Genomic DNA, 227,313 nt, shown 5'->3' with positions numbered 1-227,313 from the left:
CACCTGAGGTCAAGCCCAGGACCCTTTTTGCCTCTGAGAAAAACTTGATTTCTCTTGATCTCAGATAGCACCACGGACTGCGAACAGTCTGTGGTTAATCAGTGGCTGCACTCTGCATATGCTCTGATGTATCTCCTTTTTTCTATTACTTCACCTGTGCCAGGGCAGCCCAAGCTCTCGCATTGCTCGTTTATAAAGTGTGTACACTACATGCCCAGGAAACCCAAAAGTGGGGGGTCAGGGAGAGAACAGAAGAGGGAGCGTTTCCTGCCTTAACTTTGTGGGAAAATATGGAATGATAATAACCCTTGCCTCCTCTAAACTGGCTGCTGAGGACTGGGTTGTACACATGGGAGTGCTCAGCAGCACACACATGTGAACACAATGTCAGGACTCAGGAGTCACAGGAACTGGCTCATTTCAGTACAGCTGCTGCCTTTGAGCTGTCAGAACTGCAGCTTGGCATGAAGTATTCTCAGGCTTTGAACTAGAAGGGCTATAGACCGTTAAATATGTTCTATCTTGGCTGGGAGACCTTGGTGCAATTCTCACTGAAGGTCCTGCTGTCTGCATGGCCTTGCTCGAACTGGGATTTTTCACAAATACAATTGCTGCTTGGGTGTGGGTGTGGGTGTGTCACACTTTTGAGAATACAGTTATCATTATCATCATCATCATCATCATCATCATCATCATATATTTATTGATATTCCTCCACCCTGATGCCAGTGGCGGGCCTTGGCACCTCAAATTTCAGTGGCACTGCAATTTGTGTGATGCCGCCATTTAGTGCCCTCTCGCCTTCTGCTGGATGTCATAGTTGTGGCGCCCCATAAACTCTGTGACTGGTGCAACTGCACCGCTCACGCTCCTCTAGATTCGTCTTGCTGATGGGACTCAATGAAGCTTACAGATAAAATCAATTAAACAAGATACAAGGCTGTATCTCCTGTTTGTAACACCCTTCTGTGCTATGCGCATCACTGTGTGTTACGCGAAATGCAGAAGAAAACGCTAAGTTCTTGAGTCATCCATACTGTGTCTTCTCTTTCCCACACAGCTCTGCTGTTAACTGAATGGTGCAGGAAGCAGGTGGTGTTTGAAAGGTCACTTTAAAAAAACAACCTCAAGGACATACACGTGCACTTGGATGGTGGGCCATTTGTGCATAGAGCTAGGTGTGCCTTTTCACCATCCTTTTAAAATATAAGGTGAAAGCATGCACACCTTTCCCCTCATTGCCTGCACAAAACTGTTAAATCTATATATATATATATAAATGTAGGCATTGAGCATGCAGAGGTCACAGCCTTTCTCCGTAACCGCTGAACCAAATTGCATCAAATTAGGACAAAGCGTACCTTGCCCATCAGTGAGGGATCTGGCATAATTTTTTTTCCAAAAAAGCACAGCTTTCATACCTTAAATAGTGATTAAACGGGGGGGGGGGGGGGGAAGCGGCGCACAAATTAGACATCACCAGCAAAAGCTCTGAAGACTCCAGCAGCATCCAATAGAAAGGCAGATTGCACGCTGTCACCAGCAAAAGCTCTGAAGGGTGGCACCAAATAATGACATCATCAACCAAGCAACTGAAACCACCAAGGCGGACATTACCAGACCCCTAGGCCCCTGCCAGGCCCCCACTAGGCCCGGGGGGGGCAGCATCCGGATCACAGGCCGCAGCACGGCCTTTGTTTTATGTAGGCCCTTGCCAGCCGCCAGGCCCCCACTCGGACCGGGGGGGGGAGGAAAACCCACAGCAACGCACTTGGGGGCACAGCACAGCAAGGGGTTTTTACTTTAAAATTTAGCTGGCGTTGTGTCACATGCGAGGCTCCAGCGGCCATTTTAAGTAAGGGCAGTCGTGCCCATTTTAACCTAGGTTTTATACTATGACTGATTGCAAGCCTCTGCATCTTTCAAAAAAACAACAACCATGCACTTTCTCTCCCCAGTTTAAGTCCTCGGATATTTGCAGTGGACAACCCCCCCCCCAATTTACAATATCCTACCTTCCCCTTGCCACTTCCTGGGTTTTTTATGGAACCGAGCAGCTCGGGCGCTTCGGAACTCGCCTTCTGTTGCTACGGGGCTGTGGGTCTTCGCTATTTGATCTCCCCCCCCCACACACCCGGTCGGGATTATTAAAGTAGTTCTCTGGGTCACCTACTCCAAAATTAGAAAATCCAAATAACAAACAAACAAACACACACACACACACAAATCCCAAAACACACAACAACACCCAAATCATACAATACCCACCAAAATAAATGACAACCCCAAAAATAAAATTAAACAATAATAACTTCTGCTTCTCATGTTCTTATTTCAAAATTTTAAAATCTAAATATATAAAAATGTTCACAATGCGTGCGCAGGGGCCAATGGGCCCAGGGGGAGGGGACAACACTTCCTGGGGAAAACAGAGGGAAGGGTGTCCTACCGAAACACAGGGATGAGCCAGGGAGTTGGAGGGAGGAGGGGCGGGATATGTCATGGATCGGGACAGGGTGGGGGGAATCACAGGGATGACCCACAGCAACGCGTGGCCGAGCCAGCTAGTATTAAATAATGTTATAGTTTTCCTTTGTGCTTTTCTTGCTGGAAGTGTACGGGCCATCATTCAGCATGCGATCTCAAAAAGTTTGCAATATATGGTGAAATGCTGTTGCAAACATCTGTGGCACCAGCAATGCTTTCCATTGTGATTTCTGAGTACAGAGAGCTGTTGCATAGGGTGGGGAAAATGGGTTCCTGAATCCTTAAGAGCTGTATAGTGGGCAGAAATTCAGTAGGTTTAAGTTTTTTGTAAATTGGAAGTACAAGGAAAAGCTGTGTAATGTTGTGTTATTCCACGCCCCCAATCCAAAAAGGTTGGTGGCACACACGTGCTCCTTTTTGCTCACTGGGTCATACGGCACGAAGGTGCCTCTAAAGAGCTATGTCTTTAGATAGCAGAAGCAAGATAGCAAAGCCACACACACGACTGCACATTGTGTCTTTAGTTATAATTGTGTCTAGTAGTTCAGAAGAAATGACTGGACCTTGAGATTATATATGGGGGGGGGGGCAATCCTTTACCTCAGTGGGTTTCAACTTAGGTACTAAAATAGCTCTAATGTATCTGTGCATACAGACCGCAACCCTTCACCATTTTCTCAGAATAATAAAAATAGAAGACCATACTGGAGAACCATGCTAGGCCAGACTCCAGTTTGTGCACAGGCAGTGTCTGGCATACTTTCCCCCTTTAATTTAGAGAAAGAGAAATAATGCTATTGCATTCCATAGAATGGGAAGAAAGCAGTAGTTAAAGCCCCTCTCCCCTCCCCAGAGATTATGGAAAGTGGCTAATTAAGCGCTAATAAGGTCATAAGAAGAGACCTGCTGGATCAGACCCAAGTCCCATCTCATCCAGTGTCTCGATTCCCCCAGAGGCCCACCAGACGCCTAGGAAGCCCACAAGGCAGGCTCAAAAGCCACCAAGCTCTCCAGCTCCTCTTGTTCCCCTGTTCTTCCAAGGCATTTGTTGCCTCTTACCTGGGATGTGGGTGGTGCTGTGGTCTAACCCACAGAGCCTAGGTCGGTGGTTCGAATCCCCGCGACGGGGTGAGCTCCCATTGTTCGGTCCCAACTCCTGCCCATCTAGCAGTTTGAAAGCACATCAATTGCAAGTAGGTAAATAGGTACCGCTCCGGCGGGAAGGTAAACGGCGTTTCCATGTGCTGCTCTGGTTCGCCAGAAGCGGCTTTGTCATACTGGCCACATGACCCAGAAGCTCGGCCTATAGAGTGAGATGAGCGCTGCAACCCCAGAATCGTCCGCGACTGGACCTAATGGTCAGGGGTACCTCTGCCTTTACCTGGAAGGCGGCATCTAGCCATCAGGATGAATAACCACAGACAGCCTCAGCCTCTCCTCCGTGAATGTTTCCAATTCCCCTTTAAAGCCGTGAGTTAATGAAACTGAAACAGCAGAAATGGCAAGTTCAGCAGCACAGACACATTTCCAGGCCCTGATTCTAAAGTGCCAGGGCTTGGTTAGCATTCTGGTTAGGTTGACAAAGTCCCACCAAGGCGTATAGGACCATCTTTTTCTTTTTTCTTTCATTTTGAGACTGCAAAGATTGGCTACCTTGGCGTTTATGTATTTATTTTCTTATAGCATTTATATAAATGCCAAAGGTTTCCAGAGCAGCTTACTAAAAGCAGTTCTAAGATGGTTCTGCTCTCACGCTCACAATCCCCAAAGACATGAGAGGGAAGCCCAAGTTCTGAAGGCTGCAGCGGAGATCATAGGCGGTTCCGGCCGCCTGTCCCTGAAGCCCCCGTGCGCCATGTCCCCTCCGGGAGCACAGCTGGCACCGCGGCCGGGGCGACTAGTCCGACCACACGGCTTGTCCAAGGCACATAGCTGCCAAGTTATCCCTTTTTTTAAGGGAAATTCCCTTATGCTGAATAGGCTTCCTCGTGAGAAAAGGGAAAACTTGGCAGCTATGCCAAGGCACCGAGAAGCCCCGGCCACCTTCGGGCCGGGGAACCGAGCGGAAGTCTCATCTTCTGCTTTGAACGGCAGGACTCGCTCGGCGACTGGGAGTTCGTGTTGCTTTGAACTATTCGTTGTTGTTGTTGTTGTTTTAGTTTATTGCTTTGTCATTGTAATTGTCATTTTATTATTTTGGTGACTTTACTGGGTATGTTTGTCTATTAAGTAAAATAATGATGATGATGAACTACTGTATTGTCTTATCGCCCGCCGCCCTTAGGAAGCCACCGGCTCAAGAGCGGCGTTTGTACGCGACCCCCGATTCCGACTTCACGGTATTTGGACCCGCCGGCCTCCGCCTCGCCGCTCTCGGCTCTCCCCCCCCCCTCCAGGCAAAGCCTATTTGGGATTGGTGGACGTTCCAGACTAGCCCCGCCCTCTCCTCGGGCCTTCGGCGGCTGTGGTTGATTCAGCCGGGTGTAATGGCCCCGCCCCTTCGGCCCGCTCTCGCGTTGCGATTATCCCTCTGTCACTTTCCCCGGCCTCTGACCGCCCCTTTTGCAAAGCAGCTCGGGGCCGCGATTGGCCTTCGACTGCATGCGCGGGCCGCGATTCGCGCCCCGGAGACCACGCCCCTGCCTGCCCGCTGCTCGTCCTGTGATTCGTCGAGACGCTTGTCCGTTTCCGTTCCCCGCCCCGCCCTCTGCCCCTTCGGGTCCGGAAGTGCGGCCGACGGAGCGGCGGAGGGTCTGCGGTGATGGGGCGACGAGGAGGGAGCCCTCGCGCGGACGGTGAGGGGCAGCGCGAGGGGCGGGAGGAAGCGGTGCTCCGGGGGGGGGGCGTGGCAGCCGCAGGGCTTTCCCTCCTTCCCGGACGAAGGGGCCTTCGGTGCTTCCCTCGGGGATGGACTGGAAGCCCCTCGGGGCAGGCAGCGGCGGCAGCAGAGACGACTTCCTCGCAGGACCAGGCCAGAAGCCCACCCGGTGCCGCAGTCTTTATCGAAGTGCTCCTTGGAGGCTCCCCAGGAGCAGGGCCTGGACTGGTTGGCCTTCCCACGCCTCCCTCCCAGCAACCTGCTGTTCAGCGGTAGACTGTGGCAGCACCTGGAGGCTCCATTTAGTTCTCATGGCTAGTGGCTGAAGAGAGCTATAGCTTAGAGATTTCCTTAAGCATTTTGCTCATCATACTAAGAATAACATTTTGTAATTCATTCCCCCTCCAAATGCTCCTCTTTTTTCTTTTGCAAAAAAACAAACCAACCCAAAAGGCTTGATGGGGTGTGTGATGGGGGAAAGGGCCATTTCTGCCCCCCCTTCCGTCACATTTTTAGATCTAGCCAATAGGAGTTTATCTAAAAGAGTTACCTAAGGTTGTTGCCATGTCTGTTGGGTTTCCATTGATCTGCCCAAGGAGGTGTCTGACAAAACCCACCCTTGCATAAGAGAATTGCAAGAGTTCAGCAAAAATAATAGTAAAATAACTGTCATCCTATGGGAGATTATTCTTGATGGAAATATGGAGGGCAGGATTAGGCAACTGTCAGTTAAAGATATTTCAGGGGTGGCAACAGTTATGGAATTATGCAGTGTGTGAAGAAACACTTCATTTTGGTAGCCCCAAAACCTTTTGCTAATTGGCTTATTTAAATTACTACGACTTCTAGTATTATAAGAGGGAAATTCTCAGCAGAGTAGGGATCTATTACTGTATTGAGAAGGCAGAGTTGAATTGTCTCCACTCTCCAGCCTCCCGAAAGGATCCTTTCCACTTTCTCCAATATGTACTTAGTGTGCTACACAGCTTTCTGAGACTGCAACTGACTGAGTTGCTGTGTTGTTTTGGGGCTGCGTTGCAGGGATCTTTGTGAACTTTCTGGGATGGGTTGCTGGTTGACTAATGTTCAGGGCTGATGTGCATACATGTAGCTCTCTAGAATGATAAAGCGTTTTTATGACTAGTAATGGCTGGATCAGGTTTTTCTTTTGGGAGTCCTGCCATGACTTTTAGGAAGGTGATGTAAGGGTTTGATTTTGACATGTTACTGAAAACCAACATGGTTTAGCTGTTCCTCTTATAGATCTTGATAGACCTATCTCCCCACCCCACCCCCGCAAAAAAGACACGTTTTCCCACTACACTGTGAACTGGCCTTCAGAGGCATCTCTGACTGGGCCATAAAGCGGCATGAGGCTGTTTGCTCAGTTTGTGTTGCTTGGGCACTTGAACAAATATGATGTGGCACCAGGTTCTGTAAAGGGGTACAAGACATGTTGGACGCTGCTTTTGACACTTTTGAACTAGCTTGCTGAAATGGCAGCTGCTCCTTGGTCAACCTGGTTCTGCTTGGCTCTGGTGTGGCTGTAGATAGAAGTACCGATAATTCCTTTTTTTGGAAAGTGTTGCTTGTCTGAGCCTACCATTGCAGGAACTGGTGCCAAGGATGACCTAACACAATTAACCACTCTCTTTTCTTGCCAGTTAAAGGTAAAGGTAAAGGGCCCCCTGACCATCAGGTCCAGTCGTGTCCGACTCTGGGGTTGCGGCGCTCATCTCGCTCTATAGGCCGAGGGAGCCAGCGTTTGTCCGCAGACAGCTTCCGGGTCATGTGGCCAGCATGACAAAGCTGCTGCTGGCGAACCAGAGCAGCGAACGGAAACGCCGTTTACCTTTCCGCTGGAGCGATCACTATTTATCTACTTGCACTTTGATGTGCTTTCGAACTGCTAGGTGGGCAGGAGCTGGGACCGAGCAACAGGAGCTCACCCCGTCGCGGGGATTCAAACCGCCGACCTTCTGATCAGCAAGCCCTAGACTCTGTGGTTTAACCCACAGCGCCACCTGGGTCCCTAGATTTCATGCCAGTTAGGGCTGTGGAAATCTACTGCAATACTTTTAACAATCACTGATTACGATTTGGTGCCTGTTCATCTGTTTGTTCCTGATATGAATTGAAAGTACTAGTGGTACAGTAGTATATTCACATTAATCTTAACACGATTGTGTAGTTTTGCTAATAACTTTTTAAAACTTGCCATGCCCATTCTTTGAGGGTGAGGATGGCCCTATATATGACAATGATGGCAGTGCTGTTTCTGTATCCAGACCGTTTCCAGTAGTCTTGGAGCTGCCCAAAATAAGAAGCTGCTGAGAACATCATGGTAGCACCATTCTGGACATAAAGGCTTAAAGCAGGGGTAGGCAACCTAAGGCTTATGGGCCGGATGCGACCCAATCGCCTTCTCAATCCGGCCCGCGGATGGTCTGGGAATCAGCATGTTTTTACATGAGTAGAATGTGTGTTTTTATTGAAAATGCATCTCTGGATTATTTGTGGGGCATAGGAATTCGTTCAGTTTCTTTTCCAAAATATAGTCCGGCCCACCACATGGTCTGAGGGACGGTGGACCGGCCCACGGCTGAAAAAGTTTGCTGACCCCTGGCTTAAAGGCTGGAAGAACATCTATGCAAGAATTCCAACACAGGAGGGAAATGGATCGTGAATATAGTTGGCAGCCCCAATTAAACAGGGCATTTCTTCAGGGCTGAGGAAGTTTAGAATCACTGCATAGAGTGTAATCCCTCAGAGATGATTATTGCAGTTGTGGAATGCCAGCTGCCTTTCTGACCTCACAGATGGCTGGCAAGAGGAGTATTAGCAAAGCCAGAGACTTTGCAAATCAGCCTTGCAAATAAGTTCAGGAAAGACATAAACATATGCCTAAGTGGGGTAATTTTAGTACACAGATGGACTGAAAAGGGGGAAGCATGCATGACACACCCAACTTGTCTCTTTTCATATCCCCCCCTCCATTTCCAAATATTTCCCTACTGGTCACCTGGAGGCATTTCTTACCTGTGTCAGGCAATCAAATTTATGGTTATTTACCTGCCTGTCATAAGTCATTTTGTGGAGAAAAGAGATACAATATACAGACAGAGCTCATCACAGATGGTGCAGGTGACGGGGAGAGCCTGGCTTTTTCATCCCTTTGTAGCTGAAGTGACCAGAGTGCACACCAGCAAACTGAACCCTTGTTGTCAATTATGCCTCTTCTCCCGTGGTTCAGGCAGGTGGCGTGTGTGCATCTGTGGGTAGGTAGGTAGGAAGTTTCTGCTCATTTTTCTTCTTCTTCATATTATGTTTTTAAAGGAACCCTTTTTAGAAGATGCACTGATGGACGTGGGATATGTGAGTTCTCGCTGGCATCACAAGCACAAGCCAGTCAGTGGTGTGCACAGCCAGCTTCTATTGCAAATGTGGAAAATTCAGCTTTTGAGAGCTTGGCCTCAAATACTTATTAGCCAGATTTGACTTGGAAACAAGTCCACTGAATTCAATGCAACTGACTCCCAAGTGTGCATGTAGAAAGATACATTTGGACTGAACATGGTGATGCTACTTCCAAATTGTACTGTGTTATTTCTGCCTTCACCCCGTATTGCTGGCTGTCGGCCTTTACGACTATGGAACAGAACTTCATACTCAACCAGGAACATGGGACTCACTAAACTTTTGTTTTTAAATGGTATCAGTTTGTTTTTCTCTTGCTTGCCTGTAGCAAATGGTGGGGCTGCTTTACCTTTTAGCTGACAACAGGTGCAGCTTTTCCTGCCACTGCATGATGAGATGTACATGCCCAAAGTTCCTCTTCTGTACAGTTGTTATAGGTAAAGAAGCCCTTTCCTTTTTTGGATCTGGCTACCTTCGGTACTCAGTCAGGAGCCTAGGGCTTGCCGATCAGAAGGTTGGCGGTTCGAATCCCTGTGACGGGGTGAGCTCCCGTTGCTTGGTCCCAGCTCCTGCCAACCTAGCAGTTCAAAAGCAAGTCAAAGTGCAAGTAGATAAATAGGTACCACTCTGGTGGGAAGGTAAACGATGTTTCCGTGTGCTGCTCTGGTTTGCCAGAAGCGGCTTAATCATGCTGGCCACATGTACGCCAGCTCCCTCAGCCAGTAAAGTGAGATGAGATGAGCGCCGCAACCACAGAGTCGTCAGCGACTGGACCTAACGGTCAGCGGTCCCTTTACCTTTACCTACTCAGTCCACTGTCTGTTTCTCTTTCTCTTGTTCTCTTGTGAAGTAAAGCTCAAGGGAAAAAAAGGGTGGTATTACTAGTGTCACTTTGGACCAATGATCTAAGTCAGCCTTTCCCAACCTGGCTCCCATCATCCCTGACCATTGGCTGTGCTGGCTGGGGCTGATGGGAGTTGCTTAAGATCCCATCCAGGAGTTAAGCGCTAGTAATTCTGTTTCTCTCTCTGTGTGTGGTGATTAGTAACCAGGGCATTTCCTGCTGTCTCCTCTGAGGCATCCCTGCCCAGGCATGTGACTGAGATTAGAGCAGGGAGGGCAGGCAAGGCTGACAGATTGACGCTTGCATTCTGTAAAGGCTTTCCCTTGGAAAGCCCTTTTCTCTGAAGTGCATTCATTCATACTTTCTAAACTGAAGGTTGAGGTTCCTTTTGCTGCTTCTTTTAGGAGGTGGAGGGTGGAGTTAGGTTGTGAATGGAACCGTGAAGGCAGTGTTCTAAGTTCTGCCCCTAATTTGAGAATGGGGTTGGGCCTGGTGAGTGAGCGACAGCACCTGCATCCTGTGGTTTTTTAGTTTTTGTAACAGTGGGGAACTCTTCTCACATTTGCCTCTTGATTTCTCAGGAGCTGTTTGAGATGTAGAGGGAAGACCCTGGCTTGCCTTCTAAGGGTGGGATGGATCTCCCTGAAGATAAGGCTGGGCTCAACTCTGCAGAGACAGGTGAGTGGTTTAAGTCTCTGCCGTTGTGGTTCAGTTATTCTACCTGAGGCTGAATTTTGTTCATTAACAGTGGACTTTTTAGATGATGTGGCTGCTATCCAGATCAAGCTGGCAAAGCCTGTAGTGTTGTATATCGTGACATAAACAGAAAAAGAGAGCTGAGATTACAGATAGCAAGAGATGTGTGGGAACCAATACCCTCTCAGCTAAGGTGGTGGTGAAGTTTGCTTGGGGAGAAAAAGCATCGAAGTGCTAGATTCCTCTTCTAGGAACCAGTGCTATTTTTCTAAAGAAGTGTCTGAACTCCCCATGAACGCCTCCCTTGCTCTCTTATAAAGGCAATGGCACCCACCTGGGAGGTGCCAGAACAGAGTTCCAGTGAGTTCCAGCTGGAAAGAAGCCCTGCTAGGAACCAATGATGGGCATAAAGGGAGATGAGGGAGACTTCATCTGACTGAGGAAAGCAAGGGATTTGGGGGTGGCTGAAAGACATGCTGAAGCTTGCTGCAAAGTTGGTCATGAAGTGTTGCAACTTTTAGTAGTTGAGCTCCCTTCTCAGTAGGGTAAAGGCTGGTGCAAGTAGGGAGGTGAGGATAAGCTAGGACTCCTGAAATCCTTTACTTGTGCTGTGACTTTTTCCAGGTGAGGATGAGCCCTGTTCTGCATTGGATGAGCAGGGGGAGCTACCTGATGCCCCAGCCAATGGACCCATAATTGAGACAGATGCCAAAGCGGATATGCAGGAGGAATCAAGTGAAAAGGACCTGTCTGACTCAGCCTCCACTGACAACACTTTGGAGGACTCCAGCGAGTTTAACCGACCTCTGGTGATGGGCGATGGGCCACCTGGGGAGGAGGAAGTGGCACAGCCGTGCCCGGCTACACACCGGGATGAGGATGTGACAGCTGAGAGTTGGCGGGCACACAGGAAACATGTCTTTGTTTTAAGTGAAGCTGGCAAACCCATTTACTCGCGCTATGGCAACGAGGAAGCCCTCAGCTCCACCATGGGTGTTATGATGGCACTTGTATCATTCATTCAGAGTGGGGATAATTCCATCCGTTCCATTTATTCTGGTACGGCAAAAGATTGGCAGTGGGGCGTTGCTTTAATTACAATTAACAACTTGTTTTTATGAGGCTTTGGGACTCACTCGTGATTTGAAATGGGGAAGTTGGGGCTTGTAGATTTTGTTAAGGATCCTCTACTTTTACCCCCATAATTCAAGCTCTGGAATAGGAGTTCTTGGGCATGGTTGTACCCAGATTTAATCCAGATCCCTATAGTTACAGCTTAAAATTATTGGTTTCTTTCAAACTGGACTGGCCCTCAGAACCATGACTGATGCCTAACGATCTTGGAATCTCTTGTGTTTCCACTGATAGGTAACAGTAAAGCCTATGTAAAAGAATTTCAGTTATTGGGCAATAGAGGGAGTTGGGGTTTTTATCATGATAATTTTCTTTTATGTGAAGAAAGCTGACGTGGATTGCATGGCTATGTAGTTGTGATTTCATGCAAGCACAGAGAAGCACAAATGTTGTTGTGCTTGTTATGGGTGTGTGTGTGTGTGTGTGTGTGTGTGTGGCTGTAACTGTGTTTTTATATTTTTTATGGGATGGCATTCAATTTCGTTGTACTATGTACAGTGACAATAAAGTATCTATTCTATTCTATTCTATTCTGGCTTCAAAATCCAGCTTTCTAAGAATTTCCTTTCATTCTTTTTCTTGCCCTTGTGGTTGTAGAGGTGCTTGGAAACACGTAGGCAATGTCTGATGATGTCTAGGGAGCTCAGGGGTCAGAGACTGGACCTTGCTGCTCTGTGTTGCTCCATGCTGTTCTTCATGCCTAGCATATGCATGTTTAGATTTAGTAGCCTATCCTGCCCAACAAACTCACTCTGTGATCCCCTAGGGGAAGAAATCTCATTCAGTTAAATATGATGTGGAATAAAAAAATAGTGACTATATGAAGTTGATATTTTTTAAAAAATAAAGCAATATAAAACTAAGGTTCTTATTAGTCAGAACACTGTGTATCCTGTGCTTAAAGAGATCTACTTCAGTTCTGTTGTCAGGAAAAACCTAAATCTTCAACCTGTATAAATTATATAAATTACCCAAGTACAGTTATTTCTTGTTTGGCATAGTGGATTCTACCCCTTTGACTATTTGCATGTGTTTTCCTTCTGCTCATCATGGGGTTGGGAGACAGACAAGGAGCTACACAAGGCATTAAAATCCTGCCTCTGGCCACTGGAGATCTTGTTCAGCTGATGTTGTCTAGAACGCTTTCAAGTACTGGTATATCTTTGCAACCATAAGGGCAAGAAATGTGTTTCTGAAAAAGGTATGCTCTCAGGATGCTAATTTTATACCTTATACTGCATTATGTGGGCTTTTTGCGTTTCCATGGAATTGCACGCTTTACTCAGGGTTGGGTAGGCTTGATTTACATCTGGTTCTGTCCTATTTGTGCAGAGCTCAGTCTGCTGCACCTTCTGACTAGCTCTCTCCTTTCCACCACAGATGATCACAAACTGGTTTTTGTGCAGCAGGGCCCGCTGGTGCTGGTGTCCGTGTCGCACACCTTGCAGTCAGAGCAGCAGTTGCGGCAGGAGCTTTTATATGTCTACTATCAGATTATCAGCATGCTCACGGAGGCCAGCATCACCCGCATCTTTGAGCGGAAAAAGAACTATGACCTCCGGCGCCTGCTGACCGGCTCCGAGAAGATCCTCAACCGCCTGCTGAACCTGGTGGAGTCGGACCCTTGCTTCCTGCTTGGTGCTGTGCACTGCCTGCCCCTCCAAGCCTCCCTACGGGATTCCCTGGGTACTTTGCTCCAGAAGGCCATCACGCCCAATCTGGTCTTCTCCATTCTGGTGGCCCGCAGTCAGCTGGTCACCACAGTGCAGGAGAAAACAGTGATTGAAGACTGCCGTCTAGAACCCACTGACTTGCATCTCTTGCTCAACCTCATTGGGGCAACCTCTGCATTCCAAACAGGGGAGATTTGGACACCTATTTGCTTGCCACGCTTCAACCCGGATTGTTACTTTTATGCTTATATTTCCTACTTGGATGTAGAATGTACCGTCTGCCTCATTCTTCTCTCCACGGACAAGGAGTCTTTCTATTCTGTCTCGGACTGCAAGAAACGCATTGAGGAAGGCATGAGGACTCAGAACTACCTGCAGGCACTCTCAAGCGGCCTGAGAAGCCCTTCCTATAGTGTGGGGCTGGTGGGTGTGCCAGACCTCCGGCACTTTATGTACAAGCCTCTGGATATACCTGATAACTACCGGCAGCTTCCCCAGTTCACCAGGTAATTAGAGGCATGCGTGGTCTGAGATTTGCTCCTTGGAGCAAGGAGGGCTCTTTGAAGAAGATGGAAGTGCAATAGGGGGTGGCTTAATTGGTTTGTGAATTGATAATGGCCCCTCTGAATTCTCCATGTTTCTCATGGAGGTAGGGGTATTAGTGAAGCATTTTGCCTCTTAATGTTTTGACTGTCATTGACATGTTTCTGGAAAATATGATTGGGCTTATTTTTATGCTCTAGAGTTCTGCTTCAGTGCAGTGTTGCATAATATATTTCCTGGGAAAGAGTACTGAAAATCTCAAGATTTAATTTGGGTAGACAGACAAAATCTCTTGGTTTTGGGACCCCCCCTTTTAAAAGGGGCAGTCTTCTCTTGTTAAGGGACAAAGCCATTGCATCCTATAGTGCTTGCTTGCCTATCTCTTTTCCTGCCAGATTTATTTTTATTTATTTTATTTATTAAATTTGAATATTGCCCTTCATCTGTAGATCTCAGGGCAATTCACAACATAAAAGAAACATATAAAAACACAAAATAAATAATAAAAACAAAAACAAATCAATACATTTGTAAATGAAGCAAATGTGTAGGGCTTGAAATTCCTTGACTGTAGACCATTAAAGAAAGTGAATGATTTTGCTTATTGCAAGATTATTTGCTTGGGGAATGATCCAATCTGACACTTCATGTGAATGTAGTAGCACATTTCACCTTATTATTATTTTATTATTTACTAGATTTATATACCAACCTTCATCATAAGATCTCAGGGTTGTTCACAGAATAAAATACAGGCTAAAAACAAGTAAACAATTAAAACAGCAAAACAATAACCCCCCTTCTCAAAGACACATTTAAAAGGCTGTGGAATATTCATCAGCCAAAGGCCTGGTTGAAGAGAAATGTTTTCACCTGGCACCTAAAAATATATAATGAAGGCACCAGGTGAACCTCCCTGGGGAGAGCCTTCCACTAATGAGCCACTACAGCCTCCGAGTGTCTCGTGGAGGAGGCACCGAGAGAAGGGCCTTAGATGATGGTTGCAGTCAGGGATGTGGTCCTGAGCCACCTCAAATTGGGCCTGGAAACTAATTGGCAGCCAGTGCAGTCAGTGTAATATGCTCAAACCACCTTGTCCCAGTAAGCAACCTGGCCGCTGAATTCCGCACCAGCAAAAGCTTCTTAACTGTCTTCAGAGGCAGCCCTATGTCAAATACATTGCAGTAATCCAAGCTAGAGGTTACCAGAGCATAGATCTATTAGGCTATCCCTGCCCAGAGCTGGGCCATGAGCTGAAGCTAATGGAAGGCACTCTGGGCCACCGAGGCCACCTGAGCCTTGAGCAACAGCAAAAGATCCAGGAATACCCCCAAGCTATGTACCCACTTCTTCAGAGGAAGTGTAACCCCATCAAGAGCAGGCGATCCCCCAGCCATCTCTTCTTCCCCTCACAAAAAACCCCCCACCTGGTTTCTGTGTGACTTCACACATGTCATGGTTTTAGGTGTGCCCCTTAATGTCTCATTCAAACATTCATAAATCTGGGATCATGGGAGTTGTAGGCCAAAAACAGCTGGAGGGCCAAGTTTGAGGAAGCCTGCTGTGCTGCAACAATAAAGCAGAACAGTGCAGTTTCTCTCCCCCCCTCTCTCTCCCTCTTGCAAGTATTAACTTGCTGCCCAATCCTATTCCCAGAAGAAGCTCCATCCCAGAACTGATTTGTGTGTGTGTGTTCAATTTGCTATGCTGATGCATCGAGACTTAGCTTTGGGGGCAGGCAAACCTAGAGAGATGGTACAGCTCCTGCCTCGTCTCTACCCCCGCCCCAAGGACTCCCAGCCAGAGGTTGTGGGAAGGGCTAAGCTGGCTATAAATACAGTAGAGCAAGTCATGAGGTTATCAAAAAGAATCCTTGTGTAGAAACTACTGGGCTGGCATCAGGAGATTCTTGCTAGCTGGCAAAGTCTTGTAAGAGGTACACAGAAATCTGGAAGCCATTTTGACAGGAGCTGCTACTGATTCAATGGTAATGCATCTGGAGCACCAAAGGAATACTTTATTGGTCAGAAGCACCCACATTTCCTTGGGGGAAAGCAACTAGAAACAGCCCCATTGGCGTCTGAGAGGGTTTTACATGTACAGTGGTACCTCGGGTTACAAACGCTTCAGGTTACAAACACTTTGGGTTACAAACTCCTCTAACCCGGAAGTAGTACCTCGGGTTGAGAACGGAAACCGTGCCGCGGCAGCAGGAGGCCCCATTAGCGAAAGTGTGCCTCAGGTTAAGAAATGGTTTTGGGCTAAGAACGGACCTCCAGAGCGAATTAAGTTCGTAACCCGAGGTACCACTGTAACTTTTTTTGACGTGCCCATTTTGCAGCTTTCTTCCCCTAAAAACATGCTAGGATCTGAGGGGCCTATTCCACTGACCACTTTAGTATATTGTGGGCTGGCAGATGGCTAGGGTGTATGCTTGTTCTGGCCCCCGGTGTGCATATGGACAGCATATCCTAGGTGCTGCTATGCACAGGATCCAATTCAGAAAGATGCCATTGCACATCTTGTTGTGCAATGCCAAAAGGCAACTCCTGTGTATGGCGTCAGGTGCAGACAACTGACTGGGCAGCCATATGTTGAAAGCTAAAAACGTGCTGCTTTCCTATAGCTTCCACTTGTCTGAGGTCTGGGAAACATCTTGGAGCCTAAATGTTTTCTGATTGTCAGACATTTCTTAGAGGCTTTTTCTGGGATTATATTTTTGTCCTTTCCCATTCTCTCTGAATAATTTGCTTAGTGGTTGAGGTGAACAAATCCCTCCCATTCTTCACTATGCCTGAGTTCAGTAGCCTGACCCATGGTGAAGAATGGTACAGAGAGACTCAAAGTTCTTTGATTTCCTGATATGTCTTTTCTTTTAACCAATTACAGCCCAGAACTGGAGGGGCCTTACTGCAGTGAGAATGAACGGCACCGACTCTTTGACCTCTATCACTACCTTCATAGTCGTATCCACAGTACCTCGCGCCCTCTGCGTCTCATCTACCATGTAGCTGAAAAGGAAACCCTCTTGGCTTGGGTGAGGAATGACTCTGCGGCTGCTTCTTCAAATAAGAGACTTTGTGATTGCTAGCTAAGAGTGCAGCTACCCCTTATGAGGATAATACAGGACTCCTAAGGCCATGCTTTCCTCATGTCAACACTTGGTAGGCAGGAGGGAGGAAGGAAAGGAGTGCTCAACATTTCCCTTCACCATTGAGTCACCCCTGTAAATCCAATCCTTTCTTCCTGATGCCCCCCAGATATTGTTGGACTACTCCTGACACCCCTCACCAGCATGGTCAATGATCAGGAATGATGGGAGTCATAGCTGAGCAACATTTGGAAGGCACAGATTCCTTACCCCTGCCTTAGGTACTCACAAATAATTTACTTTTTCTTATCAGTGTCCTCTAAATTAGAATAGCTGGGATAAACAGCTTAGGTGAGTCACAGAAAACTTGTGACTGACTTTTTGAGCTGTTGATAATCTTTGTTGGAGACGGCAACAAGCATCACAGAGTTTTAAGGATCACTGACCTGCTTTCTGCTGTTCAGTGGTTTAAGAGTCCAGCTCTTGAGTGGGATGGCTGGGAACTTTTATAGGTTCTCAAAGGTTGGTGAAATCTGGTAGTTTAGGGAACTTGCTACCCATAAGACGCTGCTACAGAAGAGTAAGTTCCTCTCTTGCACATAGCTGCAGGCTTTGGCTTCCCAGCCATTCTGCAGCTAATACCTTGGCTGTATCTGTTGCCTAATGGTCACCTGCAGAGAGTTCCCAGCCTTGCTACTGAATGGGGCTGAATGTTTTTTTTCTCCCATCCTCTCTTCTCTAGGTCACAAGTAAGTTTGAACTGTATACCTGCTTCAGTCCTTTGGTGACCAAAGCTGGTGCCATCAATGTTCTGACTAAGCTGCTGCGCTGGATAAAGAAGGAAGAAGACCGGCTCTTCATTCGTTACCCACCCAAATATTCCACCACACCCAATCCTAGTAAAGGAAGCAAGGGGTCCCGGACTGATGGTGCTGAGAATGGCTTCTTTGGAGGTCTCTAAAGCCTAGGACTTTAATACTGAACTGTACCCTGTGTGTCCTTACAGACAACTCTTGATCAAGGAACTTCTCTGGATGGGGGAAGAATGTCTGGTTTCGTGCTTCACAAGCTGATCAGGGTTTGCGTGGGTATGGAAAACATGGCAATTTTCAGGCTAAGCTGTCCCTTTGGTGATTAATTCATAAAGTTTTAGCCTGCTTTTTTAAAGTTTTATATTACTTGTGATCTTTGGCACCATGCCTGAAAAAAGGAATTGAGCCTGGACAGAGACTGGTAGACTGGATATTGCTAAGGAAATGTGGCTCTTGTATTCTGGGGAAGTGGCATATAATTGGAATATGGGGGATTTCATATATTGATCCTGTTTAAATATGGTTTCTGCCCATTCTGGAGTCCAGCAGGTTAGAATTATCAGTGGGTAGGTGCTCACACCATGGATATTATCACTGGGGGTGGGGGTGGGATTGATTGCTTATCACATTGTTTCTTTTCCTCCCAAGAGGGTATGATGGCCACTTCCATGCTTTTGGACAAAAGTCAGGAGGTAGGGAGTCTGGCTTGCTCTGTTTCTCTAAGAGTAGGTTCAGATTTGCAACAAATATGGTCTTGGTAATCTCTGAAAATACTTGCCCTTCAATAACCTACTTGATTGTCCATAGTTGCTATCTTTTGAGAATAGCTGTCCAGGTTCTAATCTAGTCGGTGGTAGAGGTTTATAAAGAGCCTATTACTTTCAGACAACACACAACCTAAAGAGATTAATGTTTCCTGCAGAGGTAGCTGACTTGAATTAGGCTTATGCCGATTTGAGAGACTCCAAGTGAAGAGGCCCAGTTCCAAAGATTCTTCTATCCTGGGACAATTGAAATATTTTATTAGACTAATGTCATCCTTGTTCTTTGGGCTATAATTGCCTACTGAATCAGGGAAGCAGCTTCAGTCAGTCCTTTGGCCTGACACTAGAGGATAGTTATGTTGAAGGGTATTTTACAGTCCTGGTACATTAATTGATGTCTATATGATGACTCAGTTTGTACTGTGTAATTATGATGGATTATTGACATTCTTTTTAATGTATTATGTTGGAACCTAAATGGCTTTGAAAAATTGTCTCACTGTAATTCTCCTCCCCCTGCCTTTGCCCTGTCTTCTTTTTAAAAATTTAACTCCATCTTAGATTGAAACGGGTACTGGCAAAAGTTCAGAGATGGAGAATCTTTGTTTTTAGCTGAATAACACGCTGCTCCTATAAGAGCTCTACTACTCTTTCTGTGCTGGGATAACACCAGCCCTCCCCCCAATAAATATATTTCTGTTTTTAAAAAATATATATTTGGCAATAGGGAAGAACAATTGGACCTGTCTAAACAGCCTCCTGAAGCTTGATACTGACAAATAGATATTTTTACATCCTTGTCAACTCCCAGATTTTGTTTGGATGTACCACCAGTTGTGACAGCTCCTCTTCTCAGAAGGAGACAGTGAACATCTCATTTTCTTGCAATTAACAATTGCATCTTTCCCCTTCCTGAGCAGGTGCTGTTCTGCTGTGCAAATATGTGCCCTGTATGAATTTGCTGCTCCTCCAGCGGGTCTGTTCTGCTTCCTGGTCCTTCCTGAATGCTTAAAAAAAGAGAAAGTATTATTTTTGTCCAAAGGGGAATATGAGGAAGCGTCTGTTCTCCAGTGCGCCATCTTCGCACCCTGTGATTTCTCATGATGTGGTGGGGAGTAGTAAGGCTTGATTTAACCTGGGATGCTTTTGTTAAGTGTACTGATTGTGGTCAGTTTTGATGTAGGCTGAGTACTGAACTGAATTCTACCCTCATTGCCAATACTGCAGTGACTGGAGAAACTACGCTATTTTGCAGGGTGTATCTGTTGCTATTGGATTCCTTCTGGTGCATGCTATGCTTCTTGCTCAGCTTGCTTTCAGCTAGCATGTTTTGTTGCCCTGGTAAAAGAACAGTAATGATCCCATGCATCATGTGGCTTAATGACAATAAGGGTTTATATTTCTGACTGAACTGTTGTACTGAGAACTGGAAGCATCTTATTAAATACAAACACAAGTCATTTTAAAATCAACTCCATCTCGGCATATCTGTCCATCTGCCACCGTGATTAGCAAAAGATCTTCTGTTTTAGCTTGTTGGGACCAAGTGTACTCGTTGGTTTCCAGGGATTCTCTGTGTCAGCATCTGAGGAAGCTAATAGTTTTGTAAAGACATGTGTTTCACTAGGCATAAACTTAGAAGTACCGTTCTCCTTCTCTTACATAGAGGAGAACCCTGTATCTGCAGTTTGCAAAAGTGCTTTAACTAAAAAAGGGTTTTTTAAAAAATATATCTGCTGGCCTATTTAATTAGGATAATCTGTTTAAGCTATGCAAAGTGTTTTTCAATGCATAATCAGAACTAATTGCCTTCATTGGAACCCTTCAAGCAAGTCCCAAAAAGGTTGCAACATTTTTTTGTTCTACTAGTTTGCCTGCCTGCATATAACTCAGTGATTTGTTGCCTAAAAGAACCAGCTTTTCTAGAGCTTTCCTGCCTGGTCACCTGGCAGAGATCCTTGGATGCCACAGGCAATCAAGTGAGGGAGTGTTTACAAGTCTTCTCTATGCTGAGTTTATCTCAGGTTAGTACTGAACTGCAGCTGACTTGGAGCACCTGTTATCGAAAGAATTTCTGAGAAATTGTGTGGGTGCAACTCTAAACATTATATTTGCTTACTTCAACTGGCATTGTTTTGAAATGAGGTGAAAAACTTACAAGAAAATTACAAAAAGTGTTAGAATTCAGCATTGAAAACATAGATGTAGCTGCCACATGTTTGTTCGGCTGGTTTTCCTTGATGTACTATGATTTTCCTGCATCTGCCTTTGTCTATTCTGCCAAGCACACAAAAAATGATTGTGTTTAAGTTGGTTGTGCATAGAGTTATAATGGGCACCTCTCTATGAGATTTTAATTTTATTAGCTTTTACATCACTATTATTTCAGGAGTCAATATTTCTATTTAAAAATTGTCAATGAGAAGATCACAGCTAACAAGGGGCGGTATTTTTTATTGCTATGCAAACATTTAGTTCACTTACAACGTTGCAGTAATTTTAAGGATGGATGATCAGGTATAAAACCATTACCAGCATGTGAATCTGCACTGGGCAAGGTTGAGCTGCAGTGTAGATCCCCGGCATGTGTTTTTCACAAACCTAGAAATGGAGCTATGGCTCTTCTCCCAGGAAAAACCTAAGAAACCTATGAGCTGGCTCTGGCTCAGTAGTGACAGCACAGACAGACAGCAGACAGTAAAAAAGTTTGCATTCCATGTAACACATCTATATGGCTTTGCTGGATAAGAGCAATTCAGTTTCTTGCTCCCATTTCTTCAGATTGTCTGAGAAACTTTCAGATGCCCCATTGGCCATATCAGTAGACCTATGCAATGTGTGGGGAACCTTTGGCCCTCCAGATGTTTCTGTACTACAACTCCCATTATCCCTGGCCATTGGCCATGCTTGCTAGGGCTGCTGGAAATTGTAGTTCAGCAACATTTGGAGGGCAAAATGTTCTGGCCTATGTGCAGAGAGCTGTATGGACTGTAGTTCTTCTAAAACTATTTTGAGGGATAACAGCCTTACATTGTTGGCTTTAATTCTAATCTTGGTAGCTCAGACATGTGATGCACTTCAGTTTATGGCGGTCCATGCAGTCAAACCACTTTGTAATCTGTCTGCATGGCTGACTTCCTGCAGTGTGGAGATGCTCCTCAAACACTCTGCACTTCATTTGGGAGAAAGCAGCTGTCTACATCCACAGTGGCTCCTGGTACATTTCTGAGCACAATTCAATGTGTTGGCCTCGGTCCAGTATACCTGAAGGAGCGTCTCCACCCCCATTGTTCTGCCCGGACACTGAGGTCCATCTCTGAGAGCCTTCTGGTGGTTCCCTCGCTGCGAGGGGTAGAGCTACAGGGAACCAGGCAGAGGGCCTTCTCAGTAGTGGTGCCTGCCCTGTGGAATGCTTTCCCATCAGATGTCAAGGAAATAAACAACTAGCTGACTTTTAGAAGACATCTGAAGGCAGCCCTGTTTAGGGAAGTTTTTAATGTTTGATGTTTTATCGTGTTTTTAATCTTCTGTTGGGGGCAGCCCAGAGTGGCTGGGGAAACCCAGCCAGATGGGTGGGGTATAAATAATAAACTATAATTGATATTATTATTCCAACATGGGAAAGAGGCTGCTGTTAGGGTTCCTGTGTCAGCTCCGTCAGCTTGTTATTTTGCAAGCTCAATTCAAGGAGCCAGTGCCTACCCACAATGGCATAAATAATAATAAACAGTTTGTGCCATATCTTCAGCCTAATGCTCCACCATGGCCTTTAAGAAGCATTGCCCTTTGAGTTCAGATTCATCGCCTGTGCTCCAAATCAGGTCTGGGCACAATGAGGGGTTTTTGTTTTGTTTTTTCTTTGGTGGCTGCCCTTGAAACGAAGAATTCTGCCTGCCTAGAGGCTTTCTTAAAGTCTGGACCTCTATGTCTTCCGGAAGCAGTGCAATACATTTTAAAATTCAAACTGGCTTTGAGTAGGGATAGAGAGGTAAACTAGAATAACTTATAGCACAATTTCAGCTATGTTTCTTCAGAAGCAAGTCCTACTGAACTCAATGGGGGTTCCACCTAGTAAGAGGGGTTAGGTTTGTTTCCATAGTTCTTTTTCAAAGAATCATTTATTGTGTTTGACTAAAAGGCATTACAAATCCAGTTACAAAACCAGCAAATCCAATAAAACTTATTAGGAATAAACAACCATTTACATAGTTGACTCTGATCTGCTCAGATCCCTGTTTCACGGTGGTTTCTTCAGTTGTGTAAGGAGGCAACAATGTCTTGAGCAACTCCTTCCTTTTGCCACCCCTTCACTGAATCTGTGCACTTTAGAAAGGCTGGTGGACTTTGAGAAGATGACGGTGTTTCCCCTTGGCGGGCTCTCCTAGCCCTGAGAGCAGCATCCCTGTTCCTCCTCCTCGCCCTGCACATGCTGGAAGGCCTGCCTTTTCCTGAGGAGTGTATCTTTGGGCTTGCTGGTTCTTGCTGAGGTTGCAGAGTCAGGGCTGCCGTGAACCCAGAGGTTGGCTTTCCCTTCCCCTGAGGTGGACTGTTTCTGAAGAACAGGGTTAGAAGCCCAAAGGGGCAGTTGAGAAGGGCGGGCCACGTCCAAGGTTCTGGAGCTCCAGGCCAGGCAGGCCAGAAGCAGGGAGGAAGGGGAGCGGGATGGAGGGAAGCGACCCAGGTGAGAGAGGGAGCTGGGGAGGAGAAGCCAGGGAGGGGAGAGGGGAGGAAGGAAGGAAGACCAAAATGAGCTCCAGAATAACTGGCCTTCCACAAAGCAGCCCCCACCCCAAAAGCCCCTCCACTGACAAAACTAATATGGGGAGAGGGCTTGACAGGTCCCAAGCCGGCTGCCGGGATCACAGGGACACTGTTTGTTTACCACTTGATTGTAAAACAAGAAACAAACCCTCAAAACGGTCTACAAAAAGATAAGACAATATAATCAGGATAAATTTACAAGCCTACTTTAAAACATACAAGAGTTGAAATACGAAAGCAGATTAAAATTACCTCAGCTTTCTAAGTATCCACATAGGCCTGTCAAAACAGGAATGATTTTAGCAGGTGCTGAAAACCATGTCTAAATGGTCACATTTCCCTTACAAGGCTCAGAAGCTTCATATTTTTCTCTCCACAGTGAGTTTTCCTTAAAAAAAAGAAAAAGGGGGGAAGGAAAAGTTCAGGCCTAGTGTTGGCCAATGAGAACTTGGTTAACACATGGAAATAAACAACCACCATTTCCCTCCTGAGCTCTGGGAAATTTCCCTCTGAATCCTTAAGCTTTAGCTCTGCATCCATAAGACTTGTTCTTCCAAACATGTTTTATGTATTAAAAGCAAGAGAAACAGGTGCAAAACATGTCCAGAAAGGCCACCAGTTTCCCCTCAAATGTGAGGAACAAACAGCACACTTAAAAAAGAAAGAAAGCATAACAAAAATTCAGAATATAAGAACAAAACGGTGGAATACAGACCAGCAACATACTTTCTCACTATCTTTACACAGATCTATTCAACTCTGAATAGCATATTTTTTGTGAAGAAAAATAGCTTTGGCTAGGGGAGCTTTTTGAAGGGAGAAGCAGCACAGGGGAGACAGTGTACAACCTTTCCTTGCCAATTTCCAAGGAAAATAGACTGGGTGGTATTCAACAAAGGCTGACTCTGAGTAGACTCGTTGAAATCAATTGACCTAACTAAGTAATGTTTAATAATCTCAGTGAGTCTACTCAGAGTCCGCCTTTGTTGAAGGCCACCCACTGTGACCTGGGAGCTAAACATCCACTTGCCAGCTATGTTCCCACCTGCAGGACACAGCAGCTAGATCTGTACAGATCTTGGAAGGATATGGAGTTGATAATCCAGCTCTTATGAATATATATCTTACCAAGGAATATACATCCTAATGGTGCAATGGATGCAGAAGCAGCTTTCTTTGAATTAGGGAGGCTTTTCAGTGAGGGAGTACAGGATTACTGCCTAACCCATAATGTATACTCCTTTTAAAACAAATTTATTTAGGACAAATAAATGAATGAAATAAGTGTTGTGTATTAAAGTAATAGCACAGCCAAGTATGTACTGTAATATAGAGTTTATTGTAGTGTATTACAGAGTTTATTTGAATGTACAAGTTCCAGCGGGAACGTCTATCATTTGCTGGTTCAGAGTGCAGGATTTGGATCCACTGCCGGATTAGTTTCCGCTGGAGGGAATCCTTGCCATTGGTTCCCGCCAAAATGTATCTTTCCCCTGCTAGTTCTCTGTTACTATATAAGCCCCAGTTTTCCCCATTCCTTGCGTTCTGGCTCTTACCTGTTCTTTGAAGTAAAGAGGTGTTGTATCAGATCCTCGCCTCCTGTTTCTTATTTGCACTGAGCTGAAATCACTGAAGACCCACTACACTACAATAAGCAACATAATAAAAGCAGAAAACCAAAAGAATAGCCATCAAAAAATCTGTAACGGTTGGTGGAACCCTAAATATATTTAAAAGCCCAAGTGAGAAGGATATACTGTACTTCACTTAGCATCTGGAAGATAACAATGACAGGTGAACAAATCTCAGGAGGGAGTTCCACCATTTGGGCAGTTCTATGGTATCCCACCTGTCTAAACTTGGCAAGTGTTTCACATCTACATTTGTTGCTGTTGCTATTGTTATTACAATTGATTTATTAATTGCCTTCTAACCTTCTGTCTCAAGGTGATTTGTACATAAAATATTTAAAAACATTTAAAAACACAAAACCAAATACTTTAAAACCAAGACTAAAACCCTAACAAGTGGATATCTGCGGTAAAGATTCATTTATCTAGCTATGAAAGAAAGCCTGCCTGAAGAGCTCAGTTGCTGAGAATCTTTGCATTCTAGTAAATTTGAAAACTTGCTATTAGAATTCTATCACCCTTTCCATGTGCAAAATGTTTTATAGTCTTGTTTTCCTCTTAATTTGAAAAAAGATCATTGCTGTTCCCTTTTCAGATGGAGAATTGAGGATGAGAGAATAACTGTTCCATAGAAAGCAAGCTAAAGGGATGCGGGTGGCGCTGTGGTCTAAACCACTGAGCCAAGGGCTTGCAGTTCGAAAGCACGTCAAAGTGCAAGTGGATAAATAGGTACCGCTCCCCGTGCACTGCTCTGGTTTTGCCAGAAGTGGCTTAGTCATGCTGGCCACATGACACGGAAATACTGTCTGCGGACAAACGCTGGCTCCCTCAGCCTGTAAAGCGAGATGAGCACCGCAACCCCAGAGTCGTTCACGACTGGACTTAACTGTCAGGGGTCCCTTTACCTTTACCTTGCAAAGCAAGCTGCAGAAGGCCTCAATGGCCCTTGGGTTTTCACGTGGCTGGCTTCTTTTGTGACTGACTTTATGTGGTGGATGCTGAGTTATGGCAACATCCAGACAATTCTGTGTTTGCTTTTGTTCTCTCTACAGATCCCTGGGACTTTGCAACGAAAATGGAGGAGATACTGTCACTTGTGAAACAAATGCAGAATGGTATTTTGGTTAGAAGGAAATAACCAGGAACTAAGCATCCAAGTAGAGAATAGGGCATGCAGAGGATAACAGCAGTGTATAAAGGGTTGCTGAAAACTGGAACAGTTAATTTTATCTGCTCTTAGTACCAGAAAAGCTGGGAAACACTTTTGAAGGAATGGATTTCTGACTTTTCTTTGTAGTAATTGAGGTTTACATTTGTTGATCCAGTCATGTCCAGACCATACATTTAAAGCACTTTTATACCACTTTAACAGTCATAGCTTTCCCTAAGATTCCTGGGAACTGTTGTTCCCCCCTTGCTAGAGATACAATTCCCAGCACCCACAACAAGCTACAGTTGCCAGGGTTGCCTGTACCAGGGGCCGGCAAGGTTTACCTCTCCTGGGCCAGTTCACTCCCGTTGAGATCGCTCTGTGGGCCAGATTGCGTCTGCGCAGATGCGATTTCCGGCGTCTGCACAGACGCGATTTTCGGTGCTGTGGAAGCAAGTCCCTGCTCCACACTGTGCTGGTTTAGTGCAGCGTGCGGGAATTGCTGAATGGGCAGCTCGGTTCAGGGGCAGCTCATGGACTATTTAAACGACCCTTGTGGGCTGCTTGTGGTCCATGGGCCGCAGGTTGCCGACCCCTGGTATATAGTGGTAACAGATGTTTCCATGCCCTCCAGGAGATGAAATACACATTGCATCATTTCTTCTGTGCTTCTTGGTGGGGCATAAAAAATGTGTGGTTAATACACTATACATAGTGACTTCATTACTCTGTAGAAGTTGGGGTGGACAACCTTGGAGAATCCATTAAAAGAAACGGTGAGTGGCGTGAAGGCCATAAACAGAGACAGACAGACAGACAGACAGACAGACAGACAGACAGACAGACAGACATAGGGTTGGCACTTACACATGGCCAAAAAAGAGCAAAAGAGGACACTAATTTGCATACACTAATGTATATGTACAGATGGCAATTTATTAAATAATTACTAAGCTTTATATAGAATTACGGTACACCTTGCCATAGTGGGGAAGACACTGACCACATGAGCTGTGTCCTGGCTCAGTTTGTTGCCCAGGTTAGAGGGACAACTCTTGGCAGGCAACTTCTAGACCCCTCCTGCTCCCCCCTTTTCAAGTTCTTTCTCTTTAGAAGTTTGACCAGAGAGCCCTTCAAACAGGACTATACCTAGGATACATAACCGCCTAGAGGCAGCATTGACTTGACCTGAAGCTGCAAGGGGAGCGAAAAGTGGAAGATATGAGGAAAAATGTTTGTGAGGAGGGGATTTAGTGCAAGGAAGAAAAGTCTCCTAATAGAGGCTGCATGGGGAATCATAAAACACAGCATCAAGGCTTGTGGGCTATGTCAATATAACCATACAATTATATACAGGTGATTATAGTGAATTCATGTTTTAAAGTAGTCACTATTCTGTTAGTAATTAGCATAGTTAAGAATCTGGCTTAGGTAAGATTTCTTCTGCCTTTTGTAGTGGAAATTCTGGAGCCAAAAGTTGAAGAGCTAGTAAAAAGGATCAATAAACTGCAGCAAGGTAAGAAGAGTGCAGAGAGGTTAGCAGGGGCGTAAGAAGATAGGGGCGGGGGGGGGGGGCCTCAAGCGGCTCGATCCCAGGGGCGCCATTGCGGCTGCCTGCCCTGCCCCCAAAACGTGTGCCCCGCCTCTGCACACGGCGCACTCAGCCCCTGTTGTTATGGTGGTGGTTGCAAGCACCACAGTACCCCCAACTCCTTCCTTGGTGCCTAGTAAGACCCCCCCTGCTCCATTAAATACAGGCCTCCAGCCACCCTGCACTCCTCTGTCCCTGGCGTACATCAGTGCTTGCATGACAAACCACACCTGTTTAAATTCCCTCTTCTACTCAACTCTCAAAAGGTTCAGGAATCCTGTCATCTTCTGCATCTGGTGACCCTAGTTTAGGAGATGGAAAAGTGTTTGTGAAGGAAGGAGTGTTTGAGAGAGGGGTTGGTGGGGTGTGTGCTTGAGTGGTTGCTAGTGGGGTTTGGAGACTTTGTAATAATGAATTGTTGTGATAATGAATTGATGATTATAATAAATTTAATCTTATTTCGGTTTATATTGACTATTATGTTGAGGAGTCAAAGGGGATGATGCAAAATGGGAGGATCTGAGGTATGGTTGCAGAGGAGGGTGTTCTCTTGGGCAAGTGTAAATCCTTTCAGCAATGGGACTCCTTGGTGGGATCCAGCCCATTGGTTTTAGTTGTTCTCCCTTCATTATTTACTCTTTACTGCTTATTCTTAGTCCTCTGTAGTGTGTATAACTGGGTTTTTTTTCCAGCCAAGAAGATATTAAGTGAGGAGCTCTCTGAGGCAAATGAGCATAGCCAGACACTGCAAAGGGAACTGGAAATATGTAGGTAACTTTAGCACCATGTGACAAACATGGACTATATGAAGCATTGAGGGGATGCTCACTGAACTGCTTGACCTGAATAATTCTGAACCTGAATAATAAGCACTTCTCTTATTCCAATTTGTATTTTAAGTCTTGGTTGCAATTCAGTTGCACCATGTAGCTGTTTTTCTGACTATGAACAAAACACATATTTAATCTGAAAGTTTTGCTATAGACATAAAAGCTCTTTTTCAAAGGAGCACTGGTGTGTGAATTGAGAACAACTCTACTGAAAATAACACATTGTATTTCAATAAGCCTCATTCTATACCTAGCAGGATTCTATTCTTTCCCTGGCCACTGGAGCATTAGCACCACCACAATTTAAGAATGGTTCATCACATTTAAAGGGTACTGTGACTGAGGTTCCAGGTTTTCACTGCTTAGATATGCTGCTCTGCTTCAAATGCACTGTGGGGAAAAATTGCTGGTGACTACTGCTGCCACCAGATTGAATACATAACAGGTTTACAGTTTTCTCTTCCACCAGCAGCAATATTTAGTTCATGGGTAGGCAAACTAAGGTTCAGCGGCTGGATCCGGCCCAATCGCCTTCTAAATCCGGCCCACGGATGGTCCGGGAATCAGACATGAGTAGAATGTGTCCTTTTATTTAAAATGCATCTCTGGGTTATCTGTGGGACCTGCCTGGTGTTTTTACATGAGTATAATAATGTGTGCTTTTATTTAAAATGCATCTCTGGGTTATTTGTGGAGCATAGGAATTGGTTCACTTTTTTCCTTCAAATTATAGTCCACCCCACCCCCCAAGGTCTGAGGGACAGTGGACCAGCCTCCTGCTGAAAAAGTTTGCTGACCTCTGATTTAGTCAATGGTGGAGTGTAGGTAAATAGTGCATGGGCCAAAGGGGGCGGTGCACGGAGGGAGGCTGCTGCGGCACTGGCACACTCGCACACTCGCACACACCAGTCCAGGAAGTGGGCGGACTCTCCTCTCTAGGCCGGCGCTTCCACAGCCTCTCTCCACCCTCCAGGTCAGCCTTGATGGAGAAGCCACGGCCGGGGCAGGTGCTGCAGCTGCTCTCTGCCCCTGGGATTGACCCTGGGAAGGGGGAGCTGCGTGGGTGGGACATGCAAAGGGTGATCGGTCTTCACCCTCTGTGCTCTCCAGCCCCTGCTGCCGCCAGGGCACGAGGGGATCTGGAGAGGCACCTGGTTTGTGCCCTCCATATTGTGCACCCTTGGCCACGGCCCCCATGCCCCTCCACGCTACGCCACTGTATTTAGTAGCTGTGTATGCTTTACTGTGTGAGACTTCAGGCAAGTTGATGTCAGGCATTCTTTTAGATATGCCAGTGTTGAGAATAAGCTTACTGAAATGACATAATTACCATTTTAATAAGTGTCCATGTGTTTTGCCAATTTTGCACAGGTTGTGCCCAAAGCTCCCTATCACTCTAGTTAACACTATTCATAATCTAAGAATATAGAAGTCAAAGTGAATTCTGTGCAAGATCTATATTTTTGATAGATCTGTCTGGTTGGGTTTTGGGATGATATACAGTATATATATTTTAAAAAGGATGACCAAACCTCTAGCTTAAAGCAAACTGCAGTTGAAATTCTTGGGGGAAATTCCTGTGTGTGTGTGTGTGTGTGTGTGTTGCTGCTGCTGCTGCTGCACTCTCTGTATATTTATTTATACTTTTCAGATTTATACATTTCACTGATTTTACAATCATTTTGACATTTCAAAACTTGACTTCCTTCCCCCTCTTTCTGCTGTTCCTTAAAATTTTAATATATTCTGCATATCCAAATTAACTTAATTTGCTCATTTATTCATCTTCTTTAAATATACACTTATGAAACTGCAGGTTATTACAATAATCCTGTCAATGTTTTTATCTGTTTACAATTTATCTGTAAATATTCAATAAACCGTTTCCATTCTTTTTATAAAAAGTTTGTTATCTTGATTTTCTTATTCTTCGGGTAAGTTTCACCATTTCTGCATATTCTGTAAGTTTTTGTATCCATTCTTCCTTTGCTGGAACTTCTTTCCATTTTTGGGCAAGTAGCATTCTTGCCACTGTAGTCGCATACATGAATAAGTTTCTATACAGTTTAGGTAGTTATAATTCCCAAGAGAAAAGCTTCTGGTTTTTTTTTAAAACGAACATTATTTTAAACATACTTTTCATTTCATTATATATCATTTCCCAGTAAGCCTTAACCTTACTATAAGACCACCATATATTATAAAAAGAATCACATTTCTCTTTGCATTTCCAACACTTATTTGATTTAGATTTATACATTTTTGCCCATTTACTCGGTGTTAGATATGATCAATATTTTCATATAGTTTTCTCTTAAACAAGCTGTAAATTTTATATCCATATTCCACAATTGTTCCCATGCCTCCATATCTATATTATGACCAATATATTTTGCCTAATGTATCATTGAATATTTTACTTGCTCATCCTTTATCTCCCAAAGTGGTGTTTTTACCTCGTTTTTACCTTTATTTTTACCTCGTTTTTACCTTTATATTTATAAATATAAATTCTTTTATTTATCCCATACTCTATACTTTCCCCCCTAATTATATGATTTATAAATCCTTTCTGAACTTTCACCTTTTCATACCATAAATACCCCTGGCAAGTTTGGCCTTGGCGTTCAAAATGAAGCAGGGCAAAGGCTAATAGAGTTCTGTCAAGAGAACAAGCTGGTCATCACAAACACTCTTTTCCAACAACACAAGAGGCGACTCTACACATGGATATCACCAAATGGGCAGCATCAAAATCAGATTGGTTATATTCTCTGCAGCCAAAGATGGAGAAACTCTATACAGTCAGCAAAAACAAGACCTGGAGCTGACTGTAACTCAGATCATCAGCTTCTTATAGCAAAATTCCAGCTTAAACTGAAGAAAGTAGGAAAAACCACTGGGCCAGTAAGATACAATCTAAATCAAATCCCTTATGAATACACAGTGGAAGTGGGGAACAGGTTTAAGGATTTAGATTTGGTGGACAGGGTGCCTGAAGAACTATGGATGGAGGCTCGTAACATTATACAGGAGGCAGCAACGAAAACCATCCCAAGGAAAAGGAAATGCAAGAAAGCAAAATGGCTGTCCAACGAGGCCTTACAAATAGCGGGGGAGAGGAGGCAAGCAAAATGCAGGGAGATAGGGAAAGATACAGGAAGCTGAATGCAGATTTCCAAAAAATAGCAAGGAGAAACAAGAGGGCCTTAAATGAGCAATGCAAAGAAATAGAGGAAAACAATAGAATGGGGAAAACCAGAGATCTGTTCAAGAAAATTGGAGATATGAAAAGAACATTTCGTACAAAGATTACCATAATAAAGGACAAAAGTGGAAAGGACCTAACAGAAGCAGAAGGCATCAAGAAGAGGTGGCAAGAATACACAGAGGAATTATACCAGAAAGACATGGAGGTTTCGTACACCTCAGGTAGTGTGGTTGCTGACCTTGAGCCAGACATCTTGGAGAGTGAAGTCAAATGGGCCTTAGAAAGCATTGCTAATAACAAGGCCAGTGGAAGTGATGATATTCCAGCTGAACTATTTAAAATTTTAAAAGATGATGCTGTTAAGGTGCTACACCCAATATGCCAGCAAGTTTGGAAAACTCAGCAATGGCCAGAGGATTGGAGAAGATCAGTCTACATCCCAATTCCAAAGAAGGGCAGTGCCAAAGAATGCTCCAACTACCGCACAATTGCGCTCATTTCACACGCTAGCAAGGTTATGCTTAAAATTCTACAAGGCAGGCTTAGGCAGTATGTAGACCGAGAACTTGCAGAAGTGCAAGCTGGATTTCAAAGGGGCAGAGGAACCAGAGACCAAATAGCAAACATGCGCTGGATTATGGAGAAAGCTAGAGAGTTCCAGAAAAACGTCTACTTCTGCTTCATTGACTATGCAAAAGCCTTTGACTGTGTTGACCACAGCAAACTATGACAAGTTCTTAAAGAAATGGGAGTGCCTGATCACCTCATCTGTCTCCTGAGAAATCTCTATGTGGGACAAGAAGCTACAGTTAGAACTGGATATGGAACAACTGCTTGGTTCAAAATTGGGAAAGGAGTACGACAAGGTTGTATATTGTCTCCCTGCTTATTTAACTTATATGCAGAATTCATCATGCGAAAGGCTGGACTAGATGAATCCCAAGCCGGAATTAAGATTGCCGGAAGAAATATCAACAACCTCAGATATGCAGATGACACAACCTTGATGGCAGAAAGTGAGGAGGAATTAAAGAACCTTTTAATGAGGGTGAAAGAGGAGAGCGCAAAACATGGTCTGAAGCTCAACATCAAAATAACCAAGATCATGGCCACTGGTCCCATCACCTCCTGGCAAATAGAAGGGGAAGAAATGGAGGCAGTGAGAGATTTTACTTTCTTGGGCTCCTTGATCATTGCAGATGGTGACAGCAGTCACAAAATTAAAAGACGCCTGCTTCTTGGGAGAAAAGCAATTACAAACCTAGGCAGCATCTTAAAAAGCAGAGACATCACCTTGCCGACAAAGGTCCGTATAGTTCAAGCTATGGTTTTCCCAGTAGTGATGTATGGAAGTGAGAGCTGGACCATAAAGAAGGCTGATCGCCGAAGAATTGATGCTTTTGAATTATGGTGCTGGAGGAGACTCTTGAGAGTCCCATGGAATGCAAGAAGATCAAACCTATCCATTCTGAAGGAAATCAGCCCTGAGTGTTCACTGGAAGGACAGATCCTGAAGCTGAGGCTCCAATACTTTGGCCACCTCATGAGAAGAGAAGACTCCCTGGAAAAGACCCTGATGTTGGGAAAGATGGAGGGCACAAGGAGAAGGGGACGACAGAGGACGAGATGGTTGGTCATTGTTCTTGAAGCTATGAACATGAGTTTGACCAAACTGCGGGAGGCAGTGGAAGACAGGAGTGCCTGGCGTGTGTCAGGAGTATGGGCAGGAGTCAGGCTCTGGGGCCTGTAGTGCTTTGCAGGACTGGGGCCTGCCTCAGCTTGTGCTGGAGAAGCAAGGAGTGGCCACTCAGCTGAGGCCACTTGATAACTCACTGCACCTGGTGGCAAGAGCTGGGTGGGATAAAAGCTCAGCATTTCTCTTCGGCTCTTTGCCACAGCAACGCAATCCCTGCCTTGTTGCATCTGGCCTCCTGTTCCTTGATTCTTCGCCTTGCTCCTTGACCCTTGGACCTTCGCCTAGCCGACGCCTTGCTCCTCAACCTTCAGACCTTCGCCTTCGTGACTCCTTGCTCCTCAACCTTCAGACCTTCGCCTTTGTTACACCCTGCTTCCCTTCGGTTCTTTGACCCTGTGACTGCCTGCTGCTGCACCCTCAGCCCTGCACCACCTGGACTCCCGTTCCTGCTTCCACACCACCATCTTGCCCCCGGTCCTGACGTCCTCAGGCAGGCCTGCTACCTCCTGCCAACCAGACCGTGACAGCGTTCTATGGTCCATGGGGTCACAAAGAGTCGGACACAACTAAACGACTAAACAACAACAACAACCATAAATACGCGTACCAACCATAAATATTGTCATGACTTTCTAAGACTGGAATATGTGAATTCTCTAATGTCATCCATTCCTTCAACCAACAAAGACAGGATGCCTCATAGTATAGTCTCATCCGGCAGGGAAAACCTTTCTTTTGCATCTATCAATATTTTATATTTTATTCTCGATTTTGGGGGAAATTCCTCTAAAGCATTTTCTCTCCTGTTCTAATCTGAACCTATCGGCACTTGTGTTGGGAATAGCAGTAGATTGGAAGTCTGGTAATTGCTGTGATTTATAGCTGGTTTTTGGAGGGCACTTTCAAAGAATCTGCATAATAAAATTGCCAGTAAGTTCTTAAGAATGTAAAAGCCCTGCCGAATCAGACCAAATGCCCATCTAGTCCATCATTCTGTTTGTTTTATTTATTTAAAACATTTCTAATTCTAGTTTTATTCATTTATTCTGCTATTTATTGCAAAAAGCATTTCTATAGCAGATAAAAGTAAAATTCATATATTGAACATAAGAACAACAGAAAAATAAAAGAGCAAATGAGAGCAACTAGTCCAGGCCTATGCTGCATTGTGATTTTTTTTTTAAAATGACCTATGTGGGTGTAGTATTTTGTTACAGCTTTTTATTGTTATTTTTTTTACTAGGTATGCATTATTTGGGAACTTTGAGTGAATGGCTAATTATGTTATTAATAAAGAAACAAGGTAGCAGCTAAATGAGCTCTTTTCCTTTTGCAGTAAATGCTGAGAAGTCAAGCCTTGAGGAAATATGGAGTGAAATGAAAGGTGACAGCAAGAATGGGAGTTTTTTTGGGGTCTTTAGCACAATCAAGTTTTAGCACACTTCCAAAGCATCTCTGCTTTTTTTTTCGCAGGGACAGAGTCCATTTTCTCAGTACTGGGTTTGATTATATATCCTTTATCTGAGTAAATATGAAAACTTTTCCTTAGGTAGTCCATATACTGTATTACTATTATTTTAACTGCAGTGTGTAATGTGCCTTCAAGAATGACCAATTGGATATTATCTGAGGTGTCAATAGTGAAGATCAGGGATTGTCAGTGAACTACCCATAAGTATCATGGTGCCTGCCAGTATTTTGTATGGCACCTGCAAAGGGTCTCAGTAAACATCCCTCAGAAATCTACAATACAATTGGCTCTTCCTGCTCAGTTCTTGTGTACACTGGGTCAGCTTCTCCTACATTGAACACGTTCCCTTAAGCATGTCAGCATTTCATGGGATGCCAGGACTGGACACCCACCCATCATCTGTTCTGAACAGAGGAGTGGTGCAAAGGACTCTCTGTAAGGAAGACAATGATGACTGATGTAGATGCTCCCCCACAACGGACAGGGAGGCTAATGTCCACACTATTTTATAGGAAATATATGAAGAATTAACTGTGACTGGTGTACACTTCTTGCATTTTTTATTGTTACATGCCACCCCAATCTCTGAGCGGTGCAAGATTCCAGGGGGCCAGGTGCTTACTCAGGGTTCATGTTTCCTTTGAGAACAGGAGACTGAGCACAGAGGATACTATGGTGTCCTTAGGATATATGGTTTATTTACACATATATACGATCTGAGTCTATGATGAAGGTACTTACAGCAGAGGTTTTCAACCTTCTTGGGTCCACGGCTCCCTTAACCTACTACATTCTTTCTGTGCCACCTCTATGGAGCTCAGGAGCCCAGTTATGTCACCTACAGAGCCAACAGCCCCTCACCCTTTTTGGAACACCCTCCCTTGTGGAGTGTTCCCTCAGCTTCCTCTCCTCGGGAGTCCTCTGGGCAGTTGCTGCCGCCGTCCCTGGCCTCTGAGCTGCCCACCCCCACCCCAAAGAGAGGTGCCTCCCAGAGGCACCCTTCGCCTGTGGAGCTTATTGCCGGGGCTACTGCAATAAACAGCTGTGCAAGCCTTTGGGAGGCAGAGACATGAGAGGGCATCAGAGGAGGGAGGGAAGGAATGAGAGACAGAGGCTTGTGTTGACACCAGGACCATCATTCAAGGCACGCCAGGGTGCCACGACACACTTCTTGAAAACCACTGGCTTATAGCATTGATTCTTGCTTCTCCTGTCGCCACAGCAGCCTGGATCAAAAACATCACGAGGCATGGCTAAGCCTCCAGCTTGCTGCATTCTTACAGACTGCAACTATTTTTTGTCAGGACTGGCTGCATGAGGAGTAGTTGAAGGCTCCAGCCGGAGAACCCTCTAGGGAAGCCTCAGAAGAGGAAGGCAGAATCTTTGGATACTGAACAAGCAACAGGCTTGATTGAGAGAGATGTAGGACAGGCAGCTGGAAAGGAGGCGGGGGGTTGAGGCTGCAACAGATTCCTAGGAGCTGGCTGGTCCTACTGTATTCAGCTCCCCTCCTCCCTTGTCTTCAAGGGTACAGAGGGCTTTGCATGCAGAACAACGAGCCCAAAGGTTGCAGGGGCCCCCTCCCTAATAGAGTTTAAGATTGTTGGGAATCAGGTGGACAGGGAGGAGGCTTAAGGGGAAGTAGGAGGCACAAATAATCAGTTATGGAAACTGCTTTACTGGGACCAATCTTGCCCATATGTTTCTGTTTGTATTTTGTTTCCTTCAATAAAGAATAAACTTTTCTGCTTGTCTCAGTCTCTGGGCTGACCTGCAGCTGAACCAGCCCTGACATCATCTCCAAATGCAATCTTAAACTCAACTCTGCTTTGTCTCTGCTAACTATCTCAGAGTGCAGGGTGGGGCACTAGTCATTTGCTGGCTGGCACAGTGTCTTTGCTTTCTTTATGTCCCATCTCCCTATTCTATCTTTGTTAAAGGCCCATCTCTCAGGCAATCCCTGAACATGAGAAGCTGAATCCAGCTATTAAGAGTATGACTTCCAGATTAACGCTCCAAGCATTGATTAAAATTTAACACTTAGTAAATTCAGGACTTCTGGGTGTCTGGCACCCACAAACTAATAACAGTATGTTGGGTTCAACATAGCTACTCCTTCAGTTTATTTCTCATTTGAGGAAGGATTGAGGCAGAACTAGTAGCTTCAAAGAGCTGTGTCAGTCAAATATAGGGATTAGCATTTGGAATCTCCAGTTGGACTTTCCATCATCCACTCCCTGAAATGTTTCTATGAAACTATAATGCTTGTCATTAATTTAAAAGCGAGTTGCTGCTGAGAATATTCTTTTCAACAAGATACACAAATTTTTTCTTCTCTTTGGACACTAAGAATTTTGATGTCAGTTGAAAGTTAGAGAACATGTATATATGGTCATGATAGAAATATTATACATAAAAAGAATAACCAGAGTTCTCTAAACACTAGTACTCATCTTCCCTGTAGGGACACGACAAATTGTACAGCTGCACTGTGAAGAGACAGAAACAGAGACGCAGAGGTGAGCTGTGGCTCAACTGGGTTAGAATGAGACATCAGTCTTATTTATGTGGTTTATCTCTATTTTGTGTATCAGATTTCTTAATGTTATCCTTTTATATCCCCTCCTCCACCCCCCTGGAATTCTTCATAAACCTACGGACATAAATAGAAACTGGGAGGAAATAAAATTAAATACTGAAGGGTATATACTGTATATTCCTGCATATAAGACTACTTTTTAACCCAGGAAAATCTTCTCAAAAGTCGGGGGTCGTCTTATACGCCGGGTCGTATTTCTTATACGGCAAGTATATCCCAAACTCTATATTTTAACTGTAAAATTTGGGGGTCGTCTTATACGCCCAGTCGTCTTATACACCGGAATGGTATGTAAAGGAAAGAGGAATACAGTTCCAGTTCTAATCAGAAGGATCCATCGCCTCACTCCAGACAAGCCACAAGCTATTACCAAGGTTTGCTCCGAGTGAGACAAGCCCATGTTCAAAAGGTGTGCTAAGCCAAACCATGGCTTAGCCCCAAGTAACACGACGGCGGGGCAGGGGCGTCACAATGGGGGGCGATGGGGGCGGTGCCACTTGGCGCCCCCACCCCCGCAACTCCCAAGCTGAGCCTCCAGCCTCCTGGTAAAAAGTCTGCTCGGCGCACCGTGCCAAGCGGACTTTTTACCGGGAGGCTGGAGGCTCAGCTTGGAAGTCGCGGGGTGGGGTGCCACTTGTGGGGTGCCCCCGCCGCGCTGAGCAGGCTTTCTACCTGGAGTTTGTAGCGGAGGCGCGTGGATTGGAGTCGCCAGGGGGGCGACGATATCCCGCTACGTAACACATATGCGCTTCCAGCTACAAACTCCAGGTAGAAATCCCGCGGCTTTGGAGTCGCTGGGGGGGGGATGCACCGTTACGTGGCGGGGTATCGCCGCCCCCCTGTGCCTCCAAAGCTGCGCACCTCCAGCTACAAACTCCAGGTAGAAAGCCCGCTCAGTGACGTAGCAACGCCGCAACCCCCCCCCCGGGTGTCGCGGCGGCTCGCTACGCCCCTGGGAAGGGGTACAGCAACCATGATTTCTCCAGGAACCTGCACATGCACATCTATGCTAAGCCATAGTTTGGCTTAGTGTTCTGTGAGAACTGTGTCAGCAAGTATTCTGACAGCCTGATCCTATGCATATCAGAACTTAAGCTCATAAAAATTTTTTTAAAAGGAAGCCCAATTCTACACCTCAGCTTTATCTTGTTTATCAGGCAGCAGAAAATGAACCTAGAGCGTAAACAGCGAATTGAAGAACTCACAGCCAAGATCCAGGAAGAGAGAGTGAAGCAAAGAGACCAGAGGTAATTGTAGAACCTTGTCTCAACGGTTTTGGGTTACACTTTATTCCAATTTCAATTAATTACAATATGTATTATTTTAGCAAGAGTGCCATAAATTTCAATTTCTGTGGAATAAAGTTGCAATGCTTGTGGGCTAGTAGGTATTGCTGGTAGGTTTAGGACTGATAAAAAGTACCACTTTGTTCATGTGATGACTCAATTAGAGAGAAGGTTTTGGCCTGGGATGGGGGATATACATGTAACCTTTACATTTACATATAAATGTAAAAATCATGAAAGTGCAGGCTCCAAATTATTTAATCTAAATATATTAAAATGTTCACGATGCGTGCGCAGGGGCCAATGGGCCCAGGGGGAGGGGACAACACTTCCTGGGGAAAACAGAGGGAAGGGTGTCCTACCGAAACACAGGGATGAGCCAGGGAGTTGGAGGGAGGAGGGGCGGGATATGTCATGGATCGGGACAGGGTGGGGGGAATCACAGGGATGACCCACAGCAACGCGTGGCCGAGCCAGCCAGTAAATTATAAAACAATAGGATAGGAGAGGTATAACATGCCAGACCAAATAGGTTGGGTGAAATCCTGACACAGTCTTTTACACAGTGCATGGAATTGATTACAAGAGGTAGTGATGGCCTCTAGCTTAAATAGCTATAAAAAGGGAGTAGCCAAATTTATACAGGACAGTCTAGCAATTGCTATTAGCCATGGCAATGACTCCCCTTCATGGATCAATGCCTTGTCGTGGCGAAGGGGCTTGAATAACTCGGAGAAGCTATGAGCTATGCCATGCAGGGCCACCCAAGATGGACAGGTCATAGTGGAGAGTTTTGACTAAACGTGATCCACCTGGAGAAGGAACTGGCAAGCCACTCCAGTATCCCTGCCAAGAAAACTCCATGGACAAAGACAACAGGCATATAAAAGTTATGACGCTGGAAGATGAGCCCCTCAGGTCGGAAGGCGTCCAACATGCTACTGAGGAAGAGCGGAGGACAAGTACAAGTAGATTCAGAGCTGATGAAGCGGCTGGGCCAAAGCCGAAAGGACGCTCAGTTGCGGATATGCCTGGAAGCGAAAGGAAAGTCCGATGCTGTAAAGAAAAATATTGCATAGGAACCTGGAATGTAAGAACCATGAGTGGAGGTAAGCTGGATGTGGTCAAAAATGAGATGACAAGAATAAATATAGACATCCTGGGCATCAGTGAACTAAAATGGAAGGGAATGGGCGAATTCAGTTCGGGTGACTATCGTATCTACTACTGTGGGCAAGAATCCTGTAGTAGAAATGGAGTGGCCCTCATAGTCAACAAAAGAGTGGCAAAAGCTGTAATGGGATGCAATCTCAAAAATGACAGAATGATCTCGATACGAATCCAAGGCAGACCTTTTAACATCACAGTAATCCAAGTTTATGCACCAACTACCGGAGCTGAAGAAAGTGAAATTGACCAATTCTATGAAGACCTACAACACCTTCTAGAAATGACACCAAAGAAGGATGTTCTTCTCATTACAGGGGATTGGAATGCTAAAGTAGGGAATCAAGAGATAAAAGGAACAACTGGCAAGTTTGGCCTTGGAGTTCAAAATGAAGCAGGGCAAAGGCTAATAGAGTTCTGTCAAGAGAACAAGCTGGTCATCACAAACACTCTCTTCCAACAACACAAGAGACGACTCTACACATGGATATCACCAAATGGGCAGCATCGAAATCAGATTGATTATATTCTCTGCAGCCAAAGATGGAGAAGCTCTATACAATCAGCAAAAACAAGACCTGGAGCTGACTGTAACTCAGATCATCAGCTTCTTATAGCAAAATTCCAGCTTAAACTGAAGAAAGTAGGAAAAACCACTGGGCCAGTAAGATACAATCTGAATCAAATCCCTTATGAATACACAGTGGAAGTGAGGAACAGGTTTAAGGATTTAGATTTGGTGGACAGAGTGCCTGAAGAACTATGGATGGAGGCTCGTAACATTATACAGGAGGCAGCAACGAAAACCATCCCAAGGAAAAGGAAATGCAAGAAGGCAAAATGGCTGTCCAACGAGGCCTTACGAATAGCGGAGGAGAGGAGGCAAGCAAAATGCAAGGGAGATAGGGAAAGATACAGGAAACTGAATGCAGATTTCCAAAAAACAGCAAGGAGAGATAAGAGGGTCTTCTTAAATGAGCAATGCAAAGAAATAGAGGAAAACAATAGAATGGGGAAAACCAGAGATCTGTTCAAGAAAATTGGAGATATGAAAGGAGCATTTCGTACAAAGATTACCATAATCAAGGACAAAAGTGGTAAGGACCTAACAGAAGCAGAAGACATCAAGAAGAGGTGGCAAGAATACACAGAGGAATTATACCAGAAAGACATGGAGGTTTCGTACACCTCAGGTAGTGTGGTTGCTGACCTTGAGCCAGACATCTTGGAGAGTGAAGTCAAATGGGCCTTAGAAAGCACTGCTAATAACAAGGCCAGTGGAAGTGATGATATTCCAGCTGAACTATTTAAAATTTTAAAAGATGATGCTGTTAAGGTGCTACACCCAATATGCCAGCAAGTTTGGAAAACTCAGCAATGGCCAGAGGATTGGAGAAGATCAGTCTACATCCCAATTCCAAAGAAGGGCAGTGCCAAAGAATGCTCCAACTACCGCACAATTGCGCTCATTTCACACGCTAGCAAGGTTATGCTTAAAATTCTACAAGGCAGGCTTAGGCAGTATGTGGACCGAGAACTCCCAGAAGTGCAAGCTGGATTTCAAAAGGGCAGAGGAACCAGAGACCAAATAGCAAACATGCGCTGGATTATGGAGAAAGCTAGAGAGTTCCAGAAAAACGTCTACTTCTGCTTCATTGACTATGCAAAAGCCTTTGACTGTGTCGACCACAGCAAACTATGGCAAGTTCTTAAAGAAATGGGAGTGCCTGATCACCTCATCTGTCTCCTGAGAAATCTCTATGTGGGACAAGAAGCTACAGTTAGAACTGGATATGGAACAACTGAGTGGTTCAAAATTGGGAAAGGAGTACGACAAGGTTGTATATTGTCTCCCTGCTTATTTAACTTATATGCAGAATTCATCATGCGAAAGGCTGGACTAGATGAATCCCAAGCCGGAATTAAGATTGCCGGAAGAAATATCAACAACCTCAGATATGCAGATGACACAACCTTGATGGCAGAAAGCGAGGAGGAATTAAAGAACCTTTTAATGAGGGTGAAAGAGGAGAGCGCAAAATATGGTCTGAAGCTCAACATCAAAAAAACCAAGATCATGGCCACTGGTCCCATCACCTCCTGGCAAATAGAAGGGGAAGAAATGGAGGCAGTGAGAGATTTTACCTTCTTGGGCTCCTTGATCACTGCAGATGGTGACAGCAGTCACGAAATTAAAAGACGCCTGCTTCTTGGGAGAAAAGCAATGACAAACCTAGACAGCATCATAAAAAGCAGAGACATCACCTTGCCGACAAAGGTCCGTATAGTTAAAGCTATGGTTTTCCCAGTAGTGATGTATGGAAGTGAGAGCTGGACCATAAAGAAGGCTGATCGCCGAAGAATTGATGCTTTTGAATTATGGTGCTGGAGGAGACTCTTGAGAGTCCCATGGACTGCTAGAAGATCAAACCTATCCATTCTGAAGGAAATCAGCCCTGAGTGCTCCCTGGAAGGACAGATCGTGAAGCTGAGGCTCCAATACTTTGGCCACCTCATGAGAAGAGAAGAATCCTTGGAAAAGACCCTGATGTTGGGAAAGATTGAGGGCACTAGGAGAAGGGGACGTCAGAGGACAAGATGGTTGGACAGTGTTCTCGAAGCTACCAACATGAGTTTGACCAAACTGCGGGAGGCAGTGGAAGACAGGAGTGCCTGGCGTGCTATGGTCCATGGGGTCACGAAGAGTCGGACACGACTAAACAACAAACAACAACAACATGGCAATGACTATGCTAGATCCATGTCTTGCCTCAGTAAAGGACTGGGTGATAATAAACTGAAGCTTAAGCTAGACAAGACTAAGGCACTGGTAGTAGGTGGTTCCTTAGACTGGGTGGATGGGATGTGGTCTCCTCTGGATGAGGCTGGAGCAGGTATGTGGCACTTCTGGATAAATTTTTGATGTTTCAGGCTCAAATGGCCTTGACAATGCAGAATGCCTTCCATCAGTTTCAACTGAGCCTCTTGGGCTTGCCGATCAGGAGGCCAGTGGTTCGAATCCCTGCGACTCAGTGAGCTCACGTTGCTTGGTCCCAGCTCCTGCCAACCTAGCAGATCGAAAGCATGCCCAAAAGTACACATGGATAAATAACATAGGTACTGCTCTGGCGGGAAGGTAAACGGCGTTTCTTTGTGCTGCTCTGGTTTCGCTAGAAGCAGCTTAGTCATGCTGGCCACATGACCCGGAAGCTGTACGCCGGCTCCCTCGGCCAGTAAAGCGAGATGAGTGCCGCAACCCCAGAGTCGCCTGCAACTGGACTTAACTGTCAGGGGTCCTTTACCTTTCTTTCTTTTTTAACCCCTATGAGGACAGGGAAAGCCCAGCTTCTGTTGTCTACATTCTGGTAACCTCAAGGTTGGACTACTGCAATGTGTTACATATGGGGCTGCCTTTAAAGATGGTTCAGAAACTGCAGCTGGTGCAGAATTTGGCAGCCAGATTGTTATAGGAAGGAAGTTGAGCAGTTGGTGCAGTGGTGCAGGGAAAATAATCTATTCCTTAATTTAAATAAAACAAAAATGAGATAATTGTGGACTTTAGGAAATGCAAACTGAATATTCAACCACTTAATATTGAGGGGAAGTGTGTGGAACAGGTCTCAGTGTTTTGATTTCTGGGAATGGAGTTGAGAGATGATCTAAGATGGGGAGCAAATAGCAAAGACCCGATGAAGAGAGCACAGCAGAGGCTATACTTTCTGAGAATCCTCCAGAAAAACAATCTTTCAAAGGACCTGTTTGAGGGCATTTTACCACTGTACTGTAGAAAGTGTATTAACCTATGGTCTGTGTGTGTGGTTGGGGAGTTGCATGGTTGAGGAAAGAACAGCGCTGTCCAGGGTTGTAAAAACTGCGGAGTGGATAATTGGGTGCACTCTCCCCACTTCCCGGAAATGATTTCTTTCAGCTTCTGCCTTCTGGAAGGAGGTATAGGGTCATAAAGACCAGTACTAGCCGCCTGAGAAATAGCTTCTATCCAAGAGCAATTTCGTTTTGTTTGTTTTTAAAAAATATTTTTTATTAAAGATTTCTTGAATTACAAAGGTGTGTGCAGTGTCTCTCATATTTTGACATGTATCATTTTTGCAAATCAGTTTCATTTGTTAAGACGCTAAGAAGAAAGAGGGAAAACGAGGTAGATAGGGGATGGGAGGGTGGATGGGGGTGAGAATAGGTGGTGATGTTTCTGTTTTGCTTAATATATGTAGGGCTTGATGTCAGCTTTATTTGTGTTGGTATTCCATTATTTGCTTGTGTTCTTTTGATGGTGAGAGATTGGGGTTGGCCAGGGGTGTGAACGCAGCGAAAGGCAGTCTGTGAGGGAGGGTCTGTATTCAGTTGTGGGGCATCAGAGTTGTAGGGGGCAATTCAGGAGGGGTATTAGAGTTTTTAGGGGATTAATTATGTATAGGCGGGATGGGAAGTGAGTGAGTCGATATGCATTTGTTGTTGTAAGTTTGATGTAGAATCTCAATTTCGTTGTTCTGTATTGTATTGTATTGTATTGTATTGTATTGTATTGTATTGTATTGTATTGTATCGTATCGTATCGTATCGTATCGTATCGTATCGTATCGTATCGTACTGGGGCAGGACTGTCTCCACATATAACACCAATTCTAGCATGGTTCCACTGGCTACTAGTACGTGGATTCAATTTAAAGTGTGGTTTGAACCTATAAAACTGTATGTGACTCAGGACTCCAATGAAGTACCGTATTGGAGTCCTGAGTCACATACAGTTTTATAGGTTCAAACCATCAAAAGAACACAAGAGAATAATGGAGTACCAACACAAATAAAGCTGACATCAAGCCCTACATATATTAAGCAAAACAGAAACATCACCACCTATTCTCACTGCCTCTCCCCGCACAAATCAATGTAATCTGAGGCCCTTCTCCATCTGACCCCTCCCCGGGAGGTCTAGATTGCAACATGAGAATTGGGCCTTTCAGTGGTGGCCTCCTGCTTGTGGAATGCTCTCCCCTGGGAGAGCACTATCTTTTTATTTTGTAGGGGCCAGGCAAATGCTTTCCTCTTTACCCAGGTGTTCGAAGGGTTTCAGGCATTAATTTGAAGCGTTTCAGACACCTGCAACCTCTTTTGGTGGTATGAGATCTATCAGACCTGTCTCTTATCCATATAGTTATGTTTTCAGGCTTTATTGGTTGTGTTTAAGTTTTCAAGTCTTTGTGAGAAAAATGAGTAAGAAATATAATTAATAAAACAACAACAATATTCAACCTCCATATTCAGGATTATCTGATTCTGATTATCTGATTATCAAGTGTGGGGAGGGGGGAAGATGGAGATAGCTACTTCCTCTGCTTATGATCTTGCTTTCAAGGGCATCTGAATGGTGCTTATTGAATACTGAGTTCTGGGCTAGATGACCCCTTAGTGTGATCTAATATAGGCAGTTTTTAGGTTCTTCTCTTTAGGAAAGTTCTGTTCTCGCCATTAACAGTTTTACTCTGTTCTATCTTGTCCTGATTTTATTTTTCATGCCTTCAGACTGGAGTTTGAGCACCTACTTAATGAGCTGATGGAGAAGCACAAGAGTCTCTGGGAGCTTTACGTAAGGGCTAAGTTTTTGTCTTTAGTATGAACTCAACTGCTATAGAGCCACTGCAGGATAATAAGTGACCTTCAGAAATGTTCATGTCCAAGTGACAATATGTGAATATAGTAGAAACTGAGAGTTGAGAATCCCTGTATTCTGCCTTTAACTTTGGAAACGGAGTAACATCAAATGAACTTGAAACATTTGTGAACGGCCATCAAAACAAAATTAAAATAAAATAGAAAAATTCCTTCCAGTAGCACCTTAGAGACCTACTAAGTTTGTCATTGGTAAGACTGTTGTATTTTATGCCTTGATTCAGAAATGTGCTAGAATATGGAAGTGCTGAGCAGCAAGGATTGGAGATGGGGAGTTTCTCTAGCTTTCTTTTGATAGATGAAATGTATGAATGGGAATATGCTCTGACTAGAGGAGCAGGCAGTACACTGGAAATAAAAGCTGTATGGAGGGTGGGGTGGAAGGAACATGGGAAGAAGGTTTATTTGTTCACAGATTGGTTGCTAGTTACTCTAGTGAACCACATTCATGCCCTTAGCCTTGCTTTCTACAAACTGGATGCCCGTTTCCACCGTCACTTCAGGAGCCGTCTCTCTGTAGCTTCCATAAGCATGGTCAGCTTGCATCATGTAGGATGAGGCAACATAAGATGTCAGACTGAAATGGGCTGAGCTGTTGCCACCTGAGCTCCAATGACACATGGAGCTAGACTTTCACCACTATGTGTGTCAAAGCTACTCTTGGCACACACTGATAGGATTATTGGATAGCTTATTGGTTGCTCCAGAGCAGCAAGAACATACAGAGAGATGGAACCATTAGCCCTATTCAGGTGTTTTGTACCTACTACTATTACGCAGGTGGTGCTGTGGTCTAAACCACCAAGTGTCTTGGGCTTGCCAATCGTAAGGTTGGCAGAAGGTAAATGGTGTTTCCGTGTGCTCTAGCTTCCATCACGGTGTCCCATTGCACCAGAAGCGGTTTAGTCATGCTGATCACATAACCCAGAAAGCTGTCTGTGGCAAAATGCTGGCTCCCTTGGCCTGAAAGCAGAGATGAGAGCCACACCCTATAGTTGAATTTGACTGTCCAGGGGTCTTTTACCTTTACCTTTTTTACTACTACTACTTGTAGTGATGGACACCAGTCAGGGAGTTGTTGCAAGTGAGCTGAGTGAAAGCAAGCTGATTGGCAAGCTCGGCAGAGGCTCCTTTGATTAGCACAATATGCACACGTGTAGGAATAGTCTGACCTTTAGCGCTTTTACATCATGAGCTGACACATGTTTCCTCTGACATTTGCGAGACCTGCTCCACCACGTCATGTTCCTACCAAGTGGAAAGTGAGCCATGCCTCTCCAAAGGGAGGCAAAGGTCACAGACAGGACACGGCAGACTACTAAGAAAGCCAAAGGTGAGACCGATGGCATGACATTCAGATAGCTGCAGCCTGTTCGTGGGCGGTGGTTTGCCTCGCACCCTGAAGTTCAAGCCTTGGCTTATATGCATGGGTGGTGGTGTGCCTCGTGCCCGGTGGTCATTCCTACACTACTATTAATAATTTTATTATTTCTACCCCGTCCATCTGGCTTGGGGTATAAGGGGCTTGTATCATGAGCAGTAAGCAAAGCAGTCAAACCAGCTTCTCCTTCTTGATAACTTTACCACTCCCATCAAGTGAATATGTTTATGTTTCTTTGGCTGCTTCCACAAAACAGCCATTTGGACTTTAAGGGGCCATGCCTACTTCCAATACTGGGTAGCATTCCAGCTGTCTTAAAATTGCTTCTAAACATGTATAATAGGACAAATTTGTACAAACATGCTGATGAGTTTTCATGAAGCTTCAACAGAAATTCACAAACTGATGTGGAAGATTGAACTTAAGACTGGAAGAATGAGAAATGGAGAGAAACCAAAACAGGCAGATTTGCCCCTCATTTCTCTCCCTTGAATTCTGTTTGCTGTGTTTTAGGCTAGGGAGAAACCAGCAGTGGCTGACATAAGAGAGAAGAAGGAGTGTTTGCTCAGTGAAGGTGAGAGTCTGTGGCTTTTTGGACACCTTCTAAGAGAACTCATGAAGCTAAAAGTTATCTTAAACACAATTATCCTACAATATTACTTACAGTACTTGTATACCATCCAAACCCCCTTTGATTCCTCCTCTATTTCCTTGGATAGCATGGCAACTGTATTTGTGTGAGCTGTGCGGAATGTGGGTTAACCATTTTTAATGATACTTAACTGGAAGTGACTGTGAAATCATTAGTGTGAAAAATGACACTAGACTGGAGTGCAATTTCTCCTAAAACTGAACTAGTTAAATGGAGAGGCACGCACACACCAGGTACATCAGTGTTCGTGTTTACACACATGATCTGCCTAGAGAAGCAGCAGAGGCTATGGTGGCAGCGGTAGGAGTGCTTTAAAGAGAAAGTGAAGTTCCGTGTTCGGGAGTGGAAGAAAGCTATGCATTACTTGGGAAACAGATCCCATGTAACTAGTACTGAATAAGACTGCACTAGTGCAGTATTACAAAAAAATAAGATGAAAATAAAAATCACTCCTGTTGTTGTCTGGAAGTACCCTCATTTTTTGAAACAAATTGGACTTCTTTACCTTGATGTGCCTTTAAAAATCCCTGTGTAATATTTCCTCAGAGAAAATGATCCAGGAGAAACTGGCCCATGCCCATGAGGAATTAGATTTGATTAGCCAGTCGGTCTTCATTAAGGAGAGGGAGTTCCTGAAGAGCCAGGAGGCTGCAACAGCCTTGTGAGTATACTATAGGGTAACCTGGACCCTCCTTTAACATAACACTGATTAAAACTCAGTTAACCATGTGCAATTTTTTAAAGGTATAAATGAACACTATGCAAAGTGTGCTAAAGTAGGAAGGAAACTATCTTTAAACAAACAAACAAATATGCATAAACCAGAGGTGCACCTCACCCAGAAAGCAAGCCATGCCCTCATAAATGTGGCTCAGTAAGCTACGGTAGGAATAATTCACCTGATTCAACCTAGGAGCCATTACCACAACAACTTGACAGTGAAAAACTCCCTGCACATTATAGAACATTGTGGGGAAATGTTGGTAGTGAATCACAAGTCAAATCCAAATAGTATGCACTGCAACATATACATAGTCTCTTGTTCATTTCAGTGGGGCTTCCCCAAAAGAACATGGTAGATTGTGTTCACTTAAACACATTTCTCTGCCTTGTTTTCCTTACTGTCCCAGTATAGAAACTTAGTTCAACTTTTGTATATACAGTATATAGTAACTTGGTAGGTTTTGTAGTAACTAAGCCAGGGAGAAGGCCATATGGCAGCCCCAGAGAGGCATGGAAGAGGGTAGCCTATGTCAGATTAAGAGCCAGAGGTTCTCCTGTTCTTGCTTAGGAATGCCTCAATCCTTAGCTGCCTTTGCCACTTAGGAGGCAAGGTCATCGAGGTTTGGTGGTGCCATTTCCCCCTCTGCAAGTGGAGCTAATGTGGCGAAGGACCCATACCCAAATGAGGGTAAGATGTCTTAAGTACTGAGGGTAAACTTAAGCCATGTTCCAAATGAAAAATTACAGTGGTACCTCGGGTTAAGAAGTTAATTCATTCCAGAGGTCCGTTCTTAACCTGAAACTGTGCTTAACCTGAGGTACCACTTTAGCTAATGGGGCCTCCCGTTGCCGCCATAGCTGCCAAGTTTTCCCATTTCTCGCGAGGAAGCCTATTCAGCATAAGGGAATTTCCCTTTAAAAAAGGGAGAACTTGGCAGCTATGGTTGCCGCTGCTGCGCAATTTCTGTTCTCATCCTGAACCAAAGTTATTAACCTAAGGTACTATTTCTGGATTAGCAGAGTCTGTAACCTGAAGCGTTTGTAACCCGAGGTACCACTGTAGGCCTGCAGGTCAGAGACGCCCCACTGCAGGTCTGATAACTTGACTTCAATTTACAGAGTATAAATGGGAGTATAAATAAAGTATAAATAGGAGAAGACTTTCCCATGTGAGTTGGGTTAGTGGAAGAGACCTGCTTTTTGCCCAGTTTTTTGTGCAGAAGTTAGACAGGTGGATCACTGGGAGCTGGACTTCTGATTGCCTTTCTTTAATTTCCAGGAAGTTGTTTCAAGAGGAAAACAAGGCAGCAAAAGAATACCTTGAAGCAGTCTCTAAGTACCATTCTGATTTGAAGCAAAGATGTAGCAGGTAAGCAGTGGGAGTGAACTGAGGGTTCTAGTTCTGGGGTTCAGCTCTGGAAGATTCTAGGCCAGGAGCCTGGAATCTAGGGTGCTAGCTTAATCCTCTTGTCCTTAGAACATAGTGCTGGATTTTTTTAAAAAGGATTTTGCTATAAAATGCAATACGAATTCTAGGCTCTATACCTTATTTGTGTAAATATTGGGAATCTAAAAGGTGATTCTTCTTATCTCTTGTTCTGATGGCTCTTTGTATCTGGGGAAATGCTGTGGGCTGCTTCTTCCATATTACTGCAGCTTCCACTCTTTGGAAAGTGACACCTCTGACGCCATTCACTATGCCTCCTTGAATCTCTATGTTCTCAGTTACATTGATTCATTCCACAGCCTCGGAATGATCCCAACAAGATGTAGCTGTAGTCTGTAGCTTATCACTTTTTAAGACACGGTGAGTTACTGAAGCACTCTAATCTGTTTTATTTCTTCCTGAGGAAGAATGAACCAAAACACATAGGGTATTTTGTAGCCTTGTAACAGTACCCTACATATCTCAAATTTTGAGGCTGGCTATCCTGTTTTTCTTCTTTCAGATTAAAAACAGAACTGGAAGAGATGGAGATGGAGGATAGTAGCACCAGTGACAATTAGCTTAAGATGCTGAGTGCTGCACCAGAGGATACAGAGTACAGGTTAATTTTTATGGAGTATTTAAGGCTGTTACTTTAAGGCTGGTTAGGACACTTCCCCATTGGAAGTTATATGTAAAGCAGAGGCAAACTCTATTGGGAGCAGGGAGCAAGTCTGGGACTCTGAAATAAAACCAGGTGAGAGAACAAATTATGAAAGGACCAAGAGTGAAAGCCAAGCCAGGATTGGGTTGACTCTGAAATATCAAAGTGCATTGTGTGTGCTTCTAGTGATTGCAAAAGGACCAAGAAATTGGTGGGATGTAGAAAGTAAAAGATGTGGGTTTATTGGTCAAAGTGGATTATAGGAAATACAGTGGTACCTCCAGTTACGAACTTAATTCGTTCCAGAGGTCTGTTCTTAAGCCGAAACCATTCTTATATGAGGCGCGCTTTCGCTAATCGGGCCTCGCGACTTCTGCTGGCATCCTGGGGCAAAGTAAGGAGGGCGGTACGTTAAACAAGGTTCCACTGTATGGTTGTTCTTAGGCAAGACTTACAGTAGTTTATTAAACAGCCCAACGCTTCTCACAACACAGAAAGACATGCTATAAGAATGCTATAAGAATTTTAGAGATAATTCTCTCATTTCATCCTCCCATCCCGTGGCAGGTTCATGTGAGTGGAAGGAATCTTGCTTTTAGTAGCAAGAAAAATGATGACCCCTGAGGAATGCTGGTACCTTGCTTCACCCTCAACATTTGCAAGGCATTTGTTAATAAAGTAGTTTGATGGATTCTTTGTTTAGTTCTTAATGTTCATTGCTGCAAAGATGCTTCAGCTGCGATCTCCATTGAAAAGAACTACTGTTCTACAGTGGCGGGAAGGGATCCAAAAGAATGGGTTAATCCTGCCTCTTTTAGGCAGGATTATGTAAATTAAGCATGTTTACCTCACTGTGTGAGAGGACAGCCCACTTTTGTTCCTTCTTGTCTAGCCCCCAATGCAGCTCACAGCTGACTTTGTTGTCCTTGTCGGAGTAGGAGTGCCAACTATTTTCTGGGATGTGTCTCTGACCTGTGGAGCAAGGGAGAGAGATGCCACCAGAGTGGGATCTTCCAAAAAGCAGGATTTTCTGATTGTAATGTTAAACCTACACGTGTAGGGTCTGTACAGAATCTGCCAGTGTAATCCTGCTCCTCATGTGCATGTGTTCAGCCTAGTTCACACATAATGACAAGCCATGGTATGAAACAAATCATACTGGGCTTACTGCCCATGAGAAACATGTTGGCTAGTGCATGTTGCTCAGTCACCCACCCTCTTCTTCTTGTGCTGTGTCTAGATGAAATAAACCAGAGTGCTGGCCTAACTTTACATGCAAACCAGTACTCATAGTTTATTTCACTCTAGACAAAGCAGAAGTCAAGGTTTGTTCTTGGCTTACTGCTAGTGGTTTGTTGGTAGAGAAAGAAACTATGAGCACTGGCTTGCATATGATGCTAAGCCAGTACTTGGGCTTATTTTCTCCTGGCACACAAAAAGATAAGAGGGCTGGGCACAACTGAGCAGTGTGCACCAGGGCTTACAGTGAGCCATTGTTTATGGCTTACTGTTATATGCAAACCAGGTAATCATCTGAAGGGCGCAGTTATTTCTTTTGTTTCACTGTTACCTCTGCTCAAACATGTTTTAGCAGGATTGGCAAACCTTGCAAAACCTGCTTGAGTGGTGAAATAATTGGACAGAAAGATGCACATCACATACAACAATCCCTCTCTCAACTCTAAGGTTAAAAAACAAACAAGACTCCAAACACCTGCCATGTGTAAATTCCTTCTTAAACTCTTAAAAGAAATCCATACAACTCCACTCCTGGGGAAAAAATTTTTTTGAAGTTAAATTTAAACTTAAATTTAAAGTATGTGAAATTCTGTGTTCAATTTTTTTTTTTGAGATTCATTTCCTTTGACTCTTAACTAAAGCTTCTGCTCACCCAGTGCTCCTCCCCTGCAACACCTTTGCCCCTGCTGTAGTTTTGGCTGAAGGATGGATATGCTGAGCAGGATTAGTTTCAGAGATCAAAAAGGAACCAAGTGTGACAAAGTGTTATGTACTGAGCTGAATGAAAGGTGAAAATGACCTGCATAAATATGATCTGCTCAAAATCCAGCTTATAGTATTGGTTTTGGGTAGCATCAATGGAAATAGGAAACCATAATTATCTCATCTTAAGCACTGACAAATATTTAAGAAGGGTAGAAGTATTTTAAAATCACAACCACTTGGTGTTTTTACACTTGGAAGTGTGCAGTGACATCCATTAACAATCACACTCTAGTTTACCAGCTTTTTTTCTTTTTTTAAAAACCGAACTCATTATTATTATTATTGCTAAATTTGTATAGGCCCCTTGTCTGTAGATCTCAGGGCGGTTAACAGCATAGAAATACAAGATAAAAAACACAATCTACTGTAAAACCCAGTAACCTCCCTCCCCTGATCGCGATTCGTTCTATTAATCTAGCCTGAGTGCTGCCACCATCAAAGATGGCCACTTCCTGTTCGAAAGCTGAACTGTGCAAACCCCTTGAAGCGAACAACGGACATTTTTGTCACTGGCACGCAGGAAGAAGGCAGTGCCCTCGGAAGACACGGACCACCGGCGAAGATTTCCGTCTTCGGGTGGCGTGGAAGAGGCGGCCATCTTTGTAAAGGGCGGAGGAGGCGCTGGAGACCCGGATGTTGTTTCTCTCCTTGCTCGGGCGAAGGCGGAAACGGAAATGGAGGGCGGGGCGGGGCGCGGGAAGGCGATTGGGCTTCCTCTTCGCAGGCCCCTTGTCTTGCTCCAGAACAAGGGAGACCATGGTGAGCGCGCGGGGCGGAGAAGGAAAGGGGGCTCTGGGCGCGCCAGCTGCGTCAGCGGGGGGGGGGGCAGGGGGCGGAGGGCCCGGCCCTCCTGGGCCTCGACTTCTGTGGCTGCTTCGGACGGAGGAAGCGGCTGTGGGCAGAACAAGAGGGAGCTCTCCCCCTCGGCAGCCCCCATTAACCTTTCATTCTGTCCTTCGCCATCCAGGATGAATTTTCTGATCCCGACCTGGCTGTTCTGGGTGAGGAGTCCAAATCGGAGAACGGAGAAAATGCCCCCGTCTACTGCATCTGCCGCAAACCTGATATCAACTGTTTCATGATGTGAGTCTGGCTGGAGGGAGCAAGAGCCACGAGGGATTTCGCTTAGGTGCTGCGCTGGGCGGAAGGGACAGGTTTAGCTTAGGGTTTCAAAGGGATTGGTTGCTCGTGTGCTGCGTGGTGCCTCGCCTCTGCATGCTGGACTCGGGTCTTGTTAAGCTGTAGCTGATTTAAGGTGGTAGATCTTGAGGAACAGTGTGGGGTGGTCAGAGCGGAGGTTATTCTTTCTGAGGCCTGCAGTTGTGTCGAAAAAGAGCTTACTGGGAGGGTATGCAGAAAGTTGTATTGTTCTGATACCTGGCTGCCAAGAAGCTGAGTTAGGGAATCCTCACCTTTCCCTTTCTTTGCCCCCCTCCCCATCCCAGAGGCTGCGATCACTGCAATGAATGGTTCCATGGCCACTGCATTAACATTACTGAGAAGATGGCAAAGGCCATACGGGAATGGTACTGCATGCAGTGTCGAGGTGAGTTTACAAACAAGATAGTATTGAGACTGGGCTAGTCCCTGTATAAATGGCAAAGTCCCGTGCTTGGGTCCTTCAGACAGTGTATTAGAAACGTGGAATGCCTTGATTTTGTTTACAAAACTATACATTTATTATTATTACTGGTGTTTGCAAATATGATGGGAAAATGCCACAGAATCTGTAATGGAGGTAAGTAAAAAGAAGCCTAATTTGTTGGAAGCAATCTGAGCTTGAATAGACTATTTTTGCAACCTGGCTCTTCTTGTAAAACATTTTAAGAGTGATCATTTCTTATTAAGGCGACTGTAAAATAAGTACAACATGGCTATAAACTGTGGCTTGCCATGTGCCTTAAAAAAAAAAAGCAGCTGAAGGATTTTTTTCATTTTTTTCCAATTTTTCCAAATTACTACAAATCAAACCAAATTAAATTTTAGTTTAAAACAGTTTCTTAAAATCAGGTTTCCCACTGCTGTTCCGAACATATGATCATCACCATTTCCTCTCATAGCCACATCATTTCTTACTTAGAGTCCAGTTGATATCCTTCACTTGCCTTACAAATAGCACCTCCGTTAAATCTTATAAATAGTCCATTTCACGTGTGTATATACATTGTTGTTCCAGACCTGGTGTGCTGAGAGAGTTAATTATTATCTTCCATTATTCATTTCTTTGCAGTGTTTATCTGGATGGTACAAGGTCACATTCCATTCCATTGTTTACGGACTATGAGCTGCAACCATAAATAACTTACAGAATGCATATCCAAACTCCGGCATTAAAATTCCGCTCTGGAGTTCTTCCTCGGCACATAGTTAAAAGCAAGATCTTTTCTCAAATTGAGCCTCTTTACTACACCTGTTCAGCACCAGTTCATTCTCCCCCTACCCACTGCATTCCTCCAGCAGCAGTTCAGGAATAATTTTAAATAAAGTCCATTCAGCCTTGATTGGGGAGGAGGGCATTGTAAAATCTTGTTAAATTCCTTGTTGAGCATAAATCAAAAGCCTCCCCCCTCTTTTCCGAAGTAACAAACAAAAGGACACACGCGTCCTTTTCATTATGCAGGGGAGGATAGGAAAAAAGACAATTTGAAAACCACAAGAAAGCACAAAGCACCTTGTCCTCCCCTTCCTTTCCCAGCTATTAAGGGTTCTCAAGCTTCAAAGAAAACATTCAGATACCTTCAAAGAGCCAAGTCCAGTCCTTTCGGCAGCTGACTGATCGCAGGCCATTAGCATATGTTGGTTCAGGAGTGCCTCTCGATTAATGCCTATTGTCCAAATTATGGAGGAACCAACCGCAAATCATGCTGGAGATGGAGACTCGTCCATGGCAGGGACACACCCGAGGTCGCACCCGCTCTGCCTTTCAAGTTGGCAGACATGGGCTTGAGCGGCACAGCGGGATGCAGTGAGCTCCCCAGACCCCACTGGGGAACATTGCCAGGATTTTTGCCTCAGAAATCCTGCCTTTCCCCTGCCTGAATCTCCTTGCTGCCTGTGGAGGGCAGCAAGCAGCTACTGCCATTGACTCGTGATGTAAGCACTGGAGTTAATTTCTTCCTCCATGTAGTTCAGTATATTGTACTTAAGACTTCTTTCAAACTACTTGCTGGACCAGGGCAACTTAGTTTCAGAGAAAGGACTACATCTGCCTGTATATGCACACTACTCTCTGGTCCAAGAGTTGAACCATGTGGGTTCTCTTAGCTACTTTTCCTTTCTGTTCTACAGAGAGAGACCCAGCCCTTGAGATCCGGTACAGGCACAAAAAGTCCAAGGAGAAGGATCGTGAGGGTGAACGGGAACGTGCCGAGAAGGACGAGCTGCGTGCGAAGGCCCAAGAACTGGCATTAGAGCAGAGTCGCAGCTCCAAAGTAAGTGTTTTAGCAGTGAAAGGGGAGCAGAGTTCAGTCCCACCTGTGCAGGGCCTGGCATTCCAACTCCAGAATGTTGAGTGTTTGGGTTCTAAGTATCCTTCAGAACTGTGGGGCAACTGCCTACTCCCAACAGTCATGGTTTGACTGTTTGATGTAGTACAGGTAAATGCTCCTGCCCAGCTTTTTGCCTCCTTTGTCTGTTCTTGATTAGACAGTATAATGATTAATCATTATAGAAGACCATAGGGCTGTAGCAAATGGTGTGTGGAGTTCAAGCCATTCCTTAGAGGTCTTTGGTGTATTTGCTGTAATAGCCGCTTCAGACTTCTTTGGGACTTTCGCTCACCTTTGCCCAAGTGGAACACTTGCCATAATAGCTAAGCAGCATTCATTTTGCGGCAAATCTTCCAAGAGATTGGTTGCCATCTCTTTATTCCTAATCTCCCAACACATCTCCCCCCCCCCCCCGCAATCTGCTTTCCTCTGGCTGGATCCTTTTATGCAGAGCTGGTTATCAAGCTAAAGGACTTGCTTCCGATAGAGGCTAGAACCCAGTATTTGTGGGGTCGGATAATTTTATTATTCATTTATATAGTTCATTTATGAATTGCTTCCCATGAGGCATCACAAAGCAATTTGCATTTTTTTAAAAAACATACATAAAACATTTACATATACTGTACAATTGCATATAGAATTTTAGAATTTCCTCTGATTGCTGCGGTTCACCTGCTTGGAGAAGGCAGTCTGGAGTTGCTTTGTTCATTATAATTATTATTTATATACTGCTTTTCTGAGAGAAAATATTACAGAGTGGTGTACAAAATTCAAAGCATTAATACAATCCATCCATAAATTATAACACAAGAATCTAAAAATTCAGTGAACAGTGGCATGGCACAATAATAGCATTTTAAGACAGCACATTTTAAATCCCTCTCTCCCTCCCTTCCTTCTTTCCTGCTCTCCTGTCAATATTTCTTTGGACCTCGAAACGTTTTGTACAGGAATGGGGTGCAGATAGCAGTGTTATGGGCAAGCGAGCAAGCAATGTTTGCACAGAGAGCCCGGTTGCAAGTAGGCATTGCATTGGTCTAGTAACAGGCCCTGGATGTTCAGTTGGAAAGCCTACAAAATATGATGCAGTTAAAATGATCCTTTTGCTCTGCATAAACATTTTCACATCTGATACCCTGTTTAGGTTAGGGGTGGGGAGCCTGTGACCCTCCAGATGTTGAATTCTGACTCCTATCATAGCTGACCATTGGCCATGCTGACTGGGTGGAACGGGAGTCCAGCAAAGGTTCCCCACCATGGATTTTAAGTCATGGATAGTTGTTGCCTCAACCTATTTCCCCTCCTGCCTAGACTAATAATATATATTGTTAGCTTGTTTCTCTCAGCCAATTGAACAGGTTAAAGCCTTTAAATATCTGGGCATTGTCTTTCAGTCAACGGGGTCATGGGTCGCACATGGGTCGCACACCAACAATGTGCCAGAGAAAAAACAACTCAAAGCGCCAATATATTGTCCGTTTTTTTTATATACAAAGGGCGGCATGTACATCCCAGCAGCCATAGAAGTTTTTCAAGCAAAACCCTTGGCGCAGTAACTATATGGGGCCCAAATTTGGACGGGGACTCATTGTAGTTTCCTTGAAACGGTCCAATCCAAATTTTTAAGACAAATCTTTGCCGTCCCGCCATGCATATCAAATGCAGCACTACGCCTCAAGGCCAGTCCCCCATCCGTGGAAACACGGATCTGGCAGAGAACTCTTAGCTATTGGATCCGACTAAACTTAAATCCAGCTGGGCTACTGCCCTTAGTAATATGGGATGCCCGTTAAAGTGCGTGGCTTAAAACTGTGCACCACAAACTTCTTTCATGTGGTCTGCACACACAGCATCTGTTAACGATGGGCCTCTCGAAAAGTTTAATAGCGTCTGAAGGACATTGAGCTACAAAACAATTTGGCCACAACAAAGAAATTCTGTGCATGGTTTGCTTATCTGCCTATCTGCCCCCTTCACACTTTGATGCCTTGCCATCATATCTGTATAACCTAACTATTCCAAAATACAGTGGTACCTCGACTTGCGAATAACTCGACTAACAAATGTTTCGAGTTAGGAACGGAGCTCTGTCCGCCATTTTGGATGCAGTTTAGATAGGATTTTTTCGACTTACAAATTTTTAGATAGGATTTTTCGACTTACAATTTTTTTAATCCCCCCCCCAAAAAAATTGGCTTCTACTTACGATTTTTTCGACTTACGAAGGTCCGTTCGGAACGGATTAAATTTGTAAAGGGACCACTCCTTTACGTTGGCAAGATTGGATGTTTTACCTTCTGTCGTGCTTGAAGGCCGATGTCAAAAAACCCCAATGGAGAATCGACTCTGCCCCTGTGGAGATGGTAACTTGGAGACAATGTCACATGTTCTTCTGGTCTGCTCCCTTTATAAAGACCTGACGAATGAGATTATCACCCCACTCTTACTTACCACTCTAGGTTGTTCATCAGCGGCCACATTGTTTTTCCTTTTATCTGACCAGAATATCCAGACAACAGAGAAGGTCGCCAGATTCATTGAGAAGGCAATGAGACTAAGGGCCACAATCTGAATGATAATTCTGCCTCCTTGATTGGTCCTTTCATTTAGGTCTTATATTTGTCTCTTTGTATATCCGTATAGTTCTGAGGAATGAGAGTATCTTATCACCCCTATTTACCCTCTCAGGCCGGTCACTTGTGGCCACATTGACTTTCCTTTTATCAGGGCGGAATATAAAGATAACAGAGAAGGCCGTCAGACTTTTCGAGAGGGCATTGAGATTGAGGGCCACTATTTGAACGATTATTCTGCCTACTTAGGGTTCCTGTTTGGTTATATTTGTGTATTGTATGTTTGCTTATCTGATTGGCCTTTTTACCTAGTGTTTTTATTTGTTCCATTTGTATTCTTTGATGCTATGGCCTGTCGGCTATGCGAATAAAGTTTGATTCTGATTCTGTTAGCTTGTTTGGACTCTTATGTCTTCACAGTGATGAGCCCTGAAGGTTAAATATGCAGATTGATGAGAGCCACTTGTTTTAAAAGCAGGCGGGTTAAGGTTGCAATCCTGTACTCACCTGGAAATAGGCCCCTTTGTACTAAGTTGGGCTTTCTTCTGAGTATGGGATTGTGCTGTAATATAATATATGTTCATCATGGATCAATGCCTTGTCGTGGCGAAGGGGCTTGAATAACTCAGAGAAGCTATGAGCTATGCCATGCAGGGCCACCCAAGATGGACAGGTCATAGTGGAGAGTTTTGACTAAACGTGATCCACCTGGAGAAGGAACTGGCAAGCCACTCCAGTATCCCTGCCAAGAAAACTCCATGGACAAAGACAACAGGCATAGAAGGGGAAGAAATGGAGGCAGTGAGATATTTTACTTTCTTGGGCTCCTTAATCACTGCAGATGGTGACAGCAGTCACGAAATTAAAAGAGACCTGCTTCTTGGGAGAAAAGCAATGACAAACCTAGACAAGATCTTAAAAAGCAGAGACATCACCTTGCCGACAAAGGTCCGTATAGTTCAAGCTATGGTTTTCCCAGTAGTGATGTATGGAAGTGAGAGCTGGACCATAAAGAAGGCTGATCGCCGAAGAATTGATGCTTTTGAATTATGGTGCTGGAGGAGACTTGAGAGTCCCATGGACTGCAAGAAGATCAAACCTATCCATTCTGAAGGAAATCAGCCCCGAGTGCTCACTGGAAGGACAGATCCTGAAGCTGAGGCTCCAATACTTTGGCCACCTCATGAGAAGAGAAGACTCCCTGGAAAAGACCCTGATGTTGGGAAAGATGGAGGGCACAAGGAGAAGGGGATGGCAGAGGATGAGATGGTTGGACAGTGTTCCCAAAGCTATGAACATGAGTTTGACCAAATTGTGTGAGGCAGTGGAAGACAGTAGTACCTGGCGTGCTCTGGTCCATGGGGTCACAAAGAGTTGGGCACGACTAAACAACAACAACAAAATGATCTGTTGTGTATACGTGTCTATCAGCCACAATAGCTGAATGGAATCTCCATGGACACAAGGCAATATACTTCCTGATGAATGCATGCTGTGAATAAACACTAGTGGAAGGCCATTCCACTCCTGCTCTGCTTGTGAACTTCCTGTGGCATCTGGTTAGCTGCTGGAGATTGAAATGCTGCCCTAGAAGAGCAGGGGTCCCAGCAGGGATCTTCTTCTTCTGTTCTTTGATGCTTTCTTATCATGTTGCTGATAATTGAGGTTTCTGGATGATGTGAGGAAGGAAAGGGAGTACTACTGCCTTGTGCCCAAGTTAAGGACATTGCTGTGGATCCCTCCGGTTCCTGTGGCCAGGAGTGCTTTTCCTCTTGTTGAGAAAGGGGGAACCCTCAGTTTCCCCATTTGATCTTTGTGACAATTTGGGCTGCCTCAGCTGTTCTAGAATATTTTAACATGCTCCATATGGGTCTTGCTCTCTTGTCTTGCTCTCTGATAATATGTATGCCATATCAAACACTTTGGAGGAAGACCAGGATATAAAATTTTAACAAATAGCTCCAGCGATCCCTCTAGATAGCCTCCACATACTCATCTCTCCCCACTTCTTTTCATTTTTTAAAATCAGCAGCAGATCAAGCGCTCAGCGCGCATGTGCGGTGAATGCGAGGCCTGCAGGCGCACAGAGGATTGTGGACAGTGTGATTTCTGCCGTGACATGAAGAAATTTGGGGGCCCCAACAAAATCCGCCAGAAGTGCCGGCTGAGGCAATGCCAGGTTCGGGCTCGGGTGAGTATTTTGGTGGGCACTTTCTGCCCAGAGATCATTGCATGTTTTTCTCTGTGGGTCACTTTCTTGGCTGCTCCACCCCAGAGGAGCAGCCACCTCAAATTCAAGCTGTTGATTTGTGTGTAGCTCACACGTGATTTTTGTTTCCCGTTCTTTTCTTCCTAGGAGTCCTATAAATATTTTCCAGCTTCGGTAAGTTTCCTTTTTCCCTCCAGTTTTTTTCTTTTTCTTTTTCATTAAAAACGGGACTTAAAATAGTTGAGTCTTCAGTTTGGACTCCTGGTCCCCCCCCCTAGATAGGGGAAGCAGAATGAGATGAGACCTGGCCTGTGCACACAGCAAAATAAGGTGGAAAAAAATCTGGGAGTGGTTGAGTGGACTGTGCTGCTTCAGATAGCAGATGGAGTACATGCGGAAAACAAAAATCTCCCTTCCAGAAGGAATGTAGCATAGCAGGGAGAAAATGCATGATCTGGCTTGATTTTATCCCCCTTGCAGGGTGTATTCAAAAATGATAGCCATAAATATATATTGAAAGATAGCCCTCGCCTGTCTTGAAGTGAGATGGTCCATTATGCCACAACATTTCCACCTTGTTCTGCTCTATGTTTGGATACAGCCTGATAGTTAGTGGGGTGTAGTTGAGATGACTTGGTCCCTGGCAGTGCAATCCTGTACATGTTTACTTGGAAGTGAGGCCCTGCTGAGTTCGGTTGGGCTTAACTCCCAGGAAAGTGAATGTAGGATTGCAATCTCAGAGTCTAGTTTGGATACGTTCTCAATTGCAGGTTTTTTTGTTGGACACTTCAGCCCTGCTTTTTTTCTTCTCCTTGATTTTGGGAAATAAGCGGGTGTTGGGATTCTCTCTTCTTTTCTCTTTATTTCTGCTTCTCACACTTTGCTGCTTTGATCTTCAGGGAGTTCTGTTTTCTGTTTACCAAAGCTGTGCTCAGGAAGGGAGGGATGTGCTCACGTCTGTGCTGTTTCGATGCATTATGCTTTTGAAGCCAGATAGATGGCTTCTTTAATGCTTTCCTCTCTTTCTTTCTTCTTTCCTCCCTTTTTCTCTCACTGCTTTCCCCCTCCCTCCCCCACTCCCACTTACCCTAATGCTCAATAGATGTTACGGGGGCGGGAGGATGATCTGCAGATGCTAAAGGAACAGCTAGAATCGGCTGCCACACCTGAACCTCTGTCGGATGACGATCTGCACATAGATCCCGATTTGTATCAGGAGCTTTGCTCAGGGGCCTTCGATGACCAGAACCTGGTGAGACCTCTGCTGGACCTGTTCCATTGGGATTCCTTGGTCGAGTTGGCAGGCCTCATGCATACTGATGTCAAAAAGCTGTGTCCTAGGACGGGATGTGTTCTGGGTTGCTTCTTTCTTGCCCCACCCCATCTCTTATTCTGTGCTCTGAAATTACTCAGATCAAGTTCGCTGGAGAAATGTAGCCAAAGAGCATGGCTAAACATTCCATATTAGTATGTGATTTTAGAGCTCCCTGCTTATCCACTTTCAACTATTCCTAGAGCACGGTATATGAAATCTATCCTGGGGTCTGCTTTTTGTTGCTGCTGCTGTGGCTCACCTTGTTTCCGCACTTTAAGCCATCTTTCCTTCAGGTCTCTAAACTCTCTAGCCCTTTTCCTCTTGAGTGTTTTACTTTTTAGCTGACTGCTTACACAGACCCTCTTCTTGCTCTTGATTTCCAGCCCCTTCGCTTCTTTGTTTTACCAGAACCTCTTACTTAACAGCATATAGGTCTGCCTGTGGAACTTCCATTTCTTTTTTTAAAAAAACCAAATTTTATTTAATTTTTTTCATAAAGAAAGATTTTTAGATAAAAAATGTAAATAAAAAAAATGAGAGAAAGAGAACGGAAAACACCAAAGGAAAAGCAAAGAAATAGGAAAAAAGGAAAAAACTTCTGATTTCCCTCCTGTCAGTTACATAAAAGAGATTATTCAAAACTAACCGTACCCAGCCACGCGTTGCTGTGGCTCAGTCATGGGCCTCCTCCATTCAGCGTCCCCGTTCCCCACCCCAGCTGCATGATGTCGAAACACCCCTGTCTCTGGTCCCCCCGCCGCGTGACGTCATCTTCCTCCCGCGTGACAGCACCCAGCACCCCAAGTGCTCTTTCTCCCTCTCGCACGCGTGTTCTGGCAAATGCCCCCATCCTGTCCCCCCAAGGCATGGGCCTTGTCCACTCAGCGTCCCCATTCCCCACCACAGCCGCACACCCCTGTCTCTGGTTCTCCCGTCACGTGATGGGAGGACCAGAGATGGATGTGTGTGAGGACACCCACCACCCCGACACATTCCTCCTCCCCAAAGGCATGGCCCACCTCCACTCAACTCTCTCGTTTCTCACCCCAACCCCGTACGTTCTTCTTCTTCTTTGGCGATCACTCGTAGCCGAGTAAGATTGTCTTCCATAAACACGGTTTTAACAATGAGTCCGTAAGTGACTGTGGAGGCCAATTCTGGATCCGCACGTCCTTCCACAGTGGGGACATTGGTTTCCAGGTGAGAGCTGATTATGGTGTGGATTTGCCAAGTGTGCCTTCCTCTTAGCACGTTTCTCCCTTGTGTCCTGAGATCGAGTTTCTTCAAAGCCCATGACACCTTTGGGAAAGGCTGTTCTCCAACTGGAGCGCTCGCAGGCCAGTGTTTTCCAGTTGTCAGTGTTTATACTACATTTTTTAAGATTTGCCTTGAGACAGTCTTTAAACCTCTTTTGTTGACCACCAGCATTACGCTTTCCATTTTTAAATTCGGAATAGAGTAGTTGCTTTGGAAGACGATCATCAGGCACGTGACGGGAGGACCAGAGACGGGTGTGCGTGAGGACACCCGCCACCCCAACACATTCCTCCTCCCCAAAGGCATGGCCCACCTCCACTCAGCGCCCCCGTTCCTCACCCCAACCCCGTACCACAATCCGAACGTCACAACACCTCTCTCTCTGTGGTCCCTCCCGTCTCTCTGGCCATCTTCCATCCACCTCTCTCTGCTCGCCTCTGGTCATCTTCCTCCCGCGTGATGGCACCCATCAACCCAACCTCTCTTTCTCTTCCATCTGCACACCCCATGTGCATCTTGGGCCTGGCCTGCTCCCCTGGCTGTGCTATGCTGTGCAATGCCATGCTATCGTGATGTCACAGGTAGTCTGCAGCCAATGGCAGCAGCTGAGACGCCCTCAGTTGTGCTGCTTTGACATGTTTGTCTAGAAAACATGTTCTAATTTCTCACAGGTTTGACATTTGTCCAATCCTAAGTTTATACAAACACTCCCTTATTCGCATGCAACACTATGTCCAAATTTCAACACAATCGGTCAAGCGGTTTTGGAGTTAGCTGGACGCATACGAATGGGGACCTTTTACATTTATATATATATATATACACACACACACACACACACACACACACATGACACCCAACTGATCTGCTTTCTGTTAGGCAATATTTTCCAGTCTTTTGACCCAAATAGATAATTCATTTTCCTTTTTACACAAAAAGTGCAAAAGGGGATCACTAATTATTATTAATGAATGTCATCAATTTGCTGTGGTTTTCCTTGATTTTTTTTAAAAACGATTTCTTCCAGTTATGTTTCTTCCATTCTTTTTCTAGAAAGAGCACTGGAGGCCTGATAGCTTTTTCCTCTGAATTCACATTAAGTTGTACACAGAGTATTTTCTCTCTCAACTCTTATTTCTGTCAGCTCAGGGTGTCATTTCATCTCTCCACCCATGGCTTCATTCCATTCCTCCAGCATTGCAACTCTCCCATTTGGCTATTTCATTCCTCCAAGCACCTGTGTGTAAGACTTTTCCATTTCACCATCTGTTGCCTCCAACTCTACCATTTCACCCTCCTGTTCTGGCAATCCTTTATCCATATTCTACTGTGAAGTCTCTGTATCCTCTTGGATTCCACTTTCATTCACTATTTCATCAGTCTTAGCTCTAATCACTTTTATTTGCTCTTCAAACATTTGCTGAAGGTTGTCAACAGTCAATGGAATGTCTAGTGATGTATTTGTCATACTGAATGTTCTTGATCCTAGTATCAATTCAGTCTCCATCTTAATATCTTCAATCTTCCTTATCCAACTTAAGATCTTCACAGTGTTATCTCTTTTCAAAACACATTCCTTTCCCATATATGAAATTTGAAGTAGCAAAATTCCATTTCAAAGCAACACTTTTGTCAGGATAACAGAGAACTAAACATAAAGAAAATAGGGATCCTAGCACTCAGAATTCCCTTGATTTTTTAAAACCTTATTGATTCAAATAATTAGAGCATGCTTTTTGTTTATCTTCAGCCCTTAAATGATCAACTCTTCTTAAAGCCAGAAATTAGCTCACACACCAGACGTAAATTTCAACCAGCAAACGGAGAAACCTCTTTTCGTCTTAAACTGTGATGAGAGAAAAGAAGGCTTTGCAGACCCAATGCCCTGAGTCCTCTTACATGGCTTTTGGGCAGGATGCTGATTCCTTCGCTCTAAGAGCCTGTGTTTCCAGGAGCTGACAGCTTCTAAGTCTCCTAACCATTTCTCTCACAGAAGCTGTACTGTTGATTAATGTTCTACTGTGGAAAATCCCCACCCCCACAGTTGTTTCCACCATGGTAGCTCTGTTTGTGGAACAAACTTCCACATGTGGTATGGAATTTTCTCTCCTTGCTGCCCCCCCCCCTGAAATCTTCAGGAGGTTGGGAGACCTTTGCAAGTAGATTTTGGGAATGTGTGGGGAAAGGAGGGAAGGGGAAATCCGTTACACAAATAGAACTCTGTATGCTTGTCACTGAATGTAACCCTTTGTGAACATTTGGAGCTGTTGCTGCTGCTTAGCTGCTTTCTAGGCAGGCAGCAGTTGCTTTTTTGCCTGTATTTACAGTAATTGCTATAACTTGAGAGCCAGTATGGTGTAGTGGTTAAGAGCGGTAGACTCGTAATCTGGGGATCCGGGTTCGCGTCTCCGCTCCTCCACATGCAGCTGCTGGGTGACCTTGGGCAAGTCACACTTCTTCGAAGTCTCTCAGCCCCACTCACCTCACAGGGTGTCTGTTGTGGGGGAGGAGGGGAAAGGATATTGTTAGCCGCTTTGAGACTCCTTCGGGTAGTGATAAAGCGGGATAGCAAATCCAAACTCTTCTTCTTCTTCTTCTAACTTACCTTAATTAATCCCAAGATCTTAAAAAAATAAAATAAGCAAAGATTAGGATGGTGGAACTAAATGGCAATTAAGGTGGAAAGTACATTCACCATGGGCTAGACACCTGTGGTATTATAGATTGAAGACCCAATTCTTGATGACTAGAAGATCTGCCATAGAATCATAGAATTGTAGAGCTGGAAGGGTCCCCAAGAGTCATCTCGTTCAGGCATAAGCAAACTCGGCCCTCCAGATGTTTTGGGACTACAACTCCCCTGATCCCTAGCTAACAGGACCAGTGGTCAAGGATGATTGGAATTGTAGTCCCAAAACATCTGGAGAGCCGAGTTTACCTATGCCTGATCTAGTCCAACCCCCTGCAATGCAAAAATCTCAGCTAAAACATCCATGATGAATGGCTATCCAACCTCTGCTTACAAATCTCCAATGAAGGAGATCTTACCATCAGAAAGTTCTTCCTGGTGTTGAGTCAGAATCTGCTGCATCGTAACTAGAATCCATTGATTCAGGTCCCCTCATCCAGTGCAGGAGAAAACAAATTTGCTCCATCTTCCCTGTGAAACTTACTTAGATACTTGAAGATGGCTACTATTTCTTCTGTTTACTTGGGACTGGATCCCAGTCATTCTGATACCTGGTTGTAGATGTTGGCAAAGAAACACTTATTTGTGGCACATATCCATAGGTGGCAGTATAACTGTCTATTTGATCCAACTTACTTAAAAAGTTGACCCTCTTTCTATGTGAAGCATGGAAAGCCATGAACTGTCCTACAAAGGGGGAAAACCAGATTTGAGTTTGCATGATGAAGTTGCAGCACGAATAGCAGCTGGTGGCTGTTGGGTCTGATCTGCTCCACTCTCCCAACTGCCAGGAAGAAAAGAAGGGTGTGCAAGGGCTGCACCCCCCATTGCAAGCGCTGGCATATATGGGTTTGGCCTGGAACCTCTTCACTCCCTCAGTGAAGAGGTTCTTCCACAAAGCTAGCTGTTGACCAGGATGTGAAGTTCAGATTGCACACAGATCTTTCTTGGGGGGCAGGGACCAAACACTTTCCTGCCCTCCTTAAGGCAAACTACCCTGCTAGACAACCTCCAGATCCTTTTAGCACGAGAATGGGGAACCTGTGGTTCTCTGGGTGCTGCTGAACTACAACTCCCATCATCCCTGACCATTGGTCATGTTGGCTAGGGCTGGTGGGAGTTGCACTCCATGGGTTGTAGTAGTAGTAGTAGTAGTAATGATAATAAAATTTGTTATTTGTATGCCGCCCATCTGACTGGGTTCCCCAGTCACTCTGGACAACTCCCAACAAATTAAAACACAGTATGACATCAAACGGCTGCTTTCAGATGTTTTCTAAAAGTCACATAGTTGCTTATTTCCTTTACATCTCACCAGAAGGTCTTCCACAGGGTGGGCACGACCACCGAAAAGGCCCTCTACTTTTGCACATCTAGATTTATTGGAGGACTCGTTTTACTTTTCTCTCTTTCCTCCTGTTAGCCTTGGCTCAGTGACACTGACGATGCGCCCTTCCTTGATCCTGTGTTGCGGAAACGTGCTGTGAAAGTGAAGCATGTCAAGCGGAGGGAGAAGAAGTCTGAGAAGAAGGTATGGTCCTAGATGGTGGGTGGGAAATGTCACTACAACTCTGTAAGAGTGCCAGGCTTGTTTTTAGTGACCAGGCCTTTTCCCAGAGATGCAATTCATTTTGGGTATGTAACAGGACAAATCACACTCATAAAATCAGAATATTTGTTTATTTATTGAGATTTTAAGGTGGTTTTTCACTAAGGATCTCAAATTGGCTTCCACAAATTAAAACTAAATACAATTTTAGATTAGATCATACAATATGAACAACACAGAACAGGCCAAACTGAAACCCTAGGGCAGGCTCAACAACTCAACTGGAAGCCTGGGAGAAGAGTTACCATAAGTCTTGACTAAACAACCAAAGGCTAACAGCAATATTGCTGTCAGCACCTCTGCGGGCCGAGAGTTCCAAATTCAGTGCACAGTCCCTGGGAAGGATGGTACAGCACAGTGAGCAATGGGTGGCACAGCAAACACCCCCCTCCCCTGTTGATCCACGGTATCATTGTGGCCTCAACTCCCAACCCATGGAGCTGCTCAGGAGGCCGGGACTGAAGTACAGTGAGGGGGGAAAGTATTTGATCCCCTGCTAAATTTGCCTGTTTACCCTCTGACGAAGAAAGGACCAGCCCATAATTTTAATGGTAGGTTTATTGTAGCTGTGAGAGACAGAATAACACCAGGAAAACCCCCAGAAACCCAGAAGACAAAAGTCAGAGATTGATGTGCATTATAATGAGTGAAATAAGTATTTGATCCTCTATCAACCAGCCAGATGTCAGGCTACCTGGTATCTTCACTGTATGTAACGAGCTGAGATTAGAAGCACCTTGTAACGGATTGACACAGTTTTGAAATATTTATTCCTACCTGGCTGGAAAAGAGTTAATCCACCTCCAGCCTGACTGACATAACATTCTGATGGGGGCGGGACTGTTCCCAGTTTAAATGGCAGTTGGGAGTTGGAGAGTAGAGGGTCAGAGAGGGATGCAGGAGCTGTAGTAACAAGTCTGTGTTAAATAAAAGGAAGATATGTGCTTTTAAGAACCAAAGAAACTCATGTTTATAAGTTAAATAATAAAGTTAAATGTGCTTAAACGTTCACTGACTCGGCAGTGTCTCAGTACCTTCAGAGGTGTGACAAAGAGGGGAGAAGAAAGCTTTCCTGGGGAAGAGGAAACTGTTTGCTTTTTCTCCTGTCATACAAAGGGCTGGTTAGCGAAGCCGAAGGAGCCACATAGTTGCCTAAGGGAGAGGCACACTGTAGCAGTAGGGATCCCAGGGAGGGAGACCCCACTGGTGGCAATAGGTTTCGAACACAGTGCCTGAGGTACTCTGGAGACAAGTCCAATTTGGACACTCGAGGTTTTCTTCTCCTGTTTGTAGAGAAGCACAGGGAGAGCCTCTGATGTTAAAGCAGTGAGGGGGGATCCATCACACACCTGCTGTAAGGAAGAGGTCTTACCTGTAATCCCAGCTCGTTACAGTACCTGTACAAAAGACACCTGTCAACAAAAGCAATCAATCCAGCAGATTCCAAAGTAGCCACCATGACCAAGACCAAAGAGCTGTCCAAGGATGTCAGGGACCAGATTGTAGACCTGTGCAAGGCTGGACTGGGCTACAAGACTACTGCCAAGCAGCTTGGTGAGAAGGTGACAACAGTTGGTGCAATAATTCACAAATGGAAGAAACACAAAATAACTGTCAACCTCCCTCGGTCTGAGGCTCCATGCAAGAGCTCATCTTGTGGAGTTGCAATGATCAGGAGAACAATGATGAAGCAGCCCAGAACTACATGGGGGGAACTTGTCAATGATCTCAGGGCAGCTGGGACCATAGTCACCATGAAAACAGTTGGTAACACACTACGCCGTGAAGGACTGAGATCTTGCAGAGCCCACAAGGTCCCCTTGCTCAAGACAGCACATGTACAGCCCCATCTGCAGTTTGCCAATGCACATCTGATTGACCCAGAGGAGAACTGGGTGAAAGCGCTGTGGTCAGATGAGACCAAAATCGAGCTCTTTGGCATCAACGCAACTCGCCGTGTTTGGAGGAGGAGGAATGCTGCCTACGACCCCAAGAACACCATGCCCACCGTCAAACATGGAGGGGGACATATTATGCTTTGGGGGTGTTTTTCTGCTAAGGGGACAGGGCACCTTCACTGCATCAAAGGGACGATGGACGGGACCATGTATTTTCAAATCTTGGGTGAGCACCTTCTTCCTTCAGCCAGGGCATTGAAAATGGGTCGAGGGTGGGTATTCCAGCATGACAGACCCAAAACACACGGCCAGGGCAACAAAGGAGTGGCTCAAGAAGAAGCACATTAAGGTCCTGGAGTGGCCTAGCCAGTCTCCAGACCTTAATCCCATCGAAAATCTGTGGAGGGAGCTGAAGGTTCGAGTAGCTACGCATCAGCCTCGAAATCTTACTGACTTGGAGAGGATCTGCAAAGAGGAGTGGGACAAAATACTTCCTGAGATGTGTGCAAACTTGGTGGCCACCTACAAGAAACGTCTGACTTCTGTAATTGCCAACAAGGGTTTTGCCACCAAGTACTATGATATCTTTTGCAAAGGGATCAAATACTTATTTCACTCATTCTGATGCATATCAATCTCTGACTTTTGTCTTCTGGGTTTCTGGGGTTTCTCCTGTTATAGTCTACTCTTGCTTCCCCCAGCATGGTGCCCTTATGAGGTTTCAAATTGCAACTCCCATCAGCCCCAGGCATCATGGTCAGTAGTCAGGGAAGGTGGGAGTTACAGCCCACAACAGCTGGAGAAAGGGGGTTCTACTCTGACTGGCAGTGGCCCTCCAGCATAGGCGCCACCTTCCGAAGAATTGGGGGGGGGGCAATGCGTGATGCTGGAGAAGCTGGGCACGGCATTGCAGCAGTGGCATGGCTTCAGTGGCTGCAACGCCTCCTGCTGCTGCCCCTGCCCCTGGTCTGGGGCTGCTTCTGCCTTCTTCCCCTCTGTGGCAAGAGGAGAAGGAGCCACGGCCATTGAAGCTGCGCTGCACTTGGTTCCAGGCCTGGCCTCCTTTGGAGCATTTGGGGCAGAGCTGAACACCACAGCAGCGCAGTGGCAGCACAAGCTCTGGCTCCTCCTGCTGCCATTGGCCTGGGGCTGCTTCCTGCCACCTGCCACCTTTGGACTTTGGGGGGCGGGGTGCCCCCTCCCAAAAATATCAGGGGGCCCCAAAGGGCTCAGCCCCTAGGAGATGGCGCCCCTGCCCTCCAGAGTCTCCGGCAGGAAGTGTTTCTCCCCATTTAATTGAATATATCACAGATTAAACCTGGGACCTAGTACATGTGAATCTCTGGTTCTTCCTGGCTTATGCATTTTTGTGTGTGAAAAGTATCCAGTCATTGCATGGCGACACAAAAATACATATGAAAGAGGAGAGTTGTTGCATTGTGTCAGAAGACTAAGCATATGAATGTATTTACAAGAGGTTGTCTTAATACAAGAAATAACTGGTGTGACAACCCATTTTGGTGATTGCTTTAGACTTCAGTGGCTTCTATTAGATGATGATAAAACCACTGTGGTGTAGTTGCTAAGCGTTCTGGACTGTGAGCAGAGAGACGAAGATTCAAAGCCTCTGAAAGAAGCCCTTCCAATCCAAGCCCCTTCTGCCTGCTTCCTCAATGGTGCAGCCAATCCCAGCCACCTGTGTAGAGCTCTCTCCAAGCACTGACCATTCAGAGAGTCTTAGGCTGCACATTAAAGCCATTAGCTGATAATCAGGGCTTCAAAGGGCTTTGCAGGCATTGCTGGAAAGCTGATTAGCATTGTCTGCAACCCCCTTTTTGGCCCAGCTGCAGTTTTACTGGCCCAGCTCCTGACACCATAACAACATCAAGTATAAGGGGTGGGTTTGGTTTGGCCAAAAGGCCTGGAGATACCCTGCCCCTGCTTTAGGGGAAGGATAGCAAAAGGAATGAATGTATCTGCCTTCCTCCTCCCCTGCTATAATTACCAGTGGAGGGTGTTAGAGTTAGCGGAAGGAGTGGAGGCAGTTGGCATGTCATTGCTGCCTGAAGTGCCAGTGCTGCATGAATGTACTATTGCCTTTATGGCCAAACTATCCTAATCACAGAAGTAGGAAATGGGCGGCAGTAAATGGGATTGCCTGTATTTGAAGGTCATGAGTAAACCCCAGTGGCCCTTTTGCTCTTGCAAGGGTGGGCCAAATCTAGCCATGTAATCTCTGGTTCTTGCCCTGCAGAAGGAAGAGAAATACAAACGTCACAAGCAGAAGCAAAAGCATCGCGACCGGTCAAAGCATGCTGAGCGGGTGGACACCAAAGACCCATCGTCACTCCACCAATGCCTTGGCCCTGGCTGCATCCAGGCTGCTCGGACCAACTCCAAGTACTGCTCGGATGAATGTGGCATGAAGCTGGCGGCAAAGTAAGTGGTGGAGCCTTCCTTGGGGAGCAACTGTTCCCTGCCTTATTTCTTTTCTTAGCAGCTTTGCCCATTCATTGGTTTTCCCGCGTGGGTTGGGTAATACAGGGGTTTGTGTGGCAGGAAAGAGAGTTTGGGCCTTTAAAATGTGGACTCACTTGGAGCCCTTTGGATGCTTAACCTTAGCCTCAGCTCTTCACCTGTCCCAAAGACGTAATTCTGACATAACTGAAAGGGCACTTTGGAGGAGGAATGCCATAATGCAGTAATGGGCAAAGTGAATCCCCTAACAGCCTAAACCTGGGAGCAGGGGCAGCAGTTTCAGTTGTGGGAGTTCTGGGTGGTTTTTTTATGAGCTGAAAATGCTCCCATCCCATTCAGCTGCATGCCCCCTCTTGTCTCTGTCCTTTCCCAGCCGCATATATGAGATCCTCCCGCAGCGCATCCAGCAGTGGCAGCAAAGTCCATGTGTGGCGGAAGAGCATGGCAAGAAGCTACTAGAGCGGATACGGCGGGAGCAGCAGCAGGCCCGGCTCAAGTTACAGGAGATGGAGCGCAAATTCCATGAATTGGAAGCTGTCATTGTCCGGGCCAAGCAGCAAGCCATCAAAGAAGACGAAGAGGTACCTGGAAGAAGTGCAGGAGAAAGGAGCAGGCAGCCAGGCCTCCTCTCTTGGAGGGTTGCAAACAACACCTCCTTAACCTTCCAGGAAGGACTTGGGAGCTTGGGTGCATTAGGCTACAGCCCTTTTGCAACCTCACTATATACGTGTGTTTTATTTTGTACATTTGGTTGTAAATTTCACAGATAGTTGTGAACATTGACAGCATGGGTCTGGCCTACCTGTGACTTATTCAGTGTTGGAATGGCTGCATGTGAACTTTATGCTCCAGTCCAGAGCATTTATTTCTGATGTTCTGAAGGGATAAAGAAAATGACAACAGCTCAAACTTCCCTGGGAATTTTATTGCAAGGGGCAGGATATAGATTCTTATGATAAATAAGCTATAGTTCAGCTTGCTTTTGCCTTATGATGCTCAGGTGGGCAGCATCTGCTGGTTTCAATGGATGCCAAAGCTTCCTTGTTTAATCCCTGGTGTGACCAAGCGTTAGGATCTGCATTAGGCATTACAACACATTTGGGTGAAAACAAAGCAGCAGCAGTAATAATAATAATAATAATAATAATAATAATAATAATAATAATAATAAATATATATTTATACCCCGCCTATGGGACCCAGGTGGCGCTGTGGGTTAAACCACAGAGTCTAGGGCTTGCTGATCAGAAGGTCTGCGGTTCGAATCCCTGCAACGGGGTGAGCTCCTGTTGCTCGGTCCCATCTCCTGCCCACCTAGCATTTCGAAAGCACATCAAAGTGCAAGTAGATAAATAGGGACCGCTCTGGCGGGAAGGTAAACGGCGTTTCCGTGCGCTGCTCTGGTTCGCCAGAAGCAGCTTTGTCATGTTGGCCACATGATCCAGAAGCTGTCTGCGGACAAACGCTGGCTCCCTCGGCCTATAGAGCGAGATGAGCGCCGCAACCCCAGAGTCGGACACGAATGGACCTGATGGTCAGGGGCCCCTTTACCTTTATCTGGCTGGGTTTCTTCCAGTATTGTTCTTTGCTAGGAGCAGTGACGTAAGGTGTTGGAACTGTTCTTGGGTTATTCTTGGGCACACAGCAAGGCCTTTATTTATTAAGTGCTTCCTAAATGTTTTAGTACTGTAGTTTACCTTGAACTGCAAAAACTGGGGGGTGGGATTTTCAAGTGTCTGGCTGAGAGGAGTTTGGCTTGGTGGGTTGTAAGTTCTGCAGGGTTGCTCAGTACCTCCTCATGGAGATGTAGGGTGGGATGGTGTTTGCTTTAAAAATCTGACCACTATATCCTGACACCTGCTTGCCTCTTTTGTCTGCCACAGACCAGTGAAGGAGACAGTGATGACACAGACTTGCAGATATTCTGTGTCTCCTGCGGCCACCCCATCAACCCCAAGGTGGCACTGCGGCACATGGAGCGGTGCTATGCCAAGGTTAGCTGCCTGTCTTCTCTGCGCTGGGTAACCTTGGTGTTGGGCTTCAGGGGCCTGTGTTTGAATGGAGACGCTGCTATCCAGCTCTGAAACAGGGATCTTTGTGGCATACCTGAAACTGGATTACAAATGGTTTGGTAGATGTAGGTAACCCCAGGATGTGGAAAAGTCTTAGCCCAAAGAGCCTCCTTTGCTGGAGTGTGGAGCAGCTTGCTAATTTGCTCCGTCAGTGGGTCAAGCGAGATTACTGTCCTTTAACATTTGTCAAGCAGCTATAGACAGAGCTGCATGGAAAAACCCAATGCAAATTCTGTACAAAGAACAATTGAGTTCAGGAAGCTGAGTAAATAACTTACATTTTCAAGAACTAACTTCTACACCCTCCCCCAAATGTGTATGAAAGTATTTCTGAAGAAAGGGTAAAATAAAAAAATTCCTTTAGTAGCACCTTAAAGACCAACTAAGTTTTTATTTTGGTATGAGCTTTCGTGTGCATGCACACTTCTTCAGATACAGTGTGCATGCACACGAAAGCTCATACCAAAATAAAAACTTAGTTGGTCTTTAAGGTGCTACTAAAGGAATTTTTTTATTTTACTTCGATCCAGACCAACACGGCTACCTACCTGTAACCTGAAGAAAGGGTGTTATTGAAATGCAATACGCTGTTCACCTCTCCCATATCTAACCTATTATCTGCATAGCTGATGTTTTGGGAACTGCTGGCCACATGATGTTTTGGCTACTATAAATAGTTTTAGCCAATGTGTTGCATAAATATGTGGGGATAGGTCTGTTGATGGCTAGATGCCTTGGAAACGAGCTCAGCTTCCATATTCAGAGCCTGGAAGTCTGGAGTTACCTATCATTTCTGTGATCGCCAAAGAATTGATGCTTTTGAATTATGGTGCTGGAGGAGACTCTTGAGAGTCCCATGGACTGCAAGAAGATCAAACCTATCCATTCTGAAGGAAATCAGCCCTGAGTGCTCACTGGAAGGACAGATCCTGAAACTGAGGCTCCAATACTTTGGCCACCTCATGAGAAAAGACCCTGATGTTGGGAAAGATGGAGGGCACTAGGAGAAGGGGACGACAGAGGACGAGATGGTTGGACAGTGTTCTCAAAGCTACCAACATGAGTCTGACCAAACTGCGAGAGGCAGTGGAGGACAGGAGTGCCTGGCTTGCTCTGGTCCATGGGGTCACAAAGAGTTGGACCATAGCTGCCAAGTTCTCCCCCTTTTTAAGGGAAATTCCCTTATGCTGAATAGGCTTCCTCGCGAGAAAATGAAAAACTTGGCAGCTATGAGTTGGACACGACTAAACAACAACAAATCATTTCTGCAGGAGCCCTGCCCACCAGTCAAAGTGAGGCTTGGAATTCGATTGGATTTCTAGCTCACTGGCCGGTAGCTTAAGAGCTAGTTGAACTTAGGTGGAGGATCTTTTCTTCACTTGATGGTGCTTTTAATGTTTGTTCTGCTGTGACTTCATAGCTGTGTTTTTCCCTCCTGTCTCTCTCTCCCCATCCCCCGCAGTACGAGAGCCAGACATCCTTTGGGTCTATGTATCCAACACGTATTGAAGGGTAAGCTACCTGCCCAACTCTCAAGCTCCTTTTCCCTATGGGCTGTTCACCAAACCCTTGCCATGGGTGCTGTCTGTCTTGCAGTTCTGCTCCTTTGTTACATAGTTATCCTGATGGGAATAAGAAGCTGTGAAGAAATGCAATGGCCATTTCCAAACCCAGTACTGTCCACTGGGTGGGAATCCAGTTTTTGCCAATACATATTTAATGTTTGTAGCCATAGGCCATTGCAAGAGTTGGAATCCATAGCTTCCTTTCCACTCCCAGAACAATGTGAGACTTTTGCATCTCACTTACGGAACAAGGGAATCCTAGTGCCTTATGTCAGCAGTCCTGGGTGCCCCACCTCAATGCTCACTTTCTTTTTATGAAAGGTGGGTGGGCATAAATAGTTTTTAAAAGTGTACCCCATGTTGCTAGTTGGTATTAGTGCGAAGAAAAGGGTGCTTGGAGTACGTAATCTTGAATTTGATGTCTGTCTGAGCTGCTTTTGAATGAATGAATGGTGGCTTTTGTCTGCTTGGAGAGAAACTGACACTTTACTCCTGCATGAGCAGGCACATGGGAGAGAGTGGATTAAAAGGCTTGGCTTGTCAAGGTAGACGCCATGCTTCAGCCTAAAGCATCCTTAACAGGTAGCAGGCTAGGAGGCCCAGTTCTCACGGAGGTATTAAAGGGGTGTGGGATCTACCATTAGACATTGGGTGGGGCTTAGAGGGGGGAAATAAAACCCCTTCATGCAGAAAACTAAATGTCAAGAAGGAATGTGTCCTTTTACCAGACATCTAGTTTTTTTGCTTGGGGAATTGACCCCCTTTAGTAGGCATGTGAATCTCTAACTGTAGACTGAAATTGTGTAGTTCAGGCCACCTTGGTTTCCCATAGGAATCCGATTGGCCACTGTCAGAACAGGATGCTGGACTAGATGGGCCATTGACCTGATTCAGCACAGGCTCTTTTGGGGTTCTTATAAATTGGGTCCTAATACTGTCTTAGAACTCAGCAACATCTTCATTTTAATGGTCTTCCTAAGTAGCTTGGTCCACTGCTGACTTTAACAAGTTATGAAGGGGCCACTGTGTGCATTCCCACATATTGGTTATTGGCTACTTTGTGGAGCACTGGGTGGAATCATTTGGGAAAGAGAATGGGAGTGAAATTTGTGGAGAGGGTTATTCTCCCACCTCAAAATGTATTTGTGGGGAAGCAGGAACCCCATTCGTCAGGTTTCTCTCTTCCCCCAACTGCTGTTCTTTCTGATCAAGAAACTCTGATCTCAGATAAGGCATAATTAATTTCGCTTTCAAATCCGGAACATACATGCTATGCATGTAGAAGATCTCTGCTTAAATCTCTGGCAACTCCGAGTAGGACTCTGAAAGACCCCTGTCTGGAACCCTGAAGAGCTTCTGCCCATTAGAGTGGATAGGACTCAGCTAGATGGAGCAGAGGCCTGACTCCAGGTGAGGCAGCAAGGTGTGATCCACAGTGGATGTGCAACCTTGCTTTCCTAGCATTTAACCTGAATTGACAATCTATATTTTTTAAAAGAACCCATTTCTTATCAAGTTCACTGAGGATAAGGCTTTGTAATCTTACCTGTGTGTATTCTTTTTTCCAGGGCAACTCGCCTTTTCTGTGATGTCTACAACCCACAAAGCAAGACCTACTGCAAGCGCTTGCAGGTCTTGTGCCCAGAGCATTCCCGTGACCCCAAGGTAGGAACAGAGTGCTATTCCGGTGAGGTCCTAGTCCACTGTAGTTTAGGAACAGGCTAGGATAGGCCCTCATTCAGATTGAGGAGGGGAATGACTCTTTAGTTTAAACCCTGCCACTTGACCAAAATCTTGAATTTTTTCCATTACTTTTGGGATAGAACTTTAAGGATCTTGTACCATAATTACCAGATCGTCTGCAAAGGCCTTCAATGTATGTTCACTTTTCTTTACTTTTATTCCTACTATTTCCTTATTTTCTCTTATATTTCTGGTCAGCACTTCCAGGACCAGAATAAACAATAATGGTGGTAGCGGGCAGCCTTGTGTGGTTCCTTTTTGTATATTACATTTATTTGTTATTACCTAATTTACATCTTTGCATTCTGCTCTGAGTAAATAACCCATATCCCCCTATTAAAGTCCGAATAAGTTATGCAAAATGAGAAAATGTATGCAATTTTTACAGGTTGTAGAACTGCACTTCTCTTGTGCTCCATTTGGATTATCTTTGTGCAGAATATTTTTAGTGAGACACACCACAGCTCTGGCTTCATCCTGCTCAATCTTGACTGCGACTTTTCCCTAGGTGTCAGCGGATGAGGTGTGTGGTTGTCCCATGGTAAAAGACGTGTTTGAGCTCACAGGGGAATTCTGCCGCGTGCCCAAGCGCAAATGCAACCGCCACTACTGCTGGGAGAAACTGCGACGGGCAGAGGTGGACCTGGAGCGAGTGCGCGTGGTATGGATTGGGAACTCGTGTTAGGCCTTGGGCGGGTAGACAGCACAGGAGGACAGTGGCCCTGTCATGCTGCCTGTGAAATAGGCTGGTCAATTTCAGGCAGGGTTGCAGCTAATGGGAATCCTTTGGACGATGGACTACGTGTGATTGCTTTCCTCTTGCTCCTTTGTGTCAGTGGTATAAGCTGGACGAGCTGTTTGAGCAGGAGCGGAATGTCCGCATGGCTATGACCAACCGCGCTGGACTGCTCGCTCTCATGCTGCACCAGACGATCCAGCACGATCCCCTGACCACAGATCTGCGCACAGCCACCAACCACTGAGCTGGTGAGTTAGCGGCATGAGTGTCAGTGTTGAGTGCTCATGCAGGGCAGGGACCGGAGGTAATTTGGCTGAGGAGGACTCTATTAACATATTTTTTCGCTCCATAAGACGCACCTGACCAAAAGACGCACCTAATTTTTAGATGAGGAAAGGGGGAAAGCCCTGTTTTTTTGGGATCAGCTCAAAGTTGTGCAGCTTCTTTTGCAAATGGGAAGAGTCCCGTTTTTGGGTGAATCAGCTCAGTTGTGCAGCTTTTTTGCAAAGGGGGAAAGCTCCATTTTTGAGGATAAGCTCAAAGTTGCTGAGCTTACCTTGCAAAGGGAAAATAATCCTGTTTTTATGGGGTTCAACTCACAGTTCTGCATTTTCTTTAGGAAAGGAAAGGGAGCCATTTCTACAGTTTCCAGACAGATAATCTAATCAGCCAGTCACATGTCACTGCAGCCTCCCTCTGCAGAACATTAAACAATGGAGGCCTGGGCAAGGGGGCGGGGCCTGGAAGGGAGGTAGCTCCTTTATCTCCCTCCCCGATCTCTTGCAATCAGCTGATGAGCGGGTTCCTTTCAACTCCCTCTTTCCCTCTTGTTAGCCTTTGACTCTTCCTTAAAAAAAAAAGCACGATCTGCTTTTCGCCCCTGGGCAATTTGGCCCCAGGGACCACACATTCGCTCCATAAGACGCACAGAAGCCCCTCTTACTTTTTAGGAGGACAAAAGTGCATCTTATGGAGCGAAAAATACGGTGCATGAGATGACTAAGCCCTGTCAACCTTTGGCATTGGTCATGAGCCCAGGATTAAAAGCTTTTCTTGGCTACTGTGACCACAGGAATGATCCGGGAGGCTCTTTCTCCTTGGGTCTGATCAACAACTTGAATCGCTTGCATGCAAATTGGCCTGCACTTCCCTGCAAAAGGGCAGCAACTGGAATCCCTGGCTCAGTTAAGGGGAAGATGGTAGGATCCTGCGTTGTTTCTTCCCTTCCCTAAAATCTGTCTTCTTTTTCCTCTGCAGGTGTTTTCCTTCCTGACCAGACCTTCATTATTCAGTGCCAATTGAACCAGAATCTTTTTTTATTTTCATAAGCTCTCTCATTTTTTTTAAAAAAATTTAATTAAAATGGTCTGGTGTTTTGGCTCTGAGCCCCTCCTTCTTTATCTTGTAGAATCTAGCAGTCTTTGACCTCACCCCTGTGCCAGTGGCCTTTAGCCTTGCCTGTATATAGCCTTTTAAAAGAAATATTCATACGGTTTTAAGTGTGGAACCCCCCCCCCCAAAAAAAAGGAAATGAAAAGTGTTTTGCTACTACCGGCTTAGGCTAGCCCCATCTTCTCTAAGCAGGATTTCAATTAGATGTGATGCTGTATTGCAGGAAAGACATTTCTAGGCATTAAGTGGCCACCCCCTTTCCATGTAGTTGCTGTTGGCTAACAAACATTGAAAGGCTATTGAATCAGGGCAAGGAAGGCAGCCATGCACAAACAAACTGTTTTATTGTGCTGCTGCTTGGAGGCATAAGAGAGTCTAATAAAAGGTACATTCAAGTGTTCCGTGAGTGTGTGTTAATTGGGTAGGATGTCTTGAACGTGTGAATTGCTGTTTTATCTGCTGCTGCTTCTTCCCTGTCTTTCTCTGTCCTTGCTGGTAACCCAGATCTCTTCTATTTCTGCAACCTCCCCTTCTTTTGTTATCTGTGCAAGAGGTGGCAAGAATAAGTTGTCTACCAACCTCGTTTACCTGATCACTGCCAGAGTGCCAGATTAATCCACCTATAGTCCTCATATTGTGAAGCTTGTCCATGTGTCTTCACTTCCCTGCTTTTGCTGTCTTCCCATCCCACCACAAGAAGTAGACTGGTGAAAGAGAGCCCTAAAAAGCACAAGGGCACAAACTTAACTTGTATTAACCTGAAAGTAGAGAAAAGCCAGCCATCATGGTCAAGGATGATGGAGTTGTAGTTCAACAACGTAAAAAGGGCATCACACTGGTTGCCTTCACTGGGTCTTTGTGTTTAGATGCCACAGCCATGTGTTGGTGATACCTTTTTGTTGTTTTCCACAACTCTCCATGCCTGACGACATTCAAAGGTTTTTGCCAACTCTGTTCCCTATTTCTTCTTAGAAATAAAATGGCAGGTCTTACTCCTACCAGCTTTTGATGGTAAAACCTGTAGATAGCAGGCATTTATGCATATTGCTGGCATCCGTCTGTCGAGACAATGGAGTACACCTCCATCGGTGAAGTCAAACCGCTGCATTAGCAGCACCAAAGTGACCTCCCTGAGGTGCAAGCCTGGGCAGTGTCTATGGAGGTCCTGGGCTTGCATCAATCAATCAATCAATCAATCAATCAATCAATCAGTCAATCAGTGTTTATTATGGAGCTCCTGGGCTGCCCAGACACCAGAGCTTTGGGAGGAGAGGCATGCACCTAAATGTCTCTTTAATAAGTGATGTGACAAAACTGTAAAAGTAAAGGGACCCCTGACCGTTGGGTCCAGTCACGGACGTCTCTGGGGTTGCGTTGCTCATCTCACTTTACTGGCCGAGGGAGCCGGCGTTTGTCTGCAGACAGCTTCTGAGTCATGTGGCCAGCATGACAGCTGCTTCTGGCGAACCAGAGCAGCGCATGGAAACGCCGTTTACCTTCCCGCTGTAGCGGTACTTATTTACCTACTTGCACTTGACGTGCTTTTGAACTGCTAGGTTGGCAGGAGAAGGGACCAAGCAATGGGAGCTCACCCCGTCACGGGGATCCGAACCGCTGACCTTCTGATTGCCAAGCCCTAGGCTCTGTGGTTTAGACCACAGCGCCACTGTAGATAGGTATTAAAGGAGCATTAAAAAGTTGTATACCAATTCTATAAGACTCTAAGTCAGGGGTTCCCAAACTACGGCCCGGGGGCCGGATGCGGCCCAATTGGCCTGCCAATCCGGCCTGCGACGACCCCCGCTGCCCGCCGCTGCCCGCTCTTACGGCGCGCAGCGTGGCAGCGCTCTTCCGGGTCGGGAAAAAAGCGCCGAAAATCCTTTGTGCGCATGCGTATGGGCCTCTCCCGACCCGGAAGAGGTCATTTCTGGTGCACTTCCGGGTCGGGGGAGGCCCATACGCATGCGCACAACGGATTTTCGGGGGTTTTTCCACCCTGGAAGCGCACTCCCCCGCCCGCCGGCCTGCACAGGCGCGCGCTCCCCCGTCCTCCGGCCCGCCGCGCGATCGGCGCGGTGGGAACCGGCCCAAACGCCGGTAAGTCTGGGGACCCCTGCTCTAAGTGGATATCTTACTACTTGGGGAAATAGCTTAAAATGTTGTACCTAATTGGTAAAAGGAATTAATCTATGTTCATGGAATTGTTGGCATCCGTCTGTCTCAAGGGATAGTGGAGTATGCCTCCGGGGATGAAGTCAAACCACTGCATTAGCAGCACTGAAGTGACCTCCCGAGGTTGCAAGCCTGGGCAGTGTGTGTTTGGAGGTCCTGAGCTGGCCAGATGATACAACCCTACTCTCGGCCTTACTGATGTGGTCCAAAGGAAAGCAGAGCAAAATGTTTGTCACCAGCTTGGCTGCAGGAGTTGCTGGAAGGAAGTGTTCAAGGTGCTACCCAACCATCTTAGGGACTCCACTCCAGATTTTTGTAGAGTTTACTTCTTAGCCTTCTCCTGAATATATCCTGTAAGGCAGTGAAGATTTAGGATCAGAGTTTTCCTTCTCCTAGATGGGCTACTTTTCCAGGTGGAACCTCACCTGCCCCACTTCCCTTTACAGCACATGCAGAAACCACTTTCTTGGCCATTGGACCCACTCTTAGTCTTGTCCGCTCAATCTTCCAGGTTCCCTTCCCTTCCCTTCTTCGCATGCAAGGGAAGTCCCTAAATCACCGAGGTTTGAGACCCATTGGCTACCCTCCCCTGGTTTAGCTGGCAATTAGCCATTCACGGGGTGTGGCTGCTGTTGCATAGTGAGAGCTGAGGGCAGGATAGGGGGACCAAAATTGGGCAAACTGCCCCAGAATGAGCACAATGTGTCCCCCACCAGAGGTACTACCCCTCCCCTAATACCCCATTGCTACATCAGCTGTATATAAACAACAGAAGAGGTTCCAGCCTCTGATTGGTTTCCCCAATTGCTTGCTGTGACTTCCTGTTTGAGTAAGCAAAAAATGTTGCTTGTTGGAGAATTCACTGCTAGTGAGTCAAGGTGCTCAGCTGTGCAACAGATCTCAATTGGGCCTTTTCCAGTTCAAGGAGGCTCAGCCCAAACCTCAGAACTCAAAACCTGCATGCAGAAACTGTGGAGTCTCATTTCCTGGTGGCTGTGCTCCTGTCCTCCCTACAAAGCTGAGACTCTACTACAAGAGGGGCTAGGGGACTCAGAGACTTGCTCCCAAGCAGGCGTGTTTTGGCTCTGCCTAGGCACACTTTGTATCATTCTACACTTTCTATCTCTTTTTTCCTGGAATAAATCCAACACCCCCCCCCCCCGCTGTTTATTTTCAGATTTGTAGTTGCTTGACTGACCAAACCCAAAGAGTACTCACTGGAAAAAAGTGACCAGTGGGGAGCTGCAGGGTTCTGTCCTGGGCCCGTTGTTCAACATCTCTATAAACAAACGACTTGGATGATGGAATTGGGGGGATGCTCATCAAATTCGCAGATGACACCAAACTGGGAGGGGGTAGCTAATGCCGCAGAAGACAGAATCAGAATTCAAAATAACCTTAACACATAGCTGTCACATTTTCCCTTTTCTCACGAGGAAGCCTATTCAGCATAAGGGAATTTCCCTTGACAGCTATGTTAACAGATTGCAGAATTGGGCGCAAGCTAACAAAATGAATGTCAATAGGGACAAATGTCAGGTTCTGTACTTAGGCAGGAAGAACCAGATGCACAAATATAGGATGGGGGTGTTGTAAACTAAATCTTCCCTTATGGGGTATACAAGAGCCCTTATAGAGTCATTTGTAGGTTCTCCATCGGTAGGAGAAAATAACAGAGGCCAACCAGAGAATATTGAGAAGCAAAGCAGCTAGTAAGTCTGATCTGTATTGAAATGTTGCAACAGGGTGCTCCTCTCACACACAGGAGAAATGAGGAGGACCAAGAACAAAGGCGTGCCTACCCTTATATAGACATTTTTAATTGCCTGCCCTGGAGAAACCTCATACATAGATCACAGAAGGGGTGTAGCCCAAGACCACCCCCCAGATGCATCATACCCACATCACAGAAAAGGCGGTCTACAACAGAAATTTGAATTACAGGTAGGTAGCTGTGTTGGTCTGACGTAGTCAAAACAAAAATAAAAAATAAAAAAATTCCTTCCAGTAGTACCTCAGATACCACTTCTGAAGAAGTGTGCATGCACATGGAAGCTCATACCAATGACAAACTTAGTTGGTCTCTAAGGTGCTACTGGAAGGAATTTGAATGTTATTGTTTTTTCCTTTCTGCCTGGTTATCTGATAATGCTTGGTAGTCTGGCCATTCCTTTGAGATGGTAATCACTTAATTCCTGAGACAATGGGAAGGTTCCCTCACCCTCTCCCTCCTTGCAGAGAAACATTTGGTCAGTTTGGGAGTCAAAATGGTTTCAGGACTGTTCTGCTTTATGAACATTTATATATATATAACCTTAAAAATTTTTATTACAGGGGTCACCTGACTTAATAGCACAACATGTGAAAAGGATCTAGGGGTCTTTGTGGGCCACTAGCTTAACATGAGTCCACTGTGTGATGCAGCATCAAAAAAAGGCAATGCTATTCTGGGCTGCATCAACAGAAATGTAGTGTCCAGATCAAGGGAAGTAATAGTACCACTCTATTCTGCCTTGGTCAGGCCACACCTGGAATACTGTGTCCAATTCTGGGCACTATAATTTAAGAAGGATGTTTACAAGCTGGAACATATGCAGAGGAGGGCAACCAATGCAATTCTGGGCTGCATCAATAGGAGTATAGCATCTAGATCAAGGGAAGTAATAGTACCACTGTATTCTGCTCTGGTCAGACCACACCTGGAATACTGTGTCCAGTTCTGGGCACCACAGTTCAAGAAGGATACTGACAAGCTGGAACGTGTCCAGAAGAGGGCAACCTAAATTGTCAAAGGCCTGGAAACGATGCCTTATGAGGAACGGCTTAGGGAGCTGGGTATGTTTAGCCTGGAGAAGAGAAGGTTAAGGGGTGATATGATAGCCATGTTCAAATATATTAAAGGATGTCATATGGAGGAGGGAGAAAAGTTGTTTTCTGCTGCTCCAGAGAAGCAGACACGGAGCAATGGATTCAAACTACAAGAAAGAAGATTCCACCTCAACATTAGGAAGAACTTCCTGACAGTAAGAGCTGTTCGGCAGTGGAATTTGCTACCAAGGAGTGTGGTGGAGTCTCCTTCTTTGGAGGTCTTTAAGCAGAGGCTTGACAGGCATATGTCAAGAATGCTTTGATGGTGTTTCCTGCTTGGCAGGGGGTTGGACTGGATGGCCTTTGTGGTCTCTTCCAACTCTATAATTCTATGATGATCAAGGATCTAGAAACTAAGCCTTATGAAGAATGCTTGTGGAGCTGGGTTTGTTTTGCCTGGAAAAAGAGACTGAGAGGAGATATGATAGCCACCTTCAAATATCTGAAGGGCTGTCACATGGAAGAGGGAACAAGCTTGTTTTCTCCTGCTTTTGTGGGTAGGACTCGAGGCAATGGCTTCAAGTTACAAGAAAGGAGATTCTGACTAAACATTTGGAAAAACTTTCTGACAATAAGAGCTGTTTGTCAGTGGAACAGACTCCCTTGGCTCTAGCTGAGAAGATTCCTGCATTGCAGGAGGTTGTACTAGATGACCCGTGAAGGCCCTTCCAATCGAAGATTCTATGTATTCTATCACGTGAGGGGTGCGCACACCCGGATATCGCGCGTGCGCCCAGCGCCCTGGAAGCCTCTTCCTCTTCCAGGTCATCTGAGGCGTCGCTGACGTCGGGTGGGCGTGTCGCCTTCTGCTCTCGGCTGCCGGTGAGGAGGAGGCGGCGCAGGGGGCGGCAGAGCCCCTCCGAGCGAGGCCCGGCGGGGCCGATTCCCTTCGCCGCTGGTGAGTGATCGGGGCTGGAGGGGGGCCACGACCCGGCGGCCAGGCGCCTCTTCTGCGACCCCGGAGCGCCTCTGCGCCCCGCTCCCGGGGCTGCGGGTGAGGAGGAAGCCCCAAGGACCGCGTCGCCGCCCAGGCGAGCGGGGCGTTTCCTGAGGGCCCCCCCCAGGTCACCTCGTGCGGCGCTGGGGTGCTCCCACTGCGGGCGGGCGGGGCGGGGGTCCCCTTATTTGTCCCTTTCTGAGGCTTTCGCCGCCTCCCCTCTGGACGCAGCGCCTTCTCTGCCGTGGTGGCGGCTCCGAAGAGCCTGATCTGCTGGCTGACGTCTGAGCTGAAATGCTTCAAGCGGCTGAACCTCTCCTTGGGGGCAACTGGGGAATTTTCCTTTAAGAGCCCCATCATGGCCGGCCTCTTTGTAGTGAGAGAGAGAGAGAGCGGGTGTACGGTAAAGTTTCGGATGGGCTGGATATTCATACTGAAGGGCTGCAGCTCCGCAATAGAGCCCAGGCTCTGTGTGCAAAAAGTCTCTGGTAAAGTCCTCTGTTCTCTCCAGGTAGGAGATACCCCAGAGAGCTGCTGCCAGTCAGTGTTGACAGCATTGAGCTAGATGGGCCAACGGACTGCTCCTAGCTCAAGAGTGAAGGCTTATTTAAGCAAAGGGAGTTGTTTGGCATTTTCTGGGTCCATAAGGTTCGGATTTTGGCAGAACACACAATATGGTAAGAGAAATTGGAGTGGAAGGCTGGAGGAACTTGCTGCCTATTGTCCTGCTTTGTATTGGAGCATGCTGAGTAGGCTCTGGTCCACTAACCAGTATAAAAAACTGGCAGTGATCGAGCACACACTCCCATTGTCATTCTTCAACTTAAACATACTCTCCCCGCCCCCCCCCTTAACACGTGTGTACTTGCTGTGTTTTTTAGACCCCCTCAGGGCCAACTGGTCTGTCTTGTGCATCATACCCACGTGGGGTGCATGTGTAGAAGGAGGTGGCTAACTAGACATGGGGAGGGGAGTTTAAGGGAGGGGGAGAAAAAAGAGGCAAAAGTTCTCTCTCTGAGGAGCCAGTTCTCTCTCTCCCTTCCCCTCTAGCAGGGAAGGAGAGGTGCTCCCCAGATCCCCAGCCAGGGGGAAGTCAGAGTCTCGACCAGCAGGAGAATTATGCCCCTTGCCCCTAAGTTAGTACCCGGCAGGAACACCCCCCCCCACTGCAGCGGGAGGCACACACATACACACCCCAGCCCTCAGGGTGCCACGTCCCCCTCACCCCAGCACTCTAACCCCCGAGAGTGCAGCACAGGGGAAGGAAGGCAAGCCGGCTTCAGAGGAAGGAGGCTCGGCACCTCTCAGGCTTGTGGTGCTGCTCAGGCTTGCATTGCCATGGAGGCTGGCAGCGGCTGCCGCGACTGCATCTGAGGCTGCAGAGAAAGGCCCTGCAATTGACAAGAAACAATCCCATGATCCACTGTTCGATCGCAATAGACGTGTTGTACGTGCCTGGCATACCAAGTTCAGTTCATGGCATCTCCACTTAAAATAACATTAATAACCATAAGAACAGCTTACTGGATCCAGCTAATGATCCAACATCCTTCGTTCCCAGCCAGATGCCTATTGCAAGTCCACAAAGATCTCGTTTAGACAAGAATTCCATTTTTTGAAGGAATCCTTCCTGCCTCTAATAGCTTTTTTCACTTTGGTCTGATGGTACATTTCCTGATCTGAAGTATAACCTTCAGCTGTGTTTTTAAATAATGACCAAGTGTTTTGGAGCGATTTGACGCCCTTGACATTACCTTTCAACTTACTTTTTACCAGGTCCCTCATTTTTATTTTTTTAGTTTCCTTTCTGAAGTCACATGTTACCAGGTCTTATTTTCTTGGCAGTTGGCCATTTACATATATATTCAATTTAATTGCACTACGACCACTGCTTCCAGTTGCTTTAGCAACACTTGCATCTTGGGCACCTGGGCACCACTTAAGATAAATCCAGGGTTGCCATCCTTCTGTTTGGTTCCATGACCAGCAGTCTTCTAGGGCATAGTCATTTGGAGTACAGTGGAACCTGTAGTCAGAAATTTTTCCTCTTTGTGATGACTGAAACACATATGTCACCAGTCTATATGATGGTAGTTGAAGGTACCCATTATTACACCATTTCCTCTTTTGATTGTTTCCTTCATCATCTCAAGAACTCCTTGAACAGTTTGAACAGGGGGATGGTAGCATTTTCCTAGCACCAAGTTACTCTTAGGGCCCAGTATCATCATCCACAATGTTTCTGTGGAGGAGAATTCCCTTTGGGGGAATTTTTGCTTGCTGGGTCACATTGCCCTCTTTGATGTACAGAGCAAAACCACCTCCACTATGTGTCTCCCTCTTCTTCCTAGAGTTCATATCCAGAGATAACATTATCCCACTGATTCTCTCCATTCCAACAGGTTTCCATTATACCAACTATATCAAAGACCAAGCACTCCAGTTCACCCATCTTGGCACAGAGGCTCCTAGCATTAGCATATAAACACATGTACAATGTTTCTCTTGTGTTTTGGCCTGCAGTTCTTTGGCATCTCTGCCCTCTGCACAGGCTGCACTCACAGTGTCTAGGTCCATGCCTCCCACATTTAAATTTTCATTCAGTTTCTCCATTTTCATCCTAGAGAGTTTGTCATTGGTATGAGCTTTCGTGTACATGGTATCTAGAGAAGTGTGCATGCACACGAAAGCTCATACCAATGACAAACTTGGTTGGTCTCTAAGGTGCTACTGGAAGGAATTTTTAAAAATTGTTTATGTATGCCTTGTTGTAAAAAAAACTATGGTTAAACAAGCAGATAACTAGTGACCACCAGAAATGTTAATGACAATTGAAGCATCTTGTTGCCAATTTGTTTGACATGAAGTAGGAATTCCTTTGTGGGTTTAAATAAAAGTTCATCTTCAAGGAAAGCAAATTCTGCCTCCACTATTTGGCCATAGTTTGGTGCTTCTCAGCGGTGTTGGTTTTTAATGTTTCCAGACATGGCTTTCTTCATGTTTATTCTAATGTTTCAGTAGATTGTGAATCACATGACAACATCTGCTCAGCATAGTGAAAGCTGCAGCAAGCAAATACAGTCATACCTTGGGTTACAGACGCTTCAGGTTGTGCATTTTCGGGTTGTGCACCACACCGTACCCGGAAGTACCAGAACGGGATACTTCTGGGTTTTGGTGCTTGCGCATACGCAGAAGCACTAAATTGCACTTTGCGCATGCGCAGAAGCACTGAATCACGACCCGCGCTTGCGCAGACGCAGTGCTGTGGGTTGCAAACGCTGTGGGTTGCGAACTTGCCTCCCACACGGATCACGTTCGCAACCCGAGCGTTCACTATGGTGCTTTTTATTGCTGTTTGAATTCTAGCAAGTGGGACATATAAGCAGCGAAAGGTGGCAAGCAATGTGCCATTGTTGAAAGTATCATTGATGTCATCCTCCTCCTACTCAAAGGGTTTTTGGCTGCCTGTATGATCCATCAGCTCATTTCCAAAACAGGTGTTTGCCTTGTCGAGAGCCCTCGGTCAAAGAGCATACTTCTGCAATTAAAAAAGAAAAGAAGATTTGGCATAACTCTCTCATCCCCCATGTGTTGCCCTCTAGAGGTTGCTGGGCTCCAGTTCTCATCAACCGCTGCCATCATGGCCAGTAGTTAGGGCTAATTGGAGTTGCAGTTGAAAATACCTGGTGAGCACCAGGTCGGAGAAGGCTGGTCTAACCAAAGATCTTGGCCAGTCCCGTGTTCCTTAACCTCTGGAACATGGCAGTTACTGCCTAGCACTTTTTGTTATGATTGCAAGCTATTGAGATAGGAGGTCCCCCGGCTTTGTGACTGAATGGTGAATTAGGACTGAGTGCTTGGAATGGGGAATTAGGACTGTGTGAGTAAAACGGTTAACATAGCTGTAGTGTCAGAAAAATCAGGCTTGCATGTGATTTCAGAAGTCTCATTTTATAGAGAGTTGATGTGTCTGCTGAGCTTATTTGAATGGGAGTGCTTTGGAGCTGCCTGAACTATTGGTTTGGTGTAGTTCACAGCTGGAAGTATGTAAAATTGTCATTGGGGAAAGGTTGCATTTCCTCTTGGACTTCTTGTTGTTTAGTCGTTTAGTCGTGTCCGACTCTTCGTGACCCCATGGACCATAGCACGCCAGGCACTCCTGTCTTCCACTGCCTCCTGCAGTTTGGTCAAACTCATGTTCATAGCTTCGAGAACACTGTCCAACCATCTTGTCCTCTGACGTCCCCTTCTCCTAGTGCCCTCAATCTTTCCCAACATCAGGGTCTTTTCCAGGGAGTCTTCTCTTCTCATGAGGTGGCCAAAGTATTGGAGCCTCAGCTTCAGGATCTGTCCTTCCAGTGAGCACACAGGGCTGATTTCCTTCAGAATGGATAGGTTTGATCTTCTTGCAGTCCATGGGACTCTCAAGAGTCTCCTCCAGCACCATAATTCAAAAGCATCAATTCTTCGGCGATCAGCCTTCTTTATGGTCCAGCTCTCACTTCCATACATCACTACTGGGAAAACCATAGCTTGAACTATACGGACCTTTGTCGGCAAGGTGATGTCTCTGCTTTTTAAGATGCTGTCTAGGTTTGTCATTGCTTTTCTCCCAAGAAGCAGGCGTCTTTTAATTTCGTGACTGCTGTCACCATCTGCAGTGATCAAGGAGCCCAAGAAAGGAAAATCTCTCACTGCCTCCATTTCTTCCCCTTCTATTTGCCAGGAGGTGATGGGACCAGTGGCCATGATCTTGGTTTTTTTTTATGTTGAGCTTCAGACCATATTTTGCACTCTTCTCTTTCACCCACATTAAAAGGTTCTTTAATTCCTCCTCACTTTCTGCCATCAAGGTTGTGTCATCTGCATATCTGAGGTTGTTGATATTTCTTCCAGCAATCTTAATTCCGGCTTGGGATTCATCTAGTTCAGCCTTTCGCATGATGAATTCTGCATATAAGTTAAATAAGCAGGGAGACAACATACAGCCTTGTCGTACTCCTTTCCCAATTTTGCACCAATCAGTTGTTCCATATCCAGTTCTAACTGTAGCTTCTTGTCCCACATAGAGATTTCTCAGGAGACAGATGAGGTGATCAGGCACTCCCATTTCTTTAAGAACTTGCCATAGTTTGCTGTGGTCGACACAGTCAAAGGCTTTTGCATAGTCAATGAAGCAGAAATAGATGGTAGAAGTAGAAGTGGACACAGGAATGCAAACTTCACAATCTGGTGATCTGCGCAGCCTGTTTATGAGCGATTTACTTAAATGATAAAGTCCAAGGCTATTGACTCCTGCCCTCCTTTTGCCCCACATAGCTAGTACAGCACTTGCCGCTTAGCCTGCTCCATATATTTCTCAGGCCATCTTAGGAAGGCAACTGGCTCCCATCCCCCCACTTGAGACTGACTGTGGACTTGAAAAATTAACAGTCTGCTCCTTTCCACAAACCTCAAGAGATTCCTGTCTCTGGTCCTTAGTCAAACAGTGGAAGTAATTAAAGCTTTCAGTTAAATATACCTGTATATATTAAATATAAGTATAATATTTAATATTTTAATAACAATCCAATGTATACCATATTAATACAATACCAAATCATAATACAATTATAAAGTCAATTATCCAATTCCAAATTAAACATTTTTGGATGACTTACCGTGTTCTGGTCTTCAGAGAGTGATGTTATTCTTCCATCCTGCTCCAATCTTCCTAATTAATCCAAATACAACCGTTCTGATCTTAATCCTTTATTTTAACAGCCACTGATGTGATGACTTTTGTTCGTATTTAAGTATTCCATATCCATTAATTTGCAAGAGGAGTTTGTATTCCGTAGCTTTCTGTGTGAAATGTTTGTTTAATGTTTGTCATTCCCTTCACGTTGTAATCTATCATCTTCAGCATCCCCCCCCCCCACCTCAAGAACCTCAATTGTTGCTGCCCCACAAGCTCACGCCATCTTGCTTCGGTTTCCCAAACCGAAAAAGATCTGGCATCTCACCATAGCCCCGGGCAGACTTCCAGCATTATCTTCTTTGATTCCTTTCCCATCCGTTAACAAGCTGGTATCTTGCCAAAGCCATAATAAATCAGAGCTAGAATCCTCTTTAGAAGGTAATGCCACAAATCATCACAATGTTTTCATACAGTTCAACTCTTTCAATTATCTACAAATTATGAAGTTCTTGTTAGTTCCCTCTTGCATTCCCATAGCTGCCAAGTCTCCCGTTTTTGGCGGGAAACCCCCAGATTTAAATCCGTTTCCCGCCGCGACCCCGTAAATTTACCAGATTTCCAAGGAAGCAGCTCCTCTCCCTCCCTGCTGCCCTCTGCACATGCCTGGTTTCCCCCTCTCCCGGCATACTGCATTTCGCTTGCCACTCAAACGCAATTTCTGCCCTCCTTGCCTCCTCTTGCGGGAGGAGGAAGAGGGAGGCGCTGCTGCTGGAGCCACGTGGGGTGACGCAAACGTTCCAAGCTCCATTCACAAAAAGCAGGAAGGCGCTCGGGGGCGTGAGCGGCAAGGAGAAGTGTTGCTGTTTGCTCTGCAGCCTCTCTAGGTGCCTGGACTCGATCTCTTTAACCCTGAGATGCACTTTTCTGCAGCAAGAAAAGCATGGAGGGGGGAGGGGACACCCCCCACCTCTCCAAGCCCACTTTGCAAAGAGCAAGAAGAGAAAGAGCGGGCCCTCCCCAGCAACCCACCAGAAGTGGATCTCTCCCTGGATCTCTGCTGCAAAAAGAAGGGGAAGAAGGTGCATGGGCGGGGGGGCGGGCGTGGAAAGGCCCGCTGGATCATGCGGCCCCATTATTACTTGGGAGTAAAACCCCATGAAATACAGCGTGAATTCCTCCTGAGCAAGCTTTCATAGGTTTGTGACTGAACAGATATTTTATTTCTGAATCACCGTCATTATTTGAATAGTTACATGAGCGATCTCATACTGTTAATAAGCATGCATTTCCTCTGTAAACAGGGATAAGATCGAGCAAAAGAATTGAAGTGTAAAGCAAAAGAAATTAATTTTATTATATTATATTTTATTATACATGTATTGGATAAATAATAATTAGGTTTAACTCAGAAATTCAGTGAAAATACTAAAACACAAGCAACTGCAGAAAGGGGGGGTCAAAATTGGATAATGGAATTTGATGTAAAAAATTGTTTTCTTTGATGTAAAATAAAAAATGAAAAAATAAAATCTATATATATAAAAAGGTAGGGATTGCGTGCGCAGAGGTCACAGCCTTTCTCCATAACTGCTGAACTGTAATGTAACAAATTTGGCCACAGCGTTCCATGCCCATCAGTAAGGGATCTGGCATAATCCCCCCAAAAAGCAAACCTTTCATACCTAAAATAATGATTAAACAAAAAAAAGTGGCACCCAAATTAGACGTCACCAGCAGAAGCTCTGAAGACTCCAGCAGCATCCAATAGAAAGGCAGACTGCCCACTGCTGCCTCGAAAGCCGCGCCACCGGATGACATCACAAAATTCCACAGCAACCAACTGAAAACAGGCCTTTTGCAGCAACAAGGCCCAACATTGCCAAGTGGAGGTAGGGGCCTGTCTGGGGGGGCGGGGGGGGCGAATAGGGGACAGGGATAGGTAATGGGTCAGAACAGGGGGAGAGACACAGGGATGAAACCTTCCCTCTCCACAGTATCTCGCCTCGGCTTTGCAGACTAGGCTGCATGGATTTAGGGGCCTGCCTGGGAGGTGGGGGGGGGGGCTGAATAGGCCGTGGCATAGAATCAACTGAATATGGGCCTTTTACAGGGCCGTGCCTTTGGGTAGAATAAATGTTATTTCGCATAACACACGTGGGTAGGGGAGTCAGGGTTGGGACAGAACACGCACATTGGGGGAATGATTGTGTGCAAAATGAACGGGTCACAGGGATAACCGGGGGGGGGGGGTTGGACGGAGGAGAGGGGGGAAATCACAGGGATAAGCCGGGGGGGGGGTTGAGGGGAGGAGTGGGGAAATCACAGGGATACGTCATGGATTGGCACAGCGTAGGGGAAATCACACAAATAACCCACAAATTGTCTCCTGACCCTTCCTTGCCCTTTTGCCCATCCTTCCTTGAGACAGCTGAGAAGTGTGTAGTCTAGAGTGAAAATGACCACTTTTGAACACCTGCAAATAAGGCAAACTGGTTTTCATAGTCCTGTGAATATAGTGAATATAGGGATTGCAAGTCAAAGTATGGCCTTTGCACTGTGCTGGAGACGGGCAACTTCTCCTCCCAAAGTATGCCACTTTGAAGGGACTAGCAAATTCCTACTGAGGGCAGACAGCTAAGCCCAGGGGTAGGCAAGATTTAGCTCGCCTGGGCCGGTTTACTCCCACAGAGATCTCTCAGTGGGCTAGATTGCATCTGTGCAGATGTGATTTCCAGCGTCTGCGCATGCGCAGATGCAATTTCCGGCGTTTGCGTCTGCACAGACGCGATTTCCAGCACCGCGGAAGCAAGTCCCCACTCCATGCTGCACTGGTTTAGCATAGTGCGCAGGGACTCGCTGAGCAGGCGGCTCGGTTCAGGGCCGGCTTGTGGGCCATTTAAACGACCCTGTGGGCCATTTGTGGCCCATGGGCCACAGGTTGCCAACCCCTGGCTAAGACTCAGCTGTTCAGTGTTTGCATCTCCAGTATCTTTGAAAATAACCAGGAAATGGACCTTCTGAATTGTTCGGAGCTGCTTGGGCTGGTGGTAATGAAGTTCTTACTAACTGCCCTCAGTACTGTAATCAGGTAGTATAAAAACATTTTCACCAATTGGGAGGGCCAGAAAATTGAATTGGGATTAAAACAGATGAAAGCCTCCAATATTCAAGAAGCAAAACATTTCTTGAGCCATGACACTGATGAGCCCTTGAAGAGAACTTGTTACAGTTTGGGAAATACCAGCTTCCCGGAGGCCTTGTTGGGCTTTGGTTTTATTTAGGAGGTGGTTATGCTGCCCTTTGAATAATTGTAACAGGTCTCCCCAAAGGATGGATTGTGTGGAAGGGCTCCCTGGGAAGTAGAGCTTGGTTTGCTACTGGAGCTGGGATGGTGGAACTTCTGGCCCACCAGGTGGCATTGGACTCCCAACTTCCTCCTCAACCTGGACCAGCATTGCCAATACTCAGAAGTGATGGAAGGTGTTGACCAGAAACATCTGGGGGGGGGCTCCTTCTACTTGGCATAGAGAGTGGGAAGCCTGAGGTGTAGTCATGATGCCTGCTCCCCAGCACAAAAATACCATTGTTGCCTTACAGCAGGCATCCCCAAACTTCGGCCCTCCAGATGTTTTGGACTACAATTCCCATCTTCCCCGACCACTGGTCCTGTTAGCTAGGGATCATGGGAGTTGTAGGCCAAAACATCTGGAGGGCCGCAGTCTGGGGATGCCTGCCTTACAGGGAAAGGTGCGGACACAATTTTTGCACAGTGGGGCTGTATGTTAACCGTTTGTGAAAATAGCATGGCTCATATGGCAGACTAGATATGAATTCCAGAACAATGTTGCCCTCCATGTCTTTTCTTGGAGATAGGCACATATCTATTCTGTTGCTAACATCACAGCTCTTTAAACATAACTGCACCTTCCAAGACTGCAGCTCACTTTATTTCTGCCCCCCTTAATTGTAATTTTGGATACAGCCATTGCCTTCCCTCCAGAACAAGATCCATCGGAGCGTTTTGTCCTTGAGCCAAGGTCCTGCTAGGGTAGTTCTGCAGCTGCCTATGCACATGATTGCTTTAGCAAAGCAGGCAATGGCTGTTTACTAGGTGCCCCCCTCCCCCCACAGTTTCTTCAAAGCAAGGCCATGGCAAAAACATGTTTTACCAATAAACATGACAACTGCCTAGGAACTAGAGACAAAATGCAATGTTTAAATTGCAAGATGCAATTTAACAAAAAATGCTACAATACTTAAACGGGGGCCCAGTTGAAAAATATATAGTAGTTTGATTATACTTGCAATTTTATGCAGGTCTAAAACAATTGTAGGAATGAAGAAATATCTATCTATTACTTTCAAGTGAAGGCGTGTACGTATTGCAGTAGGTGCCACCTCAGAGGCCCCAATTCCTCCTGTGAGAGAGAAGAAGGTATGACCCTTCTAAGATCACTTGCCTTTCATAGATGTTGTATTTAAAAAATATTAGGGGCACCATTTTAATTGTCATGAAGGGCTTTAATTCTTCTTTTTGGCAATCCCTTGTTCCTTCCATGAACTCAGTCTTAACACTGAGTCCGTAAGTGACTGTGGAGGCCAATTCTGGATCCACACGTCCTTCCCCAGTGGGGACAGAGGTTTCTGGGTGGAGGTTGATCATGGTGAGGGTTTGCCAAGCGTTCCTTCCTCTCAGCACGTTTCTCCCTTGCGTCCTGAGTTCAAGTGTCTTCAAAACCCATGACACCTTTGGGAAAGGCTGTTCTCCAATTGGAGCGCTCGCAGGCTAGTGTTTCTCAGTTGTCAGTGTTTATACTACATTTTTAAAAATTTGCCTCCAGCTGAGAGAGAAAAAATACTTTAAAGTCTTCACCGACATCCAGTGTTGGTGCATAAGCACTTAGAATAGTAGCCTGTTGGGTTTGGGGAAGTTTTATTTGAAGGGTTGAAAGCCGCTCATTAATGCCAGTTGGGACTTCTGACAAGAGCTTCACAAGATCATTTTTTATAGCAAAGCCTACTGCATCCACAGTCATACCTCAGTTTAAGTACGCCTCGGTTTGAGTATTTTCAGTTTAAGTACTCCGCGGACCTGTCTGGAACGGATTAATCCACTTTCCATTACTTTCAATGGGAAAGTTCGCTTCAGGTTAAGTACGCTTCAGGTTAAGTACGGACTTCCGGAACCAATTGTGTTTGTAAACCGAGGTACCACTGTATTCAATATTCTTGTTCAGGTAGACCTTTCCAGAAGAAAGTGTAGCCTCCTTTTTCTTCCTTCAGTTGTCCCTCTCCTGCTCTTTTGAGTTTCTTGAAATGCTGCAATATTGATGTTAAAACACCACAGGTCTCTTGCAATGATGGCAGTTCTGCATTTGGGACACTCATTATCTGTGTTATCCAACAAAATCCGTATACTCCATGTTCCAAAGTTCAATTGCCTTTTACGACCTCTGGGTGGTGACCCCATTGGGCACGGCAATCCAGTCAGGGAAAAAGGGAGGCAGACTATGTTTGCCTTTTGGGGTGAGCTGGTAAAGGTAAAGGGACCCCTGACCATTAGGTCCAGTCGTGACCGACTCTGGGGTTGCGCGCTCATCTTGCATTATTGGCCGAGGGAGCCGGCGTATAGCTTCCAGGTCATGTGGCCAGCATGACAAAGCCGCTTCTGGCAAACCAGAGCAGCACATGGAAACGCCGTTTACCTTCCCGCTGTAGCGGTTCCTATTTATCTACTTGCATTTTGACGTGCTTTCAAACTGCTAGGTTGGCAGGAGCTGGGACCAAGCAACGGGAGCTCACCCCGTCACAGGGATTCGAACCGCCGACCTTCTGATCGGCAAGCCCTAGGCTCAGTGGTTTAACCACAGCGCCACCTGGGTCTCTGGGTGAGCAGAGTGGATCCTAAATAGGACTGCTCAGTCATGGATACAGCTGCCGAGCTGCTCAATTCTGCTTTAATTAAACGGATTTCCTAAATGTGGATGCCTTTAATTAAAATTACCCTGGTGCAAGGCTGTTTTTTCAACTGGGACATGTGCTTAAAGTAAGGCTTGGACTCTCATTGTTTCTACCTTAAAGGAATACCAGTTGGGGTGCTTAGGATGTCAAATTAAACCATACTAGCTATACCTGGCCACACGTTGCTATGGCTCAGTCAGGGTCCGTTGTCCAGGAGAGGTGGATGGCTTCAAGGACAGTGCCACTCAGAGTGCTATGCAGTACAGTGGTACCTCTGGTTACGAACTTAATTCGTTCCAGAGGTCCATCTTAACCTGAAACCGTTCTTAACCTGAGGTACCACTTTAGCTAATGGGGCCTCCTGCTGCCACCGGTGCGCGATTTCTCTTCTCATCCTGAGGTCAAGTTCTTAACTCGAGGTATTACTTCTGGGTTAGCGGAGTCTGTAACCCAAAGTGTTTGTTAAAGTCCAAGGGCATCTCCCAACAAGGACCAGTGAGAGGCGTGGCCTGGCCTGCTTCAGATAGTTCAAAGAGCCCGATAGACTGGAGGGTTTCCTTCAGCCCCTGGTATGACTGTATGGGCAGGTGTAGCAGCCATGATGGGAGAGACACAGAATTGCTTATCTCTGTCCCCTGGAGCTGGTCGTTCCTCAGACTCCTGAGATTTCACCAATATGTCTGTGCATCTTGCATAGTCCTAAGGCCTAGAACCATTACTACCTTAAAGGAATACCAGTTGGGGTGCTTAGGATGTCAAATTAAACCATACTAGCTATACCCGGCCACATGTTGCTATGGCTCAGTCAGGGTCCCCCTTGTCCAGGAGAGGTGGATGACGTAACAACACCCCTCTCTCTGTTGCCCCCAGGAGTGATGTTATCTTCCCCCGACGCCACCTTAACCCCCACCCCCACCCCTCTCTTTGCCCCTCACATACCTACATTTTTTGGAGGGTCTGGGCGGTTCCCCCGCCAGATCCCGATGGTTGAGGGGGTAGGCAGTCGAGGTGTAGTCGCTTCAGGGAGGCGGAAATGCTGAGGCGGGGGGGGGGGGAGGAGAGGTGGTGGTGCCAAAGGGAGAGGATCGGCCCCCCAGTTTCTCAGAAGGAGCTGCCCAAGGTATGGAAATGTTGGGGGGGTGTCTGTCCGTTTCCCCCGCCGGATTCTGGCTGGGAGTGGCGGTACTCCTGGAGGTTCAGTGAAACATGGAGGCAGTGTACGTGGTTGGTGGGCGAGTGTGGAAACGTCGTTGAGCTTGTGGGGGGGAGGGAAACAAATACGTGCTTCCTTGGCACGTATTTGGGCCACTCTTTGTCTGTTGCTTTATATTCCTGATTCCCTCCCCCCCCCCCCCGATTCCCCGAGGCATCTGAATGTTCTATAGGATATTTTTCTTTGACTCCCAACAGATGGCGCTATTGTTACACAAAAGGATATGGCATCTGTTCCTTTGACGTCCAATAGAGGGCGCAATTTTTACACAAAATCATATTTTTACCTGTGACAGATGTGACATCTATATAATCTAAGTTCATACAAACACTCCTGTATTGGACTGCAACGTTGTGTCAGAATTTCAACTCAAATCGGTTAAGTGGTTTCGGAGCGAGCTGAGCACATACAACCTGGACATTTTACATTTATATATATATATATATATAGATTATACCTTACTATAGTGGCTGCAATTGAGGGGAACCATATATGGAAGCCTCTCTTTCAAGTTTGCTGCTCTTGTGTGCTTCCTTGCATGACTGTGTGTATGTTTTTGGTTATTTTAAGAACAACCCTTTTGGCCCCATAGCTATGACCCTTCCATTACTCTCTTGCTGTTTCAGTGCTTGCCCTGCGGTCTATCCAACATCATCATGACAGAGGGCTGGGTGGATTGCCCCTCACTAGGGCCCGGCTGGCAGCGCCGTGAAGTCTTGCGCAAAAATGGAACAAGACCTGGACAGTCAGATACCTATTACACAAGGTAATGCCATTTGGGGTCACATCTGGAAAAGTGTAAGGGTTGTAGGAAGAGGTGCCCTCTAGATGTGGCTCGATTACAACTCTCATCATTCCTGACCATGGGGCTGATGGGAGTCTGTGACCACCTGGAGGGCACATGTTGCCTATCCCTCCCTTCAGGTCCTATTCCCTAGGCAGCCGGCTGTCAGTGCCTCTCTTACAACCACGGAAGGAAAGAAGCACCTTGGGTTTCATGACAGTTCAAAGGCATGAGAAATATTCTCAAATCTCTCTTCAGTCAGTCTTGCTTCTGCTCTTTCTCAAAAGATGCACTTCTTTCTCTTGACTTTTTACTTACAAGGCAGTGGACACAATTCCAATAAGAGCAATAAAGGCATTGGCAAAGGCTGCTTGGTAAGAAATTCACATGGCAAAGACCTGTCTGAATAACACTATTTTAAGGATATGTCTAAATGAAGGCAATCATGATTCTTGCTAGATAAAGGTAAAGGACCCCTGGACAGTCAAAGGCGACGATGGGGTGCAGTACTCGTCTTGCTTTTCAGGCTGAGGGAGCTGGCATTTGCCCACAGACAACTTTCCGGGCCATGTGGCCAAAATGACTGAACCGCTTCTGGCACAACAGGACACCGTGATGAGTGCCAGAGCAGCACACAGAAACGCTCTTTCCCTTCCCGCCGCAGTGGCCTGCTTTCAAACTGCTGGGTTGGCAGGAGCTGGAACAGAGCAACGGGAGATCACCCCCTTGTGTGGATTTGAACTGGAGGGACACAGGGGTGGTGTGGTCTAAACCACCGAGCCTCTTGGGCTTGCCAATCACAAGGTTGGCAATTCTTGCCAGAAGCTCTGCTAGCAGGGAATCCCACAGGGCAGGACCTGCTGCACTGAAAACTCAGCCCCCAGGAAAGGCCGACTCAACCTCTGTGTGGGTAGTAGCTCCATCAGAGGAACTCGGTAATGGAGGTCTTTGGGGCACAAGTTGTTTTGGACTTTGTGAGTTAACCTGACCCAGTAGCAACTGGGCAACCAGTTCAGCTCTCAGCAGAGGAGTGACATGTTGCAACTAATCTGCTCCTGTGAGCAGACTGGCTGCTGCATTCTGCTGCAGCTTCTGGGCCAGCCATCAAGTGTGTTGCAGTTACCAAGCCTTGAGGTTACCAATGCATAGGCCACCGTGGTCAAGCTGCCAGGATCCAGGAATGGTTGCAGCTTGTGGACCAGCTGGAGCTGGTAGAAAGCACTACTAGCCTCAAAAGTCGCTGGGGACTCTGGGGACAGGGCTGGATCAAAGAGGATACCCCGACTGTTGAGTTGCTCCTTCAGAGAGAGTGCAAGCCCATCTGGAACATGTGCAGGACCTATTTCCTGGACACAGGAACCACCCACCCACAAGGCCTCCATCGTTCTAGGATTGAAGATCTCTTTCTTGACCCTCAGTCTACCTCTGCATCCAAGGAGAGCACAACTGCAATACATACCGTAACAAAACAATAAGATTCCGTGTCAGTGGTGTGCACATCCAAAAAGTTTCAAATAAAGTGAGAAATCTCCCTTGCATTGGGCAACACTTGAAATCTCACCACATCCGCATCCCTTTGTTGAGATCAGAGAGTCCCTTGTGCACTGTGTTACGCAAACATCCCAGCTCACTCCTATGCTGCTCACTGTGCTGCTTTTTTGAACACACCTAACAGCTGCTTCTCTCTTTCCCCCCTCATAGCCCCAGAGGAGAGAAAATCCGTAGTAGAGTGGAGCTTCTGAGGTTACTGGGAGGATCACGGGATTTGACCGACTTTGATTTCAAGAAAGGGATTTTTGTAGACCCAAGTGCTGAGGTACTGATCCAAATAGTGTTGGTTCGGGTAGCAGAGGTAGCATTTTAGAAGTGAACTGATTGCAGTGATCTGCATCTGCTCCCATATTTTATGCATGTTTAAGTGCATTTTTGGAGGGAGAGCCCCTTGCTTTTCTTTAAAAACAACAACCCATTTTATGTCCCATCTTTTCTTCAAGGAGCTGGAGGTGGCATATGTGGTCATCCCATCCAATTTTATCCTCACAACAGCTCTGTGAAGGCAGGTAGACTGAGAAATGGGGACTGGCTCAAGGTCACCCAGGAAGCCTTCCATGCCTGGACAAGGTGCTCCCCTCTTCCTCTGGTGCACTGATGGTGTAGTCCAGGAATGCGGAGCCTGTAGTCCTCAATACATAGCTGAACTCTGTGGGAACAAAGTCCAATCCAGTTCAGGATTCTGTTCTCACATTGGCCAGCCCATGTCATAAATGCAACCACACTCTTCTCCCCATGATTCCAAGCATGAGTTGTGCCAGCTAAGGCTGATGGGAGCTGGACTTCCAAATCCTGCCTAGGGGACCTTAGGTTCCCCATCCTTGGTGTAGTGCAACCTGCTCTTGGTCAGTTTTGTTAGGAGGCCTCTAAGGTTACAGATGGTTCTTTGGGTTAGATGTGCATGAAAGTTCAAGTCTTCTACCTCATAAGCTTAGGGTATCAATGTAGTCCAGCAGACAAAGAATTGCTAGTTCATAAACCCCGCAGCACTTGGAACCTAATGGTCTTCTCCTTTTCCACTGCTTTTTCCTGCTGCAGCCCCAGCTCCTCCAACCCCTCCCACCCACTGGAGGCGGCCATCAGCGGGTGAGTGTGCTGTCTGCTGAGGCCAGATCTAGACTGGCTGTTGAATGTCATCTGGAAGACCTATACTGTATGGGGAGGATGAAGAAGGAAGGAAGCTATCAGCACAACCGCTTTCCTTTTTTGCTGTTGGGGATTGCTTTTGTATAGCTGGGCAGAAGTTTCCCAGATGGTATCTTTGGAAGGGGAATTATTGGGATGTGTTTGTGTTTTTAAACCTCCAAGCAGAGTTTTGGCAGGCTTAACAAGGGTGGAACCACCTGGTGGCAAAGCCAAAACTTGCCCAGATGGTAAGTGAGGCATGTTCCCAGGACTGCTTAACATGGTTTAGTTGCCTCCTGTTGTGCTCCATAAGGATGGTTGTCTCCCCTGCTTTTCATGCATAATTATTAGCAAAGTAGGGATTCTAAGCTATAATTGTGAGTACACAGCTTTAGTAGCCTTTCCCAGTTACGTGCTACAAGATTATAGCCTGGATCTCTGACGTGAAGAGTAAAAGGCAGTAGCCTGCATGATGATGATGCTGGCTTGGGCACTTAGCCTGCATTCAGCAAAGAGGAATGCCAAATGGATCTGGTGAGTGGTTTAAGTTCCCTGGCTTTGAAACTCTAGGGAAGCAGGAAGTGTTTAGAAAAGGGGGTTGCTCTGTGGCTGCTCCCATTCTTTTATTCTGCTAATTAGCTCATAGGGAAATTGATGGAGCCTTATGTACTGTATTGGGAAAGATAGGACTCCTGCTTATAGGCACTGAGGTGGAGGAGAAGGATGAATCTCCTTGACAGCTGTCCTTCCTTTGGGTATGGCTCATGCTTTGCAAACCATTGCTTTAGACTACACTGCCTGTTTCTTGTTCTATAGGTCAAAAAGGGTAGTAAAAGGCATCTTCCACCTCTGGCAGCAGCCACTCCTCCACTCAAGAAGCCTCCTGATTTGCTGGTGTTTGAAGAGCCTCCAGACAAGGAGCTTCTGGACCAGAAACCCCCCAAACTGGAACTGGAGTTGCCAGTAGAAGCACCTGCTGCTATTCTGGCTGAGCAGCAAGAACTTCTAGTTGCTGTAGACCAGCCAGCCATGAAGCCCCACAAGCGCCGATGTCGGAAGCATCTTCCAGCCCTCCTTCCTCCGGGAAAAATGGGCAGTGTGACAGTGGAAGAGGCCAACCCAGAGGAACCTGTAGTGTGAGCATCTCCCTTTTTTGCTTTCCTCTTATGGCAGTGGAGAGCCCAGGCTATTTCAGTGTCAAGACAGGAATCACTGAGACTAAAGAAAACAAATGATTATAATCAGTAGGATGCTCTCAAAAATCTGGTGGATTCTCGTGCTTCTTTTTAAAACACACAAATCTTCTGCTCTACCTTAGAACTTTTGTGAGGGGTTGACATCTCTGTTCCATTCCCATCCCTCTGAGGCTTCAGACTTTGAACATTTGCAAGCCATTCTCTCTTATCAGGAGTGTTCAGCAATACTTGAGTTGAAGGAGCTGCTATTTATTTATTGCATCTATGAATTGCTTTTCCTCCAGAAGGAGCCCAGGGTGGTGCTCAATAAGATAAAACAAGATACACCATTGAATAAAACACATACAAATAACAGCAGGCATTGTGAGTGTTCCAAAATCACAGTGGGGGTAAAGCTTTATAAGGACCAATAAAATGTCACAAAATGGTGAGCAAGTGCTTGCAGTTTCCAGAACTTTTCTTAAACTCCATACCATTTGCTGGTACAGAGTGTATGTCCTATAGAAAGAGAAAGCTTGGATGTTATATTGAAGCCCCAAAGTCTGGAATTTTTCTTTACATCTTAAGATAGCAGGCAGGTGGTGCTAAGCAGACTTAATTATAATGTTATGGACCTAGTAGTGACTAATTTTGAGATAATCAAAGCCTGCTGGGATGAAACTATAGCTGTTCCCTCATTTTTGAGAATAATATAAAAGCTATTTTGTTAAGTTTTTATACGTATTGGAAACTGCCCAGAGTGGCTGGGGCAACCCAACCAGATTGGCAGGCTATCTATATATTAAAAAATGGAGAAGGTCCATGTTTGTACGGCCACACTTTTCTCCAAAACCGCTTGCCCGATCGGCCTCAAATTTGGCCACAACATCAGATGCGCATGTGGAAGTGTCTCTATCCACTTACAATGGCCAGATGACACACCTAGGACAGGTAGAAGCCTGGATTTATTATGTAAAAAAATTGCACTCTCCAGTGGACATCCAACAAACAAAGGGCAAACATACTCCCACAATCCCTCACGCCCTGGAGACCATGCCTCCAGCAGGGAGCAGCCCGCTCCGAGAACAGGCCGCTCCCCAGGGACCCAAGCCCGCCTCTGAGATAGCGCAGCCGAGAGCAGGCCACTCCCCAGGGACCCGCGCCACCCCAGAGAGCGTGCAACAGCCACGGAGGAAGGCTGCTCCACAGTCCCTGCCTGCCCCAGGAGACCCAGAGCGGCCATGGACAAGACTGCTCCACAGTCCCCGGCTGCTCCACGGATTCCGCCTCCACCAGGGAGCTGGCCGCCTCCAGAACAGGCCGCTCCCCATCTCTCGCCGTCCCAGGCCGCACCCTCACCAGATTCCGCCACCAACAAGGAGCAGACCACCCCGGGAGACAGACAGACCGCATCCAAGATCTGAGACCAACACACCCCACTGACATCCACCCCCCATCCACCCCACCGACATAAAGACCCTGAGATCAACACACCCCACCGACATCCACCCACCGACATCCACCCCACCAAAATCAAACCCACCCCACGATAGGTAACGCCTTCCCTGGGTGGGATAGGGACAACCGAAATAGGGGTCAGGGATACGTAACCCCTCCCCTGGGTGGGGTGTGGGGGTCAACACCCCCCACCTACATCCACCCCCCACCCACCCCACCAAAATCTAGTTCACCCCGCGATCCACCCACCCCGCACAACTGAATGCCTCTTATTCAGTGCCAAGTGCTTGCTCAAGGCCTTGCGTATGGAATCCCTTCTAAAAGTGGGGCAATTGTAGCATCACTTCCTACCCAGTTTGTGTCAGCTACAGATGCCTGAGAAGCAAATAAAGTTGCTTCCATCATGTTCTAGTCACTTGGCTGAGTTCTCCTTGCTTTGGTAGTCCAGGGTAGGCTTTGGTGTCTGAAGGCTGAAGGGCATTAGCAAGGAAGACCAGGGACGATGGCAAGAAAGCTATCGGAACAATCTTGGGCACCATGTTGTTTCAATCCTCAGTGCTATACTTAATTATATACATTTGTGTCGCGAGAATCATTTTGAGGGCCTCTTGGGGCTTTAGAGTGGGATATAAGTATCCTAAGCAAACACATAAGAAGCATATAGGGCTGGAGTTGCTTTCTTGGGACTGTTGCTCCTAACTTTTCCCATTTCTTCTTCCTCTAGATGCTGTGCCAGCTGTCAAGGCCAGTTCCCAGGAGTGATGCTCCCCTCCCAGAGACGCTGCCGGTGGCTCTGCCCAGATTGCAGAGGTTTGTACTTAGAGAAAAGCAGGATACACAACCCCAAGTCCACGGAAGTCAAACCTAAGTGTCCGAGGCGATCTGTGCTCTGTCTCCACAATGGAGAATAATGGAGTTCTACTAGCTAAGGATGCCAGATGGCCGAATCCTGACCCTGCAAACCTATACATGGGCTCTCCCACTCAGCTAAGCTCTGTTGCCACTTGGCTTCTGCATTGCTTGTTTAAACAAAGCCACTGTTTTCTTGGAGTTTTGCGCAGTTGATTCTCTTGACATTGCCTTGTGTGAAGCAGTGTTGCAAATGTCGCTTGATGCGAGTCCCCCAACCCCTTTTTGGCTGCTTTCCAAAAGCATGGTTGGAACAGTATACTGAAAGCAGTCTGACTTTGATAAGTCTTTGAATGAAATAAGAGCTAAGCAGAGAATTCTTGCTCTTTATTTTTTATGTCCTGCTTTTCAGTCATGATTGGCTCACAGTGTGGCTCACAGTAAAACAATCTGCATTAAGTACAATATATTGGGGAATTAAAAAAAAAGTACATTTATGAATTTTGAGTCTGTTTTCCTCTGTGCACTGATGGTTGTTAATGACTGGGGTGGGCAAGGGCTGAATTTAGGTTCTGTCATATGACCCATGTCATAGGACCCAATTACTTTCTCACGTAGTAATTAATGACTGGTAGCCAGCCATTCAGTTCTATGGCAGGGTGGGGAGCCTTAGCGCCCCCCCCCCCGGGATGCTGCTATCCATCTTCCGTCATCCGTAGTCAGCATGGCCAGTGATCAGGAATGATGGGAGTTCAGGTGGGAGTCCAGTGCCCTCTGCCCCAAAATCTGCTCTGGAGGCTGTTGCACAATGGGAAGTCCTCGTGTTAACAGGATGACGTTGTTGGAGTCAAACCAGGGATGGTCCTTTGGGGAATGCACCCCAGCCAGGGTCTTTGCAGTGTAAGCCCTTGTTATGCTGTACCCAAAGTGCCACAGTATTTTGCTAGTAATTACATGAACACCAGTAGACAGGGCAAGTTATTCCCCCCCCCAAAAAAAAGAGCTCTCATGTGAAGGCTAGTAGTGAAGTAGTAGAGCACTTTCCTGGATAGGGGTTTTTAAAGGGTAGATGCTGCAGCCCAAAAGATCCTGCTCTGCACTGATGCAGATCTTGCTTCAGTTAAAGAAGGTGCACAGAGCTCCACCTTGGGAAATCTGCACAGGGGAAGATACCTGTTAATACTAAAGGGTCTTTTCTTGCTTTCTGTGTATCTTTCAAACTCCTTCTTCCTCTTCCTCATCTAACCCAGGGATGCGGAACCTGCAAGCTGTCCAGATGTTGGACAGTAACTCCCATCATCCCTGACCATTCACCCTGCTGGCTGGGGCTGATGAGATTTGGAGTCCTGCAACAACTGGGCGGTCACAGCTTTGCCTTCCCTGTGTGAGCCCCTTTCTGTGCCACCTTCTATAGAGGAGGGTCGATTTTATGCTTCAGAAACATGGCTGGGAGACCTTTTCCTTGCCTTCATTTACTTCATTCCTCAGCTGCTTTGTCTAACAAGCAGTGATGTGGAATGTTTTAATGGTTTCCTGTGGAAAATTTCCATTTCATATGATCATTAGTAAAAATTAATGGATGCAAATTGCAAATGCCATATTAGGCAGGCTTGGCTATTTCAAAATTTTATTTACTAAATGCAAGCAAAATCGACATGCTAAATTGGATAACTCTCTAGGACAGGAACTACATTTCACATTATCCCAGGCCATTGTCCATGCTTGCCAGGGTGATGGGAGTTATAGTTCAGCAGCACCTGCAGGGCCACAGGCACTCAATACCTGCTCTAGGGCATCAGAAAATTTTATCTAGATTAGCCATGTAAATGCAATTTGTCCCCCCCCAAATACCCCCCCCCCCACATCACTGTTCAGAAGAATGGCAAGATGCCAGAGGTGGGACTATTGGATTGGTGCTCACTCCATATGCCTGGTAGCTTATCGGTTAACGTTGAATTATTTCCTTGTGACTGACTTCCTTAGCACTGGGTTTTTGAGCCAATGTTTCTCTTTCTTGCACAGATTTTAATCTTTTCTTCCTGTTCCTCTTTTCAGCTCAGAGAAGAGATTTCAATCGGGAGCAGAGATATTACAAGGTAAGATCTAAGGCTTAACAACATTTTTGTTTACTTAGAAATATGAGTTGAAGTAGGGGGCTATGGTGTCTCTGTGTGTAAACCCTGCTTTATATTATCAGGTTCTACACTTTGTGACAATCTCTCTGCCCCACTGCCAAACGCCTGCTATCTAGCTGCTGCAAGTTGGGGGGGGGTGTCAGTGATTGAGCTTTGTTCTGGGTGCATTTTGCGACTGTGGATTTCATTAGTGTGAGCAGTTTTTGAGCTCTGGGTGCAGTACTGCGCCTAAGATTTCAGATGAAAACTGCAAAGTGGAAGGAAAGGAGGACCTTTTTCTGCCTCCCCACTTCCAGCTACTCTCTAAGGACCGGAGCAGAGGCCCTCTTAAGAATATTAGGGGGGTGGGCAGGGTTTTAGCTGCAGTTCATTTATTTCCAGCTTTGTATTCTTGTTATAAAAAAGCACTCCTAGGCATTCTGTTGTTGGGTCATAACCTCAGTTTAAGGTGCTCTTTAGCTCCTTGATTTCCTATCTCCGTTTCTAACCCGTGTGTGTGTGTGTGTGTGTGTGTGTGTGTGTGTGTCTATTTAAAAGTGCCCCTGGCTAGCCAGCTGGCCTGCAGTGACTTGCACATGCCTAACCCTTTAGTGCTTTATAATCCTCCTGTGCCTGTGCAGTAGGGATTTAAGAGATAAGTGTATATTTATGTTTTATTTTCTTAAAAACACTTTCTGCCTTCAGTTGACAGAGGGACAGGTAGCTTTAAGATGCCACCCTCCCAGCTGGTTGATTGATGGGATATTCATTTTGGAAAAGGCTTGAAAACTCAAGTAACCCTTTCAGAGAACAAGCAAGACTTGGCCATGCCCTGGGATGGATGAAAGCATTAGGGTTGTTAGCAGAGGAAAGGGACGTGTCTCCAGTTCTCAGATAGCAGTGGAGGACTTGAAGCTGCCTATTCTCTTGGATGATATGACATGAAAGACTGGGATAGATGTGTGATAAGCAGAGTTCAGTGACAAAGCTTTGTATGGCAGAAGGTCCCATGTTCAGTCCCTGGCATCTTGAGTCAGGATTTTGCGTAAAGGGTCTCAGAAAAAAACCATTGTCTGAGAGCTTTTGAGAGCTGCTGCTTGAGTAGATGGCACTGGGCTATGTGAACCCTGACTTATTACAGTATACGTTAAACTGGTGAGTTTGTATTAGAGGTTGGAGATGGTGTCCTTTTCTTGTGCTCTCATTTGGGTCCAGCCAGGATGGCGGACAGGCTCACGGTGCAGCTTGGAGGTTCTGGGTTCATAGTGTTGCCTTCCCCGAATCCCTCCTCACCCCCTACCCTCTGCCCTTGCAGCAAATTGGTTGTGGTGTGTGCCAAGCCTGCCAGATGTCTCAGGACTGCGGCATCTGCAGTGTGTGTGTCCTGCGAGCCAAGAGCCCCGAGCTCCGCATTGGCATCAAATGTCTGCTGCGCCGATGCTTGAAGATTGTCAAAAAGGTACCACTGGCTGCTCCTTGCTTATTCCTCCCTTGTGTCGCTTTCCAGAAATTCTGCTATTCCTTGTTCTTGGCCTCCCTGCCCCAAACGAACTTGGCAGCCATTTCAAGCCTTAACAGTCCTTTTCTCTCTCTTTCCTTTCTCCCCGCACCCCTTTTCCATTGCAGGGCCTTGAATGTGGTATGTGTCAGGCTTGCAAGACAACTGAAGACTGCGGTAGCTGCCGCATCTGCTTGCGGAGGCAGAAACCAGGCATGAAGCGGCAATGGAAATGCCTCAAGCGCCGCTGCCTTAAACGCAAGGTGAGTATGCTTGGCCTGACTAGGTTCTGCATCCCATGAGAGTCTGTTGTACTTCCATCAGGGCACTGAGCAAAAAACAGGATGGGTGTGAAAGGAAGAGAAGGGGGCAATGGGGGCAGTGGACACTCCCTGGATGTGAGGACAAAACTGGTTATGACGTGGTTTTATCTTAGGCAACGTGCTTCTGCTGTTGCACCTTTACTGGACCCCTGCAAGTTTGGGTTGACTTATATACGGCTTTCAAAATGTTTTGTTCAAATAATCTTTGATTCACTGCACCTAATGGTTTTATAGGATTGCCTTTTGTGCTTTCTTTAGAGTGTTTCCCAAGTCCTAAAAACATGCATTTTGTCAATCCAATTTCTGTGCCCTAAAGCTGTTACTGAGATAATGGTTAAATTCTCTTGGATTCTCTTTCTTTTTAGTTGTATGTTCATAAAGGCAACAGTCATGTTTCACACAATGTAGCTTGCATTCCAGTTGTGTGATGCTTATTGAATTTATCAGGTTCCCAACTTTGAAATTAAGGTAGATGAATATTCTTTGTGGAGTAATGCCGTTGCCTGAGAGCTTCTGTCTTCATGACAATTATATTTTTGGGAAATGGAAAGTGCCTTTCATGGAACCAACCAGTGAAGTTAGTCTGCTGTTAATAGTTGTGAGATGGAAGGTCTTTGAGAAGGGGCTTTGAGTGGCCTGCTTCAGAAACAGACTCTTGGAGGATGTCCCTGCCATGTAGATTTGAGTCCCTACAACCCACCGATATCTCAGGAGTTATCCTCTTTCTTCTAGTTGACTTTTTTGTACTGTGTTTTTTAATCTTTATTTTATGTTATAACATTACTAGGCTGCTTTTCTGGGCAATGCCCATCAAAGCAGCCTACAGGAGTCAAAATATAATACAAAATCAACTAATGCTACCCAGAAATTCTGTGAGTAGATTATTTTGCCTAGTATGAAGATCAATAGCTTGATTATTACTGATACTAAAGGAAGTTTGAGAACTTAGAAACATTTTCATCTGAAAAAATAACCTGGATGTCTGCATGATTTAAATAAACTCATCCCAACTCCCCAATTACTGTGCAATTCCGCTTTAAGTCATAGAATCATAGAGTTGGCAGGGGCCTCTAGGGTCATCCAGCCCAGCCCTCTGCTATGCAGGAATCACAGCTAAAGCACCTATGACAGATGGCCATTCAAACTCTGCTCAAAAACCTCCAAGGAAGTCCCCCACCTTCTTAAATATAATTTTCATTAATTTTTAAATTAATTTTTCATTAATAACACTCCAATTTGGGCCACATTATTACAATGTCAAATCATAATACAATTTATAAAGCCAATTATACATTCCAAATTAAACAAATTTGGTGACTTCCCATGATTTGATCTTCCGGAGGTAATTATTCCTAGGTCCTGCACATAGTCTCATATATAATCCAAATACAGCAATTCTGATCTTGATCTTTTCTTCTATTTTTGCAGCCACTGGTGTAATGCCTTTAACTTATATTCAAAAAATCTATATCTATTAACTTGCAAGAGGGATTTAAAGCCTGTAGTTTTATGTGTGTAAATATTTTTCCTTTGTACTTCCTTTCATGTTATATTCAATCATTTGCCTTCCGCACTGTCTCCCTTGAAGAGCTGTTTTTTCCAACTGCATCCGAGCAATCGCCATCTTGTTTTCCTGAGCCAAGAATATACTGGCATCTGGCCATGGTTCCGGGCCGACATCCAGCTCTTTGTTCTTTAATCTTCCCATCTCTTCTAACAAGCTGATGTCTCACCAAAATTATAAGTCCAAACATCACAGTATTTCACACAGTCTTTCATTTGAAGAACTACGTAGGTAGATTCTAAAGTTTTTGTAAAGTCCCTCTTGCTTTCCATTTATAATTGTAATCCAATAGTAAACTCAATCCATTAATAATTTCTTAGTTCATGTTCAATGAAGGTTTGCCGGATCATAAATCAGCAAATATAATGTAAAAGAGAACAGAAGGCCCCCTTTCACTTACATAAGAATCTTGTTACAGCAAAGTCCTCTCCAGATCAAAACCTTGGCACACAGTGGCTGATTCATTTAGCAGGTTATCATGTCTCCTCCTTCCAAAACACACCTGTTTCTTAAGTCCATATTTTTTTATCTTAAAAAACAGAAGTACTCCTACTCATGGCAGCCACATTGGAGAATTTCCGATTCATGCAGGGCCAAGCTCTCAGGGCCCCTGCCCCCCACATTCTGTTGGAGCGAGAGACAGGTAATGGACAATCCGCCAATGAAAGCTCACCCTCCCCGACCCGGGGGGGGGGTACAAGGATAATTACTCTCATAGTATCCTTAATTAACTGCACGGTTGGAGTCCGCTATCATGGGAACAACCGCATGGCATGGCAGTCCGCGCCGGAAGACTAGAGTACCCCTCCTTCTGAGGGAGTCTGTTCTGCTGTCGAGCAGCTCTTACTGGAGCAGCTGGAATCTCCTTTCTTGTAACTTTAAACCCATTGGTTTGGCTCTTTCCCTCTGGAGCAGGTTTGAGAGAAAAAGGCAGCATTGAAGAAGCAATTAGAAAGCTGGCTAGCAGCAAGCAGCTAATAATAATAATAATAATAATAATAATAATAATAATAATAATAATAATAATAATTTATTTATACCCTGCCCATCTGGCTGCGTTTCCCCAGCCAGTCTGGACGGCTTCCAACAGAAATATTAAAATACACTAATTTCTTAAAGATTAAAAGCTTCCCTAAACAGGGCTGCCTTCAGATGTCCTCTAAAAGTCTGGTAGTTATTTTTCTTTTTGACATCTGGTGGGAGGGCGTTCCAAGTTGGCTGGAGTATGTGACAAAAGTTTGCCCAGCAACTGAGAGGCCTAGCAACAGGCTGTGATTGGATGAAAGTTTCCTGATAAGCAGCATGACACTCCAAGGTTGGAGAGTGTTTGGAGAGTTTGGAGTTGTTTGGTGTTTGGAGCTAATTGGTGTGTGTTAGATGAGAGAGCTGTGTATTGCAATACTGTATATAATAACTTGTAGAGAGCTGTGCTTTGCCCTGCTGTATATCATAAAGGCAACTACAACTCAAGTTACTGTTCCTGAAGTTCTGTTCCTGAACATCTCGCAGGTGTCAGTACCAGAGGGCTTGGTCTAGATCAGGCATCCCCAAACTGCGGCCCTCCAGATGTTTTGGCCTACAACTCCCATGATCCCTAGCTAACAGGACCAGTGGTCGGGGAGGATGGGAATTGTAGCCCAACACATCTGGAGGGCCGAAGTTTGGGGATGCCTGGTCTAGATCCATCAACATCTTGCTCCATCTCCCATGCACATAGCTGTCAAGTTCTCCCTTTTTTAAGGGAAATTCCCTTATGCCGAATAGGATTCCTTGCGAGAAAAGGGAAAACTTGACAGCTATGCCCATGCAGCAGCCCTTTAGATATTTGAGGCTTATCAGATGTCTTAGTTTTGATTTGAAGTAGTGAGTTAAACTTGACAAGCAGTTCTGAGCTCAAAAGCCCTTCACAGACTTCAGCTTCCACCTGGAATGTTGCTTCTGATTCTTGTCTTCTCTTGTGGTTCAGTGTAGGGTGACAATTCTGAGAACTTGAACCCATGACATTTCATTCAAGTCAACTTTCTCCATTGATGGCTAGAAAAATTCAAAAGCCATTAATCACTGTAGCATTCAGTAGAGGTTCTTGATTAAGAAAGAACACACAACTACAGTGGTACCTCGCAAGACGAAAATAATTCATTCCGCGGGTCGTGCCGTCTTACGAAAATGTTCGTCTTGTGGAAACAAATGGCAGATGGTAAAAGAAAAAGCGGCAAAAAATAATAATCTTGTGAGACGCAGGCATAGAAAGCTTCATCTTGCGAGGCAACAAAGAATCGCGAGGCATTCGTCTTGCGAGGTACCACTGTAGTTTTTATTTTTATTTTAAAGTGTTTTCATATCCTTTTAAATTGGTCCCGGCCCCTGTTTTTCCTGTTTTTACCTGGGTTGTAAGGGTACTTGGTGGGATGTGCCTGGGAGGAGAGGAGCAGGGGAGAGCAGGGGCAGGCCAGGTAAGGGGCACACAGCCCAGGCAGTTAGTGACTGTGCTGTGTGCCAGTCCCTCCTCCAACCTGGGGAATTGTGGTTGTCATATCAGCCAGCCCTCGGGTCTGTGAGTGCTGCTGTTAAATGCCAGGTCAGCCCAGAATAAAATCTCCCTTACCTTATGGATGAGGAGGCTGATCTGGCCTGTATCGCTGGAACTGGGTGGGTGAACAGGGTGGAGCAGCTGTGCCCACCTGGGTACTCAGTGCAGCATCAGGCCAGACTCGAGGGTTGGGGAGCGGGAGTTGCTGTGGTCTATAGAGATTCTCTATCTCCATGCTCTCTTTCCAGTTTGGGGGGGGGTCCTAGAGTGTGTGTTCCTGGCGTTGGGCAATCGTGACAGATTGGGCATTCTGTAGGTTTACCGCCCGCCTTGCTGCCCAGCAGTCTTCCTGCCGGAGGTGACAGAGCTGGTCTCAGAGGCGGTGTGAGGACTCCCAGACTGCTGGTTCTGGGAGACTTCAACATCCATGCTGAGGCAACTGGCTGTGGGGCGGCTCAGGACTTCATGGCTGCTATGACAACCATGGGGCTGTCCCCACATGTCACCGGCCCAACGCACATGCCAGGCTACACTCTGGACCTTGTTTTCTCAACTGGGGAGGAAGAGGGTGATTTGAAAGTAGGGGACATTGACTTCAGTCCCTTGTCATGGTCAGATCACTTCCTGTTGAGATTTAGTATATCAGCACCTTTCCCCCTCCACAGAGGCGGGGGACCTATTAGGAAGGTCCGCCCGCGGAGGCTGATGGATCCAGTGGGATTCCAAATGGCTCAGGGTGTTGGTGGTCCCAGCTGATATGACTGGCTGAACTGCAACTCATTACCAAACTTAAAACCATGGAGAGACCTGGTCTGAATAAAGACGTTGGATTCTTATCTCATTATACATGATAAAGCTATCTTTAGCCATCTCATCCCTGGCTTTTTCCTGTAAGACCAATTGCAGTCGTTAACAGTCATCAACGAGTTTCCACACCTATCAGTCAAATTCCCATTCCCACCACCCTCTCACTATATATAAGGGTCTGGAGACTTCTGTTTCAGTGTATCTGAAGAAGTGTGCATGCACATGAAAGCTCATACCAATTACAAACTTAGTTGGTCTCTAAGGTGCTACTGGAAGGATTTTTTAAATTTTTTTTGCTCTTGATAGGGTTACACTTCCTCTGAAGAAGTGGGTACATAGCTTGGGGGTATTCCTAGATCCTTTGCTGTTGCTCAAGGCTCAGGTGGCCTCAGTGGCTCTGAGTGCCTTCCATCAGCTTCAGCTGGTGGCCCAGCTAAGCCCCTCTCTGGACACTCTGGTAACTTCAAGGTTAGGTTACTGCAATGTGTTATATGTAGGGCTGCCTCTGAAGGCAGTTCAAAAACTTCAGCTAGTGCAGAATTCAGTGGCCAGGTAGCTTACATCTCATACTGATCCTGGTCCAACTTTACTGGCTACCAATTAGTTTCCAGGCCCATTCAAAGTGCTGGTTTTGACCTATACAGCCTTAAACGGCTCAGGACCACAATACCTCAAGGACCGCCTCTTTCCATGTGAACCTACCTGGTCCCTGAGATCATCTGAGGCCCTCCATCGTGCTCCTCCTCATTGAGAGGTCCGGAGGGTGGCAACACGAGAACGGGCCTTCTCTGCAGTGGCTCCCCATCTATGGAATGCTCTCCTCAGGGAAGTTTGCCTGACACTTTCATTATATCCCTTTAGGCTCCAGGCAAAAATGTTCCTTTTTAACCAGGCCTTTGTTTGATTTGATTGACATCCTATGCTCTTTTAAAATGTGTGGTTTTTTGGGTGGCAGGGGGTATTGGGTTGTTTTTATTTTGTTTATATAGTTGCTGATATAACCCGTCCTACCTAGGGCTACTAAATAGCCTTTAAAAAGTGGCTCACAAAGGCATCTAAAAGTAAAGTGGTGACAAATTCTACAGGTAGGGTAAGGATATATATTTGTTATAGCAAGAGGCCTATTGAATTCATTGGATGGCTTTGAGGTGTTGGGGCATTTAATGAATAAATATTCACTCCTTATCCCCTTTGTGGGAGTTTACTGTATGAAGCTTACATCGACGTTGCCTCAAATAACTTACAACAGCAACTATGAAATGCTGGCTCACTGTTCCACGAAAGAACAGATCTTTTATTAACGGATGCTTTTATCATCTCCAGTACTATTACAACTGTTGAAATGAAGTGGCCGACATTGTGTATGTTACTTGGACAAGGAAAGATCAAAGACTTAAATTGGTTGCTTTCACTTTCTACTTTCCAATATCCCTTTCTCCTTATCTGTGGAGTGAGTTCCTCAGAAATACTGGCCTTGTATTTTGAGACTTACTGTTGCCCTGGGCAAACTGTCTATGTAGCCTAATAAATTTTAAACAGTTTCGTGCAGCTGCATATTGCTGGGGAAAATCAAAGTCACAGGCAAGCTTTCTTTTGGCGGAATCTTGGTTACTGCTACTCCCCCCCCCTGAGGAATCCTTGATAGACTATGAAGGAATCCCATATGGCTGGGGTGGCCAACTCCCAAGAGACTGATCTACTTTCAGAATTAAAATCTGGCGGTGATCTACCCCCATTTTGGAGGGTTCAGCTCTAAGTTGTTGAGCTTTTTTAGGGAGAAGGAAAGGGTGTGTGTGACCAGATTTGGTAACCTTTTTGGGGGGAGCACTGCCCAAATACTTTTCTTATGGGGGACAACAGAAACTTTTAGAGATTTCTTGGGAGAGAGTTGCATAAAAGCACTCACAAACTCCTTTACCCACTCCATTAACCTACCTATCAAGATTTCTTAAAACATACATGCCTTCATCCGTTCTTAATATGACACCTGCATCACCATTTTGGTAACCAACTGTTTGATACCACGCGAGTTCTGTGTCAGGGCCAGCTTCAGGGAATCCTTAAGGTGCTCATCTGTCATGTTTGAACGTTGCATACTCTTTGTCATTTTTAAATATGAAAATGCAGATTCACACAAATAAGTAGAACCAAAACATGAGTGTAAAATTTCACTGCATCTTCTCAAATTTGGAAATTTCTGTCTGGGCACAAACTTCCAAAACAATTCTTCTTCTGCACGGGCCCTCAGAAAAATGTCATTTTTCAGAGTTAATATCTCATTTTCAAAGATATTTTCCACAATGAGTAATTTGTACTGATAGTGACAGCAATTTTTTTAATGTCCAAATCAGATTTGAATGGAAATGACATGTACTCTACAATTCAATTTTTTTGAAGTCGCCAAATCTTTTTTCTAACTCCAGAATAACCGAACCAATTTCAACCACATATTTCTCTGTTTGAAAAACAAAGTCAGGATTCCCCCCCCCCCCCGATGGTCCTGCATATTAGGAAAGTGATCAAAAATTTTGATTGTAAGATCAGCCATCATTAGCTTAAATTTTGTTTTGTAGGATGAAACTATTTTAATCATGTCACCAATGCATTTACCTTTACCTTGTAGCTCAAGGTTCATATCACTAAGTTTACCTGTGAAATCAGGAAGGAAAGCCAGATCAAACAACCACTCATCATCTTTTTAAGGGGGGGAACCCCAAAGTTGTTGTTGACTTTTTTTTAGGGATCTGACACCACACTTACACATTATCGCTGCTTGGGAAAAGAAAACCTCAATATTTAAGCTACATAGAAGGTCTACCCTTTGAGTAGTGATTTTAAAAAGAAAGAAACAGAAGACACAACCTATACATACAGTTTATTCTATCTCATTTTCTGAACTACTGCTATCATTTTCCATTGCACTAACACAGTCACACACATACTGGTAAGCTCTGTATCAGAAAGAGGGAAGGAGCTCTCCCTGCAATTGCCCATGGTTATTGAGCTTTTTTGTGGGAGAGAGACAAGAGTTCTTGAGGGTTTTGTTTTTTTAGGGGGAGAGCTCTTTCTTTTCTTTTAGGCTGGCAATCACTAAAGAACCCACAATCTACCCGGGATCTACCAGAAACGTCCTGGGGATCTACCGGTAGATCGCGATCGACCTGTTGGCCATGCCTGCCACATGGTATAGTAACTTTTTTTACTCCATGCTTCGCTTTACTTCCAAGGATACTCAACTTCTGGATCATTTAGGATGAGTTGGGATCTCCCCTTTAAATATTATGGCATACGTTGAAATTCCTGACATAACCATCAATTTGATGTGATCCATAGTTGGTCTCTCTGCTCTGAGAGCAACATTAAAAAGGTAAAGGAACCCCTGACAATTAAGGCCAGTCGCGAACGACTCTGGGGTTGCGGTGCTCACCTTGCTTTAAAGGCCGAGGGAGCTGGCGTTTGTCCGCTTCCGCAGTTTTTCTGGGTCATGTGGCCAGCATACTAGCCTGCTTCTGGGGAAACCAGAGCAGCGCACAGAAACACTGTTTACCTTCCTGCAGGCAGCCTAAATATGTAGCAAACGTAACACAGGAATGAGCCTAACCTCCTTCCTCTCCCATCCCAAACTCACACATTTTCTACTGTCCTGCATTGGCAAAGCCATGAGGAGGAGATCCAAACATTCAGTTTTATTAATCACAGATTAGTAGGTTGTCCAAACCTTTAACTATAGCTTAATCTTAACTATGAAGAGAGGAAACAAGCCAGCTTCATAAACTATAGTTTGAAGTAGGCTTGTTTCTATTAACCATAGTTAAGATTACAGTAGTTAATTAACCATACAGTGGTATGGTTATCACAGAATACAGTTCCTTGACAATTTCTTTCTTTCTTTCTTTCTTTCTTTGGCAGTTTCTAGCCTTTATGGCTGTGAAATCTATCTATCTATCTATCTATCTATCTATCTATCTATCTATCTATGTGGGCATTGAGCACGCAGAGGTCACAGCCTTTCTCCGTAACCGCTGAACCAAATTGCATCAAATTAGGACAAAGCGTACCTTGCCCATCAGTGAGAGATCTGACATAATTTTTCCCCAAAAAACCACAGCTTTCATACCTTAAATACCGTAGTGATTAAACGCAAAAAAGTGGCGCACAAATTAGACATCACCAGCAAAAGCTCTGAAGACTCCAGCAGCATCCAATAGAAAGGCAGATTGCACGCTGTCACCAGCAAAAGCTCTGAAGGGTGGCACCATATAATGACATCATCAACCAAGCAACTGAAACCATTACCAGGCCCTAGGCCCCTGCCAGGCTGCTATGCCCTCACTAGACCCAGGGGGGAGAGGGCAAGCACCTGAATCGCAGGCCGCAGCACAGCCTTTGTTTTATGTAGGCCCCTGCCAGCCGCCAGGCCCCCACTAGGCCCGGGGGGGGGGGGATAACCCACAGCAACGCACTTGGGGGCACGGCAAGGGGGCACTTTCTTTCCCCAGTTTAAGTCCTAGGATATTTGCAGTGGCCAGTTCCCCCCCTCCCGATTTACAATCTCCTACCTTCCCCTTGCCACTTCCTGGGTTTTTTATGGAACCGAACAGCTCGGGCGCTTCGGAACCCGCCTTCTGTTGCTACGGGGCTGTGGGTCTTCACTATTTGACCCCCCCCCCCGGTCGGGATTATTAAAGTAGTTCTCTGGGTTCACCTACTCCAAAATTAGAAAATTCAAATAACAAACACACACACACACACCTCCCAAAACACACAACACCCAAATCATACAATACCCACCAAAATAAATAACAGCCCCAAAAATAAAATTAAACAATAATAACCTCTGCTTCTCATGTTCTTATTTCCAATTTTTAAAATTTAAATATATAAAAATGTTCACGGTGCGTGCGCAGGGGCCAATGTATGGCGATACAGGGGGGAGGGGACAACACTCCCCGGGGAAAACAGAGGGAAGGGTGTCCTATCGAAACACAGGGATGAGCCAGGGGGTTGGAGGGAGGAGGGGCGGGTTACGTCATGGATTGGGACAGGGTGGGGGGAATCACAGGGATGACCCACAGCAACGTGTGGCCGAGCCAGCTAGTTATACATGACTAGTTATAGCATTTCAGGAGGAGGGGTAGAAGGTCATTGCTCTTTGCTCTCAAACATGATAAGGAAATACTTAATATTAGATAAAACAAGGGATGATGGAAATGTGAGTAATGTGCACTGTTTATACATGTTGCCAGATTCTGCTATCCTTGATGAGAACGGTCACTTTTCATGGTCAGTGCAGAATTAACCACACCTGGAGACTGCTCTCCCATCTTCTGGGCCATCCCTCTTCTAGAAAAGGCTTTAGCTTGCTCTGTGAATATTCTGCTTGCCCTTCCTGTCGCACACACCCTTGGGTTGTGTGTTTTGAGATTTGCATTGATCTCCAATGGTGACCTGTAGCTCTGGTACTAACAATCTCTTGATCCTTTCAGAAAAAAATTCCACCCAAGAAAGATGGCTACAGCACGAAGAAGCTTACAGTAGTAAGTCCCTCCTGTGTTGCCTTCTCTGGGTTTGACCTCTCTTAGTTGATTCCATTCCTGTGGATGGTGTGCTCCTCTATTCCAAGCGCCTCTCTTGCCAATGGTATGTTTTCCCCTCTTGTTCAGTCATCAGTCAGTCATGGGGAGGGCCTGCAGCTTGGCAGGCTAATGTAGCGAGCAGCAGCAGGCTGATCTCATGTTCCTCTTTTGATGATGGCTGGACTAGCTGGTGTGTGGTTAGCCATCAGGTGTGATATGGAGACCTTGGGCATGACTTTCTCTGGGTCTGTATTTGTTCTTGGTGTCTCCTTTCCGCCTCATCCCTTGGCAAGTGGGTGCTGTGCCTGATGGCCTCTTCTGTCTCTTTCCTGCTTGACACCAGGAAGTCCTCTCCACAGAGGAGACCTTTACGCCAGCACGGCGCCAGCAGAAGAAGTCAGCACCTGTGACAGTGAGTGGTACTGAATCTGCATGCAGCTCAGGATAGAGGCAAGAATGTGTGACTGCACACAGTCCATCTGATATTGGACTCAAGTTCTCCCCCCACCTCAAGTCCACATATCATGAGCCTGGGAGTGGTGCGTGTCAGAATGCCCAATTGATCAGACAGATAATGGAGAGTTTGATTTATGAACTGGGTAGACCTGGATTTCAATGCCTGCTTGGCCAGTAAGTTGATTTTTTTGGTCTGTCATCTTGGAGGGTTGTTAGGATAACCTAGGATATCCCTCTCATTTCCTTGGATGATGGAACACAATGGTGTGTTTTTTACCAGTAATCTTTTAGGATTATATGCCTGGTGTCAGAAGTCCTTCCTCATCTCTTAGCTTTGGGTATGCCTTTATCTGTTCCTGTATTTCCCCCCTCTTTCCCCCTGTGCTTGCCAGGATGGGCCAGCTCCCAAGGTACAGCGGGCCCCAAGGGGACGCCACAAGAGGCTGTCAGCTGCACCACCAGCATCCACAGTGAGTGGGGAACGAGACATAATGGAGGGTCTGAGCTGATGTGATTGGAAGGCCTGCAGAATGTCGGCATGCGCTTGCCTGGTCTCCCATTCCGTGCTCATTTGGGATATTAATAATAGGAGGAAGACTTGTCAAACCTACTGCTAGCTGGTCACCGCCATCGCATTACAGTGGTACCTCGGTTTATGAACACAATTGGTTCCGGAAGTCTGTTCATAAACTGAAGCGTTCATAAACTGAAGCGAACTTTCCCATTGAAAGTAATGGAAAGTGAATTAATCCGTTCCAGATGGGTCCATGGCGTTCGTAAACCGAAAATTCATAAACCGAGGTGTTCATAAACCGAGGTTCCACTGTATTCAGTGAGAGACTGAAATGCAGTTTACAGTAAAGCAAGTTTGGCTACGCTGTCCATAATCTGCAAATGTGGTGTGCTGTGGCTTCCTCCAACTGGATCTTAATGAAAGAATGAGAGCAAATGTGGCCAATCTTCTTTTGGCAGAGCGTGCTGCAGGATGATGGTGATACGCTACTGCCTTCTGCATTAAGCATGTGCCTCTCCTGATTCTCGTTAGTTATATTCCTAGAGTGCTGAGCTGGAGAATAGGCCCTGGCACAGCACTGGAGGGGCAGGCAGGAGTGCAAGCTTGCAAGTAGAGGTGAGCATAAAATTGTTGGAAGGGATCCTAAGGGCCATCTAGTCCACCCCCCTGCAATGCAGGAATTTCAACTAGATCATTCCCAACAGATGGCCACCCAGCCTCTGCTTTAAAAACCTTGAAGAAGAAGGAGAAACCTCTCATGGGAGTCTATTCCACTATCCTGCAGCTCTGACTGTTGGAAAGTTCTTCCTGATGTTTAGTCAGAATCTCCACATTATAGCAACCAAGTACGCTAATAATCTGTGAATTGTTATCATACTTGGTTGCTATAACTGGGAGTAATTTATGGAAATTTATAGAAGCAGGAAGATTGAGTCAAAAAGCCGAGGGAAAATAGGCACAATTTTAAGCTCAAGAAGCAATCCAGAAACACCTGGATCTTACTCCTTCATTGTATCTTGCCTGCATTAGGCCTTCACTTGAGGCTTTTGGTTTTTCCTGCCCCAAGACTGATATGAGATGCAACATACATCTCTTGAGTTTCACTTTCTGCAGTTCTCCATTTTTGCAGGAAGCTGTCCTCCTTTGAAAAAGGTGTCCTGTTTCTTCTTTCTCCTGGACTGAGCTTTCAGGCTGGGTCTGCCTCTGATGACTCTGAGCATGTGGGGATATCTTCACTCTTTCACTTGCTTTCCTTTCTTCCTTTCTTTGGCTGCCAGGATGGGCCCCTTCCCAAGGCCCAGCTTGCTGCAAGCTGCCATCGTCGAAAGCGCTCTGCTACCACAGTAAGTGGTTTGATGCTGGATCCTACAAAAATGTTTGTGTTGCAGCACACATTTTTGTGGGTCATGTGGGTATTCTGTTAGAGCAAAGATGCAGCTGCTCTGCTAGGAAGAAAGGTTGCAGCGTTTGGGCCTTTTTAGTTTAGAGAAAAGGTGAGTAATGGGTGACGTGGCAGAAGTTTATAAAATTACACGTGGCATGGAAAAAGTGGATAGAGAAAGCTTTTTCTCACTCTTGGGGACATCAAGTGAAGCCGAATGTTGGAAGATTCAGGACAGAGTAAAAGAAAGTACTTATTCACACAGTACATAGTCAATCTGTGGAATTCACTTCCACAGGAATCAGTGATCGCCACCAACCTAGATGGCTTTGAAAGAAGATTAGACAAGTTCCGGGAGGAGGAGGAGGAAGAGGAGGAGGGGGGGGCATCAATGACCCTCTAGCTAAGATGGCTGTAGTCTCCTTCCACAGTTAGAGGCAATAATGCTTTGAAGACCAGTTGCTGGGAATCTTAGGAAGGGAGAAGGTCATTGCTTCCTGCTTGCAGGTTTTCCACAGGCATCTGGTTGGCCACTGTGAGAACAGGATGCTGGACTAAATGGGCCATGGGTCTGATCCAGCAGGCTCCTCTTATGCCCATAAGACGTGTTTCACCACCATATGTCAATAAAAGTAAAATACTTGGGTTGAGGTGCAGTTACTGTATTTTTCGCTCCATAAGACACACCTGACCAAAAGACGCACCTAATTTTTAGAGGAGGAAAGGGGGAAAGCCCTGGTTTTTTTGGGATCAGCTCAAAGTTGTGCAGCTTCTTTTGCAAATGGGAAAAGCCCCGTTGTTTTCTTAGCATCTGCTCACAGTTGTGCAGCTTTTTTGCAAAGAGGGAAAGCTCCATTTTTTTGAACATCAGCTCAAAGTTGTGCAGCTTCTTTTGCAAAGGGGTAAAGCCCCGTTGTGCAGCTTTTTTGCGAAGGGGGAAAGCTCCATTTGTTGAGGATCAGCTCACAGTTGTGCAGCTTTTTTGCAAAGGGGGAAAGCTCCATTTGTTGAGGATCAGCTCAAAGTTGTTGAGCTTACCTTGCAAAGGGGAAAAAATCCTGTTTTTATGGGGTTCAACTCACAATTCTGCATTTTCTTTAGGAAAGGAAAGGGAGCCATTTCTACAGTTTCCAGACAGATAATCTAATCAGCCAGTCACATGTCAGCTGGGGAAACACAACAATGGAGGCCTGGGCAAGGGGCCGGGAAGGGAGCTAGCGTCTCTTATCTCCCTCCCAGATCTCTTGCAATCAGCTGCTGAGCGGGTTCCTTTAAACACCCTCCTCCCCTCTTGTTAGCCTTTAGCTCTTTCTAAAAAACAAACAAACCAAGCACAATCTGCTTTTTGCCCCTGGGCAATTCGGCTCCAGGGACCACGCATTCGCTCCATAAGACACACAGACATTTCCTCTTACTTTTTAGGAGGACAAAAGTGCGTCTTATGGAACAAAAAATATGGTAATAGGCATATTGTGTTTCTTCTCTGATGCTGTCTCTGCCAAGGGGTAGGTGACGTGTCTGCATTGACTTATAGACACGACCGCACTGGATTTTGGCTGTAGACATATGTGTGTGTTAACAGCAATACCCATGCTGAGTACTTCCCATATGGGCTTATGCCGTCCCTACTGTCCTAATTTTAAGCTTTACTTGGGTATTTGAATCCAGGCTTTGACCATTTTGTTAGCTATTTGGCTGATCTTTCTGCTGAGAGTGTGGGGAAATGCTCTTTGCCAATGAGCCTGGGATGAATTCCACTACAAATGACTTCCAGTTGCAGAACTTTGGGGAGTTCGTGTGTCAGATTGACTTTAAAGTTTTGCAGAGCATGCAGACTGAGTTGCTTGGTTTGGATGGTTTTTGCCATGCTTCCTTCTGATGTTGGTCCCACAAACATTTCATGTGGTTGCCTCTTGGGAATGGGCACAACTGTGATTTGAATCTCTTTGCAAATTATCTGAATTTGACCAAGTTAGGGAAGCCTGTTCAATCATGCCTCTCCTGTATTTCTCTCAGCTCTTCTCTTCTAATTTTATGGGACTTTCCAAATGCAGAACATTTCTGTTTACTCACCGCACCACCTCTTTGTCTCCCTTTTTCTAGAAATGGAAACCCACCATGGAACGGGATCCTGGAGGCATCCCTACAGTAAGACAAAGGGTAAGTAGGCAACAGGGAGCTCTGTCTTACACAGTATAATGGTGGACCTTTCTGTCTCACAGCTTTAGCAGTCAACTATATCAGCTTGGAAAGTATCTTACACAAGTCTAGACCAACCCGCATACATTATTTTGTTTGAATCCTGTGTCCAGTTCTGGGCACTACAATTTAAGAAGGATGTTGGCAAGCTGGAACATGTGCAGAGAAGGGCAACCAGGATGATCAAGGGTCTGGAAACTGAGCCTTATGAGGAGCGGTTGAAGGAGCTAGGTCTGTTTAGCCTGGAAAAGAGGCGACTGAGAGGAGATATGACAGCCATTTTCAAATATCTGAAGGGCTGTCACATGGAAGAGGGAACAAACCTGTTTTGTCCTGCTCCAGTGGCTAGGACCCAAACCAGTGTTTAAATATGATAGCCATATTCAAATATCTCAGAAGTTGTCCTGGAGGGTAGGACTTGAACAAATGGCTTTAAGTGTTTCCTGCTTGGCAGGGGGTTGGACTAGATGGCCCTTGTGGTCTCTTCCAACTCTATGATTCTAAGTTACAAGAAAGTTTCCAGCTAAACATCAAGAACTTTCTGACAGGTTTCAACAGGTTTACCACTCCTATCAGCCCATCACCCATTCCCATCACCACCACCCCCCACCCTCTGAATATACATAAGGGTCTGGTGGCTTCTGTTTCAGTGTATCTGATGAAGTGTGCATGCACACGAAAGCTTATACCAAAATAAAAACTTAGTTGGTCTTTAAGGTGCGACTGAAGGAATTTTTTTATTTTGTTTCGACTCAGACCAACAGACCTACCTGTAACTAGAACTTTCTGACAGTATGACTTGTTTGACAGTGGAACAGTCTCCCTCGGGAGGTGGTAAACTCTCCTTCCTTGGAGGTTTTTAATCTATTTTTATTAATTTTCCAATTAAAACACAATTATATCACATCCATTATTCCAAATTATACAAATCCATATCAATTAAACCGAATATTATGCCAAATCATATAAAATTTTGGAGTTCCCATGCTTCAAAAATTGGGGTTTTCTCGCAACTGTCTACTGCCGTCTTTGTTCTAAAGTCCAAATAGTCACTCATAATCCATGATAATCCACCTTGGAGGTTTTTAAGCAGAGGTTGGATGGCCACCTGTCATGGATGCTTTAGGTGAGATTCCTGCATTGCACGGGGGTTGAGCTAGATGACGCTTGGGGTCCCTTCCAATTCTACAATCTATGACACACACAAGCTCTACATTTGTTGTTGTTTTGTTAGGATTCTGGTCTGGCTCAGCATACTATCTCTTTTTTTAAAATCAATTTTTATTAGAGTTTCACTTACAAATCAATCATATCAAACCAATTATTCCTAATTATACAAATATATATCTATTAAACCAAATATTATGCCAAATTATAACATTTTTACTTCCCCATGCTTCAAATTCTGAGGGTTCTGATTATCAATAATTGCTGCCATTCTAATCAAAGTTCCAAGTTCTTTCCAACCCTTTTAATCCAACATAGTACAGATCTTTTCTAACAGCCTCTGAAATGTTTTCAGGCGAGATTTACCACAAAGCCTATGTTTCTGTGAGGATTTTTCTGTCCAGCTTCCCCATAAATCATTGCATTCTTTTTCCAGACTGGGATATTTTCCAAGCTCCACCCAGTTTATCACGGATAGACACCACCTTAAAGATCCAATAAGTCATGTCCAGGCTTCTGCTCATTAATTCCTCTGGTTGTGGATTCGCAGTCTTTCCAGGCAGGGTCAGCCAAATCCAGATACTAACACACATCTTATGGCAAGCCCATGGCTCCCCCCGCCCTTTGACTGCTTTCCACTCCCCGGCCTCCATTTTTAGCGAGCTCAATTAAAAGTGCGTCACAAGTTGTAAATCTTCTTAAAACCGTCCACAAAGAATTTTAACAAGCTCCAGCTGTTGATATAACCACCTTAGGGAAGCTTTCATCTTACAGGCTTATCTAAACAAATTCAAATAAATCCTCTATTGCAGGGGTCCCCAGACTTACCGGGCTTTGGGCCGGAGAGCAGGGGAGTGCGCGCGCAGCGGGCCGGAGGGCGGGGGAGTGCGCGCCCGTGCGCATGCGCACACGCACACGGTCGGAAAAAATCACCGAAAATCGCTTGTGCGCATGCGTATGGGCCTCCCCCGACCCGGAAGTGCATCGGAAATGACCTCTTCTGGGTCGGGAGAGGCCCATACGCATGCGCACAAAGCATTTTCGGCGATTTTTTGCCGATTTTGAAGATCGCCGCCGCGCAGCGCGCCGTAAGCGGCCGGCGGCAGCGGGTGGCGGGGGTTGTCGCGGGCCGGATTGGGAGGCTAATTGGGCCGCATCCGGCCCGGGGGCCGTAGTCTGGGGACCCCTGCTCTATTGTATATATTTCAATATCCACACAATTTATATTTTTATAACTTCTCGCTTGTTCTAGGTACTTTAGACAGTCCATCCAGGGAAGGTGTTAAGTGTAATCTTGAAACATAAAAATAAAAGAGTTCATTTCCCTTTCTGTTCGGTCCAACGTGGTATTTTCTTTCTTTAATACAATATTTCCTTGACTCTTTTATCACTCAAAGGCTGAATTTTCTGGCAGTGTCCTCCTCCTCTTCATTTGAAGCATGTCCATGAATTTAAATCCAATTATTCCTCTTAAATCTTGGACTCGTGCACAAACAGGGTGGCCTCCAGGAGTTCCGGCCCCCACGGGTGCTCGGCCCAGGCCCCCCCTGAAGGGTCGGAGTGGGTTAAGGGGCATTCGCGGGCCAGCGGCCCCTCCCGTCATCCCGGGAGGGTAGGGAGACTGTCTGCTCCCCAAGCAGCCGCCAAATTTCCCTGTGGGAGTCAGGAGAGATGTTGCGGGTCAGCCATTTCTCCCGACGAGCACGAGCGGAACCCTGGCTCAGCACACTATCAAAGTAAGGCTCAGGGGGGGAAATAAAGGTTAGGTTTGATAAGGTTTTTTTGTGTGTGGTGGCAGCATCAGGTTGTGTTTTAACACCTCATATCAGTTGCTTACGCTGTTCCTTTGTGGGATGAAGATAACACTATGCATAAGGTTCATCTTCAAACAGACTCCTAGTCTCTGTGATTATCCAGGGGTGATTTTGAACCAGCCACAGATTGCTATATAGAACGCAAGTCAACCTATCCTTGCTCAGAGGTCAACCGTTCCAAAACAAGGCAGGTAGAGGACGTTTCTGCTGTCTGATAAATGAGTAGGAAGGGTAGGAGGGAGAGACTTTAACAATTAAAACTGGAATAGGTGAGGCTTGTAATTTTTATGCGAAAGCCTTTTAAGAAAAAGTGAATTTGGGGCATTGATTCAGAGGCAAGAGGGATATGTATATAATGTATATATAATAATCTTTGAAAATTTCTGGAGAACAGGCAAAGTCCCAGCAGACTGGAGGAGGGCAAATGTTGTCCCTATTATCAAAAAGGGGGAAAGAGAGGACCCAAACAATTACCGTCCAGCCAGCCTGACATCAATACCAGGAAAGATTCTAGAGCAGATCATTAAGCAAACGGTCTATGAGCACCTAGAAAGGAACGCTGTGATCACTAAAAGTCAGCATGGGTTTCTGAAAAATAAGTCATGTCAGACTAATCTGATCTCATTTTTTGACAGAATTACAAGCCTAGTAGATGAAGGGAACGCTGTGGATATAGCCTATCTTGATTTCAGCAAGGCCTTTGACAAGGTGCCCCATGATATTCTTGTAAAGAAGCTGGTAAAATGCGGGCTAGACAATGCTACCATTCAGTGGATTTGTAACTGGCTGACTGACCGAACCCAAAGGGTGCTCATCAATGGCTCCTCCTCATCCTGGAGAGTAGTGACTAGTGGGGTGCCACAGGGTTCTGTCTTGGGCCCAGTCTTATTCAACATCTTTCTCAATGACTTGGATGATGGGCTTGAGGGCATCCTGAGCAAGTTTGCAGATGACACCAAATTGGGAGGGGTGGCTAATACCCCAGAGGACAGGATCACACTTCAAAAAGACCTTAACAGATTAGACAACTGGGCCAAAGCAAACAAGATGAATTTTAACAGGGAGAAATGTAAAGTACTACACTTGGGCAAAAAAATTGAAAGGCACAAATACAGGATGGGTGACACCTGGCTTGAGAGCAGAACATGTGAAAAGGACCTAGGAGTCTTGGTAGACCACAGACTTGACATGAGTCAGCAGTGTGATGCAGCAGCTAAAAAAGCCAATGCAATTCTGGGCTGCATCAATAGGAGTATAGCATCTAGATCAAGGGAAGTAATAGTACCACTGTATTCTGCTCTGGTCAGACCTCACCTGGAGTACTGTGTCCAGTTCTGGGCACCACAGTTCAAGAAGGGTACTTACAAGCTGGAACGTGTCCAGAAGAGGGCAATGAAAATAGTCAAAGGCCTGGAAACGATGCCTTATGAGGAACGGCTTAGGGAGCTGGGTATGTTTAGCCTGGAGAAGAGAAGGTTAAGGGGTGATATGATAGCCATGTTCAAATATATAAAAGGATGTCATATAGAGGAGGGAGAAAGGTTGTTTTCAGTTTAAGATTGGTTTGTAGCACAAAGCATCCTTCGGCAAATATCCATCGTGGCAGCGCAAACTCAAGCAACTGACTATGTAACATCTGGGTTTTCATCCTGGAGTAATACCCTGTTTCTCATATTTTAAGACATACCCATAAAATAAGCCATAGCAGGATTTTTAAGCATTCAAGGAATATAAGCCATACCCCGAAAATAAGACATAGTGATAGGCGCAGTAGCAATGCCGGCTGCAGCAGGAGGAGGAGGAAAAAAATAAGACATCCCTTGAAAATAAGCCATAGTGTGTTTTTTTGAGGAAAAAATAAATATAAGACATGTCTTATAATATGAGAAACACGGTAGGGAGCAGCTGAGTTCTTCTGTACCTCCTGGGAATTTGTGCAGGATAGGCAGGATAAACCTGGCTCGTATGTCTACAGTACTGGCAATGTAAAAAGGCTTGTTCTGCCCAAAACCACATGCGTATTCCTCTCCTTGTATGGTGTCTTCCTATAATGGCCTTCTTGAATGGCTGAGGGGAGAGCCTATCAACAGGCCAGAGTGAAGGCCCTTCACTGTTTTGGGATTTCAAAGTTGGTTATGTATGGCATTTGGGAGGTGAGGCATCTACTGGTTTCACTGATTAGAAATTTTGGGGACCTGACTAGGTCTGCTTGACGTTCTGTGTCTTCCACACCCTGTTTAATGGTTTTTTAAGCTTGTTCATGCCCCATGTCAAGTAAGATCTGTGGGTTGTAGCCTAGAGTAGTCATTATATTTTTCACTGCTCATTTCCATGTCGATTGGAAATTGTCCTTAATAGTCAGGGGAGCAAGGCCGCTCGGGAAGAAAGATAGTCTCAACCAGTAATTAAGAGTGGCGAGCCACACTCTGGCCTTGAGTCTTATGGATCCAGTTTCAAGACTTTTGGTAGCATTGGAGACGTGTTTAGCACTTGTAGAGCAGATCGTAATAATTTGAATTGTACCAATTCTAGTGGTGCACAGTTGGCAGAGGGACCTAATTAGGCACCATATAACAGCTGTGCAATCAATTTAGCCTCAAACAGTTTGAGGGCTCCAGGTATATAGTATCCACCTTTGCTCCTGAGGTACTTGAGGATAGCATTTGCGCTTCTGTGGGCATTCCCTGCAATGTAGTTGCTGCGGGCTTTTCAGCTTCCCAATGAATGTAGGGCTGTGCCCAGGTATTTGAAGCAAGCGACCTGCTCAATCTTGTGACCTGCTGGCTTGTGTCGGACTGTCAACGCAGCAGGAGAGGCACTCCAGATAAAGAGGAAGAGTTATGGGGAGGTTGGACTGGATAAAAAACCCACACAGGAAGAATGGTTATGTGTTAAATCTTGTTTGATGCCTATCTCAGAAGCTGCGACAAAAGAGAGAAGAATACACCTAGAGGGACTGTTGGAAAAGATTGGGACTATTATGGACTACGAGCAAGATTTTGATATTAGGATTAGGATGGCAGTGCGAACAGTTATCTAGAATCCCCAGATTTTGAAGCATGGGAAGCCTAAAACAATTTATGATTTGGCATAATATTTGGCTTAATTGATATGTATGTGTATAGTTTGAAATAATTGAAAAAATTGTGTTTTAATTGGAAAATTTAATAAACAGATTTTTTTTTTAAAAAAAGATACTCTGGCAATTAGCATCCCCTGGGACTGTTGGATTTGCTCAAGACAGGCTGTAAGGAGCTGCTCGTTCTCTGAGGTGATGTCATTTTCTGACTTGTTAAGTGAGGGTGGAGTTTTTTTGGAGCTTCTCCACCTGTTTGAGGGCAATGATGGCATCTGACTGAGGCGGCTTAGGCTTCTTTTTTCTTGATTAGATCAATTAAGGTGGCAAGCAGGCTCAAACTTTCTGATAGGAAAATTTTAATTGGCTCAAGTTCCTTGCTTATCTGTGTTGAGTAATTTTTAAACAGATCTTCATACATCTCTGCCAGATAATAAAAATAATTGTCCAAATACAGTAACCTTGTACTGTTTGGCCGTTCATCCGACTCAGCCAAGATTCTTCTCCAGAGAGAGCGGGTAGAGAGGGACCGTTTATACTGGATTTCCCAGTACAGTAATGACTCCTACTCCAGTAATGCCTCCTGCACCAGATACGCGTCAGGCCTCCTCCACGCCAGAAGGAGCCCCGGAAATAGCGTTTGCGTGTGCACGCCCACTCCGGCCCACCACGGCGTCTGCGAGACCGTGAACTGGCCCAAGCCACAAAAACTTTGCCAACCCCGGTCCAAAGTGTATAGATAGTGTGCTTTTGCTCCTGGAGAATCCTCCTTTCTGTATTGCAAGGGCTACACACTGTATCAGACTCTGCGCAAATACTAAAGTGAGTTGAAATCATGGTGTTGCACTCTGTCTTTTTTACCTGGGGTCCTGCTCCCTGATTAGCACCAACCAGATCATTTGGGAAAGCTCTGACATGACTTGTGGGGCTGAGCCTCAGGATGAGGTGCCTCAAAGCCTTGCATAGGTAAAAGAATACTGCAGCATTTCCCAGCATGTAAACTTCTTTGTGGGAGCAACTAAGACTTTGAAAGGTCTGCTTGACTACCCCAATTCACGTGGGTTTCTTCTTAACAGAAGAAGCAGTTGGGAGCAGTGAAAGAAAGGAAGAAACCTGGTCGTCCCCCCAAGCATCCCACTGCCCAGCTCAAGAACAATGTGGTAAACATATGGCTTTTCTGCATGGGGGTCTCTGGGATGTGGCTCAGCTACAATTTATTTCTACAGCCGTTTGAGAAAGTGATTTGAAGCCCATTTTCTTCGAGATCTTAATCAGTGTACAGGTGCACAAAGTTGTGTGGTGTGTGTATCACAAATGGAGACCTGCATTTCCTTCCCCCTTCTCATCATGTGATGGGAATCGATGGAGTCCACCCAGAAGTCTGCACTCCCAAGTGGAGTGGAAAACAAGGTCTGTGTTGGGAGCTGATGAAGCCCTGGAAATTGAATTGGGGAGGGATTGTGAGGGCTTTAGCAGCCCATCCTGTCCACCCCCATGGATGTGTCGCAATGCTGAAAATAGTTTGAAAAGCTAAATTAGCTTAGTGCCCAGGAAAGAAGTAGAGACAGCAATGAGCAACTTGAAGTCTAAGTAGCATTTAATGAGACTGCAATGCATGCTATTTGGGAAACTTGCTTCTAATGGGGAAAGAAGGAAGAGGAAAAAGGAGGGGTGCTTGAGAAATGCTTCTTATTTATTTATTATCTACCCTTAACCCTAAGGTCCCATTTAAACATAACCACAAAAAGGTGACTGCCAAAATCATAAAGCACAAGGCAGGATGAATGGGTTGGCCTTAGAATGCCTGTAAAGTGGGCTGCTGCAATCCTTAGCCAGCGGACTGTCCATCTTTGTTCTAAAGCTTAGCAGACTTCTCTGGCAGCATCTTAAGGTCATATTGGGCAGTTCCGAAGCAGTGTGTCTGACACAATGAATCTGCACAGACCGAGTGCTTGTGAAAGATCTGACAAGCCTTGTGTGGAGGTCTGCTTTCAAAAACCCCGTGAGCCTCTGTTCCTGATGACAAACAGCACACAAAAATTGGGGTTGTCCTGGATCAAGCTGTGTTCTTCCTATTACTGCCTGGCATTATTTTGTCAGCTGACAAAGGTTTTGAAAGGAGGCAACAGTTGCTTAAAGAATAGATTTGGCTGGTTTTTCAGTGTCTTGGAAGGACTGTCCTTAACCTGCCACCATAGAAGGTTCTCCCTGTGTCTTTTGGGTACCCACAGAGATTACTCATTGCTCACTCTGTACAGTGGAGTCTTCCTGGCTTTTCTTGATTGCCTGTGTTTTTCCATCCACTGCTGCAGACCTCTGCCAGCCGGCGAAACCGTAAGTGTGGCAAGTGTGAAGCCTGCCTGCTGAAAATGGATTGTGGCCGCTGTGATTTTTGCTGTGACAAGCCCAAGTTTGGCGGGAGGAACCTCAAGCGCCAGAAGTGCCGCTGGAGACAGTGTCTGCATTTTGCTATGGTTAGTGCCTCTTTACATCTGCTCAGTTGTGTCGTTCAACCTCCTTGTTTCTTCCCTCCTCTTTCCTGCTTACTCACAAGATGGCTTGCTTTGCATGAGATGTGTCTTGCCATCCCATCACTGCGTCTTTTTGCTACCCACAAACATCAACACTGGATGGAACTGCGTTTCATCAAGCCCCTGAGAAATCCTGCATGTTTTGGGTTGCATGCCGACACAGGCCTTTCTGGCAGACAGTTTGGGTGGCTGCAGATGTTTATGCATATAGTATGGCTTCTGGATTTTAAACTGGCCCTGTCAGCAGGGCCTGGATTAGATGAAAGTCTCTCTAGTTCAGCATCCCGTTTCCAGCAGCAGTCATCCAGGTGTCTCTGGGTTGCTGACAAGCAGGGCAACGAGGCTAATGATTTTTTCTTTGTTCCTGAGATCTGCTGCCTCTGTATATTAAAGTTCCACTTAGTGATCATGTGGGCCTCAACAGTTGTGCTGCATTGTATTTTAAAGCCTTCTTCCTTTTAAAACTCTTTATATTCCCTTTTCAATTATGCAGAAGAACACAACATTTTAAAAATCAAAATAGAAAACTACCAGTAGTAATAATTTGGGCTTGGAGGGAGAAGGAAAGTAAAGAATCCAGCTACAGACTACCTGTCTAATGAAATGCAGTCATTGTGTTGGAGCAGCTAACCACTCCGATCACATTCATATTCAGGGTTGTAAATCATAATGGATAAAGTTGAATTTCTGAAGTCTCCGTGATTTGTTTGCAGTAATGCAGAGCAGGGAACCATTTCTCAAAAGCCTTTTTTAAAGTCTCCCAAAGCTATGCAACAGCCATCAGTAAATTGAATACTAGCAACTTCCGTAAGTTAAATGTGTTGTGTTAAGACAGACTTCGCTTTTGTGCATCTTGAACTCACCTCCAGTCATCTCAAGATCTGACATTGAGAGGATGGTGAATATTTCCCTGTCTCTGTGTTGTTGTAATTTGAAAAACCTCTATTATGTTCTCTCTCCACTCCCCACCTCCTGCCAAAACTCAAAAAGCTTCTTGTGTGAACAGGGCGACCTTCCCTGTCCTAGGTTTGAGCTATCCCTTTTCTGGAAGCAAATCATAGAGTTGGAAGGGACACTGAGGATCATCTAGTCCAACCCCCACAATGGAGGAATATGCAGCTGTCCCATGTGGGGATTCAACCTGTGACTTTGGTATTACTAACACCATGCTCTAATCAACTGAGCTGTTGTATTCAACATGACAACCTTCCCTTTCTGAATCTAGAGCTGGCGTACTATTTTATGTCTAGAATCTAGAGCACTCAGATTTGAAAAGCCTTGGAATCTTTATTTTCTCTAGAAAGCACTGCTTGCTTACCAAGTTAACTGTAAGCTTTACCTTCCTGATGAAAAAATGAATTCAAAGCCCATTCAGCTTCCTGTAAATACTGGACTGAATTTCTGTGAAGCTGAAAATTGAGAGGAGTTGAGACAGAGCTGGAGGGTTTTATTGTTTGAGGTTTTATTCCAACTCCACTGTGTATGTTACTTATTTTCTGAGCCGACCATACAAAAGTAGTGATGAGGTACAATGTTGTTACCTCTCTGCAGGTGTAGGGCCGGTCAGAATAACAGAATGCAGCAGGAGAAAGCCAATGTGGCAAAGATTTCTGCTGCTCCTGGAATCGCCAGACATCCCATGGGGAATGCTTTTTTTATTCACTTGTACGTGAGAAGCGTGAGTGGGGACTTGAGAATTTTATCTAGTGGGCTTAAAATGATTTTATTGTGGTGTCTCAGTTAAGACCTTTGGCCTTCCAAACTGCAACTCCCATCATCAATCACCATTGGCTGTGGTTGATGTGAGTTATAGTTCAGCCACATCTGGGGAGCCAGTAGTTTTCCATATCTGCAAAAGTTGTTTGATTCTTTCCCTCTAGAGCAGTGTTTCCCAAACTTGGGTCTCCAGTTGTTTTTAGACTACAGTTCCCATAATCCCTAACCACTGGTCCTGCTTAGCTAACAGCTCCTAAACAGCTGGAGACCTAAGTTTGAGAAACACTGCTCTAGAGCAACTAATATTGTTTTGCATGTAGAAAGGAGGATGCTGCGTGATGCTTTCTCCCCTGCTCCCCACCCCCAACATTCGTATTTTGGTGAGGAGATTCAACTGATCTTCCTCATGATCTGCATCTAACTAATCTGCCTTGTTCAGTTGAGAGGGAACATTTCTCCCTAACCGTCAGGGCTGGCTAACCTTTTTTGGGACACAGGTTTGAAGTGGTTGTGACTGAAGTGTACAAGTGGGCGTGACTACTTACTAAATAAAAGGAACGCATTTTGGGGTGCCTGGGGATAGGGGTCACAAATACCTTTTGTCATCCCATAATCGCAGCATAGACCTATGGGAGCAGTCAAGAAAGAAAGAAATAAAATATACTGTTCTTCTGCTTGCACAACAGAACTTACCTCCCCCCCCCCCCCACGGACACCTTCAAAATCTGGGGGTTTGGATATCCTATAGAGCACACTTTTGTGGGGGGGCAGCAGAATCCTGTTGTGCGAGTGTTGAGAACAAACCTTTTTTTTAAAAAAAACGAACAATGTTTTGGGGGGATGACAGACTTTTTGGCATCATGGCACAACAGCAAGCAAAAATAATTTCCTTTTTTGGAGGGGGAGGTCTTCTTGAGGAGCCCTATCTGGCTCATGGACTATCTTCTCATCCTGGGTGGGGTCTTTTGCCTCCTCCATGGTGTGTGTGGCTCTTGAGCCCTCCCCAGGTTTCTGTTCTGCTGTCCATTCCTGTGGTTTGGAGTTGGAAGTGTGGGCATGTGAAGAATCTGTCTTCTCTTGCGAAACATGGTTGTGCTTGATGGCCTTTGACGACCTGCCTGTCCTGCTGGTTTGTGAAGGGATACCAAGTCTGAAGTGAGCCTGATTAAGGCTGATTCTGTGAAAAAGGATCTTGGGGTCTTAGTAGACCACAAGCTTAATGTGAGTTGAACAGTGTGATGATGCAGCAGCAAAAAAAGCTAATGCTATTCTAGGCTGCATCAACAAAGGCTGCATCAAAGTCTAGTGTCCAGATCAAGGGAAGTGGTACCTCAATTTATGAACGCAATTGGTTCTGGAAGTCTGTTCATAAACCGAAGTGTTCATAAACCGAAGCAAACTTTCCCATTGAAAGTAATGGAAAGTGGATTAATCCGTTCTAGAGGATGAAAAACACCCCCTAAAGCAGCATTTTTTTCAGCTTTTTCAGAGCTGAGTGAGGCAAGGGGTGCTCAGGTGGCGGCGGGAGCAAGCAGCAGCGGTGGCAATGGCAACGCAGCGCTGGCAGCCCAGTCTGGGCTGGCTCCTTCGGGCCCAACCTCTGGGCCTGTCCTCTTTCTCTCTCCGGGCCTTTGCACCGATGCCTTTGCGGAGGCCGGGGAGCGCTTCTGCGGCTGTAGCCCAGTCACGGAAGCGCTCCCTGGCCTCTGGGAGGCATCGAACGAAGTCCCGGCCTCCCCGAAGGTACCGGATGCTCCGGTGTCCTCAGGGAGGTCTGGCTTTTGCTCCGATGGCTTTGGGGAGGCTGGGCCTTCGCTCCGGGCCCCCAGGAGCCATCGGAGCGAAGGCCCGGTCTCCCCAAAGGCATCGGACGCTCAGTAGGCCTCGGGCACCTTGGTTTACTAACTTCCAGGTTAGGAGTGTTCGTAAACCGAAAATTCGTAAACCGAGGTACCACTGTACCACTCTCTTATGCCTTGGTCAGACAAACATCTGGAATATTGTGTCCAATTCTGGACACCAGAATTTAAGAAGAATGTTGACAAGCTGGAACATGTGCAGAGAAGCGCAACCAGGATGATCAAGGGTCTGTAGACTAAACCTGATGAGGAACAGTTGAAGGAGCTGGGTATGTTTAGCCTCGAAAAGAGGAGACTGAGAGGAAAAATGAAAGCCACCTTCAAATATCTTAAGGGCTGTGACATGGAAGAGGGAACAAGCTTGTTTTCTCCTGCTCTGGAGGGTAGCATTCAAGTTACAAGTAGATTCTGACTAAACATCAGGAAGAACTTTCTAACAGTAAGAGCTGTTTGACAGTGGAAAGGACTCCCTTGAAAGGTGATGGACTCTCCTTCACTAGAATTTTTTAAGCAGAGGTTGGATGGCCATGTGTCATGCATACTTTAGTTGAGATTCTTGCATTGCAGGGGGTTGGACTAGATGACCTTTGTGGTACCTTCCAACTCAGTAAGATTCTTGGCTAAACAACATGATGCATTCAAACGGAATGTTTCAGAGGCTTGGGAATCAGAATTCTGTACCACTGTAGCATTCTGCACTTGGGCGTGGGGAGCGCTTATAGCATCATGATTTGCACTCTACCATCTTTATAGGTGGTTGAAATGAGAGGTGGTGTACAGAGGTATTGCCATGGGGAGATACAGAAAGATATAGGGAGGGATGCAGGTGGCGCTGTGGTCTAAACCACTGAGCCTCTTAGGCTTGCCGATTGGAAGGTTGGCAGTTTGAATCTGCGTGACGGGGTGAACTTCCGTTGCTCTGTCCCACCTAGCAGTTTGAAAGCACACAAGTGCAAGTAGATAAATAGGTACCGCTATGGCGGGAAGGCAAACAGCATTTCTGTGCACTCTAGCTTCCGTCATGGTGTTCTGTTGCACCAGAAGCAGTTTAGTCCTACTAGTCACATGATCCAGAAAACTGTCTGTGGACAAACGCTGGCTCCCTTGGCCTGAAAGCAAGATGAGTGTCGTAACCCCATAATCGTTTTTGACTGGACTTAACCGTTTAGGAGTCTTTTACCTTTTTACCTTTACCTTACAGAAAGATACATGGACAGGTGCATATTGCATGAAATCCAAAAACATAGCATAGCCTATTGGTATTTTTCTAGTAAAGCTGGGGCTCGGCAGTCATTTTCTTGACCCTAAACCAGTGCCTATACTCTATATCAAAACATCCTCTTTGCCTCGTTCGATGCTCACCAGTCCTTGGCTAGGACTCTGTTTGCTTCCCTATATCTGAACATCAGTCCTGGCCTGTTCTGCCTCCTGCCTTGTTTGTGCACAGCCCTAAACCACAGACAGGAGAGCTATACCAGTGCATAGCAAGAATCGGAGGAAACATCCAAAAGCGCTGTAGAAGACAGACCAAAGAGTGTGTTTGGTGGGGAGACATAGCGATATGGCAAGGGTTCATCTTGCCAGACAGAATGATCCCTCTTCTTTCCCCAATGCTGTTTGGGGTGTTTTCCCGCACACATGCCCCAATCCAAATTTGAAGGGCATGACAGGGAAAGCCCAGTTGCACAAGTGACAGCCCTTGTGCAGGGCTTCTGCTGCTGGGGATTGCTAGGTGAATCCTGCCCACAACCTGCAAGTTGCAAAGGAAAATTCTCCTTGGGACACGCCCCCCCCGTCTTCTGTAGCATCTCTTGAAGTTTCCTTATCTTCTAATCCCTAGCTGGGGAATGCAGGAACTTTACACTAAACCACTTGGCATCTTTATAATGATATCAATCATGCACACTGGAAAACCTGCATGTTTGCTCTGTTTGTTTCACAGAATGTGCATGTGTCTTTGTGCAGTTTGGGGAAGATTTCTTCTTCTAGAATTAGAAGTTTTGTCTGAAAGTCACCAGAGAAACATGGATTGTGGTAAGGCTGGATGGATCAGCCTAATTGTGGTCTATGCCAGTTTTGCACATGTTCAGTCATAAGTCTATAGTGTCCCGCCTTCTGGGATTTTTTTAATATAAAAAAATTGCATTTAATTTCCACTTAAAGTGTGTAGTCTTAGGTGGAAATGCAATTTTGTAAACTTTTTTCTGAGCTGAGAACTGCATCACAAAATTGAGGGAGTGTGTGTGTTCCACATTAGAAGTGTGTGAACAAAATTTAGTATCCCTAGAGTGAGGAATTTAAGTATTTAAAGTGAATAGGGTAAATTTGTGTCAATGGGTGTACTTTGAGTTTGACTTAGTTGGATACAACCCTAAGTTTTCAGCAAAATTTTGTAACCCTGAGGGCTAGAAATCTGCTTTCCATAAATAAAAACACACACGGCAACAGGAACTTTGGTATTGAATAATGCTTCTCAATTTTGGGAAATACCACTGAGGCTCTGGATTTTTAAGGCCCTTCCCTTCAGCTCTCTTGCTTATACTAATTGGCCTAAGAACCCCGGTGTTGACCTGCAATCCTCAATGTTTTGCCCCTTTTTGTGATCCTAGGTCTGTCCATGTCTGAGCATTGTAGCAGATTGTGGGAGGCTGAGGGGAAGATTTGCTTTTTAATGCCTTGAATGTGCCTTGTGCAATGGGGCTGGCAGGTGGCAAGCTTGGAGATGCAGAAAGGGGCTTCGCAAGGCTTGTGCTGGGATCATGGTCCGGGAAAGAGTGGGTCAAGCTGTGGCTGGCGCTGCTTGCTTTTGGGAAACGGGGGCTCCACTCTCTGCATTTGCTGCCTGCCACTTCCACAGCTTGCTCCTCTTCGTATCTCCCTCTTCTCTTCCCTTCCCCAGAAGCGGCTGCTTCCTGAGGAGTGGAGCAGCCCGGAAGGGGCAGCGGGCTGGAAGGTCAGGAGGAGGAGGAACGCCTTCGGCAACCGCAAGCCCACCAGGATCAAGCAGGTGGGGCGGCGGGGAGCCAAGGGGAGTGGCCAGAAGCGACGGGCAAAAGCCAGCTTCCAGCCAGAGGTAACTGCCCTGCACGCACACACACCTCCCAGGTGGGCCTGCCCTGCCCTGCCCTGCCCACGCCCCAGCTGATGCTTTCCTGGAACCAACCTGTTGCATTATGGGGTGCTTCCCTGCTCTCTTTGGTCTGCCCCGCTTCCTTCCTTCCTTCCTTCCTTCCTTCCTTCCTTCCTTCCTTCCTTCCTTCCTTCCTTCCTTCCTTCCTTCCACCCCACCCCCTAGCCTACCTGCCGCTAAGCAGTGGAGTACAGGCCGGGTGACTGGTTTCCATGATGCACTAGGGGATAATTGTCTATCCCCACAAACCACCCAGTTTCTTCTTACAGTCCATCCCCTCAAGTCTACTCCTGGCTGATTACCTTCACAGCCACCTGCTTCTCATAAATCTCTATCCCTCTTGAGTGCTTGCTTTCTTCTCACTGCCTGCAATGGGCTCCAGTGTGTTTTGGTAGGACAGGAGGAGCAGATTTGGGGGCTTTGCACAAAATCCTTCTGGCCTCATAGGCTAGTTCAGTACATGGCACTCATTCAGCTCATGGATGCTGGAAACACATAGTTGTTTCTCATGTTAGCTTTTCATGCAATCCTGGATCAACAGAGGTCACGTCAGAGAGAGAACATGCATGTCTCTTTCATGACTGCTCTGTCATGTATTCTTGGTGTGAGTAGTGGTATATAATGATAGATCGATGAATAAGTTTCTTTATTCCAAGATTTTCATCCTGAGTCAGTTAAATAAATATTTCTTGTAGGGGGTTACCATCAGTTTAGAGTATCAACTATAACAATATAGTTGTCTGAAGAAGTGTGCATGCACACGAAAGCTCATACCAAAATAAAAAACTTAGTTGGTCTTTAAGGTGCTGCTGGAAGGAATTTTTTAATTTTGTTTCAACCACGTCAGACCAACACGGCTACCTACCTGTAACTAGAACTATAACAATGTGGTTAACTGCCACAAAACAACATTAAAACCAAACAAATCAATTGGCAATAGCCCAGTAAACACCAGCCGACTAAACACCTTTCTAAACTACAATTAGGCCATTGGATGGGTTTGTTTTTAAAAAACAAAACATTATTTTGGAACTTAAGACAACACATTGGAACGCAAAGCAATGTTTGTTTGGGGAGGCAAATGAAAAGGAGAAGGTCGTGTTGTGACAGGGACTACTAGCTATTGTGGGATGTGCTGCAGTTTGGGAGGAAAGACCAAATACCAAAGACCAAAGACCAAATCCTTGAAAATTGGGGTGGGGTGGGGAATCAAATGAAAACACAGCATGCCTGGGTGGTTGATTGGGGTCGTGGAATGGAATGTGGACAGAAAAGAGACTGTTGTGCAGGTATAGGGCCTAGTCATGATGGTCAGGGCCGTCTCAACCATGTCGGGCGCCGTGGTGCAGAGATCCCTCTGGTGCCCCTGCTCCGCCCCGTTTCTTGTCGCGGCTGGTGGGCGGGCGCAGGGCGCAGTACGGCTTCTGTGCGGCTCTGCCATGCAACGCCCCCCTGCTGGGCCCGCGACACCCAGCCCACCCCTAGAGCCGGCCCTGATGATGGTTGCAGAGGGAGAGAACACAGCAGAGCAGGAGAGGTGCAAGCAGTTGCATTATTGCCAGCAGGTGGGAAGCGTGGGTGATGCTTAAGATCAGGAAGGAGAGGGAAACGGAAAGTATTTTCTTTTTTAAAAAAAATATGTTTATTGATTTTTATAACAGACAACAAATACAACAAAAATAACAACAACAAAAAACATTCAAAATACAAAAATACAAAAACACCAAAATACAAAAAAACCTTATTTCATAATCTCACTTCTTATCTCATCTAATGACTTCCTCATTCCTCCTTCTGTGTTACAATGTAAATCCCTTTTAGTAATTTCAAAATCATATTAAACAACTAACTTTGCTTAAAAATTGACTTAATTCTATATCTTATCATCCTTGGTATTTACCTTCTCTACTATTCCATTTCTTTCTACATACATATAACTACTTCTAACAATACTTATTTCTTAACTTGTTATTAACCTCCTTGTATCTCCTTCACTTCCATTGATTCTACTCTATTATATGCTTATTCTTTAAAGCAACTTTAAATTTCTTCCAGTCTTCTTCCACTGTTTCTTCACTCCGATCTCGAAGCCTCCCGGTTACCCCAGACAATTCCATATATTCTATCAACTTCTTCTGCTGTTCATCCACTCTTGATATAGTTCACATTATTTAATCATTGACACATTATTTATTTCTACTTAACCTCTATTTTCCCCCTTAACATATTCCAAAAATATGCTAAACTGTTATTTCTATCCCATCTGATATATTAAATTATAAACTCTCTTCCCACCTCTCGTCCTAAATTATAATTCCAGCTATACCATGTCTCATTCCTTAACCCTTTCCAGTTCAGACCTTGTTAATCCGTCTTAATTTTAATTATATATTCCTTTCATCCCACCCCCGCCCAGGCCTCCAGCAACCCAGACCACCCTCCCAATCTTCCATTCTGTAATTGCTTCCCTTTAACTTTAGCATCTACCTCGCACCCAATTTTTTCCTCCACCTTCCCCCCAAAAATGTCTTGTCTTCTATTTGGGCCCCGCCTCCCTTCCCTCACCAGAGAAGCACAGACCCATACCCATTCTTCATTTTCGACCTGATCTCCCACTCCCACTGGGAGATCAGAGTCCCCTTTCCCCTCTTCTTCCTCTTCCTCTTCCTCTTCCTCTTTATTTCTTATATCCACAGTTTTTACTTGTAATTCCAAATCCGTTGGGGGTCAATCTTGTTGGTCTTCTACCGTGTTTCTCATATTTTAAGTCATCCCTACAAAATAAGCCATGGCAGGATTTTCCTGAGTTGAAGAAATATAAGACATACCCCAAAAATAAGCCGTAGTGGTGGGAGCAGGTCTGGATGGCGCCATGGAAGAGGAAGATGCCTGTCAGCGCCCGGAACCGGCTGCTGCTTCCCCTCCAAAATCCCCAGCAGCATGCACCGCGCCAAGCGCTGACCCGGCGGCGGGACTGGCAAGAGCTGCAGCGCGTGCTGCTCCAAGCTCCAACCCGGCGGCGGGACGCAGAAAGAGCCGCAGCGCGGGCCGCATGGAGCCCCGACCCGGCGGGACCCAGCAGCGTGCCCTGCTGAAGCGCCGACAACGCGCCCAGCAGCGCAGCAGCAGCCAGTTCCGGGCGCCGAGCCACGACAGGAAGAGGAGGGACGCAGCGGGACGCAGCAACAACAACAAAAAAACACCCGGCCGAGCCTTCATTGGCTGCCGCGGCTGCCACTCGCTGATCCCTCCTGGAGCTCCTTTGCGAAGAGGCTGCCCCACCGGAGCTTTGAACTGCTGCGCGCGGAGGCAGCAGTGGTGGTGAGTCTCGCTGGGAGCTCGGCGCCAAGCAGGAGCGAGTGAAGAAAGCCCCGAGCTTGAGCGCGCTGCGGCTCTTGCTGCGTCCTGCCGCCGCGTCAGGGCTTGGAGCAGCGTGCGCTGCAGGTCTTGACGGTCCCGCCGCCGGGTTGCCGCTGGCGCTGCTCCAAGCCCCGACCCGGCGGCGGGACGCAGCAAGAGCCGCAGCGCGCGCTGCTCCGAGACCCGACCCGGCGGCGGGACCCGGCAAGAGCCGCAGCGCGCGCCGCGTGAAGCCCCGACCCGGCGGGACCCAGCACGTGCCCTGCTGAAGCGGCGACAACGCGCGCAGCAGCGCAGCAGCGCAGCAGCAGCCAGTTCCAGGTGCCGAGCCGCGACAGGAAGAGGAGGTACCATACTGTAATTTTTTTTAAAAAAATAAGACACCCCCCGAAAATAAGCCATAGGCTTATAAAAAAATTAATAAGACGTGTCTTATAGTATGAGAAACACGGTACTTGAATCAATCTTTTGTTTCCTCTCACATCCCATAATATCTGTTGCACGAGGTCGAATATACACTTCCACTGTTTCTCATCCAGCCTCATTGTTTTGGGTAGATTCTTTCTTTATCGTCTCAAATTTCAGGGGCCAGCCTGGATTGTTGTGCCACCAGAGCTGGTGATTCCCCCCCCCCTTCAAATTTCCATTCCAAGATACAGTCTGAACTAGTCTTTTATTTGTAAATTCAAAATCCAGCTCTCTTTACTAATATTCTTACAAAAGAGACAGTCTTGATAAATAATACTCTGCAGCTGCACTTCAAGGTCGATGCAAAGCAAAACAGTAGGGCTTTATGGAATATTCCCAGAGACTTATTAGGAAAAATCCCAGTAACTCCCAGCAAATGGCAGAATGATAACTTTTACAGTCTGTCCCAGGCTTCAAGTCCACTGCTTTTTTCCTTTTAGAAGCACTTATTACTTCCCTGACAGCATACAAGCAGAAAAAATTGTAATTTTTCAGTCCTTTTGCAGCTCTAACAGCTGTCAAAATACTTCAAAGGTACTTTAGGTAGCGAGAGTTGAAGAGTTCATAGGAATAGCAGAGTCCTTTATGACGTCACCATGCAATTGTCTGGATCCTGGGGGCCCCCTCTTTCGGAGCAAATTGCAGCGAAAATACACATCCAAATTTAATGAAACTTCAGGGGTCTCTCAAGCACAGTCTAGTCTCCCCTTCCCCTGATTTTGGGGAGATTTCGAATTGCCGTTCCGGAGATATTACTTTCGATTTTGCCACTGACTTCCCATCCCTTTTTAAACCCCGTTCCTCCGTCCAAATTGCTCAAATTTTAAACTTTTCCTTACTCACGAGTTCCAATTGTTCCAAATCCAGGTTGGGAAGGATCCACCGCTCATTTAGGTCGGCTCAGAGCTGCGCGCAGAAAGGTAGCAATCGGCTCAAGAGCTTCGCCTTCGACTTCACCCTCTCTTGTCACCCCCCAAAGGGGGGTTTACCGGGAGGCAAAGGAGGCTCAAAAAATAGCTCAGCTGAGACCACATCTCCAGAAAGCACAATCTGAAGCTTAAAAACAGGGGTTGTGTCGCTCTCACTTTCCCCCTTCTCCTTTTCTGCGCAGGGAACCTCGGAGAACGCGAGGTCCTTGCCGATCCCTAATGGCGGGTGGAGCGGAAGTCCGGAAAGTATTTTCACACACACACACACACACACACACACACACACACACACACACACACGTCTTGTCATTGATGTTATCCATCCTGCCTACCTGTGGAATGAAACTAAACATTCAATAGTTTATACCAATTACTGGTACTGCTGTACTCATGTCATTCCACACTTTAGCAGAAGTAATGAAGGGTAGAACCTCCCTGGACAGTGGCTGCCACCTGTCATGTAATAAGGCTAGGGAGGCTGATTGGCAGAAAGTTCAGCTAATGTGATTTGCCGTACAGAGCAATGGAAGTTGCTGCCTCCTGTGGTGATCTGTACAAAATAACTTAGGACTCAGCTATACAGCTGCAAATATAACGTTTTAAGTGTGTTTTAAGTGCATTATACAAATGTGACACCAGATGGTGATTGTGAGCTCATGGCAAAGTGTGTGTGTGTGTGTGTGTGTGTGTGTGTGTGTATGTATGTATGTGTATGTGTATGTATGCTTTTTATTAACTTTTCATTACAACATGCACACAACACTTAAGAAACAAACTAAAAGGACTTCCGGTCTACCGCCTTTGCTGAGCAGTGAGGACCGCTGAGAGCACCACAGACCCCCAGAAGAACCCCAGATTGAGCTTTCTGGGGTCGTGGAGACTCAGCTGTGCCCAGAAACATATCCTCTGCTCCCCGGGAAGCTCTATTAAGAGCCTCGAGAGCGAGCGGAGTGGAGACGTGGGCACCTGTGAGGAGATTTGCTACCGGTACCTTCACAGCGTGATGCTCCGAGTGGACAGCCTGTTGAGCGGTGGATTCTTCCAATTTAAAAAGAATTGAAGACATTGGACACCGTGAGTAAAGGAAAAGGGATTTTAAAATTATAAATTCGAAGAAATTGGCCACGGGAGGAGATTTAAAAACGGAAGTCGATCTCCCCCATTGAGCAAACTGAGAAGCAGTTATCTAGCCAGAAGTTGGAAAGTTTGACAGGAAGTTTTTTTAAAATTCCAAAGAGTGAACCTAAATTCTCCCCTTGAAGCAGGGTAAAGGAGAGAAGGGCTGAACTTAAGAAAAATCCCTGTAAAAGATTTATTTTGGATTGGGGAAAGTCCCCCTGTATGCTGGTATCGGGTCTTTGGAGGGATCAGTGAGCAGCCATTATGATGTCATAAAAGGAAGGAATTTGTTTACCTCTTTGAGGTTGTGAACTGTCAGTAGTGAAGAGAACATAAAATATAGGATATTGAATGCCAAATGTTCTCTTCATAAATGTTTATATGAGTAAAAATGTATGAAGAACTGAAAATGCTGTCTTCCACTGCCTCCTGCAGTTTGGTCAAACTCATGTTCGTAGCTTCGAGAACACTGTCCAACCATCTCGTCCTCTGTCGTCCCCTTCTCCTAGTGCCCTCAATCTTTCCCAACATCAGGGTCTTTTCTAGGGAGTCTTCTCTTCTCATGAGGTGGCCAAAGTATTGGAGCTTCAGCTTCAGGATCTGTCCTTCCAGTGAGCACTCGGGGCTGATTTCCTTCAGAATGGATAGGTTTGATCTTCTTGCAGTCCATGGGACTCTCAAGAGTCTCCTCCAGCACCATAATTCAAAAGCATCAATTCTTCGGCAATCAGCCTTCTTTATGGTCCAGCTCTCAGTTCCATACATCACTACTGGGAAAACCATAGCTTTAACTATACGGACCTTTGTCGGCAAGGTGATGTCTCTGCTTTTTAAGATGCTGTCTAGGTTTGTCATTGCTTTTCTCCCAAGAAGCAGGCGTCTTTTAATTTCGTGACTGCTGTCACCATCTGCAGTGATCAAGGAGCCCAAGAAAGGAAAATCTCTCACTGCCTCCATTTCTTCCCCTTCTATCTGCCAGTAGGTGATGGGACCAGTGGCCATGATCTTGGTTTTTTTTTATGTTGAGCTTCAGACCATATTTTGCGCTCTCCTCTTTCACCCTCATTAAAAGGTTCTTTAATTCCTCCTCACTTTCTGTCATCAAGGTTGTGTCATCTGCATACCTGAGGTTGTTGATATTTCTTCCGGCAATCTTAATTCCGGCTTGGGATTCATCTAGTTCAGCCTTTCGCATGATGAATTCTGCATATAAGTTAAATAAGCAGGGAGACAATATACAACCTTGTCGTACTCCTTTCCCAATTTTGAACCAAGCAGTTGTTCCATATCCAGTTCTAACTGTAGCTTCTTGTCCCACATAGAGATTTCTCAGGAGACAGATGAGGTGTTCAGGCACTCCCATTTCTTTAAGAACTTGCCATAGTTTGCTGTAGTCGACACAGTCAAAGGCTTTTGCATAGTCAATGAAGCAGAAGTAGACGTTTTTCTGGAACTCTCTAGCTTTCTCCATAATCCAGCACATGTTTGCTATTTGGTCTCTGGTTCCTCTGCCCCTTCGAAATCCAGCTTGCACTTCTGGGAGTTCTCGGTCCACATACTGCCTAAGCCTGCCTTGTAGAATTTTAAGCATAACCTTGCTTAGTTAGAACCTATCCAGTTCTAACTGTAGCTTCTTGTCCCACATAGAGATTTCTCAGGAGACAGATGAGATGTCAGACACTCCCATTTCTTTAAGAACTTCATAGAATCATAGAATCTATTGCGAACACCTGGAAGGAGCCAAGAACACCAACGAGAAGTGAATGGGTCGATAAACTTTGCGAATACCTAGAACTAACTAAACTAACAGATTTGATACACAATAAGCCTAGAGACAAAATTAGAAAACAGTGGGAGTGCCTCAACGATTATCTAAGGAAAATGGGAGTGGGGAACAGAACATGGTTGTGTTTAGAATAACTATACAGGATTGTTTACAAGAAACTTAGAGTGTTTATTTTTTTCTTTTACAGTACTTGTGACAAGGTGATATTGATTTAGGTTATGGGATCGGGATCAAGTACGAATGTTAATGAGATTACGATTGGTAAATAGAGGACAATATAAGAAACATTGAAGGGTAAACCCCTGTGTATAGCGCGGTGGAAGTGACAGAGAACGAGGTGAATTAAGTTGAAAGATGACTGTTGAATCAGTCTGAATCGCCTTTCTTTTCTTTTCTCTTCTTTGCTCTTTTTTATCTTTTCTTTTTCCGACTTTTTTTGTATTTCTTCTTTTTGATACTTTCTATATTTTCTTTTTCTAAACCGAAAGATACATTCCATTGGTTAGGCCTTAGCTCCCGTCTATCGCTCTTTTATTTCCTTATCAAACTTTCCTTACAAATGTCCTATTGGACTTTTAAATTTTGATAAGAAATTCGAATATAATAAATATTAGCAGTATAGGTAGGAGTGTAATGTGCGTTGGTAAGGTATGTTTGTGTAGGTAATTGATTTTTGTATATTCTTTGTATGATGTATGGTATGAATGTATGTGTATGTACTATTCTTTGTTTTATCTTTGTGCAATAAATAAATGAATAATAATAATAATAAAAATAAAAAGAATCATAGAATCATAGAGTTGGAAGGGCCAACTCCCTGCCAAGCAGGAAACACCACCAAAGCATTCCTGACAGATGGCTGTCAAGCCTCCGCTTAGACCTCCAAAGAAGGAGACTCCACCACACTTCTTGGCAGCAAATTCCACTGTCGAACAGCTCTTACTGTCAGGAAGTTCTTCCTAATGTTTAGGTGGAATCTTCTTTCTTGAAGTTTGAATCCATTGCTCCGTGTCCGCTTCTCTGGAGCGGCAGAAAACCCTCTTCTATATGACATTCTTTTATATATTTGAACATGGCTATCATATCACCCCTTAACCTTCTCTTCTCCAGGCTAAACATACCCAGCTCCCTAAGCAGTTCCTCATAAGGCATTGTTTCCAGGCCTTTGACCATTTTGGTTGCCTTCCTCTGGATACGTTTCAGCTTGTCAGTATCCTTCTTGAACTGTGGTGCCCAGAACTGGACACAGTATTCCAGGTGAGGTCTGACCAGAGCGGAATACAGTGGTACTATTACTTCCCTAGATCTAGATGCTATACTCCTATTGATGCAGCCCAGAATTGCACTGGCTTTTTTAGCTGCTGAATCACACTGTTGACTCATGTCAAGTCTGTGGTCTACCAAGACTCCTAGATCCTTTTCACATGTACTGCTCTCAAGCCCAGTGTCTCCCATCCTGTATTTGTGCCGTTCATTTTTTTTGCCCAAGTGTAGTACTTTACATTTCTCCTTGTTAAAATTCATCTTGTTTGCTTTGGCCCAGTTGTCTAATCTGTTAAGGTCTTTTTGAAGTGTGATCCTGTCCTCTGGGGTATTAGCCACCCCTCCCAATTTGGTGTCATCTGCAAACTTGCTCAGGATGCCCTCAAGCCCATCATCCAAGTCATTGATAAAGATGTTGAATAAGACTGGGCCCAAGACAGAACCCTGTGGCACCCCACTAGTCACTTCTCTCCAGGATGAAGAGGAGCCATTGATGAGCACCCTTTGGGTTCGGTCAGTAAGCCAGTTACAAATCCACTGAATGGTAGCATTGTCTAGCCCACATTTTACCAGCTTCTTTACAAGAATATCATGGGGCACCTTGTCAAAGACCTTGCTGAAATCAAGATAGGCTATATCCACAGCATTCCCTTCATCTACCAGGCTTGTAATTCTGTCAAAAAATGAGATCAGATTAATCTGACATGACCTATTTTTCAGAAACCCATGCTGACTTTTAGTGATCACAGCATTTCTTTTTAGGTGCTCACAGACCGTTTGCTTAATGATCTGCTCTAGAATCTTTCCTGGTATTGATGTCAGGCTGGCTGGGCGGTAATTGTTTGGGTCCTCTCTTTTCCCTTTTTTGAAAATAGGGACATTTCCTCCTTCAGTCTGCTGGAACTTCGCCTGTTCTCCAGGAATTTTCAAAGATTATTGCCAGTGGTTCTGAAATCACCTCTGCCAGTTCTTTTAATACTCTTGGATGTAGTTCATCTGGCCCTGGAGACTTGAATACATCTAAACTAGCCAAGTATTCTTGTACTATCTCCTTACTTATTCTGGGTTGTGTTTCCCCTGCTGAATCATCTGCTCCATATTCTTCAGGTTGGGCATTGTTTTCTTTTTTGGAGAAGACTGAGGCAAAGAAGGCATTGAGGAGTTCTGCCCTTTCTCTGTCCCCTGTTCGCATTTCACCATCTCCTCCTCTAAGTGACCCCACTGTTTCCTTGTTCTTCCTTTTGCTATGGACATACCCATAAAAGCCCTTTTTTGTTGCTTTTAACCTCTCTGGCGAGCCTGAGTTCATTCTGTGCTTTAGCTTTTCTAACTTTGACCATTTTGGTTGCCTTCCTCTGGATACGTTTCAGCTTGTCAGTATCCTTCTTGAACTGTGGTGCCCAGAACTGGACACAGTATTCCAGGTGAGGTCTGACCAGAGCGGAATACAGTGGTACTATTACTTCCCTAGATCTAGATGCTATACTCCTATTGATGCAGCCCAGAATTGCACTGGCTTTTTTAGCTGCTGAATCACACTGTTGACTCATGTCAAGTCTGTGGTCTACCAAGACTCCTAGATCCTTTTCACATGTACTGCTCTCAAGCCCAGTGTCTCCCATCCTGTATTTGTGCCGTTCATTTTTTTTGCCCAAGTGTAGTACTTTACATTTCTCCTTGTTAAAATTCATCTTGTTTGCTTTGGCCCAGTTGTCTAATCTGTTAAGGTCTTTTTGAAGTGTGATCCTGTCCTCTGGGGTATTAGCCACCCCTCCCAATTTGGTGTCATCTGCAAACTTGCTCAGGATGCCCTCAAGCCCATCATCCAAGTCATTGATAAAGATGTTGAATAAGACTGGGCCCAAGACAGAACCCTGTGGCACCCCACTAGTCACTTCTCTCCAGGATGAAGAGGAGCCATTGATGAGCACCCTTTGGGTTCGGTCAGTAAGCCAGTTACAAATCCACTGAATGGTAGCATTGTCTAGCCCACATTTTACCAGCTTCTTTACAAGAATATCATGGGGCACCTTGTCAAAGACCTTGCTGAAATCAAGATAGGCTATATCCACAGCATTCCCTTCATCTACCAGGCTTGTAATTCTGTCAAAAAATGAGATCAGATTAATCTGACATGACCTATTTTTCAGAAACCCATGCTGACTTTTAGTGATCACAGCATTTCTTTTTAGGTGCTCACAGACCGTTTGCTTAATGATCTGCTCTAGAATCTTTCCTGGTATTGATGTCAGGCTGGCTGGGCGGTAATTGTTTGGGTCCTCTCTTTTCCCTTTTTTGAAAATAGGGACATTTCCTCCTTCAGTCTGCTGGAACTTCGCCTGTTCTCCAGGAATTTTCAAAGATTATTGCCAGTGGTTCTGAAATCACCTCTGCCAGTTCTTTTAATACTCTTGGATGTAGTTCATCTGGCCCTGGAGACTTGAATACATCTAAACTAGCCAAGTATTCTTGTACTATCTCCTTACTTATTCTGGGTTGTGTTTCCCCTGCTGAATCATCTGCTCCATATTCTTCAGGTTGGGCATTGTTTTCTTTTTTGGAGAAGACTGAGGCAAAGAAGGCATTGAGGAGTTCTGCCCTTTCTCTGTCCCCTGTTCGCATTTCACCATCTCCTCCTCTAAGTGACCCCACTGTTTCCTTGTTCTTCCTTTTGCTATGGACATACCCATAAAAGCCCTTTTTTGTTGCTTTTAACCTCTCTGGCGAGCCTGAGTTCATTCTGTGCTTTAGCTTTTCTAACTTTGTCTCTACACGTGCTGGCTATATGTTTGAATTCCTCTTTGGTGATTTCCCCCTTTTCCCATTTTTTGTACATATCCCTTTTAAATCTTCACTCAGTTAAAAGTTCTTTAGATAGCCACCCTGGCTTCTTTAGGCACCTTCTGTGCTTTAGCTTTTCTGACTTTGTCTCTACGCGTGCTGGCTATTTGTTTGAATTCCTCTCTGGTGATTTAACCGTTTTTCCATTTTTGGTACATATCCCTTTTAAATCTCAACTCTCTTAAAAGTTCTTTAGATAGCCACCCTGGCTTCTTTAGGCACCTTCCATGTTTCCGTCTCATTGGTATTGCCTGTGCTTTTAATATCTCCCTTTTAACATACTCCCAACCATCATGAACTCCCTTCCCTTTTAGTATTTCTGTCCATGGAATCTCACACAGCGTTTCCCTAAGTTTTCTGAAGTCGGCTTTCTTAAAGTCTAGTATTTGAGTCTTAGTATGCTTGGTTGCTCCTTTCTGCTGTATAATAAACTCCAGAAGAGCATGGTCACTCCCACCTAATGATCCTGCCACTTCTACCCCACTAACCAGGTCATCACTACTGGTTAGGACCAGATCTAAAATGGCTGATCCTCTTGTTGCTTCTCCCACTTTTTGGACAATGAAATTGTCTGCAAGGCTAGTGAGGAATCTGTTCGACCTTATGCTCTTGGCTGAGTTTGACATCCAACAAATATCAGGATAGTTGAAATCCCCCATTACTACTACCTATCTCACTTCCTTTTGAATGCTTGGTCATCTGCTCCAGGAAGGCTTCATCTGTGTCCTCAGTTTGGCTTGGGGATCTATAGTAAACTCCCACAATGAGATCACTCTTATTTTTCTCTCCCTTAATTTTGACCCAGATACTCTCAATATGGCTTTGAAGTTTTAAATCCTGGATCTCTTCAGAGGTATACACATCCCTGACGTATTACGCCACTCCTCCTCCTTTCCTGTTTGGTCTATTTCTCTGAAATAGATTGTATCCCTCTATTACTACCTTCCAATCATGAGACTCACCCCACCAGGTTTCAGTGCTGCCTATTATGTTGTATTTAGTTTGCTGTACCAAGAGCTCAAGTTAATCTTGTTTATTTCCCATTCTCTGTGCATTAGTATACAGACATTGAAGACCATTGATCATTCCCCCATGTCTCTTATTTAAGGATTTATTCCTCCCACCACTAAGTCTGCATGCTGTTTGCTCCATTTGGTCCTTGACATTTGGGTGATCATCTTCAGCACTTGGTAGATTCTTACCTTCAGGACCACTGTCTCCCTCCCCCACATAAGTCAGTTTAAAGCCCTCCTGATGAGGTTTTTGAGTTTCATGGCAAAAACATTCCTCCCAACCCTTGTGAGGTGCAGCCCATCACTTGCCAGAAGTCCATCTTCAAGAAACTGCAGACCGTGATCTAAGAATCCAAACCGTTCCTTCTTGCACCATTTGTGAAGCCAGTTGTTCACTTCCCCTATTTTCCCCTCTCTCCCTGGGCCATGTCGTTCAACTGGGAGGACAGATGAGATGACAATTTGCGCGTTTAATTGCTTCAACTTCCTGCCCAGAGCCTCATAATCACTTTTGATCTTCTGAAGGCTATGGCTAGCAGTGTCATTGGTTCCCATATGAACCAAAAGGAAGGGGTATTTGTCAGTGGGTTTTGTGATTCCTTGCAGCCATTCTGTTACATCTTGGATCTTGGCCCCGGGGAGACAGCACACCTCTCGAGACGTCTTATCAGGCCCACGGATCACTGCTTCTGTACCCCTCAGTAGGGAATCCCCTATCACCACTACACGCCTCTTCATGGGCTTGGTCGGGATTCTTCCACGTGCTGTCCCTTCCAAGGTTACCTGCATATTCCCGGAGGATTGACTGCTGCTCGTCTGCATATTTCTGATCAACTGTGATGAGGGAGAGATCTTCAAATGGAGTCTGTTTTTCGTCTTCCATGTTAAGGGAGAGCACTTCAAATCGACTGTGTAGTTCCAAACCAGGGGTCAGCGAACTTTTTCAGCAGGGGGCCAGTCTACTGTCCCTCAGACCTTGTGGGGGGCCGGACTATATTTTGGGGGGAAAATATGCATGAATTCCTATGCCCCACAAATAACCCAGAGATGCATTTTAAATAAAAGGACACATTCTACTCATGTAAAAACACGCTGATTCCCGGACCGTCCGCGGTCCGGATTTAGAAGGCGATTGGGCTGCATCCGACCCCTGGGCCTTAGTTTGGGGACCCCTGTGAATTTAAACACTCAGAGCGATCCCTGGGCCTTCTACTTCTATGAGTCATGTTCCTCCATACATCTGGCTCCTGTGTTGGGGAAGTTCTTTATTTTCTTTGGCAGATCTTGCCCTAAAATTCCTAATAAAAATGTTTCCGTTTTTTTAATAAAAGTCATTTTAAACATTATTTTCAATTTATTGTAAATCATTTCCCAATATTTTAAAACTTCTCTACATTACCACCACATATGATAAAAAGACCCTTCTTTTTCTTTACATTTCCAACATATATTAGACCCAGTTTTGTACATTTTTGGCATATTGACTGGTGTAATATACCATCTGTACATCATTTTCATATAATTTTCTTTCAACAAAGAGCAATCTGTAAATTTCAAATTTACTTTCCAAAGTTTTTCCCAGTCTTCAAATTGTACATTATGTCCAAAGTCTTGTGCCCATTTAATCATAATGTTGTTCCTTTTATCTCTTGACTACCTACTTTAGCATTCCAATCCCCTATAATGAGAAGAACATCCTTCTTTGGTGTCATTTCTAGAAGGTGTTGTAAGTTTTCATAGAATTGGTCAATTTCACTTTCTTCAGCACCGGTAGTTGGTGCATAAACTTGGATTACTGTGATGTTAAAAGGTCTGCCTAGGATTCGTATCAAGATCATTCTATCATTTTTGAGATTGCATCCCAGTGCAGCTTTTGCCACTCTTTTGTTGACTATGACCAGGCATCTCCAAACTTTGGCCCTCCAGATGTTTTGGACTACAATTCCCATCTTCCCCTACCACTGGTCCTGTTAGCAAAGGATCATGGGAGTTGTAGGCCAAAACATCTGGAGGGCCGAAGTTTGGGGGTGCCTGACTATTACTATTTTTGCTTCTTTCTTTCAAAATTTGTTCCATTTTCCTTTCTTTATCTCTTCTTTGGATTATATTTTGTTGGATGAAAAAGCCATCCAACATCCCATACGGTATTTATATAGGTTCCCTGATTTAAGTTGTTATCAGAATATTCTCTTCAAGTCACCCTTGCCTTTTCTAATACTTTCTCATCATTTAAGACATTTTCACTAATTCTCCATCTTCTTCTTTTCCTTCCTTCTTTTATTTCCATCCTAGTTGGGTTGTGGTCAGATACTGTTTTTGATTGAATGACTGCTTTCTTTATTTTCAGTAATAAGTTTTTTGAAATCCAAATTGCATCAGTTCTCCCCGCAGAATTTTTTGCTTCTGAATACAGTCGTACCTCGGGTTACGACCACCTCGGTTTGCGAACAGTTCGGGTTACGAACTGCGCAAACCCGGAAGTGTTTTCGCCGCGCGCGCGCATAAGCTGCGATCGCGCGCTTTGCGCATGCGCAAAATGGCGGCACCCATCGCGCTCGGTTTGCGAACTATTCGGGTTACGAACTGCGATCCGGAACGGATCGCGTTCGTAACCCGAGGTATTACTGTAATGTGTAAATTGTTTCTCATTTGGGCATTTAACTCCCCATGCATCTTGAAGATTGAAATGTTCTACTACCGGTAGTTGAGAGAAAGTTAGCAGTAGTCTCCCTTCTTTACTTTCTCTCTCTTGTGTTGTCCTGTCCATATCAAGTGAGGTAACACCATTGAAATCTCCCAATAAAATGATCTTTTCTTCACTATAATCCAGCAGTTTATCCTCTAATTTTTGGTAAAATTCCGCCTTCTTTTCGTTTGGCACATAGATTCTGACAATAATTTTTTCTTTTTGATATACCACTTTTATCACCATCATTCTCCCTTCTTCATCCTTAAATAAGGGCTCCGATTTTAATCTTGAGTTTGCGTACCGTGTTTCTCTTAAAATAAGATACTGTCTTATATTTATTTTTCCTCAAAAACAAACAAACACGGTGGCTTATTTTCAGGGGATGCCTTTTTTTATATTAAGTATGGTACAGTTTAACCTATCACTATGGCTTATTTTCGGAGAAACATGGTGTAGAACTGCACCTCTTTTCTTTACAACATCAAAGAAAATAAATTCATCACCTAGTTTTAAATTCAATATTCAATATATTTTAAAAAGTTTTACAAGCATTTTCATAGTGTTTTTTTATATGCATCTAGATTCCACCTTGTTCTCACGACTGTTGAGAGTCGTTAGCTTAGATTCCTTTATACCAGTTTTCATCAGCAGGCTCAAATGGTGAAATGGATCTTCCATGTTCAGAGGCAGTATCTCTCCAAACAGCGGGGGAAGGCTGCTTGTGAGTTGCTCTGGGCACCTGCCTGGCCTTGTGAGAATAATGCTGCCATGCCCACTAGCAGTGCGCCCCTGTGATGCTGGGGCTGATGGGACTTCTAATACAAAACATCTGGAGGGCAGCAGGTTGCTAAAGGACAGATGGTTCTGTTGGTTTGATTCCAATTACTAAATTATTTCTCCTAATTCTTGGTACTTTAAACATTAATGTGATGTGGCAAAAAATTCTGCTTCAAGGCCATTGGCTGCCATGTGCAGCTGCTCCAACTCAGTCTGAGAGTGGCATTCAGCAAAATAATGTGCTAGTGCAAGGATTCATGCTAGTGCAGCCCCCTCCTCACCAGCCTCTCACTGTCCCATATGTGCTCAGGACAGTTGAGGGAACCCCTAGAACAGATTGAGAGGTCCCTAGGGGAGGAGAGAGGGGGACATTCCATATGCTGACTGGGCATCAAGGAGTGGCGTGCAGGCAAGAGGACGGCAGCAGCTGAGCAGGGTGGAGATCCCTCTTCCTCCTTCCTTTGTGCCTGGGGTGCCAGGGATGGAGCCCGCTCAACCCCTCTGCCAGGCACAAGTACTCTGTTCCTCTTTTATCGGCAGGCAAGTCATTGTTCTGAGCTTTTTTCCAATGTTGATTTGAGGCCTAGTTCCAGGAAAGGCCTGACCATCACTGATGCAAATTTTCAGTATAACTTCTCCCTTTCTTCAGACGCTTATTTTTTGCAACTGCCGTGTTAAAAGGTTAAGCCTGAGATGCCCTTGCCCAGACCACTTAAGGATATTTTGATGACTGAACAGGGATTTACCGGGTCTGCATCTAAGCCCACCTTGTGTAGTTCAAGGAAAGCTGCTGTTTAGGAATTGAGCACTACAGTATTGATTGCTGCTCTGGCATCATCAGCAAACTCTGTTATGCACATGTTGCAGTTATTTTGATCTTTCTTGGGGCAGTAGGTTTATGACCTGGCCCACCTGGATCTCCTGCTGGGGCAGAATAGCTGAGTGAAGTGCTGCTGTCCATTTTAAGTATTGATGAAGGGTCTCGGGGCTGATTTTTATTTAAATTGACAGAAGGATGCAAGGTGAGGGGAATAAGATGGTGCATCACAATTTCTGAATGGAAACGAGAATTCTCTCTGGCGGAGCTAGATTGTAACGAGCCCGCTATTGTCGTGATCCCAGTAAAGGAATCCCTTCTGGTCCTGCTCCAGTTCATCTTCCTCCAGTGGAATGGGAGTTGACTCTCCCAATGTGCCTACTAGTGTGGTGGTGTTTGGCAATGAGAGAGGCATGGCATAGTGCTTCAGCACCCACAGATCAGCTGGGAGCGCATCCTTTCTGTTGATGGGTCTGTTTGCAGGAAGCTTTGTCAACTCATGAGTCTCTGCTGTACCTCAGAGATAGAATGGCAAGAAAGTGGCTCACAGAAAAAGTCCCTAGGAGGGAAGGAAGGCTGTGTCACACGTGCTGGGAAACCGGGATGCTCCCAGATTTCTGGGCAATCAGAGCAAGAGGCACGTGACTTGTAAAAACCTGCTATGTACATTGAATCAGTGCTTGACCACCCCTCTTCAAGTTACCCTGAGTATACATATCGTAAACTATGAGTGGACAACATGCATTTTGCAAAGCATTCTAAGTCTTCCAAATCCTACTTCTACTTTGTTTTGTCAAACATGATTCTAGCCTTTCTGGTTGCAGTAAAGTTTGAAAACGTAATGGCAAAAATATCAACAGCACACTGTCTTGGGTCCCTATACTGAATTTTCAGGGCATTTTGAAGTTTTAACTTTCTGTAGCAAGCTTGTATTAGAGTAGGTACACAGAGCTAGCCAACAAACTGTGAGCTGTGTTAAAACTTGGTGCAACTAAAATGTTTGTGGCAGCTTCTCAAGCGCCTGTCGTGACATAACCCTTTTAGTACAGTGTTTCCCAACGTTTTTTTGACCGTGGTCCCCTTCCAACCTTGTTTAAGAATAAGAATAAGAATTTATTTATACCCTGCCCATCAGGACTGCAGCACTACCTTCCTGAAAGCTGCTCTTTAGAAATTGAGCCCTACGCCCCTCGGCAACATCTGCTAGGTGCTGGGGTGGATTGCACCCTGCACCTTGCGGAGTCAAGCCCAGGCTGCCACCTGGCCCAGCACCACCCTCTCCCACTGGAAACCAACCAGGACAGTTCCAAGAAAATGCACATGGCAAAAAGAAGTGCTAGGCCACCCCTTGGTGGGCCACCTCCATACCTGCTTGTGATTGGCCAAGCTGATAGCCAACCAATCAGATTTTAAAAATAAATTATTTCCCCCCTTTTCTTCTCACTTCCTTATGTGGCCTCCTAGCCTTGTGCTGTGCCCCCCATATATATCGGGGGGGGGGGCAGGAGGCCATATAGCCCCCGTTAGGAAACACTGGTTTAGTCCATAGAAGTGAACCTGGTCAGATAAAGCATGCATTCCTGTGGCTGTGGCTGGTTGGAAGAAGTTTTCTTTGGGTCCTCCTTGGATACGCAGGAGCAGGATTCTCAGGTGCTCTGCTTAAAGAAATTCTGTGTTGTGGGGGCAGAAGGGGGGACGACTGGTTCTGCAAGCTGAATGAAATGAAACAAATGAATTTCCTTCCCATTGGCCACAGAGGGCAGGCAAATCTATGTAGAGTATAGAAGCACCCTCCCAACCAGAGTGACTGGCAGCCCTGCTTTTATTTTCTCAATGGCTCTGGTATTTTAAAGCTTTAATCTCTGCAGCAATAGGGGTTGAAATCTTCATGATGCCTCATCCTGTACCTGGCACCCAAATGTCACGGTGGTTTGATGCAGATGCAAAGACACCTGGAGGACCCCTGTCACACCTCAGTAGCAGAGCACAGACTGTGCTTGCCGAAAGATCCAGGTTCCCTCCCTGGAATCTCCAGTTAAAAAGATCCGATGGCAGCTGAGGAGGAAGACTTCTGCCCATCTCAGCCACTGCCAGTCAGAGCAGACCATGCTGCACTAGATGGGCACACTGGGTCTAAGGCCACTTCCCGTGCTCCTAATCTGAACCTGCCCCTTCTCCTCTCCCTCCTGCCCCGGCCCCCTTGTTGCTGCAGGAGTCTCCTTCAAGCAGGGAACAGGTGCATTTGCCTAGGTTGCAGAGCCCAGAGGAGCCTGAACAGCAGCCAGCAGTGAAGTGGAAGAATGAGCCAGAGATGAGTGGCTCAATTTTGGCCCAGGACTTGGCTAAGGACCGCCCCATCCTGCCACATGTCAAAGAGGAGTCAGAAGTACCTCGACACCCCACCCCACCCTCCCAAGTCCTGGTAAAGGTGAGTGAGTGCATTCTCCCTTGATCCTTCCTCCCCTGGCAGTTGAAATGCCCAATACTGAAGTATTTCTTCCACGGAGCACCAGATCCTTTTTGTGGAAACAAAGTCTTGAAGTTCTAAAGACTTGGCAAATAAGCTCGGTGAACATCCCTGGGGGAGGACGTTGCAGAGGACGAATGTCAGCATTCAGAAAGGCTGGCTCTTTATTCACATAGTTCTAGTTACAGGTAGGTAGCTGTGTTGGTCTGCTGTAGTCAAAACAAAAAAATTCCTTCCAGTAGCACCTTAGAGACCAACTAAGTTTGTTATTGGTATGAGCATGGTATCTGAAGAAGTGTGCATGCACATGAAAGCTCCTACCAATAACAAACTTAGTTGGTCTCTAAGGTGCTACTGGAAGGAGTTTTTTTCTTTATTCACATGTCAGGATAGAGGGCTCCAAATCAAGGAAAGATCCCTCTGCTCCCACACACACACACCCCACTGCTTTGCCAGTCAGCGGGAATCAAGCTTCCCAACACCTAACTGCAAGGTGCCCAGCCCTTGACACATGCCTCATCCTGTTCCTCCTTGGCCACAACTCTGCAGGCAAAAAGGGGGGATTCTTCCCCAAGGAGGCTCAGTGACCCAGCAGCCTGGACACTGAATTTAGAATTGGAGTCGTCGTCGTCGTCTGCTTAATAACTCACACCAATCATTTTTAGCAGCAAAAATTATTTGCATTAGTAAAGGAACACAAAAAGAGCATCTTGGAGGTTTGGGGTGCTCTTCAAAGTTGATGTGGGGGTTGCTGTAGAGCAGGGTCCCCAAACTAAGGCCCGGGGGCCGGATGCGGCCCAATCGCCTTCTAAATCCGGCCTGTGAATGGCCCAGGAATCAGCATGTTTTTACATGAGTAGAATGTGTCCTTTTATTTAAAATGCATCTCTGGGTAATTTTGGGGCATAGGAATTCGTTCATATTTTTTTTCAAAATATAGTCTGGCCCCCCACAAGGTCTGAGGGACAGTAGAGCGGCCCCCTGCTGAAAAAGTTTGCTGACCCCGTAGAGGGCTGGAGGAAAGGTGAAGTCCCACCCCCACATTGTTGGGATTTTGCCTCTTGTTTTTCCAATGTATGGTGGGGAGGTTGCAAAGAGGCTTCTTGTCCTGTGCAGTGCATCTGGCCATTTATTCCTTCCATTGCCCATTTATTCTGAGCCATAGGAACCCTTGTAAGTGAGCATATGGAGTGAGAGCACATTCCACATCTGTACAGAATTAAGCGCCTCGGCTTTAATACACTCTGTTTCTGCATAGCAATCCGACACCAGACGACCTGCTGTCAGCCTCATTGCCACCTCTCCTGTCGACAAACGGGAGCATGCAGAAGCGGAGGGGGACCACCAGCCATCCAAGGACTCTCCGGTGAGCCCACAATCAGGACACATCTTCCTACCTGCTGGCCTCAAATGTTCCAGCTTTTGGCTCATAAAACTTAAAAGCACTGCTCTTTTTAGTGTTTCTAATACAACTTGGAATCAGAGTGGTGACATTCATCAGAAGGTTTCCAAATGCCATTGTTAGGTTAAAAGAGATTCAGTATACCAAAAAAGAAATATGAAATGCTAATGCCTGGGCTGTAGGGCTTGAGTGTTCAAAATCACCAGTGGTGGGTGCCTCTTTCCCAGATATTGCTTTTTATTCTATTATATATTTATTTATACCCCACCTTTTTTCCTGACGGAACTCAAGGTGGCTTGCAGATAAAAACAAGAATTGCTAAAAACATAGAAGCTAGTTTTGATCCTTGGGCTCCTACAGTATCACAGCCACTCCTTTGTTTTAGACATCTCCACAAAATGCTTGTTAAGTCCCTTCCTTCCATACTTCTAGTAAGGAAAAGCCCACAACTATTGTTACTCCTCCCCCCATTTTTTAATGCATGAAGCTTAATCTAAACTTAATATGGTTAATTGCCAAGGCTGTTAGTCACATTGGCTGCAGTCGTGATTTGGTAAGGACAATGTCACAAAGAACTGAGCACCACAGCAAGTCGACCACAAATTCATCCTGGCCTTGTGCTGCAGCAGATTTAAAAAGAGTTGCTTCCAGCCTTGTACCTTAATATCACCGCTGTCCATGGTCTCCCATCCTTCTCTGTATGTCAAGTGGTGCTGTTTGCTCTGGGGGAAGTTTCTGAATATTAAAAAGCTCCATGTCTTTTCCTTTCCTCCAGGTCTCAGCAGGACTTCCCCAGTGTAAGAGAGGGGGGGGAACTCAGGGCAAGGAGCTGGTGGTTCTGGATGATGAAGATGATGAAGAAGTGGAGCACCTGCAGCAATTGCGCCCCCCAGTGGTGAGTGATGAAGTTGTTTGTGGCAACTGGTAAGATCCCTGGGCTCTTTGACTCAGGGAAAAGAGAAGGCTTACTTTGTAAAACTGGACTCTGCTCCACACGCTGGCAGGAACAATGCTGTGAGTGTGGCAGGCATGGAGGGAGAGGTGCAATTCTGGTGCAATTTATACAGCACCCCCATTGCAAAAACCACATGGAGATATTTGTAGGTTCATGCCATTTGCAGAAGTTTGAGGTTGATTGATTTATCTATCTAAAATATTTCTCTACAGCCCTTGAATTCAACATGTCTAGCGCCTTTTGTGATAACTAATAAGAAAGGCAATTAGAAAAGCAATGAAACAGTAAATGACCTCAAAAAGACCTGATCTCAAAAGGACCGCAATAAGTGGTCAAAAGTCTTTGCCAGGCGCTTAAGAGATGCTGGCGTAGGGGCCAGTCAAGCTCCCTGGAGGGCAAAGCACCACTGCAGGAAAGGCCTCTTCCCCAGTGCCTGAGCAGACTTAGTGGGAGAAGTCCAGAGTCCAGGTCGCAAGGCATGGGATGGGGAACCTGTGGCTCTCAAAATTTTGGTGGAGTACAACTCCCATCATCCCTCACCCTTGGCCATGCTGGCTGTAGCTGATGGGAGTTGTAGTTCAACAATCTCTAGAAGACCACAGGTTCCCCATCCCTGCTGTAAAGATAAGCAGCAGCACTTTAAATTGTGCTCAGAAATGGGCCAGACTGAGTGAATCTCTTGAAGCCTTAGCTAGATATGTTTCTAATGTCTGGTCCTAGTGAATAGCTTAGCAGCTTTGTTTTGAACTAACTGTGGTTTCCATGCACCAGATAGTAATAAAATGTGTTCTAATATGGAAGTTTCCAGGGCAAGGCTAAAACTTGGCTTTCTCTTTGGAGAAGAGATTTCAGCTGTCCCACTGCTCTTGGCCAGTGGAGGATGATCTGTGCCACGGAGAGCACTTTGGCTTCTAGTGACAACATTGTGGGTGGATGAGCACCTGCAGATTGCAAGCCTTATCAGGGGGAGGGCAGTCTCTGAGGGATCGGGTGGAACATGACCTTCCTGGACAGAGATGCCACCCACTGGCATTACTTGATTATTGCAGATGGGGGGACCATCTCTTGCAACGAGGCATTTTTTCACCTCCTGCACCCAGACAGAAAACCACCTTCTGCTCGGTGGAATAAGCCATGGGCAAAGGTTGAGAGGGCAAGTGTTAGGCCATAGTCCTTTCAGTCCCCTGTCCACATCCTCAGAAGCATGGTGCTCCAGTGCTCTCAGTGCTCTAGACACATCCGTAGGCTGAATTACTGAGATCCCTTGGCCAAATCTTCTGCCTCTTCTGTAAACGGAAATGTATCACTTCCTCTGAAATACTTTGCTCTGCACCCATACATAATAGCACTGTCACACGACTGGAATTGAGGGGACTAGGTAGTATCTGTTGTGAATGGGGGAAATGGCAACTCAGGTAGGGTTTTTTTGGGGTGGTGGGACTACTGGGTTTGGGGGAAGTTGCATACTGCCCCGTTTTCCCTTGGAGTCCCAAACTTTGAGGCAGTAAGTGAAACGAAGAACATTTTGCTGCAGCCCTCACAAAACAGCCCAACTCGCGGGGGCCATGTTGTGAAGGAGAGAGGGAGATGGTATGAAGCCATTCTTTTGTCTCTCCTTCCACAGATCATGGAGATTTATAGCCTGGGTGGTGCGCAGCCCCTTGCCCAGTTGGACAGCGTCCTGCATGAGCTCTTGGCTGAGCTGAATGAGATCCCTCTCCCTGCTCACTGGGAGGTGCTGTCTCCGCTTTGCGGCCCTGACCTGCGTCTCGTCCAGCGCTCAGAACACTCCACCGTGTCCTCGGCTGCCATCTACATCCGCCCAGGCCTCTTCTTCCAGGTGGTGGTGCGGAACCTGCCCGTGCCCCCTGAGCACGAACTCTATGCCAGCCACCCTGCCCGCCTCACCACAGTGGACGAGGTGGTGGAACTCATCTGTGACCTGGAGGCCTATCGGCTCTGCTCTGGCTGGCCTGCAGGCTGGCATGCCGGGCAACGCTCCGAGGCCTGTGACGTTCTTGTCTATTCCGGTTGCTGCCCACAGTGCCGGCTCAACCCTTGGCCATCAGGGAGAGGCGCTCGCTGAGAACTGAGTTGGGAGGGGGAATTTGGGGAGAGGACTTGGCCCTGTGGGGCAGTGACTGGGAAGAGGTTTTATTTTGACACTGGAAATGGCTTGGAATATCTAAAGGGATCATTCCTTGCCATAAATAGCTTTATATATTTTCTCTCTTTGCACAGAAAGTCCCATTCCTCTTGTTGTCTTCTGCCTCTCTCTGCTGGTGAGCTGCTTCTGTGTTTCTGGCACAGAGAGACATTCCTCTCGGAGACTCGATTCCTGTCTTCAGTCGCTTGCTTGTCTTCTGCCAGAGAGTTGCAGTGGGAGCTCAGGGTCCATTGCAGTAGCTTGTGCTGCTCCCACTTTGCTGTGCTTGTAAAGCCTCCCAGGTTGCTATGAAATGGGGAGGTGGAGGCAGCTTATGCATCAGCCTTTCTGTCCATTGCTCCCGCTTGGCTGCCCCCTGCCCTGTTCAATTTAGCCCTGTCCTGGCGACTCCTAGACCAGACGCAGGAAGCCTCTCTTTTGCTATCTCCCTCTCTCTCTCAAAAAAGTCCCTCTGGCTGGGACCTGGAATTGCCACCTCAGGCATGTTTTTCCTTTGCTTCAGGGTTGCTGAGTTCAGATGGTTTATTCTGTTTCTGAGGACCAGGAAGGTTTTTGTTTTGGGCAGCGGGAAAGACTAAATGGATGTTGCTGGAGTGGAGGCTGAGAGATTCTGGGCTGTCCTGTTCAGGGAAAGTTTTACAGAAGCCATAGCTGCATGTCACTTGCTGACTCCTGGTTTTGTCTTGTGTCTTCCTTCCGTGTGGTGGTGGCAGCAGCAAATGCCCCACAGCCTTTCCCTTGCTCCTCTCACTATCAGTTTTGTGTGTGTGTGCTGCTTTTCCCTCAGAAGAAAATAATGAAAGTATTCTGGAGGAGGGTGGGAATAAATCAGAACTGGTCTCTATTTTTTTAATGTATTAAAAAAATTAATAAGCAAGCTCTGCTTTGGTTTCCATGTCTCCGTTCAGGTGAGAACAGGGGTGGTGAAACTGTCGCCTGGATCCTGCTCACCAACTACTTCCAAATCACCTGCCCGCCCCTGTCTGGGCAGGTCCCTTTTCAGACTCTGGTGCATCCCCATTGCTGAAGAGGTCTTGGCACTCAGGAAACTGGAAGCAGCCCTCCTTTCTTGTTCCTGAGCATGAAGACCACCTTCTAGAAGCACTGCACTAGTGGGAGATGACATGCCTTGGAAAGGTGGGCGGGTGGGAGGGGTAGAAAGGGAAGAGAGGGTGGGGAAAAGCGAAGAGCAAACCGCAATGCGACACATCCCTACTGACAAATGCACACTTGACTTGCTGAATTCCAAACTCCTCTATTTTGGAATGTTTTGTTTTTAGGAGCAGGCTTCCAGGCATCATGGAAGGACTACAAGAAGTCTTCCATGTCCTGCTCTCTTGTGTGCATATCATATGGCCTTTGTGGGGCGTTCAACGGCATGACTCCTTGCCACCTGGTGCTGCCCTCCTGCCCCCAAAGATTTTGGGGGGCTGGCTGCTGTTTTGCCATTGCTGGTGCCCAGAAAATAGTTGCCCACTGCTGAGACTTTTGGACAGGGATGGGAAAGCTGTAGCCATCCAAATGTTATGGGACTGGGACTCCATTGGCTCTGAGGGCTGGAGCTGAGGGCAGTTGAAGTCCAACAGCAGCTGGAGGAGCACAGCTTCTCCATCCTTGCTTAAGCACTTTTTCCACACTCGGCTTCCAGGCAAGCTTGAGTCTTACAACACAAAATTGATCATTTGTTGGCTTCAGGATAATCTGCCAGTAGGAGAGTGTCTGCGTGTCTGCCTGCCTGCCTCATGTTCTCTCCCCCCTCACCTCCCCAGAGCTTGAATAGAAAATAGGCTCTTGCATAAAGAGACACTAGAACCAGGGTATCCCAAATATGCTCTGAAAGTAATGAGCAGAGCATCCTGTCTTCTTTCCTGAAGGATGTTTGTCCCGTTTCAGGACCAGTGGACCTGTCTACTGTCCACTGAGTATGTGGCCAGAGTATGTAGCAGAAGTAGGAAGGACTGGCCAGGACTATGGATACCCTCTCTGAACACATGAAAATAAAAAGGCACCCAAGTAGCCTATCTATAAAGCAGATGTGTACATCTGTGTTCTTCAGCTTCTGCTATTTACAGAAATGATTCCTTCCTTGAGTACTTTAACTCTTACAGCTGGGGAAAGAAGTTGGATTCTTCAGAGTATTAAGTGAGGTATGGAATACACATTCCCATTTCATCTGCTTTGAAACCCCTTTTAGTCTAGCAAAAAGAGAACTAGTGAGAAGATCAAGACTTATGTGTAGGACTGGCAAGTCTGCTCACACCTCTGGATTCAGTGGCTTCCTCCATCTGCTGCCGACAGCATTTCAAGCTTGTATCCAGCAGTTGGAGGTCTAGAACAGTAGAGTGGAGGGACCTTTCTTAGGGGATGGGCTATGTTTCCTTGAGGGAATCTTTGGGGATCACATGGGGGGTAAGGCCAGAACTGGCAATGTGCCCATTTGCTTTCTGTCTCCCTTTTCCCCTTCACCATTTCTGCTCCAAATCCACACCCACCTGATGCTGCAGTTAGGCTTAGGGAAAAATACCCCATTTGCCAATTAGAATTTTTTAAAGAATCGCTTTACAAGAGAGTTCTGCATCCAGCCCTGATTTCAGTACTTCCATTGTGTCCCATTTTATTTCTCCATTGTAAAGTGTATTTGCTTGAGGCCTCACATAGGCTAGGACAATGGGTGAGTGTTAAATTCTTGGCATCTTGAACACATTACATAGACAACCAAGGAAAACAGATGTGATCTTTGCATTTTATTTTTTATTACATTTCTAGACTCCTTTCTCCCAAGGAGCTCACAGGAGCATAGCCACTTCTCCCACTGCTGGCCAGAATAGAGGAGGAAGGGACAAAGTGTGGCCCTTGAATGTCAACAACACCAGCAAGTACCACTTGATTGCAATTGTTATCTTAATTCAGTTTTGCACTCTTATTAAAATATTTTCACAACTACCAGTTGCTTAGTCATACCTTATTTTCTTTAATGCCACATAATGCTTAAAACCAAACTAAATATCCAGATCCTGCACCCGTTTCACCTCTGATTGTCTTGCTGTGATGTGACTTGCTTCAGACCCCCCCCCCTCCTTGAATCCCCTTTTTGTTTTAGGCAAAATATCATGTACTCATAATCTTACACTTTGGTCTGCCTGCACAGATTTCTGGGAGCGCCCACACAGGGAGCCCTGTGGAGAAAGTAGTCCAATGATGCTGTGATCTGTCTTGACTGTAGCTCACCATACCAAGCAGAGGGCGTAGATTATTCTTTCTGGAAACAAATTACTTAAGGCCTGGATTCAACTAACCTGGCATGCTAGCAGAACTTTCATCTTCCTTGCTTGCAGAAGGTATTTGGTTCAGTCCCCATCTTTTCCAAGTAGAGCTCAGAATGTCCCCTATTTCACACTCTGGAGACCTGCTGCCAGTCACTGTAGAGAATACCAACTTGGGGCCAGTGCCTTGGTATAACGCAGCTTGCAGTCTAATCCTTTCACTTTATTGTGTACTTGTCAGCCCTCATCTGGTTCACTGTGTCCGGTTTTGGGTGCCATGCATTAAAAACACATTGCGAAACTCTGGAAGTCTATACTAGAAAGTTACCAGGGGGGGGCACCAAAGTGCACATGACTGCAGGCTCTCGGTTCCTTTGGGGGCAACTAGGTTTTCACAATGTTAACTATATATCTTTGGCTAAAAATCTATAGTTGAGGAGTTGAGGGCTCCTCTAAGTGCCAGACTAGGTGCATTGCTAATGGGGGATTTCTTCCCAATGCAAATGCCAGGGATTTTATCAGGATTGCTGCAAGGGAGGAAGGACTTAAATTCCCCTCCCCCCCCCAAATGCCCACTGCAGTCCAGCTGATGCAATTTCCATAAATAAATAAAAAAGCCTTGGATGTTAAAAGGCAACACCTAACCTAGCCCTCAAGGCACAGGTACGGGATAAATATCACCATGGCTATACAGTGGAACCTCGGTTTATGAACACCTCGGTTTATGAATTTTCGGTTTATGAACGCCGCGGACCCATCTGGAACGGATTAATTCATTTTCCATTACTTTCAATGGGAAAGTTTGCTTCAGTTTATGAACGCTTCAGTTTATGAACAAACTTCCGGAACCAATTACACCCATGCTTCAGTTTATGAACGCTTCAGTTTAAGTACTCCGCGGACCCGTCTGGGACAGATTAATCCACTTTCCATTACTTTCAATGGGAAAGTTTGCTTCAGTTTATGAATGCTTACTCCGCGGACCGTCTGGAACGGATTAATTCACTTTCCATTACTTTCAATGGGAAAGTTCGCTTCCGTTTATGAACGCTTCAGTTTATGAACAGACTTCCGGAACCAATTGTGTTCATAAACCGAGGTACCACTGTATTTATATCCAGTAAAACTAAATTGGCAAGCAAAAAGTTTTCAAGTTTATTTTTGATGCTGCGTGTTTAATATGAATTCAGTAATGGATACAAAATTATATTTCAGAAATTGTTACCTTGCCTTATTTATAAACAGTTCCCTAATGAACCACTTGCATGAATATTTATTTAAGGTGATTTAACAAGATTATGGAGAGAGCTAGAGAGTTCCAGAAAAACATCTACTTCTCCTTCATTGACTATGCAAAAGCCTTTGACTGTGTCGACCACAGCAAACTATGGCCAGTTCTTAAAGAAATGGGAGTGCCTGATCACCTCATCTGTCTCCTGAGAAATCTCTATGTGGGACAAGAAGCTACAGTTAGAACTGGATATGGAACAACTGACTGGTTCAAAATTGGGAAAGGAGTACGACAAGGCTGTATGTTGTCTCCCTGCTTATTTAACTTATATGCAGAATTCATCATGCGAAAGGCTGGACTAGATGAATCCCAAGCCGGAATTAAGATTGCCGGAAGAAATATCAACAACCTCAGATATGCAGATGACACAACCTTGATGGCAGAAAGCGAGGAGGAATTAAAGAACCTTTTAATGAGGGTGAAAGAGGAGAGCACAAAATATGGTCTGAAGCTCAACATAAAAAAAAACCAAGATCATGGCCACTGGTCCCATCACCTACTGGCAGATAGAAGGGGAAGAAATGGAGGCAGTGAGAGATTTTACTTTCTTGGGCTCCTTGATCACTGCAGATGGTGACAGCAGTCACGAAATTAAAAGACAAACAGCATCTTAAAAAGCAGAATAATTAATGCTTTTGAATTGTGGTGCTGGAGGAGACTTGAGAGTCCCATGGACTGCAAGAAGATCAAACCTATCCATTCTGAAGGAAATCAGCCCTGAGTGCTCACTGGAAGGACAGATCCTGAAGCTGAGGCTGCAAGACTTTGGCCACCTCATGAGAAGAGAAGACTCCCTGGAAAAGACCCTGATGTTGGGAAAGATGGAGGGCACAAGGAGAAGGGGACGACAGAGGACGAGATGGTTGGACAGTGTTCTCGAAGCTACTAGAATCATAGAATCATAGAGTTGGAAGAGACCACAAGGGCCATCCAGTCCAACCCCCTGCCAAGCAGGAAACACCATCAAAGCATTCCTGACAGATGGCTGTCAAGCCTCTGCTTAAAGACCTCCAAAGAAGGAGACTCCACCACACTCCTTGGCAACATGAGTCTGACCAAACTGCGGGAGGCAGTGGAAGACAGGAGTGCCTGGCGTGCTCTGGTCCATGGGGTCACGAAGAGTCGCACACAGCTAAACGACTAAACAACAATAAATTTCCTATTACATTGTGAACATCTCACACCTTTGAGTGCAATCTGGATTTGTCCCTCTGTGAAAAGGATGACTGTGAAAAGTGAAGACTTTCCACTGGAGGAAGAGGGCCAGGTGGAAATCTTCACCAGTTCCCTCTGCAGCACTATTTTCCTTGCTGTTCAAGATCTCCTGAAGAGGCTTTTTGTGGGGCTGAATGGAGAATCTGAATATTATTGGCCCCCACAATATAACTGAGTCCAACACAATAATTTTGCTGTCTGTAGACAAGCATATGAAATTAGATGGTAAATTTTATTGGGAACATTCTCTTGATGCAGAAATCATTAATTTACAAGCAAATAGTCTGAAAGATTAAAATTCAGTTAGCATTTTTTTTAAAAAAGAAGTAGATGTGAGGGTGGATCCATATCTGGAAAACTGAGGCAGTATCATGTCATGTATGTGGAAGTTTGGGGCTTTTAACTTAAAAGCACCGAGTGTGGTAAAAAAAATCCTGGTTTTATCTTGCCACTATTCGTCATCCTGGTTCAAAATGGGTGCAGGATGGACGTCAGCTGGGAGAGTAGAATTTGAGGATTCCTTGACTGGCACAGTCAGTTTGGGAGGTCCATTGGCTGAGATGATGGGGTTTGGTGTTTCCTTCAATGAGGCAGTGAATTTTGGGAAACCATTTTCAGGGAGAGTGGTGCGTGCAGGCTCGTTGATTGAGATGGTAGATTTGGGGGGAGCCTTGACTGGGGTGATGGCTTCTGTGGGGTCCTTAATTGGGACAGGAGGTTTCGGGGAACCCTTTGCTGGGAGAGTGGTCTTCGGCCCATCTTCTTTCAATGAGGTGCTGGTGGAAGGTTTTGGATGAAGTTTTGTTGCTGGGACCAGTGTCATGGGGGTTATTTGATCCTTCTTCATTGGGGGGGTGGTAGGTTTTGGATGAAGTTTTGTTGCTGGGACCAGTGTCATGGGGGTTATTTGATCCTTCTTCATTGGGGGGGTGGTAGGTTTTGGATGAAGTTTTGTTGCTGGGACCAGGGTCATGGGGGTGATTTTTTCAAGATCACAATGTGCAACATATTGTTTCATTTCTTGTCCCTTGCAATATTTTCCCCAAGCTCTCCTGTAATGAGAAATCCTTGGTCAAGCAACTCAAAAGATGCACAATTGGGGAAACAGGAGGAGGAGGAGGAGGAGGAGGAGGAGGAGGAGGAGGAGGAGGAGGAGGAGGAGGAGGAGGAGTATGGATTTGATATCCCGCTTTATCACTACCCTAAGGAGTCTCAAAGCGACTAACATTCTCCTTTCCCTTCCTCCCCCACAACAAACACTCTGTGAGGTGAGTGGGGCTGAGAGACTTCAAAGAAGTGTGACTAGTCCAAGGTCACCCAGCAGCTGCAGGTGGAGGAGCAGAGACGTGAATCCGGTTCACCAGATTAAGAGTCTACTGGCTATGTGGTGTAGTGGTTAAGTACAATTGCTGCTCCTGCATGAATGCCATAAAACAAATGTTTGCTATTTCATTCACGTAGTGTCCAGATGCTATAGTTGGAATATTTTTGTCCATTGCTGGCTGTTATTTCTATGGTGGCCCACTTGCCTGCCTTGCTGTGGGGCTCTGCAGGGCACTCACTGTATGGGTCCACCTCCTGCTGCTGCCCCCACTCTCCATCCCGTCCTTCCTAATTAAAATTGTTTTCCTGCCATGCTGGGCTCATCCACATTTCAGCTTGGCCTGCCACTTTCCACTGGGAAAAGCCACTGTTTCCTGCAGAATCGGAACAAATGTCAGTCAGGTTTTATCAAGATTGATGTTTCTTCCAATACAGCACTAAACAGCGGGTTTTTCCAGGGGAAAGTGGTGGGCAAACAAAACGCCTTTTGTACTTGGGGTAGAAAACATGGAACAAGTGGATGTGTGGACAGGCCCTCTCTCTTCCCCTGCACTCTGAGGAAGAAGAAGAAGAAGAGTTTGGATTTGATATCCCACTTTATCACTACCTGAAGGAGTCTCAAAGGGGCTAACAATCTCCTTTCTCCTCCTCCCCACAACAGACACCCTGTGAGGTGGATGCGGCTGAGAGACTTCAGAGAAGTGTGACTAGCCCAGGCATCCCCAAACTTTGGCCCTCCAGATGTTTTGAACTACAATTCCCATCATCCCTGACCACTGGTCCTGTTAGCTAGGGATCATGGTTGTTGTAGGCCTAAACATCTGGAGGGCCGCAGTTTGGGGATGCCTGGACTAGCCCAAAGTCACCCAGCAGCTGCATGTGGAGGAGCAGAGATGCGAACCCGGTTCCGCAGATTACGAGTCTATCGCTCTTAACCACTACACCACACAGTTCCTTCCTAGGAGGGCTGCATTCTGGGTGAGTGTCTATACAGTGCTGTTTATGCTTTGCTGCTGCAGCTAGAAAATCTTTAAAAGATTTTAAAGTTACTTTAACCAAACTTTTAACTTTTTTAAAACAAAAATGTCTTGCCCCCATGGGAAAGTGGCAGCAGCACAGCCACCTGCCCAGAATGCAGCACTCTGAGGAAGAACAGGCTGTGTTAGCAGGAGCAAAATGTTTTTAAATCTAGGGCGAGAGGAGTAGGAGCAGCAGTCCCCACCTTGGCACTCCCTAGAGGTCATCACCTCGGGCCCTCCATGATTTACACAAGTGTAAAACTCCCCTCCTTCCATTCCGTAACAGTACAAAGGTGTCCCCCCCCCCCCAAAAAAAAACATGGGACCTTTTGCCACACTGGGAACAGCATTGGTGGCACTCATTTGCAGAGCTATCCAAGCTATCCTTTATGTTCTTAGCTAAGATCAGGCACAGACTCTCTTCCATTGTAGGTGCATTATTTCCTTGTGTTATGATTTCCACATTAATTCCAATGGATTTATTCTGAGTACAATATGTTTCTTAGCCACTTGTTCTCCAAGGAGCTCATGGTTCTCCCCCTCCTTATTTAATCCCCACAACAATCCCAGGTCCTAGTCTGGCACTTTAACCACTACACCACACTGGTTATCAACTTGGTGCAGACAACCTTGGTGTCTACAGTCAGCAGCAATGTCCCACCTTTGCCAAAGTTCCAAGCTCAGAGGATAGGCATATACGTCTTCCTTGTCTGAGGACATGGGGAAAAGAAGAGGGTTGGTGCCAACTATAAATAAGGATTGGCTGCTAAGCCTAGACAAGATCTCCAGGCACCTATGGAAAAAGATGGGTATCTAGTAGAGTCCCATAGGTCTACCCGGCAGCTGACCTAGATAAAGGCTATCTGTTTACCATGCTTTGAAGCCCTTCTTTCCTTGCACGACCCTCTTTGCACAGTCAATGTCATCTGTAATGTTGTCATCCTGGAGAGCTGGAGGAAAGATGAGAGTTGGGGGAGGGGGAAGAGTCGGAGAATGAGCTGAAAAGTCATTAAATACATGGTGTGAGTTAACTAATGAGAGGCAAAGAAGGACCCTCATGTTTAGGTTGCAGCAATCAGAAGGCACTATCGTAGAATAGTTGTGATAGACTGTTAAATAACAATTGGTCAGAAAGTTAATGCCCAAATGGCAGGGTATAAACAATAAAATTATTATTTAAAAATATTGTTTCCAGTGGGGAGATGGGCTTTCCTTCTCCCAATTTATGTCATCCTGAGTTCAAAGTGCATTTGATCAAGGGTAGCCAATGTGGTGCCCTCCAAATGTTTTGAGCCATAAATCCCTCCCATCATCCCTGATCTTTGGCCATATTGAGAGGAGTATGAAGAGAGGACTTTCTGTCTGATTGGGGAACAAAAGTTCAGTCCATGTGAATCTTGATATCCCCTGCTCCACTCCAGTCTTTGCCAACCCGTTGTCCTCAAGATGTTTTGGAGGACATCTCCCATCTAGCCAGGCTGATGGAGCTCTCATCCAAAACCTCTGGAGGACTACAGGTTGGAAAAACCTGTCGCACTTTATCCTTATTACACACTGATTACTTACAGGGCTAGGAAGCCAATAACTTACTCAACCTTTTCAGAGGCATGTACATTGTACGTGAGCTGCTATGCATGGGGGGGGGAGCTCTAGGATTTCCTGCACCATTACAAGAATCTCTGGAATCATAGAATCACAGAGTTGGAAGAGACCACAAGGGCCATCCAGTCCAACCCCCTGCCAAGCAGGAAACACCATCAAAGCATTCCTGACAGATGCCTGTCAAGCCTCTGCTTAAAGACCTCCAAAGAAGGAGACTCCACCACACTCCTTGGCAGCAAATTCCACTGCCGAACAGCTCTTGCTGTCAGGAAGTTCTTCCTAATGTTTAGGTGGAATCTTCTTTCTTGTAGCTTGAATCCATTGCTCCGTGTCCGCTTCTCTGGAGCAGCAGAAAACAACCTTTCTCCCTCCTCTATATGACATCCTTTTATATATTTGAACATGGCTATCATATCACCCCTTAACCTTCTCTTCTCCAGGCTAAACATACCCAGCTCCCTAAACTGTTCCAGGCCTTTGACCATTTTGCTCTTCTTCCTTGGCGCTGGGCCCATCAACAAGTGAGAGTCAATATGGGATAGTGACACTTCACTAGTGGGTCCCTTGACAAATCTGGGGCAGCTCTGCTACCGCACCATTCTCCGGTGCTGGCTATATTTCCATCCAGAAAGCACAAACCCACAAAAAGTGGATTGAGGTTGTAGGGATATAACTTCTTACCATCACAACTCAAGTTACAGTGGTTGCGTGTGTCCAGTGTCTTGGCATCTCTGCACCACCACCTTCCACTGAGTAAGAAGATCCCATAATTGCTGGCCGTTGGCCCCACGTTAAGGGCTGATGTGTTGAAGCCACTTGTGTGAGACACCAAACAAATCCCTAGAGGCAGGAGCAAACAGATTAAAGTTCACCTGAGGCAGGTAAAACATCTCAACTTTGAATTCCTCATTGTACAGAACTGGAGCAGGTCCCAGACGTAGCATTTATGTAGCAGGTGATTTAAAAGGCTGCTGTTTTGAAAATCAGTTGACAAATATTACAAATGTAGAGGGTTAAGGAAGGGTAATGGAGGGGATGAGGGAATTAGGCAGCTGCCCCTGGATAAAGGAAAGTAAACACTGTATAGAAGTAAATGAAATTCTTACTCATGATATGAAACTGGCATATAGTTCTTGAGTTGGGAGACGAGTTCAAATCATCACTCATCCACAATCATCACTGGGTGACTTTAGGCTAGCCACAGTCTCTCAGCCTAACCTACCTCGCAGGGTGGTTGTGAGGATAACATGGAGATGGGAGAACCATGTCAAATGTAGTTAAAATCTGCCTGACACAGAGAAAGTGGATAAAGGTCCCGTCCCCCCGTCCCCTAACACTAGTGGTTGTGGTCATACAGTAAAGCTGAATGTTGGAATATTCAAACAGTGTTTTTTTTAAAGTACTTCACACAGCACAAAGCTATAATTTGGAACTTGCTCCCCAAGGAAACCTGATGGCCACTAGCTGACATGGCTTTAAAAGAGGAATAGACAAATGTGTGAAGGCGGAAAGAGCTTCACGTCACAGTCCAAGGCAGCGATGCTTCTGAATCCCAGTTGTTGGAAAGCACAGGAGGGGAGAGTGTGGTCTTGTGCTTGGATCCCTGCTTGCAGGTTTCCCACAGGGATCAGGTTGGCCTCTGGATGAGCCATTGTCCTGATCCAGCCAGGCAATATTGGACTGCAGGGGCTACAGATGCATACAGGGATGGGTGAATCTACTGATTTATCATTTTTTCCAATCTACAGTTCAGTTTGCCATATTTCTACATCTTCATTCACTTTTTAAAAAATCTGAAGAATCACTAGCATTTTAGAGCACATTTCTCCTCCTAATAAGCACATTTTATAAGCCACCTTGGCTAATTTATTTATTTTCATGTATATACACATTTTTAGGCTCACTTTCCCCAACATAAGCTGTTTTGTAATCATTTGTCAGTTGTAGAACTACAATGCAAAATTTGGAGAAGTGCGAATTTATCAGGCTGGCTGCATTTGGTTCACATGTTTGGGGAAAGTGCAAGTGAAGTGAGTTTGAGTTCTCATCATAACGTGAACCCAACCAAATTTCTGCCCCCTCCCCACCCACAAATCTACATGCCTGCGTGCCCCCCCCCGCACACACACAACAACACAAGGGACACTCACACTCTTCTATTCTGGTGCCCGCAAAGCCCTCCATGCCCTCGTCCCGCAGGATGGCTGCCAGTTTGCATCTCTCCATGATGATGGCATCATTCTTGGCTGCTATGATACCAAGGAAGAGAAGAGCCAAGCTGGGTGTCTCCATCTTGACAATGGCAGTGATGAAAGCACAACACAGTCCTTTATACCCTGCAAGGCAGAGGAGGAGCTGCCCAAAAGACTCTTGAGGGAATAGGGTAAATGCTAGTGTCACCTCAACCCCTGGAAATGGCAAGTTCCCGTCACTGAGTCCTAGGACACACACACACTCTGTCAAAACTCACACAGTCCAATGCATCCATGCTTCTCTGCTAAACAACCCCAAGTGATTGCCATGTAAGGCAGTCCCAACACTGGCCAACCCATTGAGCATTGGTCGTACTGGACCTTGGACCTTGTAGAGGGAGATTGTAGCAAGTGTTAATTGTCATGTCACTCACACTGCTGCTGGGGCTTGAAAAGCCAGCACTTGCCAAACATCCCTGCCTTGTGCAACTGTTAAAGAGATAAAAGGCCTAAAGTGGAATAAGCTGCTAAAGTCTATATTAGGACAGCAAACTAAAATGCATGAATCCCCCCAAGTTTCTTGTATAGCTTCAGGATCTGTTTATGATACAGGTCCTAGGCTCTTTAACAGGTATGCTGTATGTTGGCAGGTGGAGCTTGTCCTGCTGGCATGGTGTTATGGCAAGAGAAGGCACAATTGCAGAAACCCTCCCTTCTGTGCAAAGATGAAGGTCATCATATGCCCTGACTGTTCTGCACAGAATAATCTCGCTCCCAAGAGTGTATCAGCCTATAGGGTGGAGATCTCCACTCAAGCCATGTCCTAATTGGCTGAAGCTGCTGCTCAAGTTCCTTTCAGGTGCCATAACCCTGGGGTTGATTTGACCACAGAAGCTACATTGACTACAGACTGGTGCATGTTACAAGAAAACAGCATAGACAATGAGATATTGTCAAACCAAAATGACATTAAAATCAAATAGAAAAACATCAAAATACAGCAAATTGACAAAAATCATCACATCATTGAGGACACGGCACTCAGCTCCCATCTCCAGTTAGCCAAAAGCTTTGGTCAAGGAATATGTTTTTAACCATCAATGTCAGCAGCATCTGGATCTGCATGGGGAAATCAATAGGAAGAGCATTTCATAGTTGGCATCCCAAAATCCAGAAGGCTTTCTTATGAGTTGATGCGTAGCGAGGGATGGGAGAAAAACCCAATTCCATTCACATTTAAAAGTGAACCTACCAAAGTTTTACTTTCTAAAACAATAGACACACTGAAACACAGCCACCCTTCCAAATTTTACACTAAAGTGTTTATAAAATGCATATATTCATGGACATAATATATAAAATACATTATATCGGGGACATTGCTTTGCAAAAATGTGCACATTAGGCAAAATTGCATACAAGTATATATTAAGAGAACTTTGCATTAAAATGCTGATGTATTTCCACATGGACTTTAAAAAACAAACAAACCAATACAGAAACATGAAGAACTGAACTTCAGATTGGAAAAAATCAGAAATAGGGAGAAAGCAAAACTGACAGATTCATCCATACCTATGTGTAACACACTTGCCGTTTTTATTTTGCTCAGTAAATATGTATTTCCTTGGAGGGAGTCAAAGCTCATTTTCAGTGGAGGAAAAGGGTAAGAAACCACACTTCCCCTTGTCCTGGGTTTCCAGCTCAGATTTCATTCCCAGCTGCTGAAGAAATGAAATAAAAGGAACACCACCTCAAAGATCGCTGTGTTACATAGAATGAGGACTTCTGTCCATAATGACACATCCTGGAGTGTGAGAGGCTGGCCCTGTGATTAGACAGAGGGAGGCAGTTGGCTCAGGGAGATGATCTGGAGTGTCATGCAACAGCAGCAAATGGTGGCATTTTATAAACTCGGGTGGTCATAGGGTATGGTTACCAGATGTCCCCGTTTCTCGGGGACAATCCCTGGATTTACAAATCTCTCCCCAGACAAAATCTGTCCCCGGAATGTCCCTGGATTTCATTTAACGTCCCTGGATTTATATTTTAAGTGTAGTAGATTTATTAGTAGGTAATGAATGTTGCGTGATTGGTTCAATGGCACAAGACACATCATAGGGGGACTTCTGGCAAGGCAAAATGGCAGGCGCCATGGCAGCAGGCAGCTCCTGAAAGCACCCAGAGCCAACAACGCTACCAGGCTGGCTCCAGGCTTCTGAGGCTGCCACTGCCATTGCCGAGGAGGAACCGGGGACGCCCGGCACGTCAACGGGGAACCGCTGGTCCCCCCCCCCCTTGTGACCCAAATTGAGCCGGGAACAAGAGCGCCTGTCCGACTGCCCAGTGGCGCTCCGGGGCCAGGAAAACCCAACGCAGGGAGGAGAAGGAAGAGAGGGAAAAAGGAAGGAGAGAAAAGAGGGGAGCCCCAACCTTGCCGCTGTTTAGGAGGAGAGGTAGGAGAGCACCGGGAGGGCAAGGACGTGTGGCCGAGCCCAGGCCTGATCCGAACCTACTCCACAGTATCTAGCACTCCAAGAGAGCAGGCTGGGGCCGTGCGACAGAGGAGACCACAGAAGAGAAGATATTACTTCTTTTTTAATTAAAAAAAAACTCTGGGGGGGGGGAAATCTGGTACCCTTATCATAGGGGAGATGAATTTGGAATTTTCAGTTTGAGAAAGTGCAATGTCTTCTGCCAGCCTCTTTCATGGGTACAAAGTGACAGATTATGATGTAATGTGTACAACTTCTTACCTCTATTGTACAATACTTGTTGTTTTGGTGAAATGCTTAACCCAGCAGCCATCAGGATTTTGTCGCAGGTGTAACAATCCTCATCTTTTAAGTAGAGTTAATAGATGGAGAGTGGGCAATGGGAGGATCAGAGGACAGAGCTTCTAGAGAGGCTTGAGCCTGAGGATGGGGAATCTGCAAACCATGGAGACCTTTAAGGCCGGGATGGGAGACCTGTGGCCCTTCGAATGTTGGTGGACTGCAACCTGAATGCAGGCTCACTGGGGCTGATGGAGTCAGAGTCCAACCACATCTGGAAGGCACTATCCCTGCTTTGTCTGCTGAATTTCTCTTTGAGTCATTAACTATGGATTGCAAATTCCCTGATTGAAGGGTGGAAATAAATTCTCTTGAGAAGGGAGAAGGGAGAGAGCTTAAGGGGCAGAGGCTATTAGAATGGTTCTACAGAAAGGAGAAGCGGTAGGGAGAGAAGGCCTGCCATGTAGTGCTTGTGTGTCTGAAGAGAGGGGCCTTAAGCCTTGGGGATAGCAGCTTTGGGCACTCTTGGGTTAAGAGGAAGAGTCCCAGAACAAGGATTGTTCAGCCAAGGTTTTGTTGTTGCCTCATGGAGGCAGCCAACTCTGCTGGGGAGAGAACCAGCCCAATGGGCACAGACAATGGCTCTGATGACCCGAGACACTGGGATAGTTCTGCATGTCTTCAAATGACAACAAACAGGGCAGGGCTAGGCAAACACCGAGGCAGGGGCCGTGTTAGACTTGCTACCGGTAGCTGCAGAGAATTCCAGAAAGTGTTTTGCTCCCTCTTTCTCCCCCTTGTTCTCCCCCTTTCTTTAGCCTCTGCCACTCATTGTTTCGGCAAAGCCCTTCTTTTTCTCTCATTGCCTAGTTAGAATCGCTTCCACCAGCTGCTCTGGCTTCCAGCCAGCATCCCTCATTGCTTCATGCTCTACTTCCAGTCTAGAACCTTCTCTTCCTCACCACATTATTGGTTCTATCTTTTGCCTTGTCCTTGAGCTCATACTTTGCTGAGGTTCCTTTAGGTTGAGGTAGGCAACCTAAGGCCCCTTGGGCCGGATGCGTCCTCATCGCCTTCTCAATCCGGCCCACGGATGGTCCGAGAATCAGCGTATTTTTACATGAGTAGAATGTGGCCTTTTATTTCAAATGCATCTCTGGGTTATTTGTGGGGCATAGGAATTCGTTCATACATTTTTTTTCAAAATATAGTCCGGCCCCCCACATGGTCTGAGGGACGGTGGACCGTCCCACGGCTGAAAAAGGTTGCTGACCCCTGCAAGTTTAGGTCAACCCTTCAACTAAGGAAGGCAAGAAATGAAACTTTGTGATGCCAGTGGTCGACTGTCCCTCCCTTCATATCCTTCTAGTGCTTGGCTACTGTGAACGGAGCTGACACATAAAAGGGTGTCTGTTCCAGACCCCGCTTTGCAGGTCCCCGTCCCCGTCCCCACCCCCGTAAATAAATGCAACAAAACTAACTGTGTGGGTGCTTAAAAGCTTTGGTGACACAAATACATATTTCCAGGTTTTTCTTGATAACTGGAATCATTTGTGCATACCACTGGGTAGGCTTGGTGGTGTCTTTTGTTATGTCATGTTCTTTTTCCAGCTCAGTTTTCACTGTCTGGGATAAGATATTTTGTGGGGTGCTTATATGCTATATGGTGTACACAGGTTCACCTCCAGGTCAAATAATGTATCCAGACACTATTTTGATTTCACCCAGTGGGATTTTCTGCAATCCCATTCTATTGGGTACTCCATGATTGCGACTATTTAAATTATGACATATTAGATGGTATTATAGTTTTATGGAGGAGATTCCCCTGAACCCTAGAAATCAATAAATTCTAGAGTTTTGATCAATTAGGATATGGATTAAAGTGCAAAACTGAGCCAAACATGGAACTGAGGGAATTCCTGGTCTGTCTTATGCAAACCAGGCTGGCTGGAGGAAGAGTAAAACTGCTAATATGACAAAAGGTGTTGATGGACCATTGAGGAGTGAGATGTTACCAAGGTGATGGGGGTGTGTTTGAGGGGACAGGAAAGGGGTTTCTAGGGAAAGAAACAGGCAGAGGCGCTGAGGTCCATCTCTGGAGGAGGTTGACTGCAGGCTGCTTGCGCTGCTGCCTCTTGAAATGAGATCTGTAAGATTTGGACATCCTCTCTGTTGACTGAAGGTATACCGTAAATAGATGAATAGACCATGTTTATTAAAGCACAACAGTCGTCTCCGTGTCTTCCATTCTCCAAAGCAGGCATCCCCAAACTTTGGCCCTCCAGATGTTTTGGACTACAGTTCCCATCTTCCCCGACCACTGGTCCTGTTAGCTAGGGATCATGGGAGTTGTAGGCCAAAACATCTGGAGGGCCGCAGTTTGGGGATGCCTGCTCCAAAGGGACAGAGACCTGGAACCCCATGGGCTCTTGCCACCACTTAGGAGAGAGAGGGGGCACCCGACTTTTGTAACAATATGCAGTGAACCAAACAACTCGTTTCTGTAGTAGGTTGTTTGTCTGGTAAGGCTCCCAAGGCAGGGTAGACTTGGCTCTGTGCTATGCAAGATGCTTCCTGCCTTATGCAGGTCTGGGAAGTGTGTTCTGGAATCCTCCTAGGAAGTACCTGTGACAACACCCCAAAATCATGTTTTAAATGTATGGTCCTACCATTTGTTAAGCTAATTGTTCAGGGTTGGGTTTTTCTTTTCATGCAAATTATGCATAAGCCCTATTTTTAATACTTTTAAAATACTTCCTGCACAATGCTCCTTTAGCTGGACAAACACCTGTCATCTTATGAACCATTCCACATATTTTGCATGAATTCTGATATGTTGAGGCCTTGTTGTTAAAGTGTGCATGACAAACTGCTGGACATCTTTTTCTGGGCTTTCTGTTGTGGTGCTTTTGCTGAGATACTTGATGTGAATTTGTCCTTTTTCAAAATGGCTTTTGGGAAGTTACTTTTTGCATGAGGACTGCATACAAGATACAGATTTACATAATACTTGCATATGCTAATTTATATGGATTGATGCAAAATGATGTCTATAATTCAAATTAACTGTTGATTAGCAAGTTGCGGTTCTCCATTCTTGTAACTCTTTCTCTTTAAACTGGGTTTGGACCAGATCTTCTTTCTATTTAGCAATCACTCATAGCCAAGTAAGATTATTTTCCATTAACACAGTCTTAACAGTGAGCCCGTAAATGACTGTGGAAGCCAGTTCTGGATCCACAGGTCCTTCCACAGTGGGGACATAGGTTTCTGGATGGGAGTTGATCATTGTGAGGGTTCGCCAAACTTGCCTTTCTCTTAGAACATTTCTCCCTTTTTTTCCTGAGTTCCAGCATCTTCAAAGCCCATGACACCATTGGTAAAGGCTGTTCCCCAATTGGAGTGCTTGCAGGCCAGTGTTTCCCAATTTTCGGTGTTTATGCTACATTTTTTAAAGATTTACCTTGAGAGGGTCTTTAAACCTCTTTTGTTGACCACCAGCATTACGCTTTCCATTTTTAAATTCGGAATAGAGTAGTTCTTTTGGAAGACAATAATCAGGCATCCAAACAACATGACCAGTCCAACGAAGTTTATGTTGAAGAATCATTGCTTCAACACTGGTAGTCTTTGTTTCTTTTTTCTTTTTTCAAATTTTTTTATTCTTTTTAACATTAATAAAGTAACAATACAATAACAACAACAAGTAGAAGAATACATATACACACAAATACAAAACAGAAAAAAGAAAAAAGAAAAGAAAAATATCACAATTCTAAATCTTTATTCTAATCTTCTTACTACGACTTCCTCTGCTCCCTACTCGCTGCGATTCACTATTAATCACATATAGCAATTCTAGCTCATTATCCATTTCTAAGGTTACTATATCTCACTCCTCTTTTCTAATATTCTGTAAATATATTCGTCCTCTATCTTTCTTCACTTTACTTTCATACTACGCTGCAATTCCTAGTAACATTCAAAAATCCCTATCTTCTTAATCAATTACAATACTATATTTCTTCAAATAACTCTTAAAACTTGACCATTCTTCTTCTGTCGCTTTCTCCCCCTGGTCACGGAGTCTTCCGGTCAGATCAGCCAGTTCCATATAGTCCAACATTTTCATTTGCCATTCTTCCACTGAAGGTATCTCCTGTGTCTTCCACTTCTGTGCTATCAGCATTCTCGCTGCTGTTGTGGCATACAAAAAAACCGTAACCTCTTTCTTTGGTATCTCCCCCCCCAAAATCCCCAACAAAAAGGCCTCTGGTTTCTTAATGAACGTATTTTTAAACATTTTCTTTAATTCGTTATAAATCTTATCCCAGAAGTCTTTTACCTTGGGGCAAGTCCACCACATATGATAAAACGTCCCTTCTCTTTCTTTACATTTCCAACACTTATTATCATGTGTGTGGTACATCTTTGCTAACTTAACTGGGGTCAGATACCATCTGTACATCATCTTCAACATATTTTCTTTCAAAGCATTACATGCTGTGAATTTTATAGATTTTTTCCACATTTTTTCCCAGTCCTGTATCATTATATTATGTCCAACATCTTTGGCCCACTCTATCATTACTGACTTTGTTTGTTCGTCCTTCGTTTGCCACTCCAGCAGTAAATTATACATCTTAGATAGATTTTTAGTTTTCGAGTTTAACAACAATGTTTCCAACTTGGATTCTTCTTTTTGAAAACCTACTTTTTGGTCCATTTTAAACACTTCATTGATTTGATGATACTGTAACCAATCAGATAGTACATCTTTCAACTGGTCATATGGTTTAAGTTTGTATTGTTCACCTTCCTGTACTAAAATATCCTTATATCTTGGCCATCTGGCTTCCATATTACGCCTTTTAAAGGCTTTAGCCTCCAGTGGTGAAACCCACCTGGGTGTTTTACTCTCTAATAAATCCTTATACCTCAACCAAACATTTAACAATGATTTCCTGATTATATGGGTCTTGAAACCTTTATACACCTTTGCTTTGTCATACCATAAATATGCATGCCATCCATACACATTATCAAAGCCTTCCAGGTCTAATACATCCGTGTTTTCTAGCAAAAACCATTCCTTCATCCAACATAAAGCCGCAGCTTCAAAGTATAATTTCAAATCTGGCAAAGAGAAGCCCCCCCTTTCTTTAGTGTCTGTTAAAATCTTAAACTTAATTCTGGGTTTTTTCCCCTGCCAGATAAATTTCGATAACATCTTCTGCCATTCCTTGAAGCATGGTAGTCTTTGTTTCTTCCAGTACACTGATATTAGTTTGCCTGTCTTCCCAAGTGATGTGTAAAAATTTTCGGAGACACCGTTGATGGAATCTTTTGAGGAGTTGGAGATTTTATTTATAAGTGGTCCATGTTTCACAAGCATATAGTAAGGTTGGTAGTACAGTAGTGTTGTAAACAAGCATTTTGGTTTCTCTGTGAATGTCCTGGTCCTCAAACACTCTGCACTTCAATCGGGAGAAAGCCGCACTCGCAGAGCTCAGGTGATGCTGGATTTCGGCATCAGTGTTGACCCTTGTGGAAAGGTAACTGCACAGGTAGGAGAAGTGATCAACATTTTCCAATGTTACACCACTGAGTTGGATTTGTGGTGCTGCAGAGGGGCTGTTTTGTGCTTTTTGGTGCAGCACTTTGTTTTATTGGATTTTGAGCGACAAGCCAAGCTTTCTGTAAGCTTCTGCGAAGATAATTAGGATGGTCATCCTCTGAGTGTGCACACACTACGTTGTCATCAGCATACTGAAGCTCTATGGTGGAAGTTATGGTAATCTTACTCTTTGCTTTCAGCCTACTCAAATTAATGAGCTTTCCATCTTTTTGAATCAGTGGTACCTTGGTTCTCCAACTTAATCTGTCCCGGAAGTCTGTTCCAAAACCAAAGCGTTCCAAAACCAAGGTGTGCTTTCCCATAGAAAGTAATGCAAAATGAATTAATCCATTCCAGACAATTAAAAGCAACCCCTAAAATAGCAATTTAACATGAATTTTTACTATCTAATTAGACAATTGATCCATAAAATGAAAGCAATAGACCAGGCTGCAATCTACTACCCAGTATAAAAAACTGGCAGTGATCTACCCATTGCCATTGGAGGGACGAGCGTGTGGGGTGTGTGAAGGGAGAGTTCAAGTGGGGGGGGAGGAAAGGAAGGCAAAAGTTCTCTGAGGAGCCAGTCGGCTTCCCTCTCCCCACCCCAGCCTTTCTAGATTTCTTCCCCACACACACCCAGCGCCCCTTCCTCACCTTCTTCAGAGCTGGCACAAGCAGCCCCTGCCACTTGAGTGTGTTCTTCTCGCTGAATAACTCTTACTGCAGCGACAGCACCAGCATCCTGCCCATGCCGTCCCACGCCCTGTGAGGGGATTCACTCCTGGGGCCGAGCCGCTTGCTGTTGCTGTTGCTCTGGGACTCGGAGCAGCGGCTGCAGGTTACACCCAGTACTGGAGGAGGGGGTGGTTGCTGCTGTGGCATGGCCTTCCCTCTCTCAGCACCGCCTGCTGCAGAACAGTGCTTCTCCACTTCTGGATGTCCTGCTACGGCCGGCGCTGAGCGAGGGAAGGCCATGCCAAGCAGGCAAGGGATGTTGCTGCCACTCCCCACCGCTGGTTCCCTCTGCCGCTGCCGTGGCTGCAGCATCCACGACCCACGACGAAAATGAAAGGCACAAATACAGGATGGGTGACACCTGGCTTGAGAGCAGTACATGTGAAAAGGATCTAGGAGTCTTGGTAGACCACAGACTTGACATGAGTCAGCAGTGTGATGCAGCAGCTAAAAAGGCCAATGCAATTCTGGGCTGCGTCAATAGGAGTATAGCATCTAGATCTAGGGAAGTAATAGTACCACTGTATTCTGCTCTGGTCAGACCTCACCTGGAGTACTGTGTCCAGTTCTGGGCACCACAGTTCAAGAAGGATACTGACAAGCTGAAACGTATCCAGAAGAGGGCAACCAAAATGGTCAAAGGCCTGGAAAAGATGCCTTATGAGGAACGGCTTAGGGAGCTGGGTATGTTTAGCCTGGAGAAGAGAAGGTTAAGGGGTGATATGATAGCCATGTTCAAATATATGAAAGGATGTCATATGGAGGAGGGAGAAAGATTGTTTTCTGCTGCTCCAGAGAAGCGGACACGGAGCAATGGATTCAAACTTCAAGAAAGAAGATTCCACCTAAACATTAGGAAGAACTTCCTGACAGTAAGAGCTGTTCGGCAGTGGAATTTGCTACCAAGGAGTGTGGTGGAGTCTCCTTCTTTGGAGGTCTTTAAGCAGAGGCTTGACAGGCATATGTCAAGAATGCTTTGATGGTGTTTCCTGCTTGGCAGGGGGTTGGACTGGATGGCCCTTGTGATCTCTTCCAACTCTATGATTCTATAACACAGATAATGAGTGTCCCAAACGCAGAACTGCCATCATTGCAAGAGAGCTGTTGTGTTTTAACATCAATATTGCAGAATTTTAAGAAACTCAAAAGAGCAGGATAGGGACAATTGGAGGAAGAAAAAGGAGCTATACTTTCTTCTGGAAAGGTCTACCTGAACAAGAATATAAAATACATGCAGTAGGCATCTGGTCACTCCCACCTAATGATCCTGCCACTTCTACCCCACTTACCAGGTCATCACTATTGGTTAGGACCAGGTGTAAAATGGCTGATCCTCTTGTTGCTTCTCCCACTTTCTGGACAACATCAGGATAGTTGAAATCCCCCATTACTACTACCTATCTCACTTCCTTTTGAATGCTTGGTCATCTGTTCTAGGAAGGCTTCATCGGTGTTCTCAGTTTGGCTTGGGGATCTATAGTAAACTCCCACAATGAGATCACTCTTATTTTTCTCTCCCTTAATTTTGACCCAGATACTCTCAATATGGCTTTGAAGTTTTAAATCCTGGATCTCTTCAGAGGTATACACATCCCTGACGTATTACGCCATTCCTCCTCCTTTCCTGTTTGGTCTATTTCTCTGAAATAGATTGTATCCCTCTATTACTACCTTCCAATCATGAGACTCACCCCACCAGGTTTCAGTGCTGCCTATTATGTTGTATTTAGTTTGCTGTACCAAGAGCTCAAGTTAATCTTGTTTATTTCCCATTCTCTGTGCATTCAATTTGGCTTTGAAGTTGTTGTTTTTCTAAAAAATAATTTTATTGAATTTTACATAAGAAAAAAAGGAAAAGAAGAAAAAGAAAAATATAAAAAAGAAATACAAAAAACCAAAATAACAATATTATCATACCTTATCTCTTCAAGCTTCTTCACTTCTCCTTCTTACAGTCCTTGTTGATACCATTTCCAGATGTTAGCTAAACATCATAGAATTACATCCTATCTCCCAATTCATAACCTTATTTCTTAAATAATTCTTATTCATTTTATATAGAAAGGTGGAAGAAAAATAGAAAGAAAATAATAATAATAATAATAATAATAATAATAATAATAATGACATAATCATCTTATCCAATTTCTAATTAGGCATTTCGAACTTCCTCATTCCCCCTTCTTGAGTTCCCTATTAATAACTAATTGTTGCAGTTTCCAAATCTAAAATTACATTCTTTCTTCCAATTTAAAACTTCTTTTTAACCATTTGCCCTTCATACTTCTCTTTACCTGTATTGCCCAATATTCTTTACCCTTTTACCCAAAAATATTCATATTTAATTTTCAAAATCTTTCCCCCCTTTTTATTCCCACTCTCGAAACTAAATCTACCCCCTTTCCTTGGAATCGATGTCTCCAGAGATTTCAGCCAGCTCCTTAATGCATTCCAAGTTCAAACCGTATTTTATCCACCTATAAAAATCACCCCGATTCCTCCTCACCCCACTCCTGCTCTGTCCCAGTCTAAATTTTGCTCAATCCTTCCCCCCACGTGCTGTATTCCTAACATTTTATCTTCGATCTCATTCTCTTTCTGCCCCCCACCTGCTTCCTTCTCCCCCTCTCTCACTGGGGTAACAGCCTTTTTGTTTTTCCCCTTTTGGGGGGACTTTTGGATCAAATCCCTTCCCTGTTCCACCCCTCCCACCAGTGAAACAGTGATTTCTTCTTCATCCTTTTCTATCTCAAAGTTCAATTCTATTTTTTGGATTGAATCCCTTCCCTGTTCCACCCCTCCCACTGGTGAAACAGTGATTTTTTCTTCATTCTCTTCTGTCTCCTTCCCTTTTAAGCCTCCTCCCAGCGCCAATTACTCAGTCCAATTCACAGATTTTTGACTTACTTGATCCAAATCTCTTCTTTTTAAAGGAAAGAATCCGCCGCTTGCAGGCTAGAGGCACGGAGCTTTGCTTCGTGGAGGTAATGATAGCGCCCAAAATGGCTCCCGCGACTACCACTCCGCTGACTCTCGGGGCTCTAACGAGCTTACCGGGCAGCAGAGGAGTCGCCCTGGGGCTCTGCTGGGCTATTTCGCCCCCGGGACGCTCTACCCGGGGTTCTTATGGGGATCTGCGTCACCCCCGCGGAATTCCCCCCCCCCAGAGCCAGAAACCTCAGAGCTCGAGGTTTCTGCGCCTCTCCACCAGTGCGGCAGACCGGAAGTCGGCTTTGAAGTTTTAAATCCTGGATCTCTTCACAGGTATACACATCCCTGACATATAATCCTCCTCTCTTGTTTGGTCTATTTCTCTGAAATAGATTGTATCCCTCTATTAAAGGTAAAAGGACCCCTGACCATTAGGTCCAGTTGTGACCGACTCTGGGGTTGCGGCGCTCATCTCGCATTTTTGGCCGAGGGAGCTGGTGTACAGCTTCCAGGTCATGTGGCCAGCATGACAAAGCCGCTTCTGGCGAACCAGAGCAGCACATGGAAATGCCGTTTACCTTCCCGCTGTAGCGGTACCTATTTATCCACTTGCACTTTGAGGTGCTTTCGAACTGCTAGGTTGGCAGGAGCTGGGACCGAGCAACGGGAGCTCACCCCGTTGCAGGGATTCGAACCACCGACCTTCTGATCGGCAAGCTCTAGGCTCTGTGGTTTAACCCACAGCGCCACCTGCGTCCCCTATCCCTCTATTACTACATTCCAATCATGAGACTCATCCCACCAGGTTTCAGTGATGCCTATTATGTCATATTTAGTTTGCTGTACCAAGAGGTCAACTTCATCTTGTTTATTTCCCATGCTCTGTGCATTAGTATACAGACATTGAAGACCATTGATCATTCCCCCATGTCTCTTATTTAAGGATATTTTCCTCCCACCACTAGGTGTGCGTGCTTGTTTGCTCCATTTGGTCCTTGACATTTGGATGATCATCTTCAGCGCTCCTACCTTCAGGACCACTGTCTCCCTCCCCCACATAAGTCACTCCAACAAAGTCCTTATATTCCATGTTCCAAAGTTCAATTGCCTTTTACAACCGCTGGGTGGTGACCCCATTGGGCACGGCAATCCAGTCAGGGAAAAAGGGAGGCAGACTATGTTTAGGGCATCTTTTCTAGCCCACCCTCCTTTTTTTAAAAAATAAATCTTTATTATACAAAAGAAAAATACAAAAATGATACATTTACATACAAACCTATTAAGCCATACATCACACATAGAATGGACAAAGATTTATACACACACGAACATACCTTACCCACATACAATACATGCACATACATACCTTACCCACATCCCACGTATCTAAAAAGCTTATATTTTATAATGTATTCAATTTTTTCCTTCTTAGTTCAAAATCCAAAGAAACATATCTAATCTTTGAGATGGGGAAAGAAAAGTTTAGAGAGGAAAGAATAAAGAAAGAAAATAGATTATAGGAAAGATTAAAAAAGAGGGGGGGAAAGCAGGAAAAGAAAAAGAAAAGAAAAGAAAGAAAAGGAAGACAAGGAAGAAAAAAGAAGACAAGGTTTTGTTGACTGACTCAACAGTCATCTCTTATCAAACTTCATTACCTCCTCTATCACTTCCACCACACTACACACAGGGGTTAACCCTTCAATATTTATACATATTGTTCTCTGTTTGCCCGTCATAATCACTTTGACACTTATACTTTATCATAATCACTTAATCTAAATCATAATCACATTATCATAAATTCTATCAAAGAAAAAGGAAAAAAAAGCTTTCTAAATTTCTTGTGCATATTCCTGCATAGTTATTCTAAGCACAGCCACGTTTTGTTTCCCACTCCTATTTTCCTTAAGTAATTGTTTAGGCATTCCCACTGTTTTTTGATTATATCTCTAGGTTTTTTCCGTACCAAGTCTGTTAATTTGGCTAGTTCTAGGTATTCGCAAAGTTTATCAATCCATTCTCCTCTCGTTGGTATTCTTGGCTCTTTCCAGGTTTTTGCAATTAGCGTCCTCGCCGCTGTTGTTGCGTATAAATATTTAACTTCCTTATCTCTGGGTATATCATTATTCATAATTCCTAATAAATATGCTTCTGCTTTCTTACTGTACGAGATTTTAATTATTTTTTGAATTTCCTGGTGGATCATTTCCCAAAATGTTTTTATTTTAGGGCTTGACCACCACATATGGTACATTGTCCCGATAGCCTGTTGACATTTCCAACACTTGTTGGTATTGTTTTTGTTTATTTTTCCTATCCTGACGGGAGTCATGTACCACCTATAGTGCATTTTCATAAAGTTCTCCTTCAAAGTATAGCAAGCTGTAAAGTTAATTTGGTTTCCCCAGAATTTTTTCCACTTTTTATATTCTATCGGGTATCCTAGATCTTGTTCCCATTTTACAATGTATTTATTTTTTGTTTCCTGTTCCCTTTCCTGTTCATTTAACAATCTATACATTTTCGAGAGAATCTTTTCTTTGCTGTTAAGAACTTCTTCCTTGTTTTTGTTCCTCTAAATCCCCTTGTCTTAATATCTTTTTCAAACGTTGCCTTTAATTGAAAAAATTCGAGCCAAGATATTCCTTTGATTTTAGGTTCTTCATATCCTTTAAGTTTAATGGTTCCATTGATGTTTTCTGTGATTTCTCTCTATGTGGGCCATTTTTCTTTCATATAGCATCTCAATGTGGCATTTGCTTCCACTGGTGAGGCCCACCAGGGGGTTCCCTCAATAATTTTGTCTTTTGTTCTGTTCCACACCTCCCATAGGGCCCTTCTTATAATGTGGTTTTGAAATTCTTTGTTTTTCTTTCCTTTATCATATAGCAAGTATCCATGCCACCCAAAGATTTTATTTACGCCCTCTAATTCAAAAATATCCTGTTTTTTTAATGTCAGCCAATCTATAATCCACACACAGCAAGCTGCCTCAAAGTATTTTGTCAAGTCCGGTAAAGCGAATCCCCCTGTCTCTCTTGATTTCGTTAATATCTCCATTTTCACCCTTGCCCTTCTCCCCTGCCAGATGAAATCTGTCAAGTCTTTTTGCCACTCTTTTAAATTTTTTGTTCCAATTATGATGGGGATGTTTTGAAATAGGAATAAAATTTTTGGTAAAATTACCATTTTGATCATGGATACCGTGCCCCAAATGGATAAATTCATATGTTTCCATTTTGTCAAATTTTTCTTTACTTCCCTCCACTTCTCGATGTAGTTATCTTTTAGTAAATTTGTATTTTGGTTTGTTATTTGAATACCTAAGTAATTCACTTTGTTTTCTATTTTTATCCCTGTTGTTTTAAACAAATCTTCTATACCTTTTTCTCTCATGTTTTTCGTTAACATTTTCGATTTGTCCTTGTTTAATCTAAATCCGGACACCCCACCAAACCTCCCCATTTCCTTCAATCCTTCCACAATTCCTTCCTTCGGGTTTTCAGTCATAATAATTAAATCATCGGCAAAAGCCTTAGCTTTAAAGCAACTCCTGACTTTATTCCCTTAATCATTTTGTTTTTCCTAATTGCCACCAGCAGAGTCTCCAAGATCGTAATGAATAATAGGGGGGACAGAGGGCAACCTTGCCTTGTTCCTCTCCCTATACAGAATTCTTCCGCGATTTCATTGTTTACAATCAATTTCGCTCTTTGTTCTCTATAAATTACTTTAATTCCATTTAGAAATCTCTGGCCCAATTTTAGATTTTCACAGGTTCTTATCATGAAGTCCCATGAGACACAGTCAAAAGCCTTTTCCGCGTCTGCTAATAGCATTGCGGTTTCCATGCTCCTTTTCAGGGTGAGCAGAGTGGATCCTAAATAGGATCGCTCAGTCATGGATACAGCTGCCGAGCTGCTCAACTGCCTTGTTCCTTGAGTTAGCCATGGGACTTTTGGGGTTTGGGTTTGGGATAGGTTTTTGGAAGATGCCTGCGCGTGAATTTGTTTTATGTGTGATCACACACAGTCTTCACAGTAAGGCTATCTTCCGATCGCATGCATATAATGACGACTGGTTCCACCTTCACCGCCGTTATAATATACTGCTTGTTATCATCCGCCTGTTCTGCGGATGAATGTTCTTGGAACATTATTGGTCTAGCTCCTTTCCTTTGATCTCACCACCTTGGTTGACCCTGCTGGGCGTATGAGACTCCTGAATGCTTCGCTCACAAGGGTCATAGGAACGTGCAAGCCCACTCACCACGACAAGGTGATGATCCCGCAAGTGAGACCAGATAGCCCTTTATATGAAGGACTGTCCTCTGCAAATCACAAGAGATGGCCACCCTAATTAAACTTTCACAAATGGCACAACACCTCCTTCTTTGATTGGGGGTTTCTTTGATTCGGCATTTCTCTCATTTTACCTTGAGGCCTGCTTCCTGGAACCTGGTCAGGACAGCTTTAAGGCGATCAAAAAGCTGTTGTGTTGTCTCCGCCGAGACAAGCACGTCATCGAAATAGGGAACGATGCCAGGTAGACCCTGTAGGAGCCACTCCATCAAACTCTGGAAAATTCGCGGTGCTATGCTGACTCCGAACTGCAATCGACGACAACGGAAAGCCCCACAGTGTGTGATGATTGTCTGTGCCTTGGCCTTGGCGCCGTATACCAGCAGTTGTTGGTATGCTTGAGCCAGGTTGAGTTTTGCAAAAACCTTGCCAAATCACTGTACCACAGGTCAAGTTCCTGGGGTACCTGGTTGACAGCTCCAGCATCCATTCCACAACAACGAAGGTCAAGGCCATCCCAGCGAGTGCAGCAAGTGATGAACGACAGGGATGGGGTATGAATGCCGTTGAAGTGCCTTGTTTATCGTGCACTTATAGTCCGCACAGATATGTACCAACCTGTCAGGCTTGATGGGCGTTACAATGGGAGTCTCCCACTTAGGACCCCTTGTGCGATCAGCTTGTCCCATTGTTCGTCAACCTTCGGCTTGAGAGCGAATTGTACGCGTCGTGGCTTGATCCGGATGAGTGCAACTTGTGGGTCGAGGCTAAATGATATGAGTGACCCCACATACTGTCCCAAGGTCCCATCGAACACTTGTGAAAACTCGTTGAGGAGAGCATCTACTTCTGGCTGCGAAACGCTGTGGATGCCAGTGACTTCTAAACCCAAGGATGTGAACCAGTCCAGTCCAAGCAGGCTGGGATGATTTCCATTGACCACCACTAGCTTCAGAGGGCCTGAAAAATCTTTGTAGACCACCCTAAAATTGCCCACACCTACAACTGGAATGCTATTTCCCTGATAGTCTCTCAGGTGTAGGTGGTGGGATTCAAGTTGTCTCTTGGATACCTTGGGAACCAGTCTTTTGATGGTGCTCCAAGAGAGACATGGCAGAGCCCATATCAACTTCATTTTGCAAGGTTTGCCCCCAACAGACACAGTGATATAGATCTTCCGGCGTGTAGAGTTGTCAGGTCAACCAATTATCCACTCAGCTGAGAAGTGGCAGTTGGTGACGGCATGGCAGTACTATTTGACGGACCTTACTGATGACCTCTTCATTCCAGGTGATGTTTGCCATTGTAGACGAGCGGCAGGCCCTTGCAATGTGTCCTTTATGGGAACAATGTCGACAGATGGCATCCCTGAAATAGCATTTGGACCAAGGGTGGTTACCGCCACAACCTGCACAGACCGATTGGTTCGTTGTTTGCTGTTTGAGTTTTCTATGCTCCTGCTTAACACGGCAGACGTCATCCGCTTCTTCCAAGAAGCTCTCTGATTCACTGATTTCCCCATAGTGGACTGGGGTCAGCTTCTTTGGAACCGCCGGGCGGTTGGCCTTACGAATCTCAACTGTCAAGTGTTTTGCCAGCTCCGCAGCCTGGGCTTCTTCGATGGCTTGCTTGAGAGTGAGGTCGGGCTTGGCAATGAGTCTGCGCTGCAGCTTTTTGTCCCATAAACCACACAAGATTCTATCAAGCAGGGCATCATCCAAATCTCTGAACTGACAGTGGTAAGCAGCCTTCCTGAGGGAGATCGTTTCCCCCTCGACTTGGTTCCGGTGATGGAATGCGTGGTGGGCAGCAATCCTTGATACTGTGGGTCCGTAGTGACCCTTGAGCTGCTCTGTCAGCATGTCTCAAGGCGTGGTCTGCACAGCGATTGGTGCGATGAGAGCCCGAGCTGTTTCAAAAACTTTTGAGCCACAGACAGTGAGAAAAAGGGCTCTGATATGTCGTCTGATATGTCGTTGAAGGCATTTGCCTTGATGTAGCAATCAAAACAGGCCATATAAGACTGCCAGGACTCAGTTGCTGGAGAATACGGATGTAGAGGCAGTAGCGAAGCCATGGTTCCCTGGATGCTGACTGGATGCAAAGGGATGGATGCTAGCCTCAGCAGTGATTCAGCTCTTAGGTGTTCAGCCCAGTGTTTTAGCTCTGGCTGTGGCTTGTTGCATCCATCCCATCCTCGTCGCCAGTGTTGAGTAGTGAGAAAGATGGCTGAAGACACAGCTCTTAAAACAACCAGCTCTTTATTTCAGCTCTGAGTCCTGGACTGAACAATAGCTTAGCTGCCTGGCTTATATAGTACTCAGTAACTTGCAACAGTAACAAACTCCCCCTAGCTACCCAATCCATTTGCATGTTGTGGACCTGAGTGAAAACTGCAGCCACAATGGGCAGAGTAAGAACTGCAGCCACGGTGGCCAGAATGAGTACTGCAGTCAAACTTAATACATAACAGGGAACACCTGGCTTGCCAGTCTTGCTTTGGTAATGGACTGGATGAGAACCAACAAACTGAAGCTCAATCCAGTTCCCTAGACCTGCTCTTGATGGGGTTACACTTCCTCCGAAGGAGCAGGTTTGTAGCAGGTACTCCTGGATCCTTTGCTGTCGCTCGAGGCTCAGGTGGCCTCAGTGGCCCAGAGCACCTTCCAACAGCTTCGGCTGGTGGCCCAATTACGCCCCTTTCTGGACAGGCAGGAATAGCCTAACTCAGGGGTAGGCAACCTCAGGCCCATGGGCCGGATGCGGCCCAATTGCCTTCTCAATCTGGTCCGCGGACGGTCTGGGAATCAGCGTGTTTTTACATGAGTAGAATGTGTGCTTTATTTAAAATGTATCTGGGTTATTTGTGGGGCATAGAAATTCGTTCATTTTTTTCCTTCAAAATATAGTCCGGCCCACCACATGGTCTGAGGGACAGTGGACCAGCCCATGGTTGAAAAAGGTTGCTGACCCCTGGCCTAACTACTGCTGTCTACATTCTGGTAACTTACTGCAATGTGTTATATGTAGGGCTGCCTCTGAAGGCAGTTTGAAAACTTCAGCTAGTGCAGAATTCAATGGCCAGGTAGCTTACCGGAGCAAGACGGTTTGAGCATCTCATACTGATCCTGGTCCAACTTTACTGGCTACCAATTAGTTTCCCGGCCCATTCAAAGTGCTGGTTTTGACCTATACAGCCAGTGTGGTGTAGTGGTTAAGAGACTCCTAATCTGGGGAACCGGGTTCGCGTCTCCGCTCCTCCACATGCAGCTGCTGGGTGACCTTGGGCTAGTTACACTTCTCTGAAGTCTCTCAGCCCCACTCACCTCACAGGGTGTTTGTTGTCGGGAGGAAGGGAAAGGAGATTGTTAGCTGCTTTGAGACTCCTTTGGGATATCAAATCCAAACTCTTCTTCTTAAATGGTTCAGGACCGCAATACCTCAAGGACCACCTCTTTCCATGTGAACCTACCTGGACCCTGAGATCATCTTCTGAGGCCCTTCTTCATGTGCCTCCTGCTTGAGAGGACTGGAGGGTGGCAGCACAAGAATGGGCCTTCTCTGTAGTAGCTCCCCATCTGTGGAATGCTCTCCCCAGGGAAGTTTGCCTGGCACCTTCATTATACACCTTTAGGCAAAGGGACGCGGGTGGCGCTGTGGTCTAAACGACTGAGCCTCTTGGGCTTGCCGATCAGAAGGTCGGCAGTTCGAATCCCCACAACGGGGTGAGCTCCTGTTGTTCTGCCCAGCTCCTGCCAACCTAACAGTTCAAAACCACACCAGTGCTTTTGATAAATAGGTACCACTGCAGTGGGAAGGTCAACAGCGTTTCCATGTGCTCTGGTTTCCATCACGGTGTTCCTTTGCTCCAGAAGCGGCCACATGACCTGGAAAGCTGTCTGTGGACAAACACCGGCTCCCTCGGCCTGAAAGCAAGATGAGCGCCGCAACCCCATAGTCGCCTTTGACTGGACTTAACCGTCCTGGGGTCCTTTTTTTTACACCTTTAGGTGCCAGGCAAAAATGTTCCTTTTTAACCAGGCCTTTGGTTGACCTGATCAACACCCTATACCCTTTTAAAATGTTTTTTTTGTGGGGGTATTGGGTTGTTGTTTTTATTTCTGTTTAATATATTGTGATCTTTTCTGTGAACTGCCCTGAGACCTCTGGGTATAGGGTGGTATATAAATTCAATAAATAATAACAATTACAATAGCAATAATAATAATTTTAAGTAGGAATCATCAATTCTGCTTGGGGTTTGCTGCATGATTGGAGGGATAAATATAGTACAGTATCAAGACAAGATTTGGGGGAAGACTCTTGCTTGCTTTCCTTCCTTACAAGAAGCTTCTCAGTTCTGCCTGGACCAGAGTTTGTGCAGGTTAAAAGGTTCTTAGAAATCCAATTTTTGTATTGCTCTCTGTACAGTGACCTGGGGATTTACACAGTTCTCTTGACCTTGCTTGGCCTTCCTTCACCTACAGTTCTGGGAATCCAATAAATCAAGATCTATCAACTCTTCTGCATACAGACTGTCCAGGCTATTAGAGAGATTAGAGGCTGAGGTCACTTATATTTTGCCATGTGCATCTTTTAACTGGGACAAAATAGACATTAGGTTCCCTGCTGCAAATGTGTCCCAAGACCATAGCACATTGCAGACTTTCCTCCTGAGGGCTAAGGTATGGGGAATAATTGTTGGATTACAACTCCCACACTCCGTGACCTTTTACCATGCTTGCAGGCAGCAAGGGGAGTTGTAGACTAACAACAGCTAGAGGGCCATAGATTTGTCTGCTGCAGTGGAGAGGGAGGCCCACCAGAGGTGAAGGACACCCACCCCCACATCCCTCATTGTGGTTGTGGAAACTTCTGTAGGACGTCTTCCATTGCCATGCATGCTGTGGAGAAGAGGTGTGTTGTGAGATGTCCCCCCCAACATGCCCCAAACACACAAAATACATCAGTCCTAGAGCAGAAACTTCCATACCCATCTGTCCTCATCTGTTGGCACTTTGCTGGGTGGGATGAAAAGCATGTTCAGAGTGTGATAAGGGAGGCTTTGTACCAGTAAGTTCCAAGGGTGGGAATATTTGTAAGCCTGAAGTTGACATACCCAAGTCCTGCCCTGGCTGATGCAGGCCTGCTTAAGCCACCGATTCTTCTTTCTGCCCACCATAGGATTGTTCTACCAATATTTAACATGCATTATTTTTGAAATGTGTACAATAATACAATAAATACAATAAACTTTAAGGGTGTCCCATGCAGAAGTCTCTGGATCTATTAGCTTGTAATTTGCTATGGAGGCTTATTCTGCCTACAAATTTCATCCACTACTATCAAGGGGGGGGAGTTATAGTTATGTTAAAATGTCACAGTAGTGAATGGAGTGGGCTCTGAAGGATGAAGCAGGCAGTGTACAAGCATCTTGGACGGAGGTGGGCTGCTTTCTAAAGGGCTGGTTCAGGGTCTGAACTGAATCTTGTGATTGGTTCACACAGCTCACATTGAATCATTGCATTATTGCTGTTGGTTTCAAAGTGTCCCTATAAGTCACATATAATTCTTCACAATTAATTGCTCTTCGTTATGAGGACATCTCAGAGTTTGTTTTGTGACTTTATGGGGAAATGAACTATTGGCATGCTTTTAATGATAGCATTGTGAATTTAACAGTTGCTCCTTTTCAATTGTTCAGTGCTATTTCTTATTTCAACCATTTCTTTTGTTTCACTGGAAGATTCAGACCTCTCTCATTGCATGATGTCTTAATTTTGCTGAACAAAATGTGCTTGTAGATTCAGGGCCAATCACAAATATGGTCGTCTTTTCTTTCTACCTGTCTAGTATCCTCTTCATCCGGGTTCCTTAGTAATTTTCCTGACCTTTTGGATAATCCCCTTATGTTTATTTGGGATTTGTTTCAGATCTTTACTTTGGAGATATCCTCACAACTGTTGGAGTTTGCTTTGGTGGTTGTGGTTGAGGAATGGTATTTGACTGGGCACTTGACCTACACGGGTGAAGCAATGAAGCCTGGTTGCTACTTTGCTTGGGCAAGTGATTGGTCGGCCTATTGTGAGCACTTGGCCCTGGAGGTGTTTCTGGGGGTGACTGATCAGGGTTGCGTATCACACTGGAGCTCTGAGGGCCTGGAGTGGGGTGTAGCTTGCTACCTCCGGGGTGGCTCCCCTGTGACTAGTTTTTCTGCTTAGGACAGCCTTGGTTGGCTCTGTAGTGGTCGCCTCTTCACATTCATTCTGAGCAGGTTATAGGATGGGGAAGTTCTTAGGAGGCCTGGGTTAGCAATAGCTATTGTCTATGTTGTTCTCTTAGGCCTAGTTTATTAATTTGTTTGCCTTCACCCTCAAAGGTAAAGGTAAAGGGACCCCTGACCATTAGGTCCAGTCATGACCGACTCTGGGGTTACGGTGCTCATCTCGCTTTACTGGCCGAGGGAGCCAGCATACAGCTTCCAGGTCATGTGGCCAGCATGACAAAGCTGCTTCTGGCGAACCAGAGCAGTGCACGGAAACGCTGTTTACCTTCCTGCCAGAGAGGGACCTATTTATCTACTTGCACTTTGATGTGCTTTCGAACTGCTAGGTGGGCAGGAGCTGGGACTGAGCAATGGGAGCTCACCCTGTTGTGGGGATTTGAACCGCTGACCTTCTGATCGGCAAGCTCTAGCCTTGTGGTTTAACCCACAGTGCCACCTATGTCCCACCCTCAAAGGTACACTCCTCCATTGTCTCTTGAGACAGACAGATGCCAACTCAACTCAACTATGGGATGCAAGAAAGGACAGGGAAGATCTCTATAAGACCATCCAACCTCCGGCAAAGCATCCTTGGAGCATGAGGGCTCTGTCTCATTTGAAGGTTGATTTTACTTTGATAGGGTCTTGCCCATGGGATGTTGGCCATGTGCAATTTAAGTCAACCCAGAATTTGGCTGGATCAGGTTGGTGCAATCCTGGATCAGCCCAGGTTGGATCAGGACTGCCCAGAGAGATCTAGGCTTGCCAAAAGGGGCATTGTTCTGGCAGAAAAGGCATGGGGAGTAAGAAATGCATAGGCAACCTGTGTGTATCTCTTTCTATCCTCCTCCTGCCCATGAGTTTAAATAGGGTATAAAAGCCTGATTAAACATGTGGTTGGGAGAGGAGGAGAAGGAGAGATGATGCTGTCCCTCCCAACCACATGACTGTGTAAGGCCCCCAAATTGTTTCAGGGACTGGAGTTGGGTCAGTCCCAGGTCAGATTGGAGTAACTCCAAAGTACTGGATCGAGCCCAATGGGAGCTGTGCACAGCCCTGGCAGTCAGCCAGGTGTGCTCGTCTTTCACCAGAATAGCTCATCCAAAACTACATTTCAGTTCTGGGTGGTTGCCAAGTAAGCTCTCAGGGGTTTAAAGCTTGGTCCAAATGTTTTTGGCACACTTATATTAGGTTATAAGTGGATAAGAAACAAGGCGTCATATGGTTGTTCCTTGCTAGGTGGAAGGAAGGGAATGAACTCTGTGTGGGTCCTCATCTGTGGACACAGCATGGTGTTTTCGGTGAGTTGCAAAATGAGTGTCAGAACTTGGAGACAGTACCCAAAATTACATCAGCTTATGGAACAGGAATTTGGTAGGCAAATATGATAGATGTACACTGTATTTTTATGATAGATGACATCGCCCCCCACATGTTCCTGATGTTTCCTTCCATTGAAATGAGAGGTGATGATGTAATGGTTATTTAATTACATAAAATGTTATATTTGGAATTAGTGGGTAGGGAGACACTGTTATGTTTTTTGCAGAAGGCGAAGTGCAGCAGACTAGAAACAACACTATGCATGATGAATATGGGATGGACAAGAAAATGATGGCTTCTTACATCCCCAACACCTGCCTGCTGTATTCCAATCTGGCAAATTTTAACAGTCAAGTTTTAGTTTTGCACTCGGGAGGGGATGATTTGAGTTTGCTATAAAACCCAAACATGCATTTTGCAAGCAAGTAGAGATTTTAGGGTGATAAGGCAGAGAGGTGGGTGGGATCTGCAGGATCCTGGGTAGGTTGAGGTAGTAGGACTAAACAGAGGATTGCCTGTCTTCTGTGGTGGGAAGATGCAGAATATTGACTAATTTGAGGGGAGGGATCTGGTGAGCACCATTAGGCATCATTAGTAATGAGTGTTGCAGAGGCCAACTGCTAAGGACTTGTGAAATGTCTGGATCAGGCCAGTGGACCCCAAACAGGAAGCCCCCAGACAGAATCTGACTGCACCCTTTCATTCAGAACATCTTTGAGGCTAAGCTGCCCAATACAACTGGAGACTGTGTCAGGGCCACCAAGCTGACCTTAGCCAGCTGAGGCTGAGGCAAAGGACAACGATGTCATTCATTCCCCTTGCCCTGGCAGAAGTTGGCCCTCCCAAAACAATGTTCTGTTTAGTTTCCTGCACTGTTTTTGGCCCTCTACAAAAATGTGGCTGTCCCTTATTTCCCTGTTCTGGTTGTAAATGTCAGCTGACTGCCAAACAATAAATCTATCCTGATGAAATAAGAATTCTGATAACAGACACCCTCATTTTCAGCCCAAGTCCCCAGATAATAAAAAGGCTGGTTCTTGGGGCATATTGTCACATCACTCTCCAGACAGTTGCAGCCATGAAAGTTCTGATCCTTTCCATACTCAGCCTCCTCACTGTGGCAAATGAGGCCCGGTGGTTTGATCGCTGTGAGCTAGCAGGCCTTTTGAGACGACATGGGCTAGATGGATTCGGAGGCTACACCCTGAACGACTGTGAGTTCTGTTTGCTGAGTGCACAGCTTCATTGGAGTTCTTTGTATAAATTTATGCTTGCAATGGGGTACCTTCCAGGTGTTGCTGGATTTCAACTCCCATCAGTCCCGTCCAGTGTTACCAGTGAACCCAGATCAGGGCCGTCTTAAGGATATCCAGCGCCATGGTGCAAAGATCCCTCCGCCCCGCCCCCCCCCCGGTTTCCCAGAGTTGTCGGCCTTTTGTAAAGGGGGGAACCCCAAAGTTGTTGACCTTTTTTAGGGAGCTGACACCGTGCTTACACATTATCCCTGCTTGGGAAAAGAAAATAGGAAACATAATCAAAGAACCAGTAAATAGGTAGGATGCAGCTTAACTGTATCAGAAAGGCTCCCATCCAATTTGGTTGCCAATAAATATTCCTGCAGACATTTCTGAGATCATGGTCTTTCCAACTAGTGGCTTTGTTAATTGTCTTACTTTAAATGTTGTGATGATCCTATGCCCTGTTAAAATGTGGTTTTGGGGACTGGAGGGTTACTAGGGTTTTTGTTTTTATTTTGATTATGTATTTTTGTGGTTTTATATTTTGATTTTATTCAGTGAAGCACCCCAAGACCTTGGGGTATAGGATGGTAAGGTAAAAGTAAAGGGACCCCTGACCATTAGGTCCAGTTGTGACTGACTCTGGGGTTGCGGTGCTCATCTCGCATTATTGGCCGAGGGAGCCGGCGTACAGCTTCCAGGTCATGTGGCCAGCATGACTAAGCCGCTTCTGGCGAACCAGAGCAGCACATGGAAACACCGTTTACCTTCCCGCTATTTATCTACTTGCATTTTGATGTGCTTTTGAACTGCTAGGTTGGCAGGAGCTGGGACCGAGCAACGGGAGCTCACCCCGTCACAGGGATTCGAACCGCCGACCTTCTGATCAGCAAGCCCTAGGCTCAGTGGTTTAGCCCACAGTGCCACCTGGGTCCCCGTATAGGGTGGTATATAAATTCAATTAATAATAATAATAACAATAATAATAATCCCACTTCCCACATCCACATGCCTCTTGTTTTGCACCAGCTTTCTTTCAACTAGCATCAATAGATAAAACTGGAGGGGTGGGAGAGAGATGTAGCAGTGAGAGGAGAGGCATACATACCCTTATGCCTTCTTGCAGCACTACTCGGAAGTAAATCTGACTCTGTAGACAATGGTGCTTACTCTCAGGTGCATTTACATGGGATTATCATTGCTGCAGAAATTATACCTTTATATTGTTGCAAGATCAGAAATACCGAATATAAAAGTGGTAGGCAAGGGGTGAAGGGTGGAGACAGATGGATGGCGACGCACAAACTACCAATGCTTCATCCAGCCCACATCATAGAAACAGCTCCCCCCTTTTAATTTCGGGGGGGGGGGGAGAGTAGGGGACCCTTATCAGACGCACTCAATAGAAATCCTACCCCACCACATACCCAACTATTAAAACTCCCTCTTGCTCCCTCTTGCGTGCGGGCAGGGGGGGCGATTGTTGCCAATCCTGCCCAGGCAAGAGAAGCTGCCCAGGAGGCAGCAAAGGGGGACGTGGGGCTGAGAGGGAGGGGCGCAGTCCTTGCTTGCCTCTCCCCCACCCGCAGCCCCCTCCGTCTCCTCCTTTCGGGACTCGGAGGCTCCCTGGAAGCCGGACTAAGCCTCTCTCAGCGCGACGAAGCCGCTGGGCCAGGTGGGCCCCTTGACAGCCTCAGTGCCTTGCTTGGCCGCTGGAGAGAAGGATTCAGACGTCCCTGACATAGATGATACGGTAGGAGTTGTAGCCCAACAAGATCTGCAGGGCAGCAAGGCTTGCTCATTTCTCTTTACATTACATGTGCTATGCTGTGTTTTGATATTTTTCAGCTGCTATCTTTCTAGTGTGCTCATTTTCAAAATGTCCTTTTGAATCTGACAATCTGAAACCCTATTGTATGACTTCTTAGGGAAAAGAGAAATGCTAGTATCCCCATAAAAATGCTGCCTTCTTGCTTGCGCTGCTGCCTAAAGAAGCTCATCCTATTGGCAAGCAGGGTCTTTCCAAGTGTGGCCCCCACTCTTTGGAGAAGGCATGCACTGGTGACCACACAGTCAGGGTACATGCTGAGAAAGGACATGCTCACTGACTAGTTCCCTTGCCACTGATGTCAATAATTTGCTTAGGCAACCTTTCAGTTATATTTTGTACTAACTGCTGGATAAATTTTTCTATTGTTTGTGTATTCTTGATTAATCTTATTATAAACCTCCTTGATGTTTCATAAGAGGTGGTATGTAAATTTAAAATAAATTAATAATGATAAATAATAAACAAAGTGGTACTGATACTGTGAAATGTTTACATGTAGTGTTTTCTGCTCTGAAAAAAATGAAGATTGCAAAAATAATATTAATCAAAATAAAGAATGTCAAAACTGAAAATAGTTAATAAAAAGGGTTGGCATTATTGAAGTTTGGTTAAATGCAATGGAAAACCAAGTTAGCAATTTGAATATTGTTCATATGGTACTTTGGGGTTTTCATAGCCCTTCCTGTGCATTATCTTGTTGCCTGCCTGCCTGCCTCTCCCTTCCTGCCTGATGCCCCAACACCTGACAGCCCCAGATTGCTCTGGGCCATCCAAGCTGACCTGCTGTCATCCGTGGATGTCTTCCCTGACTTGACTGCCAGAGTGCCTCTTAAAAGGCTGGATTTGGCTTGGGCCTTGGCCAAAGCCCTGGAATCCATGATTCAAACTGATGCACCATTCCATCTCTTAACCACAATGCTTGCCCTACACCATTTTCTGGTGTGAAATCTGTGCATTTTTCCCCCTTAAAAATGTACTGCATGTTTTTTGCCAGCCTTCTAATAACTATGTATGTATTTTCTTTCCCCTGCCAGGGATTTGCCTGCTCAATGCTGGAGGCGGTTTTAGGACTAACCCCCCAGTGATTGTCATGGGCATGCGCCGGTACTATGGGCTGTTCAGGATTGACAATCAATACTTTTGCAGTGATGGGACCATAGCATCACGTAATGTCTGCAACATGCACTGTCAGCGTGAGTGACATGGTTTTGCTTTGTATTATGTGAACTAGCAACTTTCTGTCATTTCCCTCTTTGCAATTTGGAAAGAAAGAAGTGCACATTTCTGCCCATCTTGTGCATATTACTCCCTGTAAAACACTTTTGTACATGTTATTGCACAGTATATGAGCTTCATTGGATAGCCATGAGTTCCAGTCTTATGAGAGAACTGTCTACCTTCTCCATGCCTTGCATCATTTTATGGACCACTATCATGCCTCATACCTTTCTATAAACTAAAAAGTCCCAAAGGCTGCAATCTTTCCTCATAAGGAAGTTGCTCCAGCCCCTCGATAATTTTGGTTGCCTTTACAATATCTTTTTTGAGTTGAGGCAGTCAGAACTGCACAAAATATTGCAAATGCACTCGCACAATAGATTTATATAACAGCATTATGATATCAGCAGTTTTATTTACCGTTCCTTTTGTAACGATCCTTTAGCATAGAATTTGCCACACACTGGGTTGACACCTTCATTATCTTCTACAACCTCAAGGTCTCATTCCTGGTCAAACCCCATAAATGTATATGGGACATATATAAATAACAATGATAAATAAATAAACTTTTTTGGGGGGGCGTTCCCAACATGCATCCCTTTTCAATTGTTTACATTGATTTGCATTTGCCATTTTACCACCTACCGTATTCTCTCAATTTGAAGACGTCCTTTTGGACTTCCTCACAATCATTGTTTTAATGACCCTGAACAATTCAGGATCATTAGCAAACTTTGCCAACTCACTGCTCATCCCTAACTTGTTTATGAGCAAGTTAAAAAACACAAATCCCAATACTGATCCTTAGAGGACTTCACTCTCTACATCTCTCCATTCAGAAAACTGCCGATTAATTTCTGCTCTTTGTTTTCTGTAATTTAACCAATTTGTGATTCACTGCTAAGCTTACTCACGAGTCTTTAATGTTGAAAGCTTCTTGAAAGTCCAAATACAATATGCCAACCAGATCACCTTTATCTACTTTCTGAAGAAGTGTGCATGCACACAAAAGCTCATACCAAAATAAAAAACTTAGTTGGTCTTTAAGGTGCTGCTGGAAGGAATTTTTTTATTTTGTTTCGACTATGTCAGACCAACACGGCTACCTACTTTCTTGTTGACACTCTCCAAGAACTGTAATAGGTTTGTGAGACAGAACTTGCTCTTGCAGAAGTTTGTTCTTCTATATGCTTGGTTATTTTATCTTAACAATACTTTTCACCATTTTTTTCTGGGACAGGCATTATGCTAACCAGCTTGTAATTTCCAGGAGTCCCCCTGGATTCCCTTTTTTTAAAAGTTGGTGTTGCACTGGTTGGCTCTGCCTTGCAAGTCATCATTTTGTAGCTGGCTCTGCTTCCTCTAGTCATTATTTTTGCACCCTGGCTGGAGCTTCTTCATTTTGAGTTCTACAAACAAACAGTAGATTTTGGAAGCCTGATATCTATCCACCCTTTGCTATAAATCATAATGAGAGTCAATCTGGGACAAATTTTGGGCTGTAGATTATAAATGGGCAATTACGTGGCTTCGTAATCTCCTGTGATTTGTCAGTATTTACAAGCAGATGCACAAGTTCCCCCCCAGATTCAAGTGGTTCCTTCTATGTCCAGAGGTGATGATGCCATAGCTTGTTTTTGTTGTAAACTTCAGGGCTTGTTTCTTGTGGATTTGTACTGGACACTTACAGACAATGGAATTTGCAGTCTGAGACAGTCTGAGAAGCAGGAAGCTAGCAGGAAGATGCCCTCAGGATCAGGAAAAGCTTTATGAAACGAGGGCTTCCTGTTGCAAAGATTAAATTGCTATGTAGTTGAAAGGGTGCGTTATCTGTTTCCGTGGTGACCTGACCATTCTAGCAGACTTTAATAAGTGTTAAAGCACCTAGTATAGTTTTTCCAGCAGACTGCCTAATCCACATTTAGTCCTTTCATCATGTCTAAAGAGCAACAGCCAGCCCCTGAAACAGCTGCCATGATTAAGAACTACAGTACTTTTTACTGTATCATTTTTGTGCTATTTCACACAGTGACATCCATAAGCAACCTCGATATTTCCATTAATCTTCATTACCTGCCTGTCTCATTCCATATCTTTGCAGGATTCCTTGATGACGATCTCACTGATGACATTGCATGTGTTAAGACAATTGTCCAAAGTAGAGTATGGGTAAAAACCTGGTGAGTCACATCAGCTTCCTAAGCTCCACAGAAGGCAAAAAAGGGGCAGGGAATTGAAGTTGATATAGATGGATGATAGATAGATCGATAGATAGACCCCAAAACACTAACGCCCATAAGTAGAAAATCAATATATACCTGTACTTTAACATGTAAAAGACTAGTTTTTTTTACTTAAAAAATAATGATAAAAGGGGGGTAGTCTTATATGGGGGCAATCTCCCCCCATTTTTGAGTCCCCCCAAATAGAGGGTGTCTTATACACCGGTGTGTGTGTGTGTGCATGTGTGTGTGTGTGTTATACATGGAAAAATACGATGTGTGTGTGTGTGTGTGTGTGTGTGTGTGTGTGTGTGTGTATATATATATATAACCAAAAAACTAAAGCCCATAAGTAGCAAATCTAAGTTTTTGGGAGTGAAATTAGGAATCTCCTTAGAGATTTGTCCCTTTTAATATTTCCTTTGCATAAATTCAAGGCAGCATGACGCCCAAATGGTGGCATCTCCTATTCAGCAGTTGAAAATGGAAAGATAAAAACCTATTCTTAGCCTTGTTCCCAACTTTCCCTTGAACATGTCAGTTTCATCTAATCTTCCTGAGCAGTCTGAAGGAAGTTTCTAAATTTATTAGGCTAAACATGCTTTGAAGCCTCCTCATGATGAGAAGCCCTATTAAGAAAGGGTTCTATGTGTCTTCAACCTTGTTGTTGTTGCCCCTCTCTTCATCCAAAAGGCTTCCAGAGCAGTTTACATACAATCCGTTAAATCAAGACAGTCCCTATCTGCAGGCTTAGAAAATTTCAAAACCACAACAGAAAAGGGACAGGTAGGGAAGATGAGAGTAAGGTAACTCATGAATTAAGGGAGGGGTAGTTCAGCCTTGCCCTGAACTCTTTGTGATCCTTGCCTGCACAACTTTAAGAGGCAGCGTCTGTTCTGCAACCAGACAAGATCTCCTCGGGATAGGCTGCGATCAGCTCAGATTGGGAGGAGAGGAGGTCTCTTTTGCCACTTAACAAGGAGGCAGCTGTAACCCCCACTTAGAACTGGCCTGTTCCCAAGAGAAATGGCATCCTAAATAGCCAATCCCACTGCAACCCACTATGCCCTTAGAAGCCCACTTCAGCTGCACTGGATGAGCCTGAGCACCAAGAGGGAGAAAAGCTTTTATCTACTTTCTACACCCCAGGAATCCTTTGCAGAAACATCAGTCATGCCCATTGCTTCACTTTTAGGTAGCAAGTCTATACATTTAATCCTGCCTTGTGTGAAAAGGTTACTCCTGCATGAACCACAAACTATCTGCATTCCAAATTTTGGTTTCATTCCTATGTCAAGGTGAAATGTCTTATTTCCAGAACCATGGCTGGCAACAATATATGTATTTGGATTATTTGATATGTACCTGTTTGACGCAGGTGGTGCTGTGGGTTAAACCACAGAGCCTAGGGGCTTGCCGATCAGAAGGTCGGCAGTTCGAATCCCCGCGATGGGGTGAGCTCCCATTGCTTGGTCCCAGCTCCTGCCCACCTAGCAGTTCGAAAGCACATCAAAGTGCAAGTAGATAAATAGGTACCGCTCTGGCAGAAAGGTAAACATCGTTTCCGTGCACTGCTCTGGTTCGCCAGAAGTGGCTTAGTCATGCTGGCCACATGACCTGGAAGCTGTATGCTGGCTCCCTCGGCCAGTAAAGCGAGATGAGCACCGTAACCCCAGAGTCGGTCATGACTGGACCTAATGGTCAGGGGTCCCTTCACCTTTACCTGTTTGAAGGAAAATCCAAGGAATGTTGATTTTTCTTCTTTCTACATTATTAGGATCCGGATAACCTTCACAAGAAGGTGTAGTACAAGAAGACAATTCTACCTTGGCAGTTGTGGTTTCTGAGATCTCCGTTCCTGCTGGCCTTTCATAATCAAACCTTCATATGCTGTGATAATGTCCAATTCCTTTTGACGGCACTCTTTACCTGCTAGCACCTGAAGAGGGAAGCCCTTGCTTTACAACATTTCAGAACTTCATAGCTCTTCTGAACCAATGTAATAAAGGATTCCTAACAACACATGGCCACTCCAGAGCCCACGATAGAAAAGGAAGCCTGCCAGATTCAATCCTGATAAAATAGTCCTGGTTATGTCATGTTGAGACTAAGGAGATGAGTTAGTAATAACTATCAAGGCTCTCTGGCTCCACCGCAATGTAGGCTCAACTAACAAACTGGGAAATGGCAACTTCCTTCATTTGACATAGGGAAGGAAGAAGACCTCCAGCCTAGTTAGGATTCAAGATTTGCTGCTCTTTTGATTTCTCTGCTTGAATGATCAATTAAAAAATTAGATGCAAGTTATCTCTCTCTCCTCCATTATGATCAGGTGTGTATCCAGGTGAGGAATGGGTAGACGCTTCCCCAAGTAGTCTTACTACTTAATAATTCTTTGCATTCCCATTCTCATGCGCAAGTGCAACTGTAAAAACTGAGTAGGAACAATTGTTGAGAATCTATATCCGTATATCTCATTACTTAGGACCACATGATACATAAAGGATATTTCTCCAATCCAGTTTGACCACTTGCCCACAAATGCTAGCCATGGAATTAATAGTGTACAGTCATCTTAGCATAGCCTTCCCTAGCCTGATGCCCTCCAGATTTCCTCATAGAGTTGGAAGGAACCCAAGGATCATCCAGTCCAACCCCCTGCAATTCAGGAATCTCTCAGCTAGAGCATCCATGGCATATGGCCATCCAACATCTGCTTAAAAATCTCCAAGGAAGGAGAGCCCACAACTTCCTGAGGGAGTCCATTCTGAAAGTTTTTCAGTTTGTTTAGTTGGAATCACTTTTCTTGTAACTTGAAGCCTTTGGTTTGAGCCCTACCCTCCAGAGCAGGAGAAAACAAGCTTGCTTCATCTTCCTTGTGACAGCCCTTCAGATATCAAATCTCCTCTCAATCTCCTCTTTTCCAGGCTAAACATTCCCAGCTTCTTCAACTTGTTTTCCAGACCCTTGACCATCCACTCCTCTGCACATGTGGACACTGTCTGACCAAGGCAGAATAGAGTGGTATTATTACTTGCCTTGATCTGGACACTAGACTTTTGTTGAAACCTAGAATAGCATGCCCTTTTTTTGCTACTGCGTCACACTGTTTATTCATGTTAAGCTTGTGGTCCACCAAGACCCCGAGATCCTTTTCACATGTACTGCTAGTAAGCCAGGTGTCTCCCATTTTGTATTTGTGCATCTGGTTCTCCCTGCCTAAGTGCAGAACCTGACATTTGTCCTTATGAAAATTGGTCTTGTTAGTTTGGGCCCAGGTCTCCGATCTGTTAAGATCATTTTGAATTCTGATTCTGCATGTGTGTGGCAGCTCCTTAGCTTGTGTTTCAATTGCCACTAATTTTTTGAGTCTTAGACTGGCTGCATACATACATTTAAAGCACATAATTCCCCCTGTCACCATTTAGAACTGTGGTGTTCTAAACGGAGGGAAGGGGGAGGGTTGACCTTTTCGGATTTTTGTATGGTAATGTTCAGTTATGCCATCAGAAGAAGAGTTGCACTATGGTCCAAGGTCCTATTTTATTGCAGGGAATCAAACCCATAGATTCTACTGCGTTTGTAGCCATGCCTGTACTCCTTAACATTATCTCTCTCTCCTCCATTATCTGAAGAATCCAGTATCTGAAGAAGTGTGCATGCACACGAAAGCTCATACCAAAATAAAAACTTAGTTGGTCTTTAAGGTGCTACTGAAGGAATTTTTTTATTTTACTCCTTAACATTTCTCTTAAAAGGGTCACACAAGCAAGATAAAATAACAACCAGCAGGGCAGTGATAAGGAAAAATCACACATTTTATTCACACCCCCTATCAGCAAGGATGTGGGCTCAAGCCTGAGATAAATGATTATGCAAAACACTAGGATGTGCCCAAACAGGAAAAACAATTAGTGCCTCCAGCAATGTCACACCTGTGGGGAGGAAGCAGACAGAAAAACTATTAGCACTCTGTAATCCCACCCAGTTTTTACACACAAGAAAACCACGAGTTGCCTCACTTACCTGTTATGAACACTTACATGCTGATATTATGAACACTTACAAGGCTGATATTAATAACTTGGTTATTACACGGCCCCCGTACATAAGGGCAGCCAGTACCACAAACTGATCACAGGAGAAGCGCCACTGATTTAATAATGTGGGTAGACCCTTTGTGCAAAACACTGTTCAAAATGATCTGTCAAGCTTTGACCAATCAAACGTTAGCAAACAGTACCACCTCGGGTACATATCGCTGGTACTGCAGCCTTACATTGCACTCCATTCCATTCAACCGATGATGTCAAGGGAGAAAATCTTATCAAGCCAGCAAGACTTCAGTGTAGCAACTTTTATTAATTACTTCCTGTCTAGGTCAAGGCATTTTGCAGACTAAAGTAAACAAATATAAATTCACAAAAACTCAACTGCCCAACAGATCTTCTCCATTCGACTTTTGTTCCACTCAGAAAAAGGATTGGGTTTTAGAAGCCATGAATCCCGAGGCGTGCAGTCACATACTCCGTGAACCTTGTCCTGGACGAGAGAGTGGCCAAACTAGGAATGGACACACAAAGAGACTGTGATTTACTTAGCTCGAGGGTAGAATCATAGAATCATAGAGTTGGAAGAGACCACAAGGGCCATCCAGTCCAACCCCCTGCCAAGCAGGAAACACCATCAAAGCATTCCTGACAGATGGCTGTCAAGCCTCTGCTTAAAGACCTCCAAAGAAGGAGACTCCACCACACTCCTTGGCAGCAAATTCCACTGCCGAACAGCTCTTACTGTCAGGAAGTTCTTCCTAATGTTTAGGTGGAATTTTCTTTCTTGTAGTTTGAATCCATTGCTCCGTGTAAATAGTTTGTTTTCTATCATCATAGAATCATAGAGTTGGAAGAGACCACAAGGGCCATCCAGTCCAACCCCCTGCCAAGCAGGAAACACCATCAAAGCATTCTTGACATATGCCTGTCAAGCCTCTGCTTAAAGACCTCCAAAGAAGGAGACTCCACCACACTCCTTGGTAGCCGAACAGCTCTTACTGTCAGGAACTTCTTCCTAATGTTTAGGTGGAATCTGTTGGGCAAAATACGCACCAACCAAGTGGCAACAGCGGCAGGGTCGACGAAATAACAAAGTCGTCTTCAGTATCTTTGCTTGCTTTTATTTACAATTATATACAACACACTCCTCTACTCCTTTCCTCTCATTTCACAATACATCGCCACCACCACACCCATGAACCATTTGGGTAGCTTAAATACAGAATTCAAAATAGTCAATTACCCAATCACATTACAGTAAGCAAACTCCACCTTCAATTATTCAAATTAGCAAAAGCTCACAGGTGTGTTAACATTCAGAACAAGGTTACAAGCACACATCTCTGTGTAGCACCATTGACCACATCAGTCTTAAAGGAAAAACCTAACGACCCCCTGCTGGTCAATGATGCGTAGCAGTAACATTCAGCATTTTCTGTGTATGTTTAAGGTGCGTAGCTGTTGGCAAAGCCTTTGTAAAAATATCAGCTATTTGCTCTAGTCCAGCTACATATTCAAAAGTAATAATTTTTTCATTAATCATTTGTTTTTCAAATTCCAAGCGTAACCGTAACGTTCTGGTACGTTGGGTATTGCCTTCTGATGTCAAAATGGCTATTCCACTTTGGGAATCAATGTGCACAGGTATTGGTAATTTTACTTTTATTTTTAGGTCTGCAAACAACTGCAAAAACCATTCAATGTCTCTGATGGCTTCAGAACATGCACAAAGTTCACTTTCTGTGGTTGACATACAAATTATATGCTGTCTGCGTGTTCTCTATTCAAATGGACATTCATTGTATCTGTAAACAAAACCGGACACACCTTTATATTTGAAATGTTCAGATGCATGAGATGCGTCACAAAAAATATCGAACCCTGTATCATTATGCGCCTTAAAATGTAATCTGTAATGCAGTGTGTGTTTAAGATAAAGCACCACTCTTTTTAACGCTCAAAAACACTGCTTGGTTGGATTCTCCACAAATGTGGAAAGAAAATTAAAACTGAAAGATATGTCTGGTCTGGACACGCGCTGAATAAAGTTCAGCTTTCCTAATATCGACCAGTAAAGTGTTTTGTCATGAAAAGGTGCATCCTCTTTAGTAAAAGTAAATCCACATGTTAATGGGGTTTCTTTTCCTTTTGCGTTCTCCAAATTTAGCACTTCTATTAAATCTCTTATTTTTGCAGTTTGATGTACAGCAAAAGAACCATCTGCAGCCCTGTCTATTTGCATGGACAGGTAATTCTTAACTTTCCCCAAATCTTTTACATCAAAACGTTTACAAAGTTGAGAAATAAACAACTGGTATTCCTTTAAATGTTTACATGAAAATAATAAATCATCAACATAAACGGCCAATTTGACAACAGAATTTCCACATTGTTTGGTAAAAATGCAGTTATCAGCTTTCCCCTGCACAAACCCAAATTCAATCAAGGTTTGTTTTAAAGTTTCGTGCCAATTCCTGCCACTTTGATGCAGGCCATACAGAGATTTGTTTAATTTACAAACTACCCCAGGTGCCGCATCTACACCATCCGGAACTTTCATGTATATGTTTTCATGCAAATCAGCATTAAGATAAGCTGTGGAAATGTCACAATGGTACAATTCACACCCATTTTTAACAGCGTCTAGCATCATCAACTTTATACTTTCAAACTTCACACTTCACACTTGGAGAAAACACATTCTCATAATCAATGCCTTCCAATTGTTGGTATCCTCTTGCTAATAACCTAGCTTTATATCTCATTACTTTATTTTTATCATTAAGTTTTACTTTGAACACCCATCTTGAGTCTATGACCCGCATATCAGGTGTTTGCTTCACAAAAGTCCAGGTGTTATTTTGATTTAGAGATGCAAGCTCAGAGTCTATTGCTTTTTTCCATTGTTGAGCTTGTGACTTTGGCATAGCTTGTATCTCTTTAAAACTTTTTGGTTCAAAACTAACTTGGTTACAATATACATTGTTTGCAACTTCTTCTATTTCCTCATCAACAGTAGCAATATTTCTACGTTTAAACAACTGCTCCTGTCGTTTTTGCCTTTGTAGCTGTTATTCATTGATGTAACGCTGCGGCTGTCTAGTTATCCTACTGGAGCGTCTAAGCTCTGGTAAACTTTCACTGTCAGCTTTTAAATTTCCTTCCAAAACTTCAGAAATACGGCTAGTAGAGGGCTTTGGACTTAAAGTATGGTCTGAGTTGTCCATTGCCTCTTGTTCCCCTTTAAACTCACATTCTCCAATCTCTGACTGATTACTGTCAGGATCGGTATCAACTGGCTGCTCGTTAGCATCAGCTGTACTCTTTGGGGATATTTCTTTTAGACCATCACTATCTTGAAACTCAGCTACACCATCCCAGTGTACTGAAGGTATAATGCTACGGGTAAGGTGAAACTTTTTTGTGTCTGGTAAATAAATGCGATAATTCCCTTGTTGATATCCCATAAATTTACCTGGGATAACTCTTTCCTGCAGCTTCCCTTTAGCTGGGTAATGCATCATAACATCACTGCCCCAAACACACAAATGCTTTAGATTGGGACGCTTTCCAAAAAGCATTTCATAAGGTGTTACTGTTAATGCAGAATGATAGGATCGATTCTTTATATGAGTATAACAGCTCAAACATTCAGCCCAGAAACTATCAGGAAGTTGAGCATCATGGAGCATTGTTTTTATCCCAGATTGTAGGTTTTTGTTAACAACCTCAGCAATCCCATTCTGCCAGGGACTCCTAGGTGATGACACTTGGTGTACTGTCCCCTGCGCATTTAGGAACTCTTCAAAATCCTGCGACATAAATTCACCTCCAAGATCAGAGTACAGATTTTGTATATTTTTACCAAAATGAGTCTTAACCCAATTGCAAAACTTTTTATACATTTCTAGTGCTTGAGACTTCTTAGAGATTGCATATGTCCAAACATATCTGGTTTTCTAGTCCACAAGTGTTAGCCAGAATCGGGACCCTCCAAGAGATTCTGGCAATGGTCCTACTAGATCACAGTGAACCCTTTCAAAAGGCTCTGCTACTTCTCTCATAGTGCTTTTGCCCTTTCGTACCACCTTAATTTTATGTTTACAGCATGACAGACAGTTCATGTAAAATTTACACGGTTTAATCTCTAGACCATGCACTATATCCCGTGTTTTTAAAACATCTGCAAAGTTTTTATGGCAAAGTTTGCGGTGAGCTTCATGTAAGCAGTTTTTATGTGGCTGGCAATTTGCCAACCCCTGCCTGCTCCTATTGGCTACACCACAACAGCTATTGCTTCCTCCTGAAGAGGAGTGAAACATGAGCCTGTAAAGCCCATGAGTCTGTTTTGCATAGAGAACCTGCTTATTGGCCCGATAAAACCGGCACATTTTTTCAGTAAATTTAGCTCTAACACCTTGACGTGCAAACTGATAAACCGATAATAAATTCCCACACAATTCAGGGCAATAAACAACATCTGATATAGTAATATTCAAACTATGCAGTTTTATAGTACCCTTCCCAAGTGAGGGCAAAAGTATTCCATTCGCTAAATGCACATTTCCAGTTTCTGGTGTGTAAGTTATGAAGAGACTGCGATTGCTGCACAAGTGCTGCGATGCGCCACTATCGATGATGAAAAAGTCCCAATTACCTCTTTTAACCTCACAAGGCTGTGGTTCTGCAAAGAATGCTTGTGGCTTGGGTCGACTACCTTGCTGCGGTCGCTGCGAAGGCTTCCACGCCTGAGTGGCTGTGTGTCCCTTTTGCGACCTAGAGGAAGTCTTTTTACTCTTTGCTCTGCATTCCGAAGCAAAATGCCCCAAAAGGCCACAGGCAAAACATTTCTTGTTGGCTCTTAAAGCTACAACATCCCTGTAGTCATCTGAATGAACACTCTGCTCTTTGGGAACCGGCATAACAGAGGCGTCTCGCCTGTCCAGCTCTGCCATCAGTTTTGCAGTCACGCCTTCAATACTCAGCTGGTCAGGAGGGACCGAAGCGAGCTGGCTTGCGACTGCATCATACTCTTTGTTTAATGAGCAGAGGATTATAAAACGAAATTGATTAACAGGAACCACAACGTCTCTTCTCAAAAACTCCAACCTGATTTCCTGTAAATGTCTCAGGTGAGCTGCCAAGTCACCGCCAGGTTGCAGCTTTGCCTGATAAAGCTGGCGGTAAAAAGCCAAGGCTGACGCGGACTCTTTTCTCAAATGGACCGCAGCCAAACTCTCCCACATCTCTTTAGCCGACGTTTTATCTCTGATATACACAACTTGCTGGTCAGACACTGCCATGTTTATAAAAGCTTTGGCTTTGTTATCCCCCCGTATCCATTCAGGAGTAATTATCTGAGGAGGGTCATCTGTGGCATAGTCAAAAGACTATAATTACCATCAGTTAGTTGAGGAAAGGTAAGCACCATCTTTTCGCCGTCATCCATCCTGGATATACTTCTGGCTCCTTTTTGACCGGCAGATAGCTCAGCCTAGCAGCCCTCTTAGCAAGCAGTTCAAACACCCATGTGCAGTTCCTGGGCCCATAACCGGATGTTTGGCAAAATACGCACCAACCGAGTGGCAACAGCGGCAGGGTCGGCGAAATAACAAAGTCGTCTTCAGTATCTTTGCTTGCTTTTATTTACAATTATATACAACACACTCCTCTACTCCTTTCCTCTCATTTCACAATACATCACCACCACCACACCCATGAACCATTTGGGTAGCTTAAATACAGAATTCAAAATAGTCAATTACCCAATCACATTACAGTAAGCAAACTCCACCTTCAATTATTAACCTTCAATTATTCAAATTAGCAAAAGCTCACAGGTGTGTTAACATTCAGAACAAGGTTACAAACACACATCTCTGTGTAGCACCATTGATCACATCAGTCTTAAAGGAAAAACCTAACAGAATCTTCTTTCTTGAAGTTTGAATCCATTGCTCCGTGTCCGCTTCTCTGGAGCAGCAGAGTTCCAGCTTGGGGGGAACTTCGCTGTTTTATTTATATGAGTATAAAGTGCTGCTAGGAGTGGGCACCACCAATCCTTATTAGCTTTGATAACATCAATGGATATAAGGTCATCTCCGGGTGCCTTGCCCGCCTTAAATTGGTCTATAAGTGTTTCCACTTCAGAGTAGGTAACTGGGTCCCACTCAGGCATGGGGGCCAAATCTGGTCTTTCTCCGCCAGCAGCATGGGCTGCATATAAATCAGCGAAAAAGCTCTCCCAGATGTCAGCTGAAATTTGGGGTTCTATCCTTATCGACGGTCTGCCCAGATATTGGGAAATTTGATGCCAAAAGGAGGAGGGATTTCTATTCTCTGCAGCTTTTAGAAGGTTGTTCCAGTTGTTTCTTTCTGCCGCAAGCTTCTTATCCTTTAATAGAGCTTTATATTTTCTCTTGAGGTTCATAAGGTGACTACTAGGCACGGGATCATTTGATGCCCTATATGCCAAGAATTCATTATACAGACGGCTCTTAAAGTGTCTACATTCCTCATCGAACCACTTTTTATGAGGGAAATGATTACTATTCATTACCGGAACCCGAGCCATAGATGGTTTTAGCAGGTCTACTAGCTTATCAGATATTGGCAGTGGCTCATCTGCCTGGATAAGGGAGTCCCTTGTCGCTTGAAGTTGGTCAGACCAAAGGAATTCATTTATCCGTTGAGCCATTTTGTCGGTCCATTTTGAGGCAATAGGCCTCATCTGCAGCTGATTGTTTGTTAAAGGCACACAGGAATACGTGTCCAGATTTCCAGCCAGGGTCAGGGAAAGTTCTAAGGGAAAATGATCACTTTCCAGCCTCGTTACCACCTTAAAGTTAGTGATTTTGGGAATCAACTCTACTGATGTCCAGATAAAATCAATGGTAGAGGCTCGGGAACCTGACCAGAAAGTAAATTCAGCTGGGTAATCAGAACTAAGAGCTCCGTTTAACAGATGAAAATTAAGGGCCAACAAGGTTTGCCTGCATTTAAGGCCTGCATATGTGGCAACACTGTCTTTGAAGTTCCTGGGTAAAAGGTCTGTAGTTAGGATGGATAATGGAGGGTATTTCTTGTATTTAGTAAATAAGGATTTATCAGAGTAAGACAATCGGCCATTAAAATCTCCTGCGACCAGGAAGGTGGCTTCAGAGTATTTATCGAGGAGAGTTTCGAGTGTCGACTGAATTTCCTTCCATCTCTGGTCAACCAGATTTTTCTTATAAACTGGGTGCAGGTAGACATTGATTACCACAAACACTTCCTCTGCTGTTTGTAGCTTTACACCTAGCATGGATGACGATTGGATGTCAATTTGTTCCGCCTGGAGATTTAAGGCCAAGGAGACAAAGGTAGCCAGCCCACCTTGCGGCCTACCTGGTGATGACGGATTCTGTTTTGCACTCAGGTAGAAGCCCTTATACCCTGATAAAAAGAAGTCCTCACAAGCCCATGTCTCCTGCAGTAAAAGGATACGGTTGCTTTTTATGTAAGCAACAAAGGATGGGTCCATCAACTTAGGTTTAATACCAGCTACATTCCAGGATAAGAAAGTAAGTGACCTCCTGGTCACCCCTTTGGGTCATGCTGGCCCTTGCGGAATCTGCTCAGAGAAATCCACCCGGGAATGCATGCTACAAGGGGGAGCAATAGGCTGGAGGAAGGAAGTAATTGTAGCTTGCTTACCAGACATTTTCCGAGCCTCACTTACTGCAGCAACAGCCAAAGACTGGGGCTTAATTATTGGTAACTGCAGGGGTAAGTCCTGATGCACAGGGGTATCACTTAGTGACAGATCCATGGCCTCTGCATCTAAGGTGGAGGGAGATGGACCTTTTAGGTCAACAGTTGCTATAGGGAACATGCAATGTAAGGTAGGTGGAAGGCAACCTTTTCAGTTTGCCTCCAAAAGGGCGTTCAGCCGTGCCACAGCTTCCGAGTTTGACCAAAGGGCTGTCGAATCTCCCACTGGTTCCTGCACAGGCTTAGCATCCCCATGGAATGTACTGCCATATTGAAGATTGGGGGTTATTAAAGCAGGCTCCACTTGGGCTTCAGTAGGATGGTCTAAAATTGGGGGGGGGATTCATCTTATTTATATGGGCATGGTCTTCTGAGTTACAGAGCCAGAGCAACAACTCGTCCAATCTGTCCGTTATCTCTGTTCGTTCAGATTGTGGCAGGTGGGAAAAGGATAGAAGTAATTCATGCTCTATGGAATTCTCCAAATGGGTAGCCTTTGTCAGTGGCGGAAGGGGGACATCAATCCAGCTGATTAGGTCTGCAACCAGGGGAGTTGGAGTCGTGGTAACTGGTAGGCCCTCGGGCTTAACTGCTTTCTTTTTGAGCAAGCAGTTAGGTAAAAGAGGGTATATCTTGGTATTAGCAAAAACTCTTGTAGCAAAAATTCCAAAATTGATTAAATATCTTCTTATGGACATAATACGTGCAGGGAACCTTTTGGATTCAAATGAGAGCAGCACTCTCTGCATCTGAGGCCTGCTGCTAACATGATCAATATGGATCAAATCAATAGAGTAAGGATTTACCCCCAAAAGTCCAGCTAGATGCCTCCTTATCTCACTCTTGTAATACCAGTTAATCACCTGGCCTCTGAAGGGGCAAACTGTTAGGCAGATTTTGGTAGCTTGCAGCAACAGTTTATGGGAAGGTATAGAATGTTGTTCTTCCTTATTTTGTTCATTTTCATGGTTGCAAGCAGCCTGAGGGGTTATGCGAGGTGTGTGAGGTAAAACAGGTGCTCTGGGCATTTGTGTAGTTCTAATCTCTGGTAATGCCTCCTGAGGACTGTCTTTACCTTTTAGTGATACAAGAGAAATAATCTTCTCTAAGGATCCTCGGATGTCTCTTATATATTTAAAGATACAGTCCACCGTTTTTGCAACAAGGTCTAAAGTGGTCGAATGTTCAGATAATGCACCAGCGAGGCAGCTTTCTTGATCTTTAATACAGTCTTCCGAGTGGATATCAGTGATTGTAGATCTTCTTAAATTGATGTTATTATTACTTGAAGGGTTAGCATCCAGGTTATCAAAAGGTTCTTTCAGGGTGACTTCCTCATCAGTCATTTCTGCTAGCGGGGCGAAAGTGTTCGAAACCGGAATATTAAAAGTATCCTTTGTCCTTTCAGAGGAAGGTTCACTAATTTTAGTTTGCTTGGCAAGAGGCAGGCACCCCAGTTCCTCTATGTCCTCTATATCTCTGGTACGTTTCCCAATTCCTCTCCTATTATCAGCAGTGCTGTGCGGTTGTTGAGTCATTTCTCTCTTCATGCAGCTGCCCCCAGGATTCCAGGTCAGTGGATATCTCCCAGATAACCTCGTAAATACTAAACTAACTAAAGTACTAGCTTAAAAAGTAAACTAAAAAACTAAAAACTAAAAAAGCCTAAAGGGTACCAAGGCGATACCGAATTTAACAAATTTCTATAGTAATTAAAACAGTCTTTTAAAAAGATAGATCGGAGAGCTCACGCTGACTGGGTGCCGTTCGCCATCTTTTCGCTGCCGGAGAAGACAGCAATCCAGCTGCCGGAGAAGACAGCAATCCAGCTCGTTAAAACTGATTTACAACGCCGACTTCACAAGTATCAACAGTGTGAATTCCTGGCGTTATCAACAGAGCAACCTCAATCCGTCTTCGAGAAGTTTGAAGGGATATAAGGCCACTAATTAAACTTAAAAGAAGAGCTCTAATAAAACTTAAAAAGAGGAGCTCCGGCAAGCACGTCTTACCTCGACGACATCTTGCAGCTCCTCCGGTCATTTTGAAGTGTGATCCTGTCCTCCCAATTTGGTGTCACCTGCAAACGTGATCAGGATGCCCTTAAGCCCATCATCCAAGTCGTTTTTAAAAATGTTGAATAAGACTGGGCCCAAGACAGAACCCTGTGGCACCCCACTAGTCACTACTCTCCAGGATAAGGAGGAGCCATTGAGGAGCACCCTTTGGGTTCGGTCAGTCAGCCAGTTACAAATCCACTGAATGGTAGCATTGTCTAGCCCGCATTTTACTAGCTTCTTTACAAGAATATCATGGGGCACCTTGTCCCACAAATTTTAATTAATTTTCACATAAAGCATATTACATAGTCAAACATTTAATCTCATTACATTTGTTGTATTTACAATTTATCTTTTACATTTATCCATATCATTGTCTCCTAGTCTTAATTCTCGAATTAGAAATTCAACTTAAGATTCAAGACTTACACTTGGAATTTAAAATTACAAATTTGACTTCCACACTACTTTCTTCTGCTATTGTGAATTCGTATGTCTGGTTGCGCGGTATAACATTCCTTATAGTTTCAGCCCATTTTCGGCTTTCTTCATATCATTATTAAACCTTTATATTCTTACTTATATCTTCTTACTTAACACCCCCCCCCATTTTTTTGCTTATTTGTTTGTTTGTTTGTTTGCTATACATTGTATTTGTGTTTTCTATCTGTATATCCAATAAAGATTTCTGATTTGTTGTTGTGGATTCATTTCCTTCTGCGAGTAATTTCTTATTAAAGATGTTATTTTAATTCTACTATCTTCTCTATGTATGTTATAAATTTTCCCCATTCTTTCATACACCCCACTGCCTTGCTGTCTTATTCTCGATGTTAGTTTTGCAATTTCCATGTACTCCACAATTTCCTTTTGCCAGTCTTCCACGGGTCACCATGGGGCACCTTGTCAAAGGCCTCAAGATAGGCTACATCCACAGCGTTCCCTTTATCTACCAGGCTTGTAATTCTGTCAAAAATGAGATCAGATTAGTCTCACATGACCTATTTTTCAGAAACCCAGGCTGACTTTGAGTGATCACAGGGTTCCTTTCTACCAAGGAATGCCAGGCTTCTTAGCCGCTTCACTTCAGGTTACTCTGGTTGGTGTCCGTTTTTACTCCTCTTGGACCTTGGGAACCACACGAGGACCTAGTGGGCCTACCATTTCCCTTAAGGCCAGAAGCAGTTATTGCAGTGTCTTTTTCAGTGGCTACAATTCCCAGCATTTCTAACTAGGATGTCAGGGTTCTTTAGAGGAAGGCACCTGTGACTGGTGACCAGAGCTCAGCTTAGCTCCATTCCTTCTTTACTATTGTTTTTATTTTGTCTTAAAAAATGCCCCCACACAAATATAAAATATACTGGCAAATAGGTTTAGACAGTAATATAAATACAAATATCCACAAAAGAACACTGGTGAATGTGTGTCTGTACATGTTGTGGGTGTCCAAAAGCCAGTGTTTCCTGCAGTGGTTATAAGATCTAGAGCTGCCCACAGAAGTGCTAGGCATCAACCATTAAGTCCTCTGCAATGACACACAAATGTTCCTTGTAGAGCCACAGACTATAAAAGCCCTTGGACTCTCGGTACAAACCTTTCCACATACCTGCAGCAATGAAGGTTGTTCCCTTTACCTTATTCTGCCTATTCCTAGCAATAGCATACGAGGCCAAAGTCTACAGCATTTGTGACTTCTACTACGCACTGAAGCCTTTGGGACTGGATCCATTTAAAGGCATCTTCGCAGAACAGTGTGAGTTCTGCCTGTTTGGGTGATCAAACCTTTCCATTGTAATAAATTATTTTGGTCCAATTTGATGTTTTTTCTTCATTTTCTTTTCTTTTCCTGAAGAGTGTATTCCCATGTATTAAATTTCTGACATTGTTCAGAATGTTTCTCTTTTTTAAAGTCATGCTATTTCATTGACAGTGGTGAAAGTTTTCAAAGAATGTGGCAAATTTGGAAACTAAGAATCCATAAAACTAGCAAGATTTAAAGGAGTCATTTGAGAAATTTAGAGACATCACAAACATGTTAGAGGTTATTTGTTAGTATGGTTTATAAGCACTGCTTGCTGTTTGCCAGTATTGTACAGGGAAAACTGAGGTTTGAATCAATAAATCACAATTGAGAATTGTTGAAGACAGCATTTTCAGAGTGTTGAAAGCCAGGCTGAGGCTGAAATTTGACTAACCCAAATAACCACATTTTTCTATTTTAATATTTCTGAAATGGTTTTAGGAAACAAAGTACATCCCTGTACGTTCCTGATTGTCATGTTATACTTTCCTACTAGATCTCTGTGCAGCTGATCAATCAAGCAAACTCGACACGTTCTACTATGAGAATATAGATGGTGTCCCACGCTATGGAATATTCCAGCTAAGTGGCCTTGAGTGGTGTGATAACGGGAGGCACTCCTCCCAGAACAAATGCCACACACACTGTGACAGTGAGTGACTTTTGAGATCCAAGAAAAGAGCTTCTTTCTTTCTTTCTTTCTTTCTTTCTTTCTTTCTTTCTTTCTTTCTTTCTTTCTTTCTTTCTTTTTCTTTCTTGTTGCACTATCTCAGCAGCAAGGAAAAGTACTCTGCATTCCCTTGCTGCACTTGCCTTCATTATATTTCATATATTTAAAAGATGTTGGTTTAGGGAACTGTCCTTCGGGAAAATTAACCCTTGTTCAGAGACAAAATTTCTGGTTAAAGAATGTTTGGTTAAAGAATATTTACAAGCTAAAGACTGGTTACATTAAATATTGTTTCTCCCAATTGTTATGCAGTGGTTCTGCTCCTTCCTCCAGGGTCGTGTCCAGAAAGTGGTGTTGGGGGATGAGTGTTCAGACCCCTGGGCTCTCACTTGTGGGGTGCCTCAGGGTTCTGTCCTCTCCCCCATGCTTTTTAATATCGATATGAAGCCGCTGGGAGAGATCATCAGGGGGTTTGGGCTGGGTGTTCATCAGTATGCGGATGATACCCAGCTCTACCTCTCTTTCAAATCAGAACCAGTGAGGGCGGTTCTGTGTGAGAGGCTGGAGGCGGTTGGAGGATGGATGGCAGTTAACAGATTGAGGTTGAATCCTGACAAAACTGAAGTACTGTTTTTGGGGGACTTCCCGGTCCTGAATGGGATAACTGTGCCCCTGAGGGAACCAGGTGCGCAGCCTGGGAGTCATTTTGGACTCACAGCTGTCCATGGAGCCACAGGTTAATTCTACCAGCTCCATCTGGTACGCAGGCTGAGACCCTACCTGCCCGCAGACTGTCTCACCAGAGTGGTGCATGCTCTGGTTATCTCCTGCTTGGACTACTACTGTGCTCTAAGTGGGGCTACCTTTGAAGGTGACCCGGAAACTACAATTGATCCAGAATGCAGCAGCTAGACTGGTGACTGGGAGCGGCCACCGGGACCACATAACACCGGTCCTGAGAGATCTACATTGGCTCCCAGTATGTTTCTGAGCACAATTCAAAGTGTTGGTGCTGACCTAAACGGCCTCAGTCCTGTATACCTGAGGGAGCGTCTCCACCCCCACACTGAGATCCAGCGCCGAGGGCCTTCTGGCGGTTCCCTCACTTCGAGAAGCAAAGCTACAGGGAACCAGGCAGAGGGCCTTCTCGGTAGTGGCGCCCTGTGGAACGCCCTCCCATCAGAGGTCAGAGAGATAATTGGGTGGCTTCCAACAGAAAAATAAAACACAGTAATCTATTAAACATAAAAAGCCTCCCTGAAGGGCTGCCTTCAGATGTCTTCTAAAAATCTGGTAGTTGTTTTCCTCTTTGACATCTGTTGGGAGGGCAGGCGCCACCACCGAGAAGGCCCTCTGCCTAGTTCCCTGCAACTTGGCTTCTCGCAACGAGGGAACCGACAGAAGGCCCTCGGAGCTGGCCGCTCCCAGTCACCAGTCTAGCTGCCGCATTCTGGATTAGTTGTAGTTTCTGGGTCACCTTCAAAGGTAGCCCCACGTAGAGCGCATTGCAGTAGTCCAAGCGGGAGATAACTAGAGCATGCACCACTCTGGCGAGACAGTCTGCAGGCACGTAGGGTCTCAGCCTGCGTACCATATGGAGCTGATAGACAGCTGCCCTGGAAAATACCTAAAGGCATCCCTGTTTAGGGAAGTTTGTGATGTTTTAATGTATTTTGATTTGTGTTGGAAGCTGCCCAGAGTGACGAGGGAGACCCGGCCAGATGGGTGGGGTATAAATAATAATAATAATAATAATAATAATAATAATAATAATAATAATAATTTTGTTTGTTTATTAATTTATTAAAACTATTTCTATTTTGCCTTCTAATACATATACCTAAGATGGCTTGGCTTACAATGTTAAAAACCACCAGTCTATAAAACATTAACATAGTTAATGTTTTATAGACTGGTGGTTTTTAACATTTAAAAAGAGATGCAGGTACAGCAGATAAAAATGGTTAATGACTAACCAGTTTAGGAGATTACAGAAATAAATTATACAGGCCAGATACTTGCTGGAAAAGAAAGGCCTTCATGAAGTGACAAAGGAGGAGAAGCAAGCTACGCTGGGATGGCCACCAACCCAACCCAACTCTCCTGTGGTGAAGCACACAAACGAGCTTCCATAGAAAGAACTAAATGCACAGGCAAACTCATAGGAAAGATGATCATTCAGCCATTAATGCTGAATCACCCCAATTTTTTAAAAAATCTACAACATTACATAAAACAATAAGGGATCTTAACTCTAATCAGAAATGATTTTTATATTGTGGGAAAGTTTTGGGACTCTGCTGTTAGGTGGGTGTCATGTTTGGTAGTCTCTCCCACACAGAATAAAACCTCCGACAGTTTTATTACTTAGATTTATTTAGTAATTATCGATTATTTAGCAATTATCGGTTTCAACAGTCTGAGCTTCATTAAATCATTCGTCACTCTCCGAGTCAGTTGCCAGATCTACCCTCTTCCGTGGAAACATGACACTCTCCACCCCTTCCCCCTCCTTTTCCGTTTGACGCTTTTCTGCTACGCCTGCTTTTGGGCCTTTCTGGTCCACCCCTTCTTCTTCTGCATCTTGTTCTCTCCAATCTGTATTCCTATCACAGTGATGGCGGACCTATGGCATGCGTGTCAGAGCCCTCACTGCTGGCACATGCCCATTCGTGGTGTTGTTGTTTTTCCCCCATTTCTTCTCCCGCTCCTCCTACAGCTTGTCTCCGCTAGTAAAACCCGGATCCTTTGTTGTTGTGGTTGCTGCTGGTAGCCAGAGATTGATTTTTTAACCCGTTCTGTGCTGGTTTTTTGGGCACTTTGGCAGACTATGTTGGTGCTGCGTGTTAGTTCCAGCGAAGGTATTATTCATCATTTATTTCTGGTCTCTCCCCCCCCCAAAAAACCCGCAGCAGCTTTGGGGTATCGCCCCCCAAATAGCAAAGCAACTTTTGCACCCCCCAAAAAAACCTCCAAAACTTTGGTCAGCAGCTCCCCCCAAAAAGCTCAACAACTCTGGGCACTTTGTGATAAATAAGGGGTTTTGGGTTTGGTTTGGTTAAATAATTATTTTTTGGTTTACTAAATACAGTTGTATATTACAATTATACATTTTTGTTATTTAAACTATAAATATCACGAAATTATGGTTTTTTTCTCGAAGTGACACACCACCCGAGTTATGCTCAGTTTTTTGGCGAATTTTGACACACCAAGCTCAACAGGCTGCCCCTCACTGTCCTATCAGAACTGCCAGGCTGCTGACCTGAGCGAGATAGTCCCTCTTGCTCTCACTGTGTGAAGGCATCAGATTTCTACTGCTCTCTAATTCTTCCCCCTCCCCTTCGCCTTCCTCGCTTCCTGTGGTTCTCCCCTCTCCCTTTCAGAATCCTCTCTGTCTGTCAGAAGGGGACTGTCTCTGACAGTGGGCTACTGTTTGCTGGTCTAACTAGTGAGTTTCTAAGAGCAGCGGGCCACCTTCATCTTTGCTTGGCAGGAAAACTGGAATGAGAACCTCTTCTCCTGTCTGTGCTTTAATGGGCTGATCCAGTGTGTGCATCTTATGGGAAAACACACACCATCTCCATGCTCTTCATCAAGAAATGCTTCTAAGGGGCGCCGGTGGCGCTGTGATCGAAACCACTGGGCCTCTTGGGCTTGCTGATTTGAAGGTCAGTGGTTTGAATCCTCATGACAGGGTCAGCTCCCATTGCTTTGTCCCTGCTTCTGCCAACCTAGCAGTTTGAAAGCACACCAGTGCAAGTAGATAAACAGGTACTGCTGTTTAAACAGTGTTTCCATATGCTGTGGCTTAGAATCATAGAATCATAGAGTTGGAAGAGACCCCAAGGGCCATCCAGTCCAACCCCCTGCCAAGCAGGAAACACCATCAAAGCATTCTTGACCTATGGCTGTCAAGCCTCTGCTTAAAGACTTCCAAAGAAGGAGACTCCACCACACTTCTTGGCAGCAAATTCCACTGTCAAACAGCTCTTACTGTCAGGAAGTTCTTCCTAATGTTTAGGTGGGATCTTCTTTCTTGTAGTTTGAATCCATTGCTCCGTGTCCGCTTCTCTGGAGCAGCAGAAAATACCTTTCTCCCTCCTCTATATGACATTCTTTTATATATTTGAACATGGCTATCATGTCACCCCTTAACCTTCTCTTCTCCAGGCTAAACATACCCAGCTCCCTAAGCCGTTCCTCATGAGGCATCATTTCCAGGCCTTTGACCATTTTGGTTGCCCTCCTCTGGACACGTTCCAGCTTGTCAGTATCCTTCTTGAACTGTGGTGCCCAGAACTGGACACAGTATTCCAGGTGAGGTCTGACCACAGCGGAATACAGTGGTACTATTACTTCCCTTGATCTAGATGCTATACTCCTATTGATGCAGCCCAGAATTGCATTGGCTTTTTTAGCTGCTGCATCACACTGCTGACTCATGTCAAGTTTGTGGTCTACCAAGACTCCTAGATCCTTTTCACATGTACTGCTCTCAAGCCAGGTGTCCCCCATCCTGTATTTTTGCCTTTCATTTTGTTTGCCCAAGTGTAGTACTTTCCATTTCTCCCTGTTAAAATTCATCTTGTTTGCTTTGGCCCAGTTGTCTAATCTGTTAAGGTCATTTTGAAGTGTGATCCTGTCCTCTGGGGTATTAGCCACCCCTCCCAATTTGGTGTCGTCTGCAAACTTGACCAGGATGCCCTCAAGCCCATCATCCAAGTCATTGAGAAAGATGTTGAATAAGACTGGGCCCAAGACAGAACCTTGTGGCACCCCACTAGTCACTACTCTCCAGGATGAGGAGGAGCCATTGATGAGCACCCTTTGGGTTCGGTCAGTCAGCCAGTTACAAATCCACTGAATGGTAGCATTGTCTAGCTTCTGTCATGGTGTCCCGTTGCTCCAGAAGCAGTTTAGTCCTGCTGGCCACATGACCCAGAAAGCTGTGTGTGAAGAAACCCCAGCTCCCTCAGCCTGAAGCGAGATGAGTACCGCACCCTATAGTCACCTTTGATGGTCTAAATACTATTATGTATATATAGTACATTAACTGATTTACGCCATGAAAAAGTATATATACATTATCCTATATATAAGATGTATATGTTTAATTATGCATTAAATATTTACCCCATGAATATCCTAATACATACTAATACCTGTATATTTCACATAATACATAACTGTTTACTGTACATAACATTATATACCATACAAGTAAAGGGGTCCTTTACCTTCTTCTTTTTTTAACCATATACAACCTGAGGCTACGATGAAGGGGC

At 45.1% G+C, this 227,313-nt stretch overlaps 4 protein-coding genes and 2 long non-coding RNA genes across 21 annotated transcripts in view; all 6 read left to right on the top strand.

Annotated features, from left to right (window-relative positions):
* Positions 1–5,191: 5,191 nt before the first annotated feature.
* Positions 5,192–19,751, top strand: LOC118097905 (vacuolar fusion protein MON1 homolog B). Its single transcript, XM_035141203.1, has 6 exons — positions 5,192–5,282; positions 10,148–10,244; positions 10,887–11,321; positions 12,777–13,575; positions 16,502–16,649; positions 17,446–19,751. The coding sequence occupies exons 2-6, from the start codon at positions 10,199–10,201 to the stop codon at positions 17,662–17,664; spliced, it is 1,647 nt and encodes a 548-aa protein (XP_034997094.1). The 5' UTR covers positions 5,192–5,282; positions 10,148–10,198; the 3' UTR covers positions 17,665–19,751.
* A 3,607-nt stretch (positions 19,752–23,358) lies between these two features.
* LOC118097568 (synaptonemal complex central element protein 1) lies at positions 23,359–49,506 on the top strand. Its single transcript, XM_035140539.1, has 11 exons — positions 23,359–23,418; positions 25,675–25,786; positions 27,278–27,337; positions 28,105–28,179; positions 34,486–34,533; positions 37,085–37,139; positions 38,377–38,466; positions 45,211–45,274; positions 47,252–47,312; positions 47,937–48,051; positions 49,393–49,506. Exons 1-11 carry the CDS (start codon positions 23,359–23,361, stop codon positions 49,484–49,486), a joined length of 834 nt encoding a protein of 277 aa, XP_034996430.1. The 3' UTR covers positions 49,487–49,506.
* Positions 49,507–52,893: 3,387 nt separating this feature from the next.
* CXXC1 (CXXC finger protein 1) lies at positions 52,894–79,632 on the top strand. Of its 6 annotated transcripts, none has more exons than XM_035141114.2 (16): positions 52,894–52,966; positions 53,175–53,290; positions 53,653–53,753; positions 55,496–55,638; positions 60,304–60,462; positions 60,628–60,654; positions 61,583–61,732; positions 67,165–67,272; positions 71,503–71,687; positions 72,100–72,307; positions 73,610–73,720; positions 75,261–75,310; positions 76,932–77,028; positions 77,615–77,767; positions 77,943–78,093; positions 79,103–79,632. In XM_035141114.2, exons 1-15 carry the CDS (start codon positions 52,964–52,966, stop codon positions 78,087–78,089), a joined length of 1,758 nt encoding a protein of 585 aa, XP_034997005.1. In that variant the 5' UTR covers positions 52,894–52,963; the 3' UTR covers positions 78,090–78,093; positions 79,103–79,632. The 6 variants fall into 6 exon arrangements, with proteins under 6 accessions (XP_034997005.1, XP_034997004.1, XP_034997008.1 ...); XM_035141113.2 differs by having other exon boundaries at positions 60,301–60,462; XM_035141117.2 differs by lacking the exon at positions 61,583–61,732.
* A 1,612-nt stretch (positions 79,633–81,244) lies between these two features.
* On the top strand, positions 81,245–164,461 carry MBD1 (methyl-CpG binding domain protein 1). 11 transcript variants are annotated; one of them, XM_060269118.1, is made up of 21 exons: positions 81,245–83,353; positions 98,698–98,837; positions 100,557–100,671; positions 101,445–101,492; positions 102,348–102,667; positions 104,889–104,974; positions 107,069–107,109; positions 108,443–108,586; positions 108,754–108,888; positions 119,336–119,386; positions 119,769–119,837; positions 120,274–120,351; positions 121,673–121,738; positions 123,880–123,936; positions 131,109–131,192; positions 132,345–132,506; positions 139,038–139,211; positions 158,543–158,758; positions 160,056–160,163; positions 160,975–161,094; positions 162,779–164,461. In XM_060269118.1, exons 2-21 carry the CDS (start codon positions 98,728–98,730, stop codon positions 163,238–163,240), a joined length of 2,646 nt encoding a protein of 881 aa, XP_060125101.1. In that variant the 5' UTR covers positions 81,245–83,353; positions 98,698–98,727; the 3' UTR covers positions 163,241–164,461. The 11 variants fall into 11 exon arrangements, with proteins under 11 accessions (XP_060125101.1, XP_060125104.1, XP_060125099.1 ...); XM_060269116.1 differs by lacking the exon at positions 81,245–83,353 and adding an exon at positions 84,337–85,175; XM_060269121.1 differs by lacking the exons at positions 81,245–83,353; positions 108,443–108,586 and adding an exon at positions 84,335–85,175.
* LOC132591273 (uncharacterized) lies at positions 123,943–128,036 on the top strand. The gene is made up of 2 exons (XR_009556883.1): positions 123,943–124,830; positions 125,057–128,036. It is a non-coding gene; the product is annotated as an uncharacterized LOC132591273 (long non-coding RNA).
* Positions 164,462–221,350: 56,889 nt separating the features above from the next.
* The window catches only part of LOC118097572 (uncharacterized), a 10,195-nt gene continuing 4,232 nt past the window's right edge, over positions 221,351–227,313 (top strand). The window contains exon 1 of the long non-coding RNA XR_009556881.1: positions 221,351–222,007. This is a non-coding gene — a long non-coding RNA (uncharacterized LOC118097572). The remainder of the gene's footprint in view (positions 222,008–227,313) is intronic.

The sequence above is a fragment of the Zootoca vivipara genome, chromosome 16 (genome assembly GCF_963506605.1).
Source record: "Zootoca vivipara chromosome 16, rZooViv1.1, whole genome shotgun sequence".
Classification (NCBI taxonomy): domain Eukaryota; kingdom Metazoa; phylum Chordata; class Lepidosauria; order Squamata; family Lacertidae; genus Zootoca; species Zootoca vivipara.
Note: the sequence above shows the minus strand (reverse complement) of the source record. Positions and strands in the feature narration are given on the sequence as shown.

What these genes read in the sequence shown, in the direction of transcription:
- LOC118097905 (XM_035141203.1), top strand. Translation starts at nt 10,199, where the DNA reads ATGGATCTCCCTGAAGATAAGGCTGGGCTCAACTCTGCAGAGACAG. An exon ending in CATCCGTTCCATTTATTCTG is followed by an intron (nt 11,322 to 12,776) that starts GTACGGCAAAAG and finishes TTTCCACCACAG; the next exon opens with ATGATCACAAACTGGTTTTT. An exon ending in AGGAAACCCTCTTGGCTTGG is followed by an intron (nt 16,650 to 17,445) that starts GTGAGGAATGAC and finishes TCTCTTCTCTAG; the next exon opens with GTCACAAGTAAGTTTGAACT.
- LOC118097568 (XM_035140539.1), top strand. Translation starts at nt 23,359, where the DNA reads ATGTCTAAATGGTCACATTTCCCTTACAAGGCTCAGAAGCTTCATATT. An exon ending in TTCATATTTTTCTCTCCACA is followed by an intron (nt 23,419 to 25,674) that starts GTGAGTTTTCCT and finishes GTGGATGCTGAG; the next exon opens with TTATGGCAACATCCAGACAA. An exon ending in CAGGAGGCTGCAACAGCCTT is followed by an intron (nt 48,052 to 49,392) that starts GTGAGTATACTA and finishes TTTAATTTCCAG; the next exon opens with GAAGTTGTTTCAAGAGGAAA.
- CXXC1 (XM_035141113.2), top strand. An exon ending in GTACTGCATGCAGTGTCGAG is followed by an intron (nt 53,754 to 55,495) that starts GTGAGTTTACAA and finishes TCTGTTCTACAG; the next exon opens with AGAGAGACCCAGCCCTTGAG. An exon ending in CCATCAAAGAAGACGAAGAG is followed by an intron (nt 72,308 to 73,609) that starts GTACCTGGAAGA and finishes TGTCTGCCACAG; the next exon opens with ACCAGTGAAGGAGACAGTGA.
- MBD1 (XM_060269118.1), top strand. Translation starts at nt 98,728, where the DNA reads ATGACAGAGGGCTGGGTGGATTGCCCCTCACTAGGGCCCGGCTGGCAG. An exon ending in GCTTGAAGATTGTCAAAAAG is followed by an intron (nt 108,587 to 108,753) that starts GTACCACTGGCT and finishes TTTCCATTGCAG; the next exon opens with GGCCTTGAATGTGGTATGTG. An exon ending in AGCAATTGCGCCCCCCAGTG is followed by an intron (nt 161,095 to 162,778) that starts GTGAGTGATGAA and finishes CTCCTTCCACAG; the next exon opens with ATCATGGAGATTTATAGCCT.